Here is a 272,044-nt window from a genome sequence, read left to right as displayed (position 1 = left end):
CGGGGATGTGGAGAGCGGGCATGGCCGCCGGGGAGGGTTTGGGCCCGGCGCTGCGGGCCGTCACCGAGCAGGTGCAGCAGGCGGCAGCGCGGAGGCCGCAGGTGAGGGGCGGCGGGGCCGCCCGCCGGGGCGCGGAGGAGGCCGGGGTCGCGGGAGGGTGCCCTTACCCTGCCGGGGGTAGGCCCGCTCGCCGTGGCGGCGGGTCCTCCGTCACCATAGAGACGGTCCCCGCATCGTGAGGGCAGGTCCTCCGTCACCATGGAGACAGCCCCCCATCGCCACAGAGACGGGCCCACAGTGGAGGCGGCTAAGTGTTCCCCCCAGCGAAGGAGACGGGACCCCATCATCGTCCTTAGAGATAGGCCTCCCCCCGACATAGGGACCGGCCCCCCATTACCGTGGAGGCCGCCCTGACCCCCCCCCATGGCAGCCTCAGGCTGTGGGGTGACCTGAGCTGGGGCCGGGGGGCCTGGCTGGACGCTGCAGGACACTGGGGAGAGCGTGGGGCAGGTTGGAGCCTCCCCCGGACGTCCCCCTCACCCTCCGGTGCTTCTGCAGGGTCTCCCGGCCGTGCAGCCACGGCTGGTGGCTGTCAGCAAGACGAAGCCAGCAGAGATGGTGATCGACGCCTACAGCCATGGGCAGCGCAGCTTCGGGGAGAACTACGTGAGTTGGTTGGGCCCCACGGGTCTGTGAGTGGGCCCCCACGCCAAAGGCAGGCACCAGCCAGCCCAGTGCATGTGGGGAGCTAGCCTTGGTTATAGTGTCAGGCTCCTGGCGTTGTGTTTATGAGGCACGCATTGGTCCCAGGAACATGCATTCCGGAGAGACCGTTCTTACGGTGCAGGCACGTCTGGTGTGGTTTTAACGAGAGACTGTCTTGAATTCTCCTAGGTTCAAGAGTTGCTAGAAAAAGCATCAGACTCCAGAGTAAGTACGCAGTTCCTTATATGTTCTGTCTCCCTGTATAGCTGTGTCCTGAGAGCTGTTCAGCAGAAGTCCTGGTTTTTGTTAGGGATTTGGTAATGGAGGCTGTTTGATCCTTGTCTTTTCAGATAAATGGTGGGGTTATTCTTAGCTCTTTGCCTCTGCTCCATTCCCCCTCCTTGCCTTGCTGGCTCCAGAGGGTTCTGTGAATACGTGTGCCTTAGTCGTAAAGTATTTGTCTGAACAGTGCTTCACCTTTTGTGCTTTCTGCTGTAGGAGATACACAGTCTTCATTTCAAAAAAATGGTAACACTCAGTTTGGGGAAAATATCATTTTATGACTGTTCAGTTACAAAAGACCTTTGCCTTCCCCGCTCACCTTGTAATGTTCTGCAGCCACAGCCCCGTTCCTCTCCAGACTGTGAAGCAATCTCACTACACATCACAAGCACTGCTTGAGCTGTGTCTTTCAGGGTAAACAAAAGAAGATTGGGTACCTGGTATTTTGTTTGTGGGCAAACTAAGGCTTCAGTACTATGTGGGGGAGAGGGAATTGTCATTCAGACCTAACTGTTCCTCTCTGCTTTTAGATTCTGTCCTCTTGTCCAGAGATTAAGTGGCATTTTATTGGCCATCTGCAGAAAAATAACGTCAACAAGTTGATCGGTAAACTCTATTTAATTTTATGTGCAGTGGCCCTGTGGGCAATAGTCTTCCAATGTTCAAGTAATAACAACCTCCATGTACATTAACTCACCAGTGCCTGTCTCTGTGAGCGAGCTGAGTTGTAGGTACAAAAATTTCTGTGCCAGCAGAATTGCCCTCAGCCTGTGTTTCCTCCCCAGCTGTCCCTAACCTGTTCATGTTGGAAACAGTGGATTCTGTGAAACTGGCAGACAGAGTCAACAGCTCATGGCAGAAAAAAGGGTCGTCTCAGAAGCTGAAGGTCATGGTGCAAGTTAACACGAGTGGAGAAGACAGTAAGTGGCTTTTTCTGATGATATGCAGGTTTGTCCTGCTGACTTGACAGAAACAACCTGAATGGGATGGGTTGGTTTGAGCTCCTAAAGTGTTTATCTAAGCTAGGATGAAACTTGCTCCTCTGTTAGCTTCTGCCTGGCTGCAGGGAGGGGAGGTCTCTGGCAGAGCTTGGCACAAATCTCCCTGCTTTTTGCCAGGTAAGCATGGCCTTCCTCCTGGAGACACCACAGCCGCTGTGGAGCATGTCATCAACAAGTGTCCAAGCCTGGAATTTGTGGGGCTGATGACAATCGGCAGCATTGGGCATGACCTTAGTAAGGGCCCAAATCCTGACTTCCAGGTAAGATTTTCTGGAAGAAAATGTCAACTGTTGGCTGGCCTCCTGTTGTAGTCTGTCTGTCCCAGCCACACCAGTATGCTGTCAAGCTGCAAGTCTGACTGTACATTGTCAGTAGAAATGCCTTGTTCAGAGGTCTGTGAAGTATCAGTGTTAATGCAGCTGTGAGGCTCATTTCTGCAGAGGCCAGGTGCCCATATGTATGTGGTTCTCTGAAGCTGTAGCCAGGATATTGGCAGGGGCACCTTGTGCAGCAATTACTGTCCTGGATCCTCTGGTCCTGCTTTCAGATGAGGTTTCAGTCAGCCTTCCTTCACACACTGTGTGCACAGGGCTGCATCAGGCAGAGGAACTGGGTCTGCGTTCCTCGTCTGTCATGCTGGTGTGATAATTGGATATCTTCAGAAGATGTGTAGACTTGTAAGTACGTGTGTTGTCAGTAACGTAGCCTGTAATGGGAAATCTCCAGGTGCTGTTACAGTGCTGCAGAGCAAGCTTCAGTGGGAAGTGCGGGAATTTCACATTCTGTGTGAAGGAGACTTCAAAGAAAGGCAGAAATCGTGATCTGTGAAACCCTGTAACGGAGCTGGCATGGCTGTCAAGTATGTGATCCTCTCCTCTTTCCTCCTCCCTTCTAGATGCTGCTATCTTTGCGGCAGGAAGTGTGTGAAAAGCTCAATCTCCCCGTTGAGAAGGTGGAGCTGAGCATGGGCATGTCCACAGACTTCCAGCACGCAGTAAGTCTGGTTTCCTTCTGCCACCCCTTCTCTCGGGAAACAAACATACCAGCACCAGCAGTAGGCAACCCAAAGTCCAGCCCACGTGTCATCCAAACAGGCCTCTTAGGCCTCCCCTTGGCTGGAGGTACTGATGGTGCTGTTCCATGAAAAACATCTCTCCTGGACCTGGGATAGAGTTCTGGGGTTCCAAACAGACCCTAGCTGTAGCTGCAGATGGCGAGTACGTGGGGAACCGTCCTTCTGTGACATGGCGAGTGGACTGTGTTGGCAGGTGTGGGTGGCAACCCTGCCCTGAACTCCTCCTTTCTGTCTCTTTGTAGATAGAGGTTGGATCCACAAATGTCAGGATTGGAAGCACTATTTTTGGAGAGCGAGATTATTCCAACAAAGCAGTCGATGGCAAGGCCCCTGCTGAAACTAAAGGCAAAATGGAGACCTTGACGGCGCAAGGTCATTAGATGGGAAAAAAAGTGGCCTCAACAGAGGACAGATGATGGGAGACCTCACTATGCATTCTTACCTCCCTCCACGTCGGTACCCGATCATGATGGTGAGAGGGAATTCCCTGTAACAGAACAGAGGCCAGATATGCCTCATAATTTATTGTGATTATAGAGTACCCATAGAAACTGGAAATTTTAATAACCAACAAATTATAAGAAAATTTATGGTTGAAAGTGACTGTGGTATCTTGGCTCCTTCAGGGTCATTAAGAACAGTGACTTTTGGATAACTAGGTTGAACAAACTAAATACTTTTCAGGATGGAGTTGCTAATGAGCAAGATGTATCTGCAGCAGTGTCGGTGACTGTGTTTTCACTGAGGACTAAATTCTTCATTAAACAAGTTATAATCTTGCCAGAGACCTATAAATGCTTCCCCAAATAAAAGTTTTGCACGTGGTCACTACTGAGGGATGCTTACATAGAAACTGTGATAGAGACATACTGTGACGCTGGAGAGACTATATCCATTTAAACAGAGGACAAATAGCAAGCACACAAGGATGGATAAGGAACACAGTTGCCAACATGAATTCATGGCGTAATGTTTTGGATGCAGATCGTAAGTGTGGGAGTGTCTTTTCAGCTGAATTTTGTATTTGTTCTTTTCAGGCTGACACTGCTAACTTTTCCCATTGGTTCCGTGTCTGCTCAGATCTTCTGGGATGCTTTCAACCTTCCCCTCTTGTGAAGTGTTGTTGGGAGTTATTTTCATCCTGCGTAGTAGTTTTTGACACTGCAAGTTGTTTTTGGTCAGAATGGGGCTTTTCAGCAAGGTCCTCGGTCTGTCAGCTTGCTGTTGCTTTCCAAGGCAAGCCACTTAACCATTTGGTGCTTCCACCATCCCATCTGCATCTGTATGAGGATAATAGTACTTGCTTGTCTCACAGGGCAGCAGTGAGGTTTGCTAGAGGCCCTTCAGGAAAAGTACTTCAGAAAGTTAAGGTGTTATCGTTCCATGTGTTCTAGGTTCCTGAAAAAAAGTCCTGTTGCCACTGACAAAGCTTCTAGGCTATGTCTTAATATCTTAAGCGCTGGTCTAGCTGTCGCTTCTCCTGAAAGAGGGAAACGAGACTCTCTCACTGCAGTAACTGTTTCATTCAGATGTGAGCAGAAGCTCCTGCATTGTCACGTGCTATTTGGCCAACGGTAGCTATGGCAAGTCTCTCTTGTAACCTGTGTTACAACTACATTTTTGGGCTTTTGTGTGCTGCTAAGAGGAGGAGACACCGGTTGCCAGCAGAAACATCCTTCCCAGGCTTTTCTCTGTGTGCGTGTGGTTAAATCTAGCTGTTGGTTTTATTCTCTGACTATTAATGCTGAATGTAAAAGAAAAGAGTCAACTCTTAACACCAACCTGTCATAGCTACACGGTTTAGAAGCAACATGCAGTCTGAGCTGCCCTCCTCGGCACTGCACCATGTGTTGTTTCATAGTCTATTAATAAAAAGTGGTGAATTTTAATACCATCTGTGCCAACTATAAAGCTATTAAAGATGTTATTTTTATGTTCCAGCGTTGTGAATAAACGCCCTGAGTTGTCGTTGAAGCTATTTCCCTAACCTGGAGCTGCTGTTGAGCAAGACTTGCTTGTCTTGGGGTGGAGGGAGGAGGGTGGTTTGAAAGACAGCTGAGACAGAGCTGGCAGAGAAAGTGAAGCTTTTCTTTGATCAGGAGGGGAAAAAAATAGCTGCCGCGTTGGGCGAGATGTCAGATGGTGTGAGCTATTTCTGGAGAAGCCCTCTGGGTGGCACTGCTCCCCAGGTCCGGGGCAGGGTTCCTGGTCCACCGAAGGAGGGACAACAGCTCCTCGGTACGGCTCAATAATGAGTCTCAAAAATAACTCTATTTCCCATCTGATGGCTGAAGTGAATCCCTTCCACCTCTCTCTTCCCAGAATTTCAGCACCACGCACTGACCACAGATCCTCGTGTTCACAAATTTCACAACTTTAAAAGCCTTTTGTTTATTTTACAGAACAAAGTCAGGACACCCGTTCTGTCTGAATTTGATTCTGACGTGCAAAGACTGCTGGTGTCCCTGCAGTGTTTGTTTGCTACTTGTAAAATGTTGGCTAGAGCTCTCCATAGCAAGTGAGGGACGAAAGTGATCTGCTACCTGAGCTTACAGAGCTAGCCCAGCCCCGGAGCAGGCGGTTCTGAGCCTGAGGGGGTGATGGGGGACCTCTGCTCTGCTCACCCCTTGCTGACAGCCCTTTCTCACCAGCCTGCGGTTCCAAAACCAGCTGTGCTGCCGCACTTCTTTCTGTTCGAGCACAGAACAGCGGAGCAGGTTTACATTGAGAATTATCTTGCGCTGTGGCTCACCTCCCCTCTTGCTTTTCCTCTCTCAGGCATTTTGTGTTTATTTCCCGAGTTGAACCTGGGTGCTAGCCAAGCTTAATGAAGTCGTAACTGGTGTAAACTGGGAGGCGAGTGCACACCGGTGGATGTGGGGCAGGGCAAGGCTTGTCCTGGCTTCCATGCCCTGGAGCTCTGGCTCGGCACAGCAGTATTTTAGGAGCAGACTGGCTCACAAAAGCGTGTGGTCTTCTGGTTTTCTGATCTCCCTGCATATACCGTCTGCTAAAACATTTAAGGTTCCATCAGCTTTGGTGGTGGCCTCCTGCGTGAGACCGTGGCCGAGCTGCGTGCATCTTGGTGGTTCTGGAGAGCCGTGCCGCGTGGTGCTGGGGATGCTCTCGGCTGTGGGACACGTCTCCCCTCCAGCCGGGCTGTGTGCGGGCCGCGCAGCTGGCCTGCATGGAGCAGCTTGGGTGCTGTGCCTGAACGGCAGCGCCGGCTGCAGCTGCGGTGGCCGGTGTTGGGCTGTGACAAGGCGCTGGAGAGGAGAGCAGCGTGAGCTTCTGCTCCCTTCCTCTGCAGCTGTTTCTCTCACCCGTCCTGCTTCCAACTGGCTCTTTTCTTCTGACTGCCTCGTCCCTGAGAGCTTTGCCCTGCTCCTCCTGTGGCCGAGCCTTCCGGAAGCCGGTGCAGCGGGCAGTGCCCGACGGCACCTTCTGTTCCTCCTTGAGGCACCCACTTCGAGCCCAAGCTGGGAGGGTGCAGAGCCGCCGTGTCGGTGATGCCGGACACCTGTCCGGGAGGGAGCAGAGTGCAGACCACCCACTCCTTCCACAGAGGTCACCCGGCAGATGGTAACTGTTGGTCACTGGAGTGGAGCCAACGAGTTGGAGATGAAAGGCTCCCTGGCCTCTTAATGAACCACTCCCCGCGCAGGCACCTCGGCCCCCTGCAACACAAGCTTTATTTACATCTATTAAAAGCACTTGGCCGGTTTATTGAAGCAGCAGTGCTCTCGCTCCCCACTCCTCGGGGCAATGTCACTGTCAATATTTGCCTTGGAGGAATGCATCCAGCAGATGAAGGCTTGTTTTGCGGCCAGAGAGGGACGACTCCTCCCTCGTGACTTACAGCCCTTGCTGCTGGCCGATGGCGCAGGCGCCGTCACCTCCCGGAGCAAAGGCACGGCCCCGGGTTTCCCAGCAGTCCCCGGAGGTGACCCTTGTTTCCACACTGTCCCTTGGGTGGGGGCTGGCCAGGCTGACCCCCCCAGAGCCATGCTGGCACACGGAGCAGGACTTCGCCTGCGCTGTGGAGCAAAACTTTTCCCAAGGGCTTGGGGAGCATCTGTGGGCAGACTTGGCTACCCCTAAAAGGAATAAAACCGTCGATAATGCTGGACGGGCTGATGTGCTGCTGCTTCTCCTTTCCTGGCTCCTGAGGAGATGGGCTAGCTGCCTGAGGCCATCCTCATCCTCAGGGAAGCGCCGGTGCCAAAGCAGCAGCCTCTCCGGTTAGAGGCACTCTCTGAAGTTGCTGAGGTCCGCAGGCTCCGGTTACCTGTTAGGTGAGAGTCCAGGCATCGTTCGCTTCCCTTCTTCCACAAAGCCAGGCTTGATTTATTTTTTTATCAGATAATATCCTTTGTGTTGCAAAGCGTCTGGAGCCGAGCTTGGCCTCCCTGCCAAATCGCAGCGCAAGCTGGGTGCGCGATGCACACAGCAGATGTGCAGGGAGGCGGTGGGTGCCGAGGCCAGCTCTGTGAGCAGGGAGGGCTTGGAGGGACACGAAAGCCTCTGCTCCCCGATGCGGGGCACTCAGTGCCGTAGCCAGGCCTGGTCCCGGTGCTCAGCACCCCGCCGTCTTTGGGCAGGCGCAGGGTGCTTAGCCTGCATGAGAAAATCAAGAGATTTGGGTAAGTTCCCTGCTCTGCCTCAGGCTCCTGCTGCTGCCAGGGATGCTGCGGGCAGGTGAGAGCCCTGGGACGGCCGGGAGCAGCTTGACCCGGAGGCAGAGCCCGCTGCAGCCTTTCAAAGTGGAAAGCGTGTTTATTCCTGGGATATCGGGTTTCCGGCAGGAAGGCCGGCAACTGCCAAGGTTTTTATTGGATCCCAGTGAAAGGAATTTAGAGAGTCCCGTGCTTGTTGTCTTTCCCTGTGCCTGCAGTGGTTAAGGAGCATTCTTACCTTTGAATGGGAGTGAGGGGCACGGGGATTTGGCATCCGGCACCGGCACGTCTGTGGTGATGGAGTTTCAAACAGGTTGCCTTGTTGTCTCCCGGGCAGGAGGCATCAGGAGGGGTCAGGGCTGGGAAAGCACGGAGAGGGGCTTGGAACTAGTTGAAAGAATCTGAACTCCGTTGGGCCCGAAGCATGTGGGAAGTGTTGCTTGAGCTCCTCTCCTTGTAGCGGGGCTGGGGCCGGGTTTTTCACATTTGTTACTAGTTTGGACAAGGTTTTGACTGTTCTTGGAGGTAATTTTATAGGAGATTGAAATTCTGAAGACCACGTACAGTGGCTTGATTGCTTCAATGTGTCGTGGAGACAACTCCAGAGCTCTGACTACCCTTGGATGCTGCCAGCACTGACCAACATCCTCCAGGGCCTGAGATCCGTGCCAAGTCCCGTTCCTGTCCACGCACGGGGAGCTCTTGGCTTAATGCTGGGGTTTCCCAGGACCCCTTCTAGCTCAGTTGTAGAGCTGCTGCCCTGAGGAAGGGGAAGAAGAGGGGCAGTGGCTGTGGTTTGGATCAGAGTCAGAGCTGCACTCGGTAGGAACAGGAGTGCAAGCAGCTCCCTGGCTCTTCCTGCAGAGAAGAAATGAAACGGGCCATTAAGGCAACACCAAATAACCCGAGGGTGAGAGTGGTCTGGAGCAGCAGGGCCACCCGCAGCGAGGTGCGAGCCCCGGCTCTGCTCGAGGTCCCTCCAGCCACTTGGTGCGGCAGCATTGGGCCGTTCCCTCAGGGACGAGCTGCTGAAATCTTGTGTCTTGCTCCCAGCTCTTGCGCTGATGGGCACAGAGGCGAGCGGTGCTGCACGGTGGCTGCTAGGGTCCTTGCAAGTGCTGGAGTTCTTGGAGACAAGGATTTCTTAATTTAGGGCTTGATCCAGCAAAAGAAGGTGGCTGAGCCCTGTGCACTGCGGCATTCGGGATCACATCCCTCTTTGGTGCTAGGTTTGGTGTGCTGTGAGTGCCTGCGGTCTAAATCGGATGTCAGACAAGCAGTCTCTTCTCCATGTTGGTGGGGACACCCGGGGAGAGCAGCGGGCTCCAGCCTGCAGACTCATCTTCTCCAGAAGAAGGAGGGAAAACCACTCTTGGTTTCGGCGATGTTTAAAGTGGGAGGCACAGCTCACCATTCTGGGTTTTGGGAGGGGTTTCATGCTGTGCAGATGCTCGCAGGATCTCTGAGCGGATACTGGACACAAGCGGTTTCCTGTTGCTCTTCCAGCTTCAGCTGCAGGGTCTGGGACCAGCATCCCGCAGTGCTGAGCACGGGCGGGTAATTTCTGCAGTGGAAATTTTGCTCAGTGGAAAAAAGGAGAAAAAAAAAAAAAAAGGAAAAAAGAAAGAGGGAAGATGTGGGTACGCTGCTGATGATTGTTGGTTTTTATACTAACACGATGATGCTGGTCTCCAGGGCTCTGGGGTCCTACGACCCCTACAGGGGTGCGACAGGCCACGGAAGAGCCCTTGGGGCCGTGCTCCTTGTCCCTGCCTGGCTGGAGGCAGCAAGCGCCCAGGCAGGGAAGAGATGGAATTGAGGCAACCACTGGTTAAGCGGCTAACGAGCTGTGCGGGAACTGGGCTGCTTATGCTCCCAAACAAAAGCGCATGTGGAAACAGCTTGGGAGTGTGTGCTGATGAGTATCTCCTCTTTCCGACGCCCACTGCCACAGCAAGTTGTATTTATTTGGAGAAAGGAGTAAATTTCTTTTCCCCTCCAGGAACTATTGGTCCTGGGGAGAAACCACATTCCCAGAGTCGTCTCTTGTCGTCCTTCCATGACCCTCTTCCTCCGCTCCCTGGCACGGGGTCCTGGAGACTTCATTGCCTGCTTTTGATCCCTTCTGGTTTGAAGCTGTGTGAGCCGTGGCCTCAGAAACGTCGAGCCCCGGGGGGAGAGAGGGCCGGGGGCAGCGCAAGAGGCAGCGGGGACGTGGGAGGGGGGAGCGGGAAGGAAAATATTGAACTTGGTGTGAAAACCAGTGAAGCAAACAGGGAAGGCAAAAAGGGAAGAGTGTTAACTGCGGAGCGGAGGCCGGGAGGGGATGGAACGGTGTGACCATGAAGGGAACTGTGTGAGTTTGTGCAGGGGGTTCCTCCGGGGTCCCAGCAGGCGGTGGGAGGCCGCAGAGCCCCGACGACGCGCAGGAGGGCTGGTGGGGCCACGTGTGTGTGCCCACCCGGGATGCAGCACCTTGTACTTGTCGCAGCTGGGATGCTACAGCGAGGCATCGCGTCGCGGCCCGTACGGACCACGAGCTCCAGCCCTCCCCGCTGATGCCCAGGGCTCCAGGCGGGGCCGGAGCTTCTCGCCCTCTGGGAGGATGCTCTGACCCACGGGGGCCGTAGCCCGGGGTCCCTGTGGGACCCCACGGAGCTCCAGCCCCTGCCCACGGGGGGGGACTCCAGCGTTCTCCCACGCAGGCTCCAGCTTTCCAGGACCGCTCCGAGCTCCAGCCCCTGCCCACGGGGGGACTCCAGCTCTCTTCCACGCAGGCTCCCGCTCCGGGTGGGGAAAGGGGGGGGTGTGGAGGCGAGCCGATGCCCTCGGCGGGGCCGGGGCGGGGCGGGGCGGGGCGGGCCGGGGGAGGCGCCAGGCCCGGCGGCGGAGCGCGGCGAGCGGGGGGAGGCGGCGCCGCCGGAGCCGCCCCGGGGAGCGGGGCGGCGGCGGGCGCGGAGCCGGAGCCCGAGAGCCCGGAGCCCGTGGCCCGGGGCCGGGGCCATGCGGCGGGCGGCGGCGCTGGTGCTGCTGGCGGCGGCGCTGAGCGGCGGGGGGGCGGCGCGGAGCTGCCCCGTTCAGAGCCTGGGCTGTAAGTGCGGGGCCGAACGGCCCAAAGCGTCCGGCGGCCCCGCCGCTCCCCGGCGACGGGTGGTCTGCAGCGGCGGGGGGCTCCCGGTGCCCCCCGAGCCGCGCCTGCTGCCCGACGGCACCGCCACGCTGTGAGTACCGCGCTCCCCGGGCATCGCCCCCGGTCCACGGGTATCGCCCCCCGCCTTGCGAAAAGGATGGGAGCCCACGCGTGGGTCGCGGCCAGCCCGCCCCGTGCCGCTCGGCGGCCCCCCTGGGGAGGAGGGGAGCTGGGGGGGGGGGCTGGAGCAGCGAGCAGCGGGGAGACCCCCGTACCCCCCCCCCCCCCCCCACGGCGGCGGGTACCGCTCCCCGGAGCCGTGCTCCCACGGGCGGGCAGGTGCTGGTGGGGCTAAGGGAGATGGGGCGGGGGGGGCAAAGCCCCGCGGTGTCGGGGAGCGCAGCGCAAACGGTGACTTTTTTCACTTATTTTGTCACTTCGGAAGGGAATCCGTCCCAACAAACGCGTTGCTCGGTTCTGCGTAACTTTGTTTAAATTGCATGAATGCGGGGTGTTGCGGCTATAGAATAACGGAAAGGACCCCGCTCTCCCCACGGCGCGGCAGCAGCACGGGTTTAAAGTGTGGACGTGAGCTGGAAATCCAGGAAACAGGCTCCTTCTCCACGCTTCCCTCCGCAGGGTTTGCTGCCTGAGTGCTGGGAAGGATGTTTTTGTTTGAAAGTGGAAATATTTGCTGAAAAGAGATCGAGAGCAGTGAGCGGGTTTCGGGTTTGTGCAAAGGCTCCACAGCTGCCGCTTGCTTCCTAAAAACTTCCTCGCACCCTCGGTGCCGGGGAGGGTTGGGGTTTTGGCCGACGCTGGCAGCCGGCACGCCTGCTCACTGCAGCAGCGGATTGCAGGGTTTATTTATAACTCCGGAGGAGATGTTTGAATTAAAATCTGGTTTGGAAGGCAGGGCCGGCAGTGCCGTTGCTGGAGGGAACGTTGCTTTTGCCCGGAGTGTCGTCCCGTGAGGGCGGCCGTGCCTGCTTGCCCGCCCGCCCGCCCACGCGAGCGTGCCCACGGCCTCGGCTCTCCGCCTTCTGCTTCTTGGGTGGGTTTTGTTGGACGCTGTGGAGGATTGGGGCTGCGCAGGGCTGGGCTGGGGGCTGCCACGCTCCTGGTCCCATCCGCTCTCATGTGCTTGAACCCGCTCGGTCGCGTTGCCACTCACGCGCCAGAGTCGCTGCTATTTCTAAGCATCTCTTGGTCCTCCATGTGCTGTGCCGCTCGCTGCAAAGGGGCTTCATTTTGGGGTGACAATGTCTGCTTTGTGAAAATGGGGTGGCTGTGAAGGGGACCCAGCTGACGCCACCGTCCCACACGTGGAGTGTAGCCGTGAAACACGCCTGTGGTGCGTGGGTGCCACAAGCAGGGTCTGAAGCGCGACTGTCGTAATAAAAGCGTAAATCATCCTGGAGCAGCAACTCCGATGTGTGTCCTGGGCTTCCCTTGGTGGGGGGACGCTGGGGGGCTGCAGGGCAGGTGGAGGCTGGGCTCTCCAGTCACACTCTCCCTCGGACAGGCTTTGCTCTTCATTTCTTTCCTCCTACGGCCCTTTCTTTTACGTCAGCCCCTCGCAAATACCCATGGGGATGTTTGAGTCCTTTGTCAATCTGTATTTGCGAAAAGCATCCGATTAGTTGCCTGCTCTGGTGCTTTCTCCAGCGTGAGCGAGTGTAACTGCAAAGTTGAGCACGAGTTGAGCCCCACCGCAGCCCCGAGCCGGCAGAGCAGCCGAGGCGGGCTGTGTCTGGTGGGACAGGGCGGTTTGGAGCCGTCCGTGCCGGGGACGGCTCCCTCGGAGGGGCTGGGATGACCGTGCAGAAGCATTAGGGCATTACACGATCCCACTAAAACGTGACATGAAACCTACAGGCGTAGGCAGAAACCTACAAATATGCGGTGACCCTGGGCTCTGCTCTCGTGCAGTAAACATGATTTATTCTAAACCCTTTCCAGATGGAACAATCAAAACCAGAGGCTCCGGCTTCAGGAGAGTCTCCTGGAGCCGCTGGGGTGCGGGCAGGGAGCGGAGGAGTCAGCGGGGCCTGGGCATGTGGCAAGGGCTGCACGTGCCTTGGGGGACACCCCGCTGGGGACAGCCAAATTTGGAGCCCCGCGGGTGAGCTGGGTCTGAGCAGGGCTCCTTCGCGTGCCCTGGGGATGCTCAGGTCCCGTCTGTGCCCCCGGGGATGCTCAGCATCACTCTTGTCCCAGTCGCAGGAAACACGTAATGTGTTTTGTGCAGAGCAACGCTTAAAAGCGGAGCCCTGTTCCAGTCTTCGTCCGGTCCAGCCTGGAAGCAGGCGTGCATTAGTGCTAACGAGCAGCGCTGATGCTGCGCATGGGGGGAGGCTCTTCCCAGCAGCTGCCGGCTGCTGTCCCGGCCGCAGCTCCGGCCTCCTGGGCGATGGCTGGGGACACGCGGGCGGCTGGAGGAGGTCGGGCGGCCGGAGGAGGTCTGCTACCCTGCGGGTCCCTCACCCCGGCTCTTATTGGGCTTTTTCCCACACTCTCGATTTACTTCTTTATTTATCTTTAATTATTAGGCCTGCGCTGAGGAATCCAAGGCTGCCTCTGCGGCAGCTGCTGCTTATTTACCCCCCGCGCCTGAGAAACACTCGCTGGCATCGCAGCCTGCGGATGGGCAGAGTAGGGGACGAGGGACGAGGGATGCCCGTGGCACCGGGGACCTGCCCTTCAGCCAGCGCTGGCCTCGGCCGTGGCGTCCCGGCATCCCGGGGGACGTGGCAGTTTCTCACGGCGAGCCGCCTGCTGAGCGGAGCCGCAGCTCCTTTTCTCTTCCCTCAGCCCCTCTCAGGGATCGCTGCTTTGGGAGAGAGCAAACCAGTGCCCGCAGATGTGGAGCTGCAGAAATTAACTCCATGTGGGGAAACCGCGGTGGCAGGGAACAGACCCGGCACGGCCGGGGGTGCTGGGAACCGGCGGCCCTGCTCCATCCTGGTGATGGGTGTGACGGCTGGGGCCATGGCGCTGGAGCCCCTCGAGCTGTGGGGTAGCGGCAGGACAGGGAGACCGGGCGCTTCGCTTCTTGCCTAAATATCCACAGCCATGCCGGCCATCTCCTGCCGGTCTTTGGTCCTACCTGAGAAACTCGTGCCGTGGGGAGACCTGCAGCCAGTGGGTACAGAGCGGCCTGCCGGGACCGGTGCAGGCAGAAGTGCTGCCTTCATCACGGAGCAGGGAGTCGGCATGGGGACGTGTGTGGGGTCCGGCTAGCAGGATGATGCTCACAGGGGTGCGATATCCCCGTGCAACCCCAGCAGACTTTACAAGGCCTGTGCTCTCTGACACCTGCCCCGTTTTATACCTAGAGGTTAATTCTTGCCCCCAGCTCGTCGCAGGGAGGAAGGAGGGATGCCAACCCTCACAGACTGACTTGTCGCCCCTTTTTGACTCGTAGCCCTGCAGAACTCACCCGGCTGCAGCTGTCTCAGCAGAGTTTGCACCGATGCAGCCTGGGGCACAGTGCTTCCCCCAGCCCCTCCATCGTGGTCCAGCCTCCCAGGACTGTGGTCTTCCCGTGGTTCGGGGCTGGGGGATTTGGCACCTCTCGGGGACATCCCTCCAACATGGCTGCGAGGTGCTGGGGCTCTGCAGACGTGTATTAACAAGGCTTTAATTCCCTCCCCCTCCAGCTGACCCCTGTGCTAATCGCCTAATGGAAAAAGCACTGTATCCCTAACGAGACGCAGATAGCTGTGCCGGCCGCGGCCAGCCCCGCTGTCACACGGGCAGGAGCCCAAACCTCTTCCAGATGTGGAATCCCAGCACAGGCCTCATTTATGTGCACAGCTTGATTGCACTGAAATTACAGATTGTCTGCAGGGAATAGAGGGCTTTGACTTATGACCAATTTCCAGTTCTACTTGAACTCCCCTCTCCAAGGCTGGTTTATCCTGGGCCCTGCAGATGGTTTCTTTCCCAAACCTTTTTCAGCTTTTTATTTGTTATTTATTGGGCTGCAGGTCCGGCGGATTTGGTTTTTCCAGGGGCAGTGGGTCGTGGTGCTGCCCGGTGCATCGGAGCACCCCGGCCCTGCCGCCCTGTGCCAGCTCTGGAGGTTTCGCCCTCTCTCCGGGGCTTATTTTTCCTGTGCTAACAAAAGCCGAGGGTTGGAACAATAATTTTCACCGTCCGAAATAGCCCGGCGTGACGCGAGGCTGGAGGCAACGCCCCGCGCACGTCGTGGGGAGGGGAAGAGCCCCCGAGCACCCAAACAAAGTGGGGAGAGGGTGGCCCCGGCCATGTCGGGGGGTCTTCAGCCCCATTGGGGTGGGAGCTGCAGGGTCCCTCTGGGATGCTGCCGCCTCCAGAGCCCTTCCCAGTGCCGGAGCCCTCAGCACCTCTCACCAGCCCTGGGGCCCCTCTTTTCTCTTCCTAAAATCCCTCTGCAAACTGGCGAGCTCTGGTCGGGGCGCAGCCTGCGCCGTATCTGCTGCGAGCATATGCTTTGAATTAATGCACTTGGAGAGCAAAGCATAGCCGGCCTCCCCGCCCCCACCGCGGCCCCCCCTTATTAACCTCCGTGCCGCTGCCTGTGCCTTTCCCCTGCCTGCACGGGCTGGGGAGCCACCGTCTCCCCACGTCCTTTTTTGGTTGGGTCCAGAGGAAGTTTATTGTTTCAGCAGCCCAGTTTCTGGAGCCGTTATTTATCCAAGTGGATTCCAGCACGCTTGAAAAAACAATCTTGTTTTTTTCGTTTTTGGCTCCTCTTTTTGAGGTGAAAAAAAGAAGAAGGGATCTCTCTATCTCTCTGCCTGCAGCCTCCTGAGGTCCAAGCCCTGAGAGCCCCAGCGCAGGCGGGTTGGAGCAGGGATGCTGAACCCCTTCCAAGGCTGAATCCCCCCAGGATGGGAGGATGCTCCCTCCTGCCGCCCGTCCGCCCCCGTCCCCACCACGCATCCCCCCATCATTTCTGTTTGACTCGATGCTCTGGTCCTTAATCCCCGCATTGTCCGGAGAGACTTTTCCAGCCATCGCTCAATTAGCCGATTATTGTCCCAGTGGCGGGGCTGTCCCCGGCAGGCGACGGGAGCCCACCCACCCACCCACCCACCGCTATGCCGGAGGGTCTCGGGGCGGCCGGGTGGGCTGAAGGCATCATTTCGGATGGGAGGATGCTGGAGTGGCATGAGGGCGATCGGGCGTCGAGGGCTGGGGGTGCGTGCCGGGCGAATCGCTCCGAACCCGGCTTGGGGGGTACCTCTTGGTGGGGTGTTTGCCGGCGCTGCCGAGGTGAGGAGTCCCAGCCTGGGCCGGAGCCAAGGCACGGCCGAGCGGCGGCTCTGGAGGAGCACAGCTGTGCTTTCATGGCCTGCCAAACCTGTGGACGGCTGGGACATGGGGGCATCACGTCCCCTCTGCACCCCCGGCCCCGTGCGGACCACAGCGAGCATCCGGGGAGCCACCGCAACCCCTGCCCGGCACGCTCCCCAGCCCACCGGCGGCAACAGCCACCTTGGCCACGGCGAGCCGGGGGGATTGGGGGGCAGCGGGGTTTGCTTCCAGCCCCCCATCCCCTTCCCCCCCCCAGCCGATCCCTCCTCCTGGCCGGGTGCAGGAGCAGGGGCAGCTCTTGGAGTTTGAAATCCAGCTGAGGGGTTTGGGTCCAGCCCCGGTCCTGCATGCCGAGGGCTGGGTCCCAGTGTGGGGCCATGCTGCCCCAGTGCGGCTCGGGGGCTGCTCGCCTGTGACCCCCGTGTGCTGGGTCGGGGTGGTCTTGCAGGCACACTTATTCCATTGTATTTTGGGGTTTCTGAGTTAATGTCCTGTAAGGGGATAATGCTGGGGACCCGCACACGGCTCTGCCGCCTGCAGACGCGCGGGAACGGAAAATCCTGTGGAGCCTGATGAGAACTTCCTGGAAAAAAAAACCAGAAAGCATTTTGGAACATAAAATCCATAAAACTAGAGAAAACAAAATAAAACCGTGTTTGAGGATGTGAGTTGTAACGGGGGAGCGTGACCTGGCTGGCTTCTACAGGATGGGGAGAAGAAGAGCCAGGGTGGCTACCCAGAAAAAGTTTTACCAGGAAAAAAACCTTTCAGTCAGATCGTTACTGTCAGTGCAATTTTCATGTGCCGACCGCTCATTTTGGTCGAGGACCTCTTTTCCTTAAGGAAGGGCAGACCAGGCGCCAAGCAGCGGGGTGTCGCAGGGGTGGGCAGTGCCCACAGCTCGGGGTCCCCCCACACCGTGCCGGGGTCCCGGACATTCCCGTGCTCCCCAAGGGGCCGGTGGCTCCGGGGGTGGCTTCGCCCTTGGCCAAAGTACCCCACGGGGAGGGTGTCCCACGGCTGTTTTCCCGGCCGTCGGCGGGCGGGTTGCTGGCCCGGCCGCCTGGCTGCAGATCACAGGGGAGGCCGATGGCATGGGGGCCGCGGGAGCGTTGCCTTTTAAGGCGGGGAGTTCTGTTTTTATGGCAGAGGCGCAGATGGTCCCAGGGGTCCGCGAACAAAGCCAGCATCCGCGGCATCGGGGCTCAGCCCTTGGGGGGGGGACCGGAGACTGCGTTCCCAGCTGGGCGCAGCTCTCCAGTGCGCTGGCTCCCCGATGCAGGCAGCCGGCTGCCTGCTCTCTGCCTGCCGTGCTGGTGGCATGTCCGTGGTTGTAACCCCTTGCAAAGCCCATGCCCTGGGAGGAGGCTTTGGCATAGCTGGCTCCAGCATGCCGGAGGTGCCCGGCGTCCCCCCTGCCCAAAGGCTCCACGTGTCCTTGGCCATGCCGGGGACCCCCCTGCCACCCTGGGGCCGGGGTGCAGGAGCAATCACAGGAGGTCTGAGACCGGAGTCTCCTGCACTCGTCTAGTTTCTGCATTTGCAGCTCGTGCAGCCCCAAGGACCATTTCAGCAGGGTCCGTCCTGCATCTCAACTTGGCCCCCAAGCCAGGGGGTTTCTGCTTGCCCTAAGCTTTAGCAGGGACCCCCCGAGGTCCCCCCATGCGCGCGCAGCCTGCGGAGGCTTTGCCGGGTTGTGAAATCTGCTGCCGCTGGAATTAAAACCTTCTGGAGCCGTTGGGGCCGGCACGGCCTTGAGCAACAGCCCCCACCGACAACGTGACGGGGAATCAAGGCGCGCCATGGGGCTGCCGTGCCCGGGAGCCGGGGCTGCTCCAGGAGCGATGCTGCTCTGGGAGCATCCCTGCTGCCCCCCGCTCCGGGTGGGATCCCGGGGCTATGAGCGCCGTCGATCGGCACTGGTCCTCGCTGCTGCAGTGCTGGGGTGAGCCAAGCCCTGCGAAAGCAGGGTCCCCGCAGGGAGGAAAGGGCGAGACATGGCCCTGGCCACGACGGCTCCGGCCGACAGCGTGTGGAAGCAATTTGCAGGCTGGCGGGGCTGCCGGACGCTTCCGCTCCCCGCCGCCGGCCAGGTCGCAGGGCCCCACGGACACGGCAGTGCCCGGTGGTGGCTCCTCATTAGCACAGGATGCAGCACAAGGTGGGGGGGCTGCCCCCCAACCCTTCCATCCCCACCACCCTTTGGGGGTTTGGCAGCTGCCCCCCGCTGCAATGCAGCCCCCCCTGAGCCAGGTCCCGGTCCCGGTCTTGTCCGCTCCCCGGGCAGCCCCAATGCGGGAGCCCGGCCAGGGAGAACCGAGCGTGGCTGGTGATGGCTGCCACAGGCTGGGTGTTTGGAGGAGACGGAGCTCTGCAGCACACAGCCACCATTCAGCCCGGCTGCAGAGCCCGCCCGTGTGTAAACAGCCCCGGCTCCGGCCCTCAATGAGCCCTTTTTTCCCCCGCGCCTCTCCTCTGGCCGGGGCTCCAGGGTGCCCTCCCGGCCCCGGCTGGCGGCTGCCCCCGCTCCGCTTTTGGATCACGTTTGCCGGCGGGAGCGTCGCCGGTGCCCACGCGGCCGCCCAGGAGCTCCCGGGAAGAACCTCTGGTCCCTGAGAGCCGGCTCCCGTCCCCAGGCCAGGTTCTGGCTCTGCTAATTGCCACTGATGCGCTTTAATGAGCTTCTGGCTGAATTGTCGGGTGCTTGTGCCCTCCCTCCCTCTCCTGTTACCCCACAAGGGCCCCTTTGGCCAGCAAAGCTCTTTATTTTGGGATGAAATCTCAGTGCTGGGAGGCTCCCGGGATGGCCACAATGCCATGACCGCAGGGGGTCAGGCTGGTGGAGGGCAAGACCTGGGGGTGCCATGGGGTCCCCTCCTGGCTGCAGGTCCTTGGGGTGCACTCTCGGTGTGGGTGCTGGGGTGGGGATCTCATCGCCCGCATGTGCAGCTCCTTGCACCCAGGTACAGGAGCGATGCCCCAAGAGCTGGCACAGCCCCGGGCACCTCCAGCCCGGTGCCGCCATGCACGTGGGCCACGGCACGGCATCCCGACATGGCCGTTGCATCCTATGTCCCCACCCGGCCGTGCAAGCCTGTCCCTGAGACTTCACCATCGCCACCATCCCGGCGGCATAGCCAGGGCTGCCACTTCTCGTGGCAGGTCTGGCCTTCCCCACTTGCCCTCCAGCCCCGCAGGTCACCGGGGCACGGACAGGGCTGCCTGGCAGGTCGAGTAACGGGGCTTCCCCTCTTCTTCTGCTCTTCCCACAGGCTGCTGAGTAACAACAAGATCACGGTGCTGGAGAACGGCTCCTTCTTCGGGCTGCGGGCTCTGGAGAAGCTGTGAGTGCCCGGCGGGCAGCTGGGGGGTCATGGAAGGAGGGGTGGGCAGCAGGATGCAGGCAGAGCTTCCATGGGGTGCGAGCGGGACGGGTGCCGGCAGCACCGTCTGGGTCCTGCTCCCGACGTCGCTCCCGGGTGCTGCAGCGGGGTTTGCTGCCGGCACCCACGGGCATCCCAGGGACCCCGGGAGCTACGCCGGGGCAGGAGGCAACGGGGGGGGCCGCGCTCCGTGGGGGCCGGTATGAAAAGCGACATTGTCCCCCTGAACAAAGTCAACTTTCTTATCTCTCCATGAAAGGCATCTCTATGGAGGGAGCTGTAATAAGGGGAGATTTATGGCCCCCATATGGGTTTGATCTGTAGGTATGCAGGAGCGGGGACCAGCGCACTGAGGGCGTTTTGTTCCCCACCGCGGCCCCGCGAGGGTCTCGTGCATTCCTGCGCCGAGCGGGGCCGGGTGGGCTCCCGCCGTGGGATGCTCACCCGGTGCGATGGTGGCCCAGCTGCCGGCGTCCACGGGCACTGTGCACCGCAGCCGGCTTCTTCCCTGGCGTCCTCTGTGGCACACGGTTGTGGGGTCCCCTTCTGTTGGGTGGCGGGTCCCTGCCCCGCAGCGCCTGGCCTCGCGTTTTCCCGCAGGGCACCACTTTGGGTGCAGATGGGCAAGGCAGTGGGGAGGTGAAGGCAGCGGCAGGCAGGGGCAGGCAGCGTGCCCGGGGTTGTGGGGACCTACCCGGGCAGGCACTGCCTGAGCCACTCTGCAACCGCACCGGCGCATTCGGCCGGCGGCGGGTCTGGGGAGGGTTACAGCCCAGCCGAGGGTTTGGGACAGCCCTGGGATGCCAGCCCTGTCAGCCGAGGGGCTTGTGGGGCTCGTGGGGCTCGTGGGGGCTCCCCAGGGGCAGCGGGACCCCCAACCGCCTGCGTTTCATTAGCCCGAACAAGGAAGCGTTTATTAACGCAGATCTTGTTCGAGTTACAGGGCATGCACCTGCCCCGACCCGCAGCAGAGCCCAGCTGCTCCGGTGGGCACGGGGGCTGCAGGGCCACACCGTGGGGCCCGGGGTGCACAGTGCCCACTCGTGGCATTGCTCTGGGGTGCGCAGCCTCCGGTGGGTGCCAGCCCCTGGGCAGCGTTGGGTGCGCAGCGCTGTGCGTGGGGTGCACGGTGTCGGGTGGGGGTGCGGGCACCCCGGGGTGCACGGCGCCTGGTGCGTGGCACTGCGGTTGGGGTGCACGGCGCTGGGATGGGGAGCAGGCATGACAGAGCATGCAGTGCCTGATGCATGGCGTTGGGGCTGGTTTGGGATTTAGAAGCGGTGGAAATCCCCGTGGGCCTGTTTTAGGGGGTGAGTGGGAAGCAGGTCCTTGGGGACCCTGTGTCCCTGTAGTCTCCCATGGCCGAGTCCTCCCCAGCGCGGTTCCAGGCGTGGGGTCACCTCTTCCTGCTCCTGGCACCGAGCCTTCATTAACAGGAGGGATTAATATGCACACAGGCAGGGAGCAGCTGGGGCTGCCCTGGGCGCTGCGCTCACTGGGAAGGGCTGCGGTGGAGCCGGGGGGCTGGCACCCCAGGGGGACCGTGATTTTGCAGCCCCTGGGGTGCCTGGGGTCCCCTTAAAAGTCTCCGTGCTCTGGGAGAGCAGCCACCCCATGTCACCTCCCGCTCACCTCTGCCGTGCCGAAACCCCACGCGGGTCAGAGGGGGAGCGCCAGCGTGTCTGGGGGGGGCTGTAGGCAGCGCTCCCCCATCCTGGGCCGGCCAGCATCACGCTGCACCGCGCCTGATTGCTCTCGACAGGAGCCGTAATTGTTTTCATCGGGTCGGTTTGGGGCCGCGGCGCAGACGTGCCCCGTGGAGGAACCGCGCTGGTGTGGCGGGGATGCAGTGGGGGCTCCGGGGCCCCTCGCTTCTCGTCCTGGGGCTTGTGGGGCCCCTGCCCACCCTGGCTGCCCACCGTGGGTGCTTCGGCATCCCAACATGATGGGGAGAAACCCGTTCCCGGGGTCTCAGCGGTGTGCAGGGTGCCCCCACAGACCACCGCCCCTCCGAGCTTGCAGCTTGGCATCTCCAGTGATTTGTAGCAGCGTAATGAGATTAATGAGTCTGAGCGGGGCCGGTATGCAGCCGAGGCGGCCGCGCTCATTAGCGCAGCCCCGCTTGGGAACGTCCTGCCCTCGGCCGGGCCAGTGCTTCCCACCTTGGGGCTTCGGGCTGCAAGGGGGCTCGGCTGGGTGACAGCAGTGATGGGGATGGAGTCTGTCCATCTGTCTGTCTACACCGGGCTGCGGCAGGTGCTGCTGTGCACAGGGAGCTGCGTGTGTGGCTGCGAGCTCAGCCCCGGCATGCTGGGCTCCTTGCAGCTGCACTGGGCTGGATCAGGCCCTCTGTGCCGGGATTTGCTGTGCGCATCGAGGCTCGCTCCTCGGGGCAGGAGGCAGTTGCTTTGCAGGGTCCCCATGCATGCACGGTGGCAGGGGGGGTCCCTGTGCACACGTGGCACTGTGCCGCTGCCGGCTCTCGTGCCTGCAGCACGTCACCCCGCCGGGGCAGGGGGAGGAGGGGGTCCAGGACCGGCGGAAACGCGAAGGCAAACAACCGCAGTGCTGAGAGAAGAGCCTTATCGTAAATCAGCAGCAGCAGCAGCTCCGGGCCCCCGGCCAGCGGGGAGGAAGTGACTGAGCGAGGAAGGCTCCCCGCGGGGCCGTGCGCCGGGCTGGCCGTGAGCCCCCAGTCCCAGCACGGTCCCCAGTGGGTCCCATCCCTGGCCGGTGGTCCCCTGCAGCCCCCAGCCCCCGGCTGCAGGCGGACCAGAGCCAGGGGCGCTGAGTTTTGCCAGCGGACGTGTTTTGGCCGCTTCATCCCCGACTGCCACGGGCCGTGCTGGTGGTGTGTGCTGGGTGGGTGTCCGGGACGCGGGGGTCCCTGGGGACCTCCGGCTGGGCCCCGGCGGGGATGGTCTCCCTGGACGTGTATGGACGGGTGTTTTCAGGATGGGTGTCTGCAGGACGGGTGTCTCCAGGATGAGTGTTTTCAGGACGGGTGTCTGCAGGACGGGTGTTCGTGCAGCGGGTGTTGGCGGCGTTGGCGGTGCAGGTGAGCGGAGCTGTTCCTTCAGCACCGGTGCTCACCTGGCCCCTGTGCACACCTGCCTGCACTCCTGCCTGCACTCCTGCCTGCACACCTGCCTGCACACCCGGCCGGGCACCTGGCCATCGGAGCTGGCAGGACATGCTTTTGCCCATTGCAGGAGATTGGGGAAGGCAGGCGTGGGCAGAGTTGTTGTGTTGGCCGAGCGGGGCCAGGATGACACCGGCCGGGAAGGTGTCACACCGCATTTCTCTTCCCTTCCCCTGGTTTGCACCGTGGGGCCGTGCAGCTCTGCACAGACCCCTGCCTGTTTGGGGTCAGCTGGGGACCCGCAGGAGCCACGTGTGTAAGTTTTAGTCTGGAAGCAAAGCTTGTCTGCGTGTTTACGGTGTGCGGGCAGCATCGCCTGGGTTTCCTCTCCCTGCGTGGCCCCTCGTGTCTCACCAGTGGAACCCCCACACCCCAGGACTTTTGCAGGAGGGTTTGCACCGCTCCCCCATCCCGGCTGTCAGCTTGTAGCCTTGAAACAAGGGCTGCGGCTCACGAGGTGTCCCCAGTGCCGCACGCAGAGCAGTGGGCAACCCAGCAAGGAGCACCGTGGAGACAGCTATAAATAAACACGGCATTGCCATATGGATCCCATTTCCTCTCCCGGCCAGCACTGGTGCTCGACAGGAGCTGTCTTACCGGTCCCCTGGGCTGGACGGAGTGGCCAATGCCACCGGTGCTCCCCACCATGATGGCAGCCACGCCGCACCGGCGCACGCCTTGCTTGCCTCTGATTAGATACGTGCCTTCAATCAGGCTAATAACCCAAACAAGCTTCCTGCGGGCCGCAAAGCCCTTTTGGGGCCATGCTGGCAATTGCAGCATGGTCTTATCCCGCACGCAGGAGATAACCCGCCGGGATACGGCTGCTCCAGAAACAACGCGCAGGAGGGATGGCAGCCACCGCCAGCGTGCACGGGCACGCGATGCTCTGCGGTGCGCGGTCAGAGTGTGCAGAGGGGCTGGCATCCCCCCCCGCGAGCAGCGGGGAGCCTCACGCCTTCCCTGCGCCCTTTGGAGAGATAACGAGAGGGAAATGGGACGGAAAGCTGCTAATGAGGCTCTTGCACGGGGTTTTGCAGCGCCTGGGGCTGCTGAGGAACCCGCGCATGGGAGATGGAGGCTGGGAGGGCATCGGGCTGCTCTCGTGCCCTCGGCCCCACGGCGTCGTGTCTCCTGTGGATGGGGCTCCCCGCTGCACACCCTGAGGTCTGTGTCTGTCTCCCCGCAGGGACCTGAAGAACAACCTGATCAGCACGGTCCAGCCGGGCGCCTTCCTCGGCCTCCCCGAGCTGAAGCGTCTGTAAGTGCCGGCGCAGCCCCCGAGGGAGCACCCGGGGCTGGCCCGGAGGGAACGGGCACAACGGGGCGTCCCCAGCCCTGACGGCCCCTCCGCTTGCTTTGCAGGGACCTCTCCAACAACCGCATCGGCTGCCTGAGCGCCAGCGTCTTCCAGGGGCTCCCCAACCTCCTCAGGCTGTAAGTAGCTCCCTGGGGAGCCCCTCGCCAGCCCCGTCCCCTGGCTCTCGAGAGGAGCCCCCGGGGCTGCCCCGGGGCATCGCTGGCAGTTTTGCACCCCATGCTGCATCCCGAGGCCAGCTCCTACCCTTTGCCTCCAGCCGGCACGTTAAGGGGCTCGTTAAGCTGCGGCTGCCCCATGCCCACCTTCGTCAGGTGCCATGGTGGGGTGTGCAGGCACAGCGAGGGGCCTGGGAGGTGTTTCGTCTCCTGGCAGGTCCCCGGTCCCCTCCACGCCGCCTTTCTCTTCTGTCCCGCAGGAACATGTCCGGGAACATTTTCTCCAGCCTCCCGCCTGGCGTCTTCGACGAGCTCCCCTCCCTGAAAGTCGTGTGAGTTTGTGCCCCAGGATTTTGGCACCCAGGGGCATCCCTGCCGGAGCGTCTCAGGGCTGGTGGCGTGCCCTGGCCCCGCGGGCGCCCCGTGACGCCGGCCCTTGCAGGGACTTTGCCACCGAGTACCTGACGTGCGACTGCAACCTGCGCTGGGTGCTGCCCTGGGCTCGCAACCGCTCGGCGCAGATCTCGGAGCGGACGGCGTGCGTTTACCCCCGGCAGCTCCACGCCTTCCCCCTGCGCAGCGCGCGGGAGAACCAGCTCCGTTGCGGTGAGCCGGGGCCGGGGCGGGGGCGGCGGGGGCAGGCGGGGGCGCGGGCTCACCCGGCCGGCTGTGTCCCCCGCAGCGGGCGCCCCGGAGCTGCACACCCACCACCTCATCCCGTCGCTGCGCCAGGTGGTTTTCCAGGGCGACCGGCTGCCCTTCCAGTGCACCGCCACTTACTTGGACAACAGCACCCAGATCCGATGGTATCACAACCGCGAGCTGGTGGAGGAGGACGAGCGGACGGGCGTCATCGTGGAGGAGAGCCTCATCCACGACTGCACCTTCATCACCAGGTCAGGGATGGGGATGGGAATGGTGATGGAGATGGGGGTAGAGATGGAGATGGGGACAGTGATGGAGCTGGAGATGGTGATGGAGATGAGATGAGGACAGTGATGGAGCTGGAGATGGGGAAGGAGATGAGATGAGGACACTGATAGAGATAGAAACAGTGATAGAGATGGGATGGGGATGGAGATGGGATGAGGACAGTGATGGAGATGGGATGGAGATGGAGGTGAGGTGGGCATGGAGATGAGATGGGGACAGTGATGGAGATGGGGTGGGGACAGGGATGGAGATAGGATAGGGACAGCAAGGGAGACGAGATGGGGATGGGGACGGACACTCGTGGCTGCATGGCTTGCTGGTTTGCGGGTACCAAGTGCCATGGGTGGGATGCCAAGTGTGGGCCCCTCCTGTGCTTCATGGTGTGTGTCCCCACGTGTCCAAGCTTGGGGGACCGCTGCTGTGGGTTCGCTGCGGGGCAGACCCACCGTGCCAGCCCGTCCCCTCTGCCCGCAGCGAGCTCATCCTCTCCAACATCCACATCTCTGCCAACGGCGAGTGGGAGTGTTCCGTCTCCACCTCCCAGGGCAACGTCAGCAAGAAGGTGGAGATCGTGGTGCTGGAGACATCCGCGTCCTACTGCCCTGCCGAGCGGGTCACCAACAACCGTGGGGACTTCAGGTAGGGACCGGCGGTGGCCTGGCCACAGGGTGGGTGCCGCGGCAGGGTGGGGGTCTGCGTGGTGCGTGCCACGTACAGCGTGAACGGTGCGTGCCAGGGCGGGGGGCTCGCCGCAGGTGACCGGGCGTCTGGTAGCGATTAGTGGCTGCAGGGAGCGCGAGCGCTTTTGAAGGGTTTCCCGTGCCGACGGCGCAGCCCGGCTCCAGCAGCAGAGGTGTTGGAATTTCTCTGGCATGAGACGAAAGGCTCCGGGCGCCCGCTGTAACCCCAGCGGGGCCGTTACGGAATATAAATTACTGGTACAGTCAATGTGGCTTAAATTAGCGGTGCCCCCCCTGCCGCCCGCTGCTTCCCTCTGGGCTGTGCTGAGCCGAGCGGGCTACAAGATTGGGGAGGGGGCGGCAGCTTTCTAGGGAGCATCGCCCTCAGCCCCCCTGGAGCCAAGGGGAGGCAGGGGCTTTTGGGAGGGATTTGGGGGCTGCGGTGCCCATGGGCCGTGGCATGGTGCTGGGCAGGGTCCGTGCAGGGGGAGCAGGCTGGGGCGGGGTGTGGGTGCCCATCTGCAGCAGGAGGGGGCTGCTGGTGGCAAGCGCCCCGCGGTCACCGTCTATCGGCATCCGCAGGTGGCCCCGCACCCTGGCAGGCATCACCGCCTACCAGCCCTGCCTGCAGTACCCCTTCGCCGCGGGGCCGGCTGGCGGGGGCTCGGCGGCGGAGAAGCAGGCATGGCGGCGCTGCGACCGCGCCGGGCGCTGGGAAGAGGGCGACTACTCCCACTGCCTCTACACCAACGACATCACCCGCGTCCTCTACACCTTCGTGCTGGTGAGCCGGGGACCAGGGGGAGCTTGGCCGTGCCGGGGGGCTGGCGCAGCCGGTGACCGTCCCCCCACCGTGGCCGTGCCGCTCTGCAGATGCCCATCAATGCCTCCAACGCCCTGACCCTGGCTCACCAGCTCCGCGTCTACACGGCCGAGGCGGCCAACTTCTCGGACATGGTTGATGTCCTCTACGTGGCCCAGATGATAGAGAAGTTTATTGGCTACGTGGACCAGATCAAGCAGGTAACGAGCGCTGCTCCTGTCCCCTGCTTGCCCCAGTCCTACCGAGTGTTTTTGGGGTTGAAAAGCATGAATTGGGGTGTTTGCCGCTGGGGATGGCAGTAGCTCTTTGTGGAGCCGCTTGCTGTCCTCGCAGCTGACGGACGTGATCGTGGAGATGGCCAGCAACATCATGCTGGTGGACGACCACATCCTGTGGATGTCGCAGAAGGAGGAGAAGGCTTGCACCAGCATCGTCCGCTCCCTGGAGAAGATCGCTGCCCACACACTCAGCAGCAACTCCCAGCACATGGCGGTGGTGAGTGGGGGGCAAGGGGGGCTGCCTGGAGATGGGGGGCTGAGAGGGGGGAGGAGGAGGTGGTTGGGCTGCTGGTGTGGGGTCTGCCTGTGCTGGGGGTCTCTGCCTGTGCTGGGGGTCTCTGCCCGAGCTGGGGGTCTCTTATCCATGCTGGGGGGTCTCTGGCCATGCCGGGGGGGTCTTTGGCCGTGCCAGGGCTGATGGCCACCCCGCGGCGCTGTGCCTGGCAGAACTCACGCAACATCGCCTTCGAGGCGTACGTGGTGAAGCCCGAGAGCTACGTGGGGCTGAGCTGCGTGGCTTTCCAGCGGCGAGACGGGGGTCTGGCTGGGCGTCCCCCCCCAGCTGAGCGGGGGGCCGAGCCCGTGCCCGACCAGCAGCTGAGGCTGCGCTGCACCACGGGGCGCCCCAATGTCTCCCTGACCAGCTTCCACATCAAGGTATGGGTAAGCCAGGGGACCCAGGGGGGGTCCTGGGCGGGGGGGACTTGGCCCTTGCTCACCAGTGACCATGCACCCACAGAACAGCATCGCCCTGGCCTCCATCCAGCTGCCGCCCAGCCTCTTCGCCAGCCCTGTCCCGTCCACGCCGCTGGCCGACTGCAAGCTCCAGCTGCTGGTCTTCCGCAACGGCAAGCTTTTCTGCAGCACGGGCAACTCCTCCCGCTTGGCCGACGACGGCAAGCGCCGCAGCGTGGCTACGCCGGTCATCTACGCCGGGACCTGTAAGGGCTGCCTGTTATCAGGGGGGCTGGGGTGCCCCATGTGGGGCTTTTCTTGGGGGATGGAGCTCCATGGGGGTCCTTGGGCTGTGCCCGGGTGCTCCTGCAGAGCAAAGCCATCCCTGGGGGTCTTCATGGGGAGGTGGCAGTGTGCTTATGGGATGCTGTGGGGGGTCCCCTATGCCCAGCCCCCTTTGAGGGTGCAGGCAGAGGGGTGTCTCTCGTCCTGCTGACCAGATTTCTCTGTTGCTGCAGACGGCTGCGGAGTGGGAAACCTGTCAGAGCCGGTGGCCGTGTCGCTGCGGCACCCCGGGGAGGGTGCGGACCCGGTGGCCGCATACTGGAACTTCGAGGTGCTGGGGGGCATGGGGGGCTGGAGCGCCGAGGGGTGCCAGCTGGCCGCCTGGGAGCCCAACGTCACCTCCCTGCACTGCCGGCACCTCAGCAACGTGGCTGTGCTCATGGTAGGTGGGGCTTGAGCAACGGCGTTGAGAGCCTTGCCCGGGGCAGGGGTGCAGAGCCTGAGGGCTGCAGGGGGGTGGTGGGGTGGGATGGGAGGACGGGGACGGGTGGCACGGGGTCTGACGGGCTGTGCTGTGCTATGCAGGAGCTGAGCGGTTTCCCCAGCGAGGCGCGAGGCGCGGTGGAGGTGCTGCACCCGGCCATGTACACTTGCACGGCCGTGCTGCTGCTCTGCCTCTTCACCACCATCATCACCTACATCGTCAACCACGGGTGAGTGAGCGTCTTGGTGCCAGCCTTGGCCGTGGTGATGGTTGGAGGGGCTGTGCTTGCGTGGATGTCTCTGTGGGCAGCTGGAGGAGCTCCCCAGTTGCTGCCAACGGCTGGGGGGAAGGTGCGCGGGGATGGCTGTCCAGGAGATGACCATCCAAGGGATGACCCTTCAGGAGATGGCCCTCCAGGAGAGGGGCTTTCAGGAGATGGCCCTCTAGGACGTGGCCCTTTAGGACATGGGTTTTCAGGAGGTAGCCCTCCAGGAACATGTTGCCTGGCAAGTGGCTCTGCCACAGGAGCCGGTTTGGGGCGATGGCTGGATGCGTCCTGCCTTTATGGCAATGGGGGCCTTGGGCTGGTTGGCTGTGTCTTGTCCTGCAACGTGAGGCATGGAGGAGGTGAGTGGGACTTTGAGGGTGGGAGTGAAGACCCCCTGAGACCTCGTTGGGTCAGAAATGGTGAACAGCTGGGGCTCAGGGATGGGATCGCCCCATATCTGGGGCCAGTGAGCCCCCAGGCGAGGGGACAGTGGGGCGCTGGGCAGCGGAGCGGTGGGCTGGACAGGAGCGGGAGGACCTTCCCTCCACAAAAGCAGTGCCCCATGAGCAAGCAGGATGGAGCGAACAGGACACTTAGCAAAGGGCAGGAGCAGGGCCAGCCGTGCTGCCAGAGCCTCATCCCAGGCTGGTGCTGGGCTCCCTCCAGGGGCAAAGGCTCTCCACCGCTCCTCCATCACCCCTGCAAGGCAGCAGCAAGCAGAGCTCAGCAGCGGGTCCTGCGCAGAGCCCCAGGTGCAGCAGCAGCCCCTCACTGCCCCAGTTAACACCGAGCCCACCCTCCGCCCCCCGACCAGGATGCAGAGGGGTCCAGGGCAACAGTCGCTGCATGAGCCAGGGTGAGACCTTCTCAGCAGGCCACTTACCAACAAGCTGCCTTCTTTAAAGCGAAAAGAACACAGCAATAGTTATATCTAACACTTAACGAGTACTTGATGAGACGCACATAAGGCCAAAGTAAGAGCCTTTCACTCTAAGTGAAACAAACAGTAACGAAGCCAAGCATTGCTCTCGGTCCACATCTGTTACCCTGTTGGAAGACCCCAACAGGAACGATTATATCTAACACTTAACAAGCATTTAATGAGATACATACAAGGCCAAAACATTCCTCTTACTATAAGTGAAACAAATACTAATAAAGTCAATCAACATTGTTAGCTAAATCTATTATCTATTTCTCAGGAAGAACCCAATAATAAGTATTATATCTAACAAGTACTTAATGAGATAAATATAAGGCCAAACCATTCCTCTTACAATAAGTGAAACAAACACTAACAAATTCAAGCAGCATTATTAGCCCACATCTATTACCATTTTCTCAGAAAAAAACCCCAATAATAAGTATTGTATTTAACACTTAACAAGCACTTAATGAGATGCACAGGCGGCCAAACCGTTCCCCTTACTGTAAGTGAAACAAACACTAACAAAAAGTCAAGCAACACTATCAGTCCACATCTAGCTATCACCTACTTGGAAGAACCCAACAGTAATTATTATATCAAATACTTAACACTACTTAATGAGATACATATAAGGCCAAGCCATTCGATTTATAAGTGAAACCAGTATTAACAGTTAAAGCCAAGCAACACTATCAGTCCACATCTAACTGCTACCTGGTTGGAAGAACCCGATAATAATTATAATATCTAACACTGAACAAGTACTTATTTAGATAACTATAAGGCCAAGCCATTCCTGTTGCTATAAGTGAACCAAACACCAGCAAAGCCGGGCGGTGCTATCAGCCCACGTCTCGCGATGGAAACGCGATGCTGCCCAGCCAAAGGCAGGAACAACCCAGAGCCAGGGGCACTAGAAGAGCATCCCTTACCTCCAGCCCAGCTCCTGCCGTCCCCTTCCCTGCATCCCAGCACCGGTGCCTCCCTGCCGAGAGCCCGGTGATGGACACGTTGCCAGCAGCTACGAGCAGTCCTTCACCCACATGCATGCACTTATGTGCATGGCTTCTCCATTGCCTGGCTGGGGACAGGCTGTGTCGGAGCATCCCTCCAAAGCAGCGGAGGCAGGATTTGTGCTGGCAGGAGCTGTGGCTCTCTCACATGCCGCAAATAACTGTCCCTCTCAGGGCCGGGCAGGAGCTCACGGGCGCCCGTTGTGCCTCTCTTCCAGCACCATCCTCATCCCGCGGAAGGGCTGGCACATGCTGCTTAACCTCTGCTTCCACATCGCCATGACGGCCGCCATCTTCGCGGGAGGCATCACCCTCACCGGCTACCTGATCGTCTGCCAAGCGGTTGGTACCAGGGGAGAGGGAACAGCCACCACACGCTGCCCGGGGCTGCTTTGCAATTTGCAGAGCCCAGCACGGCGAGGTTTCACCCTGCAGGACGGTGACCGGTGGGGACGCAGCCGTGTCTGCAGCATCTCCCTTCCCGACCGTTGCCTCTGCCCCGCAGGTCGGCATCATCTTGCACTACTCCTCCCTCTCCACCCTGCTGTGGATGGCCGTGAAAGCCCGAGTGCTTTACAAGGAAGCGACGTGGAAGGCACCGCAGCAGCCAGACGGGGAAGCATCCCAGCCGGCCCCCAGACCCATGCTACGGTACGAATGCCCCTTCCCCTCGCCCCGGCCCCACGGGGGAGCAGGGAGCTGGGAGAGCTGCCCCTGCCCCACGTCCAGAGGCTGGGCAGGACTTGCTCTGCCGTACAAGCCCATTCCACCCGCAGCCGTGCCGTGCTCTCCTGAGGGCTCGCTCTGGGTGTGCGGTGACACCGTCCCCCCCGTGCAGGTTCTACCTGATCGCCGGCGGGATCCCCCTCATCATCTGCGGGATCACAGCAGCCGTCAACATCCACAACTACCATGACAACAACCCCTAGTAAGTGTCCCTGCTCGACCGTGCCTTCCTCCCCAAAACAGGTGGCCTTCTTCCACCTGGGCAAGGGGAACCAGCAGTGCCAGGAATCCAGGCAAGCTTGGGAAAGGCTGGTGAGATCTTTCCCAAGAGCTATCCCTATATTGGGAAAACAACAGCCAGGCAGCCAGCATGCCTCCGCAGAGCCCGTGCCATCGGGCCAGGGAGGCTGAGCATCACGGTACCACGATGCATGGCTGCCGGCTGCACAGGCACCCAGGTCTGCTCATCAAAGCCCCTTTTCTCCCGTACAGCTGCTGGCTGGTGTGGCGGCCCAGCTTGGGGGCTTTCTACGTCCCCGTGGCTTTCATTTTGCTTGTCACCTGGATTTACTTTCTCTGCGCCGGGCTCAGCCTCCAGTGCCAACCGTCGCGACGGAAAGACATCCCTGAGCCGCTGGAGCCGCCACCGCGGCTGGGGGGTACCGGTGACCTCCTGACAGACTCCGGGTCCATCTCGGTCACGCTGAACTCAGGGCCGCCCTGCCCCGAGGCGGATGGCGTCTACTCTCTGCAGGTGCAATTCTGGGCACTGGTGACCACCCACGCCTTGTACATCGCCCTGTGGACATTCGGTGCCATGGCCGTGTCCCAGCGCTGGTACCTGAACATCGTCTTCAGCTGCCTCTACGGCGTCACCGCCGTGGTGCTGGGATTCTTCATCTTCATCCACCACTGCGTCCGGCGCCGGGACGTCCTCAACTCCTGGTTCTCCTGCTGCCCCTCCTACAGGAACGCGCTGCCCATGCAGGCGTATGTCCACCCCGGGCTGGTGCCGGAGGACGGCTCGCAGGTCTTCATCGGCTGCGACCCAGAGGCGGCTCACTCCGCTGCCTCCTCCTCCTCCTCGCCCAGCAGCGCCAGCTCGGCCGGGGGCCGCTGCAAGCTCACCAACCTGCAAGTAGCCCAGAGCCAGGCGGACGCCCGCCCGGCCGCCTGCCCGGAGCCGGACCCCACTGATGGCAAGATCACCGGTGCCAGCAGGCACACCAGCAACCTCCACGGCCGCAGGAACCACCGGGGCAGAACTAAACCCTGCCGGGACGGAAAGCACCACCGCTTGAAAATGCTGCGGGGCCCCTCCTCGGAGCATCCCTCCAGCGAGAGCGGGAGCCTCCACAACAGCCACTCCGAGAGCTACCACAGCGGCAGGAACAGCCCCGTCAGCAGTGGCCGTGTGGGGCCGCGGCCCCCCCAGGATGGGGAGACGGTGCCCAGCCACTCGGAGGGCAGCGACGGCGGTCGGCGGGCGCCCGACTTTGCCGAGGCTCGCCGGAGAAGCGCCAGCAGGGACAACCTGCGGCAGGCCAGCGCCGCCGAGAAGGAGGCGAAGCGCCGGTCCTACCCGCTCAACGTGGCCAGCCATAACGGCGGCTTCAAGGGCAGCAAATACGACATCAACCTGGCCAGCGCCGACAGCGTGGCCGGGATGAAGACCGGCCTCTGGAAGAGCGAAACCACCGTGTAAAGGTGGGGAAGGACCGGATGGCCGCAGCACCGCAGCATTTTCCTCTGGGAGCCGCGGCCGGAGCATCTGCGAAGGCAGAGCTCAGGGCATCTGCGAAGAGGCGATGCTGCGGGAATCGCCACGTGCACTAGCGGGGACGGGCGGCATGGCCGGGGGCTCCGGCTCTCCCCGGGTGGAAGGCAATGCCGAGCCCGACCCGTCCCCTGTGGAGGCTCAAAGCTTCCCACGGCAACACCGGGATCTCGATGTGAAAGGCAATCCTTGCTCTTCAGCAGCCTGAATTGCAGCTGTACTTTAATCACTCCTGCATGTCACTTAAGACTGATCCTAAATGCTATTTTATAATATACAGAGGAAACAAATGTCTATTTTTCAAAGCTATATTATTGAATGTATATATGTATAGACAGATCAGTAAGTAAGTGATGCGAGTGCCTCGTTACCAACCAGTGTTCTCCGGGAGCGGGCATGCCCCCGGGCGCTTTGGCAATAGCCCGCTCGTGCCACGACTGCAATATTCCCGCCGAGGGGACCCCACCAAGTGCCCTTTACGTACAGGCACTATAGCACCGATGCCTGTGTGACCCCAGCCTGAGCAAGCTGCTTCTGAGCAAGTCGGAGAGCAGCTTCTCCGTCTGAAATGTTTTTACATGCAAAAGTTTTTATCCGCGTGTGTTAGACGCCAGCATTCAGCCCTGTGGGTTACGCGGCTGCCAAAGTAAAAGCCATATTGCAAAGCAAGCACAAGGTAAGAGGAGCCTCAGCTCCAAGGCGAGGCGATTGTCTGCACTGTTCTAATGCCAGACACTAAAATCACGGCCAGAAAAGGCTCCCAAGCCCTCAGAGGCATAAGCTATGCAATGGGGTGGGCTGGTGGAGCCGTGCTGCTGCCGGAGCCGAGACTGACCCTCTCCACCAAAGCACCAAAGAGCCGAGCTGTGGGCAGAGACCCAAAGCAGGTCCTCGTCCTTAACCCAGGGCTGCACGCTCAGAAAATACTTGGGTTTGCTCTTAGGAAGGCAGAGAAACCCCCCGGCTCCCGGCCTCGCACTTGTGTAAGATGAAACTGCCGGGGAGCAGGGGCCGTTCCTGGGAGAGTGGGAGAACGATGCCAATTAATTAGGGACCTTCCTTGGACAGTTAACAGGATATGTTCAAAGGGCTGGAACTTGGATAAGCACTTATTTTTCCCCATTTAAAAAGAAGTCCCCTCTTTTTTTCTAGCATGCATATAAAAAAGCCACACTGCAGACAGCAGCAGGCTCTAGGAGCCGTCCCCTGCCAGGTCTTGAAGGTTTCTTAAAACAAGAGAAGGTTGCTTACCCTGCAGCCGGGCAAGGAGCACCCCATCACCGTGCTGGTACGGTACAGCTCTACCTGCTGCCTGCCCCTGCCCACACTGGACCGGGGCTGTATTTCACCCCTCGTCCGGCATTGAGCCCGGCTGACGCCAACCCCAACTGTAAAAGTGATGCAGAGGAGGTGGGATGGGAGCCTGGTGCCTCCTCTGCCCTTTCCAGCCTCCCCTTGCCTCAGTTTCCTCCTGTGTGCAAATGAGTTTAATTATTTAGCTACCTCCCGAGGGGTCACCAGGACCAGGCAGGGGCCGGCGGGGAGGGGGAGCCACGGGCAGTGGAGGAAAAGGCACTTAGTGGTGGATTTGTCTCACCTGCAGAAACCCTGGGGGAACCCTCACCCCGCAGGGCAGGGGCAGCCTGGGCTTAATGCGGTTCTGCCGCTCCCCACCTGCCTTGACTTCTCTGCCCAACCGACAGCTTAAACCACGTTTCACTGCACCTGGTTATTTAATACAATTTAAATCCTTATTGTCGATACTGCAGCCTACACGGTCTTGCTGATGCTGAGTTGTTATATATGCTTGCTGCACTGTGACAGTATTATATAAAAAGCTTTGTATTATTAATTACATTTTTTTTTTGTCTGTTTACATTACAAGCAAATGACATATCAACAGAGAGCTTCTTGCAATATACGTGGGGGAGGGAGGGGAAAGTATGCCAAAGAAATGTCTTTAAAGGGGTCTTTTTGCATTTTTATATAAATAGAATGTTTCCAGCAGATATGTTTTGTTTAATATATTAAAGATTTGCCAATCTGCCAAGATCTATTGTTATTTCTCACAGACTTCGTGTTCAAATACAACAGGTCACCAGGCACGGAGAGGGCATTGTTTTATTGAGCGAGCAGCATGCTGCCGTGAACAGCCAGCAGCACTGTATGCACACAATCCAAAGCTGCACCTTTGGCAGTTTCCAGCAGCTTCACATCCCTTATTTAACCAAGGATGGAGTAGTTTTCTCTCAGCAACCTAAGGTGTCTCCTTGGCTCTCACAAACCCATTCTGCCGAAGGAGGTGAAGCACAAGGTGAGACTGGCCCGGAAAAGCCGGAGCAGTGCTATGGAAAACCAGCGCCAAGGAAGGTGCTGGAGACCTTCCCCTGGGCATCACTCCCAGTGTAAGTCCATGGGCTCACCAGACTTGCTCGTGACGCTGCCCTGCAGGACTGGGCCGCACCAAAACACCTTTTACTAGAGTCTGCAATGAGAGAGAATCCAGAAACCAGGCCTGGCACCTGCGCTTCTACTCATTTCTAACAGAAACGTAACACAACCTAAAGCAGTCACTCCATTAAAAAGCCCCGTTTTGGCCCAGAACATGAAAGATGACACAGCCCACTCCCTCCCTACAGCCCTGCTCCCTTGGGTGACTGTCCCTGCACCGTGTGATGGCTCTGTCACTGATGGATTTCATGCTTTTGGTCCCACAGTCCCTGCTGCCCCAGTGTCTGGCAGCACCATCCTCTGGACCACGCCGGAGATGACCATCTTCACTGCCACGCCTTGGCCTTCCTGAAGGCTCGGATCTCCTCCGGGCCTCGCAGGTACTGCTCAATTTCACTGTCAGAGATGGGCTCATCGCCGGTGATGGCAGAGTCTGAAGCACTCAGGGCTGCCGTCCGCAGTCTCTTCCTCGGATTGATAAGGCAGGGCGGCAGCAAGGGCCTCGGGCTGCCCTCACGCTGGCGTTTCCCTTCCAAGGGACGGCCCTTCTCCTGCGCTGCCCCTCCTGCTGCCAGAGGAGAGCCGGGGGAGCCCTCACTCGGGGCCGCGGCACACTGCTCCTCCTCATCCTCCAGACAGAAGGCATTTTTCAGCAGGAAAATTCGGTGTTGCAGCAGGTCCCCGATGTGCTTGACCACTGTTTTCTTGTCCATGTTAAACACCCTGAGCCAAGCAAGCTTGGAGGCCATTCTCAGGAGGATCTCGAGAAGCTCCTTCAGCCTCAGGTGCGCCGGCGGTGGCAGATCAACACCCGCCAGCTTGCAGAACCGCGCAAAAGTGCAGGTGAGGCGGGCAGCAGGCTGCAGCGACTGCCACGACAGGAAGGCTGCAGCCGTGACGATGGGAACAGGGTGACGGCCGGTGACTAGCCAAGTCTCACTGGCTAGCTCCACGATCTGCATCGTTCGGGCGACCATCTTCTCCTTGTCCTCCACGAACGGGGCAGGGATGTCGGCCGCGTGCTGGAACAGCCGAAAACTGAAAGAGCAAAGAGCCCATCATTAGCAGCAAGCACAACACAACGCCTCAGTAATCCAGCTCGATGTGGGAGCTGGCTGCAGTAAGGTTCTTTAGGACAAACACACCCTGCTCCTGCACTGGGCTTCTGCTTATGTTACCTAGCTAAGTGCCTCGCTGCTGTCTCCAAACTGAGGAGAAAGGGGCAGGAAGAGAAGAATCATAGTCCAGATTGTGACAAGGGAGGCAAAAAAGCCATTGCAATTCTGTAAAATCCCCAGCACACACGTGGGCCGTCCCCCCAGCGCATCAGCAAACACCAGTCCTGCTGACATCTGCCTCCAGGCCACTCTGTTGTACTATGATCGCCGGATGGAGCAAGAACCCGATGAAGTTTGTCATTCAAGGGACAACAGAGCGCACTCCCAGATCACGAGTTTTAGATGCTGCTGCACCAGTACTGCCACCCAGCCTAACGGGCTCCCAGTAGGTATGCCCCCCCTTAGCACACAGGGCTGCGAACCATCCAAGGGAATACTTTTCCAGATGATCTGGTTTTGCCTTAGAGCACTCAGCAACAACATGGCTGTGTAAAAGCACAGGTCACACTGTCTGTGCTTGTGGACTTCTGCCCTGGCCACGGCTGAGTTTCAGAAGGTTTTCCACCCACCGGCATCACACACAGGACTCTGCAATGGCTGAAAGGGGCCCCGTTACCTGTTCAGGTGCGTCTTCACCAGATCCGCCAGGCTCAGGGCTGGCACAGGGAGCCCGAGCTCTTTCTGAAGGCTCAGGTAGACGCTGGCAAAGAGCTCCTGCTTTGCGTAAAGGAGGGAGCAGATCGTCCCCATTGTCAGGGGCCAGTTGTGCTGTCGGCAAGTCACGAAGACGCAGCAGCCCCCCAGCAGCTCCTTCTTCTCCAGACTGACCAGGCGGAAGGAGGCGTGCTGGAGAGCTCTCTGGAAGTACGACACCGCCGTCTCCTCAAACACCGTCGGGAGCTGGAGGACTTTACAGAGATCCTGGACCCGCTTGATCCCTGTGAGAAGACACCACCCTTAAGGATCAGCTCAAGCAGCTTCTGATACACACCTCTCCTCAATATTCCAGTGCAGCCAGCATTCATCCAGCCCCGGGCAAAGGCACGAGAGCAGCCCAGTTCCTGCAGCCCTGCAGACAGCGTGAAAATATCTCCCAAGTCCCTTAGTGCAGGTGAGGCAGTTTGCTGAAGGCAAGCACTGGCTGGATGCAGAGCTAACTGCCTCCTTCATGCTTTACTTGCAGTTCTGAAAGCTTTTACCATTTTAGAGAGCATCAGAAACATGTTAAACAAACTAGAGTATCAGCAAGAGGGAATCGGTGTGTGAAGGAAACGGAACGGCACGCTCTTACCTCGCTGCAGGCAGCGGCTCAGCTGCTCTTTCTGGCCAGTGCTCTGGGAATACGTCACCTCTGAAAAACAGTCAGTGTTAGGCCAGATAGTCTCGCAGCGACTCTGGGGTACTGTGTCATTTAGATTTTGGGCAACCAGATGCCCATGGTACTGGATTTCAATTATCAGAATTGACAGGTCTTTGAGGCCACTAAACAAGGTCTGGCAGCACAGGTTAAGTAATAGCGAGGAGCAGGATCCCTTCAAGCCATTGCTTCTCCACAAACAGAACCAACAAACGGCCTCGGGGCTACTCCACTACACTTGTAAGAGATTTAAACGCCAAAGAGCAGCACACCACCGGTTCCAAGCCTAAAACCTGGCAGAGAAGTGCTGTCGGTCTGACCCTATAATGGAAAAAACATGGTGGTCTTCTGCTTAGAGAAAGAGGGGGAAAGCATCTGCTCTAATCCTGGCAGCACCCAGCCTCGCCCCACACCCTGAGCCCTTTCTGACACCAAGACACCCGCAGCCGTGCAGGGTGTGGAAGGACAACGGCCCCGGGGCTGACTAAAATGGCTGCTTGGGGGACTGCTTCGCTGCTCAGACCGACTCAGTACGCTCAAAACAAGCTTTTCACCGACGGTTTTGCACCAGACCGAATACAAACGCTGCCGGGACGCTCGCCCCGCGACCCGCCCTGCCTGTCGGTGACCACCACCACCCCCCCCGGGGGGCCTGAACCCCACCGGGCCCGGGCCCGGCCGCACCTCGCAGGTGCTCCTCCTCCGTGTAGGTGGTGGTGAGGAGCCCCTCGGCGAGGACGCAGCCGCAGGCGGCGCAGACCAGCTGCTGCTGCGCGTAGTGCGCGTCCTCCACCAACGCCGCTGAACCGCAGCTGGGGCAGCTGCCCCGGGCCGCCATTACCGCCGCCGCCGCGGAGGGGGAGCGCTGAGGCGGGCGCACCGCCGCCCACCAATAGCGACGCGGCCCGCGGTCCGTCCCAGCCCGCCCGGTCGAGGCGCCGCCCCCCCCGTACACCGCGTTCCGGGTGACGTGAGTTCCGCCCCGGGCAGACGAACCGGCCCCGGGGCAGGAGGAGGCGGCGGCGGCGGCTCCCGGGCAGCCGCGGAGGGGGAGCGAGGGGACAACGCGCTCCCTCGCTCAGCGGGGAACCGTGAAATCGTAAAAACCTTCCCCTCGGGAGGCTCATCAGCCGCAGCTGACCTCCCGCGATGTGCTGGGGGGGGGGGGGGGGGGTCTGGGTGCCCCCCACCCACCCGCCTTTCATCACCAGAGGAGGATGAGGGCGATAACAGCACTCAGGGCTCCCGTGGCGCAGATGGGTTTCGGGCTAAATGGCCCCGAGACAGCGGGAGGCTGATTTCCTCTCTTCTCATCTGCTGCCCACAACTGGAAGGCCATGACAATTAGGGGGCCATTACAATTAGGGGCCGGGGGGAGGCGGGACACCGGTGCTGTGACTGGGGGTGACTGAACTGGCTCCTGGCCAAGAACCTTTCGCAAGTATTCTTCTTTTTTGCTTCACAGAAACTCTCGATTCTTGTGATGCGGATGAGCTCGTCCATCAGGTTTCCCCACCCCGGGAGGTGTTTACCATGAACCTCCTGCACGGGTAGCTCGCAGGGATGGAACTAGCCCAAAAATACCTTGAGGATGAGTAGTTTCGGGCAGCAGAGGTGGTCACGAGGAGGGAATGAGGCCCTTTTGCAACTGCTCTTTCAGAAAAAAAGACAAAGTGATCAGAGCACTGGATTTAAGGTATTTTTATTTTAGTGTTCCATGAAACCAAAAGGCATTTAAAAACAAATAGGTACCCAGGCTAAAAGCAGACAGTATAAACAGGGAAAAACACATTCAGATCCTTCAATAATAAAACAATACATTTGATTCTTAAGGCCCTTAGAGTCAGGGTGAAGCACCTTGCTGGACATAAAATGCCAGTCCCCTTACACCAAAGAAAGGCTTTAACTAGTATTGCCAGTAAAAGACTGAGGTACGAGGTTTGTGCAATGCTTTCACAGCCACGGAAGTCGCCGGACTGTGACCCTGCAGCAGCGCCCGTCTTGCTCTGGCAGGAGGCTCGACACCTGCAACCACGGGAGAGAACAAGCCCAGCGGCAAAAGCCAGACACAACTCAGGGTCTACCTCAACGGACACAGCTGTAACTGGCAAAAAAGGCTGCCAGGAGAGGACATTACAAGTTTTAAGGCTTCATGTCTAAGGAGACCACTAAGAGCGCGTATCACCGCTTTGTTTCTGTGCATGTAACTTCAAGAGGCACTTTCTTGCCAACAGGAACGTACGTGATCCAAACTTCTTATAATCCATACTCCAAAAGCATCGCACACAGCACCGTGGCACCTTCAGCAGCCAGCCACTCAGTAGTACCTATATTGTTTTACAATGAGGCCAGCAAAAAGCAAGAGTCCAGTCTTACTTCCCATCTGTCCAGTTATGACTACCGATAATACCATTTTTGATTTTTTGAACCATTAAGTCACTGTTCAAAGGCACAACCGGTTTTTCTGACTCTCTGACCTAGAACATCAGAAAGCTGTGGAATAAAGTCTAGAAGACAAGTTTACTAGTGAGGTATAGGCAACCGCTTCCTTCCAGAGATCCACTGAGGCACAAGGAAGAAACAAACAAATCCTTCATCTTCCTCACTATTTCAAGGCAGGAGAAGCAGCAGCAGTTTTCAGTAAGGCCAAACAGTACCACTCAAAATTAAAACCACCAGCCAAGAGCTAAAGATGCCGCTAGGACCTTCTGTGTTTCAGACCCTTCATTCACAGAAGAGGGTACAGTAGGAAAGAAATAACCCCTTCACTGAAGACATCTGCTCAAATAAAAGTAAAATTAGAAAAAAGTACCTGAAGTCTTAGAAGACTCTTAATGCTTAAGGCTTGTTTCAACTCAAGCTTCCCATGAAGGATAGCTCTGTCAGAAAAGCTCCAGACTTTGGTAGTCAGTTTACAGTAATAAAAATGTAATTAACAGCATTTTTTAAATTTTCCAATAAATGTATACATCTCTAGGCAAATATATTAAACTACTCTTCACTACAAAAATACAGTATTTGAGAAGTCTCCAGTAGTTTTCAGTGTTTTATGAAAATAGTAAGCAGACTACTAACAGGTTGATAGTCAATCCAGCTGGTCTAGTCCCTCAGTAAAGTGCTTTGCTGTAGAAAAATTGAGTTAGAAACTCACCCCTTTCAAGCTAAGCCAGGAGTGACCCAATAGACCCCTTCAACCTCCAAAGGTAGGAGTGCTTGCTTTGGTCCTCTGCTGCCAACTCTTTTGGTATTTCAACTTTCTTCTAAGCCTTTTATGGATACCTGCAACCCTGATAAATCCCAGAGATGCAAAGAGGCATCTGATTGTTTTGATCTTTGACAAGAGCTCAGCAAAAAAAAGCCACGTTTAGTTTTTCAGTGGAAGAAGCCTGTTATGGTGGCTGCTTGATAGCACTATGCTATTATTTGCTGTCCCATGAGATGGGGAGGAGGACATACCTGTCTCTATCAAGCTGCAAAGCAGCCACACATTAAGGAAGCAGACCGAGAGGTATCGATTGTCTAGCAAAAGCAGCACTCTTTCTCAGCTACATAAAACTTTCATTCCATTCTGAGCAGCAAGTCACAAAGAAAACCAAATCAGATTTGAGCACTAGCGTTGTGACTGCTCCCATCCCCAGGAGAGGGCGATTTGGTTCCTCTCTTGGCTGTATAAGGAATGCACAAAAGGAAACATAAGACTGATCACCTTTTAAGGTCATTCCAAGGTAAGCCCCGGCTCCAAAATCCAAGGTATTTACGTTTAATAAACTGCAATGATCTAAAAGAAAAATTGTCACAGAACTCCCATACAGCAAGAGACATGGGCCACGCACGTGTGCCGTGAAATCCACACCTATTTAAGACTACAGAACAGAAACCAGGTGTACCTTTGCCTCCCTCGTTTGAATGACCTTCAAATCAGGAATTTGAAATCTGCAAGAGAACAGCTTCTGATTTAAAATGCACCTTCGGCCCAAATGCATTACTACCATTCCTATGGTAGACAAACGTACCATAACATCTCAGTGTTCCCTATACCAAAAAAACCCTGTAAACCTTCCCCTTGGAGAACTGCTTTGAAACAATATGTACTTTATGAGATTAACTAAGCTTTGCTTCTTCCTTTCCAATCTAAGGTTTAACTTGCATTCAACTTTTAGGGCATTCATTACTTTTAAAATACAGCCCACACAGCCCTGGTCTGAAGCACACATCTTTGGACTTCTCCAGTGTAGTTATTAATTTTTTTTTTTTAAAACAATCAAATCCTCAAGCTCTACTGTACAAGATTTTATATTGCACTAAAACTTAAGATATGGAAAGAAGAGTAATTGATCTATCAAAGCTGCTATAAAACAAAACCATTAAAAAAAAAAATCTTCATAAAGGATTATCAGTGCCTTGCTGGCAAGCAAAACACATCAAAAACCCTTCATCCCTCCTATCGCAATCAGCCTTTGGATTAGATGCCTGAACAAATCTTCCCAAATAATGGAAAGAAACCAAAAAATAAATATGATAAGTTGACTCCACTTCTGGACTCCATATACAAGACCTGATGTAACTACTAATCAAACTGAGAGTTGCTCAAGGCAGAAGCAGGAAAGAGGTCATTTTCTGTGGGCAGCACAACTGGTACCACCTACTTCACATCATCTCCTTATTAATCAAACTCCACTGGCGGGAATTCAGTCCTTTGTTCAACCAATGTCCCGAGAGCTTTTACATCTTTCCAGCTTTTTTGTTTCCAGACGTTGAAACACGAAGAATGTTTGGGGTTTCTTCCATGACTCTGACAAGCAAGTTATCAATGTAGTCTTCAAGCTCACGCACCTGGAGATCTTTCTTGGTAATTGTATCCTTCTGTTTCAAGACCAGCTGGATCAGCTCATCGTGTGTTAGCTGAGCATAAGCATACGCAGGATCTGAAGGATCATATTTCTTCAAGAGAGAAGAAAGGCAGGGTCATTACAGACAAACAGGCATTTCAAAATAGCAACAGAACGCTATCTGGTAGCTGGCTGGGGGGATTTAAAATACCAATGAACAACTTTACACACAGCATCTGCAAAACCACAGCTGCTCTTCAAAAGTATTACTGTGCTTGTTATCTTTTTAAAAATAAGTTCCATCCAATCGACAGTTCAGAATGTCAGTCATCAGCACTTTAGGATCAAGAAGAGCAGGCTGCTCAGAGCCAAGCTGCGCAATGGCCAAGGCATTAACGATGACAGGGAGAGGCTGGCAGGCCAGGCAAGCTTTCTGCTACAAAGCACCTTTTGGGCTATTAACAAATCTAGCCTGGAAAGATTCATACAAAACACTATCTATCCATGCACTTCCAGAACACAGAATAACTTTTTGGAAGTATTTGGAGAAAAAAAGAGCAACTGTCCTGGAGTAAGTGCATGCTACTTATGGCACAGTGACACACTTTACAGAGCTTAAGCAGTCTTCTCCCAAACAGAAGGCAGGCTCAGAGCAAGACAGACATTATGGATGGTAACCAGGCCATCGGTTTTAGCATAAAAATCTTTGCATAATGTCAGTTCTGTAATTCAACTCCTCTCCAATTTATGCTGAAAGAATGTCATGTTGACTCCAGGCAGCAGCCTACCCAGCTTAGCGAAGATGCATAGAAATTACAGCCACACACCATCAACTACCATCATTTATAGATGAGCACTGGGATAGCTATTGTTTAAAACATACCAAAGACTACGAAAGCCAAATTCAGGTTAAACAGCAAGAAACACCCACCCACCTTTGGCATTTTCCTCTTATTGTCCTTATCACTGTGAAAACACATCACAACACAGCTTCTCTGAAAGGTCTGCTTTTAACCCTTAAGCAAACTTGACAGGTACTTAGCAGCTTCTGCCAATTCCTCCAGCTACCTTCTCAGACCCTAAACCAGAATGCCAGCCCAGGCTTTTCTTTCGAAGAGAGTATGCATACAACAGGCTCACGTGACTACATCAAGCATAATTTCTTAAGTGGAATCAGAGCACCACACCAGAATACTAATTACAAGTTTTCATCTCATTCAAAATAGCAACATGTCAGTTTGAATCATTTCACTCACATTTTCTTCTTTTCCACTTACACCAGAAGGAGGCACTACAGTTATTTTGGTACTAACTTTTCACGTTCCCCAAAAAAACCTTAGAGACAATAACAGTACCCAGGGTTTTTCCCTGCTGACCCAGAGATGCTTCTAGCCATTCTGATCAGCATGACTTTTAAGTTATGCCTCAAGCCTAGAGGTCTCTTTTGAGGCCAAGATTATGCAAAAAGCTCCTTTAAATCTGAGTGATTACGCAAGCTGCACAGCTACACTCTTAGGAAGCATCTGTGCTTTAATGGCAGGCACCTGGTCTCTCAATCTGCACAGGGTATTAATGCAATGCATTACAAGGCAACAGCCACCCCAAGGTTCCTTTTCCCACCTTCTCAGCTTTAAGAACCACATGCTTATTTCAGGGTGAAACTGAGTTTTGGGGACTAATCACGTCTGACAATAAACAGTGACTAATTTGTCCAGTCTTCTGTGCAGACCCAAGTTACGCAGCTCCCACACGTCACCGACAGGACTATCTTCCAGGGGTAGCACCATCCATGAGTCACCCGTCGTTCCTGTCACAGCCACGGCATGGCTCACACACAACCTGCTCACCGCTGGGGAGTCAGACAGCACCCCGCACTCCTTTCCACTGAGAAACCCTCCACAAACAAGAGGCACCAATTCTACTACAGATCAGTGTGCAAGAAAAAGAATATTTAAAGACTGTCCCCACCTTTGGGGACTGACAAAAGGAAAAGGAAAGTTCATATCCCCTGCTGTCTAATAACCACTGTTCTTTTTCTGCTCAGGATATGTGAGATATAAGCCTAGGCAAACTATCTTGAATACACAAACTCTGTTCAATTTACTGCTTAAGCTTTGGTTTAAAGTGCCACTTTTGTCCATACCTTCATGTTCATCTCGAGCAGCTTTTCATTCATAGTGCTGATGACATTCAGGTTTTTACTTTGAGACTTGTTTGCTGTGGCATTCATTGGCTTCACAGGATGGAGTCTGTAACATTAAAACAGGCTCATGTTACTTAGGCAGTACATACAACACCAGCACTACACAGATCTTCAGACTAAAAGCAAATATAGCAAGAAATTGGGGAAAATTCCTACCCTTCTCTATCTCCAGAGAGATAAGAGGTTCAGCTTTGGGAAGACAAGGCATTTCTGTCTGAGCTATAGGCTTTTTATAAGTATACTCCAGTTCCCTTTCTACTATCTTTATTGACTTAAGGCATTGAAGGTAAAGAAGCAGTAACAAGGGAAATACATCCTGAATGGTATGTCACAAAAGAAAAGCAGAGAAGGCACTACACAGCAGTAGTTACTCTGATCTCTCACACACTAGTATTTGAGCCTGACTTTCCTAATGAGAACACATTTGTGGTTCTTGCAACACATCAAATACTACTTCTATCCTGGGACAAACATGTATTACACCTTTTCCAATCTGAACTTTTGCCATAAGCTGCCAAAAAGTGCTATCTTTATCTGCTCGAGCAGGATTTATATTGCCAATTTCAATACAGGAAGAAAATTTTACTTGTATCTCAGCAAATGCCAGCCCAGAAGCGTCCTGCACCCTAGATGGAGTTCTGCAGATAAATTACTGAGGGCTGACAGGTCAGCGGCACTACTCCACGGACAACAGTAGCCCAGCAGGCAGGAGGAGCTGCAGACAGCTCTGGAAAGCAGCCACTCGTTCTTGGGAGAGAGAGGCTTTAGCTGCATCGCTTGCTGCGATTCACTTCGAGGCTCAGGAGCCCAGTTTGGCCAGGAAAGGAAGCATCCCAGTTTATCAAGCTTCCTGTGACCATTATCCCTGTCCTGGTTTCAGCTGGGATGGAGTTAATTGCCTTCCTAGTAGCTGGTACAGTGCTATGTTTTGAGTTCAGTATGAGAAGAATGTTGATAACATTGATGTTTTCAGTTGTTGGTAAGTAATGTTTAGTGTAAAGTCAAGGATTTTTCAGCTTCTCATGCCCAGCCAGAGAGAAAGCTGGAGGGGTACAAGAAGTTGGCACAGGACACAGCCAGGGCAGCTGGCCCAAACTGGCCAACGGGGTATTCCATACCATGTGACGTCATGCCCAGTATATAAACTGGGGGGAGTGGGGGCAGGGGGGGTTGCCGCTTGGGGACTAACTGGGCATCGATCGGCGGGTGGTGAGCAATTGCACTGTGCATCATTTGTACATTCCAATCCTTTTACTATTACTGTTGCCATTTTATTAGTGTTATCATTATTAGTTTCTTCTTTTCTGTTCTATTAAACCACAACACTCCCATTTCTGAAAAATGGATGAATTGCAGTCCATTTCCCCAATCTGATGAAACGACCCTATTTCCTAAACTGCTGCCAAGTTTCCCTAACAGTTTTCCTAAGAGGTAGCATTGTTATGAACATCAGGTCCCCTCGAGTGCTCTGGGCATCCTTAGTAGCCATACAGATTTATTTGGTGCCAGCAATGATCCTACGCTGGCGTGACAGGACTCAGGCCCCAACAAATCCACGGGCCGGAGGAAGTTAAGGCTGTACGATGCCACATCACTGCAAAGTGCAGTAAATTTCTGCAGCTGGAGAGACAGATCTGCGCTCACAGGAAGAAAAAAGCAAGGCTCACATCAGCACTGAGGTACTTTCTGTGTATTTCCCATATTCTCTCACCTGTGCTTAGGAGACACGGTTTCACCACTCTGCTGAGTTTGGTTAGGATATGTTTCAGAGGGTGAAACCCATGCCTGAAGAAGCTTCTTCTTGCCAGAATTTCCTGCTTTATCTGCGAAGCCCTCGGCTGTTGGCTTTTTCGGAGACTCTGCTCTACGACTTGGGGCGTCAGAGAGAAGGGAATGAGAGGAAGAGTAGGGCTGGGAAGGACTTGACAGGGAGGAAGAGGAAACAGAAGGCTCAAAGAAGTCACACTCTGCACGCTCCTCAACACCCGCACTTATTTTCAGTTCTTGTTTCTCAAAATGACTATTACGCTCCCTGGAATGAGACATCGTACCTAAGCCTGAGTCAGCTACCTGGTTATTGACACTGTGAACATCTACTCTGGCAGGCAGCATGGGCGATTTGCTTGGCTTACAAGTACCAGGAGCACTTCCTCCTCCTCCTCCTCCTCCCAGAGCAGCTGGGGTTACTTGGGCTGCAGCAGAGCTATCGGAGTGCTCTTTCAGTTCTTCATGCAAAGGGATTAAATCTAGGGACTGCTTTCCAGTCTCTGAAACATTATCACCTGCAGCGACACCACGGTTCTCCTGACAGTCACCCAGCAGCTCATCATCGGAACCTCCCTCCGGAATAACTGGAAGAGCGGCCAGTTTCAAACCACGGTCTCCGGTAACAGGAATGGCAGACTTTAGATTTGTAAGACAGTCAAATAAATCGCCACCTTCATTTTTTAAATGCCTATTATTGCTGTCATCTCCGAGCATCACTGGTGGAGTGATAGTCTCTAATGAGCCACTTTGGGGGAGGCACCCACGAGCATCTGAGGCTTTATCATTAGGTAACAGGAGTCCAGGTGCAGATTTTACACTATCGCCTGAAGAAGGCACATCACCACTTAACTCATCGGCCTGAGAAACCAGTGGGCACTTTTTCAGTGTTAAAGACAGCCGTGGTGCTGGCTTTGGAGTGACTAACCCGTCACTGCCAGCCCTCCCTACATCGGCTTCCTGAGGGGACTGCGTGCAAGCTCCCAAGGTTGATTTGGCAGGTCCTACTTGAGAAAATGAGTCATTTTTATCAAGTGGAGTTGCTTGGGGCTCTAATGTGGGTGCATGTTCTTTCCATCTCTTTTCACCAAAGATCTCCTCCTTCTCTTTCAGCTCACTCTTGGGGGAAGGTGGCTGTTCAGCACCGATCCCTGGCAAGAGGCTATTATTATACTTTGAGACAGATGCAAAGCCTTTGTTGTCCTTTGCACAGGGTTCAGTATTTACACTGCCTAGTTCCACACCACCCGGAACAGCAGACTCGCTCTTTCGGATGGGACCTATGCTGTCACTAGAGAGTTTTGACGACGGGTAGCACGCTGCTTCCAGTTCACGAGTAAACCCTGCATGCTCTCCTGTTGCATCTGAACCCATAAGTAACATTTCACCGAAATCAGAGTGCTGCTTTTCACATTCCTGCCCACCCGAATCCTCATCACCTGAAGTAACACCCTCCGATCCATCGAGGAAAAAGGACACCGATTTCCTGTGGTCTAGCCCACTTGTTTTCAAAGAAGTCTCAACCTGAAGCTGGGGAGAATCACACTGCTTCTTTGGAGCCACACCAGGGTTGTCAGAAAGAGTGCCAAGGGGGTTTGACATAGCTTTGACATTACTAGTTAAAGCCACATCTGAAGAGCTCCCTGAAGCATCACAACCAGAGTGTTTCAGCTCAGCAGGGCGTTCTGCTGAGGAACAGTCTTCATCACACGGAAGGCAGAAAGGGGAAGAACTAGCAACAGCTTTGAAACCTGGCGCATCTGCTTCCCACCCAAGCTTGGATGCAAAGGGATTATTGTCATTAAAATGACAATCAGAGGGGAGAGAAGGTGCAGGTGGGCGAGAGAGACCCCAGGAAGCCCGCGTATCAGAGCTTTCAGGACCCTGGCCCCATGAGCTCTGCCCCCATTCAGAAGCAAAAGGATTATTACCGCTACCAGAGACCTGCCCAGGAAGAGTCATTTTGGGAACAGAGGCTGCAAGATGATGGGACGAAGGGAAACGGGCAGTGCCTTTGGGATCCAGGGCTGCGGATGCCCTGCCCCACTCGGGAGTAAAGGGGTTCTTGCCATTCAAAAGCTCTGCAGCAAAAGGAGGAGGAGAAGTAAGAGATGCAGGAGAACTAGTAATGTTTTCAGAGTCTGGCACTTGGACTTTTTGTCCCATTTTAGAAATAAAAGGATTATTGTCACTACTGATATGGTGTACAGAAAGAAAAGCAGGAAGGGAATCAGGTGCAAGAGTAGGAAGCGTGGCTTTGGTTTCCTCCTCTGAAGACACGCCCAGTCTGCAAAAAGGGACAAAAAACTCGCATGTCACTTGCGGATGCAATACGAGGCAGGAACAGACAAGCTTTAGCACCAGACTCCATCAACTCCTAACACTGGAGTTGAATTATACTTCCAAGAGACCTCAGAGCCTATCTGATAGGCTTTATGTACTTAAAGGCGTCTTTACAAAGCACTCAATTTATGTCAGAACACTTCTGCTGTAGAGTTTGCAGACGTTACTGCGGTAGCTGCTTAAGCACTATCTCATCTTTTGCACCCCAAGCAATTTTATTAGTAGGTAAGACACTTCATATGCAAGACGTTTAAACATGAGAAGCACTGAAAATAAGGAGTTAGAGACGCAAAACGTAGCCTTATTAGTAGGACACACCCATATATATATAAAACCAGACACATTTTATATATATATACACACATATATATATATGAAGGATAAAGGAGCAGAATTTCCAAAAAAGCCTTGTGTACAAATTCACACAAATGTCCTTCATGTTGCTGTGAACAACGCCAAAAGCAGAAGGGCTCCAAGATTACCACTTTTGAAGACCACAGCCAAATACAGAAAAGTAGAGATGTTAGAACCGGTATTTCAGACCCTGGGTACATTGAAGTCGCACAGCTCATAAGAAGTTAGTTTTTGCAAGAGATCCAGCAAGAAAAGTCACCCCTGCAGTACCTGCAAAGATGCCTGCACTCAGAGAACCACTATTTCAGCATCAATTATAAGGAACATCCCTATATCAATCTCTTTTTCATACCGAGAAAGAACTCGGAGTTATTATTTGTTATCAAAGCACCCAATGGCCAGCTTAAAACCACCAGGTACCCTGCACAGTAACACGCTTCTGCCTCACACAGGATGCCAAGTTGAGAAGCGCTGCTCTGGGGCAGGAAGCAGCCTAGTTAAAGCCGGCCACCACCGCTGCACATCGCTATTTATGTCAGCCTCTGAAGCAAAAGTGACTGACCTGGGCTTGACAGCTTTGGTCTTCACCGGTGCAGTAGCTTTTTCAGGTTTCCGTTCTTCCTCAAACGGGTTGAGCGGCTGCTTATTTGCAAAGACGCCTTCTGCGCGGTGACTGTCTTCTGAAGGATTCCCTCTGCTTAAATTTGCTGGAAGTTCAAGACGTTTAGCCTCTTGTTCACTCTTCTCTTCTGGAACTTTGTTTTCTTCATCGTGCAGGGTCCTGTCGGGAACATTCTCAGCATCACTGGTCTTCACTGCTTCTTTCTTCCCAGTGACCAGAGACAGCAAGGCAGACTTTTTGTGGTCTGTTTTTTTGGTCTCTTTAATAACCTCGACACTCGGAGGAACACTGGTTTCCAGGTACTCTTCACTGCTAAGCAATTTGTATGACGGCAAAGTCATAGATTTAAAGGTCTCCAGAGATGCAGACCCAGAGAAAGCATGACTAGGAGATGTTCTTCCCGTCTCTTCAGGTCCTTTAGTAGATCCGGAAGACAGGTTCTCTTCTGAAGCAAAGAGCTGCTTTCTCCTGAAGTTGTGAGGAGAGGGGGAAGAGGCTGGAGTGTTGTCCTTCTTCACGCTCTCTTCCATATAAACATGACTGCCATTGATACACAGACTAGACTTGGAAATGGGATCGCTTTTGGATTTGAGGCCACTGAATAAAGAGAGCCCTTCTTTCTTGGTGTGGTTAGTGGTTACTTGGTTTAGTTGCCTGCTGTCCAAAGTTGCTGTTTTACGAGATTTAAATACAGGAGAAGGAGAGGACTTCTCTTCCAGGGCATTTCCAAAGGCTTCTGGAAAAAATAAACAGGGAGAAATTCCAGATGCAAGAACATCCTTTCCTCTGACACTCCCTACTGATAACCTCAGTGCTTCACAGTCATTAATGGACTGCAGCAACAGATACACTGCAAGCGTGACTATACCAGCCACTTCTAAACCTTCTGGGTCCCCTACCACTGCCAGCCCTCGGCAGACCGGATCGCACGCACCATTCAATGACCTAAAACCACCACAGATCACTTACTGTGAAGCTGCACCGCCAATGCGTGCAGACATTGCTTGCGCACAGTTTCTATGCTATCCCAAGGTAAGCTTAGCTGTGAGTGTCTAACATCCTACATGCATACCCGCCACCGTGGACACAAGTGACTTTCTCTGGATTCATTCAGTAAGAAGAATTTAACTAGTACTCTAAAAAGCGTGAAAAGCGCAAGCAAACCTTTGAGAAAGGCTTTGTGCTTCATCAGTGCAGTGAGTGCCAATACTCACTTTCTGAGGTTGGAGAGGTCTCAGACTCCTCATCGTCCCATTGCGACTGGAAGTCGCTGGGCCGAAGCCGAACCCTCTCGGTGACAGGCTGCTGTGTCGGAAGGACTGACATGGACTGGGAGAGGGAGGTCTTCTGCAGGCCAGGTTTGGAAAACAGGGTTTTGAACTTTGATTTCTTCTTTTCCTTCTCAATGGACTCATCTTCACTGTCAGCGGGGGAGTGAGTCGTGCTGGGAATGATTGCCGATGCCGTGTCAGAAAGGCCGCTGCTCCTCTTCCCCTTGAGCTTGTCTTTGAGCTTGCCAAAGGGAGAGCGAGACTTGTCTTTCATGGACAGATCAAACATACTGGCTGTCATGTTGCTCCTCATAAACTGGATATCCACTTCAATCTCACCTCTCTCCTTTTCCTTTTTCCCTGGTTTGGAGCGAAGCTTGTACCACCTGCAGAAACAAAGAGATTTCTTTTACAAACCAGTTCTTGAGAGGCACAGGTAATTTAGAACAGAAGGTGTTTTTGTTTTAAAAAAATCAAATAACCCTACAGCGTAGGAAAAAAAAAGAAAAGGAAAGCCTTTAATCTTACAACAACGTCACGGTCATATGCCTCCAGGTGCCAAGGAAAACATTTCTTATTGTAAATGGAAAGTTATTAGTAAAATTTGTTTTAAAACCCAGACCAGGAAGAGTTAAAAAAAAAGAAAAAAAAAAACCAACATGGAATTCCTGCATTTCAGCTCAGGCACTCTCTTCTGTGTTTTTATCTGGCCTCCTGAAATCTGCAGAGGCTACGACTTTGAAGTAGATGAGAAAGAAGCAGCCTCAGAGAGCTGACACTGGTACCAGAGCGCTTGCACACACGTCCCACACCCTCATACCTTGCATTCCAGCTTTTCAGTTGCTATCTTAATGCCTCTTAAGCTAAGGAACCCCTAATCAACACGAGAGCCAAACCAAGCCTTACAGACCGTCTGGGGATTTCCACTCACCTCCACGAGCTCGTGACTGAAGTGCACCAGGAAGGACATTCGTTACAGACTGAACCTCATCCCTTTTCTGAAATGCAGCTCCAGAATATTAAGCACTGCGTGTTAAGTCAGTGCTCAGGGTATCCTAAACTGCAAAACCACCATCTACACGCCGGTACCGCATGTGCTCAATTACCACTCAATAACATTCAAACCACTTTAGGGCCAGCAAAGAAGATTATCAGCACTGCACACCAATACTTTGTCTATTGCTGGAGCTGCAGACTTCCCGACTCCACAGAACCGATAGGAAAGGCCGCCTGGAAAACACCGGCTTCTTCCTCCTCACCAGCTGCTACATGAAAATAAAGGAAGTGAACAGAGCATGCAAATCTGCCTCTCCATCAAATTTGCACTTCATTCCTTTGAAGGTGCACTGGAAGCAATGAAAGAGAATGGGAAAAGGTAATTTGCTTCAGAGAAAATTCAAAGCTAATGAGCATTAACTGAAGGAGAAGAATTCAGAAATCTGCTACAGAGAAACACAGAGGGAAATGAATGCTCAAGCACCATGCTACAGTTAGATGTTCAGACCTGAAGTTACAAGACACCAGCACCAGGGAAGGGATCTTATAGGGAGATGTTAGGCTTTGTCAGGTCCCTAAAGCTGCAGTCCCGCAGTGGCAGCAGCAAGGGAAGCATGAATCCTTTGCCTTTAATGCAAGCCAGCACCGGGCACTTTTGTTCCAAACCGCGTGATTTCTAGGAGCATCCTGCATTTGTACAGTGCCACAACAATTTATTCTGCGTGCTCTCTGCCCTGGGGAAAGAGCAGGCCCTGTTCGAACAGCATCCAAAACACAAACTACGTGTTCAGCGAAAGGCAGCTTAGCGCTGCCCGAAACACAGCCATTGCTTTGAGAAGCACAGCACTATGTCCGCCTCACTTTGAGCAGCTGAAAGTAAATAATGTACTGACAACCTCCCCCTCAAAACTACAAAATCTTATTTTCATTTATTATGTTAGCATGCCCCTGTCAACCAACATGCATTTATTTTCCAAAAAAACCCAGCCCTTTATGGCTATACTTCACCACAGCAGCTAAGCGATGACAACAGGCTGGGAGGACAACACTAACAATTGGAAATATCAGAAGTTTTCCCAGGAGCATCAAAGTTGGTTCCCCCTGCCCCCCCCCTCTATTTTCCTTTGGCCCAGACACAAAGAAACCAGCCCGGGAGGACCCAGGCTGACTCCCTGAACTCTGCTGACTGAAGGCACATTATGCTCTGCCATGTAAACACATTAGCGACATGACCTTAATGACAGCCACGTTATAATTAAGGCTTCACTGATGGCTTTGTCAAGAAACACGACGCAGATCTTGGCTTTGGCCGAGCCGGTGTTAATACCTGGATCTGCTCAGGTGAGTGAGAAGAGGAAGGTGACTCACAGGCCACCTCAAGCCACATTACAAGGCCGCTGACTCCCAGTAAAACCCTCCCAGTAACCACCCCCAGGAATTCAGCGCACTGTCCCAGTGTTTATGTTCAAAGGAGCAAGTATGACACAGAGCTGGCAGTTGGTATTAAAGGAAAAGTCTTCCAGCGCAGTGTCCTGCTGACAACAGCGAAGCCAGCCCATATAACACTGAATTATCTACTCTTATGCATGCTTAGGCTCTGCTAAGTATTTATTAAGAAAAATACATAAACAGCTGGCTGTAGCCTGTGTTCATTCTCTGTCAGAAGGCGAAGGTACTTCAAGTACATTAAGTTCCTTGGGTCAATCTGGCTGTTCCCAGTGTACGCTGTTAGCACTCGCATGTAAATATTTAAAAATCAAAGCCAAGCACGAGGCAGCACTGGCTGCGTTTCCCCGGCCGGCCCGGCAGCCACAGGTGCCAGGACCCCCCAGCCTCTTCCAGGGGACAGGCACCCTGGAGCTATGGGGGGGCTGACCCACACCAGGAGGGACCCTGCCCCGAGGGGTCACCCCATGGGCCCTCAGGGGGCTTGAGGGGTCCCCGTGGGGCACAGGGCTTCCCTGGCAGATCCTCACACCTCTGTGGGGCACTGGGTTCTCCGTGGGGCAAAGGGACATCGCACGGGCCATAGGGGTCCCCCACCAGATTCCCCCCACCCCTATGGGGCACGGGGGTCCCCCACAGATCCACACACACCTGTGGGGCAAAGAGATCTCCATGGAGAACAGGGATATCCCATGGGGAACTGGGGTCCCCCACCAGAGCCTCGGGCCCCCCCATCCCTCTCCCATACGCCTGTGGGACCCAGAGGGCCCCCCCAACGCTCTCCCCGGCCCCCATGGGGCACTGATACCCCCCCCATCCCTCTCCCCAGCCCCCGTGGGGCACAGACACCCCCTGCAACCCTCTGCCCGGCCCCCGTGGGGCACAGACACACCCCCCAATCCCTCTCCCCAGCCCCCCTGGGGCACAGAGGGTCCCCCCAACCCTCTCCCTGGCCCCCGTGGGGCACAGACACCCCCCCATCCCTCTCCCTGGCCCCCGTGGAGCACTGATACCCCCTCCAACCCTCTCCCCGGCCCCCGTGGGGCACAGACACCCCCCGCAACCCTCTGCCCGGCCCCCGTGGGGCACAGACACACCCCCCAATCCCTCTCCCCAGCCCCCCTGGGGCACAGAGGGTCCCCCCAACCCTCTCCCTGGCCCCCGTGGGGCACAGACACCCCCCCATCCCTCTCCCCGGCCCCCGTGGAGCACTGATACCCCCCCCAACCCTCTCTCCGGCCCCCGTGGGGCACAGACCCTCCCCCCAATCCCTCTCCCCAGCCCCCCTGGGGCACAGAGGGTCCCCCCAACCCTCTCTCGGGCCCCCGTGGGGCACAGACACCCCCCCATCCCTCTCCCTGGCCCCCGTGGAGCACTGATACCCCCCCCAATCCCTCTCCCCAGCCCCCGTGGGGCACGGAGGGTCCCCCCCCACCCCTCTCCCGGGCCCCCGTGGGGCACAGCCCCCCCCCAGCCCGTGTCCCCCGAGGTCTCCCGGCCGCCCCCGGCCCCACCTGGTGTGCCGCCGGCCGCCGTCGGCCCGCAGTGCCGCCAGGTCCACCTCGGCGCGTCCCAGGAACTTGTCGAGGCCGACGAGGGCGCGGTGCAGGACGGTGAGGCGGAGGGCGGCGGGCCGCGGCGGCGGCGGCAACTCGAAGGTGGCCTCCTCCCGCCAGAGCGGCTGCCCCTGGCACCGCTCCGCCACCGAGGTGGAGAACTTGTCGCGGCCCAGCGCCATCACGGTGTAGGCGTCGCTGCCGCCGCCGCCCGCCGCCGCCTTGGCCCGCAGACCCCGCGCCCGCAGCACCGTCACCTGCACGTGGGTGGGCACCCAGGCCGGGGCCGGGCCCAGGCCCGACATGGCGGCGGGAGCGGGAACGGGAGCGGGAGCGGGAACGGGAACGGGAGCGGGAGCGGGAGCGGCGCCACCCGGTGCGCTGCCCGGTGCGCTCCCGCCCCGCCCCTCCCCTCTCGCGAGAGCATGGGGCGGGGCCGGGGCGGGCGGGGCCTGGGGGATAGGGGCGGGGCCTGGGGATAGGGGCGGGGCCTGGGTCGTACAGGTGTGTGCAGGGTGTACAGGTGTGTGTGGCATGTAGGGGTGTGTACAGGTGTATGTACAGGTGTATGCAGGGTGTACAGGTGTGGGGGGGCATGTAGGGGTGTGTACAGGTGTGTGCAGGTTGTACAGGTGTGTGTGTGGCATGTAGGGGTGTGTACAGGTGTGTGCAGAGGTGTACAGGTGTGTACAGGTGTATGTACAGGTGCATGCAGGTTGTACGTGTGTGTGTGTGGCATGTACAGGTGTGTACAGGTGCGTGCAGGTTGTACAGGTGTGTGTGGCATGTATGGGTGTGTACAGGTGTGTGCAGGGGTGTACAGGGGTGTGTGCAAGGGTGTACAGGTGTATGTACAGGTGTGTTCAGGTGTGTATAGGGGTGTACATGAGCGTGAATGAGCGTGTGTGCACAGCTGCATGCATACAGGGGTGTGTGTACAGGTGTCTGTGTGTATGTGCAGTGTGTGTATGGGGTGCATGCGTGGGTACAGAGGTGTGTGAATGGGCATGTGTGTGTGTATATACAGCTCTGTGTGTGCACAGGGATGTGTGTATGTGTACAGGGGTGTGCGAATGGGCGTGTGTGTGGACGGGCATGTGTGGTTTTGTGCACATATAGGCCTGTGCATGTCTGCACAGGGCAGTGTGGGTGGGTGTTGCGGAGGGTACACAGGTGCCTGTGCCTACAGGCGGGTGCGTGTCCAGGGGTACAGGTTGGGGGGTCGGGGGGGGGCGCATGCAGGGTGACCAGGGGTGTGTAAGGCTGAGCAGCAACAATCTCACAGGAGAAACACCATTTCCAAAACCCGAGAATCAATTTAATGAGAACTGTATGAGTCATTTAATGAAAGGGACAACTACTTCCAGCTGTCACTCCAGCAAAATACTTTTCACCCCTTCCTCGCACTCCCACGGGTCCATTCCTTCATTAATTTAGAATAATGACACCGCGAGGTCTCAAAGCAAAGCATGCAGCCCTCCCACGGGGCTGGGCGCTGTGCCCTCTGGAAGCTTTTCTCCCCCATCCCAACCCAACCCATCCCCTCCCCTGCTCCCCGGGAGCATCCACCCTGCACCCAGCAATGCTGGCAAGGCTCTGGTCCCCCTCCTTGCCTCCTCCGAAGCCTGACAGCCTCATCGTGAGGCTACACCAGCCCTTTGGGACCACAGCATCTCGGGGCGACGCACTGAGCAGGACCTGCCGGGAAGCAGCCAGCCCTGGGGATAGGGACAGCCCTTGAGCCATGCGTGCTGCCCTGGGGGGCTGCCTGCAGCCGGGAGGGGAGAAGGCAGCCCTGCATGGGCACAGCCCGTGCCCCCCAGGGAGGTGCAGGTTCACCTACGGGACCCTCGCGGGAGGGATGGGTTTTGCCAGGGCTAGCGGGGTCGCGAGTGCGCAGTCGGGGACAGCTGGGGCGACTTTGCAGGGAAAAGGTGCAGCAAATGCATTTTTGCTCTTGACAGCTGCCGTCCTGGAGGCGAAGGGAGCTCAGGGCATGCCGGCAGGGAGCTGAGCACCCCGATGCAGGGCAGGCGTAGGGAAGGATGCTGCAGCGAGTGCTGCAAACCCCTGGGCAGGCAGGAGGACCCCGTTTGCCTCCAGTCCCACGGGCAGGACCGGCATTCCCCAATCCCTCGGCAGCAAGGAGAGCTCTGCCGTGCATGGGATGAAGCGCACGGCCGTGGAGGGTCCGGGGAGCGGGACCCCAGCCTCAGAGCACGCCACTGGCAGCCCCACAGTTCTTGGCGGGGATAGTCTTCCTCTTGCAGGTGAACATCTTCCGGAGCTCCCCGCGGAAGCGGTCGTGCAGCCAGGCGTAGAGGAAGGGGTTGCAGCAGGAGGAGCTCATGGCAAACCAGTGGCAGAGCAGCTGGATGAGGAGGAAGTAGTGCTTGTTGATGAGATTGATGTCGATGTCACGGATGATGTTGAAGACGTGGATGGGGAGCCAGCAGACCCCAAAGGCTGCCACCACCAGCACGATGAGGCGGAAGATCTTCCTCTTCCTCAGGCGGTCGAACTCGGCTTGGCTCTGCGTGGGGTGACCAGGCACCACTCGGTTCCTCAGCTTCACCGAGATGCAGATGTAGGAGAGGGAGACGGCGGAGAGGGGCAGGATGTAGGTGACGATCAGGGTGCCGTAGGCATAGGCCAGGCGCTGCGTCTCCTTCTCCATCCAGAACTCCTCGCAGATGGTGAAACCCTCCTGCCGAAACTCCACGTGGTACGTGTGGGCGATGGCGGGGGCCACCAGCCCGCAGGAGAGCAGCCAGATGCCCCCCACCACAGAGATGCAGCTGGTGACCGAGATGCGCTTCTTCAGGGGGTGCACGGTGGCGTAGTACCTGCGGGGAGAGAAACGGGGGAGCCTGAGCCCCAGAGCATCCCCCCGGCAGCCCAGGGCAAGGGGTGGCTGGCAGTAGGGCTGGGGCCACGGGAGGCAGAGCCCTGCCAAGCTCCGGCAGCAGGGGCACAGCCCCGAGCGGCTGCTGGGAAAAGGCTGGCTGGGGACATGGGGGACAACGGCATCCCCTCGCTTTGCCATGGGGCCCAGGGAAGCAGCAGGACAATTCTGCTGGTTTGGGAAGTGGGGTGCCTGGCAGGGCCGGGCACGGAGCATCCCTCCCACAACCTGTCTCCGAACCTGCCTTGGGGACCGCAGGCAGCACTGAGTGAATGACAATAAAAACCAGCAATTCCTCTTTTACTTCCTCCTCCCCTGAGCATCTTCCACTCCTCTCCACGCTGCCTTAGCTTATGACCAAGGACTGGCCCTAAATGAGCTCCCAGTGAGGTATCTCCAGCGACTGTAATTTGATTTTTTGCAGCTTTTTCACGTACTAAATGCTCTGCCCCCCACCACAGCCCGCACCACCTGCTGCTTGGTATCGCAGCGTTTGCTATTGCAATGTTTAATATTGCAATATTTGGGCACCGACAGCTCTTGGTGTGCTTTGCTCGCGGGCTTGTGCTGAAGTCCTTGACCAGCAGAGCCCCGGTGCGGCCGCATGCTCCCCCCTCATTGGAGCTGGAGGATTTGGGGTAAAATCGTCCCTTTGCGATAAATCCCAAAGACGTTTTATGAAAGTGCTGAGGACAGTATAACTTGGTGGCTGCCTCTTTAGCAGGAGAAACAAGCAAATGGTTTTTACCCCCCCAAAAAAGGGCTTTGCTGAAGAGCAAAAGAAGAATGCCAGCACTCCTAGGGACATTTCAAGCCCCTGGTGAAGGCAGCAAGGCTCTGCCAGCAGTCCAGGCCTTCTCAGCTATTCTGCTCAAATATTCCCTTTTTTTTTTTTTTTTTTTTTTTCCCTTCCCATCATGGTCCTGCCCCGCTCTCCCCCAGAGCCAGAGGCAAACGAGCGTGAGAGGCATGAGAGGCACTCTTGGGCGCTGCCGTGGGCGCTGCCAGCATCGCACCCGTCCCTGCAGGGTTTGGAGCATCTTTCATGAGAGGAGGTCTCTATGGAAACACAGGTTTTAAAAACCACCCCCCATCAGACCCTGCCTGGGCGCACTCAGGGAGGCACAAGTGCTCTCCACCCAGGGGCCAGAACACAGGGTGATTTGGGTGCAAATTTATCCAGCAAAGTAGGAAGAACTGGGTGCAAACTCCAACAAGCCCTTGTGCAGGAGCAGCGCCTGCCGGGAGCACAGACCTGGCCGCGGGCAGACTAGATTTCGATAGAGGTGACTTCATACAGGCAGGCATGAAACTGCACAACATCATTTCCCCATGCAAACCAACAGCCGGCCGAACACCCCCACTGCGCTTCCTCCACCCGAGGCCGAGTCCTGATGCTAAAGAAAAGGCTGCAGAGAGGCTGCAAAGATCCCCTGGATTTTTCCTTTTCCAGTTGTGAGTCTTTGGGACTTAACACCCTGAGCTGAGCAAGCAGCAGCTTGAAGGGACCGGGGGGGGAACAGACGCGGACCCCCAAATCATCCACCCCGCTGGCACTTACCTGTCAACCGCAATGGCCGTGAGCGTGAAGACAGAGACGTAGACAGTCATGGGCTGCATCAGGAAGACGAAGTAGCACAAAAACTTCCCAAAAACCCAGCCCTGGGGGTTGAAGGCGTAGGCCAGGGTGAAGGGCACGCACGTGGCACACATCAGCATGTCGGAGAAAGCCAGGTTCCCGATGAAGAAGTTGGTGACGTTGTGCATCTTCTTCGTCTTGCAGATGACATAGAGGAGCAGGTAGTTGCCGAAGATGCCGACGAGGACGACCAGGGCGTAGCAGGGGATGATGAGGGGTTTGAAGGACTGGATGAGCTGCACGCCGGTGAACTGCATGCTGGTGTTGGAGCGGTTCCGCAGGGTGAGCTCGTAGATGGTGGCGTTGGCCCCGTCCCCCTCCATGGCTGTGGCTAAGCCCCACTGCCCGCAGGCAGGTGAGAAAACCCCTGTCTCAATCAGCTTCGGCACCCCAAAATCCGGCGGTCGTGGGTTTCAGGTGTCCACGGGGTGCATCCTTCTCCTCGTCACGGTTTTGCTGTGGCTGTCCCCCCCCCCAGCTGCACAGGACCCTGCTCCACACCTGGGGAGGCTCCTCGGGACGGCAGCTTCGTCCTGCGGGCTCCTGGGGAGGGAAATGGAAAATCAGGCTCAGAAAAGGGGTGATGCTGGCGAGCAGCCCTGCATCGGGAGGGAGAGACAGCCCTGGGCTCAACAGCAGGCTTGGGGGGGAAGAGGAGAAGGAGAAAAGCAGCGGGGCTGACCATGAGCTCAGGGAAAGCACTTACCGAAACCTGCTCTCATCAACACCCCTTTAAACGAAGCATTTGCAGCAATCTTGCCTCTGCCCCAGCCCAGCCGGCGCGGAGGGGCAGCTGCTGGCAGAAGGAAAAGGGAAGCGGCAGCTGAGCCAGAAAATAGCTCCTAATGTTTCTGGAAATAACAAAGGACATTAATGGGTAAATGAATAAAGATGGTCTGCTACTTTTGCACTGCCTCAGCCTGCACCCCGCTCATCTATCCCTCTAAGGAGATTAACCAGGTTCTCCTCAAACGCTAAGTCTGGCAGCAGTCGTTGCAATTCAGAGGGCTCAGATGAGATGTTTTCATAGACCCCCAGCACAGTCCTGCCGAAAGCAACACCAGGTTTTCATGTCATCAGCCATGAAGGGAATGGGATGGGGGGGCAAGGAGAAAATTCAGGGGCAAAAATTAGATCAGTCCTGGAAGACAGGTCCCTGCCTGCCTGGGCTGCTTCCCACTAGCAGCCAGGTCCTGCCAGGAGCCCCTCGTTGGCAGCCGGCCTCGGGGGAGTGCAGGCAGCACCTTTCCCATTCCCGGCACACAGTGCTCACTGCCAGACCCCCAGGACCCCCTGCCCAGCGCAGTCCTCTCTCCTGGGCTGCTCCCACATCCCCTGCCTCCCTCCTGCCCACCGAATCATCTCACCACCCTCTGCAATCCAATTTCCTGGGCTATTTCCATAATATTATCTCCCACTCTTTCGCAGCACAGGACTTGCCACCCTGTTTATTTCTCTCTGTACCAGACGTTATTTCACCCTTAAGCCCTCACACACCAGAGCTAGTAAGACCAAAGCCCATCCGGCAGGTTTTGGAAGTCCCCAGGGGAACCAATGGAGAGCTGCACCCAGCCACCGTTTTGTAACGTATCTCAGCAGCCCCCCAAAAGCTCGATATTCCAAATTTGCATTAACTGGGTTTTTAGATCAACTGCCATGCACCCTGCCTGCTTCACCCCACAAGTTTGCAAGGCACCCTGCTTCAAAGGATGCATTTGGAAACAGAAGAGATGTTTCAGAATAAAGTCCCTCTTATCAAACATTTGCTGCTGAATCCGAAGCCGTGCAACCACCTCCCCCCACAGCCAGCCCCGCTCTTTATTCTGCTCAGGGAGGGATTTTGCAAGCTGAGCATCAGCAGGTAAAAATCCCCCTGTAAATACGTTACCGTGTGCAGAAGCCTCCTCCTGACACACATCCTCAGCCCCGCACGCCTCCCTAGGCCAAGGGCCGCTTTTCCACATGAAGCGCCCGCAGCAAAGAATTAAGTTGTGCCACCCAGCAGTGATTAGCGGCAGCCGCCTTCCCACGGGCTGGGCAGGCTCCTGCTCAGGGGTTGACCTGGGGATGCAGAGGGGAGCGGACCCCCCCCCATCCCAGTGCCCCTCTCACCTGCTACTGGGGTGCAGTGAGACCGTGGTGGTTTCAGTCCCCGCTCTGGGAACGGGGCTGGATCCAGTCCTTCTGGCGAGGAGGGGGACTGGGGCAAAATATTTTCAACGGGGGGGAAGTTTTACTTAATTTAGTTTATTGCAATTAATGCAAGCTTCCCATCCTTGGCATGGGTATTGAGACAAGTAAAAATGTAAATAATTAAAAGGTATTTGGGGAAATGCCTCCCCCGTCCCCAAGCTCAGGCCTCCTCTTGCCCTTTCTGCCCCACTCCGGACTCCTGAGATAGTGGGGTTCATACCAGCACTAGCCAGGCATGCACCCACACCAGCTGGGCACCCAAGGACATTGACGGGGTGCTCACACGTGCACTCACTGGGTGCTCAGGTTTGCGCTATTTAACCCCTCATGCAGTTAGTTGGGTGAGTGAGCTGATGGGGTGCTCATGCATCGAACAATTGCCCACTTACGCACAAAATAAAAGGGCATTCCTGCATTTATTAATTGGAATTTGCTTGAGCAAAAAGGCGGGAGAGGATGCGACTTGCACCCACTGAAAGTGCAGGGACCATCCCTGAGCAGGGGAAGGCACAAACATTTCTGCACAGGCAAAGCCTGGGGTGAGCCCCAGCCCTCTGGGGGGGTCTCGTACATCTCCCCTGGGCTTTGGGGTGTGACTGTGAACATCGGGAGGGCATGCACCCAGCTGGAGCTATATGGTACCAGGTACCCAGCAAAGCCACGCCAAAACAGCTCCCAGCCCTGCCAGGCTGTGATGCTGCGAATGCTTGGGGCTGTGACTGACTCCCCACTGAGCCCAGGACCGTCGTACCCATCGCCCTGTGCAAAGCCCACAAACTCCTGGGGAACAAGTTAGCCTGAAAGAAATCTCTGAAGCAGCTTTTAGCCTGACGGGAGCATCTTCTGCATTAAAATGTCATTCTCACATCCCCATTCTCTGCCAAAATTCATCTCAGTTATTCCCAAAAGAGTCTTTAAGCCACCAGGCACTCAGAACTGACAGTCCTGCTTTTGTGTCACAGGCTGGCATCCATCCTGCATATGAATTCTATGAGGAGCTCGGGGCTGCCTCTTCCTTCCCAAAGCGTGCAGAGCCCTGTCCTGCCCATGGGATGCTGGCTGCCACGTGCCACCCTCGCAGCAGGGTGACGAGGGGACATCCCTGCCACGGGGGAACAGAGCCCGTTTTGGTGCCGGCTGGGTGGACACAGCACCAGCCACACGCAGCGTGCCCGGGGGCCGCATCCTGCACCGGTGCCCTCCATGCCCGGCTGGGCAGGCGTGCAGCCCCACACCTGGCGTGCTCTATTTGTGCCCGTTTTCTCTCCATGACATTAAGACTCCTCTATTAACTACCTGGCAGTTGCCATGGTAATGCCAAAGCTGTCCAGGAGATGCTGCCACACAGGATGCAGGATGGGGCGAGCGTACCGCTGCCAGGGGCTGTGGGAAGGGAGACGAGAGTATCTCCCCCAAGGCACCCACCCTTCCCACCGTTGGGTCTACACCAGCTCCAGCCACGGGCTGTGGCTCTCCAGGGTCCCACGCTGCATTTGTGGCCGGGGCTGGGCACGCTATCCTGCAGACCAGGCTCCAGCAAGGGGCTTGTGGCTGGTGTGGGGTGACAGCTCTGTCCCCACGCACCCACCGGCAAGCACCGGCAAGTCAGCCAGCACCACGGCGGCGGTTTGTGCACTTTGCTGCCGGACGCTCCCCTGACACACGCTGGGAGTTGAAGAGGCCACTGTGCAAATTCACTGGCACTGACCTTAATCTGCTTTGCGTTTCTTTTCTTCCTGTATTTCTTTACAGGGCTTAATCTGCACCCAGCGAGATGTCTTAATGCGGCTGCTGGATCACACTGAGCTGCCGGCATTCAGCGAGCTTTCCAACTAACAGCGTGTTTCATTCCCGCCTGAGGAATTAGGAGCAATGAATTCATCAGCCTTTATTTCTGCTCCTGCCCAGCTGGCACCCCTGCCTGTGCCCAGGGCCTGCAGAACACCTCCGGGATGGGCAGTGGGGGGCTGCATTACCCCCAGGCTCACGCGGGACGCTCTGGCCCCCACGAGGCACCTTCAACCCGATCAGCCCTGGCAGCAGCGTGCAAGCGAGAGCCCTCACTCCCCCAGGCAATGCATTGTCACAGAGACAGGTCCCAGAGCTGATCCCGGTGGGGAAAATAAGCCAGAATCACCTGTTTCAATGACAAATGCAATGGTTGTGGCTCTGATCCTCTCTCCAGCAGTCTTGTGTGCTGGGAGTGAGGCGAGGGCAGGGAAAAGCTGGATGAGTTAATTCCTCATTATAGTTTTGCTCTCCCCACTCTTTCACCCCCAGAGCTTGGGATTCTGCACCGCAGCAGCTTTCTGCTCCCCATCCCAGGGCACATCTCAAACCCGCGAGGCAGGGAAGGGGCTCGGGACGCACACTTGCCTTGCAGGAGGCGATGCCTGAGAAACCCCTTGCCAGGGCAAAGGCTGCATGCGATCGCCCTGCGATCCTGTCCCCTTGTGTCCCTGAGCCCACGGCCAGGCACAGCCCACGCCAGCGGCTGACGTGCTGCCAGGCTGCAGCCCATCAGGGCTGGCAGCTGGTTTCACCCAGACCCATCTCCGGCCTCTCCCAAGCCATTACAGCGTGACGACAGCAATCTTCCCTCTGCGCACCGATCGGCTCATCTCTGTGGCCTTTTCTATTATAAGTGGGGAAAATAAAGAGAGACCCGTGTGCTCCCTTCCCAGCCCACCCCGCCTGCAGATTCAGGGCTCCCCTTTAAAGTCAACCTCGCTGCCAGCTAATATCATGCATGTAATGGATTTGGGCAATTTTCTCAATTAGGAGTTTTGATTATATTATTTCAGCGGCTGCTTGTTCTGGGCAGCTTTTGGCTCCATTTCATTGGGCTGCCATGAAGATGGCAACACAACTTAGTCCTGTTGAGCCAAACAGACGATGGTCAGAACGATTCCTACTGGAACAAAAGGACCATTAGAAGGGAGCACACAGGATAACTGATGCCAGGCACAAGCGCCTTGGCCTCAGAGCATCGTGTCCTCCCCCTGAAGAGGCAGCTGAGCTTATGTGGACACACCAGCCTCAAGCCAGAGCACGGTGCAGCCTTCCTCCTCCAGACACACTGAGGCTAGGAGATCCCCTGAGCCTCCTGTCCTGGCAGTAGGCAGGGGAGCAGGCAGCAGCAGGCAGCAGCCTGCAGCTCCCCAGGGGTTGCTTGCTGGGACCCCCGGCCCCCCAGACCCACGGGTTAGTGGGGTGACCCAGAACATCGCGGCGATTGCACCCAAGAGGAGGCAGGGAACCGCCGGAGGCAGCAGGCAGGCAGGGACAGGACAGCAGGCGACAGCAGGCTGGCGCAGGAGTACCAGAGCACAGTCCAGACTAACTCCAGGGTATTTGCACTTTCCCATTGTTATTGCAATAAAAGGAAAAAAGAGCATTTCTAGGAGCATAGTAGGAATGGAGGGGGCAGGGAGAGGAGACAAGGGATGACATTCAAAGCCCAGACAGCTTGTGTCCCCGTCCAAAGATCTGTCCCATTCAAGGATCATCCTGGCACAGGGCATCCCCACCATCACCATCACGCCAGCTCCACTCCCAGAGCTGCAAAGTCTTCTCTGAGCTGCAGCTATTCTATGATGCTCTAGCATCATCCTCATCACCTGTGTCTTCCTTTGAGAACTCTTCCTTGTGGGCTTCGTACTTGGCATCATCTTCCACTGGGGAGAGGGGATGCAGGGCTGCAGCAGGATGGGGTGGCCCTGACCCACCGAGGGGAGGCAAACCCCCCCCCAGCTGCAAACACAGCCAGCAATCCCACCCCACGCTGCGAGTGGGAGCACGGACACCATCCCACCCCACAGCAGCAAAGGCAGAGCAGAGAGCTGGCTCGAAACATCATGTTGAGCCCACAAATGCAAACAAGCACTAGTCTGCCCCACAGACCAGTGCTCCCTCCGTCCCTGGGGCGAAGCAGCCCTGTTGAGGGCACCAGGTGCCACTAAAGCCACCATGGGACCCACGGGACCATCCCCAGTGCAGCCCCTAGCCCACACTCGCCCTGGCCCCGCAGCACTCACGGGTGATGTGCTGCCCACTAAGGTAGACCGGTCCAGCTCCACACTTGAGCACGAAGGTGACGGGAGGGACCAGCTCCAGACCTTTGAGGCTGATCTGCAAAGAGTTGGAAGTCAGAGACCCCTGACCCCAGTCCGGGGTGAAATTATCACCCCACAGCCGGGGGCTGCATGCTGCGCGTTCAGCTGCCCTTACCATGGGGAGCACCGAGGTCCGCAGTGCCACGATGGGCACCGGCTTTTGGTCTCCGTAGGTGTTTTTTGAATCAACGGCCACCACGTGCAGCTCATCCCTGGCCTCAGCTCCCAGGCAGATCTGCAGAGCCAAGCAGAGACCCCGTGGCAGGGAGCCCAGCTGCTGGGGCATAGGCTCGCTCTGACGGGCTCTTCGGCAAGCCTCGGATCTCACTGTTTTCAGCAGGACCAGATGCTCCAGTAAGTCATCGTCCTCCTTCACCACACAGGTCCGGGTGCCCGTGTTCAGCTGGCAGCCTGCGGGAACACAGCATCGTCTGTGGACACGTGAGCTGCCCAAGCTGTGCAAGCCTTGAAAGCAAAGGGGAGGCTTTCCTGGGAGCACACTCCATGGGAAAGGGGGAAACACCCTTCATGCACACCCACCCCAGGTGCTGCAGGGCACAGCCACTGTCCCCCCCCCAACCGCTCCTGCCTGCAGGTTCCACCAAAGCAGCCCAGGGCGTGCAGCTCCGTACCCCACAGGGCAGCAATGGGCCTCTCCTCCGACAGTGACCTGGAGAAGGAAGAAGAGGTGCTCATCCTCCACGGCAGATCCAACGGCAGCAGCAGGAACCAGCTCCTGTGAGACAAACACCAGAGAAAACAGCATTCGGCTGCTCTGGAGTAGAAATACATGGAAGAAATGTGACTTTGGAGCACTGAGAGCAAACTCTCTGCTACCAAAAGCCTAGAGCCGGGACAGCAGCATGCCAGCAGCTCACACCAGGACAGCAGCTGGACCAGCATCCCTTCGGCGAGGATAGCATTGCTAGGTGAAGGATTAAAAACACCTAGCTGCTTGTGCATCCCTAGGGAAAACAAAAGACAGTTAAATGCCTTTACAGACAAAGTCAGCTCTAAGAGGATGAGCAGCCTCCCTGCAGCAAGGGAGCACCGTAAGCAGCTCAGGGCAGTTGGTGCACCCTCCTACACAGAGCAGTTTCAGCGAGCCAGAGCAGCTAAATCCTCCGAGAAGCATTTAGTATGGAGAGAACACTTGGAGGCCTCCAAACGCCACGCTAGCACCAAGGACTTGGTCAGCATCAGTGTTTAATCCAGCAGCACAACCCAGCACAGGGACTGGGGTGTCAGAGCGAGCTGCCCCCTGCCCCACACACAGCAGCAGCCCCGGGGGACCGCAGGACACATCCCTCCCCACACGCTGCCCAGCAGCCCGCACCCAGCAAAGGAGAGCAGCACCGAGAGAGCAACAAGCACCAGCACCTGGCACCGGGTGCTAATAAAGAAAAGGGGGACACTGAGGGAGGTGCGGCTTGGCAATGCAGTGCAGGTGCTTGGGGGGGCAGGTGGCACCAATGCACCCACGACCCCCTCATCACTGCACACCCCCAGGAGGACCTACAGCAAGGAATTAAGCCTGAAGGCAGAAGCAGCTCCATTTGAGCAAACTTTATCATAGATTCATAGAATACCAGGTTGGAAGGGACTTCAAGAATCATCTGGTCCAAACTTCCTTGGCAAAAGCACAGTCTAGACAAGATGAGCCAGCAGCTTGATTGGAGACGAGGATGCCAGCCCTGTGAGCGGGACATGCAGAGACCCAGGATCCCCCTTTACCCCTGTCTGGGGCTTGCCTGTGGTTTGGGAAGTTACTCGTTAACACCGTGGCTCTTGGGGGACTAACAAACAACTCCTGGGCTGGTGTTGGACTGTGTCCCCTCAGCGGGTCACTGAGGGTACCCTGGGGAGGATGAGGCCATGGGGGGGCTTGGGGGCACACAGGACCTGCTTGTGCTCAGTCAGCTGCAGGGAACAGACACCAGTCTGGCAAGACCCACCAAACCGACATCTGAAACTCTAAAATGGAAACAGTTGGCAAGAGCTTAATTTTTCTCTTTATTTAGCGATTTCACCCTTGCTGGGTATTAAAAGCAAAACGCGCCAAGGGAGGATCCCAGCAGTGGAAACCCCCAGCACCCTGGTCCCTGGGGCTGCAGCCAGACCCCGCAGACTCTATGTGGGAGCTGGGACTTCCCCAGCACCAGGAGGTGGCACTGGGCGCTTCTGCACAGGCTCCCTGGCAGGGACACGGTGGCCAGTCGGGGCAGCTTGGGGGGCTGCAGGTGCGTGGGGTGCCCCAGTGCTTCGGGCATCATCTCGGCACAGGGCTCTCTGCCTCTCCCAAGCAAATGTTCACTGCTTGTAAACTCCCAAGTTCACACTGGTAAAAAAATCCTGAATTACAGTGGGATGGCGGTGCCTACTTTCTGGTGCACCCCCAGGCTGGTAAACCCCCAGGGGGGCACAAAGCTCTCTCCTGGGGCACAGGGCTGGCAGGTGCTGTGCCAGACCCTGAGGAGGGATGGCCCTGCCTGCCAGGGAGCCGCAGCAGCACCAGGCTCTGCCTGCCCTTTCGGGGTGCGGGGAGACGTGGCAGGGCTGGGGGCTGGCACCATGGCATGCCCAGAGCCCGGCTTTTCCCTGCCTGCCTGCTCAGCTGGTCCCTGCCAGCCACAGCCCCAGGAGCCCAGGAGGGGGATGCACCCCCGAGCCTCGGGCAGCCCCTCGGGAAGAGCACATGGAAGAAGCATCCCTCTGCTCGGCACAGATTCGAAGGCATCGCAGAGTTTCGAAGGTTTATTTCGCACAGAGGGTGGGGGGAGACAAAACAGTACAAAAACTTTACAGTCACCGTGACTTATTTACAACCAACATTATCCCCAAAGTCACTGCGTGGCAGTGTGGCGTGGGCACGGCCACGAATGTGAGCGCCCATCTGTACACGCACCCCGAGCTCTGCTGGCACCGCAGCGTGCACGGAGGAGCCACTGCAGCGTCTCGGGGCTGGATTGGCCCTGCTGCCACCTCCCAACACGCTGGCAGTGCAAAAGGGTTTAAAGCAAGAGCTTAACCTCCCTGCCCTCACCCCACTGCCCCACGTACCCAGACCAGCATGCAGGGGCCTCAGGATGAAAACCGCCCTTCTACAATGCTCTCCCCACTTGACCCCGCTGCTGCTGCTCCTCCAGCTTGATCCATCCAACCTCCCACCCTCGAATGGCACAGAAACATGGACATCTGCCCCAAACAGAGAGGGAGAAACAGAAGGAGATTTGACAAGAGCATAATTCACTTTTTTTGCCCAGTCCCCCATGCTTGGAGCTCCCCTTGCTCCCTTGTGCTTTTCCTTTGCTAAAGGTATCGCTGGAGTTCCCGGGATCGCACCCAGCCCTGGGAATGCAGTGGCTGGGACAGGGATGGAGCGGAGATCCTGGAAAGGGCTTGTGCCTGCAGGAGGCTCTTCTCCCCTTCCCAAGGGGCTGTCCAAAACCCGGCCAAGCCTGGAATGACAAGGTTCTTCGAGAAAGCAGAGCCGCCAGCCACAGCCTCCTGCCACCAGCCGTGCCAGGAAGCACCCCCGGGTGGGAGCTGGTCCCCTGTCCACACAGCGAGCGCAGGCACGTCCCCGAGGCTGCGCTGCCTCTTGGCCAGCAGCGTGGGAGCTTTTTCCTAGCTGGTTCCAGCTCTCCAGCACCAACAGCATGGAGGAGCTGGCTCCTCGGGCCCTGCTGTGATTGCGAGCGCTCCCAAGGGATAGCCCCTCTCCTCTCCGGGTCAGTGCGTGCACCGGAGGGTCCTTCCAGCACCATTGTCCCCAGCGCCGCTCCTCCGTCCACTTCGCGACACCCGGCCCTGCAAGAAGAGGGTGGGAGGTGACGCAGCATCACCCACCGGGCTCAAGCCTCACAGCCTGCATAGCACCGGGGATGGGGACCCAAAGCCACCGCCCAGGAGAAAGGGCAGCGGTGGGCACGGAAGGGGATCCAGGACTGGAGCTGGGCAAAAAGCGCCATGCATGAGGTCTGGAGCTCCAGCAGTACGTAAGCCAACACGGCAGAAGCAGCCGCCCCCATGGGGGTTAAGCATCCCGGGGCAGGCAGGGAGGTGTCAGCAGATGGCCGGGCTGATGCCAGGCTCACGTGCCCGAAAGCAGGCAGCTGCCTGCGGGCTGGCCAAAGGCTGCGCTCCCCCAGGGAAGGCAGCGGCCAAAGCGGGCAGAGGAGACGCTGCGAGGGATGATCGCCCCGACACCGCTGCAGTGCTGGCTGAGGGGAAGCACACTCACTCTCTTCCCGGCTCTCGGCTGCTCCCAGTCAGATGGAAGGACCAGCTGGCATCTCTCTGCCGGAAAACCTTAAACAGGACAGCACAGTGCATGAAGAGCCCAGACCTTTCCCACTATTTACCATCCCGTGTTCCTAGCATGGATAAATCCTTCCTCAGAACATGCGAGTTCAGCAAACACTTTCTGGCACCTCTTTCTGCACATCTCTGCCGACGGCAGCTCTTCCTGTGCGTGCTGGCAGGAACATCTCCTGCCTTTGGGCATCAGGAGGGGTTTCAGACCAGAGAAAGCCAGTTAAAATCCACAGTAACCAGAATAATTCAAATTTTGTCATACTAATAAAAAACTCAGGGGGAAAAACCCCCACCCTGTAGTTTGCAGAAGGAGGTATAAACCCACATAAGGGTGCAGGCAGCAGGCTGGCAGGGCAGAACCACAGCACGGGCGTCCCTGCCAGCCCTCTGCCCTGGCATGGGGCTGCCAGCTACGGGAAGCCCATCTCCCATCCACAGGGCTGACAGCAGTGAGGGACAGAGGGTGAAGAAATAAATTTCCTTCCCAGATTTACGCTCTGTCGGAGGGCAAAGTGACCCACAGAACCCAGGCTGGCAACAGTGGCCCCCAGCTGCCTCACTGCGGGGGGGGGGGGGTGTCCCACGTTTTCCTTCTTTAACAGCAGAAAGCGGGAGTGGGGGGAGAAGGAGGGGAATCCCAGGCTTTGGGATGCATTCCTGTTTGGCTGGCTTGCTTCCCTATTCACCACCAGTGTTTTTCTTTACCCAGGAACAGCAGACCCCATCCTGGCAGGCTGGGGTGTTCCCCGGGAAGGGACAAGGCAGGACTGGGCTGGGACCCCAGTTTTGCAGCCCAGTGGAGGGGCCAAGGTTTTAGGGGAACCTAAAGGCAGACGGCAGTGATTCCCAGCCCCGCACCCCAGCACCTCTCCCACGCACACCAGGGTCTGCCTGCCCTCCAGCTCCGGTGTCTGCCTGCCCTCCGGCTTCATGCTGTGCCATCAGACCGCGGCCCCACCATCGACAGCGCCCCTGGTCGCACCCCAAAGGGCTGGTCCCCCGGAGCCCCCCGAGCGAGCGCCTGCGGGTACTTACTCGTCAAGCTGTGAGCACAGCGTGGTCTGGGTGCCCTGCGGCCGGGACTCGCCCAGGGGCCGCTGCCGGTGGCCGCTGCCCTGGGACAGGCTGGTCTCCTCCATCCAGCTGCTGCAGCGGCTGCTGCTGCCCCCAGCCTCGGCGTCCTCCCCGGGGTGTCCAGGGGCTGCCGCCTTGCTGTCCTCTGAGGGTCCCCCCCGGGGGCTGAAGGCACAGGGGCAGCGCTGCAGGTCCTGCGAGACGGCGTGGAGCCGGCGGTCTGCACGGCGCGGACAGCACAGCAGCTTGCGGAAGGCGCTTCTGAAGTCGGGGCTGCGGCAGTAGATGATGGGGTTGAAGGCTGAGTTGACGTAGCCCAGCCAGTTGAGGAAAAGGAAGAGCTGATCCGACACCAGCGGCCGGCAGAAGACCTTGATGATGTTGGCCACGAAGAAGGGCAGCCAGCAGAGCGTGAAGGTGCCCATGATGATGCCCAGGGTCTTGAGCGCCTTGTGCTCCTTGATAGCCAGCAGACGGGAGGGCCGTCTCCGCCGGCTGCTCCTGGAGCTGCGCCTGGGGGGCTCCTGCAGGAACCTCACCTTGTCCTTGCCGATGATCTGGACGTGCCGCGTGGCCACGGCGAAGACGCGGACGTAGACGAAGATCATGACGAGCAGGGGCACGTAGAAGGAGATGGTGGAGGAGATGATGGCGTAGGTCACGTTGGTGACAAAGTCGCAGCAGCGCGGGTCGTCGTAGCAGCGCACCGCCTGCTCGTCCGCCCCGTCCCGCCACCAGTGGTTCATGATGGGCAAGAAGGAGATGAAGGCAGAGATGGCCCACACCAGGCACACCACGGCCCGCGCCCTGCTTTTGGTCACCAGCGCCTCGTACTGCAGCGGCGACGTGATGGCGAGGTAGCGATCCACGGCGATGGCGCACAGCGTCTCGATGCTGGCCGTGACGCACAGCACGTCCAGCGAGGTCCACAGCTCGCACGCCATCGTGCCGTAGGGCCAGTGGCCGCTCAGCAGGATGGTGGCCCCCGGCGGCACCACCAGCAAGCCCATGATGAGGTCGGCGCAAGCCAGCGAGGTGACGAAAACGTTGGTCATGGTCTGCAGCCGCGGCGTCTTGGCGATGGCCACGATCACCAGCAAGTTGCCGGCCACGATGACCAGCACGGTGAGGCTCAGGGCGGCCCCCACCACCCACTGCCGGCTCAGGCTGGCGGCCCCGCTGCAGTTGCCGCCGGCGCCCAGCGCTGCAGCCCCCCAGGCGCTGCCGTTGCCCGCGGGCGGGGGACTCATCTCCGCCGGCCTTGGTGGGAGGGAGGGAGGGGGGGGGGCACGGCTCCGGCACCCCCGACGTGCGCGGCCCCGCTCCCTCCCCGCGGCCGCCGGAGCCCGGAGCAGCCCTCGGGGCGGACCGGCGGGGCTGCGGCGGGGCCGGGCTCCCCTCGGCGGCGCTCCCCGGGCCGCTGCTGGGAGGAGGAGCCTTTAAAGGAGCGGGGCGGCCCCGGGCTGCCCCGCTCCGGACATCAATGAAAGAGGAGAGGGCTGCGGCACCGCCTCCCCCCACCCTCCCCACCCCACCCCCGGCCGGGCGCCCCCCGGACCGCCCCGCTCCCTCCGGTATCCCCACGGTGCGCCCCGGCCCCTCGCCGCGCACCCTTCCCCCGCCTCCCAGCCCCTCACCCTGCGCTCCAGCCCCTCGCCCTGCGCTCTTCACCCTGCGCTCCAGCCCCTCACTGTGCGCTCCTGTCCCTCGCCCTGCGCCCCTCACCCTGCGCTCCAGCCCCTCGCCCTGCGCAATTCTCCCTGCGCTCCAGCCCCTCGCCCTGCGTTCCCGTCCCTCTCCCTGCGCCCCTCACCCTGCGCTCCAGCCCCTCTCCCTGCGCCCCTCACTGTGCGCTGCAGCCCCTCACCGTGCGCTCCAGCCCCTCACCGTGCGCTCTAGCCCCTCGCCCTGCGTTCCCGTCCCTCGCCCTGCGTTCCCGTCCCTCGCCCTGCGCCCCTCACTGTGCGCTCCCGTCCCTCTCCCTGCACCCCTCACCCTGCGCTTCAGCCTCTCGCCCCGGTCCCACACCATCTGTCCTTGTTCTCCACACACCCTGCACCATGCCATGCTCATACCAGCCCCTCACCATGCGCCCGGGTCCTTCTCTGTGCACCCCTCACCCTGCATCCCTCCATTCCCTTTGCACACCCCTCACCGTGTGCTCTGGTCCTTCTCCATGCACCTCAGCGTCTTGCCCTGCATCCCTTGCTCTAAACCCCTCACCGTGCATCCCAGGACTTTGCTACGTGTCTCTCTGCGTACACCCCTCACTGTGCTCAGGCTCTCCCTGGGCAGGAGAGGCTGTCCCTGGTGGGGACAACAGCCCTGTCCCCCCAACATCAGCAGAGGGATGACAAGATGACAGCCCCGCTCCAAAAGACGGCACCCAGGGCATCTCACAGTCACCATTTCACTTCCACATTTATTGCCCAAAACTCCTTCCCAGCTGATGGAGGAGAACGGGCTGACCTTTGTTGTTCCCCCTCCTGAATTTGGGTGGGTGCTGGTGTTCTGGAGACCCCCACCCACAATTCCTTCTCCACTCACACATGGTGGCAGGGAGCCACCTCAGACTGGAAGGCACTGGGCTGCTCCAGAGCCCCAGCAGCCTCGGCCCCATCACTGCCCCCAGCTCCACTCCTCCTGAGGGCCCCTGGGCAGACTCCAGAGCGGGTAATTTTTTCACTATCAGCTATTTATACAAATACTGGAACTTCTAAGACAGGCGCTCTCCAAATATGGCATTTTGAAGTTTCAGCCAAATGGGGGAATGTTGACAAAGAGGAAAAAAATATGTGTAAAAAATTATCCAGTTGGCATTTCTTCCCATTCATGAGATAGCAAAACAGAGCCCCATTTTTACAAGCTTGATCTTTACAAGATTGTTTTGGTTTTTCAAAGCAGTCAGATGCGGGCTTGATGCAACCCCTTTTAGCTCCCAGCTCTGGCATTAATTGCTGGCTTGGACCAAGCCCTGGACTTGCTATTTACAGCGCGATTTGTCCCTCCACTGGAACGGTACACAGCACAAACAAGATGCGTACAGGGAAGTTGTCATCTTTTCAATGTCGCTGCACATGTAACTCCAGCGTGCATCAGCACACGGAGCCGCCGCTGGATTTTGTGCCGGAAAAGTAAAGCAAGAGCATCTGTGGGAATGTCCATGGGTAACGAGGACGTTGGGCTTGGCTCCATGGATCTGGCAGAGGCCCGGCACAGGGGCAGGATGCCTGATTGTTCCCAGCTCTGCCACCACCCTGCTGGGTGACCAGGGGCTGGTGGCTTCCCATCCTTGCCTCTGCTTCCCATCCTCGCCTCCGCTTACCATCCTCGCCTCTGCCTCCCCAGTTGCCCAATGTGTGCCCACCCAGCAGAGCTGGGCTGTGTGCGGCTCCTGGGCACCGAAAGGGCTGCAGGACTCAGCCCGGGGGGGTTTACAGGCTATTCTCCTGCAGCCAGTCCTTCACGGCACCTTCAGACCATCTCTGTGCCCTGCAGGGGATCTCCCACCGCATTCAAAGTGAATAACAGACGGACACTGCCCATGGCAGGACAAACAGCCAGGCTTTCTTGAGGTGCCAAAGCAGGCTTCCAAAACACCACTTCTGATGTCTTCTCTCTGGCACTTAAATGAGACTTTTCCTCCCACTCCCAGACAGGAGAGCTCAGTGCCCTCCTCCCTTCCCAGGGAGCCGACCCGACTGGGGAAAGGAAGGGAGAGTCCCAGGCGTTTCATCAAGGCAGGGGAAGTAACGTGGCCCAGTATCTTTGTCCCAGTTTTACAGCTGGAAAAGCTGAAGCACAGAGATGCTGGGTCTCGCACAGCCCTGACCCCCATCCCTGCTGCTCTAGAGCCTCGACCCGAGCCCCCACGGTGCTGGAGACCCCGACTGCACCTTCCAGCCCAGGGCTGTCACCAGGGAAAGCATCCTCTCCCCTTGCCCATCCCTGCCATGGGCCGGAACCATAGGCCCGGCTCTCTACCTGCACAGCCGCTGCTGCCACGGGCAGGGGGAGGCAGAGCCGGCCCCGGAGAGATCCTGCGGGGAAGTGCTGGCCAGCGGGTCAACTGGCTGTTTAGAAAACTCTGGGAAAATATGTTTATGCCATGAATCAGAGCAGCTCCTTTGGCTGTTGCCACAGAATAAACAATGGATATTTAAAAATACTTCTTTATACATAGAGAGAAAGTCAGGATGGATTAGGGAAGATCCCTACTTGGGGAGAGATGGGATGCAGGGAACAAGCAGTGCAGCTCTCCTTGCTGGATAGCACATGGAGTTCCTGCTGCCCACAGATGTGTTTGGAGAGAGGAAAGAGATGCCTGAGCTGGTCCCAGACACATCTGAGGGGGCACAGGGTCTGCCTGGCCATGGAGGTGGAGGTGTGAGGCAGCTCAAGTAGCAGCTATGGAGCCCTTTGCAGCGGGTGTTTAGCAGCTCCTGGAGGATGCCTCATCATGGGGCATTTTCCCCTGCAAACAGAGCCTAGCACCAGAGTAAGATGCCTGCAAGGTCCTGGATTCCTCCCAAGGCAATGCTGAGGGCGAGGGGCTGCATACCATCCTGCAGCAACAGGCTCCCCCGTGCCCACCTATGCCCAGCACTGCTGTGGCAGTGAGTAGGAGCCATCCCTTAGACCAGGGGAGGATGGAGCAGGGGCTTCCTCTGTGCCAGTGTTTCTCCTGCAAGGAGCTCAAACACCCTTTTGTAGATTCCTGGCGAAATAACTTGGGGTCATTTAGAGACAGCTGGACACAAGCCCACCTTTCTCCAGCTGGTGCACGAGCATAGCCCCCCATGCAGGGTCAGAACAACCTGCTTTGGCTGGCACTGGCATCCTGAGCCTATGTAAGGTGTAAATCACCCTCCCCAATCTTAAAGTTTTTGCATGCTGGCACTCCAGCTTAAGTGGATGTAAAGTCCCTGCACTGTTTAATCCCTGTCCCACAGCCTTATCCACCCCAACCAGGCTGCATGCACACAACCACCCTCATTAAGTGTTTCAGGTTCACACATACAGTTCCAGTTCTATTAATCACCCTCACCGAGGGTGTGGGTGAGGCATGATCCGAGACATGTAAAGCAGATAAATCAGCGCCTGGCATTTAGCAGATAGAGGGGAGCTTGTGATGGCTGCAGGAGCTTGGCAAATCCAAGGTCTGGCTCCAGCCCGCTCAGGGGAAGGGCAATGCACCCCGAGTGATGACGTGCTGGTGTCGGTCACACTGTCCGGGTGCAGCCTGCCTCGGAACTGCAGAGAGAGCCAGAGCTGCGGTGCTGACCCTCTCACCTGCAAACCGGAGAGCCGGACCTTGACCAAACCCAAGGTACCCCAGCGTGCCTGTGCAGATGTGCACTGGGACAACACTGTTCAAAGAAGGACGGATTAGTTCTGCCTGCCCAAGAGACAAACCCAGCCTGGGCAAGCGGTGCACGAGCCTGTGTATGGGCAGCTGGCAGGGAGGAGGGCACCGGCTATCAGATCCCTGCCCAAGCTCCCATGACCTGCCACCTCAGATATTAAGCACAGTTTTAATCCTCTATCCCTTATGTTCAATTCATAATTGCATCTGTGAGCTCACCAAAGCTGGCTGGGCCCCAAGAGGGCAGGCAGGCACCGAGGAGGGGCTGAGGCTCGATGCGAGGAGAGGAGAGACCGGGCAGTGACGGGCAAGCGCCAGCTTTGCCTCCCAGCATCATTAAACACAACACATTCAGATTCTGCCAAGGCTGAGCCAGGCTGATGCCACACTAGGATAAAACAAAAGCTTTTTATAGCTGGGAACTCTTGCTCTCTCCCCTGGCATGCTGTTTGCATACTTGCCATTACAGAACAAGTGATAAAAAACCAGCACACGGCAGGAGTCACAGCAGCATTGCTGCTCACTGCCATCACCGCTGCAGGCACACCGACGGCAGGGACATGGGCATTCCTCTCTCCCAGGGGCCTCACTGCTCTCGCCTTTGGTTCAGCCTTCCTCAGCTTCCCCATTGCAGCAGAAGGTCAGAAAGCAAACCCAGTGCAGCAAGTGTTTGTACTGAAACCATCAACAGACCATTTGACGGGTTTTACCTGTCCATCCCCAGCCCTTCCCTGGAACGCAGGTGCAGGGAACGGAGCAGGGGAGAGGCACTACTGCAGCCAGAGAGATGCAGCTCAGCTTTGCATCAGTAAGAGACCGTGCCAGAGCCCCTCTTGAGCCAGGCTTGTGTTGCAAAGCATTGCCTGTGCATGGAATTCAGAGCCAGAGCTGTGCTGGCGCAAGTCCCCAGCCCAGAGCAAAGGGCAAGGGCAGCTGGAGGGGTTCACCACCACAGCCTGGGAGAGCCGCAAGTCCCAGCACCTCTGGGATGGGCACCACACCTCTACAGCCTCGTCAGCACTCATTCCCCCACCAGGTTTCCAAAAAGCATTTTGCCAAGAAACCACACACACTCTAGGAACATGACAGCACCCTTCCTCCTGGCTCACATGCCCCAGCCTAGCCAGAGCAGCCTGAGCGACCACTAAAGCCCTCAAGAACTTTGAGATATGATTTACTTATGCAAACCCTCTGGGGAAGCACCCAGGCAGGTATAGGGCAGCAGGCTCAGGCTCTGCAGGCAGGACTAACACCGCTGCGAACTTTCCCTGCACAGCATAGAAGTCCCACCAGCCCAGGACCCCGCAGCTTCCCCACATCCCCATCAGCACAAGGGCTCTGAGCAAGCCCTGCCCAGAGACCCCACAGACCCACATCACCCTGCAATGCTACGTGGGGCTGATGAGACATCCCCTCTGCAGCAAACCCACCCGGGCTCAGAACCATCCACAACACAAAGCCACACACCATACCAGTACCTGCACCAGTACCCACCATACTGCTGGCTGCCACCAAGGTCCCACCACCTCCCCAGCCTCTTTTTTCCCTCCCTCCCTAAGCCCTAAATGCCTCCCAAGTGGAGGGGGCTGCATTCCAGTTCAGCATTAACCCCCTCTTGCTGGGCGGGCTGGCACAGCCAAGGGGTGACATGGGGCTGTCCTGGCTGCAGGGAAGACCCTGCCCACCCACCCAGGGCCACGGGGGACACTTGGGGACAGCACAGGAGGTCGGTGAGGACCATGTGATGCTCTACCCTCTGCTTAAGCAAGAGCTGCTCAAGGAGCATCATTTTACCCCAAATCCCCTTGGCCGCCCGGTGCGGCACGGGGCGGGAGCCTGGGATTCGGCGGGGTGGGCACGGGGCCAGGCCAGGCACTGGGCTTTTGGCAATGGGTCCTGCTCTGCCTTTAATGTCCACAGCGGTAATTAGTCTGGGGTTCTCCACACTGAGACTTTAGGAATAGTTTCCATATCAGATTCACAAATCTTGCTTTGAAGTTGTTTGGGATTATCTGTCATCATGTTTCCTTGTCAGCACATAAACACGCTGTGATGAAGCTTTAACCCGCTGGGTACTGCCTGTCCCAGGAAGGCTGGAGGAAGCTCTACATAAACTCTCGGCTCTATATAAACTCTCCTCCCCTGGTAAATGCAACCGCAGCTCTGAGAGCCATAGCATCGTGTCAGCTGGGGCTCAGGCACAGGCAGTGGCAGGAAGGCAAAAATTCTCTGTGTCAGAACAATAAAAAAAAAAAATATGTGCAGGGCAGCATATATATCACCTTTACGGGGGTTTAAGCAAGGTTCGTGCTTTGCATCTGGGGCAGCTTATAACCCATCACATGTCTCATAACTCATTTGACCTGGCTGCCACCCTAGCACAGTCTCCCCGGCAGCCCACGGCAGAGCACGGGGGTAATCCTGGTCCCCCGGCCGGCACACGCGCCCCAGCACTGCCGTCCCGGCTCGGGGCAAGCCCTGCTTCCCGCAGCAGTGGGCACGGGAGCATCCCGGCAGGCTCCGAGCTCCTACGTATTTGGGAGGGCGAGCAGCCATCTCACACGCTCACATCCTGTTTTCCAAGCGAAGCTCCTGGGAGCAAATGCATCGATAATGATGAAAGAGGCAGAGTGTACCCTGGGTACCGAGAAGGTCAAAGCCCGCTGCTGGCTGCCTGCGCAGGCAGGGCTGAGGTCACTCGATTTGCTGTTTATTAGCCCGTTCCCACAGTGTTTTGCCCTACGGACATACGGTTTTGGTGGAGGGAGCCGTGGTGCCCTCCGGGGCGAAGGATGGGGCCGGGCAGGGCTGGTGGGATCCCTTCTCCTCGCCTGGGGCACCCCGGCGTGGCTTTTGGGGGGACAGACAGGGCTGGAAGGGTGGGAAACCTCATGTGGTGAACGCAGCTTGTGACCCCCTGCAGTGGTGAGCAGCATCGTTGCCCACCGGAGAGGAGATGGAGGCACGGATCTCACTGCTGAGGCCGATCGTGTCCTGCCCAGAGCGGGCAGCCCCGAGGCCGGGCACGGCCGCTCGCCGTCCTGGGGCTGCGGCTCTTCCCGAGGCTACGGCAGCGTTGTGAGAATTAGGGAAAGGGGCATCAAGATCCTGAAACCCAGCCAGTGTCAAAGGCTACACTAAAGCAATCTCAGGTCCTTCTCCTGCCCCCCAAATCCCTGTGCAATTATGTTTTTAGATTTAAAAAAAAAAAAATCATAATAAAGTTGTTTTCTTTCCCATGTTGCTGTGAGGAAAGCCTGCAGCAAGAGCAATGCCTGCAGGCAGTTATTCCCAATTTCTGACATTTTTAACACACCTCGCAGCAGGACTTCGTTTCCGACATTTCCCATCTCCCTCCAGCCGCAGGTACCCGGAGAAGTGAGAGTCCTTGTGCTGCTGCCGGGATCTGCAAAGGTTTTACAGAAGTTTTCACAACTCATACTCCATCGTTTCTGGTTTTCCTGCAGCTATTGCTAAAGAAAAATGGGGTGGGAGGGAAGGAGGGAGAAGTTTGCAATAACATTGGTACTGATTTCACAAAAAGTGTGGAAACTGTCGTGAAAAAACGTCAGCAACAAAAATAATATCTGAGAGTAGCTGTGCTTTCAGGCAGAGATTTCCGAGGAAGAGAGGAGCATCCCGACGGTGGTTTTCCCCAGCTCTGCCCCTGGCCGCAGGGCAGGAGGGTGAGGGTGCGGCCCCGCTTTGGGGAGAGAAGCGTGTTTTGGGCGAAGCCGGGCAGGGAGGGAGGCCTCCTGCGGGGAGGGAGCGAGCGTCAGCAGCCCCGAACGGAGCTGCCTGCCAGCCCGGCCACGGCCACAGGACACCGGCCAAACCGACACGTGCCACCTCGGTGTCAGACCCCCGGTGCTGCCCACGGCTGACTCCCGCAGAGCATCCCTCTGCCCCTCCTTTGCCCCCTTCCCTGCCCCGGCACTATCCGCTGAAGCCCCCAGCTGTACCCCCACCGCCTAACAGCATTCCTGCTTCCCAGCACCCCGGTCCCCTCCTGGGCCTGACCCTGCACCCATCGTGCCCATGCAAGGGCTGGCCTCTGCTTGCGCAGCCCCTGGGCTGTGTTTGCTTCCAGCCCGTGATGTTTGCAGGGTGGAAAAACAACAACAACAACAACAACAAGGAGAAGGAGGTCAGGCGCTTCCCCTGCAGCTCTGGCCATGGCCGCCGCGGTGGCTCCCATGCCATGGTGGTTATTTTTAACCCATGCATTCCTCCTGCCTCCCTGGCACGTCTCAGAAACCTCCTTCTTGAGGGAAGCAAATGGGGAAAAGGTTCCTCCCCTCAGACTGCATCCCGAAGCTCAAGTCCAGGTGCTGGGAGAAGCGGCTACCCCCACACCTTGTCCCAGCACCCAGCCCACCGGGATGGAGAACCCCGGGGCGGCGAGGGGGTCCGGGTCCCTCTGCCCCCCAGGCAGGTGAAACTCCCTCCCCTGGACTGGGAGCTGAGCAAGATTTCACAGCTCCAGGTGCCCTCATCGCTGCCCAGAGCCACCTTTCACAGCCCATCTCTCTCCCAGCCCGGCTCCAGCACCCACAGCACCTTCAGCCCAGCCGTTTCTCTTGGCATGCCACGCAGGTGGGTGTTTCCATCGGCACATAGTTCACATCACACTCAGAGCTCAGCTTTTATGCTTAAGCAATAAGCACTGCAAACAGCTTGTTGTTCGGTCACTCCCGCGTGCCTTAGATGGGGAGAGACGAGAAGATGAATGAGGAGGTTCTGTGGCTGCCGCGAAAGCAGTGGGGGATGCGGTGGGAGCCAGGAGGAGGAGGAGGAGACAGAAGCTAAGCCAGTTTCCAAACCTTGAAGACAGAACCCGCACTGGCAGCTCAGCCTCACCTCCTGCAGCAGACCTGCCTGAGCATCCCGGTTCACATGGGATTCGGCACAGCCGCGGGGCGGCCGGGCTGCCGAGGGCACATTACTCCCAGTGCAGGCAGGGAATGAAAACCTTTCCCTGTCCAGGCATTTCTGTGGATACGAAGGGCAGCGGTGGCTTGCCCGGGCAGGGCAGGGTGTTGTAAGAACGGGGAGCTTGCCAGGAGGAGCTGCCAGGCTGGCAGAGGGACCGAGCCCCTCCGAGGTCAGGAAAGGTCCAGTGAATATTTTTTTCCCAACTGGCACATGGGCCTTTTGGCTCCCAGAAGTGACTTGAAGCGTGAGCAAGGGCAGTGAGAGGGCTCCGGGTGCTGGGACCCCAGGGCCGGGGTGGCTGCGCAGGGACCTGTGTCCTCTCCATAGCCTGCCCAACCACACTGCCTCTTGCCTGCTTCTGCCCCAGGGAAGAGCACAGGATCCGTACCGAAGGGCAGGCAGATTGCTCAGGAATACTTTCCGTCTCCAGGCCAGCTTCCAGCCCCATCTACGGAGCAGGCTGGAGCCAAACGGCACATGGCAGAGGGATGCCGGGTGCCGTGCAAAGGGCACAGATGTGAGCTCGCGGCCGATGGGCAAAGGCTTCCCTCCCAACCCAGAGATGCATCCCAGGAGTCTGACTCAGTGCCATCTGCTCTCCCTGCTCTGTTTTTCCCTTGCAGTCATTTCTGCCAGTCTTTCCCCCCACAAGCAGCTGGAGAGCCCCAGTTCCCAGTGCCGGAGAGTCCCTGCAGCCCCTTGGTCTGGGGCAGAGCTTGGTGTGGGTGTGAGCAGAACCGTGCCTTGTGCGAGAAACTGGTGGCAAGCGTGCCCATGCTGTGCCAGCCCGCAGAGACGTCCCCACCTCTGCCAAATTTCCTTTGCAAAAGCATGAACCGGGGTGCTGCGACATGTCCCACGGGTGCGTTTTGGGGTGCTGAACACCCCCAGCAAGTGCCAGTCCTGACCCGTGCCCAGGGGACAGGGACACTGGGGGCCACGGTCCTGCCGAGCTCTGGTGAGGGTTTTCCTGCCCGAGCGCTGCGGTCAGGGCGGAGGGCAGGATGGATTTGTTTACCAGGGGCAACTTTTATCTGCACAAACAGCCCTTGGGCGGGCAAAGTGGATATGGGTTTGTCGTTATCTCCGCTGGCAATCGGAGGGGAATGTAAACACGGATGGGGTGGAAATGCCGAGGCACAGGGACATCCTCGTCGGGGGGTCGCTGGGGCCGTGGGCAGCAGCACCCAGGGACCCACCGTCACCCTGCGTGGGGCTGGAGCTGGGTTTCCCAGCCACAGGAGAGACGGGGTGCAGTGTTGGGCTGGAGACGAGTCCTCCTGCATGGGAGCCATGCAGATGGGGAGATGATGGATGGGGCGAGATGAAAGCCGCCAGTCCCCGCTGCCCACCATGCAGAAGTTTATCCTCCCCTCAGTTTATTTTCTTCCTGTCTGCAGCAAACCCTCCTGTAATCAGCAGCCTGGTTAGTATTGGTGGAAGTGCCACCGGTGATAGCCCGGGGATGGGCAGGAACTGCCCCTCGCTGCCCGTCCCGGGAGGCTGCTCTCACGCCAGGGCAGCGGAGAAGGGGGCTGCTCACCTCGGCAGCCCCCAGTCGTCGCGCGTGCAATGTGAACTTGAGTATTTCATGACTTATAAGACAGATTTCCCTTCCCGGGAGCTGCTAGGGGAACAAGTGTTTTACAAAAAGCCACCCCTGCTCAGCTAAAAGTGATTTAAACCAGGTCAGTAGCAAAGACACTGCAATTGCTGGTGAGTGGGGGAAGAGACAGACACCTATGAGAAGCACTTCTGTTCTGATTTAGAAGGCAATAAGGCGATAACCTTGTATCACATGAGGATGACAAAGCTGCCCAGGGAAAGAGCAGATAAAATGCCCTAGACATGAATATACTGTAACCAGCAAGTGCTGGTAGCATGGGCAGGCAAACACCAGGACCCGATGCCTCTTCCCTGCCTGCCAGCACAGAGCGGGCAGCACCAGGGCAGCAGGAGCTGGAGTCCGGCGGCATCTCACAAACCCCCCGGCCAGGAGCATCCCTAATCCCCAGCATGCTGCTGGGAGCACCAAGCTCCGACAGGCGCTGGGACAGTCATGCTGTGGCAGGGCTGGGCTCCCCACGTCCCCCTTCGTCTCTTTTCTTGGTGGTTGTCGGTGCCATCCCCATGCACAGAACCGCAGAGAAATGCCGGACATCCCAGCGAGAGGCAGCACAGGGGTCCTGCCTCCCCCCGGGAGACATCACCGATTTATTGCCTGGGGCTGGTTGTTCCCTGGCCCTGGGTCCAGGTGGTTTCCCCTTTCTTTCTTCTTGCTTTTTTTTTTCATCTCCAGCCTGTGTGGGAAATGGGAGACACAGACAGATGAGGAGGAAAGGCTATTGTTAGGGCTCTGAGCTGTGCATCCCGGACCAACTTGCTTGGTGCCAGCTATTTTCTGGGGAGGTCTCTCCAGCGGGGAAGATGGTATCAGCAGAGTCCAGGAAGGACATCGCTGCCAGCCCGGGAGAGCAGCGTGTTCTCTACAATGGGCTGGAACTCTGCAGAGTTCACCAAAGGCAGCAAGAGATGCGCATCTGCATCCTTGGTCCAGGATGGGGACTGGACATCTTGTGCTGCCCAGCTCTGCTGCAGCCTTTTGGGGTCTCCTGGGCACCCCAAGTGCCGTGTGGGAGCCCCCCACCCCTCCATGGGGACGTGCCTGAAGGTCTCAGGGCGTGGAGAAGCCATCTCTGCAGGACAGAAAGCGTCCGGTCTCCTGAAGGGGCATCTCCAGAAAGGGCATTTTGTGGGGATTTTGACCCCCCTGGAGGGTTCTCCCCCCACTTACTGTTGCAGTCAGTCCTTGCCCACTCCCTGACCTGCTGCAGACACCCAGGGCAGATGCCCCGATGAAGCGGGGGCTCATGGCCCCCTGCTCCGTCCCAGCCAGGATGTGCCCTTAAACCCTGACCTCCCCCCCGGCTCCTTGACCCCGTAATGGTCCATTCTCTGGGAGGAGGAGGAGGAAATAGCAGTGGACCTTGTTATTTGGTGGCGGGATGCCTTGCTGGGTTGGGGGTCACTGCTGATGTCATTCGGCACGGCCGGATATGTTATTTTCCTGCCCCAGCACCCGGTAATCGATTCAGCAGCTGGCACAGGGTGAGGGCTGCCTGCCCGGGGTCCTTGGGGGGCACCGCAGCCTGCCTGGGGTCCCGAGGGTCCTTGGGGAGCACCGCAGACTGCCCAGGGTCCCAGGGGTCCTTGGGGGGCACCACAGCCAGTCTGGGGTCTCGGGGGTCCTTGGGGTGCACCGCAGCCTGTCTGGGGTCCCGGAGATCCTTGGGGGACACTGCAGCCTGCTCGGGGTCCCGGGGCTCCTTGGGGAGCAGAGCCCTTGAAGCACCCCTCTCCATACCCCAACCTGGCAGGAGACCACTGCCCTGGCCACACAAATGCTGCCCAGGAGAAAGGGCTCAGAGCCCCCCTGGGGACCCCGCAGCACCCCAGGGCCGGACCATGGCTCCGCAGGGATGAGGTTTCATCCCACAGGGATGGGGCAGTGGTCGGGGAGCTGCAGGAGCTGGCTCAGCCCTGGCTGGCCGGGGGCTGCCCCAGCCAGGCATGGACCAAAGCAGGCAGGGAAGGATGGAGGGCAGCGAGGTGCTGCCCGTTTGGCCGTGCCCGGCTGCAGGCCCTGGGCCAGGGTCCGGTGCGGCGTGCGGCAGCCGAGCTCCATCCGTTGGAGCCGGGGTGCTGGAGGGGTTTGGGCAGGAGAGGGGCTGGCTGTGTCCCACCACCGCCTGGGCCAGGAGAGCAGCCCCAGGCCCCTTTCCAGGGATGATTGCTTATTGCCACAGTCCCGGCCACCACCATGGCTCTCCAACTCAGGCGAAAACGCTGGTGAAACGCTGCTGGCATCCATGCTGGCTCCCTGCTTCCCTGCCATCGGCAGATGTCAGCACTGGAGCAGTGTCCCTGTATGGGTCAGCGGAGCTCTGCGGTCACTGCTGGGGGAGCAAAGAAGAACTGAAGGGCTTTTTTCCAGCAGGTAACACAGCTTGCGGTGGGAGAACAAGGAGCAGAGGCAGGGTCAGGCCCTCGGCTTATAAACGGTGAGGGGTTGGCATTGGCTGCCTTGGGTGCAAAGCCCCGGGCTGGGATAGCGGGGGCACTGGTGAGGGTCTGCCTCCTTCCCGGCCATGCCACCCTTCTGACAAGCTCAGGGAGCCCCTCTCCCTCTGTCTGGCAGGCAGGGCTGAGATGCCAGCACTCATCACACTTGTGAGCAGGGTGGTCCTGCTCGGGGGGGGGGCCAGGCTCTGCCCTGCCCAGGGTTGCTCAGAGAGGCTTTGTGCCAGGGCTTCATCCCTGGGCACCCCAGCTCTGCCCCCCTGCCCAGCCTGGGGGGTCCCACACAGCGAGTCCAACCCACCCTGCTCTCCTTCTGCACTTCAGCTTCTCTTTAAATATTTTATTTAACAAAGTTTTAAGAAAAAAAAAACTTTTTTTTTTTCACTGCCCGGAGGCTTGGGCAGCCCAGCCGCAGTCTTGCTCAGGGTGGGTCCCAGCACCCCTCGGGGGCACGGCGTGGGGGGTGCCGGCCACATGTGCAGGCACTGGGTGCCCCCCCCCGGCCCCTCCCGCGTTTTCTCCCTGCCCCCCGCCCCGGAGGCGGCAGAGCCATTTGGGATGGGGGGCTGCCACCCAGGCGGGCAGACATCTGTCCCCGCAGGGTTCACACGGGGACCACCCGGGACCTCCCACAGAGGCCACCCCAGCTGCACGCCCCCCGTGGGGCAGGCGGGGGTCACTAAGCGGGGGGGGCACTCCCGGGGGACGACGACAGGGGGGCTAGGACCCCCGTCAGGAGCAGGCAGGGGGTAGCGCTGTCAGCATCCCCCTGCGGACCCCGTGGGGTCACTGCATGGCGCTGGGTGCACGGCACGGCGGGGGGGGGCACAGGCGCTGGAGGGGGGGGGAGGATCGGGGGGGCACAGGGACCCGCCGTTGCGCCCGGGCGCGCCCCGCCCCCTGCCCCGCCCCACCCAAGCCCTGCCCCTTCAAGCCCCGCCCACGCTCAGCCCAAACCCCGCCCTCGTCCCCGCCCCCTACCCCGCCCTTCACTCTATTTCCCGTCGCGCCCCACGGCGGAAGGGGCGTGTCCGGGGGCGGAAGCGGCGGGCAGGGCGGGCAGGGCGGCGGCAGCAGCAGCAGCAGTAGCAGCGCCCCGGTCCCGGCGCCATGTCGGGCCGCTGCTGTCAGGGGCAGACGCCGAGTCGCGATATCCCGGGCCCCGGCAAGTGCCTCGCCCTGCCCGACGGTGCCCCGCTGCCGCCCGGTGACTACAGCACCACGCCGGGGGGCACCGTCTTCGGGACCACGCCGGGCGGTGAGCGGCGGGCCGGGGCCAGGCCTCTCCCCACGGGGGGGGGGGGAGGGGGATGCTCGAGTGGGAGCCCTTCGGGTGTGGCCCCGGTTTTGTGGTGGGAACCGGACGGGCCCTTGTTCGGGGGAGGGAGGGGGGGCTCTTGCCCCGGTGCGGGGTTACCGGAGGGAGGCCCTTGTGTTGGCACGGCGGCGTGTGGGGAGCTGGGGGGGTCCTGTTCCGGTGCGGGGGGGCTCTCGGTTTGACCGAGGGATCGTGCAGGGAAGCGGGGGGGCTCTCATTTTGTCCGGAGGTCTGCTGGGAGCGGCGCGGGGGAGGCCTTGCTTTGCCCGGGGGCTTGGGGGGGCTCTTACTCAGATGGGGACATGGGGGGGTGGCTCCCACGTTGACTAAGTGTTTGGGGGGTTAGGCTTTTGCTCTGATTGGGGAGTATACGGGGGGGGGGCTCTTCTGCAGGTGGTGTGGGGGGGGAAGGACCCCCATTTGGGCAGCAGCAGTTGCGTGGGCATTCTCACTCCAGGGCTGACGTGGAGCTGGGGGCTCTCATCTTGTGGGGGTGACCTGGGAGCCCCATGTGTTGGCTGGGGGTGGGTTTCCTCTCCCAGGGCCAGGCTTTTCCCTGGGAGCTTGGCCACTGCTGCACTGTGAGGGAAAATAAAGGAGCTGGGGAGCTTCCACCTTCCCAAGAGCGTGCTGGAGCTGGTGCAGCGAAACAGCATCTGCCTGGGTGCCTGTGCTGAAAAACAAGGCTGCGGTGTGTGCTCCTGGGTAGCCTTGCAGGGAGCAAACCCATCCTCTGATTTGGGTTACTTATTAATTCTAATCTCTAATATTTGTTGTTTCCTCTGGCAGTAAGTAAACCCTGGGGCCTTTTTTTTTTTTTCTTGTCCCAAGTTACTCTAATTTCTGACAGTGCCATGCTCCACTACTGCAGAAAGACAGTGGGTTGGTTCCCTCTTTCTTTGCTGCAAGTCTTGTTGTGCAGCCCTGATAGCCATGCTGTGTGTGACTGCCAGGAGTGGTATCTTTCAGGGATTTGATCTTCAAGTAAGAAAAATAAACTGATTGAGGGATTTAACTATGCTTGCTGCCTGCTCGGAGTGGAGGCAGCTAAGGGGGGCTCCAAGTACACAACCTGTAAGCTTAGCATTTATCTTAGCTATGCCTCATGTGTCTTCTGTCTCCACACACTACGGCAGGGACGTAATGTGCAAAGCTCCCTAAAGGGCTTGTCCACCTGAAAGGTTTTGCGTCCGCATCGCTTGCTTGAGTGAGTGTCTGTTTATTTTGAGTAATTTGGCTTTCGAGACAAGTGGCTGCTGTTCCAGGTGATGACACCGGGCACCAGATCAGTTGTGTGTATTTCCAGCTACGGCAGCTGCCTGTGTGCCTGCTGATCAGTGGTTTGAGATAATTTTTTCCATACCTTTAAGAATTTTTTCCCCCATACTGCTACATAAAAGATCAATGTGAGCAGCAGGAATGATGAAACTGTACTTGAAGTTCAGCCAAAAGAACAAACTAAATGGGAGGCAGTGGATGATGTTTTGTTTGTTCCTCAGACCTACTGGTCTCTTTACAGCACAATATTTAAGGGGTTAAAATTCAGAGAGAAGGGGGAAGTCATCATTGCTGACTCACTTGGTTTTTTTGTGTTTGTGCAGAAAAGCTTGGTTGGGGAACTGAAGTTCTTGTGTTATTTTTGCCATATGTTCTCTCTCTTCTGAAAGCAGCAAATAACTGAAGTACTTAAATAGCACTTAGAGTAATTATGCCATGGAAGATAGGAGAATGAGAATGACTTTCTCAGCTATATTCATGTGCTCTGAGTAACAGAATAGAAATGAACAATTAACAGTGTTGTACAGTGTAATGAGCCTTCCAGGATTATCATCTCTCTCTCTGGAGAGTTAATGAATGTCTGGAGTGTGGAGGAGAAACACAAATTGTGTTTATTGTTAGGGTGTGCGCACCTGGCAAAATCCACAGTGCTCTTGTGACTGCGTGGTGCTTTAGTCTGTCCCCAGCTTGTGCTGCTGAGGCTTGGCTGTGGGTGCTGGCTGTTTGCCTTCAGGTGTTGGATTTGGGTGCTGAAAGGAGGAATGATTTAAAACTCCTGAAGGACTGGGGCAGGGTGGGGAGCTGTTAGCCTTGGGTTGTTGGTCTGCCTTTGTGGTCACTATTGGAAAGAATTCCTTGTCCCGTACAGTCTGGAAGAGCTCTCATGAAAACATTATCAATACATTTCACACCAAACTCCCCAGATGAATGCACTGAAGTATCACTTTTTTTAAAGAGTGCTGGGGCCAGGCCACCTTGGACTTGGAGAGCCTCTGTGCTTCCTGGGCTGTGCTCTCTTCATCTGTTTACTGCTAACCCATGTAGCCACTGATTTGGGCAGAATACTTTGCATTACTCCTTTGCATGTAAGCCCTGACTGCTGTAAAAATAAATAATCTTGTGTTTCAGAAGCACTCAGTTTAGGTCCTGTTGTTGAAAATGTTCAGCATATGTAGCCCACTGAAAAAAGTCTGAGATTTCCTGCAAAGCAGTAGGTTAAATCTGAAGAATCAGAAGAAAAGCAAATCAAGTTTGTTGTGTGAAACCTCTGACTAATTTCGGAGAAGAATTGAGGACTGTAATCTCTGAAGTCATCCCTTTGGCTGTAGGCAGCACTGGGCATGTGAGTGATGGAAAAAGGGCTTGGTGCCCGAGCCAGAAACCCACAGCAGCAGTGCCGGGTGACTGAAGGCTTTTGAAAAGATGGTACTGCACAGCTACAGTATGTTAAGTTACGTGCATCTAACAGCCAAGTGTATTGACTTGGAAAGAGCAGGGGAACACTTCCTTTTTCCAGTCGTCAGGCACTTGTAGATCAGCTTTTTCATTACCACCTTTACTCTGGTCTGGCTTTGCTGCTTGTGGTCAAAACCACAAGATTTTCCTCCTCTGCACAATGCTGAGATGAAGTTCTCAGGGTTGGCTGCTTTTGAGTCTCCAGAAGTGTTGAAGTGACACCCTAAAATGCGGTTTGGATAAAAGGGGCCCTTCTGAGGAGGGCAGACAAGTCACATGTTGTGATGCTCTGAAGCGTCCTCCCTCTAATCCCAGTAGTAAGGGAGCAGCACAGGCCACCGTGGGACTGATGTGAGTGAGCAGTGTTTCCCTGTGGTTTCTGGGCCTTGGTTTGATGCCAGCAATTGGAGAAAAGGACGTGATTTTCCTTTTTCAGCTACCTTCACAGATCTCTCTGGGTTCTGTGAACCCCTCTGGAAGGGAAGAAATTCCCTGTCCTCTGCCACCACATGCAGTAGCTGTTTTTCTTACAGCAGTCAGCAGAGGTAAAAAAAAACCCAGTGTGAAGGAGCACAGAAGAGCATGTAAAGGTGATGTGTGACCTTTAAGCATAGTCTGTTCTCAGTATTCCCTTTGTGCCTGTCCTGGCTTCTCGCCCACTTGCCGAGGGCACGCACACACATTGTCTTTAAGTAAAGCCCACGTGCAGTAGTATCTGGGGAGTCCTGCCAGCTCAGACTGTCAGAGCTGAGATGCATGGTGAGCTGCAGTGCTTGTGGTGCTTGCCGTGAGCAAGGCAGAGTGAGTGGTGATCTGCTGGTGCTCGCAGTGCCTGTCGCAGAAGGAGCTGCCTCCAGCGCTGCTGGCTTGGCCACGGAGGTGTTGGCTCTTTCAATGGGGATGGGGTGGCCCTTAGAGCAGCGCAGCTCACAGTGCCTGTGCTCTGTCAGGGCTGGAGCAACAGGGGTGTATTTGGCAGGAAAGGAAAAATGTACTGCACACTTCTTCAAACCTAGTGTTTCATCCCGATGAAAATACTCAAAGTGAACCAACTTCTCATCCAGACTTCCCAAGCTGCACAGCGAGGCACTTGGGTGTTGAAGCCATGGTATAACCAGGGCTTTCAGGGAGCAGAGCAGTCCCCATGGGGTGTAGTCTTTCCTACTAAATACATACTAACCTCCCTTACAACAGGAGGAGAGCTGCTATTAACTCAGCTTTACGTGTTGGAAGGAGCCCATTTATGGCCTTGGGCTGTGCCTGTTGACAGCCCAGGCTGGGTGTCCTTCTCCGGCTGTCTGCAGGGTGTTTGCTTTCATAAGCTCTGGGCATGTGACTGTCAGAGGAACGTGAACCAGGCGTGGAAGCTCTTGTCCGCCTGAACTGTGCTCCTAATACTGGGTACGTGAGCTGCAGTTCTAGGAAGCCCCGTCCTCGCCTCTGTGAACCTCCCAGGAATTTAACAGGAACTCACAGATGAGCTGCCTGCCTTCTCAAATCCAGTGAACTGCTAGAGCACAGTTCTGTGTTGGGTTAGATCTCCTCTTGGATATAGTGAAGCAACTCAAATTCAAAATCTTTTAGTGAAAAGGTTTTCAGTGTTCTGGGAACTCACTAGCAGAACTTTCTTGAAACACGATACCCAGTTACATTATTTTATAGCCATGCTTCAAAATAAAGTGAGTTTAATGTTCCAGGACAGATATTAATGGGAGCTTGTTTGCTTGCACCTATGTACTTTTAGTTAATGCTTTTCAGGGAGTGCACAAGAAGTTGCCTTTCCCTCTTGCTGGAACAGGAGCAGAGCAGTAAGGGCCTGATCCAGAGAGAGGGTTTGCAGTCCTCCTCTTGGGGAAAGAAAAAATTGTTTTCCAGTACTTTATGGGCTAAGGCTGCGGTCTGTTTGGAGGGATCCCTTTTCTGTGTGTGGTTTCTGTGCTTCTTCCAATGCAATTCCTTTATAAGGAACAGGCTGTTCAGTCCAGTGGTATTCCTAGAAATCCATGCCCGGAGCCGAGCTCTATTCCTGCAGAGGCTTGCTGTAATGTGCTGGAGCTGGCTTGTTCCACACAGGGCAGGGAGGGTAGGCTGCGGTCTGGTTAACCATTAAAACAGATGGGCATTAACAGCTCTCTGTATTCAAGCCTTTTGAAAGGTGCCATGTAACTGTGCTGGACAGCCAGCACCTCGTATGCAAAAGCAAATGCCTGTACAGGAATTTCTGCTGGGCAATGGTCAGAGTGACATAAGGAGGCACTGCCTTGTCCTTTTACCTGATGTATACCTGATGCTTGTGTCTACCTACAGTTTTCAGCTCCTGACAACTTACAAAAGCCTGTTATGTTCATGAGCAGAAATTCAATTCAATCTACTCTGGTTTCTGTGGGTGGTGTTGTGACCTTGGGTTAGGTAGAAAGGGCTGGATCTGCTGCATGTGGCACCGGTCCGGGTTTTGGAGTCTTGTTCTTTCTGTGCAGCAGACTGGTAGCATTAGCTATTACTTGGCTACCTGATACTTCATACCTTTTTTTGGCAAATACAGTGTTAATGGTATCTGGCTTTCTTGTAAGGTAGCACAAAATGAACAGAGTAAGTACTAAATAATAGGTAACACTTTAAATATGACTCCTGCTGTTGCTCTACACATCTAGCTGTGAAGATGGCCCAGCTGTATTCATGTGTCAAAATGCTAAAATCTGACGGTGTTTTTGTCTCCCCCCAGGTACCAGGATTATTTATGATCGTAAGTTTTTGATGGAGTGCCGCAATTCTCCAGTTGCCAAAACACCACCTTCTCACCTTCCGGACATTCCAGGAGTTACAAGCCCAAATGTGGAGGAGTTGAAGATTGAGAACAACCATGTCCAAAACTGTGATGAGAAAGTGAGCACAGGTGAGCACAGGCAAAAAACTGGTGAAGTGCACTGCTGGTTCCTAGAAATACCAAAGTTTACACATGGAATGGAGCCAGGAAATCCCTATGAGCTATGGTCAATACTCTGATAACTTCTTGCAAAATTAAAGTGTGCTTGATGTTACTAGGTAATTAGGTTCTCATGGCTATTAGGGTCTGCTGTGGTTCCCAGTAATGTGACTTTTTTCAGTTAGTTAAGTATAATTTACTATAATCACTTAATTCTCATTAATTTAGCATTTGGGAAACTGCTACTGGATTAATAATTCTGTGGTGAGAGAATGGGTGCAGCTGTTGCTGCCTGCCTCTGTACTGGACTGTTTCACAGCTGCTTTGCATTTTTCAAAAAGATCAGCTTACAATTCAGAGTAGGATTTGCTTGGGGTTTTTAATATCAGCCTGACTTGTAAATTCCTTCTGCTCTTTTTTTGACACCGAGGCTTCTGGTATACAAGTGAGCTCAATTATGTAGCTAGGATATAATACCTTCTTTGTATATATCAGTTATCCAGTATTCGTTGTTGTCTTTAGTGGGTTCAGTAGAAGCTTGCAGGAGTGTGTAAGATAGCAAGGTAGAGGTTAGTCCACAGAACAGAGGTTGTTGGCCACTCTGTGCACACAAACACTTAACTAAAGGCACTGTAGTAGCAACATGAGAAAGTATTGCTCTTGAATGTTTTTTTTAAAGTTATGTGAGATCACTTCTTGAAGCAACCTGAAACTACTGAGTACGATTATCTTCTGTCTAAAAATAAAGATCTGAATGCTCATTAGTTGGCTTCCATGCTCAGTCTAAGCAAAATCTTTCCAGAGTCAGTATTGCTTAATGTTTTTCTACACACAGTTGTGACCTTTAGTGGCTCACTGGATTCTCTGGCAAACTGAAATGCAGGCTGCATGCTGGATGCCAGCTTGGGTATGACTCTTCCAAAGAAGCCCTGTCTCAGGAATAGATCATCGCTGCTCATGTTGGCATCCTGTCAAATTGTGTGAGCTGTGGTAACAGCTGTACAGATAATAAGTTGTGAAATATGCTTTTGTGTCTTTGGTAACAGAACCAGTGATTGTCATCAATGCGAAGTCCAAACTGTCATGTTTCTGAAGCACAGCTGATGGTTGTTTCTTCAATAAAATATTTGGTGTCTAATGTGAAACTTTGAGGACTCATTTGTGGTTTTTGTCCCCCTCAACAGGTGAGGAAGAGCAGTTTGACATGGATATCTAAAGCACGTGCCCTGAGAGTGCTTATCCAGTGAAGAACCAGGACCTTGTCTTGAGGATTCCCACCAGCCAGGCTTAAAAGTAGCCCATGCCTTGAGTGCCTTCCTGCTTCCTGGGAAAGGCAGTTTATTCCCTTCTGAGAACAGAGTGCGTCCTGTTAGAAGGACTGAGTCTCAGCCTCTCTGTGTGGGTGCGAATACACAAGCGCAGCCCCTGCTGATGATGGGCCTTGGAGTGCCGGAGGAGACACTCTCAATGATTGTTTTTGTTTCCAGTTTTATGCTTTTGTTAATCATTTTAATACTGTAAAAGTTACAGAAACGCAATATAAGGGAGAAATAAAAATCATTTTGAGTCTCCTGGTACGGAGATTAATGCAATAAATGTGGCTTCTGTCCTTTATTCATTCCAGCAAGAAACTACCAACCTGTTGCAGAAAAAATGATTGGGTGGTCCTGTGTATAGCCTTCAGATAAACACTGTGCTTTTGGGTTTCCCCTGAAAGACAAAGGCTGAGATGCCTTAAGCCCTGTTGGCAAAACATCTGTGTATGTCCCATGTGCAACACCTGGTCACTGCAGGAAGTTTCAATGTGCTCTGAGTGTGCTTCCAGAAATAGCTAGCAAAAACTGTCCACTGTGTGTTTCCAGATGGTTCTTTTGCAAGGTCATGGTGCAGGTGTTTGAGCTCCTTTTCTTACCATCCCTGATGAGGGGCAGGGCTCAGCCAGGCTACAGGTGGAAGTGATTGAAATTGGTTCAATAGGAGCCACCTGTAGCTGAGCACTGCAGAGAGGGTCCCTGAGTCTGAGCTGCCTTCTCCTGTCCTGCCAGGGAAAAAACTGAGCCTCCAGCTCCTGTGCTGCAATCCCCACTTCCCAGAATAGCAGATCTCTTCCAGCATGCAGGTGAGTGCTTAACTATGTGTTCTGCTAGGTTTTTGATCTGTGCTGGAACTTTCATGCTGCTTTACGCTTGTTTCTCCTTTTTGTAACTTGGTGGGCAGGGATTAAGAAAAGAGAGGGTTTAACTGGGAGGTTAGAAATAAGCCTGTTTGGTTTTGAGAGGGGAATTTTCATATGACAAAGTAACTTTACTGTGGGAGTGTTCAACATGGGCTGCCAGGGCAAGTATCTACATTTTTACTCTCAGTGCAGTTTAATAAATGTGTTACACAGCAGTGTTAGAGACTGCTCCATAACTGCTTTGGAGGTGGTGTGGATGGTGGCATCTGGTGGTGATGGTGGTTGAGGCATCTCAAAGAAGGAGAATGCATATTGGGACATGGCCTAAACCTCAGACTTCCTAAAAGACAATGACTGTTCAAATCAGTCTTGGTAGACAGCATTTAAATATCTGCTGATTAAGCTCAATTGTGACATCATGATATGTAAGCCTTTAATAATGAGTAACAGAACAAAGGGAGACAAAGCAATTGCTGCAGATAAACTTGCATTTCTTTAAGATAAGATTAAGTGTTTCTCTGAAACCTTAATGGGAACAGATTCAAATTTATTGCCCTCAGGTGTCACTTTATCAGTCTTGCAACACTGTACCAGTTGCTGGGTTTTGTTATGATGTGCACTTAGAAGGGAGCTGCTGTGGCTGCTGGAATATGTGCTGTGACCTGCAGCTGAGACTGACTTCCTTGCTAAATTAATATTTTCAGGTAGAAATGGCACTACTAGGCTGTTGTATTGCTGACAGCATTGCGCAGCAGTTCAGGTCCTCGGAGCCCTCCTGCTCTGGTTACCACACATCACAGCAACCTACAGCTTTGATTTCTGGGGAAGGCAGCAGAAAATGTGGTTTTAAGAAAACTTACCATATTGACGTTAATTTGTCCAAAGCCACTTACTTTAGGGAAGACTGAAAAAGCTGTGACAGACTTGTGGGGTGTTTGCAATAACAGTCTATGCACTCAGTGCTGAGGCTTGTTTTCCTGCTCTGTCCTAACCAAAATGTTTGTAATTATTGCTTGAGTGTGGCTTTACAACTGGAGGAGTTGTATTGATGTAACCCTTGGCAAATAGGTTTCGCTGGAAAAGGACCTCTATAAACAGGATGGGGTTTTATGCCTCTTAGTCTCCTGAGACACCCTTCCACAACTATAATGCCCACTTTATCTACCTTTAAAATACTGAAAATGATAGAGGTGTCTGTGCAACAGACAGACCCTGCCACATGCTTGTCCTTCTGGCAGCCTGCCTGCGTGGCTTGGATGTACCCAGCCAGGGCGCTGGGCTGGTGCAGGATGGCGGGCAGGGGCCAAGGGCTGCTGTTTGCAAAGCAGCTGTGAGATCTGGCGCTCGCTCTGCGCCTGCTCCCTTTACTGGGCAGTGTCCTGCTGCATTACTGGGGTTGAGATTTCGATGGGGGATGCGGTGCCGGTGACCCTGGCTGACCTGGGTGGCAGAGCTGTCCGGGTGCCCCTGTGGTGGTGCCATCCTGAGCTAAGGGCTGCATGTCCAGGCAGCGTTCTGGGGAGAAACAAGCTGATTTCAGCCTTGCTGCTTTTTTTGCTGTGAGTTTCTGACCCGCAGTGGCCCAGACGTGAACGGGAGCCTCATGGTGTCAGGGTTTTATGTCGGTACAAAAGCGGCTGCCTGGCTTTTTGGGTGTGAGTGTCAGCTATTGCAAGTACTGCTTTTAAATCCTGTTCCCTCCCACCCCTGTACTAGAGGGTAACAAGTGCTGTGAGTGTTAAGTATTTAGTCCATGCCCTCGACAGCTTTGCATTGGTATCTGCATGCTTATGTAGATCTGGGGGGAGCATCAAAGCGCCAGGTGCCTCCAAAAGCAATTCATAGCCGATAATTCGGAGGGATGGAGAGCACCCTGCAAAGCACCCGGCCAGGTGCGAGAGGGGGTCCGGGAGGGTCAGGGCTCCTGCTGGCTTCTCAGCGCAGGGCCCTGGGGCCATGGGCACATCAGTGCAGTCACTGGGGGCAGAGCAAGTTGCTACCAAAGCTGTGAACCCGTAATGCGGTGATGTGGTGCTTGTGTGCATCTGCTCTGGTGCAATTTGTCCCAAGCTCATGCCCGGAACTTCTCCACCAACGGTGGCGTGGGACTGTGCGGTCTCAGCGTCCCCTGGTCCGGTACTTTGCAGTTCACCTCCTTCCCTTACACCTCCAGCCAGTGCCGCATCCTTCTGCCGGGCATTTTTGGATCCACCTCCTGTACGCATTCATGTTGCTAGCGCTCCAAGCTCACCTAAGCCATGTAAGGAGCAGATCAGCGTTTCCACGGCAGATCCCTGCTTGAGTGGGGTTTGTTCCTCACCCAGCATTTGCACTAAAAGGCTGAGGAACTGCTTTTGCCATGGGCTGAGCCCCCAGGCGAGCGCAGGCTGCTGCTTGGCTGCCCTTGCACGCACGGCAGGAGGGGAAGCAGCTGTGGGTGGCTGCCTCGCACAGCTGGGATGCTCCAGGGAGGTCCGAGGGACAAGTGTTGGCTTTGTCATTGCATTTTCCATCCCTGCCCCTTTTTGTCTCGAGCAGGGCAGAGCAGCGCGCCCAGCGTGCCTGCGTCCTGCTCCGCATCCCGGTCACGGGACGAACAATACTCGCCTGACCCAGCTAGTGCCTTAATCCACCATTTGTACAAATATTACCCTGGGCCTTTGATAAGCCCTTTGGTCTGTTTGTTCTCACTCGCTCTTCCCTCATGCGTCCAAAGTAAACCGTGCCTATCTTCCCTCCCTGACCATGTGCTGTTCCTCCCGAGGCGCGGGCAGGTGGTGGCTGTGACTTGCTGCCGTTGCTGGCAGCAGACGCTGCTCTTGCTCGTGTTCTGAGGAGAGTGTGTGGGCTGCAAGGGTCTGGCCCTGCGCATGGTGAGGGAAGCTGGGAGGCAGGCAGGGTCGCAGGTCCCCATCCTGATCCCAGCCAGGCTGCAGCTGCCCCGTGCTCTAGTGCTCCCCAAGCAGTCGCTGCCTTGCATCCAAGTCTTGCAGCATTGGTAGGCAGCACTCCCGTAAAACCCCGGGCACTTTCCCTGCTGGAAAACCTTCCCTGCATCGGGAAGGCTCCATCTTTCCTATGCCAATGTGTAAGCATGCTAAAGCCCTTTCAAAAGCAGAGACCCTGCCAGTTCCCCGGCATCTCTGGGAGGGCAACGAGATGCTCCACTGCCCGAGCGCTCGCGGCAGGGTTTCTGCTCTGCAGCAAAACTCCCACTGAGAAACTGGTGCAAAAACTGATAGCTTCTGCCCAGGCAAGGCTCACAGGAGCATCTCTGAGTACAAGAGTAGGGTCTGGCCGCGCGTGCCAGCCAGACTGTTCCCTGGCTGTGCAGCGGGAGTTGGACAAAAGCCTCTGTGTCCCATTCCTGCTGTCCCACTGCCTGTGCAGCGTCTCTGGCCCTGGGATGCTGAAGGGTCCTGCCGGTCGCTGGAAGGGTGCCAAGCGCTGGGCCTGGGGATGCCTGCAGGAGGGCAGCCCGTGCCGGGCAGGACCCCCATGGCAAGGCTGGAGCTGTCCCCCTGCTTTATTGTCCTGCGTGTCTGGGCTCCCTCTGTCACGCAGCTGGTGTGTATTGGGGCAGGAGAAGAGCCAGGCAGCAGAGCTCACTCTGCTCAGAGATTAGGTGTCCGCTCACAGGCCAAGCCTTGCAAAGCCAGGCTTGCTAGCAGATACCTTGCCTAAGCACGGCGGTGCAGCTTTATTGTCACTGTCCACACTTTGATGTTTTCCTTACAGCCCTAGAATCTCAGCCTTTATTTTTCCACCCGGCTCTTCCCAGGGAACGGCTGCCTGCCTTCCCCTGCCCCACGACAACTTTTGAACCCGCTGTTCGATTTCAAACAGGCTTGATGGAGGGGCAGAGATCGCAAAGATACAGCTTCCAGCAAGGCTGATGGACGCAGGGGGCTGGGGAGAGTGAGGGGGGACCCTGGGGGGTGAGGAACTGGTGAGCTTGGGAGAGTGGAACCTCCTGGCTTCACTGCTGGTGTGACAACAATTTTTAAGAGGGAGCAGCAAACCTGCAGAGGAAGAGGCAAAAAAAAAAATTATTTCATTTCATCAAAAGCCCAGATCTCTAGATTTCTGTGTGTGTCTGCCTCCTGCCAGGAGTTAGCCCCACACCTCCCTGCCCACCCTTGACAACTCCTGCAAATGACCCTCTAATGACGGGATGGTCCCAGTGTGAAACGCTGTTGGAATATGTAAGCAGCCCAGGGGAGGGTCTGTGCGGAGGGGGGGGGACGGGGACACCCAGACACGCTTTGTTTATCTGCCGGTTGGGATGTGGATTGGGGATAATCAGGCTGGGCTGGGGATGTGGAGTCGGGGCTGCTGGTCCCAGGAGGGGAGGGATGGGGATGGCCACCCGCTGCCAGCCCTAATGCCCATGGTCCTGCTCATCCCCTCCATCGCGTGTACCTGGGGACCGGCAGTGGGTCCCCACGCGTGTGCCGTGTCCCCGTCCAAGGCCGTGGGAGGGGGCAACTGGGAGCCTTGGGGGAGCCCAGACCCACGGCCGGGGCTGCAATGGGGTGAGCTTGGCCAAACCCAGGGACTGGCCCTCGCTGCCCCAGGAGGAGCGTGGCACACAGGGGGGCACGGTCATCCCCAGGGACACTCGAGACCCTGGGCATCACCTGCGGCTGGAGGTCTCCCACTCGGGCTCCCAGCCCCGTCACCCGTTCGGGTGGGTGACCCAAAGGAGAGCTGCCTGCACAGGCCGCTGCACATGGCTTAAAATTCATTGCTATTAGAGAACATGGCCCTTCCCCTTATCTCCAAGGTGTAAATAAAGGTGGAAAATCCCCTCAGCCCTTCTTTTCAACGCCTGCAGGTGCTTCCCTGCTTGCTCTTGAGCAACCGCCTATCAGGGTGGGAACAGCTTCTTCATTATCTCACATGAACTTTCCTATTCACAGAGCTGTTGAGTATGTTTTGCACCATTTGAGGGGACCCGCTTGCTCTAGCAAGTTATGGTAGCAGCCCACCTGCCCTGGCTGCTACCACCCGGCATTGCTGGTTTTGCCAGCAAGCCATATGGCTGCAGCCAGAAACAATCCTGGAGCAGGGAGAACCTCTGGGTGCAGCAGATGCACAGAGAAACAGGGGGAAATCGTGCCCTGACAGACAATTCAATAGCAAAAATGGGCAGTGGAAATCAGCAGAATCTACCAGGCATTGTTAATATATAAAATTTATTGATGAATTATACAGCCATGACCCTTTCACTACTGCCCCATCCAGTGGGTGGTGGAAAAGGTTTGAGCAAAGCCATGGTTTTACAGAGGAAAGCAGTGTGTGAGCCAAGATGTTCAGGGCAGGTAGGAGGGCTGGGGGGGGCTTAGACCCACCGAGACCGACCACAGGGCTGCCTAATTGCCAGGGGCACCTCGTTTGCCTGTGCAAACTCTCTCTGGCTCCTGGTGAAGGGATGATGCTTTGGAGAGGGATGTGGGAGCCTCAGGTCCGCCTTTTGCATCACTCCCTGTGTGGTCCTGGGTGAGGAGCGTATAAGATGGAGGTCATTGCCTCCCTGCCTGCTGCCGGCCAGTTCCTCCTGGGTCCATCCTTCCCAGGGCCACGCTCAGCCCTGCGGCTCAGGGCAGCAGTGGGCTGTGACAAACCCCTGTCTGCTGCTGCCCGTGTGTGCTGCTGGTGCGGGGGTCTAGACACTGGGCTAACACGTTAACTTGGCTTAATTGTGATAGAAATCTGGTAGAGTTTTAATAGAAATATAATAGAAGTCTTAAGAGAAATGCCTAAACCCCAGGGAGATTGAAAATCCCAATGGAGCAGATGCTCGGCGTGGCCAAACACCAGTCCTGCAGTGTCCCGCCGAGAGCCTGGAGCTGCCGGCAATTCCTATGGCGGGCAAAAGGAGCGTCGCCGTGGGCAGTGTGTCGTGGCAGGGAGCAATGCTGCTGTGGCTCCAGCCCTGCACCCCGGCTCCTGCCTCTGTGGAGCAGCACCAGCCCTTGGCTACCCTGGCACACACCGGCTGCCAGTGCCATGGGTCCCAGATAAACGCAGCCGTCGGGCACCCACCACCCCGGTGCTGCCACCAGCACCGCAGGGAGGTGTCTGATGGCCTTTCCTGTGCGGAGCCTGGATCCAACCATGCACCGTGGCCATGCAGTGCTGCAGAACTGCTAACGCCCGGGCACCCCACTCCTCCCCTGGCACAGCCAGAGCTTCGCTGACCCACGGGCACGTGGGCTTCAGAGACACGCCAGTCTGCGCGTTGGTCGTGGGTTGGGCGGCCAGTCCTCGGGGACGCTTTCTGGGCAGACACGTGGCCCTTCCCAGCAGGGGACAAGCTGGCCTCAGTTGCAGCCGCACTCCTCGATGATCATGTCCTCGTGGTGGCGGACGACGATTTCACCCTTCTCATAGTAGAGCATGGAGAGGGGACTCATCCTGACCGGGGAGCACGCAGGGCAGGGCACCTGGTTGGGCTTGTAGAGCTGCAGCAAACTCTGTGGGGAGACACGGGAAGAGCAAAGCATCCCCCCCTGCCGCAGGCCGGCGGGGCTGGGGTGCGCGGGGGAGCGGAGGCAGCAAACCCCTCTTACCTGTATGTAAGCGTGGTTGGTGGGCTTGAAGGTCTCGTCCACGGGTGACGGACACTGCCCTTCACACCGGTAGGCGTTGTACTTTTTGGGGTAGACAATCCAGCTGCCCCAGCCGGTCTGCTCGAAATCCACCATCATGTCCACCCTCCTGCACAAGGACCTGCCCTCCTCCCCCGGGACAGCAGCGGCAGCATCGCTCACTTTGATTCTTTGCTTCTCCTTCCTGTTCCTGCGGTGCCGGCGGGTCCCCACACCCTGGGAGCCGCTGTCACGCATGACATGCTTGGAGGTCTCTGCTGTCCTGATGAGGCTGTGGTCTCCTGGAGACTTGTCCTTGGAGAAGACAAGCAGCAGGACTCCGTCCGTCACGTCCTGGGGCAGGGCTGGCTCCCCGTGGCCAGTGTCGCTTGAGGTGGGCGAGCGCATGGCGGTGGTGGCCGGGGCAGCCAACCCACTCGCCTCCCATCGCTCCCCTCCCGTGGGACCATGGAGCCCAGGGTCCACGGCTTGGTGGAGCCAGGACCGGAGCAGGCTGGTGACCTCAAAGATTTTCCAGGAGGCTTGGGTGGAAAAAGGGCTGCCAGCCACCGTGCCCAGGAAAAGCTGGTGGGCGCAGGTCCCATCGCCCCGGCACCTCTGCCGCTGGCTGTGGTAGATGTCCAGGGAGACGTCGCGGGCTGGGGAGAAGCTGGGCAGGTGGACACGGAGCTCAGCCAGGCTGACCTCCTGGCTGCTGGAGAGGGAGGACATGTCGAAGGAGATCGCCCAGCGGGAGCCGTTCTGCAGGGAGCCTGAAACCCAAGGGGCATGGTGAGGGGACCGCCGGCTTTGCCAGCAAGTGCCAGCGCCAGAGGGGACGGTGCCCTCACGTGCTGCTGGGGCACGGTCCCTGCTGTGGGACCCCGAGGGTCGGGGGAAAGTAGCCAGGTCCACTCCGAGACCCGGGGAGACCACCGGAGAGTGCCAGTCCTGGGAAGAGGGATGCTTGGGGACAGTGCTGATCCTGGGGATTGTGTGGATCCCAGGACAGGGATGCTCAGGGATGGTGTGGGTCCCGGGGACAGGGATGCCTGGGGACAGTGCCGCTCCCGGAGACTGTGCGGGTCCCAGGACGGGGATGCTCGGGGCTGATGCGGGTCCCGGAGATGGTGTGGGTCCCGGGGACAGCGCCGGTCCCAGGGAGAGGGATGCTTGGGGACAGTGCCGGTCCCAGGACGGGGATGCTCGGGGACTGTGCGGGTCCCGGGGCCAGTGCCGGTCCCGGAGTCAGGGATGCCCGGGGACTGTGCGGGTCCCAGGACAGGGATGCCCGGGGCCGCGGCCCCACTCACCGTGCGGGGAGAGGCTGAGGGCAGCAGCGGCGGCGGCGCGGAGCGGTGCGGGAGGGGCGCGGAGCAGCTGCAGCATCAGCGGGGGGCAGCGCGGCGGGGCGCGGGTGGGTGCGCAGCCCAGGCGGAGCAGGGCGAGGGCGCAGAGCATCAAGGCGGGCGCGGAGGGCAGCGGGACCCGCATGGCTGCAGGGGCCGCCCGCAGCCGCCCTATTTGTACAGTGGCCCCGAGCACCGCCCCGGGCGGCCACGGCAGTCCCCCCCTCCCGCCCGCCCTCCCCTCTTCTCCCCGTCCCTCTTCCCATCCCTCTTCCCATCCCTCCGTCCCCGGCTCCATCCCCCCCCGTCCCTATCTCTGTCCTCCCTCCCCTCCACCCCCCCATCTGCCCCCCCGCCAGCCCTCCCCATTTCCATCTCCCCGTTCCTCCCTTTCTGCCTCCCTCCTTCTCCCCATCCTTCCCTCCCTGCCTCATCCCTCCATCTCCCCATCTCTTCTCCTCCTCCCCGTCCCTCTCTCCATCCATCCCTCCTGGGATCGTCCCCACCACCAGCTCCCTCCGGCCCTGCCCTGCCGGGGGAGGGGGGCGGCCACCCCCTCCCTGTTCGGGGACACCGCTGTCCCCAGCACCCTGCACTGCCTGGCACCTGGGATTCCTGGGGACGGGTGGCCCCAGCACCCCCCCCCAGCAATCCTGTCCTGCTCCTTAGAGAAGGGACCAGGACCTGGGGTACCCGTGCACATCGTCCCCGTCATCCCCCCAGCCCCGTCCAGGCAGGGGCTGTGCCCCCCCCCCCCCCTTGGCTTCCCCTTCTCCCAGCGCAATCCGGAGCAGGACCAGGGCAGAGGGTGCTGAGCACCCACCGCCCCTCCCCGCTGAGGGACAACGGGACTCGTACAGCTGGGTGCGGGCCGGGGGAGGGGGGGGGGATGCCAGCCGAGCAGCGCAGGGGGAACGGCACCGTCTTTGGGGGTGGTGGGGGGGGACTTTGCACAAGGTCCAGCCTCGGGGGGACGCGATGCTGCTGGGGCAGAGGTGCTCAGTGGGGTGCGATGGGTGAACCCTTCTGCCGCGAGCCTTTCATGCTGCAGAGCGAGGGCGAGCGGCCGTGGGGACACATGGCTGCGCGCTTGCCCCCCCCCCCCCGCCCCCGCACAGCTGTGCCCGGCCCCCGGCCGTGCGGGGAGCCGAGCGAGGGGGGGGGGTCCCACGCCTCCGCCGGCCCTCCCAGCGAGAGGGTTTCGCAGGGCGGCGGCTGGCCAGGCGACGCTTCTCCTTTCCGGGGGGGGGAACGAAACGTGCTAAATTTTGACGCGGGACCCCCCCCCCCCCCCCCCCGCGGCGTGGGGCCGGTGTCAGAGAGGAGCCCCCGAGCGCTGCTGGCGGCACCCCCCCACCCCGCGCGGGCACCGGGGGCCTGGGACCTGCTGCCGGCGGGGGCCTGTGTGCTGACGTGGGGTTCATTACCCCCAAGTGAACCCCGCGCCTAGCTGCGGGGCTTTGGCTGGGTGACGTCACGGCCGAGCGAGCGTGACGCCACGGCTCCGTCCTTCCCGGCTGCCGCCGGCAGGTGGCGCCGCTCCTCCCGGGGTGGGCCCCACCAGCGAGCATCGCCCTTTAAAGCGGGGAGTCTCGCGAGAGCTCGCCGCGGCGGTGGTTGTCTCGCGAGAGCGGGGGCGGCGGGGGAAAATGGCGGCAGCGCCCGCGGCGGCCGCGGCCGGGATCGTTGCTCCTGCGCCCGAGAGCGCGGAGCCCGCCCCGGACCCTCCCGCCGCGGAGCCTCCGGCCCCGCCCGAACCGGGAGCAACCGACGCCGAGACCGGGTATGCTCTTCCCTACCCGCGGGCCCGGCCCGCCGGCGCAGGCCCAACCCCCCCCAGCCCTGGAAACCGTGAGGGTGATGGTGGGCCGCTCCCTCCTCCCCCGTTACCCTGGAAACCGTGAGGGTACGGGGGGGGGGGGGCATCCCTTCCCCAGGGAAACCATGGGGTTCCGGGTGGTCCTTTTGCCCCAGCGACAGTGGGGCTGCCCCGGGGCCAGGCTGCGGTCACAGCGGGGCCGAGGTGGGGTCAGTCCTCCCCCCGCCAAGAACTCGTATTTCTGCTCTCTCAGGGGGGATGCCGCCCTGGTCGATGTCACCACAGCTCTGGAGACAGAGTCCGCCAACGGAAAAGACCCCCTGGTAGGTGGCTGCGGGCAGCCGGGGCTGGCTGGGAGAGACCCGGCCCCCGGGGGAGAGTTTTGCGGAGCTGGGAGGGGTAGAGAACGTGAGAGCACCCGAAGCTGAAGGTGCAGCCTCTTGGTGAGGGTGCTGCCTGTCTGCCCTTGCTGCTGGACGCTGCAATTTGCTCGTCCCTGCAGCTGAGCTGTGCTCGTGGTGGAGTCTGAGAGAGCTAGGGATCCTGGGCTTGGGAATTGCCCTTCCCTCTTGTGTGTCTTTGCAGGCTGAGGTTGAGGCTTATTCCTGGGATACCTGTGCATCAGACTGCTAGCCCTCTCCCTTCTCCCATTTGTTTTTGGTTTGTTTTTTTTTTTTTTTTTTTTTGGTAGCGACCTGCTGTCTTTGCATAGATGATGGGAGATGCAAAGGTGTAAGATAGTCCTGGGTTGTATGTGGTGTAGAAAAAGGGCAAGTGTAGAATTTTTTTTTCAGAAGATAAAATGTTTTTGCTTGACAAATAGATGTTTGGCAATGCTTGGTGTGTTAGGATTAATAAGCATCCTCAATTTTTCAAGATTACTAAGTCGGGGTAAGACAGAGACATAGAAGGTGGGAAGGTAGTTATTCAAAACCAATCTGAACATGTTCCTGTGGTTCGGACGAGAAGGACTTTCCATCCTGCTAGCTGCAGTTTTAGTTCTTTAAAGAATTATTTTGGAAATTAAATCCTCACCCATCTGACCAGTTCTAACTAGCTGAATGTACAAAATAGTTTCAGCTCGCTCACAGCATGGCTGTGTATTAAGGGAAAAAAAATTCATTCCCTCTAAATTCTCCTGTCTTGACAGGTTACTGCACAAAACTTCTTTCCTGTCTGATTCAGTCAATCTTTAAGCCAGTCCAAGTTTGCTGATCTGCTCTGGTTGTAGGAAGCTGCTGGGGACAACTCCGAAGTCTTGGACGCTCAGGCAGGCTCAGTGGATGAAGAGAATGGACGGCAGCTTGGAGAGATAGAGCTGCAGTGTGGAATTTGTACAAAGTGGTTCACAGCAGACACGTTTGGCATTGATACCACGTATGTAAGCTCTCCTTAATGCTGGGCACGCAACTTTGGTTAGCAAAAATGGAAGTATTTAGAGTGTGAGTTCCCAAGGACCAGGACCCTGTCCAGGTCCTTGGACACTTGTAAACGGGTGTGTTATGTGAATAACAAAAGCTGTACCCAACACAGCAGGAAGTATTTATGTTTGTACATTTCAACTTTAAACACTCTTTGTCCAGACCTCAGGACTGGACCTGGTGCCTTAGAGGCCTGTAAATGTTATTTGAAAAACAGAGGGGGCTTCAACAGACATTTGCAATTAGGGTGAACAAAAAATAAAATCTTCCTGTAAGTGAAAAGTAAATTCAGCTTTCTTTCTAGAATGAATGTGGTACTGACCTTAGACTTATCAAAAACTCAACTTTTTTGGTTGTGTTTTGTCCCTAAAAAGTACTCTAGACTTCCAATTAAAATTAATTAATTGACTCAGATGGAGCTTCTTGTCCAGAGCTTCTGGATTGTTGTCTCTCTTTATTTTGCTGAATGAATTTCAGGACTCGTCTAAAACAAGATGACACTTGGCTTGCTTATGTTTTTCTCAAGAGCTTTGTGGCTTTTCTTGATGCCCGTGATAAACCTAATTTGATGAAAATATCATTGAACCCGTCGGATGTTTCTGGTTTTGGAGAGAGAGAGAACAATTAATTTGTTAACCTGGAATAATTACTTTCTTAACCTGATGTAGTAAGTAAGGTGTACGCCAGAACTTACAAATCAGCATGCTCTTTTCCAGATCATGTCTGCCTTTCATGACCAACTACAGTTTCCATTGCAATGTTTGCCATCACAGTGGGAACACGTATTTCTTAAGAAAACAAGCCAGTAAGTGTGAAAGCATGAAGTTTGTTGAAATTTTGGGCAAGATAGTCCTAGAGGCTTCATTTTATCTAAAGTTGGTGGGAGGGTCCTGCCGAAGCTTTTCAGAAATGCTAATACGGGATTTTTTGGTCAACAAGCATGTGTGGTTTTTTTCTAAAAATGTTTTGCTACTAACTTATTAAGGTGGTGAAAATCTTCTGTTTAATGAGGGCTGCTGAGTTAGGACAGAACTTGTGAGGGTTTCACTGTTATTATATAGCATGGGTGCTCTGTGGTTAGTAATTGCTGTGTATGTGGGTGTATGTTTGATCTTCCCATGAAGTGTAATTCTAGCTCTGGTATGTTTTTGTTTTGAAGATCTCAAGGAAATGTGCCTTAGTGCTCTGGCCAACTTAACGTGGCAGTCAAGGACACAAGATGAGCACCCGAAAACTATGTTCTCAAAAGATAAGGTATCGCTGTTATAAAAATCATCACGGATTTACGCAAGCTATGATTTCAGTGAAGAGCAAGTTCAAACAAATATTGGCAGCAAGACTTTCAGACCCGCACTCTTAAGACTCTATTTTATTTTATTTTTTTACAGGATATTATTCCATTTATTGATAAATACTGGGAGTGTATGACAACACGACAGAGACCTGGGAAAATGACTTGGCCTAATAATATTGTCAAAACTATGGTAAGTATTCAAGAGTTAAATTCATGGAGGATTTTCTGCGAATGGTACAGTTGTCTGACATTCGTGTTAGTTCTAAGTCCAGACCTTAGCAAAATGGTAACGATTCTAATGCTTCTTAGGTAGTTGATATGCATACTATATATTAATAGTAAACACTAGGATTTAAACACTTCTTAATGAACTTGATATGATCTTACCTTGTGTCACTTAAACTCCTCCTCCTATTTTAGTGTAAAGAAAGAGATGTATTCTTGGTGAAAGAGCATCCGGACCCAGGGAGTAAAGACCCAGAAGAAGATTACCCCAAGTTTGGACTTCTAGACCAAGTACGTAATTAGAGATGGAAGGAAAGTGCACCGTGGGGCATTGGGAGGAAGGGGCGAGGGTTCTTTTTGCTGGTGGCTTACACTCAGTCAAATGAGCAAAACTTAGCCAAGTCACGCTGTGAGCCTGTGTTGTGCCAAGCAATGTGTTGGAGTACTCCAGCACCTGGAATTGCCTTGTTCAGGCTTTGGGTGGTAAGTTTGACCGAGTCTATACATCAGGTTTTTTATCTCTTTCAGGATCTTGCCAATATTGGTCCTGCATACGATAACCAGAAACAGAACAATGCTGTATCCACAAGCGGAAGCTTAAACGGCAAGTTCTTTGATCAGGCGGTTTTTGAATATTTGGGACCAGGCTGTATTTTCCCAGTCATATAGCTGGGTGGCTGTGCAGTTACATCAGTTGAGATGCTGCAGTTAAAGTTGTTGTGTGAACTGAGGTCATGCTTATTATGGTCAAAACATGTTCAGCCAGTCTCACTGTGGCTTTCTAAAGATAGATTAACTTTACCTTCTTGTGAAGGTTCAACTTTTTTCTTCACGGTGGCCAGCTAAATCAAGATGCTTGCAAGAAAGCTGAGCTTGTCAGTTTTCTTCCTGAATGATTTTAATTTACCTACTTGTATTATTCAGACTTCCTGTTTCCCGCAGTCTGGGATTTGAAAGTAGTTGGGGAAAGTATATATTATTCCTTATAATCACTGCTTGCATTTTAGTGTTGTTCGTTTAGTAGTGTTTTTGCGGAATGACAGCTGTGCTAACAACTTTGCCTAGCTCTCTGATGAGATTACTTACAGAAATCTTACTGTAGTAATGTTAACTGCCCATGAGATTTCTTTGTGCACAAGGCTGCACCATTCTATATTAAACACCTTCAAGTAGTACCTAACAGGAGGTGTTTTAGGCCTTTTAAAACAAGGTTATAGATATCTAAGGCTGCGTTGTCTCCATTTCATGCACTGGTTGTTTTTTATTTAATTTCTGGAAGATTGACAAATATGTGGTGCCACTTCTGTTCTTACAGGTGGAGCCTCTTTGGGAGGTGAATATTTACCTTTCAGCTTCTAAAACTTAAGTATTATTGTTTGCAAAGCTTTTTTGCTCAATTATCTTAGAAGCTAAAGTCGATTAAAAATAAAAAGCGTGCCTTGATGTGATTGCAATAATACTTTAATACAAAACAACAATTTCACTTTTTAATCTTCAGCAGTTAGAAGCTTTTAATTATCATATTCTGCCCCACTTGACTGGTTTAAAGTTTTATTTTCACTTATGTTTATTTTTACTTTGTACGATTTGACCTGATATTGTTGTAGTTTTAAATCTTAACACCTAAATAAGTGGTCTGAATCCGTGAGCTGATAGGATATTGTGATTGTTTAGGCAAATAAGTGATGACAAACTGGAGAGCCTATATGTTTATCTGCACTTAGACTAGCAAGTGCAGCTGAGATCATGTCATGTTTGTGCAGAATATGGTATTCCTTCAATGTTTTGAATCCCTTACACTGTAAGGGGAATGCTGATAATTTAAAAGCTGACTATATTTTTAGTTACGACACAGTATGCGGTTTGTAAAGGTGTTTATCTACAGTACTTAAAAATTCTGTAGTTTTGCTTGTAAATCAACAGCGATCTTTTTTGAAATAGTGTAATGATAAAATGCATATACATTTTAATGTATTAAAATGTTATACTGATATTAGTTTGATTACACTTGACATGTAGCTTTTCCTATACTATAGTTTTATTTACGAGAAAAATTGGGTGCTGTAATACAAAATGATACACTGTTCAATTGTAGTACTGATTTTGGTAATACTGGAGAGAAACACCTCTATTGCTTTTCATTTTTCCTCAACTTTGGTGTATTTTATTTTATAGATGGAAATTTAATGTTAAGCACTTATTGGTGTCAGAGTGTTTCTCCAGCATAGTGTGTCACTGGGATGATGACTTTGCTTAAAATCAGCCACTGTGTGCTGTAGGTTGGGTTTTCTGCTACTTTTGCAGAAATAAATTTGAACTGTGACTGGAATCTCCATGAAAGCAAATAATAATGCTTTTGAAGTGGATCCCAATGCTGCTGTCTGTAGATCTTTTGATGACAGAAAAGATTCTTAATTCTCACCTTAAAAGCTTGAGTTGAGCTCATTTTATTGATAAATCTCACTTAGCTTCCACTCTAAATTTAGACATTTCAAAAGTTGACTAGAAGCTACATAAAAGTTCTGGATTTCGCTGTGCTCATTTTCAGTAAAGTCTGTTTCACACCGAACTGTGGAAGAATGTACTTGAGCTCATGAACTGATTTTAATTTGGCTGCTTCTGCCCCTCTCTATTTGTGGAGATTCCATGCTCACGGGCTCTCTCTGATCATCAGCTGCTTAATACGCCGTGGTTTCTGTGTTAAGGGGGAATTGCTGCAGGAGGCAGTGGGAAGGGACGGGGAGCAAAGCGCAAGCAGCAAGATGGAGGGACCACAGGAACAGCCAAGAAAACCAGAAGGTAAGAGGAAAGATGACGCAGTGGCAGAGTGATGAGCATCTGTAGTGAGGTGTTGTACGCTAGTCAGAGGGACAACTTTGCTTTTGATGCCTTAAGCTGCCTCCCACCTGTCTCTGCCCTTGGTAGATTTATGGGGAGTCATGCCATAACCCTGTGATGTTACTGATAGGTCACATGCTAGAAATTATTTGAAATAGGTGGGTATACACTCATTTCGTAGATGAGTCTGTGCTCATTTTGCACAGACTCTTGGAAGCAAAGCAGTGTGCAGGCCGTGAGCACTGCAGGTACAGCTCTGTAAGAGGTTGTCCTGGGATGACTTGTGACTGAACCGTAGCTGCCGAGAGATGCCAACCTGTAGTTTTTGTGTTTCGCAGTGACCCGTTGTTTTCTGCTCAGCGCTTACCACCCCACGGTTATCCTTTGGAACACCCCTTTAATAAAGATGGATATCGTTACATCTTGGCTGAGCCTGACCCCCACGCACCTGACCCAGAAAAATTGGAGCTAGACTGTTGGGCAGGAAAGCCTATTCCTGGGGACCTCTACAGAGCCTGCCTGTATGAACGAGTCCTCCTAGCACTGCATGACCGAGGTACAAAGCTTGCTGATTGTATGCAAGTTGTATAGCCAGCTCTTCTTATGAGGGGCCATCTTCTGGAACCTCTTGTTACTGGTTATTGAAGTTTCAGACGTAATTGCTTTAAGAGGTGCAAATGTTAAATCCACTTCTCCATGTTCACTTACCTTTTGACATCGCTGCGCATTAGGTATCCCAAATGAACTGCTCATACCATCTTCTCTCACCTACCACAGCTCCTCAGTTAAAGATTTCTGATGACAGACTGACTGTTATTGGTGAAAAGGGCTATTCAATGGTACGAGCCTCGCATGGAGTGCGGAAAGGAGCGTGGTACTTTGAAATATCCATGGATGAGATGCCTCCAGACACAGCTGCCAGATTAGGCTGGTCACAGCCGTTAGGTAAATAATTTTACCCAATATTTCTTATCAGTGTATTCCACCTGGTTCCTATATTTCTTTCCCTAGTAATTTAGACCTAAGGAGCATAAGTCATGTTCAGCTTGCCTGCTTCTTCACTGCTTTTCTTAAGGGGAAACTCTTTCTGCAGGTGATCTAAATTCTGCAGAACTGCAGTACGGGTGGATCCTTTATGCTGTTGCATGCTTGGCCTTGCTTAACACTGTAGTCAACACATTTGTACTAATGGCAGTCGTATTTGTTAACTGAATGTAATTACTGTTCCAAAACTTGAAGTGGGACACACAAAGGTGCTCCTGCTACGCTGTGTATGTTCATGAAGAAACGTTGGTTTCTGCAGGGAACCTCCAGGCGCCTCTGGGATATGACAAGTTCAGTTACTCCTGGCGCAGCAAAAAGGGGACAAAGTTTCACCAGTCGATAGGGAAACACTATTCATCTGGCTATGGACAGGGTGATATACTGGGATTTTACATCTGTCTTCCAGAAGATACTGAGACTGCCAAATCACTGCCTGACACTTACAAAGATAAGGTGAGGTGTGGAGTTCACTATTGGATTAAGTGTTGGCTAGTTGGACAAGTGGAAAACAGGTTGCTCTAGCCTCACTTTTGCCCCCTTTGATTGCATCCTTTCCATCCTACCTCTGGGTACCAGTGCAGTTCATAGCAAAGAGGTCCAAAGTGTTGATCTCCAGAAAAGAAAATACCTAGAACTACCCAGAGGTTCTGCAAGGAGGGAAGACTCTGCATGGACTACTGAATGAGATTGCCCATATCTCATTTCATCTTCTCTTCCCCTTCTGGTTCTCAAATATTTGAGATGTGTGAATCGCTCTTTTTCTGACACAACAGGCACGCCTATCCCACAGCAGGGCTCCTCCTGTAGGTCTGCCGTTCTTTAATATGTCACTAAAGGTAACAGTTTTTCTGGCTTACTTCTGAAGTGGTTTTCTTCTAATATTTCAGGCTTTGATCAAATTCAAAAGCTACTTGTACTTTGAAGAGAAGGACTTTGTGGACAAAGCGGAGAAGAGCCTAAAGCAAGCACCCGGAAGCCAGGTAAGTTAAGCCTTGGTAGGTGGAGTGAGTGGGAGGATGTAGAACTCCAGGAAGAATGGAGAGCCTGCTGAGACTGGCTTATTGTATGTATTAATCGCTTGCATTTAATGAACACAAAGGGAGGCTGATCATTAGTTCTTCATCAAAACCAAGAATGCTTTTATTAAAGCAACAATAAACACAAACTTAACAAACCAGCTGCGCCCTTTGCTTGCCATGTTATTGCTTTCACTTAAGTAATTGTCTGGCATCAAGTAAAGGGGAGTGTAGGTTAAGCTGCCTCTTGAGGATTGCTTTGTAGTTCACAAGTAAGGTCATGAAAGTTAGCCTCAATGGAAAAAACCTTCTTTTTTCTTTTCAGATAATATTCTTCAAGAATGGTGCCAGCCAAGGCATTGCCTTTAAAGACATCTTTGAAGGAGTTTATTTTCCTGCTATTTCTTTGTACAAAGGCTGCACGGCAAGTAACATATCTTAGGAATTATCTTTCAAAGTCCATCATAGTTTTAGTAATGCATAGAGTGTGGGCGCTCTGGGAACATGTCAAGCAAGTGAAGAGGAAAGATGGGAATTATTTTAGTGAAGTGACTCTAGAACAATGCTGCTGGTTCACTTGTGTGATGTAACTTTATCAAACCACTGAACGAATGCTCTCCTTTCATGCCAAGGATGTTTGTTCATGTGGTCTTGCACAGGGTGCTGGTAGGCTCAGGAGTAGGAGAGGATGAGGACTGAAGAGTAAAGACATTTGCCCCCCTCCTTTTTTTTGATCTAATGACAAATGTGTCTTCCACAGGTTTCTATAAACTTTGGGCCATATTTCAAGTATCCACCTAGAGATATCACTTACCGTCCAGTAAGTAATAACGGAAGCTTATTACCCCCCACTTTGTGATAGCCTCACAATATTTAAACAAAAGGTGGTTGAGATTTTGTGGTGGTGGTGGGAGTTGATTTATACCAAGCTTGTATCTGTCCTCTTCACTCTTTGTACTTAAATACAATCCCTTTGGCTACAGTATTCAAAAATATGTAAGGACTGATAGCCTAACAAATAACTAAATTTTAACTAAATACTAGATGCTGTCTTGTTCCTCTTGACAGATTGTAAAGTCCCTGTTCTTGCCTATGTTAGCTTCTTTTTATCAGTAAGAGGGCTGAATTCTTTTTTTTAAGGAAACGCTTGGAAATTCCCCCCCCCCCCCAATGTTTTCAGGAGGGGAACAGTCCTGGAATGCTGCTGTACAGCAGGGCTAGTCACTCTTTGTCCTGAGCCTGTACTTCATGACTCAAGCTAACTGTCTTTCATTCCCTTTGCAGATGAGTGACATGGGCTGGGGTGCTGTTGTAGAACACACACTGGCAGATGTACTGTATCATGTAGAGACAGAAGTTGATGGAAGACGAAGTCCACCCTGGGAGCCATAAATGAAGTGGTGGCGCAGCGTTAACAAAAATGATGTGGTGGGTATCCAGTCAAGTGGTTTTTATTATAGAGGAACATGCATCACTCAGAGCGATCAGCCAACAAGCAAACAAGCTGAAGCCAACGCAGCTCTTGATGGCAGGCCTTATGTATATTTGTTACCTGCTGAAGATTCATGCTCTACCACTACGCTGGAGTCTAAGTGAATGCAGTTCTAGTATGTATTGTGCTATTTGTGGGCATCTCGGAGTCTTCAGTAATGTTTACAGTGTAGCTAGCTGAAGAAGCAAGTATTGTGTTGAGGTAACTTCTCATGTGATGTACCTGGGTTGTAACAGTCAATTTGTTCAGTGAGAGCAGGCTGTAATTGGATAGACCTGCTCTATGTACACTTGCAGAAGGAACATTGACACTTCTGCTGACCTGTGTTTGGCTAATTGTAAACAACAGCTTCCAGCCAGAAGGATTGTGTTGTAACAAGACTACTGCATGTAAGACTGAAATTTGGGCTTCCGTCCAAACTGTATTTTTTTCCCCACAAACTGGAAACCAGTTTAAAAATAAAGGCTTTAACTCTTTCTTTTGTGGTTTTTTTTTTTTTGTCTTGTGACTTGTTATGAATGAGATTTAAACTCAAAGTAGCTACACGTTAGAGATAACTCAAGCTGAAGATCTCCTTCTGCTCCCTGCATTGACAAGTTAGTTACACAGAGCTTTGAATGAATAAATAATTTGACACTTTGTGTGTGTCTGTACAGGAAAAATAAATTAGAGCTGCTTCTACCCCCAGGTAAGTGTGTGCTGTGTTTGTGTTTTGGGGGAAGGAGGGGAGTAAAATGTGAAGTCAGTCCTGTGCTGGTGCTCCTGCTATTCCTAATAACTAATTAGCCAAGGCCTTTAATAGTAGACACCACTAATTAAAGCTTGCTTTATTTATTTATTGAAAGTAATTAGTTAGGGAGGTGGCAGGAGCCTGACTGGGCCAGCACATATTATGGGGAGCAAATGCAGGACTTGCCTCAACTTTTTGGTCCTGCATTTGCACAATGAGCATGTGCTGTCCCTGTCAGGGAGGTCACAGAGGCCTAACTAACTAATTAATAACAATAAACACAGCTTTATTTATTTATTGAAACCATGTATTAAGTAGTGGTATCTACTATTAAAGGTCTTGGCTAATTAGCACAGGCTGTAATTAAATTGTCTGACTTGACAATTACATGATTCCCTACTTCACCCCTGATCAAAGCATTACAACACTAGTCACTGTGGTCAGCAGTTCAGGGCCACTGTCCGGGCCAGGCGCTGCCGAAGGTGGTTGGCAAAGTCGACCTGCGTCTGGGACAGGACCTGGTTGATGATCGTCTTCGGCAGCCAGCCCTGGAGAGGAGCAGATAGAGCCTGTGAGTGGAACTTGCCTCTAATAAACTCCTGCTTCTGCTTTGAAATGTTTGCTGCAAAACTTACCTTCAGGTCAATGCTGAGGAGCCACGTTAGCTTGGTTTGTGAAGGACTGCCAGGCAGCGGGCGCAGGATCATACATGTGGGACCGTTCTCAGCTCTGTAAGAGGACAGGAACGCACACCTTAGAACATTGCTTTCTGACTTAGCCTCAAAAATTACAGCTGTGCTGAAGCACTTCATGAATTAGGGTTTCCTTAGTGGTTCCTGCTACTGACACAAACCTCACAACTCTGAGCCCATACTGAAAGCTAGTGTGTGAATCTGACTTTCATTACACACGCTGTAAGTGAATGCAAAAGGTGATTACCTTATAAATCCTTCCTGTTCTGGCATAGCTCCGTATTTTGTGGACATGCCGGCCAGGACGCAGGTGGAGCCACGTCTCTTAGAGCACCGGACACTCACAAAGTCCCGTGGTCCAACAATGTTACCAGGGGTAGCGGCCGCCTTCTCGTGGGTGATCACTGTGTCCTTTCCAATCTTCTGGAGAATCTGGACAGTTTAGAATTAAAACATTAATTTGAAGTATTTACTGCAAACATAGCTAAAAGCTAGCTTTGATTACCATGTGCTCAAACACATGCTCTTAAGAAACCTCAGTGTTTATAGTGAGAAAAATCAAATATCTGCTTCATCCTAGAATGCAGAACATGAGTTTTCAATACCTGAAAAGGGGAGGTATTTCTCTTAACACTTCTCTTATTCTAGACAAGCTGTAGAATAGCAAAACGCTCTTCCCTGCACGTTGGGGTACTGTGCTATTTCTCCTCCAGTAACAGCGCAAATTTAACAACAGAACTGGCCTGCTACCTTGCAGTAAAGCGCAAGTGCGTTTCCTACAGAAAAAGTAGCAGACAGCCTGCTACAGGCTCGCTTCTGCTGCAGCAGCAACGCAATTACTACAGAACAAGCACTACTACTCTGTTCCCAAAGAACAGGTGGAGAAATCCCTGTGCCCCTGCTGTGACAGGCAAAGCGATTCTTTGGCCCTTCCAATGCCACTCGGAGCAGCACATGTGTGCGAACCCCTGGCTGAGACAGGTCTGACGTGCGCTTCCTACCTTGACTTCTTTGACGTTGGGATTCCAGTCTCCCATCTGCTCCATGTTGTCCACCAGCTCACTGTACACCGCGTCCAGGGGCTGGTCCACCACCACCTCGAGTCGGAACACCTTGCCCACGTCCGGGAGCACCTTGCTCAGCACTTTGTCGCCGTTATCCTAGAGAGGGAAAGGCAGAATTAATATCACGAATGTTCACAGGAGGACCGTGTCAGTCTGCCGCAAAGCAGAGCACCTACCACCACTGTCTCTGTCTTCCAGCCGTCCTGGTCCCCAAGGATGCTGAGTGATTTCTGGAGGGCTTCCTCTCCTTGCTTGACGTAAGACATTTCCATCTCGCTGAAGGGCTTCTCTTCCAGCCTTGAGCCTGCATGAGATCAGACGAAAGCAGGTGTGAGTGTAAGAACACTGCACAGTTGACTAACATAACACCAGATAAGCTTTATCTGCATCAAATATGCTTCTCCATGCCCAGGGGCTAGGGAAGTAAACTCAATTCCCACTGCTTGCCTGCCTTCACCGTTCGTTTAGCAAAAGCACAGGCTACCCACGAGCAGGTTTTCCTCCAACCACTCTCCCGAGCCCTGACCCATGATGGCACCCACCACCCGGCAGAAAGGGGCAGACCCCGCCTGCCAGTCACTTACTGAGCAAGGAGCTTCTTCTGCGAACCTGGTTAATCCACGTGCTGGGTCCCGTGCTGTGGCAGGCGAACTTGCTCAGCTCCTGGCTGATGGTGACAGCAGCTTGTCTTCTCAGACCTGAGAGCAGAGAATGCATCACTCGCCGGCACCAGGCACCACACCACACGGGGCTTGCTATTTTTTTTTTTTCTCCAATTTAAACATAGGACATTGAAAAAGCCTCTGTTTGCCACCTTCACTGAAGTTCCTACAGGCACAGAGAGCAGTTGACTGCCATTGCACTGCTCTGGGACAGAAGCTCTCCTAAACAAACCCGGGCTTTGCTCCAGGTCCGAGTCATGCAGCACGCAGGGAGCAAGATGACAGCCATAAAAATACCGAGGAGCAATCATGCAGGTGCCCAGGAAAGGCCGTAGGAAATGGAGCACAAGAATACAAAATCCTCACAGCCAGCGGGACCGTTACCTATAGCTACCCTCCACATTCAGCAGAGGCACGCAGCCATCCCCCTCGGACCCCAGCAATAGGTCTGGCAGCAAAAAGGGTTGTGGAGACAGTAAAGCACGAAACCCAGAAAGCAACGTGGCATGGGGTGGGGAGAGCATCCCCGGAGCTTCCAGCCTCCTCCCGCCTTGCGAACCCTGCCGGCGCTGCCCACCGCAGGCAGCCCATGGAGAGGGGATCCCCCAGCCCCGCGTCCCGGTCCCCCGGCCCCTCACCGGTCATGTTGCGCAGGTGCCGGTAGGAGATGGCAGCGCAGAGCTTGAACGTAGCGGGCAGCATCTTCCTGGTCCAAACGGAGCTGCGGGCGGGCGTCTCTGCGGCGAGTTCTCCTCTGCTCTGGCCCTCCGGGTGCTCGGCCTTAAGTACGCCCGCTGAAGGATGCTGGCTTGTCAGCAGGGAGATAAGAGCCATCACTTACAGCAGGGCCCGGGGGGCCAAGGCCAAACTCGGCTCCTCACGCATCTGCCGGGGGCCACGGGTCACCGCCGTGCGTCCGGCGAGCAGATGCACGCACATGGGCGGACGCATGCTCGTACACCGCGCTGGCACGATGGAGCCCGGCCAGCCCCCGTCCGCGGTCCAGCCGTGGGGGGGGCACGGGCAGCTCCTGCAGCGAGACAGGGGCAAGAGACCGAGGCACAGTCCCCCTGTCCAGCTCCTATGGTGCTTTGCAGGTGATTCCTGCGCCAGGGACAAACCCCGCTGCACATGGACCTGGGGTCCACGGCACGGCTGCCCCCGCATGGATCATCAGCCATGGATAACAATCAACTCTGACAGGTAACCACGGATAATGGCAGATAACTAAGATAACAATAGATAATGATGGACAACACCGTCTCACAGCACAACCATCCTGGAATAACTGGAGTCAGGCTCAGCACAGCCTCAGCTAACGCTGGACACAAGAATCGGGGCAGCCTGTCCCCCACCTAGGGACCAGACCCCACGGCAGAGCCCTCGCTGCGGTGGCAAGTTAAAGCTCCATTGCACAAGACCAAACCCCGCAGAACGGGACCTCCCGGCATCGCTGGCACCCGCAAATACGCATGGGATCGGCGGGCACCCGGGATGGCTGTGCACAGCAGGAACACCAGGGATACTTCACGCACATCACGTGGACAAGAGCGTTTTGGAGGGTGTGCAGCCCTCCCCTTTGCCCCGCACAGCGCCACGCTAACGCAGCTGCTCTTTCAGCCCATATAAAGCTGAATATTAAGTATACTAAGTCACCGAGCCCAGGGCTGGGAGCGAGGGACAGCCCCCACAGCTCACCCAGAGGCCGGTTTATCTGCCGTGGGGCTGGGAGCAGCGGGCAACAGCAGAGCAGCGATAACACTCAAGGATGAAATGACATTTCTGGGATGAGTTACGGCCCCAGAGACCAGCGCTCCCAAGAACCCGTGAATCACCAGCTGCTTCCTTTGACGTCAGCCCCTGCACCCTCCTGCGGGGAACCTGACCTTCCTCCCCGCTGTTGCAACAACTTGGCCAAGGGGGAGGTCAGCCGCTCTCTGCACCGGCAGCCCGGCCCCAGGGAGCCCCTCGCCTCCCCCAGTCCGCCTGCCGAGCCCCCGAGAGATGATTTGGGTCCTACCTGCCACCCGGGAACGGTCCCGCTGCTCCTCTCCATCATCGGGGCTGCTCTTCTCCGTCACGGGCAAGAAGAGACACCTCGTATTCACGTCAGCGATGTGCAATTAGATGGAGGTGCCGGTGGGACCAGGAGGAAGCCGAAAGCTGCACCATCCCCTTCCTGAATGTTTTTACCGGGAAATCCCTACCGAAGCTGTGCTCCTGCTCGCCAACCAGTGCTGCAGCCCCACGCAGGCACGATTCCCGGATCTCTGCCGCAGCTCTCCCCCCGGCAGGGCTTCGTCCGCCGGGTCCCCACATGCCTGCACACACGGGGAGGAAAAACCAGGAGGGTTTGAAATCCCTGAGCCGCTGCCGGCAGCTCCCAACCCCGTAGCCTGGAGCTCGTGCCAAACGCACGCCGAGCACCGACGGCTCTGCAGTGCCCGGGGAGAGTGGGTGAGACCCTCCGGCAAGGTGTCACCCCCGGTCCCCTGCAGCCCCCCCGCCTTGCCAGCAAGGAGGCTGGAGCACCCTGGCCGGGGGACACAGCACCGGGGACCGGGACGGCAGGGAGACCCCCCGGCTGCGAAGCGGCTGGGACTTGTTATCCCAGCTGGAGACGCTGCTCCCAGGCACAAGGCCTCGGCACAAGGACACGCTGTTGTTTGTGAGAAGAACCAAAACAGCCCGGGCAGAGCCGCCCCTCCGGCTCCGGGCTGTGGGGGCTGGAGGGGCACAAGCCCCTCTGTGCCCCTCGGGAGGGGACACGGGGACAGTCACACTGTGCCACGGCACACAAGGCAAATGCTCCAGGCGGCCGGTCCCCAGACCAGCACAGAGACACGCACAGCCCCGGGAAGCCGTGCCGAAAAGGCACCCAGAACCCTCAGGAGGGTCTGGTTAATTGGGACACCCCCGGGACACTCACCGACTCCTGATGTGACCTCAGCATCTCTTCCAGACGTCCCTCAGGGGTCTCACGCTGTCGCCGTGCTGCCCGCTGCATCTGCCCAGCCTGCAAGGGGAAGGGACGGCAGCCCTCCCGCGGCACCGGGGACGGGGAGCAGCAGCGCTGCGCGGTGCCGCAGGCATCGGGGATGGCATTCAGGTCCCAGCACCTACCTTGGGCACCGGGAAGGTGCCTCTCCATCGGGACAGGGGGGAGCACAGCTGGTCCGGCTGGCTGAGCCCACTCGTGCTCCAGCACCGCTCGCCTGCCCGGGGCAGGATGAGGTGCCGGCAACAGCTCGGACCTGCCTAGACCCACCTGGACCCTTGGCTGGCGATGCTGAGCTGGGCCCTGCTGAGCTGGGGGCAAGGGGAGCACATGGCCGCATCCTGCGTGCCAGCAAGGGGATGCCCGGGAAGGCCCTGCTCCGGGATGGGCACCCAGCGCCCTCCCACCCACATCCCGTGGAGGCAGAAGGAGGGAGAAAACGCTGAGGGAGGTAAAACGGCTGAGAAAGCCCCCGCTGGGTCCCCGACCCCCATAAAACACCCCCCATACAAAGTCGCCACACGGCTCCGTTTGCAGCTTTTTGCTTAAAAATGTACATCCAGGCGCTCAACGTACAAATATTTACAACTGTTTACAAATGTACAAAACCGGATCGAATGTAAACCAAAGGCGCCGGAGGCAGAGATTCACCGGGACCCAAAAGCCGGGGAGCCTGGGCGCCCGCAGCACCCACTCACCCGCAGCACAGCCCCCCCAGCCCACCTCGCACGTCCACACGCGCTGTCCCTTGCACACTCTACCCCACGTGCACCGCCTGCCCCTCGCACACCCACACGTGCTCGCTGCTCCTCGCACGCCCAGCCCCATGGGTGCTGTGCCCTTGTGCACCCCACCAGCCCTGCGCAAGGCTGGGGCACCCCGAGGCTGCCCTGAGCTGTCCCGTGAGGATGGAAGGAGCCCCCGACCCCGCGCCCACCCCCAGTTCAGCCACATTCGAGAAAACTCCCTTCTCTGAGCCCGTTTCACACATTGTGATGGCCGGAGCAGGAGGGGGGAGGCTGTGTTTCCCCCAAAGAGGGGGGGGCTCTGTCGGGGCGACCCCATCCCTCCTGTGGCATGGCCGGGGGGAGCCGGGGGGTGTCCCCCCCACTCCAAGGCTGCCTTTGTTTCTATTTGGAGAGCACAGATAAACTCGCAGCCCCCCCGTGCCCGCAGAAGTCAGGCACTGAGCCAGCGATAAGATAACGGGCTCAAACGCAGCAAAAATAGGTCCCTGCTCTGGCCCCTTCCCCTGGCAGTGGCTGGGGGGGGGCTGGTCCTGCAGCGGGAGCCCCCAAGAACAGGCTGGATGCGCTGCAGGGCTGGGGGAAAGGGGGCCGGGAAGCTGCCAGGGTTGGGGTCGGGCAGATTCTGCTCCTGCCCCGTTGCCCCTCCATCACCCCCTGCCCATGCCCACAGCCCGCATCCATCTGCGCCAGCATCCCGCCTCGCCTCTACGAGCATCCCCGGAGATCCCGGCCCCAGCGCTGGTCCGAGATAACCCTGAGAGGGCCTGGGGGGGGGGCTGGGGGCTGCCTGGCCCCGGAGGCTCCCCCCGGGATGGCAAAAGGGGTCAGGACGGTGCCGGTGCCGTGGCTCGGCAGGCGGAGTTGGCCGCGGGAGGGTGCGAGTTCACAGCGGCCGGGTAGGAGGGGTGGATGGTGGTGCCGATGGTGTAGTCGGCTGGCTGCGAGGGACAGACAGACAGACGGCAAGCAGTGAGCCAGGGGGGTTTCGGGGAGACCCCAGGGCAACCTCCGTCCAAAAATACCCCCCGCCCCGTCTCTTACGTGGCGTCGGAAAAGCCTCTGCAGAAGGCTGCGCTTGGGGGGCTCGGGCAGCTGCCTCCAGTCCAGGTCGGGGGAGCGGGTCCCGCTGGGTCCGAACACATTGAGGTCCTTGAAGCACTCGGTCTCGATCATCTGGGGGGGTCGGGTCACCGTGGGGGCAGGCACAGGCAGCCCCGCAGCAGGGTGGAACCCCCCCCGTGCCCTGTACCCCCGGTACCTCATTCTGCCAGGGGATGGAGACGCTGCCGGTGGCAAACTTGGCGTAGAAATCATTGTCGGTCTGGTCCAGGTTGACGCCCTTCACCGTCGAGAACTGCTCGATGTCCAGCACATCCTTGCAATAAACCGCCCGGGGCTGCGGGAGCCGGAGAGCTGTCGGCGGAGGGGGGGGAATGGGGCTCACCCCCCCCCCCCCAGCGGGTGCCCACCCCTGCCCTGCCCCTTACGTCTGGCACGAAGGAGGGCGTCATGATGCCGGCCTCCAGGCGCTTGAAGTTGATGGTCCTGAAGAAGGGATGCCGCTTCACCTCGGCCGCCCCGTCGGCCCCGCAGCCCAACCGCTGCTTGGGGTCCTTGGCCAGGAGCTGGGGAGGGGGACGGGTGGTCACGGCGGGAGGATGGAGCCCACCCCAGCCCCCGCCGTGGGGACCAGCAGGTTCCCGGGTCCCCAGCTCACCAGCTTGCAGATGGCCTGAGCATCCTCGCTGAATTTGTCCGAGTACAGCTCCTGGTCCTCCTGCACCCGCTTCTCCACCTCCTCCCGCTTCACCCGCTCCTTGCGGGCACGGAAGGGCGACTGCCCCTCGATCATCTCGTACACCAGGCAGCCCAGACCCCACCAGTCGGGGCTGAAGGCGTAGCGCTCGTTGTTGATCACCTCCGGGGCTGCGAGGCACGGTCCCGAACCCATCAGTGGCCAGGCACGCCGCAGCACGGGGACCCCCGGGCCAGCCCAGCTGGCGCAGCCCCCACGCTCACCCATGTAGCCGACGGTGCCCACGCGGCCACGGATGGTCTCGCCCTCAGGGATCTTGATAGCCAGCCCCAGGTCGGAGATCCTGATGTGACCTGGGGCAGGAAGGGGGTTGAGGGCAGCACCCCAGGGAAGGGCCACCCCACATCCCTGCACGTCCTCCCCAAAACACAGCCAGAGAGCCCCCAGGAGGCACGCAGAGACCCATCCCCAAAGCCAAGAGCATGGGCAGAGCCAGACCCAGCAGCTCCCTCCTCACCATCATCATCCAGCAGGATGTTCTCCGGCTTCAGATCCCTGCAGGGACAGACGGATGGCTCAGCACAGAGCGGTCCTGTCCAGCCGCCCCACCGGCCCCATGCCTACGTCCCGCTCACCGGTAGACGATGCCCTCCTGGTGCAGGTGCTGGAGCCCACAGCAGATCTCCGCCGCGTAGAAAACCACACGCTCGTCCTCGAAGCCAGGGTTGCCCATGTTGTAGATGTGGAACTTGAGGTCGCCGCCATTCATGATGGTCAGCACCAGGCAGAGCGCGTCCTTCGTCTCGTAGGCGTACGCCAGGCTCACCTGCGCGCCCACCCCGGCCGTCAGCACCGGCCCCGGCCCCCCCCCGGCTCCTTGGCCCCCCAGGGGAGAACGACACGCACCACGAACCGGCTGTTGACTTTCTCCAGGATCTGCTTCTCGTTCAGGGCCATCGCCTCCCCTTTCCGCTTCTTGATCCGCTTCTTCTCCAGCTTCTTGCAGGCATACATCTTCCCCGTGGCCCGAACTTGGCAGGCGCACACCTGGGGGGGGGGGACAGCGGTGGGGTGAGCCCCCACCAGCCCGCCATCACCCCCCACTCCTCCCCCCATGGCCGTACCTCTCCGAAACCACCCTTGCCCAGGATCCGGTACTGCCGAAACGTGTCCTTGGTGACCGACTGCCTGAAACACACAGCCCCGGGCACATCAGCCCTGCTGCCCCCCCGGACGCCCCCCAAGACCCCTCGGACCCCCCCAGACCTCCCTGCTCACCTCTCCAGGTACTTCCACTGCAGGAACCGGTCAAAATACATGCTGTCCCGGTAGTCGTCGAAGGGGTCCCCGCTCAGGTACTCATGCAGGGGGCTGTGGGGGGAGAGGGGATGGTCGGCATTGCCCGCAGCCCCCCCAGACGCCCGTCCCCGGGCAGGGCACTCACCGCAGGCAGCTGCTGAAGAGGTCCTTGCAGGGGCTCTTCTGCAGGTCCTGCAGGCACCGGCTGGCGTGGGGCTGGCCGACCTCGGGCAGGAAATCCGGGGACTGCCGAGGGGAGCAATGGATGGACACCCACACCCCAGGGTGCATCGCTCCTGCATCCCACCCACGATCCCGGCTGGGCGATGGGTGCCACCGGGATGCCCGGAGAGTGGGGACGTGGCTCCGTGGCCAGCAAGGGACCCCCCGCCGCTGCCATTGCTCCCATCCCATCCTCATCCCGTCCTGCTCTGGCTGTCTGGGGTGGAAAAGCCCCCCAGGGACTCACCTCCTGCTTGAGGAACCGGCGGATGATCTCTTCCCCCATCTCTTTCCGCTTCTCATCCGGGGAGAGCTCGTAGTCCGCCTGGGATGCCCGGGGAGAGGAGGATGCTGCAGACAGCGGCACCGGGCATGGCTCTGCCCTGTGCCCCCCACCGAGCCCCCAGCCTCCCCAAACGAGGTACGCCTGCCCCGGCCGCAGGGCAAGGGAGCTGTCTGCACCCATGCCACAGGCAGCTGCCTGTACTGGGGGCTCACAGCAGTGCTGGCAGCCTTAGGGGGTCCCCCCACTGCTCCCCACAGCAGGTAGAGGAGCGGGGCAGGGGAGCAGGCTGCCAGACCCAGGCCCGCTGCAGCCCCAGCAGCTCTACTTATTCAAAAGGGGGAAGAAAATGTCCTGCAAGAGCTCTAAGAGCCGGCACAAGCAGGGGCCGTTTTACAGCCATGTGTTTCCCATTAGCAGCCCCCAGAGCTGTCAGGTCTCTGCACACCGGGGAGGCTCCAGCTGCTCCCCCCGAGGCCCCCGGCCCCCCTGGAAAACCAACCCCGCTGTGCAGGGTACGCACCCGCTGCTGACACAAACCGTGCAGTAATGGGAAACACGGATCATTTTATGAGGCTCTTGTTTCCCATTCGCCAGCATCTGAAATCTCCCGGCACCGGGGTAAACCTCGCAGCAGGCGTGGATGGGTTCTCCGGCAGCTTTCTGAACTTGCTGGGACAGAGAGCTCCCTTTCCTCCGGCACGACCCAGAGAGAAACCCACAGCGCACTGGGATGGGGTGGTCTCTGCCTCCCCTGCAGCCCCCCCCCCGGGTACCTCTCCCCAGCCACTGCCCTGGGGCTCACGCTGCAAACCTGCCACGGGACTCGGCAAAACCCCCACCAGCCCCATCCCGGGAAAACGCCTCTGCGTGTCACCGTCCCCCAGCAGAGCCGGCACGGTGGCATCCCGCGGGGTCCCTCACCACGGCGTCCAGGAAGCGGATACAGCGCAGGAGCTCCGGCCGCGTCTCGCAGAACTGCCGGAAAAGCAGGCGGCCGATGGGCTGCTTCTGGCACAGGCTGCCGTAGTCCTGCTCTGCAAGGGAAGGCGGGATGAGCCACGCACCGTGCCGAGCACGTGCCGCGGCCGCGCGCCCGCCGTGCCACCAGCGCGGCCGCGACCCGGTGCCGTGTCGGGACCCGTCGGCCGGTTGCCGGTGCCCTCCCCGGCTCACCCAGGCCCTTTCGCAGCTCATCGCACTGGCTGATGTGCGGGAATCGGAGGATCTCCCTCCACTTCTTGCTCCTGCCTTTCCGCTTGCCGCCACCTCCTGCAGTGGGGGGGGGACAGGGAAAAGAGGTCACACAGGTAGGATGGGCATCGCTGCCCCAGCCCGGCTGGCGACGGGGGGGAACGGGGCGACAGAACTCCTGCCCAGTTCTGCAGAGCCGCCCGGTTTGGGGTTTCCCCCCATCCCACCACTGCTGGTCCCCAAAACCCATCGCTCACGCACGTACCCGCACACCGCCAGCACTGGGGCTTTGGGCAACTCTAAAGCCACGTGGCAAAACAGACCCTCAGCCCTGGAGAGGGCTCTGACCCCCGAGGGGACCCTCACCCCAAACAGCCGAGGGGATCCCCACCCGGTCACAGCCCCCAGCCCCTCTCCAGGGCAGGAACGGGATCCCCCTCGGCATCACCCGGCGCCAGGGGAGGCCGAGCCTGGCGGGCGCAGGCTTCCTCCCCGAACAATGCTGCGGCCATCGCGTCGCACCCTCCCGTAAACATCTGGTTTCCTTATCTCCCCGCCGAGCTCCTCGTCCTGCACGCGGGGCCGCAGCAGCCCGGCCTCTGCCTCCTTGGGGACGGGGACCCTGCGGGGACGAGGAGGGGGCAGAAGGATGACCCCATCCATAGCAGCAGCCGCTCTTGCCGGGCTCACGGGCGGATGCTTGGCGCGTGAAGTCATCCCTGCAGGGACCTGACATCAGCGCGGCTCTGAGCTGGTGGCCGGCCAGCACCGCCCGCCGCCGGCCCCGGTGACGCCGAGGCGAGCCCGCGGGACGCCACGGTGCTGGGCTCCGGCGGGGACGGCGTTTCGGCCGGGCAGAGCTTCCTGCCGTCGTCGGCTCGCTTCCTCCGGCAGGAATTGCCCCGCGCCAGCCAGCGGAGCAGCCTCGGCGGCGAGAGGGCGCGGGTCCCCGGGCACCCCGCTCACCCCGACACCGGCGGCACGGGGTCCTGAGCGCTCGGCGCCCGAGGAAGAGGGGCAGCCGTTCCCCTCGCCCCGCGGTGCCCAGGCTGGAGCCCCCCGGGGGGCTGGCAAAGGGGTGATGCCCAGGCAAGGACCCTCCGCCCGCCCCAGGAGCCATCTGACCTCATGGGGATGCTCAGAGGCCGCAGTTTCGTGGCCGGGCTCAGCAGCACGCTGCCCATGCAGTTCCCTCCCTGCCTCTTCCACAGACTACGCAGGTATCAGCCCCGGGCACCCTGCACCGCCCAACGTTTTACGGCGCTCCTTCCAAATTTCAACTTGTTTGCTGAGACAATAAAAATAAATTAACGTTCATCACCCGCATCCCAACGCATCTTCCCCGGCTGAGCCCCGGGGACATGCTCTCGGCCAGGCTCTGCCAGAGCTCGCTGCGGGCTGGGACGGTGCCACTGGGGAAAGGCTGGGGGCCGGGTGGGAAGGAGGGGAGGGGAGCACACGGGGAGGTTCAAGTCAGAAGTGTTTTGCGTCCACACAGGCTCCTGCTGCAGCATCCTCCTTCCCTGGTCTGGTTCCCCCTGTGCCAGGCACGGCACAGCCAGGCCGAGCGGGGAAGAGCACCATATCCCCAGTGCATCCCTGGGTGAAATTGCACCAAAACCAACCCGCAGCAGAGCCACCCCGGCTCCCACCGAGGGCAAAGGGGGAGCGGGGCTCGGTATGGGACCCGCTCCTCCCCCCGTAGTGTGCTCAGGCAAAGCAAAACCCGTCCTGTTCCCTCCCCAGCCGGTCACCGCAGCGAGGGAAGCCGAGACATGCGTCCCACCAGGACATGGAGCTAGAGCCTGTGCGAGACCCAAAGACCTCAAAGTAAAGAGGGAGAAAAACAATCTATACAATCCTTGTGCTGAGCTAGCACAAACCCCCCGGGCAGGCGGCAGCTCCGGCGAGCGCTCAGTCTGCTCCTGCCGCACACGGCTGCTCCCGGGGGTTTCAGGTCCCCCTTCTCATCCCAGAGCATCAGGCTGCACCCCACGGCCCTGGACCTGTGAAGTGGGGCCCCCCCCATGCCATGGCAACCCAGGTGGCTTTCCACACCGGCCAGAAAAGGAGACACGGTTGCCATCTCCACTGCGGGCAGGGCACCCGTGGGGAGGTGCAGGCACTGAGCCCCAAGCCCAGCGCCCCGTGGGGCAGGACCACCCCAGCCCACGTCCCCCACTGCCGCCCACAGCCCCCCTGTGGAAGCGACCCTGCCCTCGCCTCGGCTTCCCGGGGTGGAGCAGGATCCCGGCAGGCGACGGAGCCGCACGAAGGGCTGGCAGCCCTTCCTGGCCTGGCACGGGGCTGCAGGCAGGGCGGGGGGGCCCCGGCACAGCCACCCCCTGGCCAGCATGAACCCCTTGGTGATGGACAGCAGAGCACCCGTGGGGACATCCCGGAGATGTCCAGCCCTTCTCCTACAGCATCCTCTGTAGGGATGTGGGAAAGAGGACATGTGGGGAGCAGCCAGCAGCCGTGCTGGGGCATCCCACCGCTGCCTGCTCCCTGCCTGTACAAACAAGAGCCAGTCGCCTGCCAGGCAGCGGGACGCAGCAGGAAAGAGAAAATGAGAAATCAGCGCTCGCTTCAGCCCCGCTCCCCCCCAGCGAACCGTGCCGGGAAATCCTGCGAGGATGCTACCGAACTGACCGCGGCAACCAGAAAAGCTGCTGAAAGCAAAATAAGACCGTTCCTCAGCGGAAAGGAGCCAACGTACCAAATGGCATGGCACACGCGGGGAGGTGCATTACACCAACATAGCTGCTGGCAGCGAAAGCCCCATGGCAGGCAGGAGCGTGTCCCCCCCCAGGTCCCCCATCGCCAGCCGGTGCATGGTGAGATGGCATCGATGCCCGGCGAGGTGTGGACCTGGCTGCCCCCGCCCTGGTGAGCCATAAAGCCTTACTCACCGTCTGTTATCTCCTCTGCGCCCGCATGCTCCTGGGTTTTTATCCCGGGCACTTCCGCGGGCGGACAAGCCCTTTCGGCTCCCCGAGCTTTAGGAGCCCTCGGGGACGTCAGTTCTCCCTCGAAAGCTCCAGCGGCCCCAGCAGAGAGCGGAACACGAAGCCCAGGGAGTCCGGCCGGCCAGAGACCCCTGCAGCCCTCGTGGGGCCGGGTGGGGGGAAAAGCCCCCCCCAGGCCACCTTTTGTGGGGCAAAGCCCCCGGGTTCACAGCAGGAAGGGTCACGAGGCCAAAGCGAGGGGTCCTGCAGCACAGCAAGGCCCTTCCGAGGGGCGCAGCGGGTGGCAGCAGCTTGGGGAGCCCCTCAAGCCACGGAGACCCCAAACCCACAGCCCAGCCCACCCACACCAGTGGGTGTTGGCACCCACACACGCCGCGTCCGAACGCTGGGTCTGATGCTGCCTGCGGTTCGAGACCGCTGCTGCCGGCACCCCAAAAAAGCACCAGGGGTGCGGGGCCACCTGCCCAGGCCGAGCCCCCCCAGCGCACCCCGAGGATGGAGGAATTTGGCCAAATGCAATTACAGGCAGCAGCGACGGCTGCTCCGGGGTGCCGGGGCTGGACCTCGCCGAGCCCCCCACGGCTTCCAGCACGAGGCCAGCCCACGACCCCCAAGTGTGGGGACCTCTCAGCCATGGCCGGTGGGGTCTCAGCTTTCCGCTGAGGCGGCTCCGGTCCTCCCCACGCTGCCCAGGAGGGAAGCAGCTGCCCGGCCAGGACCCAGCCCTCGTCCCGCTCCGCTTCCCGGCTTCCGGCAGCCATCGCACACCGACATTAACCCGTTTGGTGCCCATGGCAGCAGAGCTCCCCTCGCTCCTGAGGCCAAAACCCCCTTCTCCAGCTCCGGCTCGGACAAGGCTCCAGCTCACGCTGGCGGTCGTCGTGCATCCCATGGGACAGGAGCAGGGTCCGGCCCCGAGCCAGGAGCATCGGTGCGAACGCCTGGCCGGCTGCTCCGAGCTCCCATCGCCAAACCTCTCCCGCCTTGGCGAGGGCACTGGCACCTCTCCGACCCCTGCACGTGAGCCATCCCCATGGTGTCTCCAGTGCTGCTGGAAGCAGCTGCGATGGGGGTAAGGAAACCTTTGGAAGACGAGGATTTAAAAAAAAAAAAATAAATAGGATCACCTCCAAGCCGCCCTGTCCCCCGCCCTCGCCTGCGCCAGTGGCTCTGAGGGCCGTTTGCTTTTCGGTCACGAAGGTTTAGCAACGAGGGCGCCGGCTTTCCAAAGGAAACCAAAAGCAAACAAAGGCGCCCGCGCTCCCCCGGGAGCCCGTGCCAAGCCCCGCTTTTGCAGGGGAGCGGACGCCCGTCGCCTTTCGCCCCCCCAGGCCTCACCCCAGCTGCTGGCAGAGCTCAAACCGGGGCGGCGGCGCCGGCACCACCCCGACTCCGCCGGCGCACCGGCAAGGCCGTGTTTTTCCTGGCAGCGCCCGTTTTCGCTCAGGCCTGCACCGAGCCGTCCTGGCACCAGCAAAGTTTTGCTCGCGCGAGCCCCGTCCACGCCAGACACGTCCCGCTGGCACGGACGGACAGACGGACGCACAAGAGCGGCTCTCGGCCGACCCGGGGTGTCTCGGCACACGCGACGCTTGGGGAAACGGCACCTCAATCGCTTTTTAAATTCTCTGCCCCGTGTCCCTGGGTCTGCAGGGTGGGTGGGACGGACGGACGCGTCCCACAGCACCGGGCACGGCGGCGGTGCAGCCATCCCCTCCCGGGGGCTCGGTGATGCCAACCGGGATAAGCCCACCCAGGCACCCACCACCGCTGACGGAGGGGTCCCAGGGTGCCCGTGGGGGGGGGGGGGGGTGCGTGGAGTGACCCTGGCCGAGGGTGCCCGTTGGGAGGTGGCGGTGCGGGGAGGGTGCGTGGGGAGGGGAGCCGGGATGCAGCGTGGGAACGGGGACCGGGATGGGAACGGGGACCGGGATGGGAACGGGGACCGGGGGGGCGCGGTACCTTCGCGGGCCTTCAGCAGGACGGTGTTGGCCACGATGTTCTCCAGCTCCATGGCGCGGGGCGGGGGGGGGGGCCGGCGGAGCAGCCCCGCCGCCCGCACACCATGCCCGGCGCGGCGCTGCCCCGGCCCGGCGGCGCGGGGCGGTCCGGCCGCCTCCCGCCGCAACCGGCCGCCTCCGGGGGTGCGTCACCGCCGTGACGTCACGGGCCGCCCCCTGGCGTCACGGGCTTATGTAAGGGGCAGCGCCGCGCCCCGCCGCATGGGAGCGCCCACCCCACTTTGGGGATCTCCCCCCCCCCCCCCCCATTTGGGGGTCGGGAGGCACCGGCTCCTTGCACCCCCCCCCCCCCATGGGGGTGGCGGCACCGACCCCGGGACCCCCAGCAGCAGGCTGCAGCAGAGCAGCCTTCCTCCTCCTCCTCCTCCTCCTCCCACCCAGCACCCTGCAGCCCCCAGAAACGAGACCCCGGACCGACAGGGAGGGGAGCCCCGTCCCACCCGCACCGCGGGGCAGCAGAACAACGAAACCAAAAAAGCCGTTTCCTCCCAGCAGAGATTTTCCAGCTGCAGGAGCCACCACCATCTCCATAAAGCCTTTTTTTTCTTTTTTTTTTTTTTTTAAGGCAAGAAATTGCATTTCCTTGTTTATGCCTTTTCTACCACCAAACTCACAATATCCCACTCGAGCCTACATGAGTAAACACAACAGGGAAGAAGCGTTTTCTCCCCAGAAGCAAGAAGCCCACGCTGCAGGGTGCAGGGAAACGCGTTTCTGGGCTACCCAGCCGGCGAGGGGGGGGCCAGGCCTGTCTGTGTTGGCTCTTTGCTTTGCAGGAGGGCTGCAGTCAGACCAGTTCGTAGTCAGTGCATGCACCAGCAAGCAGAGCAGGGCTCGTCCTGCAAAGAAATGAGCCACTTTGGAAGAGAAAACCCACTCGTGGGGACCCCCCCCCTGCCCCAGCACAGGCACTTCCCCAAAAGAGTGTTTCACTTTGCAGGGAAATGAACTGAAAGAGGTTTCGCAGGGAAAGCCCGCTCCGCTCGCCGCCGAGGTTTGCTCTTCCCTTCCTGCACGCAGGAGGCTCCCACGGCCTGGCAGCTGCCCAAAGCCAACCCAAAAGCAACCGCTGCCGCTAACTACCACCGCCGCAGCACAAGAAGTCTCCCACCCACTGCCATCACCAAACACCCCAAACAGCATCCGGACAAGCTCGACACAAAGGACTCTCCTACCTGCCCCAGCCGCACCAGCTCCTCCAGAGCACTGAGGTGAGGAGATGCTGCGGAGGCAGAGAGGCTGCCGGTGCCCCAGGTGCAGCAGCTCTTTGTCAGTACATAATTAATTAGTAGGCTCAGCTGCAGGGGAGCAGCCACAGCCTGGCTGGGGGGAGCTGGGCAGGGGGAGCCAGCAGCCCTTGTTGGGGTGCAGGGGGTACCCAGGTCCTGCTCCCCATCCCGGAGGGAGGGATCTCGCCATATCCTTAGCTTTTCCTTGGAGCGAGCCCACCCCATGGCAGGACCAAGGGTCCCGTTTCCCCGCTGCACAGCACCCGGCCGGGACAAGAGTTGGCACGAGGGCAGTTGTCCCAAGAGAGGAGAAAGCATCAGGTCCCGAAGACAGGCAAAACCATCATTGTTGAGATTAAGGGTTTATTTACACGTCAAGGAAAACTCTCACCCAGAGTCACATGAGGAGGAAAAAGCAAACAAACCCAAAGGACCAAGCCATTTGCCTCCTGAACACAAATGCTCGCACTCCCCAGCGCACCTGGCCACCTCACAGGGCAGCCGAATGCCTTCTCTCCTCCTTCTCCGCAAGGAGAAACCAAAGGCATGATATTTTTTTAGTTATCTGCGCCACAGAAAACACAATCTGAAAATAAAAACCACCCTTCCAAAGAGATCTGCCCATGCGTGGGCGGATCACAGAGCACCCCTCGCTCTGCCATGGAGGAAAGGTCCGAGGGGCAGCACATCTAGTACTCGTCCAGGGTGTCTGCCCGTGGGACGGAGAGGCCCCGCTCCTTCAGCGCCTGCACCTTCAGCTTCTCTGACTCCTGCTTGGCCTGCTGCTCCACCCGCTGCTCCTCCAGGATCTCCTCAATAGAGACCTGCTGCAGTGGCGTGTCGCTCTCCTTTTCCAGGTCCTGCAAGAGAAACAGCCCGTTTAGCACCGTAAAGGAGCCGCCACGGCCGAGAGACGCAGCTCTGCTCATGGGATGCTCCGGGCACCGCTCTGCCCACGGCGCAGCTTGGGGCCGGGCCGACATCGCCTCTGCCGAGAGCATCTCACCAGCGAGGGCAGGGCTGGTCTGGAGGGGCCAAAAACCAGTGGGGATGGCAAAGGTCTGGGGTGGATCTGCACTCACATCTCCACTGGGACACTGACATACACCCCTCTCGTGTGCTTGGGCTTCAGTGATGTCCGAGCACTTCCTACAAGCGCCTGGCCAGGCTCCGTGCTCCTGGTGGGGGGGAGCAGGGATCGCTGCGCCACAGACAACGTGCTCCATCGCTCTCGCCAAAGTTGGAGTGGGACAGTTCCCAAGGTGAGCAGCCGAGCCATGGCAGGGTCTGCCTCTCAAGCTCTGGGCTTACTAGCTCAAAGGCAACCCGGGGATTTGGTCCTGTAAACGCTCGGTTCTCCCTGGGTCACGGTCACAGATTTGTGCGTGCAGGACAGTCTCCTCCAGGCCAGCCCTGGAGGCCCCCGGCCTGCGGTGAGCCTGTGCCCACACGTCTTCCACGAGTCCCATCAAAAGGCGGAGGCAATGCAGAACAGAGGTGCTGGAGGCAGCCCGACGGGTGGGGATGCGGGCAGGGACCCTCGGGACAGCCGAGGACACCCGGGACAGCTGTCCATGGCAGGGGGCTCCCAGGGAGCAGCTGGGCTGAGCTCAGCCCAAAGGGCCGAAGCAAACAGCAAGCGAGACGGCGCTCAACTCTTCCCAAGCCCATCCCAGACGGTGTCCCCTGGTGCCAAGCCAGCAGGGAGGTGACAGCCCCACAGGCAGCCACTAATGACACCCTCCAGCAATGCCACACACAGGCCAGGGCTTCCCCACATCTCCCTCCGCTCGCCAGCCCACGTGTTGCTCTTTATCCCTCACGTCATCCCAGAGGAGCTGCAGCTGCGGGACAACACCTCTGCCCCCCGCCCTCAGATACACAGGGACATTTTTCAGGATGGTTCAAGCTTGAACCGGCCCCGGGAGGGGCCTCAAATTTCAGCCCCTGCAACGGGACAGTGACTGTATTTCACAGCAGACAGACAGATGGACACCCAGCTCCAGTGTCTGCCTCAGCACTACTGCTTCGAGTTGCATCACCACAAACACACCAGCTCAGTCCCAGACCGCAGCGGAGCCGCTGCCCCGGGCCGGCAGCAGGCAGAGAGCAGGCAGAAGGAGCCGCTTACTTACTATTTCCCCCAGCAGAACAACATTCTCGCCTCTCACAACAAAGATGCCTCGAGGGATGTCCCCATACTTCTTGCCCACGTGGATGCGCTCCACAGTCTGGTGCAACACCAAGTTTGCTGCAGCAGTCAAGAGAGAGAGAAAATAATCCATATTTTGCTGTGTTTTCTAGCTATGAAGGGCGTCTCATCCCAGCCAGGCAGAAAACCCAGAGCAGCGATGGCACCGGCACTTTCACGCTTCTCGGCAGATCCTCTGAGCCAGATCACTGAAGGCACCGACCCCCCCTCCCTGGCTGAAACGCGGCGGCTGCAGGGACAGACGCAGCATCTCGGGAGCAGCGGGGCAGCTCCCGTGCCACGAGGCAGCCTCTGCCCCCCAGCTCCCGCAGCCTGCGCAGGCAGGGCAGCGAGCTCAGACCACCGGGGCCCGAGCCCACCCAAGCACCACGTGCCGAAAATAGCGGAGAAAACAAGGACTGTTGGTCCTGGAGGTTCTGGGCAAGGACCAAGACACTCGCTTGTGAGCACAAATATCACCCGCACGTGTCTCAGGCTGTTTCTGCCCAAAAAGGGATGCCAAGGCATCAACACTGGACACAGTCAGAAGTGGGGGGAAGCACCCAGTTCTGGGAAAGTCTCTGTGAAGCACCAAGTCCGGGGGTACACGCAGGCGGGTGTTTAATCCACAACACAAACACACTCTGAAAACACGACCTGCAATCACGTCACTCTGCGCACGACTAAACTGATTTCTTGTAACGCTTGTGTTGTTTTTAGCCAAGGAAACGTGCGCTCCTGCACGGGCACGCGGCGGGGTCGTTACCGCAGGCAGCGCAGCCGCGGCACGAAGCGGGGACCACGAAACGAAGAAACTCTCTCACCGAATCCAAACTCCCCCTTTACCGTTAAGTCACCGTTCGGGAAGGGAGCTGCTCCGGTCAGCACGGCCCCGGTGGGCAAGGGAGCATCGCCCAGCTCATGCCAACGGGCACGGCGGGGTTCTCCTCCTCTTCCTCGCCAGCCCCTGCATACGGCTGGCACCGGAGCGCATCCAAAGCCCGGCCTAAACCTTCGGCACCCCCCCAGCAGCCCCCCCCCCCCCCCCCAGCACAGACATACCGAACTGGTCGATGCTGCGCAGGTACCCGATGAGCGTCCGGCCGTCCCGTAGCAGGACCAGGTGCTTCTCTGCGGCAGGGGGGAGAGGGGAAGGGTCAGCCACGGCCACGCGTGGGCATCAGCACCCCCCGTACCGTGTCGTGCCCCCCCCCCCCAATACGGCGTGTGGAAGCCAGTAACGTGCGGGTAACTGCCCCAGCAGCGCCAAGGGGAGTGAGGACGCCTTCTGCTGCAGCCCCACGCGGGACCGGTGCCCACGGCGGGGGGAGAAGCAGGTCCCTGGGGAAAAGCAGGGAGTCCACCCCCCCCCCCCGGGGACCGGCCGTCCCACGGGAGACGGTACCCTCGGGGAAGGGGGTCCCCAGCCGGCCGCTGCCGGAGGGGCCCGGCGCCGCGGAGCACTCACTGTCGATGTCCTGGATGAGGCTGGCCGTGCCGGGCATGTAGTTCATGGTGCCGCCGCGCCGCCCCCAGCGGAAGCGCCGCCATGCGCCGCCGCCGCCGCCGCCGCCGCCCCGGAACCGCCCCGGCGCCGGGCGGGGCCCACCCTGGCTCTCCCCTTTTAAGCCGCGCCGGCCGTGCGCGCGGGGCGGCGGCCGATTGGTGGGTGCCGGGCGGGATCTGACCGCCGATTGGTGACTGGGCGGGCGGCGGCGGCCATTGGCGGCGGGGCGGGGCGGGGCGGCCGGCCATGGAGCCCCGCGACCGCGCCGCCGAGCCGGGCCCGCCGTGGCCCCCCGGGTCCCCCCGCCCGCCGGCGGCGCAGGTAACGGCGGGGGCGGGGGTGGGGGCGCGGGGGTGGAGAGAAGGCGGCCGCCCCGATACCGGCCGTTGAGCCGAGCCACCGGGGCCGGAGCCCGCCCCGGCTCTCCGTCCCCTCGGCCCGCAGAGGGGCCGGGGCAGAGCCCCGCGGGGCGCGGGCCTTGGCCGGCCGGGTGCTGCCGGCTGCCCGCCCGGGGCCGTCCGGCGGAGGAGGGCTGCAGCCCTTGTCCCTGCCCCTCCCCGTTAACGGGCAGCGGAGTTTCCCTCCCTGCGGACGGAACCGGGCGGCTTCCGCCCGCCCCCCCCCCCCCCCCCGGGCCGGGCAGCAGTGCGGGGACGGAGCCCGGCGGTACCGGTCAGCTCTGCGCGGCCGGTGGCTGTTCCCCCAAAACGCACCCGGCCGTGACGGACTGTCCCCATCGTCACCCCCGTGCCTTAAGTCCAGTCTCTTTATTTTTCTTCGCTCTCGTCGCTTGATTTCCATTGGCATGATAAATCCGCTCTCCCGTCCCGTGGGGTTCGGGCAGGTGTTTTAACTGGAGAAAAAATACCTAAAACGACGAACGTGGTAAAGTTTTACCTTCGTATCCAGTTCAAGGTGACATTTCTAGGGCATGTATTTTAATGAAGAGATCACCGGGGAAATGCCGCCGTCCTCAGCTGGTTTGCTGCCCGGATGACTGGCGAGAGCTGGGCATTGCCGGCCAGGACGTGTCCCGGTCCCGGCTAACCGGCCCGTCACCGACAGACAGAACTGCCTCTTCCCCGGTGTGAGCGTGGGGCTTGAGGATCCGATCCCCGCCACGTCCCCCTCTTTGCAGGCACGGCAGACTAAAGGTGCCAGCCGCAGGAGCGGCGGCATTTGTACAACGATCCCACCAGCAGAAAGGAGCCGGCAGCTCACGGTGGAGGGGGGTAAAAAAGCATTGCCGGTCCCGCTGTGCCCCGGTCCCATGACTTGCTCTTCCTGGATCTATTATTTGTTGTTTTTATTGCAGGAATAGCTTTTTTTAGGGGCTGTTGCGCAAATACCGTGTGAAGAGAAGGGCTTTGCTCTTTCCAAAGAGGTTGTCTGCTGTCCCGACATAACTGTGGTTTGTTTTAATCCTATGGGACATATAGGTTTGATCCGGCTCTTTCATAAACGCCAGCACGCAGGTGATACAATCTCTCCTCCGTGAAACAGCTCGCGGGCAAAAAACTGCTTTGCCCAAAGCTACAGGGAGTCATCTGTGCGCTCCTGAAATCCTGACGCTTCATTGTCTCCTCTGTGGTTAGATGGAAGCTCACGTTCAATATACATTGATTACCTGAATGTATTCAGGTAAATTCTCACAAATGTTCTGGACGTACAGACCTTTCATACGACAAGTTCTCAAACCCGACAGCTCCCGCGGCCGCAGCATGACCTGCGGCTCGGTGATCTGAACACCCTGCTCCTCGGGCCCCAGAACTGGTAGATCTCGTCCGCTTGCATCATTTCTGTTTGCATGACTGAAAGAGGAAATTAACTTTCCTGAAGTGTTTTTCATCCACCAGTCAGTGACTACATTGACGTGGTTGAACCTCCTAAGAGTTGCTTGCTGTGAGAAATTGTACGCTCGTTTCTGAGCAAAGCTTAGCCGAGGGAAGCATGGTTAAGCTTAGTGTATCCCCTCTCTTCCCACCCTCCAGACAAGTCTATCCCCCTACAAAGCCCCTGACACTGCCTGTCTCCCCGAGCGTGCTGCGAGGGCAGTGGGACCAAAGCGTGAGGCAGACAGGCGTTTATTGACAGTGGCCAACAGAAAGCCACGTTAGAGCAGGAAAACATAAAACTGGGGCAAATCAGCTTGGGGACAAAGGAACTCCGTAGTTAAATGCTGCAGGAAGGGCCAGTCCTCTTTCTCCGGGCTGCTGCTGGGCCAGACCGGAGCCCCTCTGCCCCATGTCTGTGGCCCATCACCTTTTCTCTGCTCTTCCCCTCTCCCCAGGCCATGGATTCTCCCTATGCAAACGGAGCCTACAGCCCCCCGTATCCTCCGGCTCCCGGCGCTGCCCCGCACTACACCGGCCTGCCGCAGACACGGGGGTACTACTGCTCCGCGCCTTCTCGGAACCCCTACCCTGCGGAGTCCACCGGCATGTACCGGCCCTCGTCGCCGGCTCCCCCCTGGAGCTACGCCCCACCGGACTGTCCCGCCGAAGGATCCTCGCTCAGGAGGCAGCAGGTTCCTGGCTACTCCCCACCGCAGGTAAGAGGCCGGGCACCGGCCAGAGTAATTTCCAGCCCCGGTGTCAGTGCAGCTGCCGGGCTTGCAGTTCCTGGGGCACAAGAAGTTGTTTTATGGGGACGCAGCAGAGGGAAAGCCCACAGTGCCTCCTCTGATGGATCCGTGGGTCCTAATGGCTCTTGTGCCTTGAGCAGCTTGCCCTGCCTGGTTTTATTCTTAGAAAAACCGGTGGTCACCCTGTTCTCTAGAGACTCCAAGCCTGTGGGCTAGGAAAGCAGGAATCGGGCAGCAAGCCTGATGCTGCGGCTGTTCCTAGGGCTGTCTGGAGGGAGTGGTGCTCAGAGTGACTCCAGGGGTCACGCCTGTTCCCCCCTCTTCTTGCAGACCCCAGGAATGCCCATCCCGCAGTATTCATACGGAGACAGCAATCCAGGGGTCACGGTGCAGGGGCCTCCGCCACAGCCCAGACCCCCAGAGGACACGTGGGCTCCCCCCACCGTCTACGGGGTGCAGCCACGTTACGCGTGGCCGGCTGCTTCGGTGCACGGGAACCCCTTCGTCTCCGAATCGCATCCACCCTGGACTGGCAGCGGAGCTTCTTCCCACCCTCCCGTGTGGGACTCAAAGGTACAGTTGATGCTTCTACAGCATGTGCTGCCGTCAGACCTCCTAGGTTATACGGCTTTCCTCAAAACCTGCCTCTGTCTCCTGGGAATGCCCCTTTCTCCAAGCATAGCTAGTTTAGGTAGAAACAAAGCAGCAGGTATCCAGAGTACTGCCAGCAAAATCTCCTATTTGCATACAGAAGACCAAAGTCCACGGCTGTAATTCCAGAAAGGTACTGGAGATAGCAGCTGTCCCAGGGCAGGTCTTGAAATGGGTCAGACCTCGTCTCGCTTGTCCAACTCTTCTCTCTCAAGCAGTGAACACTGTCAGAAATCCTCCAGCACAGAGTGTAGGACTAACCTGTATGTCAGTTTGCAGACTCTGGTATAGCAGACTCTAGTATTCCTCTACAAGTGCTTGCTCTGGGCACAGCGATCCTCTACTGAGGAATGTTTTAAGCAAAAAATAAAGGAAATTATGCATTTGGTGGGGTCTGTTCAACTCAGCTTTTCCTGCGTTTGATCAGGAGTCAAGTGACTCTCCGGAGGTTTGGTCCCCAGGCAGCAGCACTGGCATGTGCAGCAGCAGCCCTGATGGGGGGATTTGGGGATGGGGGCTGCTGTTACTTGGGAACAGCTCAAAAGCGTGCTACCTGCAGAGAAGTATCTTCTCTGGTATATCCAAATGGGACCGTGCTGAAATCTAGTTAGCATCTCACTATTCACGGGTAGTGAGCATCCAGTGGCTCACGCTGTTTCTTCTAGACACGTGCCTCTTGCCAGGGATCTGCTCTTTAACAGCCAGGGACTGGAGCGTGGGTTTTGTGTTCCTCTTTGGGACTTCTCGCAGAAACCAGGCCACGGGAACATGACGTGTTATGACATCACGGTGTGTGACAGTCTAGAAAATGCTGCCCAGATCCCTGGTAACGTCACGCCTAACCCGATCTGCCCTGTCCTCCCAGGCATGCACAACTCAAAGCAGTCACGGTGTCACCTGTCTCCCAATTCCCTCAGCCCTGCCTGCCTGCCTTCTGAGTGCAAGATGAGAGATTAAAACCCTGGCTTTAAGAGAAATGCACTTAGAAATTTTTTCTTCTTCTGACTGTAGGATACTGCTTACAACAAACCTGAGCAAAATGCAAACCAACACAACTACTATTCTGATGTCAATCACCAGCACTCTGGGACAATGAATGACCACAAGCCAGCCGCTCCACTCAATGCCAAGCCATCCCCCTCAAATGCCAAGGTGCAGTACAGCGCACAGCCCCAAATGTATGACACTGCATCTCGGAAGCTTTTGGCTGGGAACCGGGAGGCTGGCTTTAAACCTGGTGACCAGCCTTCAACAAATTCTGCAGCCGTCCAGCCAGAGATTCAGAGAATCCTCCACATTATGGGGGAGGCTGAACAGCTGGGGCAAGAGGTGGATGAATTTGTAGGAAAAAAGATAGATAAATCCTACCGGCTTCTGGAGGAGATGTTGACCAAGCTGCTGTTGGAACTGGATTCCATCGAGACTGGTGGCCAGGACAGTGTTCGGCAGGCCAGGAAAGAGTCCGTCCACAGAATTCAGGCCATACTGGAAAAACTGGAAAGAAAGGGATTGTGAAAGCACATCAGCCACAACACACAGCATGTTGTTGAGGTTCCAAAGAGTTTTAGTTCTGTTAAATCTCAGCTCTTTCTGCTACGCACTATTGACAATGGAATAGCAATAAGCCCTGAGTTAAAAAAACCAAAACGAAACAAAACCACCAAAAAAACCCCTCAGAAGCCCGGCCCCAACAAATAATTTGGCAGTGGACAAATTAAGAGAGGTCTGAAGCAGCAAACTGAATTGTTTGTTTGTTCCAGGCTTTGGAAAAGCAGAACCACCTGAGGTACTTATGCTGTAGAGTTCTCCATGGGGGTCCGCATCCTCTTCATCAGCAGGAAGAAAATCACTGTACAAAGTTCCCCAAACCAGGCCCAATCTATAGGTGCCTCCTGCAGCCTCAGCAGTTCTTTAAGCCGGAACACTTGTCAGATGTGGTCACAACGGCACTGCAATGTGCAGCCACAAACCAAGACTCTGGGCTTGTCAGTCACTGCGTGTATTTTCAGCTTCAGCTTCCTCACCGTAAAAACTTGTGTGTCATCATGGGGTTTTGTTTGGTTTTAGTGCACTCAAGTAGCAACACTGAAGTGCTGCAGAAAGGGACCACGCTGGCAGCCCATCAATGCAAGCAGATGTCGTGTCGTGCTGTTCCTCCTCTGTCATGAAGAGCCAGTCCGTGGTGTCCGCCGTGGACATGGGAACACAGCCTGGAAATCGTAGTTCTGCCACTCAAAAGGATAGGTACAAGCAGAGGAACCATGTCACAGCAGAGCAACTGGAAACGGCAGGATGCTTGGAAATGCTTTCCAGGTCACTTGGGTAAAAATCCACTTTTTAATTGTAATGTCCTTCCACATACTGCAAGTTTTGTATTCCACTGCAAAGGCCATACTTGTGGCACTGTACAGTACAGAGGGGAAGGGAACAGCTCAGCCTACTGTTAACCTTTTGGTTACAACATGTTAAGTGAATCATTACTGTGTGTGATGAGATAATAAACCCTGACAACTTTTAAATGTTATTTTGTAATTAAGACGTCTCAAAGTCTCTTTTCTTTCAAAAGAAGTTGTGGGCAATGTTGTGTAACTTAGACCTGCCTGTAACCAAAACACCAGCCAGGCTGTCTCAGCAGCTGAGGTTAGGGATAAATGCAGCAAGTTACCTCCAAGAATGCTTGTTTGGGGGGGGGTGCCAGGGTACAGTGTCCCCCATCACCTCCCAAGCAGTGCAGAAGCTCCGGGAGCCTTCAGCCGTGGCTCTAGGGCTGGTAGCCGTGTTTTGGAAGGGATCTTGGCACGCCCGAGGCTAGGAGTGCCCTGACCCAGCGCTCTGCAGGCTGACGGCCAGGTGATGTCCTGAAGGCACCCGGCAGATCCCACATCATTCCCAGACAGGGCTGCATACACGGGACTGACCTTTGCAGCTCGTTGGATGTGTCTGTGATCACATGTGGCGGTCAGCCTGCAAAAACGGCCGTGTCCGAGGTGAGCCAGGAAAGAACTGAATATCCTGGGCTGGGTAAATGCTTGGTTGCTGTTTTATTTCATCCATCCTCTTGTCAGGCAGAGAGCAGTGGGCCAAGCTATCCATGCTTTGGGTACAGCATGAAATCTGACTTCTGAGCATCAGTGGCTACAGTGGGAGATAAAGCAGATGACAGTAAACAGACTGATGCCCTGTTACTGTACTGCATACAGAAAGCAATGGCCCAGCCCCAGTGAATGCCACCTTTCTTCCTCTGATAAAGGCAGCAGTGTCAGCAGCATCTCCAGGAATTAATCCGTGCTTTGGGTTTGTTTCTTTTTGTGAAAATACTTGTGGTAGGGATGGTTTCCACACAACTAGCTTTGCTACTGGTGGCTCTTTAAACCCAGAGGAATGAAGAGCAGCACTGTGGTGTCTCTACCCCTTTTGTTTTATCTTATGGTTGAAAGTCTTGTTAAACGCTGCCTCTAATGTCCTGAAATCTTTCCTAAGACACTGCTGTGGGCTCATTGAATTAGCTTGATAGGTTTTTTGAAGGGGAATACAGGCAACAAAAATGATCAACCACTCCAAAGAAATGCTTGAGGTGGGGGCAGAAAGCTGAGTCCTTGCGCTACAGGATTGCTAGCCGACTCAATTCCAGATTTACTGAGTCCTATTCTTCTGATCCTTTAGCACTTCCCACAAGGTTTGTCTATAAAAGGCTACAAAGGAGATGAAAAAGTAAAGAAGGAATGTAAGTACCCAAAGAGACCTAGCTTGTCACTTCCTAGAAAAGAACTGAAAAATCCAGACGGCGCAGCGGGACGAGCCGCTGTGGTTGCAGCACGCGGGTGGCAGCCCGAATCACGCTTTGCAATAGGCCAAGGCTGCAGGGGAGGCTGTGCTTTCGTGAGGCACAGGGAAGCTTGGAAGGAGAGTACTGGTGATGCAGGAGGGGAGGAGCAGCCTCTGCTGCATTTCTCCTTGGTGCTCGGGGCATGACTGAGCTCTGAAACCACCCGTACCTGGCTCAAAGGCACTCCTCTCTGCTGGAGGCAGATGCACATTTGATCCCTGTAACTCATATTTGGGAATAGAGCCAGCCTTGATGAAAAGTCTGACCACCCTACCGCACCGCTTCACTCTCTGACCATTTCAGGTTCGGCACCAAGTCCAGGCCACAGCCTCACCGCATCTGTGCTCTCTAGGGGATTACCAAAGAGATAATTTCTTCCTCTGTTACCACATTTGTTTTTTATTTGGTTGGCACAGCTGTTGAAATAAAGGTTTGGATTCCCTTTGTGCAGGATCTAGCTAAAGTCTGAAATTTGTTGTTGCAAGAGATGGTGTAAGTCAGTCATACTTCAGCAGAGAAAGTGAAATCATTCAGCTCATCAATCAGTGCATATTGACTTCTAGAGCACAGAGAGCTGCTAGAGCTGTAAAGGACAGCTTGCGGTGTAGGCAGTCCTCCTTCACACCCCTCCTAACAGCAGGGTCTCCCCCTGCTTTGCCAAACCAACCCCGTTATAAAACCACACCAAGAATGGGCAGAACTGCAGCCCAGCTTTAACCTGCACACAGCCCCCAGAGCTGCTACACGAGCACAACGGCCACCAGCCCTAGGGCAGGTCTCCCTCCCCGCTACCGACACGCTGTCACAGCTCTTTCTGCTACTGTCACTTGAGTAAGGTGGCAACAGCAAACAGGGCACTGATGTGTCAGCCCTGCTGCTTTTTTGAGGACGTGGTGTTATCAGCAGAAATGCTGCAGCAAGTCACTGCTTAGAGGTACATGAAAAAAAGAAGCCAGCAGCCAGCTTCAGTTAGTCTGGAATCTGTGGAGCTGGCTGAAACTTTATTTTCTGTATTTGTTTCAGTAGCAAGAATTGCATCAGGAACAAAACTGCATTGTTTATTGCATCCTGTTTGCTCTGATACTCATTTCCCTCCTCTTCAGTTGCCAGGGAAAAGAGGTAAGTAGGTTCTAGCTGTGCAAGGAGTGTGGAGCAATCCTGATACCTTGCAAACTCAGTAGCACTGCAATGCAGTCAGTTAGGAGAGAAGAAAAAAAACTGTACACTCAGCTGCTGTATCACCAGTGCTCTGTGGACTGGGACAAAGGTTTCCTGCTGTGGAGACGTGGTAAGAATGATACCTCTATCTGTTCATAAGAAAAACTGAAAGTATGTGCGTGGCATACAAGCCAGACAAAATCTGGGAGGAAGGAAGGCTTCTTCTTCGGTGTTTTGGTGCTGAACCTGTCAAGGTAATGTATTCCTTTACAATATTTTCTCTTCTGGAGTGTTAGTCCCCGCATGTGGGAAGGACTTGGCAGAGGGTTATCTAAACCTCTAGTTAAAAGTACATGAAAGAACATTAAAAAGTGGGCTGAAACGGCAGGTTATCATTTCAGCGGGGCCAGTTATTTGAACAGCTCTGTGACAAGACCTGGCTGCATATGACGTTTCTGCATCCCTCGGGCAGATGGTGGGTTTTATCCGTTTCCCCCAAAGCTGAGCCGAACCAAGGGCAGGGATCAGGGCATACCTTACACACCGCAGCCTGCAGAAAACTCCCGCTGATGTAACCGCATCTGTCCCCGCTGCGTCCCCGCCGCCTTCCATCTCCTTCAAAGCAGGACCAAAGTGGGTCATGGCTCGGACGGCGATCTGAAAGGAGAAAGACGCTGCAGCAGAGGCGCAGGCAGGAGCTGTGTCAGCACCAAGCTGGCGTGGGCCCTGCGCGGGCAAGGCTGCACGGACAAGGTTTGCAGCCGTTTGCTCTACAGATGCAGAACTGAGGATTTTAGCTCTTCTGGCCATTCAGTCTTCCTAGCCAGTAACTGCCGTGGTGGAGGTGAGCACTGGGATGACAACTGGTTTATCTTACAGCATCCACCCACATCACAAAACCCCAAATTAGAAAGCGTGTCTCTGTATTTATCGCGAAGCTCATCTCTACAGAAACCAAACTCTTATTCCGGGGTTGCCTGTTGCTTCTACGAGCAGCACCCACCGTCAGAAGAGGGTTTCTCAATCTCCACTAAGGCGAAAGGGGCACGGAAGGACTGAAGAACAAACATTAAATCAGAATCTCGTGGTTTCTGCTGCAGAGCGCCCTATGCTCAAGCATTTGTCCACGCCGCACGTGGGAGGCAACTGGCACGAAGGCACGTGCTTCCCGGCGATGCTGTGCCGACACTGCGCACCCCTGCCCACCCACCTCCGGCTTAGAGGCGTAATGACCAGCCTGAAGTCAAAACTTAGGCCGGAGAGTCCTAATGAGCGCTGGCATCGCCTGCCTGCGATGGAGTCTGGGCATGGATCCACTCACGCCGCTGCGAGCTGCGAGGGCTGCGGCTGCGGGCAGGGGCTGCAGGCAGGGATTGTGGGCAGGGATTTTGGGCAGTGGCTGCGTGCAGGGGGTGCAGGCAGGGGCTGCGGGCAGGGGTTGCGGGTAGGGCTTCAGGCAGGGGTTGCAGGCAGGGGTTGCGGGCAGGGGCTGTGCGCAGGGGTTGCGGGCAGGGGCTGTGGGCAGGGATTGTGCGCAGGGATTGCGGGCAGGGGCTGCGCGCAGGGGTCGCGGGCAGGGATTGCGAGCACCGATTGCAGGCAGGGGCCCGCTCCCGCCCCCGCCCGCCGCCGCCCGTGACGGCAGCGCGGCGGGGCCGGGCCGGGCGGGCAGCACCGCCCCGGGCTGGGCGGTCGCCGGGGCCGGGAGCGGGGCCTGCGCTGCCGCCCGGGCCGGGCCGCGCCGCCGGAGGAGCCGCCTGGGTAACGGGGGCCGCGCCGGCAGCCAGCCCGCTTTGGGGGGGGGGGGGGGGGGGTCGGGTGTCGCACACCCACGGACACGCGTGTGCGCAAGGGGAGGGGGGGGGGCGGGGAGGGTCCGACCCCCGTCGCCGCTGCGCACCCGCCGCGAGAGACGGGGATTTTAATTTTTTTTTTTTTTTTGGGGGGGGGGGGGGTTGTCGTTTTCCATTTAAGAGGGAATAAGCATTTCTGAGGCTTTTTAAATTCACCCACTCGCCGCTCCCGTCGTCTCTGTGCAGGACCATCAATCATGTCTGCTCGGGAGCAGCAGCAGGCGCAGCCCCCCCCGGCCGCCCCCCCGGAGGCTGGAGAGCTGGACGCCGGCAACAGATACGAAGCGGTTGTTGCCCACTGGTTTTACTGCAAGGTCACGGACTCCAGAGAGCGCTGGGTCCCTTTCAGCACGCAGGATTCGGAGAGGCTGGAAGAGGCTCACGGCTCAGGTAGGGTGAGAACACCCTGGGGAGGGGGCTGCCCACCCCCGCAGATGGAACTCCATCCACCTCCGCGGGTCGGACGGGGGATTTCACAGCACTGCTTGCCTTCAGCTCCCATCGTTTTTAAATCGCCCTTTGATTTTAAATACCTAGCCCCTGCTCTTAAAATCACTGTAAGGAACCGGCCTGGTAATGTCAATGGGAGAGCATCAGGTGTGCGCTCAGGGGAAGCACCATCCGGGTATCAGAAGGAAATTCCCTGGACACATCTACGGCTTCTGGCTGGGATGCAAAATTTTCCCTTGGGGAATTTTAAATTGGGACTTTTTTTGGCGATGCGCCTACTCCTAGAGCTGTAAACGCATGAACAACTAAACTGTTTGGGTGCATTGAACGGTCTGACCTCATTCATTTGATATATGCTCTAAATTACACATAATCGTACTGCAAAGCACCCTTCTGGGGTGGACGGGAGAGTGGGGAGAAATTCCGCTGGGGAGATTTCTCTCGTGTGGACACATGGTGCTCTGCCTGCCTGCTCCCGGAGCGTGCTGCCCCGGCAGCCGGGTCTGCTCTGAGCGGCACTGCTTGCGATGAGGCCCTCGTGCTGCCAAATATCGACCGTCTGTGCAACCCCCGCTGCCAGGATGGTGCTTAAAGCACCGCTGCTGCCGACGGCCGCGGGCACAGCACCAATTGCCCTGGGGTTGCTCCCGTCCTCCCTCTCCCAGGAAGCTTCGGATTAGAGGCCGTGCCGCCGGTCCTCAGTGCCGCAGCCGAGCCGAGCACAGCCTGGCACGGGGTGCTCTGCCGGGAGCCTGGCCAGTGGGCAGACCCAAAAGGCGGCAGAACAAACAGAATTTGAAGTCCGTATTGGGATCTATGCGGAGTTCTCCGTTTTAGAGGGGAGCAGCTTAGAGACCTGGAGACCAGCACCTCCACCATTAAGCAATGCAGGCCACAAATTCATGTTTTACCAGCTAAGCAAGGCAGGAAGAGTCCATGTAAGCCTGGGCCTGAACTAGAGAGGAAGACAGTTGTAGCATAATGCCTTCATCTTACCTTCTGCCTCTGGGGAAAGTTTGACTTGGGGCAACTCTCCTAGGATGGCCACTGACGCTGTTCTCTGTGCTTGTGTACGGAGAACATTGGTGTCTACTGCTGTTGCTCATACGTGCTCGTGTGTGCTGCCCACAGAAGATGCTCCAGTCTCATCCCTCTGTTCTGGTGTGGTATACAGCTTTCTGGTAGCATGCCTTTCTGGTCCTCTCACGATTAATTTCGGGCCTTGGTTCCTGCAGGGAGAGACAAAGAAGATCTGGTTGTCCCAACATCGGGGGGTAGGTACGACGTGCATCTGAAGAAGAGGCAGCGCGTTGCAGTGTACTGGGAGGAGGAGGTATCTGAAGTGCGTCGCTGCACCTGGTTTTACAAGGGAGACAAGGACAATAAGTATATTCCGTACTCGGAGACCTTCAGCAAAGAACTGGAGGTAATACACGCCTTTCCTGGTAGCGTCCACCTTGCCGAGAAGCATCTTGGCTTCTCATTGTCAAATACTGGCCCTGATGTCCCAAACTCCATATGGGGCGACTGGCACCACAGTCACGCCTGAGGACATGAACTCGAAAGAGGCTTTGGCATGGCGTTTTCGCAGCTGATTAACATAACTGTAAACACTGCCACTGTCTCCCTCCCAGCCTGCTGTAGCTGGGCAGCTTCCCCTTCCTCCTGCCCTCATCCAGCCGCATCGGCATCCTTCTGCTACATGTTTAAGTGCCCGGGTGCTCTCGGCATGCCAGGTGGCTCTGGCCTTGCTTGCAGCCTCGCTCTAGCAGCTTTGCTCTGTTTTTTTTCCTGACCCTGTCTGCTCTGACTTCAGTTTGACTCTCCTTGTGAGAATCATCCTCACTACGCTCATAGTTTCACCAAAGCCAAGGGAGTTGCAAATGCAAGAAAGAGAAATCATCGTTATGGGGACCCAGCGTTAGACTTCAGTGGTCTGTATTGTTAATGGCTGGAGACTTTGGAAACATATATATGTAGAGCTAGATAGATATATGTATAAAAATATACATCTTTATAGTAACCTGTATTCTGATATACCAAAAAATACAATTCTAAATTGATGGGGAAGTCTGCTGCTGCTATTAAAGTGGGGGCTTCTTGGAAACTCTCTAGCAGGCGATACTCAGATGACCCTGTTGCTCCTCCAGCCTGACCTGGCTGATTTCTCTGCCTCTTTCACAAAATGTGTTGATAAGAGATACCATAAAATGGGTGGGGAAATCCCAAGTGGTTGAATATTCATGGAAATACAGCCGACTCACACAGGGTGTTCTTTTCCTTAGGAAGCTTACATGATTGCTGTGACCCTGGATGAGTGGAAGAAGAAACTGGAGTCCCCTAGCAGAGAAATCATTATCTTGCACAACCCAAAGGTGAGGAGGGCCTGGTGATCTTTGTGTTGACCAGCAAGGACATCCCTTCAGTTCTCTTGATGGCCTGTCTTTATACTCTGGCTTTACGCTGTTTCTTTTAACCATGTCTGCTGAGAAATCGATTCTGTCCAAATGGCATTCCCCTCGCCTACCTGCGCCAGAGTAGAGGGCAACGCTAGCAGAGAGTCTGCTTTACACCTTAACGTTTCTTTTCAACACGCCTTTCACTCTCTTTGTGCAAAGGGCTCGTACCAGCGCAGTTAAACATCATGGTCTGGTGTCACCCCATATCACTTACCAGCTGTTGTAGCAAAATTTCTCCTCTGCTTAACTACGGTATGCAGCGCAGCTTAATGACAGGCTCTTCTTGTTTACAAGCTGATGGTGCACTACCATCCAGTTGCCACCTCCGATGACTGGGGCTCAACTCCTACGGAACAAGGTCGGCCTCGGACTGTGAAGAGAGGAGTCGAAAACATTGCTGTCGAGATCCCCAATGGTGAGCTCGCTTCTCCCTCCCCTCCACCTGTCCAAAGCTAGAGAGTCTGTTTTCCAGCCTGTTTTCTCAAAAAGACAGAAGCTTCCATGATCCTTTTAACAAAGGACACGTCTAAAAATTTTGCGCTGAAAGGAAATGAATGGTTTTCAAAAACTTTCCTAGCACCAGAGAGACGGTAGTGTAAACGAACGTGCAGAGGAGGCAGACATATGCAGTGCGCTTCCAGCTCCTGCACTGAGACCAGACCTGTTGAAGGCACTGCAGTGCCTGAAATTACCCCTGAGGTTTTGGCGTGTATGTTCACAAAGGAAGAGTTTCTTTCTGTGGTAGGGATACCTACATGCAGGTGACTTTCTGGTGCACGTGCTCTCCCCGTCTCTGAAGCTGTGCATCAGCTCTGCCCCCTCCCAGCTGTCCCTGAGCTCCCGGTCAGGCCTCAGGACTTGTCCCCGTGGCGAGGACAGGCAGTTACTCCTGTCTAACCCCTTCATTTTCCATGCATGCATGCCTTCAGGAAAGTATGTATGCAAACTACAGTGTGTGGGAAGTAGAGAACAAGACATAACTCCACCTGGTGCCTACCTGAGAGATGGAGCTACGCGTGGGCCGGGTGGCTCAGCAAAGTGGGTTGGGCACAGGGCAGCTGGACCGAGTCCTCCCGGTCCTGCTGAACGTGCCCCACAGCCTGGTGGGTGTGAATTGTGAAGACGAGCCACTCCTGCTGAAGCGAGGAAGGTGATAGAAGGAGGGGACGAGCCGCCTCACCTTCCTCTACTGTCCCGTCAATCTGGATCCATCTCAGGGCGGGCAGCTGAATTTAGCAGGACAAACAGTTCAGAAACGTGAGAAATCCCACTACCCTTTAGGCATAAAATGCAGGCACTAACTCAAGGGTTTTTTACCTGGCTGAGGTGAAGAGGGGAGGCTCCACTCTCCTGCAGAGCATGTGGTTTCAGCAGGTCACTCTTCCCCATTAAGTGATGTCTCCCGCAGGGCCTGTGCTCTGAACTCTTCTTTCCTCCTTAGGAGAGCCACTGCAAATTGATCACCTGGTTTTCGTGGTGCACGGGATCGGCCCAGCTTGCGACATTCGGTTCAGGAGCATCGTCCAGTGCGGTAAGTGTGGAGCCCGGCCGGGGTGCTCTTTCCATATGCTGCTTTTAGCGGAGCCAGTAAACTCTCATCTGTGTGGACAATGTGAAACGCTGTGAGAGTGCATTCAAACCATCCCAACACTCACGTTGGCAAGCTGCACGGTTGAATTTGCTGACTGCAGTGGGGAGCATGAATGCAATGCTCGCTAACCCATTAAATCCTACCATCTGGAAGGGTTTGGGCAACCACTTTTCATCACTGTGTTCTGCTGCTGCTCAAAATAGTGAGTTTCCTGAACTGGATACAGATTTTCCAAGTAACTGTCTAAACCTGCTAAACTAATTAGGAACCTGCTCAGTCTATTGCCATGGGTTAATCTCACTGGGTGAAGTCTAATAGGCAACACCCCATCCAGCAGCCTCCGGATTTTGGACCAAAACCAGGGATGCTGCTTCTGGCTTAAGAAATCCCCAAGCTGCAAATGCCTGGCGGTTAGGAGAGCGTGTGAGAAGTATTGCTGGTCTTACACACTCCTCTAAGCACCCACTGTTGATCAATATTGGAGACAGGGTACTAAACCAAGTAACTCTGGTCTGACCTGTTCATTATTATTTGCTCAGAGTGCTTCAGTTCTGTAGGAGAGGTGATCACTGAAACTGCCTGGAAGCCCAACATGATTTAACTTGTAGAAATCAAGGGAGCTGAGATTTTTCCACAGTAGACTGTCTTTAGTTCCTATAAAATATACCTCTGCTTTAATGCAGTCTATTCTTCTCCATGTTCATCTGCTGAAACTATTTTCAAGGCTGCTAACCATCTGAAATGAAAGAAGTCAGCCTTTCTCCCTCAGAACTGAATAATTTCAAGTTCATCTCCTCCCTTAGGATTGCCTTTCTAACACGTGTATCTTTGCAACAGATTTTTTTTTAAATACCTTAAAGTACCTTTCTTACCCTGACTGGTGTGTTAAAGTACCTTTCTTATCCTGACTGCTGTGTTAAAGCCCTGCCCATGCAGAAAAGAGGCTTGTTACAGATGGGATAGCAAAATCCAGTAAACACACATGTAAGGACATGGAGCCTTCCCCTGATCTTGTAGTTAAAGATTCAAGGTCTTAGGGTAGCAGCAGCAGATTAAAGACCCTGGTGGGATTTCCCCTGGTAATGATCTTTTCTTTTATCTTATTAAGTGTTGTTGATGCAGCAGGCTTGCCCTGTAGCCCAGTGGATCTCTGTAAGAGTTCATGCTCTTTTCCAGTGAATGACTTCAGGAATGTTTCCCTGAGCATGCTGCAAGCACACTTCAAGAAAGCCCAGGAGCAGCAGCAGATCGGCCGGGTGGAGTTCCTACCTGTGAACTGGCACAGCTCCCTCCACTCCACCGGGGTGGATGTGTAAGTGTCCCGGACAGCCATCTCCTCCGGTGCCGGTGTCCATGGGAATGGCAAAGCACACAGCCAGCCTCCTCTGCTTTTTCTGGTGGCCACTGCAGGCAAAGGGAAAGCTGTGAGTGCTTAGGGCTGTGAGCACGCAGGGGTAAGCAGAACGGATGGGGTCCCATGGAGCACCTCTGTGCCAGACCCTGTCCCCACCGTCTTTTTGCAGCCCTATTTTGCGGAGCACAGCAGGTGCCTGCTCTGATCAGCATCCAGCTGGAGAGGAGAGGCTTCTGCCTTTCCCTGGCTAATATCAGGAGGGACCATGGACATCCATACCTTGCTAAAGGCCTCTGGAAACAGTACTGTGTTTCTGCACTCAAGCACTGCTCTGCAGTGCCCTAGGAAGGGGAGAGAGCAGGTTAGGCTCCTGGGAAGAAAGGCCAGGCTCCTTACTCCTGCCTGGAGTGTAAGAGCACAGGCCATGCTCTACCTTCGGTCTTGGCATGAGCTGAGGGTCTAGATTACAACATTATGTCCTTTGAGACGGTGGCAATCCTTCCCTGAACTTACGTTTTGCTTTAGAAACGTGGTGGGGTTCACTGGCACCCCCAACTGCAATTCCCTCTCTCCTCTTTCCCCCCCATAGTGACCTGGAGCGAATCACTTTGCCGAGCATCAATCGCCTGCGTCACTTCATCAACGACACCATCCTGGACGTTTTCTTTTACAACAGCTCCACCTATTGCCAGACCATCGTGGACACGGTGGCATCCGAAATGAACCGCCTGTACCAGCTCTTCCTGCAGAGGAACCCACTCTTCAAAGGGGGGGTCTCCATTGCGGGGCACAGCTTGGGTATGGGGTTTCGTCTGTGGGTCCCATGAATGTCACCGTACCGTGGGAGCAGGGAGGGTACTGGTCTTTTGTCCCAGAAAGGAGATGGCTTGGGGCTTTTTCCCGACGAGATGCTGATGCTCTGCCTGCCTGTGCCTGGTTTCTAGGGTCGCTCATTTTGTTTGACCTCCTGACGAACCAGAAGGCTGCTCCAGAGGAGGACGAGCACAACGAAGAGGTACGTGCTCTCCGGCGGTGCGTGGACCCGTGGGGTACGCCCACAGCACTTGCACGGGTAGCTGTGCCGGTACCGACCTCCTGCTTCTGCGGCTGCTTGGGGAAGGGGGAGAGACTCCAAAATGCGCAGGAGAAAATAGGTGAGCAAAAAGCATGATCCCTCATGGCTCTATTCACAGGGGTCCAGGACAACCTCAAGCAACAGGGGTATTGAGGAAGTAAGAGAAATCCTGAAGAAGCTGGAGCTGTCTGAATATTGTGAAGTTTTTGAGAAGGAGAAAATGGACAGGCAAGCACTGGTAAGGAGCTCTCCTCTTTTGCTTTCTCTTGTGTTTCTTCTTTGCTTTTCTTCCCAGTCCTCCCACCCATTGCACATCTTCCTGGTACTGAGTCATTCGCACATGAAATGTCTCCGAGGAGTGCAGCAGGAACAGAATTACAGAGAACAGAAATACCTCACCACACACACACCTCTCTGCTCCTGTACTAATATCTGAGTTGCTTATTTTCCAGTTCTTGTGCACAGAGAAAAACCTTAAAGAAATGGGAATTCCCTTAGGACCAAGAATGAAGATACTCCATTACATCAGCTCCAAAGAGGAGATGCAGGTTTGTCTTCTGCACGACTTGTATTCATCCAGGTCACATCCCATTCAGACAAGGACCAGCCTTCACCACTTACGATCAGTCCCCAAGCACCCCAACCTCCTCGTTCCTGGCCATCCTTGCTCAGGCGGCTCACGGGCTTGTGTTTGGCAGTGGCGACAGAGCTGCTTGCTGCTCCTGCGTATTACGCTGGTGTTACGGGTGTTACCCTACTGCAGGATCAGTTTATCCCGTAGCCTGTAAGCGTGATCACAGAGCAGGAGGACTTGTTAGTGGTGGTAAAGACTGAACTTAAGTGATGACAGCTAGAGGGGTGGTCGGCTGGGGAAGGATGGTGCTGCCAAGACTGCTCTGGTTCTGGAGGATATGGGATGCTGGGCAGTTTGCTGCCTTGCATACTTGCTCATGGGTGGGTAGGACGGGCCGTGGTATGGGCTCGCTGCAGGAGCTGGGCTAGCAGGGTTTCCCGGTTGCGTTGCTGCAGGACCAGAGCACAGCAGCTCCTGGACACAGCAGGGAACATGTTGCCGAGGCTGGGTCCCCGTCGCAGCACGACCCGGACAGCACAGACGATGCCAGGAATTGCCAATACCGGGACGTTGGCTTAGGACAGGTAACTACCGAGCTTGGTACCATGCTCTAACTCCAACAAGGCGCTCGTAATGCCAGCATGGAGTTTGTCTTGTGAAACAAATCTGAATCTTCCTCCCTCCTAGGTCTCGGCAAACTATCCTCAGCTAAACTACAAGCCCACCATCTTCTTTGCTTTTGGGTCTCCCATCGGGATGTTTCTCACGGTGCGAGGAGTGAAGCGGATTAACCCAAACTACAGCCTGCCCACCTGCAAAGGCTTCTTCAACATCTTCCACCCCGTAGGTATAAGAGCCAGAGCCTTCCTGCGTGAGAGGCATGGAGCACGAGCCCTGGCTCACTGTCCCCCTCCTCCGTACAGTTTGACCCAGTGGCATACAGGATCGAGCCCATGATCGTCCCAGATTTGGAGTTTGAGCCCATGCTGCTGCCTCACCACAAGGGCAGGAAGAGAATGCACCTAGGTAAGGGAACGGGCAGCCCCTCTCCCCCAACCCGGGGCAGCTGCTGTGGCCCCCAGCCCGACACCGACCCCTCCTGCCTTTCAGAGCTGAAAGAAGGGCTGACTCGCATGAGCGTGGACCTGAAGAACAACTTGCTGGGGTCCCTGCGGGTAGCCTGGCAGTCCTTCACTCGAGCCCCGCTGCCAGCCGTGGAGGCGGCGAGTACCGACGCCGAAGCGGAGGCAGAGGCCAGCGTGGAGAAGCAGCCAGGTCGGTGGTGCACAGGGGGTGGTGGGGAGCCGGGGGTGCAGCATCGTGACCTGCCCACGGAGCAGTGTGCAGCCACGCCAGCGAGGTGCCCGTCCTGGCGTCAAACCCAGGCGCTGCCTCTTCTGTGCTCAGCAAAGGGATTGCCTTTGAGCTGCGGATGTGCTTCGCTCTCCAAATGCTGTGGCCTTCCCCCGTTACTGCCTGATGAAGGGGGAGAAGAGGCAACCTGCCCGGTCAGTAAAGGCCTCCTGGGGGTCTCAGCACACCCACACCACTTTGTAAGCCTGCGAAGCCTGTCCCCCTTGTCTAGCTGTGTCTTGCAATGCTGTTTTCCAAAAGTCGGAGAACCCTGAGGGGGAAGGACCCAGCACTTAAGCTGCCTCTCCTCTGCAAGAGCCCACAGTAGGGCAAAGGGAGGGCACGGTGATGCTGTTGTATTTCCATGGCTGTGGGTGTGCCTTGGCTGAACCACATTGCTCTTCTTCATTCCTTCAGACACAAAGCCAGACGAGACCCCCCCAGCAGTGAAGGAAGAGGCCCCCCTCATTAATGTGGGGAGGCTGAATGGAGGGAATCGCATAGACTACGTGCTGCAGGAGAAGCCAATAGAGAGCTTTAACGAGTATTTATTTGCACTACAAGGGCATCTCTGCTATTGGTAAGATTCTGCGTAACCGTCAAAGCTTCAAATTCATGTCTGATGTAAGCAGAATGCCATCATTTTTAAAGTCAACGTAGTGAGAAAAGCCTTAACTGAGTAAACAAGATACGCTCCTGCCTATAGCACAGACACAGAGGGTGGGTAGGGACAGAGGAAGGACTGGTGTAGTTCTCCTTGCCTAGTACTGCCTGCATTTGCTGAGTGCTGTGTCTACCCCATAACCATCGCAGATGTCCTGACAGAGTGGAGGGAAGTGTCCCTCTCTAATTCCCATGTCCTCCTCCAGGGAGTCAGAAGACACCGTTCTGCTGGTTCTAAAGGAGATCTACCAGACACAAGGCATTACGCTGGATCAACCTTTGCCAGGAAGCCAGTGACCAACCTGTACTGTTCTGGCTGCTTGAGGTAAGTCACCTTGCCTACACCTTCCTTCCAAATTTCCTAGGACACCTCAGAGGACATCTGGTCCGTTTGAGGGAATTTATTTACAGCTGTGTCTAAGGCAGGAGTTTGTGTTGGGTTTTTTCTTTGACTTGTCAGCATGTTTGGCTTCTTTCCTCTCATCCCGCACACAAGCACTATTGGACACGACGAGAGCCAGTAAACTACTGCTGCTGAAGATAAAGGCAGCAGCAACTGTGCGCGGTTACGATCAGTTCAGTCCACCAAGGGAACGACCAGACACGTGGCCCGTAATCCAAGCCTCCCGAGCTAAACAATTCTTACAGACAGGTCGCGAACCAGAGCGTGGGCCCTGCCGTTCTTGCAGGGGTGCTTTCACCCTCTGCTGCTAATTGCTGGCCAAAGTAGACTAGGGGTAAGGCACAGCCTTAGGTTTTCTTGCCCTCAAAGCCTCATGCTGGTCATTTGCTGGGTACAGGAGGCTGGGCTGGGTGGATTTTGGTCTGCCCTAGTGCAGCTATTCCTACGTTCTCCTTTTGCTTTCTTAGATCCAATTCAACTGAGTACTCACCAGGAAAGTCCAGATTTCTTCTCTGCCTTCCTCTCTCCTCTGCTGCTGTGTCCCGCATGCTGCTTCCCAAGTACTTGCTGCTACCTGGAGATAAGGATGATTTTCCTCCATTTTGGGTAGGGGTGGGGGGAAAATATATCAAAGGAAAACACTTCTGCTCAAACACTCACAGCACTTGCACTGTGACTCCCTGTGGCAACATGTACTTTTAACCCTCCACCTTGTAAGTTATCACACCAGCTCCTCTAGCACCGAAGCAGACTAGCTGTCTGGGCTAGGAACCGACACTGAGGGCCTGACTCCGCTCCTGGCTTAGCGAGGAAACTCACAGCTTGTGACTTTGAGGAATAAAAGCCTTAACCACGCAGCGTGGAGAGAGCTATAGCAGCCTTGTCAAGCAAAGGAGATCGCTGACTTCTCCCTGCCGTAACACAGAGCACCAGGCGCAAGGACTGCGGTCTTTGGGAGGTGAAGCCCAGGGCACAGGCGTCTGCTGTTAGGTGAGCAGGAATGTGTCCACCAGCCACTCTCATCTCCTTCAATTGCTGCTGCATGGTTTCTGCACTCGTGGGCCCTGCCAGGCAGGACTGCCCCATAAAACGACTCGTGAGAGCGGCATGTTTGTGCGCAGTTGACCCAGGCACTCCTGCCTGCTGTAATGTGTTGGTAGCGACTTCTCAGCATCCTCACCCAGCCCATGGCAGCCAGCAAACCAAGGGCCTCCCTGAGGCACTGCCTGCATCTTGTGTAGGACCAAGCTAGTGGCCAGGTGTAACTATACAGGAGGGAAGCTCAAACTACAGCTAGACCGGGGGAAAGCAGCTGCTCCTCAGCAGTGTCCAGGCAATTCGGAGGCTTGGAGGGACAGCCATCCTGTGCTTTGCAGGGGCACGGAGCAACGCTACTGTCCTGCTGCAGTGTGGCTTTCAGGGTGGCTACAGGGATCTCACGCCAGCCAGGCTCCAGTCGTTGTTTTTGGTTTTAAGTACACAAAATGCAGCCAGCGAAGTCGGAACCCAGATCCATAGGGTCTGGACACTGTGTCCCAAAGACCCCACTGACAAAAGGACACCAGCTCTGCAGGCAGTTCAGTCTGGAGCTGCCTGTGGCCTGCTAGCTCTGCTCCAAAGGGAACGGGGCCAGAGATCCTCTGGCGATCCCCCCCTTGCGACCAAAACCAACCAGACTGACTCAGTGGCTGGGCTGAGGCAGACGCTTCAGTGATGTGTAAGGTCGTTGCTGTGACAGCCTTTGGAAGAGCCAAACCACTTTCCCTCCTGCTGACTTTTGCCCTGCATGGGGTAAGGAACCTTTTTTCCACAGCCTGTTTGTTTGTCCTCCGTTGTACTACATTATTTGCACTATTTGAAAGGTTTGGTTTGCAGCCTACATCCCTCCTCCCATCCCAAAGGAACACAAGCTGTTCTTTTACCTGACTGCAGAAACAGACATGCTGCTCAGTCGGCGCCTGAACTACTGATTGCTAAAGCGTCTCCTACAAGAGTAGGAAAAGGAACAGTCTTAACACGGGACACTCTCATGATCAGCTTTTTAAGTTATGCACTTTGTAAAAAAAAAAAAAGTTAAATACATTTTAAATGTTATTTAATGTCTTTTCCAGTAAAAGCCAAAATAAATAAGTAGATGACTGTGGTGTGTGCATGTTTGGGGGGAGAGGAAGGGGAGGGGGTTGAAGAATTCACGTGTGCATAATTTTAGGGGAAAGTGAAGCTATTTCTATAACTTCTACTGAAGTTGCAGGGTCACAGAGGGTTTACGTGGCCCAAACGGAAGATTATGGTGTAGCATTTTCATTACCGTCATGTCCTGAGCTCGGCAGAGGCACACGTGCCTTCCTCTGCTACAGCCTCACATTTGCTGTTTGTGTGTACGTACACTTGATCAAGAATACACGTATTTATGGAGGAGACTAGTGACAAGTAACTACTTACAACAGTCCTGCCATACAGCTATGCCTTGGATTTCTCAGCAGCACTCTACCCTTGCATTTTCTGACAAAACAAAGCATGGTGTAGAGAAACAAGCACCTCTGAAGCGATGCTTTCAGACACCATTTCATTTTCTGCTGATTGTCATCTCTTTACAACTGTATTAAAGCTGCAAGGGAAGAGACAGAAGATGAACACTCATCTAGAAAACCCTGCAGACACACCAAAGGAAATGGTTTATACAGCAATAAACCCACTTCTTGAAGTAAAGCTTTTAGTACCGCAGTTCATTAAAAAAATTAAACTCCTTTATTTGGCAACTTAGAAAAAATCAGGGCTAGCACAGTAACGCAAATAATGATCATACTAGTTTCATCTTCCCTCTCCCCCACTCAATCCATGGTTAAAGACTGCAACTTTGCACTCATTACTCCAAATTAGCTCAGCTGTAATTGAAAAGACAGACTTAAACCCGGTGCCAGGAGCAGGTCCTGCACTTCATTTCGACATACGCTTCCCAGGAGAAGGGATGGGACAGCTCAGCTGGATTGAAGGGAGATGACTGATGGTGCTTTCTTGACTGGACACAAGAACACCCACCGGATGGGGCACACCAAATTGTCATATTTTGCCAGTTCTTGCTTCAGCTCCTTTTGTAACCGGGCTGTCCTCCCACAGGCTTGCATGCCGACTGCCTCGCTTGCTTCACAGCAGGCCCAAAGGGAGGGACACTAACAAAATTTGGTTAATGAAGCAAAACAGGCCCCTGAGCAGGACAACTTCCCAGCACTGCAGAGGATGCCTGCTTGGGTTTCAGGTTCATCCTCATTTGAGCCACTTCTTGCAGTCCACGACCAACTCCCCTAAAGCCTTCCCCTGCCCTAGCACTGAAGGAGCAGCAGGAGAGGTGCCGGCAGGACAGAGCCCGTCGCTATATATCTAGGTGAAAGCTGGAAGCTGCAGGCTTTTCTTGGTGCGCTGGCAGTTGTTTGGATTTGTACAGAAATGGTTTGTGGCACATGGAGTCCATCAGAGGAGGGTAATACTGCCTGTAGCAGAGGTACGCAAGCACGAAGCCGATCACTGAGCCAACCAACACATCTGTGGGCAAGACCAGAGGAGAGTTAACTTCCCCTTACCTTCCCAAGCTTCACGATTGAATTCTCCAGCAGGCAGCTTTTCAGCCTGCTCAGAGCTGAGCTGGATCAGCGACTTGACCCTTGGCTATAAAACTAAGCTTGGCATATATTTAAAAAACAAAGAAAAAGGCATTATCACCTTGCAGGCAGCAAAAAAATTACTACCGGAGGAGTAAACAAAAAACCCAAGTTGCCATCACGGGCTCTGAACACCTCTGTGGCACTGCGGACCCCCCCATGCTCAGAGTGCCCCCCCTCAGGGCACCCGGTTGTGCCCCCCGTCCAAGTCTGCAGGCAGACACCGACCCACCTTGCCAGTGGTGCTTGTAGTCACAGGTGCGGGACACAGCGATGAGGGTGGCGAGGAACAGCGGGAGAAGGAAGGCGCAGAGCCGCAGAGCCCTGCCTCCGCGGCCGGGAGCAAAGCAGCGCAGCTTCCCGGCTATGTAGAAGGCAGAGAAGGCAAGACCAGTGAAGGCGACTGAAAGAGAAGCATGTCGCTTCAGAAACAGCTCCAGGCTCTGCTGTGGGCCCTCAGCCAGACCTTCACCCTTTCCCCTGCTGGGGTGGAAGGGCTGCAAGAGGACGTCTGTCCTGCCCACGCAAACCAAGGGAAGCACCAGCTCATGAGCGAGGGAGGAGCCATAGATGCTGGTACTTGGCAAGCATCCCTCCTCCCAGGAGCTACAACCAGCTTCAGATTACATTGTCACCCCATTGCTTTGCAGAGGGAAAGTTGAGACCCCCAAACAGACCAATGAATGTAGACAAAGCCACGGGGTGCATGAAAGCAAACCCAAGCTGCCCTCCCCACGGGCATCTACTCACCACGGTTTGCTGTCTGGGGCTGCAGCAGGTAGGGGACGCGGAAAACTTACACGAAGCGTGTCCGCTGGGGAAGCTTTTACGTCCCTCAGTCACTATGCCAGGGTCGCCTGTGCACACCAGCTCTGCATTCGCTCGTCCGTCGGGGAAGCATCGATAGAAGAAGTCCGGCCGTGGCCTAGGGCAGAGAACAAGGCACATAAGCCCTCAGGTGTGCAGCGCTCCCAGCACGGTGCTCAGGAGACATCTGAGCACCCAGCCCTCCCACGGAGCACCCACATACGAATGCGGTTGCCAGCTACCTCGCACAGCTCCCCCCGTTGTGCAAAGGGAAGGCGGTGTGACCCAGGCTGTGAGAAATGCAAAACTGAGCATCGCACCCAGCTCCACTCCTGCCTGGGCAGGCAGGGCTCGGCAGACGAGAGCCAGGCTGCAGCAGCACACCCTCACTGGCCCACCACTGCTTGGCAAGACCCAGTTTAGACCCTGAGGATTAGCACTCTGCTGATCCTCCCCATCCAGCCCAGCAGAGCAAATGCCTTACAAGAACCAAATGCCCACACGGCTTTAATGTGCCTGGGTTGCACAGCCTGCGGGCACACCGGAGCAAACCTCTCAGGCTGTGGCTCAGCACAGGTAACTTTTTGCCACCCTGACCACCTGGCCCGGGGAGATGAAACCATCCCATCCGCTCCCTGTATGCGTGCCAAAGCGCTCCTCCCTGGTGCTGGCCTGAATGAGCCCATCTAAACGATGCCTGGAGACAGCAGGTCCCCACCAGTGCTTGTTCTAATATTTAATTGTCTTTATAGCTAGAAAAAACACATTCTTTCCAGGCTGAGCATGTCTAACTACAGCTTCTAGCCCTTGGTCCTGCTGCTGTAGCTCTGCCACTGCGCAGACGTGCCTCCCCTCCCCGCATGGCGCAGCTAGGAAGGAGCCAGTTTCTCACCTCCCCACAATGAGCTTCAGGGCATTTGTGAAAACCCCGTTCAGGGCAAGAGCAAGGCTGGCAGCTAGGAGAGAGCAGAGAGGTCACGTCAGCATCATCCCCACCTGAATGTGCAGCTTCGAGGCACATTCAGGCACGGGCAGTGCTCAAACTTCAGCTGGAGCCACACAGCTCGGCTTTGATACCCCTGGCACAACACTTGTGCCCCAGCAAGAGCAAAGGACTCATCTGTGAGACTCCTGGCTCACAGCCACAGCATCAGGGCAGACCCCTCAGGGGGCTGCAGCTCTCTGGGGTAAGGAGGAGCTCACCTAGGCAGGCTTCCCGCGTGTCTTCTCGGTCAGCATTCATGAACACCCTTGCCAGGACAATGAGCAATAAGGGAGACAGAAATGCGATGAACTGTCACAAAACGAGAAGATTGTTAGGTGTCTGTTAGCAAAGCAGATTTAAGCACTCTCATCAGAACACAACAGCAGTTGCTCAAGAAGACTATACACTTTCCTTCGCCAAAGCCAAGCAACAGCCTGTCCTCTCTGCACACAATTACATTTCCATCAGAAAGCAAATCCAACCCCAGCTGCAGTCACAGCAAGCCCTGACTAACCCTGTGCTCCCCAGAGCACAGCCATTCCTCCTGTCTGTCATCCAACGGCAGTGCCTCACGTACAAAAGCCCACGGGCTGCTGGACGTTGCCTGTGCCGAAGCACGAGAAAAAAAATACCCCAAGCAGCATAAATAATGCAGTGCACTAAAAAGCCCCTCTCTGCATCCCACTCCTTCCTGTGCTTGACCCACTCAGTGCACACACTCAGCAGAGCAGCGGAGCCTTCCCTCCTCTAAGGAAAGCCCAGCAAGTCCTCAAGCCCTCCCTTCACAGTATCAGCCGCAGCACCTCAACTCTCCCCATCCCTGCAAGCACAAGGATTAGCTCTTTGTCAGCAGCACCCAAGCTGCTTGTCAGCAAAAAATACAGGAGCTGCTGATTCAGAGAAAACCAGTTACCATTCACATCACCTCAGTGGCGACTGCCGCTGCGGGATTTCACCCCGGGGACGTCCACGGTGTGTCTGACAGGCTCCCAAGGAGTCTGCTACCACCTGAAGTCTGGCATATGTCATGCTTTACACCGCCAAATCCAAACGCTACACCAAGGTTTTGTCCTTTAATGTTTAGTGCCCACCTCTTGCAGAAAATCACAAGTGCTATTTACTAATGAAGTGGATGTCATGCCCAACCCAGGAGCCACAGCGTCTCACCGAAGCACCGCTGCTTCAGAGGAAGAGACAACCCCTTTAATGGACTGTTGCCTACTTGAAATCCGCCACTTATGGTTTTATGTTAAACCCTTTTAACAGAGCCCAGAGACCTAGGGAAAACATTTTTGCAATAAAATGATAACAAAACTTTGCTGAAAACAGCTGCTTTCAAGCAAAATGCTCCCTGACAGTGAAAGATATGCTCTAGTCCATGATCATAGTAATCTGGATTTGAAATTTATTACGAACGACAGCGAAAAGTCCTCACAAGTTTTTATAAACTTAGTTGCGATCCCAAAGCCACCCCTGGATGGTAAAGCCTAAAAAGATGGCACAAATTGACTGGGAACGTTACCTTGTTTGCAGTAATACATCACGCTTTTGGTAACACGCATTAAGAGCTACAGGCATTTGCGATACAAGTCTTTTAGCCAGCAGCTTCGCTTTAAAAGGCTGGTTTATAATTAGAGAAAGAAACACGTAAATGCAGGAAACCGCCGAACTTACAAACATGGGTACCGTGGGTACGTGGTCCACTTCTACGTACGGGTTTTTGTAGAGCCACATCTCTTCAGGCTGCACCACTCGCTGAAACGGAGGCAGAAACTCCATGACCCTGGAGGCGAAAAAGAAAAAAAAAAACAAAAACAAAAAACCAAACGCATTTTTGGGGCAGGCAGCACCGGCAACGGGCGACAGCCGGGCCGGGCGGGAGCTCTGCCCCCTCCCACCGCACAGGGACGCGGACCCGGGTCTCCCGGTGCCTTGCCCGCGCCCGGCGGGGTGCGGGAGGGCCGGGACCCAGGAGCCCCCCCACACACACACACTCACACGAAGGCGGCCAGCAGCAGGGCCCGCACCGCCGCCTCCGCCGCCAGCTCGGCCGCGCCGCCCGCCCGCGGCATGGCCGCCCCGCCCCGCTCCGCCCCGCCGACGTGGCGCCACAGCCCTCCCCGGGGCGGGCCGGGCCGGGGCGGCCTGCCCGTCCCTTCCCGCCCGCCTCGGGGTGCCGGCTCCCCTCAGGAGCGCGGCCCCGGGCAGGGGAGGCGGCAGGACGGCGTTTGCCGAGTCCTCGCCCCGGCACAGGCCCCCGCCGCGACCCCCCCCGGCCTTAAGCCCCCGCCCCGTGCTCCTGCCCGGCAGCGGGGAGCCCCTGCTCGGGCACCGAGATGGACGGACGGACCAGCCTCTCGTCGTTTGGAACATTCAGAACGATTTATTGAAGTCAACCTCAAGCAAAAGTTCAGATCAGTGGAATGTCATTAAAAACCTTTCCAAATTAATCCTCACGGAAGCAAAAACACATCTGAATTCCAAAGTATTTGTAAAATAAAAAAGGCAACATCTCAGTAAATATAATGTACAAAAATTATAGGTTCCTACCATCACACACATTCAGTAAGAAGCTAAAATATTACAGGCAATTCTAGATACGCTATAACTAGTCGACAGTAAGCTATCTATATACAGGTTAACCAAGCTTTACAGGTTTCACACTATGCAAGAGAACATAGGCCGAACAACAAAACCCCCAAAATATCGTATATCTCAAAGTCTATGCGGCAACATCAAGTCATAATACAGTAATGCCCCAGTGGAACATCGCCAGGGAAATTTAACACTACTTCGTTAGTGTCAAGAGCTTCTAGTCAACTTCCAAAAACTCTTAAGATATCGACTTCAGTGAATATTGATGCTTTGCTCTTAAAGACTCGAGTGATTTCGTTAAAATAACATTTCACAGAATCTACAAAGTTTGTTACAGATAAACAAAGTCTACAGAAATAACGACTCTACAAAGGTCATCCTTACAGATAAAGAGTACATGGGAATGGAAACGGAATCTGCAGGTATCTGTGTTGTGCAACATCACTCGCGTGGAAACGAACGGGTGTCGTTTCTCACAGCCACCCCAGGTATGCGCACACCCCTATACGGAACAAAACCCCTTATTACCAGCCAGCTGAAACAGTAAGTTATCACCTTGTTTTCTGTGGCAACGCGATCGCGATCGGTTTGTTTGAAAAGGAAAAGTGACGCCAGAAATGAGATACAGCTCGACCAGTGAATAGGAAACGTTTTTTTTTCATCCAGTCTCTTTATAACCCAAAAGCGAGTGAGAACTGCTCAGGAGGGTCCAGTGCCCGGCTGTGCGAGGACGTTCTGGGGGGGGACGACGGGGGGACCGCGCACAGCCACCTTGTCTTCTGGAGCTGGAAGAGACAGCGCTAGGGAAGGCAGCTCGCTTCTCTCTCATGCACAACCCCCCCGGGCAGTTAGTACCACACGAGAAACAGTGAATGAGTGAATGGCTTTGGCAAATTCATACGCGATTTCCCTTTTTGATTTCACATGAATTACAGAAGTCTTCTATGCAAAGCACAGATAGTTTCAGCTTAACAACTCCCCTCTCTCCAGAGCAGTGAGATAGCCCCTCACAGGGGTAATAAGGACCTGAGCTTGGCACTCAGGAATAGAATATAATAGGAAACAGCTTTTTTTTTTTTTCTTTTTTGCCTTTTTTTTTCTTTTTTTTTTTTTTCTTTTCTTCCTCAGAACAACATTGTGAATACATCCAAAGTGTAGGAGTGTATCATAAGTGCAAATGTTTTTGCTACACAAAGATAAGTGGTAAGGGAAAGTTGATGGAAAACTGAAAGCGAACGGACAGCATTACTCCAAGGTTGCCGTCTCTCATGCAACACACTTCTTGAACACACACAAGTCTGAGACAGCTGCTTTGAAAAACTCTCCCATTTGCCATAGATTCACTGTACAGCGGGAGCAGAAAGTAACTTCAGGGAAGTCAAAGACATTTTCAATGTAGTATACAAAAAAAGTTATGTATAAATAAAAAAGCTGTATAAGGAACCGCAGAGCTTCAAGTACATTAAACCCTGAATTCAATGAGGCAGAGGTTTCAATGTTAAAGTGACTACTTCGTACCAGCGTTGGACATCCCCCCTCCCACCCTCCTCCCCCACCCCACCCACATATTTCTGTAAAGTTTCAATATATACAGATTTTATGCTCATTGTTAATTACGTCTAGTAATTGTGTCTTTCCCATTCTATCCTGAAATTAAGATACAATAAGTTTTTTAGCAGAAAGGCCAAAATTAAACATTCCAGCCCTATTACTCCATTCTAACAGATTCTCTAAGACCATGGTGGTGACCAGAGAAGGTAATTTGCCCACAAAATTGCCTTTAACATTATCCTTCCTGAGCTGCAAATGCCTTCAACAGTCTATTGATAGGACAAGTCTATACTAATAATCTGAAAGCTACAATAACTAATGCTTGCACCATGTATTTAGAAAATGGTAGTAACCAGCCATTGCACCATTTGGCCATGGTCTGCAGAATGTCTGCGCTGTGCTAAGGTGCAAACTGTAGAGTAAAAAGCTCCAGTAAACAACAAAATCCCGTTAACTTTGCAGAGCAGCTCGGACACTGCACTATAGAGAGCGCACAGGCGACAGAGCTGAAGTCAGGTGTTCGCCAGAAGCGTGGTGCTATCTCAAAAATTTAGAACAAAAGTAAGGGAAAAGTGTGACAGTGCGTTCCCGTTAAGGAACAACTGATGGCCTTAAACAGCAGATTTAAGTTCTCAACTGAAATCACCAGCAGTTCTGTGGACTTCTTCCAGGCCTCAGCATGAAACGACCAAACTATCCAATGCTACTTATCTTATTCTAGAGACCATACAAATTTAATTCAGCACCTGACTCCCCCTCTGCTGATGCCAATTAACCAAAACAGCTGCTAAATCTTTTCCTTACAAAGGAATTCCATTATTGTTATTCAGATTGCAAAGATGTGGTTAAAATGTCTATTTTAACATTTTGTGTTTGGCATATAGAACAAACCCCCTAGAGTTACCAAGATACTTTGAATTAGGTATTTTCTTATCTCAGAATGTTAAAAGTTTTTTTGAAAGATTCACCTTCTCTCCAATAGCGTGAAATCCAGTTCAGACTTTTTGTTCATAAGTTGTACAAGCTTATAAACCAATCTCCTATTTTCCCTTTTAAGTCCAAGCCCAGCTGCTGGCTATTATTAATCTTTTTTTGGTGGAAAAAAGGAGCACCTGTAAGAAGTTTGAAAACAAAGTTAACCAAGACATCAAGTGGCATGGCACAGGAGTAGCAGCAGGCCTCAATTCACAGCATTTTACAAGTTTTTAAAAGCCTTCTGTGAACCTTCACATGTTCTGCGATACTCAGCGCACCGGCACGTCACAGCAGTACGTCTCACGTGGCGACTGATGGTCCATGGCTCTTCTCTGCTCCCTGCCACGTCAAACGCTAATGAGGGCGTTCTGGTGCTACCGCACCATTTCCCTCCAGTCAGTAAGTCACCACGGACGCAGAATAAAAAAGCATGTAGGTGCACTCACACAATAGCATATCTGCAATATTCAGAATGCTCTGACTTCCTAAGAGAAAATCATTTGAACATTACCAAGCCTAATAAATAATATAAAGTAAACACATCGGGCCTTACAGACACTGTAGCAAGAGCTATGTTTGGAATTTCTGAAAAGGGTTAAACACCCCCAGTAAGAGCTTAAAAAGAGACATTTATCACACAAAATGTTAAGAAAAATAAAATCCTTTTTGTAAATTTTTTTTTTGTAAAAAATACTAAAATATAGCACTGCTTTCAAGCAAGATTAGTGTTTCAGACATTCACTGTAGTATGGACCACAAGATGAAGTGCTTTATAGATCCCAATAGCCCTCTGTACCATGAACTGACCCACAAGATACCTGCAGTTATGCCACCCAAGACACCCCCAAGTTTGTAAGAAAGGCATCTGCAGACGTTCAGAAGACGAACTGCCAGATCAGTTAAATGGCACAGTAGCAGCTTAAAGAGATTGTAGTGTATTTTGTAATTTTACAATTGCACACGAAAAAATTTCCCCCCAGTACATAAATTTGAGGACGAGAAGGACACCAGCCAGATGCAAGACATGTTCTAAAATCCCACATGTACTTTTTCAGCCTACTATTTTCTTGAACTGAGAAGTCACCATGTTCCTGTAGGTTTATGTAAGCAGTTTTCCAGAGACAAGGTTCTTAATTCTTAATTCAAAGGCTTAATTTAGCCAGATGCCAGCAACACTTGATATTACTTCTCTTCATTCAGGATTATTTTCAATACCCATTAGCAAAAAGCTAGCACGAAGTTAGCCAATATCAGTATACAAGTCAAAAATACACTCTAACTATACCAGGGCAGGGGGAGACGCACAGTGCTTTGTAAGACTGTGGGCTAGGAGAGGAGGTTCACCAAAGACTAACTTCAGCCTGGGGAAACTAGTCCCCCTAGGCTCCTTGGACAAGAAATGGAGGAAGATAGGTTTTCAGAAGAAAATCTGGAGCAGGAGCCTACCTAAGCCACTTCAAAAGCCTCACTGAAGGAGCCTGTCTCTCTACTGATTAACAGAGGAAATCTAAGACAGAACTGTCTCGTGAAGCTGAAGTTGGCTGCTGTTGAATACGGCCCGTTACCCAGATAGAAAATACCCTGTTCATTGAAGAAGTGCTGAGATTTTTCTTAGCTCCATTAACTATGAAGATTAAAGTTAGAAGAAGATCTCTCTCAGCAAAAAAATCTAAACATTCAATCAAAACAAACACGCACATGGGTCAGATTCCTTAAGCGCTCAAATTTCCTTTGAAACTAACGGGAGTCTGAGAAGGTGGCAATAAAGAATCACACTAATATAACTGCCATAAAACAAGTGCAGACTTGGCAGATGACAAATACACACGCACAGAACAATCCTCCATCTAAAGAAGTCAATGGCAGAGCTCCCACTGGTAGGATTAAGACTTCAGTTCTGAGCGTGCTGCAGTATATGATTGAGGCTGGGAGGCTCTCCTAACTGGGAAGGTTTTCCAAATTAGGCGGGATAAAGAAATAACCATTGTGCAATTAAGCTCTTTCTGAATTTCCACCTGTCTGCAAACACCGATTATAGCTCTCGAGCAAGGAACCATGATTTCTTCCCTCCTTAAACAATGCTAGCTCTCGTGTTACAAGCACTTCCAAGAAGTCATACACCTGATTTCTTATAGGAAAAGCTTTACAATAATATTAATAAGTTAACATGATATATAACCTACCTTCTCAAAATGCCTTTAAAAGTAAGTACGGGAATGGAGGCATTTCAGGGTCACCTGGTCTGAAACCCACATCTGTCTTATGGCATCTCAATGTTACACAGAGTGGGGAGGCTTTACTAGTTTTCATAAACTAGACATAAAAGTTATGTTGGCTTTGCTATTTTGTTTTTAAAGACACGCTGACCGATCAAAACCAGATCTTCAATACCCTTTAAAAATTAAATAAATAAATATGTTGCTATGCTTTGCTTTCTACACTCAAAGAACATATTTTAAACAGAATATTCTTTTCACTGTCAAAAGGTCTATGTTTTTCTTTGAAGGCCAAGACGTTCCTGGTTTCCAACAGTAAGAGCTGCTGTAGCACATTCGAGGGTAAAAGAAAGACCAAACAATAAAAAACAAACACCACTGCCTGCTTCCGCTTGCTAAGATTAAATGGTCCCGTTCCCAGTTCACACACGATGGCTCCGATGACAAAGACTGAATGTGTCATAGCAGTCTCTTCAAGTTCATCGCCTGTTTGCCTCTCTTCTCCCCTGCCTTGTTTGTTTTTAACCAAATTCACTCCTTTGCTTCTTCTACAGGATTCTGTGATTCCAATTTGCACTTTATCTTGCTCCAGTACTCAGGTGCCACAGGAGATGTGGGGTCATGTGCAGAGCAGCAGAGACGGCCATCCAATGCTGATGCCACCAGGGCTCCCTTCTCGTGATCTTTACAGAACGAATGAGGGCAAAACTCACAGAACGACACTGCAGGATTGCTACAGACGTCGCACTGATGCCACGGACATTCCCACTTTCCTGAGGATGGGAGGGGAAGGGAGGAGAGAGAGACAGGAAGCTGAAATTAGTGCATTTCGGGGACAGCACTGGCCTTTAACCCTTACTCCATGTTGTAATTGTTCAGATGAAGTTCAGAGAAATCAGCTCTTACTGTAGTTGCTACTTCTGCTTCTCATTTACAAGAATCTGACTGGAAACAGTTCTTAGTCATTTTCCATTTTTCAGGCCTCACTTGGCTCAAAACATTGTTGCATGCATAACCAGAGCTTAAAATAGTTAGATCAACCTCCTTGGGCATCAAGACACCAAACGTCCTTGCAAGATGGAGAGTTTGTTTTGTACTTTTTTCTGATTTGTGAACATCTCTTACTGATCTGGACACAGTATTTGCTTAGATGGGCACCTCCAAGTTAAGTTTTAGTTCAACTGCAGTGTACTTTAATGTAGAAGACTGAATGCATTAACTTTGAAAAATAAGTGAAAAATGGCTCAGAAAAGAAGTAGTTGTGTAAAAATATGTTTGAGCATAAAAAAACCCCAGATCCCCCAAACCATTCAGACATGTGTTTGTATGACCATGTGCTGAACTCTCAGACTGCAAAAGGTATACTGAACATAGCAAAAACAGAAAATCAAAAGCTTCTTGCTGCTGTGTCCAAGACTTGCTGAAGTCCCCTTTGGCTAGGTTACTGTTGAGAAACAGAGAGCACTCTCCTTCATAGGGACATGACACACCGCATTTACAGTGTGTCAAGACCCACGTCACAAAGAGTGAGAATAGCACCAAGATGGGACTCCAGACCTCTAATGAAGTTGTAACTAGCCCATCTGGGCCAGGCTAACCCCTACACTCCCAAACTTCAAAGAAAAACAAAGCCAAACAAAAAAACCTAACTGAAGTTGCTCTTGGTGCTAAGATGCTATCATTTCTTTCTCCAGCAAATAAGCTATTTTGAGGATAGCTTCCATGTTTCTAATCTGCTGAAAAGGCATGTGACAGATTCAACTTCACTCATGGCAGCCTTTTGGTTAATGTAATCATAGACTAATCTGGACTTCCAATTATTTTCACCAAACTCTTTGGAATCAGGAAGATTAAAGAGATAAGGACTTCTACAAAATCCTGCAATCGGATTAAGATGTCGTATTGCTGAATAATTTGAGCCCTAGCTACAAAAGGCTATGCCTTAACATGGAAAAATTCACATGGAAGAGACATGCCGTCAGGATACAGTAGATAATTTAAACATATATACTGATTAATTGAGCCCTACACATCACGCTTCCTACGTCAGTGATTTCACCTGTCATTTGATTTGCGCCTGGTGACTTCGGGACATCAAGATGTTGCTCATATTTCAATCAAAATAAGAGGAGAAAATTTGATCCAAGAAAGAGGTGCAACAAGAACATTAAAAAGTATTAAAATGCCTCTCTGTCCATCAGTTCTCATTTAGGAACACTGCTGCCTGACGTATTTCTAAAAATGAGTGGTATTGCAAAAGCAAATATGCTGCATTTAATGTAAATGAATGCTGCATTTCAGCTCAAACATTGTTTTGCTGCAGGAAAGAAAAGATGAATAGGAAGCCATACGATTGCCCTTACCAAAAGGTGGTTGAGTCAGGTTAAGGCATAGGAGGTGGTATGCTTTGGGACAGTCCTTTTTATCACACATGACCAGTTCTCCCCCATCTCCACACTGGAAACAGTTGTCTTCATGCATCTGCTTCTGTTCTGTTTTTATTTTCCGTTTCTTCTGCTTTAATTTTGCATTCTTCACCTTCTCTTCATTTGCGGTTGCAAATGCTGTCTAGCAATTACAAAGATCACAGCATACAGTCAGTTTATAAACCCCTTGCATTAAAATTAATTTAATCAACTTTGGGTTAGTTTTTGCATTCACTATGCTTAAATTAAATCCACTCAAAGTTTTTAAGGTATAAAAGCCAGAACGCCCATCCCCATGTATCTGAATTAACACAATTTGGTAAATTAACTTCACCCTAGACACTATAGCACTACAGTGCATAACTAAAGTCTTCAGAGACTTTCAAGGGTAGAAGATATTACACAGACTAAAGTTAAAAGTTAAATAAAACAAACAACCTCTCTTTGCCCCACTCTCACTAGATCTCTGGATTTGGGAAGAAAAGCTTCAATTTTCATCCACGTACCTTTGGACGCACTCCTAGGAAACCACTGCAGTTTTCTGCTCCACAATGACATTCAGTCCTACCATTGCCCAGGCAATCCAAATTATAATTAAATGTTAACTCCATTCCTAAAATTTAAAGAAAAAACAATTCACCCACACAGACACTGAGGAAAGACAGGCTTGTGACAATAACATTTCATTAGCATTTATCTCTTCATAGTCTGTGAGATCTAGCAGCAATATGTTTTAAAAGGGCAAGCTTGAAATAGTGCATTGATTTCACGAACTCTGAAAGTAACAAATCCTGCCTAGATCAGACATAAGTAGCAGCTATACTATCATACAGACCCAGTTAAAATGACAGATCAGGTAAAACACTTAACATGGAAAGAAAATACCACACCAGACCAATACTGGTGAAAGCATCAAAGCTATGGTAAGCATTTACATGACACAGAGTTAACACTGTACTTAGCAGCAAACCTGTAGTTAGCTTTAACAGTAGCTTTCAGCTTCAAACTATTTCTAACTATAAGATCCCTGTTACAACTGCAACTCAAATATTTGTCTCCAATGAATGACAAAGCTCCTATAAATGTCACTGGTACTAAGTAACTTCAGAGAAAAAAAAAAAAAACGTGGCCAAGTTAGGAACTTAGCCATTTCAAGACAAAAGTATACATGCAAAGTAGTGCCATCTTTTTACCTGCAGGAATATCACAAAGAGCAAATAGTCCAACTCTAATGTCACCATTCACTGTCCATTTCTGTGTTTCACAGTTTGGATTACAACTATGGTTCATAAAACGAGAATAATTCCCCTTTGGGCCAGCATCTATTATCCGGTCCTTCAAATAAAAAGACAAAGACGTATTTAGTACTTACAAAGAAAAAAAGGTTGCCTGCTGACAAGTGACCACTAATGGCTAAGGCAGCAAAAAATATGCCTATTTTAAATTAGTTAAAAGTGGTAAGTTTTCCCTGCAGAGTTAGTTTTATGAAAAAGTGTCTGAATATTTCTTCTTACAGAATTGAAATAGGCACAGAGTGCACAACCTCTGTTTCATCTCTTCACCCATTCCACTTGGAAAAGAAACACAGATGTTATCCTCCTACCAACACCCCAGTGGGTGGAATGATGCTTCTGCCAGCAGTTTGCCCCTAGTTTCAACCATAAACAGTTTATATTGGACAAGACATAATATTTACCTTTGTTACAGTTAACATATAAAAATTGGTTACGCTGTTTTCATGTGCACGTTTGATCCGCAGTCTGCACTCTTCTTCATCAATTAGCTCACCAACATATTCATTCACAAATTCACCCTGAAAAAGGAAAACAAAGAAATCCATGCTTACCACTTATGATGATGATAAAGGGAAGCAGCACAGAAAAAAGCATTTCCTATAAAAATATACTCGATCATCACAAAAAGCATTAAACTTTAACCATCTAGTAGGCAAGACATGAATATGTGCACCAGGTATTTGTTGTCTAAACAATAAGCCCACTCAAAATAAAAAGGCAGCAGAGCCAAGCACTGTTTCTGTATTCGCTACACAAGCCATGTTTGTCAGTTCTCTAGAATCCTTTAAAGTTTCATGCTTTCTTTTAAAAAAGACAGAGACAATATTCATAGACTCCTAAGGAAATGTGAACTATTACAATGGCAAGTATTTTCACTACATACTTCACTTTTATTAGGACTTTTAACAGTCAATAAACTCAGAACATTTGCAGTAACAAAGTTTTAATGAAACACAGATTATACAACAATTGTAAACTTAAAAAACCTAATTGCAAAAAAAAAAAAAAAAAAATGTTTAAAAGTAGCCCTCCAGGCCAACAGCGTGTTCCCAACTTTTACCTAATGGAATTCGGAAGAGCTGGGACGTGATTGATACCTTGATACAAGGGAGTCAATACTCAGCACTCTGAGCACCACTTTATCAAGACAGCCAGTTGCTGATGGTTTAAAACACTGTTAAAACCAGCTATTTGAAATACTCAAATTCAAGTGTCCAACAAGCACCTGATATTTCAAGAAAAACTCTTGTAACGTACAGTACCAACACATTAACAAGTGCTACCCTGTCAGCCATGCTTGGGGCAGACACCTGGGCAAGCGACTTCCGAGGTGCCCTGAAGGTTGCGATGGGGCTCCAGGCAGTAATGCCTGTCCCTGCGTGCCCTCGCCCGTGGCTGTCACAACCCAAACATGAATGAAGAAAGTGGTAAATGAAAGGGATAAGGGTGGAAATCAGGCAACTTGCATCACATTTCCGAGAGGTAAGTTGCCTAAGTGATTTGGAAGCCTGGCACTCGTTAAAACTGATTTACAGTTTGGAATAGTCTAAGTCTTATCTGACACACATTCAACTTGATAAAAATCACTTAGATGCTTCTGAAAATTTTAGCCCAAATCCAAGGGTCAAAACAAAAGTCCCTTCACTGCCAAGTTGCTTTCGGTTCAGCCTGTGTGTTTGGGAACACCTGGACAATTCAACAGAACCACCAACAGTTTTCAGTAAAGCTCTTACAGGACACAAACGCATTTATAAAGTTTGCATATTAAATTCACAGGAACTCTACTATAAAAAAACCCCAAACCTGCTATAAAAATTCACCAGGTACTTGGGACAGGAATAATCGTAGTGTATTGAAAGGCTTTTAAACACAGCTTTTCTACCCACTATTCCTCTAGCTACTTGTTGTCAAATCAGTCAGGTGTGCATAGGTTGAAAGAAGTCCCAAACGCAGTCAGAAGTTTCCACCTATAACTGATAGAGTGGTTAACGGCATCCTCACCAAAACTGGTCTGTTAAAACACTTGCAGTATCACCCTACTTACATGCATGCTTGTCACAAACCACTACATAGTATTTCTCTAGCTCCAATTTCTAGAGACTGTAAACTACATTTTAAAAAGCTAGGGAGGTAGATGTCTAGTAAAAAGGGACAAAAGCAAAGAATTCACAGTTGAAATTACTATACATAAGCCCAAAGCTTTCATCTTGACATTGCAGGACCTCTTCAGTGGATTATCCTACACACTACCTGTGCATACAGTTAAATACCATGTTGCTTAATGGTAAAATAATTAGTTCAGGATCTCTCTGCTTCTTCTATACTTTCTGATTACACTGGAAGCTAAGCACAGCATCCCACAGTGATCATCCAATCCAAAACGCCGCAGCAGAATTTCGTCTGGAGAGCAGCCACTTTCTCTCTACAGAGCAGACCAGTGTAATCCTCACATCAAGTTCGAGTCCACCAAAACTATGGCCCGTTTCCTCATCATGAGGAGCTCCAGCATATTGTTGCTGTTAGGACGACTGCAAATTCAAGCTGAAGAAAATATGAAGGCAACCAAGAGCAAAATTGTTCTCTAGAGCAGAGTCTTGAGGATGCGGGTTACGTGACAAAAACAACTTGTCCTGAAGTCTTAAAGTGTCCAATTCCATCCGTGGACATAACTGCATCTTTGACTCTTCAGGTACGCTCAGCCATCTCCTTGTTCAGAAACAACGAAGCCTGCATGAGTAAGAGCAAAACACACATCCGTCCATCAGATCCATTCCTCTGCCTGGCAAGTTAAAGCAGTGGTGAAATCCAGGCCAATCATCCTCACGCTTGCCTCGAAGTACAGCGAGACTGCAATCCAGCTAGACGAGGATTCTCACACTTAGATATGCAAGTGTAATGTTTGCTTTTCCGTATCAACTGTTGCGTACCCCACCTGAATCCCCAACTGGTATCCCCAGCAATACAGCGTGCAGCAATACAGTGTAAAGGCAAACCAAAGCGATCCACATCCAAAGGCTTTCTGACAGTCAGGGAAGAATATTCCCACTCCCCCTCCTCACTGATTGTACCCACTGATCCTCTTAAAGACGCCAGCCATTCCAGTATTTAAGCCAAAGTCTGTAACGTTTCCTGAAGCTCACCAGTCCTTGCTGCTTTTTGTTATAATAGCAGCATCATTTGCATCAACAGAAATCTCTGTATCTTCATTATTCTTCTCTGCATTCTTGAAATTCTAAGAACCTTTAAAGTTTGTTGTCCAATGCAGCCTGATCACCTCAAGCCTTTCATTAATAATCCCCTGCGAGTTCTTCTGAAACAAATCCAGCCTGAAGACTTGAATGCCAGGAGGGTGAGAAAGCTGACTCGTTACCAGACGTCTGTAAGAGTAATACCGCAAACTCCCCCACTCCAAGCAACCCACTAATGGGAAAATGCCATCAGCATGTTGCTGTGTAACAGCATAAAAAGAAAAGGCAAAAGGAAAGACTTAAGAATAACCCCCTGAAAAGGCGCTCACAATTCAAGCCGACTCCACCCACCCTTTGAGCTTCTCTCATTTTGTGATTGTCATTTGCTGGCTTATGATAAGGATGAGGGGAAGAAAAGGAAAAAAAAGAGAAAAACACAGGTGACTTATTTTGCCAGCCCTCTAAGATTTCATCATCTTCAATGGCCTTATTTACAAAAAGAAACCATCATTCAGACTACTTTTTCCCAAGACCGCTCTCTTCCTTTTTGCCCAGTAGACAGTGAGAAAACACATGCATGCTCTTTCCCTCCACCAACAGAATTCACAAATTCACAGTCACCTGGAACTAGCTTTTCTTCCGTAAGTATCCAGGTTAAGACGCTTCTGTCAAAACAGCTAAGCAGATTTCACCATTACTGCTTCACCTACAGAAGTTTCATGTCTTTAACATAAAGCATTTACTTGCAAGTGCTGAAATTTTTTTATGCATTCACTTAAGGTACACAGAGTTGCAGTGTTTTCATGTAAAACCACACTGATGGCTATCACAACCTTTGTCTTTTGTAATTCTACCTTTTTAATGCTCCTTTTTGTCCTGAGACCCCATCCACGTCGATCAGTTTTTATGATTTCAGCATCAGGGTAGAGTCTTTTGGTGAAACACTGGTTCTGACACCGCTCTCCTGCTGGGCACACCTGGGGATGGCACTCATACTGCAGCATCCTGTTCAGACACTCTGACTCCAGGCCACAGGGGTTCTCGTCCGATGGCTTGCAGTTACAGCGAGGAATTTCTGACAGATCAGCTACCTGAATCTGAACCTTCCCTATTACCTTGTTGGACTGTGGAACAAAGGAAAAAAAAGAGTAAATGATGAAGACGATACACAAAGGACACAGACTTAATAGCTTTATTGGAGGTATATCATCAACTGACATGAGAAGGCAAGAAAATAATGATTATGTCATTATTTTTCCTCTAGACCCTTTTGAAGGATAGTGTGTCACAACAAGTATACTTCCTGCAATTCAGCAGCAGACACATGCATGCACTTTTACAGATGGTAGCTGCCACTCAACTGCTAACTGGGGACATACACTGTTCAGAGAAGCCAAGAGTAAGCAATTTAAGCAAAGGACATTAAAACTCGTGACTCTAGACAGTACAGCATGAATCTCTCCCCAGTAAAATTACTGGTTCAGGAACTCAAAGCGCGCAAAGTTTATCAAGTACATCACTGGGATTTCTTCCAATTAAAACTAAAAACATTAAAGGAACAAAACCAAGTCCTATGTGTCCAAAATTGCTGGCAAGAGGTAGACTCTGCAGTCTGCAGTAGGATGAGCAGCCGGTACTCCTACTAATACTGAGGTCAGTGTTAACAAAGTTTAGTAAGTTGCAACAGCCAGCATGTATCTAAGACACATGAGACGAGCTTGCAACCAGCAAAATTCTACTTCAGGTAAAACCGTTCTTCAACCATCTCCTTCACAAATACTCTGCTAAAAGAATGTTTTATGGTACTATACGACAGAACAAAAGATTCTTGAAAAGAACACCAGAATGATTTATTTGAATTTCCATAAGCTTTAATTGTTACAAATATTGGTTTAAATGCATAGCTAGCTTATGCATAGAATAAAAATAGGAAAAGAAAGAAGCCAACTCACTTTAATGTGTTTGTAAGGTGGAGGTTTCCTTGAATTCCTTTCAATTTCTAATGCCTCTTTGCTTTCTCTTTGTGCTTTCAGCTCCTGGAAGCGCTTTGCCGCTTCTTCAAGTGCTGTGCAAGGGAGTTCAAAATAGAAAGCAATTAGCACCAGCTGCTGTTAATCAAATATATAAATATATGTATTTAATTTTTTTTTTTTTTTTTTAAAGCTAGGAATAGAATTCTATAAACAAAAACACAAGCTAGAAATGAGTTATTGCAGTATAACATGAATCTATCATCAGGTACTTTTCAGTAGGTACTGAGATACTGAACAATGATCCCATGCAGCAGAGCCCAAGCTCCATCTTAACATGTCCCAGTTTGTGGAAGAATTGAATTTGCCCACAAAAATACACAATGAGTAGGCTCTTAAAGAAACACATTTTTATCTGCAGTCAAGGGATCTACATAATGTTTGCAATTTTACGTGAACACAGAACACTAGTCACATAATATTCCCATGCAGGTTAAGTGGTGATGGAGACACAAACACGTGGAATTTTTGTCATAAACCACTATAAACTTTGTTTGATTTTACCTTTCTTGAAGGTCTTGTTAATACTAGTTTGCCCCTCTGCAAAGCTTTTATCTCCTTCAACATAAGGGAAAACTCTGCCCTGGTGTACCCAATAGTAGTCATGTGAACCAAAGAAAAATACTGGGAAGTCCCCGATATCATGTTTGAGGCCCTGTATGTTGAGAGGCACAGACCTGGGATTGCAGATCTCTGCTGGCCACCACCTGAGAAGCAGAAAAAAAAAAGAAGAATGTAAGTTCCCTGAACCATAGCCTTAGCTCCTGAGTTTGCCTAACTGGATCGAGAAATAAAAGCCAGTTTCCTTTCTTAAAGAAATAACCCCTTCCTTATGCAATCAAGGCTCCCTCTGGCAATGCTTGGGAAGCACCATGCAAAACACAAGAAAAGTTCTTAATCCAAATTTTGGAAAAGCCTTTTAAGAACATACGTGGCCTGAGAGTGGATTTCTAAGATCACCTATAAATGCTTGTATTCCTGCAGGTGACTAACAGCAAACACAAGCTAGGACATCTTGGTTCTATAGGACAGCCCCTGGTTTTCCATATCACTATTATGCTCTACAGAGCAAATATAAGCACAATGAATTATCCATCATTGCCTGGAAAAAGCAGGAGAATTTAATTTCAAGGGCGACATTGATGTCTGACACAAAGTAGATGTTCTAGTTCTTGTTTACGAAGACTGAGCTGCTTTCAGTTATCTTCCTGTAATTCTAATAGTACGTTAAAAACATCCAAAGCATTAAAAAACAAAAATAGTGAACTTGCCTGTAATTTCCAAGCTTGACCCAAACGATCTGCTTGTAACGTAGCTTCTTGCCAGCTTTACAGTCATTGCAATTCCAGCATCCTTCAGGCATTTCTATGTTGAGACACTCAGGGTGAAAGGAAGCTGGGCAGGATTCACAGCACAAGAGTTTTCCACCTTTAAACAAAGAAACCCTGCTTGGTTTATAGAAGTAAGGATTTGCTTCCCCCTGTGCATAGCAATTGACATTCATTTTAAATCATCCATTCTACATTCTCGTTTGCCCCACAGAAAAAAATGGCAAAAGAAAGGGATCAAGTCAAACTTAACAATGTTGGTTAAAAAAGACTGCGCAGTGCAATCATCTATTGTGCAAGCTGTGACTCTTAACTGCATCAAAGATAACACAAAAAAGCAGCTGAGTATTTTGTAAACACGAGGTAAGCTGGCAGGAGAAGCAACATTCCCAAAGGAAGCACGGCATCTGAAAGCAGCACTGCTAGCTTTTATTTCTTTAGTGATGGCCAAAACTTTGGGTTATTTCTTTGGTGACAGCCAAAACAATGACAAATAACCAAATTTTTAAGAAACACTTTTTCAATCAACATTGTTATGACTGAATCCCCCAGCAATCAGTTAGTGTGCATTAAAAAACCCTGCAGCCTATAGGTTGATCAATGCTTTTCTGTGCCAAGGACATTATAAAATAATTGTAATAAGTTTGTTTATTCCACAAAAAGAAAAGTTTACCAGTATGAGCACAGTATATAATGCAGAATGAGACACCACACAAGTTGTCCCCATCCCAAAAGTTCCTTTTGACCACAAAGGAAATCTTAGCATAGTGGTTAACATTAATTTCTGAAGTTTACACTTATTTGGACAAAAGTTGTTTTGGCTGGCTTGTATTTTGGCAGATGTATTAAATGTGGAGAGCCACAGCACATCTCTAAGCCACCCTCAGCAAACAAAGCAGCTCATACAATAAGACTTGATACATTACACATATTGTAATATTTTATATATGTAAGTATATAAAATATATATATATGCATTTTTATAGATGTATAAATTTTTAAAAAATTAACAAGTTTTCGTGTCCCAGATGGAAAACCTGGGATAGACTTGACAGTATTTAAAGCAATTTTCAATCACAATATAAAAAGAAGTATGAATAGTAACTTTCAAACATTTATCAGAAAATCTTGTCCACCTATAGACTTTCAAAAATATCATTGCATTAATTGATTGTTGCATGTCACGATAAGCATTCCTTAAACAAATCAGTTGCATGACCAATACTGTATTTCCTCTGCTAAAAACAGTAAAATCCAGCCATGTGGATTTTCCAGAGCTCCCCAAACCCAAAACAGAATTTTAACTTTTAAAGTATTTTTTTGCAAATGTTATTTCAGAGGAAATACAGACCCAGTGTAAATTACTGAAACATTATCCAACATGGTAAAATGCCAAGAGATGCAAAAATCAAACAAAATCAAACACAAAACTTTCAGTGCTAAGCAAGAAAAAAACCCAACACTTTGCTCTCAGGATGCATTAGTAAGATATTGCTCAAGCTAAGCAGAGGGCTCAAAATAATTTTTGTTTTCAGGAATTACAGGAACTACTGAAAGCCATCAATCTAGCAACGTTCAAAATAACCTAACTTTAGAATGGTTAATTGGGCACCGTTTCTGAACACTCTTGGGAAATCAAATTTCTGTGGGGAATAAAATATTACATCTGAGTATTTTATACAGACAACAGTTATCTCCCCATAAGGTATTCTGAGATGCTACAGCACCACCCACACCAGAATGAAATGATCCCTCTCTCCTGGAGCTGCAGGGTTTTCTGCACAGGACAGAAAGCCTGTCCGCCCGCGATCTAGCATCTCCTGCCGCTCCTACGTGCAGCACTGCTTCAGAAAGCCAGTACCCGTCCCACAAGGAGGGGAAGGAGCACTGGCTGTCCCAGGCTAGCGGAGGCGGAACGCGAGGCCCAAGGACTAATGGACGCACATGCAGGCAAAACCTCACTGCCTTCCCCCTTCGGACATCCTCTGGATGGAGACAGTATCCACCCTCGTTCAACCTGAAAAATCCTTTCTTCTCTCAGGCTCTGCAGAAGCTACCTAGAAGACCTGAAACGGAACATCCCCCCTCTTCTTCCATACATAAAATCAATTTAAGAAGCTGTTTTACATCATCCTGGTAAGTACTAAACTGCAACAATATCAAGCTCTATTTGCTTCCCCTTCACATTACTGTGTAAATAGCTTCCCTGAAGCTGGAATAGCCTAGGCCAGATACAAAATGATTTAACCTCTTTCAAGGAGAATTTAGTGACAGCAATTATTTTAAGCCCTTTTGTAATAAAAAAATTGCCACAACATGAACACACGCTCACAATAATCAATGAGTGAAGTTTACTGAAAAGCAGTAAGTGGTGCTTGACAAGCAGACATTTCTCGTTTGATTTAAAGAGAGAGAAATAATAGAAAAAGCGAAAGTAAATTAAAGAGAAAGAAACTATTTTGGTTACCTTTCTCACATTTCTTTTTGGAAGCTGACGAAGGAGGAGGAATCATAGGTAATTTCATCAACTCAGCACGATTTGATTCATTCAGTAGGTAGTGGGACTTATAGGCATATGAACTGAACAGGGGGTCTGAATGATCCTGCACTACCAACCCTATACGAAACAAACAGAAAGAGATGAGTTGCAATGAAACTACCCATGATTCCATAAAGGAGAAAATAAAATAAATCAAATGAACACCTCTAATGCATATATGTGTGAATGAAAAAAAGATAAAATGAAGAAAAAGAAAAGTCTGACAGAAAGTTTCTTCACTAAGGAAGAGGTTATGTGTTGGAGAGACTAAATTAAACTTAACTGGAAAAGCTTACGATGAATAAGCTGCTTCTAAGTGGATTTTCAATTGTGCTTTTACCCTTAATTTATGCATTTATAGAAAAGCACAAGAAAAGCAACCAATTTTAAATCTCTGTGACCCACCCTCCCTCCCAAATGAAAAAAGCAAGCTAATTTGAAGAGCTGGGGGGATGATGGTCACTGCATCAGAGGTCATGCTGTTAGCTGGGGCTACAAACTGAAAAAGTGGATGTTGTACACAAGAACTCACCACCCCACTTATTACAAATCTATCTCTAAGATCTTATCTATGAAAGTGTTTTGCCTTTATAGTTGTGTTGGAAAAAAATAACAAGGGGGGTCAGTGATTCTGCAAGGCACCGGAGGGGAAAGAATGGATGAAAGTTCTGCCCTACGCCGTGTGTTTTTAAGTAAAGCTCCACCAACCCTGCCCTCCCACAGCTACTTTGAGCAGTCAAGCACTCTGTTCTCCTATACACCTTTATTTCAAACGATGTGTTTGCATTTCTCTGTCTTTCTCTACCAAGAAGAGTTTTTCCTCATTGCTCCAAAGAGCTAGGCAGCCCAGGTGACTGCCCCATAGCTACAGATCAGAAGCACTTGGCCAGTAATTCATGGGAAGAGCAGAGCAACTGAGACCCAAAGAAGCAGGAAAGATGAGCTACCAAGAAAGCCACCAATTCTTCCCCTTGTGGGACACACGCAGAGCTGAGTGCTGTAGAGAAGCTTTCGAAATGGGGTGCCTAAAAAACTGCTGTAAGGAGAATAGCGTCAGCCTACCTGGAAAGCATGTCCTCAGGAGGATTCATAAAACAAGTATGACCTACGCATGCAATTAGGTGAACTATAATGTGCTTAATGAAGGATATTTCAGGAAGGTGAATAAGAAGTCTTAAAATATACCGTATCTGAAGTACCTCATGATAAGCAAGTTTGTGTATTTTATAGATTGTCTCATATCTACATTTTCTCACTTCAGTAATGCTTTGCATCCAAATACAAAGTTCCTCCTTCTGACACCAACTAAAACTAATTAAATAACCAGTCTCACATACAGATGCCCAAGTATTTCTAAAGCATTCAGTTCCCCATTTCTTTCTGAGCAGGTACTCTCAGTGCTCCTGCCACAGATGCTGTCCTCACCTTATGTCCCTCATGCTGACCACATATGACTAGACAGGACTCAATTCAACCCATCCGGGGGAGTTTGCTAAATGTAAACCTCGCACAATCTTTCTTCGGTGAAGCACACTGGCTCCTGATTCCAGCTATGCCTAGTAGAAACAAACCCCACAAAAATTTTCTAGAAGAACAAGTACATAGTTGCTGTAAAATACAGAGGATTCAGTCAGTGGTAGCGGTTTGTAACTTTTCAAGTTCTCATTACTAAGACTTAGTGAATATACAGGACAGGAAGTTCCATCTGCTGGGGTTCAGAGGTTACTTATATTGCCAGGAGAAAATACAGACTTCTGTAGTTTCATCTCTGATGAAGCTAGATTCAGGTATAAACAGAATTACTAAAACAATGTCAAATGAAAAAAAAGTAAAAAAAAAAAAGAAAAAAACATGAAAACTTTCTTCTGCACTTCATTTATTTTTTAGAAATAAATGCAGCTCTGCATCTCCAGCAAGCATAAGACTCCTTTACTGTAATTCAGTTTTGAAATTCTACTCCTAAATTCTGATTTCTGTGTCACATATATAAGACGGATGCCAAATAGCAGGTATTCCTTTTCATAAAGCTTTTAAATAGGTTCTACTCAAGAGAAGTAGGAGGCCTCTGTTTTACACCTTTGCGTCACAGAGTAAGTAGCCAAAACTTGGAGAAAAAATTCCCAAGGAGATTCACCTTCATATGTACCTGTAACAAACTACTGCAGATTTATAATCTAAGTAGGCTTTTCCATGATATTTGGATCTTAGGTCAGCTTCAGGCATCTGTAGTAGCTGGCCACAGGTTTAATAAAGTACAACTTCAAAGAAATTTATTTAGCTGGTTTGTATCATGCAAGATATTTTGATACTACAGCTTAATAGTGTTTTAAAATTGGTAGAAAACCAAATATTTAGGATAAGCCCAATGGCAAAAGCCTGCCATCGCTTTCCATTCACATCTTAGTACAAACACAGCTTTCATAATTGAGATCAGTGACATCCGCCTCAGCATGGTTCTCTAATATCTAAGATCCCATGACCTACCTCATGTAGGCGCAGAGCAGCAGGACAAGACATCATCCTACTGTACAGAATTCTTCACGTTAATACTTACAGGGGCAGACTAAAGCCACTGTTGGACCTTGCCGAGAGACATTTCTACTCTGACATTCAAACCACGGAAGATCCACAGAAACTCTTCTGTCATAAACCTATATCTGATCCTGGGACCAGACTGACTCCGGACAACTGAGATAAAAAACATAAAACCAAAGTGCTGAAAATATTATGGAACTGCTCTACCTCCCACAGAAATTGTTTTTAATGATTCTACTCTAGCTCTAGAAAACAAACAACTTCTTTCTACGTATTTAGGTTGGGCTTTTGGACATAACCATTGGTTAAATTAATAATGTTGAAGGATAGGTATTCGTTTTTCTCAGAGTTCGCATCTGATGCGGAATGCCCCAAAGCATCTGCTAACAGAATGCTACATCACACATTTTCAGCTAGCTCTATTTCAAAGACATGGCAACTGGCCTGGTTTTGTTGTTCAGACTGTGCATTTGTACATGTAATAATACCATCAACCAAAATTAAAACACTAAACATATACAAGGCTACCTAAAAACCTAAAATAAAAGAGCATAAAGACACATACAATGTCAAATTTGCATGTGTACATTTATGCAATGCTGATGTGAGTCACATCACACATATCCTGTTTTGGGGTGGCCCCAAAACGTTTAAATAAGCCCACAAAAGGAGAAACACTGAACCATGTTGTAAACATCTTTTTACACATTCAGAAGAGCTTTTCTAAAGAAAAAAGAGAAACTTACTGTTTCTCTCTGAGCTTCTGGATTTTTTTAATATTTTATTTTAAACTTGATCCTTTGTGATGGCTCCTAAATTACTTGGAAATGAGGAAAGAGGAAGAAAGGAGAGAGGTAGAAAGGAAATTATTCTGGCACCATCTTTCCCTTCCTATTCAAAGATTTTAATTACTACTCTGCTCTTGCAAATTCAAGGCAATCTTTCTCATACTCAACCTCCAACTGAATCAACACAAGTGAAAACAAGTAACTTCAGGATTCATCTCATTTTCACTTCCTTATTAGTGACTTTCAAAGCTGCTGAAAAGAATATGTCTAACAAACTTTTGAAATACTGTATAAGATACATACTTTTACTCAAACACCTAACCATGTCACTTTGATTAATCTGAGAGAATAATGATATTTTTGCATTATGAGACTAAAGCAACTGATGCACCAAACCTTTTCAACCTGCTATCTGGCAGAAGACTAATGACTTAAGAGCCATAAAAGTAACAAGGGGGGGGGGGGGGGGGGAGAAAAAACCAAGAACTTTGGCATATGGAAAATCTCAGCATGAAACTTGTTTATACACTATTGCAAATACTTTTCTTTCAAAGTTCTCAAATGCAATGGTAGTTATAAATTAAAATGAGTTTTTCTAGCTCGTGAGTAAATCCTACCTTTTAGCTTTAAAAATTTAAACAGTTTTAAGTTTGTGAGTGGTGAAAGAATCCCATTCTGCTTAATAGACAGCAAATAAAAACACAGCATCCATTCTCAGCTTGCAATGGCTGGAATTAGAGGCTTGGCATCCACTTTTTCCTACTGGCAAAACAAGTAGGCCTTCTGAGTACCTATCGCTGTTTCTGAATATCAAATATTATGGACCAAAATAGCAAGTGGAAGTCTCATGAGAACTGCTGACCAAAAAAAAAAAAAAAAAACCACAGGCAGCATTTAAATCCCAGAGAGCCCTAAGGGAGGAGTTCTTTATGAAATACATTATTTTTATCACTAAACTGCACAAGTGACCATAGAACTATAAAACGGGAAAAAACAAGTGTGCTCACCTCTTGCACAAACGAAACAAAAGCCTACATTTACAGCTGATGAGGAGTGATTCCTTTTGGAATGGTTACTACAGATGAGAATGTGGGATGACACAAACAAGCTTCCTGCAGCAATACAGCCATCTCCTGAGTGATAGGCAATGGGACATCTGAAACATCTCACCATGCGACCTGTTTAATATAAATGCAGAAAAATGCACCATGTCACCCTGGAGTCAGGATATGGTAGAAGACACCACAGACAGATGCAAGGCTGATTTTTATTCCAATCAGAGTACTAGATTAAAACAAACATTTACATCTTTAAAAAAAAAATTAGAAAATTCCACAAAAATTAACTCTTAACTTTCACTTTAAAACTCTGTTAAGAAAAAATACATGGTTTTAATCATTCTACAGTCTACTTGTTTTGTTTAAATATTTTGGTTAATTTCTAAAGGATTCTTTTTTCCTTGAAAAGTAATTGCTCTAAAGGCCACTACCAACTGTCTTTTAAAAAAAACCCCAAACATTCCTTGGCCTTGCACTACTAACCCTTGGCTTCCATTAAACCCAGCAACAAAAGATGACTTAAGTGTTGCAGATCCAGGTACACTTCAACAGCAGTCTCAGGCTGCTAGCTTTTTTCCCCACCTATGATAGACTTAAGTTAATGACCTCATTAAGAAGGAAACCCTTGTTCCTTGCTGCATGTTGCATTACAGAGGGTAGAGTTATATTCATTGTTATTGTGATGACGCATTTGAGTTTCCTCCTGTTCAAAGCCAGCTCTGTTCTCACCTTTGCTTGCCTTATGAATATCCTTATCCATTGAGCAGGCACTACAGCAATGCTGCGGGCAACGAAATCCTCGCGACTCGAACAGAGCAGTGGCAAACTTGCGAACACAGGCCTCGTGATAAAATTTACCACATGTGTTGACGGAACAGCGCTTCACATCTTTGCCAGGAAGTTTGCATGAAAAGCACGTATGTTCTCCTTGTAAAAGAAAGAATAAGGAAGCCCAACTGTAACGGCCCATTCTTTGAGATAGATGTTGTTAAAAAAACATTCTGAAGCGAACTGTTACACTGGCTTGAGCAACACAGGCTCCTTCCCTTCAAACAGGTAAGCAAGTTACTATAATCCACAATAACTATGTAATTGCTGTTAACATAAAAGTCCCTTATTCTGAGTAAAACCTTAAGCCATTTATTACTTTTTTTCTTACCAGGTACTTGCTAAGTGGGAAATGAGAATCTGGCCTCAGAGGTTAAAAAAGTAATAAAATAAATCAAACCCACTCCCCAAACCTAGAAACTTACCATCTCAGTTTGCTCTGACCAGAATATGGCTCCTTAGCAAGGTGGGAAATCCCTCCCCATTTTTCAGACACAGGACCGTTTTTTCAGACACACTCACCATTTTTACACTCAGTGCAGATGAACTTCTCATCGGGCATTGCCTTGAGGCCGAGACACTCCATATGAAAGACGCTGCAACACTCGCCCTCGCAGGACACCAAAGACTCGCCAGAGCTCTCGCAGATCTTAAACAAGCAGACAGCTAATCAGAGAACAAAAGGTACCTGACAGACTTAAATGCAAATGACTACCAGAAGTTAACATAGAATCTGGCTGAAATCTCTTCAGAGTTAAGATAAGCAAGAGAACTGGCCTACATCCCACAGCAGACCTGGAAAGTCTCTGGGCTGGAGACAATCCCAGCACTTTCTGCACCTTGCTCTGATAACAGTGTGAGCCTGGACAGAGATAGGAGAGGCACTACAGGATCTATCTGGACTCCTCGTTTTCTCATGCACCTGAAGAGCAAGAGAAGCTTGTTCCCTTACAACTGACCAGGAAACTCGCCAGAGATTCCAGGATTTTCTCTCCAAAATACTGGAAAATTCTCACTCTGCCCTATCTTGAAAGAACATCTGGAATCTCCAAATGGAGCAGAAAATGGCATCTACTTTTTCTACTTACTCCACCAGGTATAGATTAGATCCCACTTTCTAGCTTTTGAGCTTTCTAGCATGTGGGAGGGCCTATGAATCATTTCCAGAGCACAAAAACTCCTAAAAGCCTAAATATTTTATCTGAGATGTCGAATTATGAGACATGGTTAAAACAAAGTAGTGTAATTTGAAAAGTCTCTCAGTTCAAACTAACAGAAATGGACGACACATCTTTAGTATTCATTTCTTTACAGTACCATCACTTACCTGACAAACAGTGTCTTTTTTATTTGTTCCAGTTCCTCTCCTGGACAAGCTAGAGTCTACCGACTGCACATCAGAAGCATCAGCATCGGCAGTAGCTGATGGGCTGTCTGAACGTTTTCCAAAACTACCCTACAAAGAGGAAAAATCCAAGACACTCAAACAAGACGCTTCCAAAGGACAACCACATTGTGAAAAAATATTTATGTCACCACTGATTAAAAGATCATTCAATATGTCAAGAGATGCAAAGGTCCTTGAAAGTTGCTGAACTTCGTTAGAATGATACAAGTGCTGCCTTCTTGATGTATCTTTTAGCTGTACAAGCAAGATATCTATCTTACTTTTTCCAGACACCTCTCAGTTTTACACCAAATAAAGCAGCATCCCCCAATTCCCAAAGAATCTAACAACCTTCCAAAGAGCAAACCAAGTCAGTGATCTAAACCAATGTTTTGCCAGACAAAGAAGTAGGAAAATTTGTAAAGAAAGATTGCAACTTTTTTTATATCAGTACAATGGAGGGGATTAGAAAGAAAAAGACTAGGCTTTATTTTTTAGACAATAAAAGACATGAAATCTGTAGAAAATACGGTGTTCACATGCTTAGCAACATGCAACTGAAAAGCCTATTATACTAACAGATTAAACGAAGAAGTGCCTGTGAGAAACAATATGCCTTTACCTGTAAATCATTAAGTCCTCTTGAATCAGAGTCAGATGTATCTCTGTAAGCTGAACTAGTCAGTTCTACATCAGTTGAGGCACGACTCCTTTTCTTTAAAGGTTTACAAGAATCTGAAATCTCGCTGGCACCTTAACACAACATACTAAAATTAGTTTTAATATATGTTCGCAACTTTTTGCTTAAAATTAGTAAAGGAAAAAGAAAGATGAGAGAAAGCCTGAAACTGTACTTTGTTTGCTAGCCTTAATTTTCAGTCTGCAATTTTGATACCAGTTTAATTCTCCCTGAAAAGCTAATTAACTGAAAACCACCCTAGGAAGACCTTTTGACAAACTTCTGAACATGCTGACATAGTGGAGGAAGCTACTAAATTGTCTATAACAGAGGATAAACCCTTAGGAGATTACCTCTTCATCATTCATCTTTAAAATATGGCTAAGCAAAGACTTTTTTTTTTTAAGAAATATCCAGAAGAAGGACTTTTACTATGTGCTTACAGCCCATTAACAAACACTATCTTTCCAACTAGCAAGGCACAAATGAACAACCACCTCCCCGCCCCCCAAAAACCCTCACAAGAGAAATTAAGATCAGCATCTATCATGTTCATCACCAGAAAGCATTAAGACCTCTGCAGTTTACACAGAACGAAAGCCATTGCCAAAGTGTGATGAGCCAGGAAGTTTTAATGAAGTTTATTTTCGTATGTAACTCACCTTTCTGCAATCCTGTCTTCACTGCTGTCAGTGGAACCATTTCAACCTGTTTGAATAGGAAAATCCATAGTTAAAACCAGAGGAATTTTTCTCCCTAGTATTAAAAAGAAAACATTTAAGTTTAAGCGATTAGCATCTCTGAACTCAGATGTAGTCTGTCATCCCCTTCTTAGCGTGAGCCTTCTTGTCCTGTTGGATTTAATCCTAGCTGCCTATGCTGAATGCCAGGAGACGAGGCAGCCATACGTTCACTAGCAAGGTCCTTTCCAATCACTCCCTCTGGGCATGAAGATGACAGGAAAGCTTTATCCGTGTCCAGCAGGCAGGAGCGGGGTTCGTTTTGGCAGCCAACCCTGATGCTTTTGTAAAACCCCACACCTGTGTAAGCACAAGTTCCCTTTAACAGGTATGACACTCGGGTTAGTGAGACACTTAATGCATTGCCATTTAAGGCACTTCCACCAAGCATGCACTCTTGAGCTCCTGGGAACAGACCTTCTCTCTGTATAGAGTGCTGCAAGGCGCCCAGCGATGGCGAGACGGACTTCGCACACAGCATTGCAGGGCTCTATACAGCTGGAAACTCAATGTCAGTATACACTTAAGCAGACAAGTTTACAATCTTGCAAAAGAGCTTCAAGTTCTCGATCCTATATCAGAAGGATAAGTCTAGAAACTGTTCTGCCAATGTACATGTAACACGTGAGAATTTGGCGACTGTATAATAATTACAGAAGAAAGCTGTTGCCTAAATTCCTGTTTTTAAGCTTAAGAATTACAAGTAATTTCTTTACAATGTGGTTACATATGCATGTAGAAACACATTTAGTAAATATTTAAGGATTATTCTATAATTTTTTTAAAAAATATTTTATTTTGTTGTACAATAGGTAAAAACATACAATAGAAGGATTTGTATAGGATACATTTCGTAATACAAATATAAAATCTAAACAATCACTTTTATTTCTCCACTAGTCACTGTAACAGTAGCATTAACATTTTGTTTTTCCCATTAACTGTACTCGTTCCAGTTATAATTTTATACCAAGTTGTTGCAGACTAATTTGGGAATCAGTTGCAAGAAAACTTGACTTTGGGTAACAAATATTGTTGCATAATTGTAAGAAGTTAGTAAGATTTTTTTTTTTAATATAACTTAATACATTCAAGGTTATGCGCATTACAGTGCATCTGTGTTTAATTTTTAGTCATATACTTTTCCTGAGAAAAGCACTTTAATGTTCATAGTCTTAGTTAGCTAGATAATATAAGCAAGCAAAGCTAACCGGGATCCATGAAGTTCATATTGTTGGTTCTTATACCTTTGTTAAATTAAGAAACATTTACAAACATAAAATAACTCATTTGAAAATAGGGAGGCTGCAACACCTCACGACAAGAGGCTTAAGGGACTACATCAGGTATCGTACGCCCAACATTTAAGTTGCTTCAAAGTTTCAGCAAGAAACTTTCCAGAGTTAGAGCATTCGTCTGCTGAACACAGATGTAAATGCTATGGCATCAAAAGAAAAACATGAAAAAAAAAAAAAGAAAGCAACTGGGTCCACTTTCAATCTCTGAAGTGAAGGAAGTGCAAAACAAAGCATAAAGGGCAAAGAATAAATTAAAATAAAAGAGATAAAAACAAGTTTTTCCCCTTCCCATATAAATCTTTAGCCTGACTGTCCCTTTTTAAAAATTCTCACTGGCAAAAGCTATACTATGAAACATTTTATATAAAATTCTCAGGTTTCAAGCGGAGAGGCCCTCAAAGTGGGAAAATCAACCATGTAAGGAAAAGAACCAACAACTTGACAAACTTGTTAAAAAGTGTATTCAGTTTTTAATATTAATGTCCATCCACTAAACTTTCCTACTCATTTCCACGCAAATTTTTTTATAAATTTTTTTAAAGCAACAACATTTGTCTGTCTGACATCCAGATTAAAGGAATGCCCTGTACATGTTAGATCTACTTAAGGAAAAAAAAAACCGTATATCCCAGAAGACCTGTTTTGCTGATGTCTGCCAACATAAAAGTCTGACTATTCATCTTTAAGTTAAATCATTCTTAAAGTCCATTTTCAAAACTGGTCAGATTAATCAGTCTAACTTCATTTGAAAAACAAAACCTCAATACAAACCAGCAGCTAAATCAAGAGCAAAAGGAAGGAACCTGTTGGCAATTCCATCAAATAGAAATTACTGAAACAAAATCATTTTGCTCATAACAGAAATCTCAAAGTAAACATGGCAGGTTCATTAGGAGTCTTGCATCATTGAGTTCCCATTTTCCATAGCCTGACTGATACTGTGAAGATGCCAGTAGCAGAGTCACAGCAATGGTATTGACAAGGGGATTTCATGAAGGATAGTCCAAAACGAAACCCGATGGGGAAAAATGGAGAAAAATAAAAAGGCACCAATATAAGCCACAACATTTATGAATACAATATATTTTAACTCTCTACATGGAGGAAGCCAACCTGCTCCTTTTTGATCTTCTTCTTTGGCACAACTTCAGTGGATTTCTCAGACTCTGAGCGGGTTCGAATCGATCTTCTCTGTTGCTTCTTTTCTACAGAACCTGAAGAAGGAAAAAGGTTTCCATTATATGATTCCTTGTATTTCTGAGGTACAGCAAGATGTTCAACACCAAAACAACAGATAAAGTAACGAAACCAAGACTCTTTCCTCTTTTGAATGTTTTATTTTTAAATTCAGTTCCAAGCTATTTGCCAGCTGGTGCTGTGGTTGCAGACAACACGTTCTGATTCCATAGACAGAGAGATCAGCTTCAGAAAAAAAACACCAGTAACAGAGCAAAACAAAAAGCTGGAATCCAGTTTAGGGCAAACAGATTTTCGTAACACATCTCTCAAGCACAGTCTTCACTTTGGTTGATTTTTAACCAAATAGTCCATCTTTGGCAGTTATGGGAAGGTATCCACAATCAACTTCTTGAACTAAAACAAGCTAGAAATTTAAGACGCAAAACATAGCTTCCAAGTTTTCACTCAAAACACCAGTTCTGTCCCCCTGCTCTGCAGCGGGATGGCCTTCTATCAGAACTGGCTAACACAAAAACTTCAAGCAAGAACCACGCTATAACACGTGCCATCAGTATGAAATCTGAACACTGAATTACAGATTTCGAGAGGTGAAGAAAAACCCAACACAAACAGAAGCAGTGATCATTATGTGTTATTATAATTAATGAAAGTAAAAAACCAAGTTTTTGAAAATATTACCATGGAAAACAAACTCAAATTAATGAAGGTTATTATGACATTTCAAGGGATGAAATAGGAACTACTGTTTTTTTGACAACTAAGGTTGGCAAAATCAGAAGACCTTTCTATGCTACGGTACCTGTAACAAAGGGCATATCGAGAAACGTACACAATACTTAACACCATGCGCAACTTTTGAAGCAAAGTACACACTTAATGCTGTACTGACAGGAAACTGTAATTTGAAGATTTACAATTATCTGTTGTGAAGCATTATTCTTGTTTTTCAGTTTGGGGTGTTTCACCTAAAGACAGGAATGTAAAATACTTTGTATTCTTCCAAGCAAAAATGCAAACTCTTGGGACCAGGAATTAGCTTACTGTGTCAGATGGACGTACTGTTAGAAGTTGTAAACCTGCGTCTTCTCATTAGGAGATAAAATATCTAGAGAGATAGGCAGGCTTTAATCAGACACTGAAAGAAAGCCTTTCAAAAGGACTCCAGAAACAAAATGAAAATTCATCTTGATTAATTGGATAGGCGTTTTTATCAGGGTTGCATGGCTCCGGAACATCTCAGTAACTAAACTTTACAGCTGAAAAAGATGTTGTTTTACAATAACTGTATTTCTGAGGGGAAAAAAATTGTTTTTCTTGAAGGGAAAGAAAAGTTTTACAGCATATTAACTAATTAATAACAGCAATGAGTTATTAATAATTCAGAAATTAATAACTCAGCTCAACAGCCTTCATGTTAGCACACGTGTAACTTTTGGTTCCAACAAGCTGCATCCTTTGAGAGACACATGCAACTACAATGGATCTCAACACTAAAGCTAGGGGCCATCTTTTGTCACCTTTGTGTTCGGCCAAAATTCTCTGAGCAGCTTAAATTTGAGCAAGTGTGACCAAACAGTTCATTTAATCAACAAGGTATTTTCTCCCTGTGCTGCCCAACTGTAGTAAAGGAAATAAGATGCAAGCCCTGTATCAGAGGAGAAGCTCCAGAATCAGTGCATCTAATAATGGCTGAAAGCAATATTGATCAATGCAACAGGCACTTTTTCCTCTTCCCGCTCTCCAAGGATCCAGTGCATCACCTCCACAATGCTCCTATCCCGTCTTCATGCATATTTTGATCCAGAGTTTCAGGACAGATTTCAGACCAGCAATCTACCTCACTACTGGCCAGGTCAGGTCAGGTTAATCCTGTTTCAGCTGTATGTGGAGACCAGAGGCACTATGAATTCTCATATCTGTTCTCTTATTATCAGTTTTCAAGTTACAGAATTATTTTCCCGGCATTATGGAATTCTGTATATCTAACTGCAGGTAATTAACAAGGACTCCCAGAGTCATTCTGTAAAATACTTTACCGTAAAGGTATTCTGAAGTTCCGGTGACCTTAAATTTGAAAAAAGGACTTCGCAGTTATGTTCCATGAGAGGGGACCAATAACTGTCTGGACTTTGGAAATGGCTTTGAAAGTGACTGTTTGGAGTGTATACTGAAGTAAAGCTCATGCACTCTATAGGGTGTTATCAGGTGGAGTTTTACGTATCCAAAAAACCTAAGAAAATGAAAAAAGAGAGGCTCAGAATTCTCACCCCCCTACGTCTGAAGAGCCATTGTGAAGGTGAAGCCTTTAGTTCCCAGGTGAGAGAAACAAAACAGCGATCACCTCTCCTGCTGCAAGGCAATTAGAAGTAGCAACTGTTTGAAAAAACAGAAGTAGCTACAGCAACTAAAACTGGAAAGAAGAACCACTGTTGACTACAGCAGAGGAAACCCCACTCGCACCAGAATATCCGGAGTACTCAGCCTGTATGGTAAAGTCCCCAAATACAGTCCACAAAACAGTGCATATAAAAATAAGCCTGCCTAAAAACTATACAAGTACAGAAACTGAAGCGTGTTTGCAGAGGACAGTGATCTCACGTACGTTGACCACTGAGGTTTTTGACTTGGCGATCTCAATTTATTTTATGTTTGGAAAGGGAGAAATAACCAAACAGATGGATAGTTGAAGCAGAAGTGGCACTTGGCAACATTATGAGATTTTTTTCTCGAGAAGAAAAGAGCGGGGTTTTTTCAGCATGTGTACTGTAATAAATCTTCCATCTTTTTTTGCTTCCATACCATGAGCATTTGTACATCCTATTGTGACAGAAAATCAAGGTGTTCTGCTGCAACCTAAAATTTATTTTTACATACCCAATGTAAAACTAAGTATGTTTGAGACTCTGCCAAGAATATGATTACAAGCACAGTAACAAACATGCAATAGTTAATGGGGATTTTACATTGCCTGCACAAAATCTATGGTTGAAAAACAGAAGTCACTGTAAGGGCTGGAGGAACTTGAAAAGCTCTTGGTTTAGGATGACTCAAAACCGTCTCTTTTCGGAACCTCCATCCTTTCACCAAAGGGTATCTGTCTTCTCTTGAGGATGATGAGAGGACATACTGCAGGGAAATTTCTGCTGGTGGGGAAAAGCTCAATCCCTCTGGAAGCATTCCCATTAGCTATTTCTCAAAAATCAAAACATGAAAAAAATGTTTTCCTGTTCCAAGTCTAGAAAGCACTCATCCCGTTTATCTTTCCTCATCTTCTCTACTACTGTACTACAAATTAAACTTCAAATAGCTTGTTCCAGGCTTTCCCTTTTCAGCCTCAACCTCCATTATCTGCTTCAGTGTTTCTTCTCCCTTAGACATGTTACTTCAAAACTTGGTGCTTTATAATGGGGCCCCTAAAATGCCTTCAAGAAGTCAAGCATTATCTCATTTTGCTGATGGAGTTAGTTGAAGCAGTTTAAAAAAATCACTATCCTTTACAAAGGTCATGCAGGAACTCAACAACAAAGTCTAGGAAAGCACCCATCCTGATTCAGAGCTATTCCTTATTGCACTACGCCACTTCCAGATTCTCTTCCTTTGATCCCAGCTGTTGCATTTTACATTTGGTGCCAAAAGCCATTACAATACTCTGCTAACACACATCCACTGTGTTGTCTTCTAAAACAGTTTGCCATCTGCTCTCCACAAGGTATCCATCTTTCTAATATGTTGACTTAGATACTGTAAATTGCAGACGCTAGAAGTTCAGAGGCCAAACCAGCTAATCCCATCACAAAGACATCCGGTGTTTCTCAAGCATCTGGGCTCATCATGTGTTATATTAGCCATGCTTGTTACAACTATTATGTAAACAGAAAGATGTTAATAATTTTTAACTAATGAGAAAATGTTGGGTTTGATATTTGAATTTAAATGCTAGATTGCTAAAGTTCAGACAAGGATTCTGCAATTTTGCCTACCTGTTGACCCAGAAGTTGTTTCAGGAGAGGACACATTTTGCACTGCTGCTTTTTCATTTCTCTGATTTAATGAAGAATTAAGTTTCTCTTGTCCTTTGACGCTTATTTCTGTTTTGTTACCAACTCCCTTAAAAAGAAAAAAAAGAAAAGATTGTCTTAACCTATTTATATATGTGTTGTTGCTAACAGGCATATTGATCTACTCCTAATTTTCAGAACAGAAACATTCAATGCTCTTCAATGCAACACATACACATGATTATATCTACTACTGAGCTGCTTCCCTGCAGAGCTTTCCATCCCTCTCAATCTCCCCTTACACACGAGGAAAAAAAAAAAAAAAAATACTCCAGTGACTTTTCTAAACATTACCTTCTCTATAATGCTTAGGATGAAATAAATACCCTCCAGGTAGAGAGGCAGAAGAAGGAGGCAGAGAAATAGTCCTAAACCTTTTCCTTACACTGACTGTGAGAAGCTGCTGTGCACCTGAAGGAAGCTAGGAGGCAGAACTCATTTTAAAAGTCTGTTATACAAAATGTAGTTATTACTTTTTAGTACATTATTAACAGTTTTGTCATCTCATCTGTTTCCCACAAATCCATTGATTTTAAGATTTACGGAGAATTTCTGGATTATTTCAGTTAGGAAGCTGGAATTAAACAGCTTTAATATTTTGAATGTGTTATGAGCAAAAATGTGACCATCTGTCAGGAGCTCCTCTGCCACCAGTCAAAATGGTTACTGCCAGAGACTTTTGGATGCACTGAAATAAAGAGTTCAGTGCACTATAAGATTCTGTTATCACATCCGTCCTTTGTTAGATTTAATCTCTCCAATGAAAGGAACATGTATTGTGAAAGCTTGATGGACACAAGTTTAAGCTCCACAGTAAGACAGACTTGGGATAATTTATGAACAAAAGAGGAGTCACTACACAAAGTACATACCTTAGTGGAATAAACAAACTGATCGATGAGTTTTCCATCACCAGCAGCATTCTGAAGGGCAAAAACCTGTTCAATTTTAACAACTGGAGACATGTTACATTTTTGAAGATCCAAGTTGTGCATGGTTATTGAAGCTGGTAAGGATTTTCTAGCTGCAGCTGTTTTCCATGCAATTTTTACAGGAGGTGGCTCCTCTTCTTCCACACTTGACTGCCTCCGTTGGCTTTGTCTTCGCACCTCAGCATTTGAAGGCGATGCCGCTACCACGTTGGCATGTTCTGGTTGGGTGTTCAACGCTGGCTTCGGTCGTCGGTTCTTCTTGGTCTCTGATTTAGAAGCAGCAGTCTTTTTGGCTTTTGACAAAACCTCCTCTGGCTCTTTGTCTATATAAATGAAGGTGTATTGTTCTATCCTTTCTTCCCGAGTCATTTTCAATGCTTTCTCAGCATGGGCAATACCAATATCCCACTGAGCACGCTCCCTTTGCGGCCTTGGTTTGCGAATCTTAAGGAACAAAGACAAGCAGCTAATTACACTGAAGATTTTGCCACGTATAGCACTTAAAATGCAATCCTGAGGTTCTTTAAATCTCTCAGGCAGCAGATTTAAGTTTGCTCTCCATTTACAGTGTATTTTTTGAAAGGTGGACAGTGAATCCTCTGCTCAGAGTACAAGCAGACACTCGAGCTGGATCAGACGACCATCACAACTAAAAGTGTCTGCCCTGAGTTACAACTTCACTACAGACAAGAACAGGCAGTATTCAAGCCCATAATTCTGTTATGAGACACAGAATTAATACTAATTTATCTACTTTTTAAATCCTCCTTGTTTTTCTATAAACACTCTTTTCCTGCCACATCAATATTTTGATTAGCATAAATAGGGACTGCAGTAGTCCATCTACACAGTATGTAATTCCTGTAAGCTAACACTTCCTTTCCGATAAAAAAATGGATAAGAACATATCCACTAGTATCAGGGGCTGGAAGAGTGTCCTTTAAAAACTACATTTTCCAAAGAACAGGTGAATAGTGAACACACAGGCACTGTTTTCAATGTTCTAATACAGATGTAAAATTATCTCAAATGGCCAGGATGACTACTGTCATGAGGAGGCAACAAAGTAGGTTCAGCTCTCAGCCTTTTCACATGAAAGTCTTAAGAGTATGGAAACATTCTCATTATCTTTGTGAAAAACACTTCTGCCAGTGAAATGCAGACACCCTTTACAGGGTAAAGTACTACAGAGTTTCAGAACTGTCCCACAAGAGTTTCACTTACACAGGCACTGTCGATAACCCTCTACACAATTAGTGTTCATCATACCTTCTGTTTCTCAGAGTGGTTGCTGGCTTGCTTAGCAGCCTCAGCCAATAATTGCTCATACTGTTTGTGTCCTTTGTACTCTCGAACCCGCTTCTCGTGCACCCACGCCCTCTCTGGCTGGTTGCTAAAAAACTGAACATGGTATTCACGGGCACCTGAAAATGAAAAACTCTAGTCAGCAGTTTTATCAACATCGCTTTGCTGGTTTAGTTTATGCTTTCGTCCTCCACATTACTCAAATCCTGCAGATGGAAGTACCTAGCTAAAGTTTAGAAATAAGATGGGCCTAGATTTCTAACAGTTTAAGATAGGAAGATAAGTATACCTTGCCCACACTGAACACTCACACGCTTATCGGTGTCTTCTCATAAATACATTGACTTGAGAAAAGTGGGAACATCTGTGCACAAGCCTAGTTTGCACAGGCTCATCTGCAGAGGCAATTTAACAGGTACTAGTTTTATACATTTCAGGAATAGTCCTGTTTAGCATACACACAAGCAGAATTCATCCCACAAAGGGAGTTCAAAGATATTTTTAATAAAGGAAGAACTACAGACACCTGATATACTCTGGAAAAGATCTTCCTCCCTTACCTCTTGTATTAATTTTGGTATGAACATCAAGCTGTGGATCACATGAAACCATGCAAGGCCACCACGGGTATGTTCCCACCTTGGACCAAACCAGATCGCCAACCTGAAACTTGATGTCATGGGTGACTTGTGTTGGAAGAGAAGGCAAGAACTGCTGGACCTACAAAGAAAATGCAAGCTTAAAGCCACAGAAGACAATTTAGTGCACTCAAGAGATGCACACACTATCCACAGGGACTTGTTATTTTTTTCTCAGGTATCCCTGAGGTTTGATGATCTAATATGAGAGAAACATTTCTTAGAAACATGACAGAAAGGAGTTACATACAGCTATGATTTACACAAGATAGTCACTGACAAACCAAGACACACAACAGCAACCCCTCCCCCCCAAAGTTTGTGCTTCATAAGTGGATGAAGAATGTTGCTTTTGGGATAAAATAAAACAATAGATACAGTACAACAAGAGATGTTTTGATGCAGTAAATAAGAGTTTCAAAGAAATGGCAACTGCTTTATCTGACAAATTAAAGAATCCACGTAATAATTAGTCCAAAAGCAGTAACACACTAGAAGTTCAAAAAGTGTTAATTAGTATATGTACTAACCGGGGTTTCCTCCAACACTGTATCTTCTCTTGGTCTTTCTGATAGCAAGCTAAGCCTCTCATTTGGTCTCTAGGAAATGGGTAACAATGAAGAGAAAAAAGGAAAACAAGCACAAACAAGGTAAGGGGACAGTAAAACTAAAAAAAGCTAATAATGAAACCAGGCAGACAAAATAATTCACAGAGAGAAAGGCAACCACGAACCCAGAAAATATGAATATGACTCCTTAAGCCCCATTCAAAGCACAGTAGCATCACAATCAAAAAATACCTTTTCTCCCTACACTATTTACATTATTGTCGCACCTACGTACAACAATGTTCCCCTGTTACAGGTGATAGAAGAACATACACTCAGGGACAGTAAACCCAAATACCTTTCCACCTAAATTAATATACAACTTCAAAGAAACAGAGAAGAACATATGAAGGATATCCATAGTAACGTGATGAGTCTCACTGTATACCAGTTATTTGCAAAAACTACATTACAAAAATCACATTAAACATACAATATGAAAATTGTAAAATCAATGTTAAATTGCATATAGTCGACAAATATATTTGGAGGCTCAACAGTCAACAACATAAAGCCTACGGTGCATTTATAAGCCAGGCTGAGGCACGCACGCAGTCTATTCTGGCAGAGTAGGACAGGAGAAGGTTTTGACAGAAGCGGGATCACCACTGAACAGAAGCTAACACCATCGGTGGAGGGGCCATGATAGGGAGTGCAATGACACAGCAGCTGAGAAGATAAGAGGTGGGCCATGAACTATCTAATGAGACAAGAGACCAGACATTTGCTTTTACTATAGCAGAGAAGTCAGTAGTCAAAGGACTCAAAGAGCAGCAGAAAGACGAGTCAGACACATGCAGTGAGAAACTAATAATACTGTTAATCCAAATTATACCTAGCCGATTTAAAAGGAAGACCCCATGTTAGTCAATACTGCATGCTTCAGCTCAGAGAAACTAGGAAACACACACGTAAACACCATCTAGAACAATTAAGGTCAGTTCTGGCATAGGTCAGTATCTCATTTAGAGCTATCTGTAGAAAGCAATCATTTAAGACCGTTCATGTTAGTATTTGCTGGGCAGAAATCATTCCTCCCTGGTGCAGCAGAAAGCACAGCAATGACTCCTGCCTTTCTTTTGCTACAGTGAGTTAGTGGAAACTTCACCTCTGCCAGGAGAGCCAAGCTGATTACACAGATTGCAAACTTCCAGCTCCTCACAGAATACAACTAATGAGCAGAGCAGCTTATTCTTAAAACAAGTATTCAGAGCTTAAAGTTCAACAACGTTTTCATAACATTTTCATTTCAAATCAACCTTTCAAGTATGAACATCCCCCAACAGTCAGTGGGTTTCCACAGAGATTACAGTGTCAGAATGAGGAAACAACTGCAGATCACGGTACTTTCAAATACCCATGCTGAGTATAAAAGTGTAAAACCACCAAAGTTGTACCAGGGGTTTTGTTTGTTCCTATTAAGATGATCCTAAGTTACAAGTCTCATACCATTAATCGTAAAGATGACAAAAGTGTACATGATGAACTTACATGAAGATGAAACTGTGTAGTGGAAAGCCAAATGGTGGGAGGATAAAACTGAGACTGTGCTGGATAATTCATAATGAAAACCACTAGCACAAAATCCTGTTCATGTCAGAGTGATCTGCTGTCTGAAACAAGGGTGAGTAACATGGAAGCTTTTATTGCAACAACACCTTTTGAAAGGGAAATGGAAGCTACAAGGAGGACAAAAGCAAGACCAAGATTTCTGGTGAACTCTGGATGACACATACGACTAGGAACTTGGAATTTGAGAGGCAAGGTTTTAGTTCAATCTGGGAAAGACAGCATGCTGGAAAAGACAGAAGATTATGTTCTTATGATAATCAGGTAACATGAGTCAAACAGAGGGACAGGCACAGCTGAAGCTTCAAGAGCAGAATCAGAGTCCCTGGTAAGAAGGAGGACAAAGTGGTACGGCAAAACTGACAGCCTGATGTGGGGGTGACGGAAGTCTGGAGAAGAGGCCAGAAAGCCTAGATAAAAGACCGTGTCTGTAGCTGAACTCTGAAAGAACCAAACTCACTGAGGTTTGATTTAAGTGAAACTTGGGAGATAAATGTATGATTACAGCAGCAAACAAAGGACAGGTGGACAAACAATATATGAGCAGCAGAGGCATTCAGCAGAGAGCTGACCGCGAGAACAGACCCCTCTTTCTCTCTCTCTACGCAGGTATAATGCCAGCACGAGGGAGATGCCATTCGGGGCATTGCCTTCCCATTATAACTGCCTCCTGGTAGCAGGCTGCCAGCTGGACACGTCAGTTGCTACAGCCACTTGAAAGTGGCTTCAAACGGCATTTCCGAGATCAAGCAAATGACGTACAAATGCAGTCACGGATGGCTTGTGTTTTAATTGGATAGTCCATTTCAAGTTTGGATTACAATGTTTATTAAGATCTTACTGAGTTTCATTAGAGTCAACTATGGTAATCAAATATAGTAGAAGCTCAAAATCTTGATACATCACCAACCTGATCTCTGGAAAAGGCCCACTTACTAGAAGGGAGATACAACAGTTACAAAACTTGTAAATATTCCTTGTAAGGGTTATGTATGTGAAATCAGCAAGTCTTCCATTAAAAATAACAGCAACAACAACAATACTACTACTACTACAAGCATATGAATCTGCTGTACTAGATCAGAGTCCTGATCCCTACAGGACACGATCTTCTCCCAAACCTACCAAAAGCAGCAAGTATCAAGGGGTTTCACAGGAACTTACAAGAAATTCAGCTATATACTGTAACGGCCCAGCCCAGCCTGAGCTGGGCAATTTCTGTCCTGGCCTGATAATGGCAACTTCCCCATTCCGGACACTCGCCACCCCTCTCTGCTACCCACTGCCCTCAAACTGGGAAATACAGAAACCAGTGTCACAGAGTTGGCAGGAACAAGCAAGAGAAAGGGAAACAGAAGTAATGAAGTGACTTATAAAACTGAAGAAAAAAGAATGGCTGAGAGTACCAAAGCCCAGTAATTTGTGTCTCTACTTCCTGGAATGTAAGTTAAAACACCACTTATACATACACACCTTGTGTATGTACAACCATATTGCAAAACTTGACAGAAACGGTAATAGACATCAATACTGAATTTTCCCGAAGTTTGCCGAGTCAACTGGCACTTCTAATTTGCTTGCTGGTTTAGAATACTAATTTCTACTGGCTTCTACATATGCTACATAGCTCTTGGGTTTTGTACATCACAATATTTAGAATATCTTTCAAAAATTAATTAAAAGCTGCAGTGCTGAATATTCCAAGTAACCTGACTTTCCACTGAATAACCCAGCATTATTTTGAGAGGCAATTTTAGGAATGGGTATGCTTGTATGCTTTTGGCCAAAAGCTCCATCTTCAACACTGTCCAAAGTGTAGCAAACTCTGAACACGCTAAGACACTGAGTAATATTTAAAAATATTATATAACCTTTTCTAACATTTATTTTTCACATGCAGTCTTTTAACCAAAACTGCCTTGTCCTAGAAATACAGTTCCTAGCAACCTAATATTGAGCATCTGACAAGTAAATAAAGCCTCGTGACTTTAAGTATGTATACAACTAGAAGTAAGGAAAAACACTGCCAAAGACGCATACTCCATCAACAATATCAGGTATACAGATGGCTGAAACTATTATTCCACTTACATTTTGCTCCTCTGGTTCTAATTTTGGAATTTTGTGCGACTTGCGCTCTTCCGATCGGGAAGAGTCATGCTTGCTACTTTTTTTCCTTTTCTCTTTTCTCCCTTCATGTTTTGCCTTAGCATACTCACTCGCTTGTACTTCATTTAAAAGGTCCCCACACAGAGAGGACTCAAACAATTCCCTGCCGTTCTGGATAGTTTTGGTTATTTTTAATTTGATCTCTGGTGAGCCAGTCTTCTTTGGAATCACCGTTTGTGAAACTGATGGTGGTGGTGGAGGTGGTGGCTGTGGAGGGGAAGGTTTTTCCAGAACTTCGTGCGGCCTTGCGTTAGAGTTTTCCATTTGGTAATACTCTGGGGGACTAAAGTTTCTGACGGTACCAAAACCATTGGCTGAACCATTGGGATATTGACTGTACGTCTGGTATTTGGCTTGAGGTTCGTACATATTGATTGTTGGTGGGTAGCCATTAGTGATGGGTGGAAGGTCCTCTGTCGTGGGTGTAGGGTACTGAAAGCCTTGCTGTAGGGCAGTTTCGTATGGCGTTTGTCCACCATCTTCAGCAATGTCACTGCTGGCATCAAAGGCATCCTCTTGGCGGATGTTGGCTGAGTCAATGAGTTGAGGTGGTTGCTGAATTGTGTTTCCCATGATCCCTTGCATGAAAGAGAAAGAGAAATCCATTGTTCTGCTCCAGCATCCTTAGCTTTCCCTTTTTCTCATAGGGCCTAAAGGCAGGGGAAGGGAAATAACAAGTCAGTGTAAATCAAAAGATAATAATTAAGCAAATTAAATTGTTGAGAAAAAAATAGAGAGATCTAAAGACCAATTTCCCCCTCTCCATTCAGTAACCACCCTCTCCTGGATTTAGAGAGGACTGGTATTACTGCATCTTTAAAAAGGGCTATTTACACATTTCTGCAGAACAGCTTTTTTGGCTGACCACTTTCTTCTTTTCCAAGACATTTAAAGAAAAGTTATAAGCACCTACAAGTGCTTTAAAACTATGAGCCCAAGTGTTACAAAGTCAGAATAATGGTGCCAAAATTCCAACCACTCTCTACAGCCCTCCTAGTCTGGCGTTAGGAAGCTTTATTCTAACACAAAGCAGTAAGACAGCAGACTTTGACCCTCAAGCATACAGAAGATACCAAGTTCTCTTGACACCATAGTCACTGCAAACTGAACAAGCCAGAAAAACCACAGAAAGACCACTCAAACAAGAGAGAAACCTCTTCTCTTCCTCCCCACCTCCTTGCCAAAACTCGAGACAGATGAGCAGCCTGTAGGCCAGCAGGAGACGTAAGCCATGGGCTTTTCTGAACAATGGCACAATTAAAACGAATAGGTCATTCCACCTCAGCTGCTGGGAAAACCAGCTCATAGCATATGACAGCCTCAGATGGAGTTTCCCAACCTGTTCCCTCACCAGAAAAGCAGAGTAGAGGTGGCACTCCTTGGCTCTCAGCAGCTGAGGAGGGTTATTCTCCTCACTCCCCAACTCCCAGCCTTGTTTTAATATTAAACGCTTTAGGGCTTAAACACTACATGGTTCCGAGGGAGAGAAAAAAAGCCTCGGCATCAAAAGATCTCCAAAACCTGAGGTTATTCACAGAATTAGATTACAGCTGAGAAAGCTGTCGTGCAGTTTCAGTTTTCCATTGCATATTAAAACACCAAAATCAGACTAAATCAAAGTTAGATTTCCAAAACTCAACTACTGGCTCAGAGAAAGCTTTTGCATTCACCTAAATAATCTCAATGTTCAATAAGAAGAAATATACAGTGACCTAAACTTCAGGTAAGAAATGCAAGTTTGCTTCCAAGCAAGGTCAGTTTAGCCCTTCCAAAGTAAACATAGCCCTGTATTGTTTATTCTGCCTTTGTGTAGGCATAAAGGAGGGTTACTGTGCCCTTTTGGTCAGCATTTGAAACGACATTAACACATCCCACAGATACTTCTCATAACAAGAATCTACATATAACCCTGCCCACATTAAATTCTCACCCTCCCAATGCAATACACCTTATCTAATAGTTTTCAAAACACTAAGAACACTTCCCTCCCTGAGACTGCAAACAGAAATTGAAGTAATAACAGCAACAAGTAAGAACTTGACCAGAATTTTGCTGTATGTTTTGTGGACTTCATACTCAGATTATATTGATGGTTGTATTCAGTGCAATCAACTAGGGGCACATTTGTCACAGTAATTAAGCGACTTAGGAAAAGAACTTAATAGCACAATGCTATGCAGCAAAATTCACTAATTGCAGTAACTTTTAAATCTTGTGGCTGTAAAACCATCCCTTTTCTCCAGCAGCTCTCTGCACATCAGCCACAAAACCAACACAAAAATGTTACTGTCAAGGGGACAGCATGTTTGAGGGACAGCATGTTTGAGGGACAGCATATGGAGCAAACAGGATTGCATATCAAGGTCAAAAACACAAAACCACCACCCATTCTAGGAAGAGGAAGTGGGACTGTTTGTAGTATTTATCAATTAATTGTTACTTTACATCTGCCAAACTGAAGAGCAAACAACAGATTTCTCACACTAGTAAGAAATGGCACCCTAGGCTGCTTTTATTTGTTACTAAACCCAGGTTCAATCTTTTTTTGATTCTGAATATTTAAAAAAAACCCAAAAAACAAAACCCCCAAAAACCCGACTTATTTTGAGAAGCTGCAACAGTGCTTCAGTCATCCTGGCACATCCATTGCTGGATGGACAGAGTCAAAGCAGAAATAGGTTAAGAAATTTTAGAATTACTCTTGACTTCCCAGTCTTTTATTGTTGCTGTTTTCTTTTAATAGTTATTAAATCACTTTCTTTTACCCAAATACTCTGAAAGTAAGACCATCCATTTAGTTTAGTAGAACTAAGCACCAGAATGTTAAATAAGGATTCTGTTAAAGTACATCACACCAGGACCCAAACTTTGGGGTGGCCACCATAAACTACAAAAAGCAAAAACCAACTTGCAGAAATTGAAACTTTATAAAACAAAAAACTATACAGCATTCTGTGCTTTGTTAAGAATAACTTTGCTAATGTCACATGGTATTTGAATAATTATGCTTTATGTTTTCCTGCTTATAAGTCTGACTAAGAGTGGAAACTTTTTAAGTTTTGGGTCCTGCTGGAGGTTGCTAATCTGATGCAGTAAAATAATTTAAATGCTTTTCATTTCTCTCTTCAGAGGGAAGAGAAAGATGATAATTAGTTTAAAAGACTTTTTTTTCCCCAGGTGCAGGTTCTTTGGCCTTACTTACAATGTCAAATATCAAGGCAGAACACTCATTTCACTAAATAGTACAGTTCCTCTAACGATCAAGTATCTCATGGTGTAAGAGCAAAAAACCCCTCACTGCTGCTACCAGAACAACTAATCCTCATCCAGCCAACACCATCAGATTTAGAGCCTCCACAGACTCTCGTTTTCAAATCAGCAATGGATATTTACATTCAGGAGACTGCCTTGAAACTGTACATCTGTATAACCACCTTCTAGTCATAAAACTCACAAAGTACAGACTGATAACTTGTGCCTCAACTGTTGCATCAGGGAGAAAAAAAAAAACCTCTCTCCCATTACTGTGACCTGTGGGTTACACGACTTGGTCATGTAACCAGTTCATTCCTTTGGCAGCCGTTTAATGGCACGTCACTGTGGACAACGTTATAGAAATTCTGATTCATTGTCCAGCTGGTATTTTGAATTCACTTAAATCTTCCTTAAAGACTTCTCTAAAATTGAGCCACAACATCAGGTGAGGCTGCATTCAGAACACTAGAAAGCTGTTCATACAATCCACAGCCAAGTACTTCAGTGTTAGAAGCACTGAAATTGTACAACAGCCTAAGCAAAAGATTTCTGCCCTAAAAAGCATTACTCTACCCCATTTCTTTGAAATAAGAACAGACCTTTTTCTATTACACTGGCGACTTTCAGGCTTTTCTTAAAAGAGCCTCCACACTTTAAAAAGTTGGGATGCAACCTAAACTATTTTGTGCGGCATTTCACTGGGACACCAAGGTTTATTTATTCTCTGGGATGTTACAAGCGTACATCTGGCTGATTACAACGTACTAGTATTAGGCTACTCATATTCACCCATTCTAATTCCATCTATAAACATTCAAAAGTTGATGATCTACAGACTGCCGAGTGATTTAATAAAGACTGTTTATGAGCCTCAGCCCTAACAGGAAGAACTCCCTGTCATAAGGCTAGAGCACTAAGCCATGACAACACTACAGGCTTCTCGTCACGGTCACGTCCATCTGGGTCTACAGCAAGATGCAATACTTGATCAACGTAGCCAGCAAAAGTCCTTACCCGTATGCAGACAAAGAACACTCTTGCCAGGACAGCTTATTTTTCTCAGAAGGGCTGAAATAAGGTATAGCAGCAAAGATGCAGTTTTGCTAGTGTTGAGAAGCAGAAGTTCTCTGCTGATACCTTGGTACGACTATCCCACTGAAGTGGTATTAACGAGATCCAGACACAGTATTAACAGAATTCAAAAGCTGCACGACAGTGTCTGGTCCCTCTTATCTCCGCCACATACAGCCCTCCAGGTCAAAGTCTGCCCATGCTGTATCAGTCCCCAGCTGTGACAGTTCCTAAAGCTGTCAATGCACTCGCTTCCACAGGCACTAATTGAAGAGGGTGGGTCATCAGTGTGCTTCATTTTGTTACGTGACAAAAGTTGTGGATTAACGAACTTCAAAACACTCTACCTACAACGGATTTAGGAGTTACCAGTAAAAGAAAATAGTTTTGATTTTTTTTTTTTTTTTTTTTTTTTTTTTAAGTAATTCCTTTCTGAAGCTGACCTGTGTAAAATAGTTCTTGGTGCCAGCCTATGCTTCATAGCCAGGACAATTTGTACACCTGCCTCGTTATCTTCCTATAGAGGCTGTAGAAGCAAGGATTATTGCTTCACTGAATTGCTACTCTCAACAGTCTTAAAACACTCCCACAGAGCTGACATCATCGAGAGCTTCTTCCTTCAGAGTCTTTCGCTGTCATCATGGTCATCACACCCAGATTTTCCCACCCTTCTTCCTTTCCAAAACTCTGCATCGGTTTGTTCATTTCTCAGTTGCTACCCAGTGAGAGGGCATCGGGGCTGCGTTACAGTGAAAGGACAGCCCCCGGAGCCACTGAAATAATAGAACAAAACAATGAATCCTGAACACATAGGAATATCAACATTTAAACCTAAGGAAGGATTACTTTGTAAAAGTCACTTCCAAGCTCTAATGCAAAGAATACCCCATTGTTGTTGAAATATCAACAACAGGCTCAAGAGAGCTGTACTTATCCTTCCTCAGCAGAGGAACACTACATAAAACCACAAGTGAATGTGATTTTCAGTGATACGCGTTGATCTTGCAGAAAAGTATATCAGAATAAATTCTTCGCACTACAACAGCGATCACTCCATTAAATTACAGTATCAGCCTCCTGCAAGCTGTAGAATTTAGCTTCCAAATATGACCCATAACAGATACTGCACCGATATGACCTTGGAACTCAACCAACAGATAAAGAAACAATTTATTTCAAGGTTTATAGGAAATGGATACTGTATAGCAGCTGGGTAACAACTTGAAATCAACCATACCTTCAAAACTCAACTGAATTTCCTAATGAGAGAAAGAGAGTTTGTTCTCTAAAACTGGGTAGCCAGCATTCTGTACTTGTCCTTTCCCACAGCTGTAGGATCTTCTGGCCGAGCAGGAAAACAGTTCACAGACACTGCAACTCTACACATGGATGCCGTTTGAGCAAATATTTTCATGTTGCCCATGGGAAAGTCACAATTCAAAGTATCAGAGGAACAAGTAAATGAAATAAAAAATATAAGCACTACGAGATAAGGTAGGTCAACCTAGCAGAGCTCTTACAGTGCTCTTTCTTAAATTAACACCAAGTTTGTTTCATTTCCCATCCCGGGCTTCCTAGCTTGACTGAGCCTAACTTGAAAAAATCAGTTACACCTTCAACAGTGAGCGCCCAGTCATGGGAAGTTTCAAAAAGATTAGCAATCCTCTGGGTTCACATTTTTCACTAACAATTGCACTTATCTAAAGCCATTTTTAGCACGAGTATTTCACAACTTCACTCTCAGAAAACAAGGTACTTGCAAAGTTCTCAAATATTGCTTTCATGCTGCAGTAGACTAAATAATAACTGATCTCTCAGATTATCAAACAATTCTGAACAATGCTGATCCCACTTGATGGAAGCTTTTCTTCCTCCCAAAGAGGGAGTTTTGTAGGTTTGCACAAAATACAGCAACACAGTAGGACTTACCTATAAAATACGCAAACGTGCATCTATCCACTGTATTATTGCTCAATTGGGAAGAGCTCAAAAAAAGCGAGAAAAGATCCAGTAACTACGCAATGCATAAGAGAAACTTCCTAAATGTCAGAAGCACCCTCCACTATTCTATCACTGAACAGGAGCCCAAGGTAAAAAATCCCAAGCATGAGGAGGGAGGACTGTCTCCAAAGCCTGCTGGATGATGCAGAACTCGGAGAAACTGGCCGTACCGAGCCAGAGGCAGCCAGAAGCTGGTGCAGAACAACAGTGCTTTCCCTGAACGACCAAGAGCCACGGGGTTCTGTGTGCTTTCTGCCCACTGCTACCAGCTGACGAACCCTGCTCGGACCAGCACAGATGCCTGTGAATCTGAGGCTGGCTATCGCCACAGTGGTGAGCTGCCACAACATCTACTGATAACAAGTCTAGCATGTACATATTTTAAACCAAGTTTCCACAAAACCTTTTTGAATTAATGTCACCCTTTTCTATTGACAACCACCACGTGGGTAGCCCTGCCTAAAGCAGCAGGGTTAGCACTTGGTTAGAGGCAAGGCATTTTACATAGACGGAAAGTATCTGCTGTGAGAACAGAAACTGTCCTACTGGCTCACTGACTGAGTTGAAAAAGCAGTAATTTGAGTCAGCCTTATGTGTTCAGTGAACAGTGCCACTGCCTCGTCACCCTGAGCTGGACTTTCTATCAACAGTCCTGAAAGCAGAAGTTCTAGGCCATATTTGTGCACAAACAACCACTCAGCTCCTGTCCACATAGACCTAAATCAGAGAGATTCAAAGATCTGTTCATACCCTACCACCCCTTCATTACCTGAGTCACCACACATATGTTTACTGCTATTTTCCACGCTGTTTCATTCCAATGTATGCCTGTATCTAACCCGCGCTGGTAGCGCTCATCTCAAACGTCTAATCCACGCAGCAACTATTCTCAATAGAAGTTCACTGCTACACGTGTTTTACAAACAGACAGCTGTTTGGCTGGAACAGGCTAGGTTGGTCAGGTTTTTTTAAGTGATGCAATTGACTGCTGTCATGTTTCCATTCCTCCTCTCAAAACTTGAAGACTGCCCAGCTGGAACCACATGAAATGTACAACTTGGCTTTTGCTGAATTTCAGCATACACACCTGCCACCAAACTCCTCACTAGAATTGAACATTACCCATGCTTTTTCTACAGTCATGTCAAAAATCACCTGGAGCACCGCCTTTATCAACTATAACAGCATCCTGTGGTGTTCAAATGATATGAACTGTAGACAGAAATAAAATTATTACTGATTCCTGCATTCAGTATTTGCAGCCTGCTTTGTCCCACTTTGTTCTGGATGTCCTTAAGAAATCATGCGTGGAAAGTTTTATTTACATACGTTAAGACAATGCCAAGTTTTTCAACAGCATGTAGATTCATTAGCAGAAAAACTGTAGCCTGTGGATTTCTACTGACTTAGCTGGACTGAGCAGTCTCTTCTGGCAGACACTGATGGTGAATCAGAGGCCTCTTGACAAACTTTAAATCATGTGGTAAGGCTGACTACTTCCCTGTATACCTTTTTAAAGGTGGTTTGTTTGTGTTTTGGGTTTTTTTAAGTGCCAGAAGAAATAGTCATGTCTGTAATATGGTTTTGATAAGGCCACTTTTAACAAGCTTCCCATGGTGACATGGAAAGAAACAACTCGGACAGCAGCCAAGAAAATGCTATGCATTAAAAAGAAAGAAAAAAAAAGAGAAAAAGGGTTTGTCTTGAAAATGAGCTTAGAGTACTCATTTGTCTTTAGAACCTCGGGATTCAAATAGGAAACGTCGAGGAAAATCTTTTGTTCTTCAGGGAAAGTCACGGATTGATATTCATGTAAAACCAGAAGTCAGATCTTTGGCAATACCACATATTGTAAGAGTCGTGACATGCTTTCACGTATCAAAACCAGCGCAATAACTGCAGTGTATCTCATGTGAATCACTTCAAACTCAGGCAAACTTGCCGAACTGAAAAATGCAAAACACAGTTGTATTAAAACAAAACATACAGTCTTTGATCATCATCCTCTACTCTTACTCTGTGCTTCATAAAGCACATGCTCACTTTTTGGAGCAAAATCTTTTCAAGCAGTTCATTAAAGTTTCGTTTTGTTTTTTTTTTTTTAATCTAACTGCCAAAACATTCTCTGGGCATCTCTACAATAAGCCACTGGAACACCTAAACAGTCACCAAAACAGGCTACCATTTTTTCTGCAGCTACGATTACAGACTACTTTATGTAGTCTTTTGGGTTGGTTACTATATATAGAACTGTTATCAGTAAGATTTTTTTTTTTAACAACAAATTGAAAATCTTAAACCTGTATTAAAATAGCCGAGTGTATTGACAGTCAAAAGAAAGCAGAGTGAGACACAGAACAAAGTAGAATACAATGCAACAGTACCGCAAAAAATAAAGATTCCTAGAAACGACAAATCCTTCACTTACATGCAGTTCTTAAGAGCACGCAATGAAAACCTTTTTATCTGAGAAGTTGACAAGTACGCGGTTCGGTCACAAAGAGGGCTTTGCACCGTTTCAGAAGAGCGCGGTGCAGGCTCTAACCCCAAGTTTCTCCCCACCAGAAGGTCTGGGGCTCGCCGAGACGGGCTCCCCCCCGCCGGACCCCTCCAAAACCCGGCCGCTCGCCCCCGTTACCTGCCGCGGAACCGCCCGCCGGCCGGAGCGGGGAATAAGGAGCGCTGGGGGGGGGGGCCGCCGCCTGCCCGAAACCCAGCCGGGTGGGACAAGCGAGCGGGTCCCGCTCCGCGGCACGGAGCCCTGCCCGCCCCGGCCCTCTGCGGCCCGGCTCCGCGCCTCACGGGGACGGCGGACCGCCGCGCCGCCCTGCCCGGCCCGGTCCGGCCCTGCCCGCGGGCTCGCCTCGGGACGGCCCGGGGCCCACCGCCCCCTCCCTCCGCGGGGGCGGCCCCGGGGACCCCGCCGCCGCAGCGCCGGCATCAAACATGGCGGCCGCGGCCCCTTTAAGCCCGGGCGGGCCGGCGCCGCCGCGGCCGCCCGCTGCCCTCACCTTCAGTCTGTTCCATTCTAACTGCCCCCGCCGCGTCCACCCAGCCCAGCGGAGACAAAGGCCGGCGGCGGGGGCGGCGGCGGCGGCGGGCCTCCCCGCCTCCTCCCGCAGCAGCAGGCCGCGACGGAGCCCCGGCCTCGATTTCCGCGCCCCCGCCGCTGGCGCCGGGCTCCGCCCCGGGAGGCCGCCCGCCCCCCCCACCGCCCAGCTCCCGGCCGGTGCGGCCAAGGGGAGGCGCTCGGCGGGGCGCGGGCGGGCGCGGGCGACCGCTGGCGGCGGGGGAAGGCGGCGCTCCGTGCCGCGCTGCCCGGCTCCCGGCCCCGCTTGCGCGCCCTCCGCCTCCGCCCGCCCCCCCCCCCCGCCCCACCGGCCGCCGCCGCTGCCGCCGCGCAGCGCGCAGGCGCGCAGCGCGCAGGCACCGCCCCCGCCCCGCGTCCCATTGGCCGCCCGGACGGCGCTCAGCCGCAAGGCACGACGGGGGATGTAGTCCCCGCCCGCCGGGCCCGGTGCGCCGCCGCCGCGGCGGTGAGCGCGGCGGAGACCCGCTCGAAGGAACCACGCGCTTGAAATACAGCGTCCCGTGGGGACGCGCCGCGACAGTAAAACCCGCGCGGGGTGCCCCGGCGCCCCGGGAGTCCAGCTGCCGGGAGCGGGGCCGCGCGCCCTTCGAGCCGTCGGGCCGCGTCCCGCTCCTCGCCACGCAGAGCGGCGAAGCCACAAAGAGCTGACAAACCCGCAGGGGCGAAGGTGGCGAGAGGACGGCGGTGCCAGCAGCCCCGGCGGGCCTCGCCGCGTTTACCGGCGCAACGACGGCGGCGGGTTGAGCGATGAAGACACCGGCGGGCGCCGAGCGTCGGGCACGGACAGGCGTTCCCGCCAAGCCCAGCGCGTGCCGAGGCATCGCCCGCCCCACCGCGCAGCTGGAGCCGGCCCACCAAACCGCACCGTGCCTTCGCATCGCCGTCAGGAGAGACAGACGGCACGGCCGAGACATACCGCGCGCGTTTAACTATGGCCAGGCGGCACGTGGCCTGGGAAGAATCCCCGTCCTGCCGGAGAGATCTTAGTGTGCCGTGCCAAGGCTCGGTCTAGCTGCTGAGGTCTGGTTGGATGGAGAAGGAAAACGCTGTCATCCTCAGTAGTTTCTAATCCTATTTTGGCTGAAAAATTATGCATTGATATGTTTGCAATTAATTCCCCTCCTCCACAACCCTCAAGTCTTTCTTTTGCAGAAGAAAACACAACTGCAGAGCACACAATAAATCTTTCCTGCAGCAAAAACATTAACATGCAAGGAAAAAAAAAGGAAAATGGAAAGCGAGAAAAGCACAGAAGAATGGAAAGTAAGCAAGATGGGAAGATAAGATGACATCTGTTACCAGGAAAAATAACCAAGCCAGGTAATAAAACAAGAAGAATTAGGTGGAGAGAGAGACATGACCCAACGTGAAAGCGGAAGAGATATGAGCTTTACGAGTCACTGAGCAAAGGCTGTGCAGTGATTTCCAAATTCACAGCATTTCCCACTGCCCAGAAAGCAGAGGCTCAGAGCCCACAGTGAGGAGGCGTTTTTCTTGTCGGGGGTGGGGGGGCGGGAATTGCTGTAATAAAGTGAATTTTAAAAGCGATTCCCCTCCTCCTTAAACACAATAAGGCAGCAAAAATGGAGGTGACCTAGAAAAGGCTTTCTCTCCCTCTTCTCCTCCCTTCTGTAAATTCTAAATGCTTAACATAAAGCATTAGTATCAAGGTTAATATTAATATACGGGGGGTCCTGACGTTCCTGCCACTGAAGTAGTCAAGGGATGAGAATGTATTTTCCTTCCAATTCCTTTTGACAACCAACAAATGTTCTGACAGGAATTACAGTTTTCCCTCCCTTTTTCTCTTGTTCAGTTTTCTTCCGCTTTACTTTTTCCTGCTCCTGATAGTTTTTACTGGAAATGATCTGTTGGTTGGGAAACTGCAGGCAAAGCTAAAGCTAAGCGCAGATGAGGGAAGCACCACGAGAGCAACCCCGCCTGTCTCAGCCCGAGGAAGGCTGGATGATCCGTGCCATGGCCAGCAGAGCACACGGAATAAGGGAAACATAACACGCCGTTTTGCTTGCCCTGCACAGGGACTACAAGATGTAACCAGCTACCAGAAGCACACACAATCACGGTAATTAGCGACTGTTCCCAGGATCACCACTCAGCCTGCACTGATGAACCCGTGGGTACTTGACCCCAGCCCTTGGAACGAGCGCTTCTGTTGCTCTGCGGGCGCTTGGGACCTCACCGCCAGACTCCACATTTCCAGCTCCAGGAGATCATCGCGCGAGGTTGAAGCCAGCAGGCGACCGCAGCTCCATCAGTAACAGACCCCAGCATTCCTCGTACGCCACACGCTCGAGTGCTTTACAATAACCCCAAAGATGTACGCAAGAGAAAACAATATTCTTGAACAATCAAAGAGGTGGTGTGTTCTCCCTGAAGAATGTTCCCCTTTAAGGGCAGCACGCTAATGGCTTCCAGAAGCTGTGCCTCAAATTGTGCTGCCTGCATGTTTCAGAACAGTTCAGAACCGACGCCCGTTCCTGGACAAACAATCTGTGCCCGGTGCCGTTCCCAAAAAGAAGGGGTGGCATGCTGAAGGGGCTCCAAACAGCAGCGCAGAAGCTGCCGCTCGCTAACAGGGCTTTAAGCGGGCAGTGTCGAGGAGGGGCTCTGACCCCTCAGCGCTTTAGTTACTGTCCTAAAGGCCCAGTGTTTAACACAGCGAGGCAGCATCGATGTAAGAGTCTCCTTCGAAACAGGGGTGCCTAGCCCTCGTTCATGCAGGAAGAACTCTTGAAGACATAATCTAAGTAGGTTAAAAGCACGGTTTTGAACACCGTGAAGACTAGGAGGTAAATAAGCACATCCAACAGACTCTGGTCTGCACTGTCTTAGAAGCTGTCTCACAAATCCACATGGAAAGATATCTCTGAGGAGACGAAATCAGCGCTTCCAAGATGTTGAAAGCTGGAGCACTAGTACAGTAACGCAAATCTCCCACTCTAGCGTGACAAACTAAGGACACCTTCTTCAGCTAGGTTCAGAGGACAGGAGTTTGTCTTTGCCTGCTCATCCAGTTTTAATTTCCTATTCTGTCACTTCCTCAAGCAAGAACCTCTCCCAAGGCAAAAAAAGAAAAACAAAACAAAACCCTTTTCTGCGATCCTGGGGGACGTGGTTTAGCAGAACCAACTCTGGCAGAATAAAGCACACAGGAACTAAATGTTACTATTACACGGTCTGCATTAACAATGCAGAAATGTTTTTGACAGCAAAAAAGTATTTGGATTAATGGTGGGGTGGGGTTTTTTTCAGAATGTAAAGGACTTTGAGACCAGCCCTTTATGGGAAATGTGCCTTCCAACTGATGGAAAACACAGCAGCGCGCTGAGAGCTCTGCTAGCAGACCTCAGGAGCTTTCCGCCCTGTTTCTTACCCATCTTTCCCAATTTTATTTTCTACTTTATAAAACATCGTTCATCTGTTTAGGCACCCGTTAGTGAAGTTGTCAAAGGGTCACAAACCTTCTTCATCGTAGGCAATAAAATGTTTTTTTCCCCACTAGTCTCTCAAACACACAAGATGTTTCGAGAGACTGAGTCTCCTGTCACCTACCGAGAACGTTTCTCCAGCTGCCTACGTGTTCCATCAGATCCGCAGACCCACAGCATTTGCCTCAAACATGTCAGGGCTTGAAACTTCCTTCTGACACCTAATTCCATGCAAAGCTGTTCTCAGGCGATAACACACAAAAGAGGACTCTACCCTTACATGCCACATCGTACACGCAGCTGCTCAGAATATGTTCTGCTCTATATATAGATACAAACTGCAATCACCTAAACGGGAACCTTTCACATAAAAGCAAAGTTTTCCTCCATACAAAAAAATGAAGGGATACCATCAACGTTTTGCTGGATAGTGTGGGCTAGCTAGCGTGGGCTGCCAAACTAACTGCCGGCGGTGTTTTCCCTTTTGAAAACCCTATAAATGCACCAGGAAACATCCGACGTGGCCGCCGATGAAATGACGTCAGCGTGCGAGTTAACTGCTTAACAAGCTCTCCTACCTTTTGCCAGGACTCCAGCCAAGCCTTCGTGGGACGCAGCAGGCGCACAGAGCAGAACCAGAGATTCCCTTCCGGCCAGGAGCCCGTCTCCGGGCATGGCTCCCTGTTTCTCTCCCGCTCTCCAGGTGCTACATAGATAACAATGAAAAGGGCGCGGGTGACGATACGTCACCAGCGCCGCTCCTCCGGCCTCACCGTTCGGGCAGGAGCGCTGCCGATCCTGGGAGAGCGCCGGGGCAGCCTGCAGCAAAACTGATGAGAAGTGAGATAAAGAGCGGGAGGCGGGGGGGGTGGACATATAGACGGGGGTCCCCCCGGCCCCTGCGACCCCACGGCCTGCGCCCGCTCCCTGCTCTGGGCCGGGAGGAGGCCTCGCCTCAGGCCTCAGGCCCAGAGGCCGCCCCGGTCGCTGCCACGGGGCTAATCTCCTCAGGCCGCTGCCGAGGGCGACCCCTCCTCACCCTCCCTTACGTCACGAGCAGCCCCACCGCCTCGCGATGGCGTCACGCACCGGCCCGTGACATCACCCGCCAAGGCCCGCCCTCTCGCACGTCGCCGCCGCCGCCCTCGCAGCCAATGAGCCGCCCTTCCTGAGGGCACCTCGGGTCAAGCCCCGCCCCGCCCTGCTCCCATTGGGTGGCCTCCGGCAGGCTCGCACTCCTGCTTTCTGATTGGCTCCCGCCGAAGGGGCTGTGACGCAACGCGATGGCGCGACGGAGAGGGAACCATAGAGCGCCGCTCGGCGGGCTAGACCGCCGCGGGCAGCGGCGCGATGGGACAGCCCGGGAGGACTGAGGCCGGCGGTGAGCGGGGCGGGCGGTGAGCGGGCCGGGACCGGCACCGGCACCGGCACCGGGGAGGGGCAGCCGGGGGGGGCGGGGAGGGACCGGGGCCCGGCCCTGCCGGGGGAACCTGCGGGGAACCCCCCGGTGCCGGCCCCGGCGCGGCCTCGGCAGCCGGCGGGCCCTGTCCCCCGGCCAGCCCGGGGCGACCCGGCCCGCCGCCCCCGCTCACGTCTCCTCTCGCACCCACGGCAGCGGCACCGGCACCGGCGGGAAGGTGATGCGCCAGAGGCCTGGCGGGCCCCCCCAGGGCCCGTCCCGTCCCCCACCGCACGGCCGCCTCGCCGCCCGCCGCTGGAGATGAGGGTCCCTCCGCTGTCCGCGTCCGGCCGGAGCCGATGACTCCGTGGCACCCCGGCCCTTCTACCGCTGTACCATGCTCCTGGCAAGGGCCCGGTTGAGGTAAGCGGTGGGTTGAGTCTGACGGGCGCTCCGTGCCGCAGCACCTCGGGGGGGGCAAAGGGGCTGCCGGGCCTGAGAACGCTTTTCTTCAGCGGTTTATTGACGGTGCCGTTCCCATGTTTGCTGGTGTACGCGTTCAGCGCCATACCCACGCTTTGAACTAGAGCGCTTGCTTCTACAAAAGATTCCCTGGCTAAACGTGAGAGGTACAAGGCTTGATTTAGCTAACACTAAGGGATTTCAGCAGCTGTCGGAATGCACAGCAGTCTGCGAGGTCTTAGCTTTTTTTATAAAAAGAGATCAAGCTATCTAACCGCTTGCGCCTCTCTGGTGCGCAGCCTGTCTTTTCCAGCTGACGCAGGCAATACACAGAACTCTGTTCTAAACGGTTGGCGAGAAGAGAAGGGGCTTTGGTTTTTCTTTGTTCGCAGCTGGCAACTTTCAGCCAACGCAATTGGTAGAAGGGCTTCCTAGGGCCAGTCTGAAGTCTTGAGTTATTCTCCCGCAATAGACAAGTTGTTAGCATGGGACAAATTCTCAATATTTTATCCGTTGCTGAGGGATCAGAATCTCAGATACTGAGGCAGCCACAAGATCAATTTCACAAGATTAATGTGGCACTGAGAACGTTAATTTGTGCGTAATGCCTGGGTACCTTAGCCACAATGCGCTCTCACTTGCTTACATACCTCTCCAGTTTCAGAGGCTCCCATCTTCTTGCGCACTCCAATTCTCCATACGCTCCAGCAGTTGCTTTTGTCCAACTAGTGGATTCTCATTTAAACCGGACTTGCATAAGAGACTCTGAAAACCAGCCATTGCTGCACTCCACACGGTTGGGCACTGGTCTACCTCACTCGCCAGCTGAAGTTGTGCGAACATTTCACACGTCCGCCTGCTTGCGTCAGCAGCTCCGAGATGAACCTCCACCCCACCGAAGTACTGTAAACCAGGGTACTCAGCCTGCTAAAACTCCAACAAAACAAGTCATAGAGAGTCCCGTGGGCAAAAAGTCTTTACGCCAAAAAATTGTGGATGAACTGAAACATTATTACAATGGATTCCACTTGCTTTGGATTGACACTAAGGTGGCTGCCAGGATGGTGTGGAGGCTGTTACATGGTCAGATCCTCACTAGGAGGGAGAGACGAAGGGTAAGTGCCAGACATACGAACACCTTGCTAAAAAGATGCTTTAAGAGGCTTGCTGTAATGAAAGAATTTTAACCGCTCTGTTTCCACACTTCTTTGGAACACATTTTTTTTGTGTCTGGCTGAATAGTAATATCTGCTGTGCTCTTCTCTGTACAGTTGCTGAGAACTTGCGCAGATCTCTTCCGGCTGGTTCCCTTCCTGGTGTTTGTCATTGTCCCCTTCATGGAATTTCTGTTACCTGTGTTCTTGAAACTCTTCCCTGAAATGCTGCCCTCGACGTTTGAGACAGAGTCAAAAAAGGTTTGTGTCCTTTCTGAAGATGTAGGCTGTGCACTCCAGCTCAGTAGAACATCCGTACAGCTGCATAAAGAGCTGTTGTTTCCTGCCTGCTGCTGTAAATGAGTATCAGCCTCACACACACATCTAGGTCAGACATTCCTAGCTTATTCCTATACAGGATAGCAGAATTCGAAGACTGTGTTGTAAACAGTGATTGGTAGGAAAGTGCGCAGCAATTTCATTTTCTACACTAACCAAAGCCTGTTTGCTTTCAGTACTGAAGTCTTACTTCATCTCTTTCCCAGAATCCCCTCCCTTCTGATTTTCAAGTGGAATTTCTAATTGTTTTATTTCCTAAATGAAGGAAGAAAAGCAGAAAAAGAAATTAAATGCAAAGCTGGAATTAGCAAAGTTCCTGCAGGAGACCGTTGCAGAGATGGCCAAAAGGAACAAAGCAGATACAGGACAAGGAAAACAATTCTCTTCTTATGTGCACCAGGTAAAATGGGCTGTGCTGGGGATGACAGCAACAGTAGTTACACCAGCTTTAGTGCTGTCATTTTGGGCAGAGAATATGGCATTTATACAAAGATTGCAGAGAGTTCTGACAGCACAGAGCTGTCAGGTGTTACTTTTAACTGGATACCCTCTTGCAGCTAATACCCTACTGACACTAGCTTTTGACCCCATCTGTCAGAGGAGCAATTTCATCCTGGAACAACAGTGAAAGTTTTACCCTGTGAAATCCTTTAAGTGGCCACTCAAGAGCACTGTTTCACTTTGGCCTTTTAACTGTATCATTCTGTTTCCATCCAGAGATACAAATACCAGCCTGAAAAACAGGAAGGGCTTCTTCCTTAGAGGAGGAAGAGGATTCACAAACTGTGATTCTATTCAGGTTTGGCTTTTGGCCCTGATGCCTCTGCTTTGTTTAGATTCGTCACACCGGCCATCAGCCCAGTACCCAGGAGATCGTACGCTTCTCCAAGCTCTTTGAGGATGAGCTGACCCTGGAACACTTGGAACGGCCGCAGTTGGTAGCTCTTTGCAAATTGCTTGAGCTGCAGCCCATTGGCACCAACAATCTGCTCCGCTTTCAGCTGCTGCTGAGACTCAGAACTATCAAGGCAGATGATGAAGTAAGTTTAAAATAGCACAGATGTAACTTCTGTGGTGGAATGCACGCTTTTCGCAATCTCAAGTTCTGCCCTCTGAATCACTGCCTGCTGTACGTAAGGCATGTGTCACAGCCCACACTCCCTCCTCAGACGCAAAGTTTAATATTGATGGGAGTCGGATTCTCCCCATGAGAGATTCCAGAAAAAAACAGAGTCAGAGTTCATCCTCCTGCACCCTTGCTGCCTTTGGTGAACCCTAACGAGTGTGGCACTGCGGATATTGTCACTTTAGAACACCCTTATATTTTTATTCTGGAGTCATACGAACTTGTGAAAAAGGGAGGTTCCAATTTTGGAATAAATATTGTATGGAAACACCAGATTTTAACCAACTGAATTCAGTATGAGTTTATATTAGTTTATAAAGTGGCTGGATTTATTTAGCCTGGAGGAGGCCAAGGGAGAGTCTGCTTGCTGTTTTCAACTGCCTAATGGGGTTATTTAGAAAATGGAACCAGACTTACAGGTGCATAGTGAAAGGACAACAGGTAACGGTCATAAGTTGCAGCAAGGGAAATTCCAACTTGATAAGAAAAAATATTAAAATCAGTGAGGGGGTAAACAGAGGAACAGGTTGTCTAGAGGTTGTGAAATCCCCATCCCTAGAGAGGCTCAAAGCATAAATGGAAAAGGCTGAGCTATGTAAAGAAACTTTTAAGTCAACCCTCTTTTGGACAGGAGGTTGGACTGGGGACATCCACAAGTCCCTTCCAGCCTACATTTTATGATTATGTAGGAAATGTAATTTGAAATGGTGTTAAGAATCCTATTATGACACAGAGGAAAGACCGGAAGACTTCTTGCTAGTTAAGAGGTGACCAGTACTGAAAGGCATGTGCAACTAACCACAGGTTCAGCTTTAAAGCCTGCAGTCTTGACAGTTCTTGGGGTCACCTGCCTTTGAGTGAATTCTTCAAACCTGTAGGATCACATGTAAAAGTGAAATTCTCAGTACTTGGGGCGGGGGGGGGAAACAAAATAATCAGGATCAAAGTTTTTCATCCTCTGTAGCTGAAGACTGTCAGCTTTCAAGGACAGAAGAAATTGTCTACAAAGTCAGTTCTGTCTCATCTTTGTATTGGTATGACTTTACGCACATTTACCTAGACAGACATTTCTTTGGGCTGAAGCTCATCAAGTACGTCAGGGTTTTGGCTTACTCTATGCCTAGATAGGAACATTCCTTTTCATTTCAGATGATTGCCAAGGAAGGAGTCAGTGGCCTAAGTGTGTCTGAACTGCAGAGCGCGTGCAGAGCCAGAGGAATGCGATCATTGGGTCTCTCGGAGGAGCAACTAAAGGAACAGCTCAGACAGGCAAGTATGCTTTGGTCTGGTCTTGTTTGACAACGTTCTCCTAGGACAGAGTGGCGTGCAGTGTTCAGATAGAGCAGGCACAATTTCACTAAGAATTAATGCAAGTGTTTCTAGATGGATCCTCACCTGCATAGCTGAGCATTAAGACGTGAAGTATCCAGATTATGTCTTAGACTAAAGAGAAAACCAAGAAGTAGCATCAGGGCCAGCTAGAAGCAAGATGAAGTGTGGGGGGGTGGAATATGTTTTAAGCTTCTAAAGTAGCCAAGACTTGTAGTAGGGCCAACTCTAGTCTTTTGTAAGCATTCAAACAGATTACAGATACTGCTGTAGATGCTGTATCTCACATAAGCTGTAGGTAATTCAAAGTACTTAGCTTTCACTGTTGGCTCTTTGTCAGCAGTGATGTTGGTACCTCACTAGTAGCTGGAAACTTCCTCTCTAGTGTGTATTTCGTACATTGTGCTTAACTCTTCAAAACTATTTCTTCTCATTGTGGTAACTTAAAACTGCATTAGCCAAACTCAAGATAGCTTTAAGATCTTTGAGGACAAAGAGTGCTATATAAAAAAGTACTGACGTAGAGCCAATATGAAATAACTTTTCCTTCTGTTTTCATCCAACAGTGGCTGGATCTGCATTTAAAAGAGAATGTTCCACCTTCTCTGCTCCTGCTTTCCCGTGCCTTGTACTTAATAGATATAAAGCCACAATCTGTTCCGGTTCCACAAAATAAGGTGAGTTGTTTGAATAAATCTTTCAGGTTAATAGTTTAACCATTAACACATTATAGAAATGAAGCCCTGTGACATGAATCTTGTTCTTTGATCCTCCAAGTGGACTGAAGTTATAACTGTGCTGAACTATATGTTCTTCTGTAGATAGGTGAAACTGCTGAAATCATGACAGCCGTTCTTGAAGGTCAAGAGACGCTAGTGGATCCTGCCCCCATTGTACAGGGAAGAAAGGTTAGAAAATAGCAGTCTGCAAGTGGGAAAATGAGTGTGCTGTAATCTTTGGGAAGAGCATGTGAACAAACCTTTCCAAAGCTAGACAAAACCCAATGTTTGACGCCATTGCACAGAGCACATAAGCAATGTATATTCTTGCATTGTGTACATGTTTTTGGCTTAGAGCTTCACAGTTGCATACTCTGGCTTAAGAGACAATGAAAGGGTCCAGAGATCTGCTGTGGCACATCTTGTCCTTTTGCTGGAAACAGCTGGTTATTCAATACCATGTTACAGGCCTCCCACAGAGGAGCACTCACAAGCTTCTAAGTTGCTTTATTCACATAAATACAGAGACTTCAATCCAGGTACATTTAGCTCAGAGAAAGCCAGTTAAAGGTGACTTGTTTTCAGCAGTCCTAGTGAACTTGGGCTGAGTTGTCCAGGACAAAAAGAGCCGAAATATCTAGAGTAGGAAAGCCAGACCATATGGTTCTCAGCATAAGGCTGAAGTGAATTCCTTAGATTAGTCCAAGCTGATAAAAGCAGCAACAGAAGTTAAAGGAGAATATTGTGTCTACTGCTAGAAGTATTTCCAAATAGCTCCGTTCAGTTGCGTAGGGGAAATGATGGCAATGCCGACATACAGCTTTCACAAACATGCATTGCAGGGAACAGCTTCATTCAGAAAGGAGAAGTGACTGAAGGGGATCTAGCTAGAGCTTTGTTTTCTGAGAGGGTTCTGTGACTTAAAGCTACTTTTTCCTTAAAGAATGAAGAATTTGTGTCTCAGCCAACAGAGAAATTGCCAGTCTCAGAAGTGTCAGTTAAGCCTCCCCCACGAGAGGTAAGCTTTTCAAAATTCTTAGACTTTCCAAAGGAGATAGTTCTTCACACAGCTTGGAGACAGACTGTGAAAATTTGTGCTACAAGATGGTGTGAATGTGAAGTTCAAGGAGCGACTGGGGAGATTTTGGATGAGAACTACATTGAGGGCTGTTAAATACAAAAATACCATGTGTGACAGAGACTGCAGTCAAATCGGGGAAGGTAGCAGACCATTGTGGGGAATTAGCAGTATGTCCTTTCCTTGTACTCTTCCGTGATAATCTGCTTTGGACCATTAGGCTAGACCAGCTTTCCGTCAGAACCACCACAGCGTTAAGTGCTATTTTGTATCTGTAAAAGTATTTCTACAGTGACTTGCCTTTCTTTTGCCCATTTTCCTTTGTGAATATTTGATTTCAATTTACCTGCTTATGTATACGTCTAGGACGCCCACTTAAGGCAAGTTTGGGAGTCCAGACTGACTTTTATCGACAGGAGAATGCTTCTTTACCCTGAAGAACTTTGTTCTTAGTCAGCTGTTATTCTCTAGAGCAGCTCCCCATAGTAAATGGGAAGATACCTTCTTCAAAAAAAGTTTTGAATTTCAAGAAGCATTTGTATTGGTACTGCCTAAAATCTGCAACTTTCTCTTACACCTAGACTAAAATGGAAGCATCTCAGAGCAGCAAGGCCGGCGCCAATGGAGTCTAGCCTGAAGCCAGCAAGGACTGTCGTAACAGTGGGAGAGAAGAGCTTTTGTCTCTGCACCTCCTTAAAAGGAAAGAGTGACTTTCCAGGAGGCTGCTTTACACAAAAAGGTGTCAGTAACCCTCAGGGGCCACTCTGTCTATTCCAAGCTTATTAGCAACTAGGCCATGCTAAGGCTATCTGGATGACACTGGCTTCTCTTTGGTACCAGATCCCCTACCCCCACCATTTTAACTTATGTTGTAAATATGTTAATAATGACGGTACTGTCTGTGCTGTTACTGAAGAGGTGTTTGTGCTCTTAAGCCTTAGGAGAGGCAGCTTTTCATTGTCATAAAAGCCTGGGTGCAGAATGAGCTAGGCTGGAAGTCCGGTAAAGCCTGTTCTACAGTTTGAAATCCTCTGCAGGAGCATACCCACACATCCAGGGCTTGCAGCTTGTCCTGCTGCCGCAGCTTTACAAGCTCAAGCTCTTGATCCTAGTTAGCATGGTTTAACCAATAACTAGCACACAGAATGACCCGTGTCGCCATTGTATTTCACTGTCGCGTTTGTACCAAGGAGAATAACCACAGCAAAAGGAGGACCATTGCTCTCCTCAGTGGTGTGGTTGAACTTAACTGGTCAGAAAGACTTGAGAACTTGCTGGACAAAAGCAGAGCAGCGAAGAGGACAGCTTCCACTGCGTGAGCGTTTGCATTCATCAGTAAGAGCTGCATCAGGTGCCAGACACTGTTACAGAAGGCAGAGGCTTGCGTTTTTAGGATCTCACTGGGTCCTGTGAGGTGGCAACCTGGGGACCCACACACATTGCCCAAGTCCGATGTCAGACTTGGTTGAACCTCACCAGGCTCAGAACTACACATCAAGTGCTCTCAGACTTGCTATACTTTACAAAATGATTCACACACTCCAGTGTTGACTGTTTTTTTGGTAGACTCTATAGGAGGATACTGAAAAGCTGTTTTTAGCATTTGTTGATTTTTTTACTTTGTCCTACGTAAATGTTCAGAAATTACTCACATTATGGGTTTTAAATATGTATATTTATACTTACTGTAAAATTAAAGTTAGACTTGGTGCTAAGTAGAATGAAATGTCTTTTCTAGAGGTCAGACAGCCTTTAGAACAATCCAACTCAAAAAAAGCCAGTCATCTCAAGGTCAGGTGTTATCAGCACTTTAAACATGTGACTTCAGGCTCTTACTAGCAATGCAGAAACAGCTTGCAGAAGACAGCTACCATTGTACTGTGTTCTTAGTTCTGTACCTGCACCCCTGTCTTGTTAGTACAGCCAGTATGCAATGCTGAATATTTGTATTTAACTGGTGGTTAGTAAATGAGAACAAATGTTATTTCAATAAAATAACCCCATTGCTCAAGTGTTGCTCTTGCCTCTGCGTAGCACAGATGAGATGTTGCTGGTAGCCATTACTTTGCTGATGGGGCTAGAACAGCCTCTGGCTACTTGTCTATTTAACAGGAGCCTTGTCTCCTTGATAACACTGACAGTTGCTGTATTTGAACAGAACTGGGACCAAACATCTGCAGAGCCCGCTTCATCTAGAAAAGCATTTCACCCCCTAAAGAGCTGAGTACAAATGTTCAGTGCAAGATTTCACTGGTGTTGAGCACTGAGATTAGTGTGCAGGAGTAAAAGAATGCAAGTAATTTCTGTATTATGGCTAAAGCATGTAAATAGTGAGAGAGAATTCCTGAGTTCAAGGTGAGTGGGAAGAGCTATGCGAGGGAAAAGTCTCCCTGTTTTAAAGCACACAAACTGGGCTTGCAGAGCCAGCCTAGTTCACTAAACCGTATCAAAGCAAGAGTGTCACAGACAGGAGGAAATTTAGTATTTTTGATAAGGAAGCTCGGTGTAACCGTGGATGGGATTTCTTGAAGTGCAAAAGAAAAGAAATGGCAGTGAAAAAAGCTTGAATAACCTGTTGCTGTGGGGACTGAGACAACTCCAGCCAAGCCATGCATTTAGGAACTTCTTATCATCGAGCTGCTTACTGAAGCTGGCGTGTCAATTTAGGAGCCAAAGTTGTGTGTGCTTTCATGGAGCTGCATGTGTAGCTTCGAGAGAAGTAGGAAAGCAGGTACCATTAGCCAAAGGGTCACTGCCACAGAGCCAGCGCCGGAGACCCGCTCTGATCTGTTTGCAAATGGTATCAGCTATCCAACTGCGGCTCCAGAGCCGACTCTGTAGGATGGATGGATAGATTGGCTAATGCTAATGCAATCTGAGGGATGATCCCTGTCCCACGCTAGCAGACGCATACAATTCCATGGCTATGGATGATTTTTCCAGCTCTGCCGCACCACCCCAAACCCCTGTTCTTTGCCAGCAGTTTACATTACCGAGGGACGTGTTTTTCTAGCACAACGTGAAGTTAATTAACCTCCGCACAAGTCACGCAAATAAACCTCCACCACTGCTTTCCCTAAGCTGGAAACCACGGCCGGTATCGCAGCAGAGGCCGGGCTGTGCCGGGCTCCTCCGGGCTCTGCCCGCAGCCCACCCAGCACGGCTGCCGGCACCTGCCCACCCACCCTTAACCCCTGCCCGAACACGCGTGGGGCGGGCCGGGCCCCCACCGAGCCACGGCCGCGGGCTGCCAGCCCGCCCAGTGCCACTTCCCACCGGCAGATAGCAGCACCGTCCAGTTCTTGCACCGAAAAACCCCCAAAATGGGCTGCTCGGAGCGAACACGCCTTGTCTGGCAACACAGCACCCTGCTCGCCTCCCCCAGCACCCTGCTCGCCCACCCCAGCACCCTGCTCGCCCACCTCCAGCCCGGTACATCCCCGGGGAGGCAGCGGGCAGGGCTGTTGGCCCACGGCCGGAGAGCCGAGGCTCCGCAGGGCCAGGCCCAAGGCTGCAAAGCCCTTTAAAAACAGATGCAAAAACCTTGCCCGTCCTGCCTGCTCGTACCGCTCTCGGTGAAGCCCCTCGGATTTAAGGCAGGATCCTGCCCGCGGGTATAAGTGACGGTTAGCATCCAGTATTAAAAACACTGAGATCTTGCGAAGACAAGTCAGACTGGGAACTGCACTGGGACCTTGCTTGCTCTTGCTGCTCCCCAGTATCTGGGGCTACCTGAGCCAGCGTGGAGGGCGGACAGCCCTGTGTGCAGCTCTCTCCTCCAGCTCATGCCCAGCCAACGGCCCTGTTGGGTTCAAGCTCCAGCTCCCCAAGCAACACATAAAAGCCACATGTACGAGGCGCGTTGCGAGCCCTTTCTCATTTTAAAGAGCTGGCTGCAGCCCTGTAACAACAGAGCAGCACATGGAGAGTCTGGTCCTTGCACGCAACCCTCCAGTAACAAGCCAACGTCTGTGTCGGGGAAGGCGAAGTTTGGTTGAGAATTTGTTTGTATTTCCAGGGGTAATTAAGAGCCACAGGAGGGAGCGTTACCCAGAAATGCCCTCTCGACAGAGCCCCTCTGAAGGCACCCATCACCGCTGAGGAATTTCAAATTCCCAGAATCAGCCATTCACTAGCGCACGGTAATGAAGTGTTTTCAGCACCAACCAGACTTCAAAGGTTTCTGTTTTCTCCACGCCTGCAGCAGCAGCAGCTGAGCTTCAAAGCTCAGACCCCGGCCCTGCTTCCAGACCCGTTCCAGCCAACAGAGGCAAAACAAACCCACTCGGACGTGCGTGCTGCAGAGCTGGCCCCACGCTTTGCAGTGCTGCCCGCGGGCAGGGCAGGCAGGGGGGAGATGCTGCCTGCAACCCAGCTTCCCCACCCGCTCCTGCCCCTTCCACAGCCCCCCAGGGCAGCGCATCGGTGGGGCACAGGCGGGTTGGAGATGGGCTCCCCGAGGCTCCCACGCACGCGTGGGCATCACCGCCCGGTCGCTGCTCCTGCAGACTACCTGGGAGCCAGTGCCAGAGCCATGCCCGGCCCCAGGCCCCCCAAAAGTGAGCCCCTGTGCAAGCATCACCAGCACAGACACGTTTCCTCCGCACCTAACCACTACTCTCCTTGCAGCCCATGGAAGCAAGCGTGCCTGGTCCAGCGAGCGAGTCCGGCAGGTACTTTCCGCACAGCAGCAAAGAGCTCATCTTTCCTCTGCCTCAATGCTGCGTCCGACACGGACCAGTATGCCAGCAGCACTAACAGCTGAGCAGGATCAGGCCATCAGCTTCTCAGTGTAAACAGTCCAACAGGCACAGGCTTGGAAAAGCTGATTTTGAACCGGTACAAACACTCTGTTGCAAACCTGAGGATGCCTGAGCCTACCTGGTCACAGATTGCAGCGAGGAATATGTATTGCTTTGTTGCAGCAGCCCTCAAGGCTGCGTGCAGCCGTGTGCCGGGGCAGGGTAAGCCATGCCACCCCTGGGAAGGGCTGTTAGGGAGAGACAGGGGCACAGAGGAGGAGGGGATTTTCTGTCCTTGCCTCTGGAGCTGTAGAACCAACACTCTCCTATTCTCTAACCTGCCTACAGGGAGGTGAGTCACTAAAGCGGAATTATCTGGGGTGTCTGAACACCTGACTCTGGGAACAAGAGTTTTGAGTAATAGCACATGCCCACAGCCCTCTGGAGAGGCGAGGGCTGCGCACTGCGTTTCTCAACAGCCAGCAACGGGAGTTAACAGCAGCAGTTCACCAGCAACATTTCCAGAGAAACCCCTGCTGCCAGCAGCTGAGCTACTTGGGCAGAGGCAGGAGCCAGCAGCTGCGGGGAGGAAACCCCTCTCAGCCCATTTCACAGCCTCAGTTACACAAAAAAATAATCCATTCCCTGGAGAACAGCAATATAATAACAAAAGCACACAGCCCCAAAGCTGGGGAGCACTTACCGGTGGTGTCCTGGATGCTCTGGGGGCTGCAGGCTATAGGGCAGGAGCCCTTCTCCTGCTCAGGGTTTAAATGGATCCACCTGCCCCCCCACCCCAGCACAGGGCTCCCTGGGGGCAGGGGTGGCCCTGCCTCCCCAGGAGTTTCTGGCAGAGCCAGGGGGGCCTGGGGGTGAGCAGGGCGTTGCTTTTGGAACCATTCCCGCTTTGCAGACGGCGGGGGAGCGGTGCGGGGGGCACAGCATCCTGGGGTGCACCCAGTCTGGGAGCCGGAGGAGACCCCCCCCCTGCCAGGGGTCCTGCTCAGAGCACGGCGGTCCTGGGGGGCAGCGGGGGGCTGTGACAACGTGCAAATCACCGACAGCTCATGGGTCAGGTCACCCAGCAAACGAGGGCGATCCTGTCCCCAGGAGAGGGAGAAACGGCTCCATCCTGCCCACGCACACTCGGAGCACGGGAGGGGGTTGCTGGGGCTGCCCCGGGGTTGATGTCCCAGTCCCCGGGGACAGGCTGCTGCAGACCTGCCCCTGCGCACATCTCGGAAGCGCTCCGCAGGCCTCGTCCCTCTGGGATGCTCCTTTCTGGGGGTGCTGCACAGCTCAACCCCCAGCCCTCAGCCTGCCCTGCGGTGATCTGCCCCATGCAGCCAGTGGACTGGCATACCGGGAGATCCACCCGTGGCCACACGAAGGCTTTTTGTCCCCCCTCCTGAGCGCCTGCAGACCTCTCTGCCCCAGCTCCCAGCACCCAGGGAGGCTGTTTGCTCCTGCCCTGGTACAGATGGGAGTCAGGACTCAGCTGGGGAAGAACAAGCTCCGCCAGCGAGCCCTTTGGCCACGGAGGGGCAAAGATATGTGCCCCCCCTCCCAGGGCTGCTTCGGCTCTGCCAGGCTCGCGGGAAGAGGATGCCAGCCCCAGAGAGAGCCCAGCCGGCACCTGGGGAGCCCACATCACCCCCGAGCTGCTCTGCCTCCCCATCTCGGGGTGGGATCCCCTCCCACCGCTGGGCTCTGCGCTGCATGGGGCGATGGCAAGACTGGCCGGGTGACAAGCACCGTGTTATTCTGGCAGCCTGGAAAGTTTTCAGAGTGTTTGGAGAATTTGAATTGAATTTCAAATTGTTGGGGGCTTTTCCGGTCTTGGTGCAAGAGGTAGGCAGAAAATTGCTGATATAATACCCTTAATTGCCTGCAAACAGGTAATGTTGCCTCGAAAGACTGCCACTCTGATAGTCCTTAAATACATCGTAGGAGAACATCTTCCACCACATAATACAGGTAATGAGGGAAGTCATCTTCTCCCGCCTGGTGTTCCAGGCCTGCGACTGCTCCAACTTCTGAATGCGACTGAACTCTTCCTGGCAGTATTTAGCAACCACCTAGGGAAGTTTGAGGTGAAATGATCAGGTAATAGCTCCTTCGGTGGCTGCTTTGCCAGCTGGGCTCAACCAGCCCAGAGAGGAGCAGCAGCTTTGTCCAAAAGGTCCGGCAGCCCTTGAGCACGATGCAGTGCATGAGAGATGCCTTCTGGCTGGGGATGGGTCTGTCTGCCGGGGTCAGGTGTCCCCCCAGCCCTGCAGCCGTCTGAAACTCACCCACTGCTGCCATTCTTAAACGGGGGGCTTAAACACAGCATATTTCCTCCGGGTAACCCAAGATCCAGGCGAGCTGCTCAGCTCCGCAGCCTTGGCAGCTTCACCGGGGTGTCAGGAGCTGCGAGTTACCCGGCCGAGGCACAGGAGCATGAGGAAGCCTGTTCTCTGCTGGTTTTATGGTCATTAATACTAATTAACATGGGAAGCAGTAGTTGGCACCAAGGGCCACGGTGGCAACCCAGCCCCGGGGCTCAGCTCAGCCCTGGCAAGCTCGCGGCAAGCTCGCAGCAAGCTGTCCCCATTGCCTACCTGCTCCCCCTGAGTGCCGACAACGTGCTGGCTGCCAGCGGCTCCCTCGGGATGCTCCTGCCCGGCAGCCCCTGCTCAAGGCAGAGGGAGAGGAGGAGGCTGGCGAGGTGTCCTGGGCGGGACGAAGGCAGAGCCAGCCTGCGCCTGCCGTGGAGGGAGCAACGCATTCTTCTGCTGAGAGGTTTTGCAGATGGAGAGCGAAGAGGAGCTGGCGGGGAGCCTGCGGCATCACTTGGGCGCTGCGCTTCGGCCGCCCAGCCGCGGGCGAGCTAAGGGCGAGCTAAGGTGCTCCCCGCGGCCCCATCCTCCTGGCTGCGCTCTGCCGCGACCACGCCACGCTGGCGTGTGTGCGAGGAGTCACTTCGTGTCTGTTTTCCTCCTGTGTTTTTAATTTAGAAAGATCTGGAAGCTGGGGCTTGCTCTTCCTCGGTTTTCCTGCCATGACCCCCAGCTGCACAGCAGGGTCGCCAGCTTCGGTGTTTAGCCTGAAAGTGAGCACAAGTTGTGAACAAAGCCACCCTTCTCCGGGGGGGGAGCAGGGCACTGGAGCCAGGCAGAGGGGGATGAACCCAGAGCAGTCTTGGGCCACTTACACATCTCTGAACAAACCCATTTTCAGACCAAAAATCCCCCTGCCCTGCTGCTTCCCCCCAGCCCTTGCAGGTCCTTGGCTGCTGCATGGCTTTCCAGGGTGATGGGGCTCTATCTCCACCCCCAGCCATGGGCAGCCAGCCCCTGGGCTGGGAGAGGCAAGTTTTTCCCGGGTGGATTTGTGCTGCAAAGCTGCACAGCAGAGCTCTGGTCCCCCATACCCCTCGGCAGGCGCCTGCGGGTGCTGCGGAGCCGGCAGCACATGCCCAAGCCTTGGCTCTGCCTGGCGTGCCGGGACCCCAGGTGCCTTCCTGGGACCCCCTTACCCCACAGGCACAAAAAGGGGAGAGTCAGCGGTTTTGCTACACGACCCCCGAGCGAGCGGAGGAAACGAACCCAGCAGAGCCCCATAAATTACTGGATTCTGTTCTGCAACATCGGGCAAATTAAACGTTGCAGAGATCCAAAGCCGTGTGTGCTTTGGCGTGGGGAGAGCTTTTCCAGCCACGCTGGTGCCAAACACCTCTCAGCCCTCCCCTCGACTCGGAGAGCCGGCTCCTCCACCGGTTTATCCTTCCCCCGGGCATCCCCGTGCTATCGCTGCTCCCAGCTTGGAGCTGGGCTTTATGGCATCCATGTCTGCCGCCATCCTGCCAGCGGACGCTGTGCCGGTGTGGGGGCAGCGGCTTGCCCGGGCGACGGGGGATTTCTGCTGGATGCTGGTAAGAAACGTTTCCCGTGCCACAGCCAGCCTTGGTCCTTGCGTCAGTCTCTTCCCCAGAAAGCTGTTGGGGAAAGATGCACTGGTCAGCACTTTTATAGTAGATTAATATTCAGAGGGAAAAGCACTGATTTAGTGAGGCCCAAGCACAACAAAGGTGGAGATTTATAGCCTCCTGTATTCGAGCACTGCATTCCTAGCAGGCTTTCTGTCTCTGTTATAAATTTGTAACAAAGGAGATGGAGGCTTACACCAGCTTCAAGTAACGTAGAACAAGGGCTCGATAGCCAAACCTTGAGCCGAGCGTTACGGGGCGCAGACGGCAACGTCCCCAGCTTGTCTGCCAGGGATGGTCCTGTCCCTCCTTTGCCCGTCCTCGCACCCCCACGCACCCCGGCTGCACCCGATGGAGCCCCGGCCGCGGCGCGGGGATGTTGGGGGGGATGCTCATCCCCTGCCCGTGCTGCAGGGCTTCCCCCCGCAGCTGGAGCTGAGCCACGGTGCCGCTACCGGCCCGGCACGGGCTGCGCTCGGGATTTGGGAGCATCCCATCCCAGAGCTGTGCCACGAGGCCAGCCGCGGAGTGAGGCAGCAGGCAGGGGTGCGGAGGGTGCAGGATCCCTTCTGAGCCCGCCGCACAGGAGCAGGAATTGTGGGCAGCTGCCCCGGTTCATAACCGATGTTTTGTTTGGATGAAATGAAGCCGATCCGTGGTGTTTGACAGGGTCTGGTGCGCGAGCTGTCAGGGCGGTGATGTGCAGCAGGGGAGCCTCGCAGAGAGCTGTGCCAAGTTCCCGCCTCGGGACGGCCTGAGCGGCCGGTGCGGCCGGAGCCGGGACGTGTGCCAGGACACCGACAGCCACCGCGGGGCTGGGCGGCCCCCCCAGGGCACAGGGCACAGACCCCGTGTGCGAGCGGCCTCTTCCAGAGCTGCTCTCCTCTGCCCCTGCCTCGCAGCCCCCCGCGGATGACGCTGCAAGAAGGGGCATCCACTCATGGACATCCCTGGGGTTTTGGGGAGCATCGCTCCGAGCCCCGGGCAGATGATGGCTGCTGGGGACCGTGACCGTGGCCCTGCTCCCACTGAGGATCCCGCAGTCTCCGCTCGGCAGCCCCCCGCCTCTTGAGGTGGGGGGACAAGGTTATTTCCTCACAAGGAAGCAATTTACGGCTGGAAAGCTGCCCCAGCTTTGCCACCACGACCTCCTCCCGGCTCTCTGCTCGCCATCGGCCATGCTGTGAGAGCGGCTGCATGGGACCATGCGGTGCCAAGGGATGCCGGCACCCCTCTGCCCACCACGCTCGCCTGCGCGGTTGCGGGGGGGTAGGGGGGGGCTGCCTGGCCCGTCCCGCTGCCCGCACCACGCAGAGCGGGGTGCTGCACGGCCGCTGCAGCTCCGAGGCGCAGCGAAGATTTTGGGGGGAGCCGCATGCCCCCTCGCAGGTTGCCTCCGCCACAGCTGCGCACATCTGGCTCCATCTTTGCTCAGCTGTGGGTGGCCGGTGGGGGGGGGGAGCTGGAGCCGGACCCCCTCCCGCTGCCTTGTGGCGGTGCTGACCCTGCAGCTGGGTGGGACGTACGGGGCGGCCGGGGGCGGCGATGGCCCCGGGTGGGGGGTCGCTCCCCAAGCACCCGCTGAGCCATGCTCCGGGAGCCGGGCCGTGGGACCCCGCGTCAAGGTGGAATTGCAAAGGTTTCCTGCCATGGCTGGCAACCGGACAAAGCCCAGCTCCGCGCCGAGCGGAGCAGCCAGGTCCTGGGCCCGAGCCAAGAGATTGTCTCGGTCCTGCACAGCCGGAGGGCTTTAAAAGGAGAGAAAGAGGAAGGCGAGGAGTGGAAGAGACAAAGGATGCTGCGAGAGCCAAACACGCCGTCGTGGGCTGAGCGCTCGGCAGCCACCAATGCCCAGTGTCCCCAGCCACCCGCCTGGGGGGCTCCCGCAGGCAGTGACTCCGGATGCCCTGTTGTTTTGGGGTCATTTCCCGAGGGACCCCATCCCACTTACCTCCTAATTTCACTTGTAGTGGGGAGGGCCCGGTGCGGGGCAGTGCTGGAGGGGCCACAGGCACCCCCTGGGCAGGGACCCAGCAGCGCTGGGCGATGGGGATGGCTTTGGTCCCGCAGGTCCCCGTGCAGCCCTGAGCGGGGCTTGCCAGGGTGTCCCGCACAGGGGTTGCAGGATGAGCTCCTGCAGCCTTGTCCCGGGCTTGCTGCCACCCTCGGGGCTGATAGCTCGGGGTCCTGCTCCATACGGGGTCGGTGTGGCGGCCACCCTCTGCGAGTGAAGGGTGCTGACACCAGCTTTGGGGTATCTCTATCTCCTGGAGTTGCCCACGTGAAGAGGATGCCGTACCGGGAAGGGCGGAGAGGAGCCAGATCTCCCTGCTCTGGGGTCAGCGTTCAGGCAGCACCGTCCCTCCAGACTTCCAGAGCTTCGACCCCATGAAGGGCAGCGCAGCATCCCCAGTGCTCTGCCAGAGGGACCGGACTGTCCATGCCCAGGGCACTGGGTCCCCGAGGGGATGCAAAGAGGGCACCCGGCTGTGCGTGCCCATCCCTTTCCCAGCCCTGCAGTGTGCATTAGCAGCGCTGCTGGAGTTGCTCTGCTTATTATCATATTTAATTGCCCTCCTGGTAACCCCAGGAAATGAGCAGAAGATTGTGATAGCAGCAGTTTCTGATGATGTAAACACGAGCTCCATCTCTCCCCACCGCCTTGCCAAGTCAGTCCCAGGGAGAGCGGTGATTTATGGAGACCCCCAGCCCCGCTCCCCCCGCTCCCGGCTGCCTGGGCTGCGAGTTTAATCCAGGACTGTGAATTCAACATAAATCACTTGATTAAAAGCTCTACTTAATTTAGGAGGGGGGGGGGGGGCTGAGCACAGCTGATCGATTTAATTTACACAGGAAAATAGCAACAAGCAGATGCTTTTAAAAGGGCCAGTGAGGCCGATGATGCTGCAGCTATTCATCTTAACTATTTAAGTGCTCTGTAAAGGGGCTGGCAGCCTCTTGCCCCCCACCGCGTTAGCCACCACCCAGCACCCCTGCCTGGACCCCGCATGCCCGAGCAGCTCGGGGGGCCGTGGGGCGCAGGATGCCCCTGTGATGCCCCGACTGAGGGTCCTCGGCAGCATCTTTAACTGACCCAGGCTTCTTGGGCGATGAAATGCCTTTCCCAGGGCCAGCGGTTTCTGGAGGCAGCAGGTCAAATTTAAATGCAAACAGGCTGGGGCTGGCACCAGCTCCTTCCTGAGAAGAGAAAAAAAAGACTGGAAAAGTGGAGAGATTGAACCAGAGCTGCAGCGGTTATGTCAGGAGGGAAGGACTGCCTGGCCGGACCCCCACCACCCCAGCCCCGCTGGGGGCTCGGGGGGGCCCTGGGGCTGCGTCACCCCGAGCCCACGGGGATGGTGGCACCTCCTGCAGGGTCCTCACCTGCAGGTCAGTGGGACCCGGTCCCTTGGCGGGGGGGGTCACCCCCAGGAAGGGACCCACCAGGCGACACTTTCTGACAGTGTCAGAGTTGCGCACGCGTTGTTTTGGTTGCAAAAAGGAGGCAAATGGGTTTGAGTTGTTGAATGGGAGAATACTTTTATGGGGAATGTTGGAGCCATGAAAACAGAGTTCCCACAAAACCAGCTGCCTTTCCTCACTACTCTCCAAATGTTGTTTTCCCAAACCAGTTGCTTGGATGAGCGTTAGTGCCCAGACCCCTTACAGCCCCTTCCTCATCGCCCGCCAGCCCACAGCATCTCCCCCCTGCCCAGGGATGGGGTCACGGCTGGCAAAGTCTCGGTTAAAGTCTTTAATAATTACAAGAATTCCAGATTCATTACAGAAGAGTTTACAACAAATAATATTTCTCCATACAAAGGCAAAATAAACTTTTCAAGTAATAGCGTCCTGGCTCTGGAGTCTCAATGCCAGTGACAGGGAGGGAGGGGGGGGGCACACGTGGCCCCTTCCCCGACGAGGAGCTGCCCCCGGCCGGGGAAATGCCCCGACCTCCCGGGCACAGCAAACCGGCACCAGCTCTGCAGAGCAGAGCTCGAGCAGCCGGGCACCGCAACCGCCTCCGGGACGGAGACCGGCGGGCACGGACGGGCAGAGCCGGGTGGCACGATGCCCCGGACGAGGACGCTCCCCCGGGCGCCGGTAAGGCACTGGCGGGCATCGCCCGGGGACGGGGGCTGCGCAGGGCGTGCAGCCCCCCGGCCAGGGCGCAGCGGGGCTGGGACCGGGCACCGAGCTGGGCTGGAGGGGTTGGTGCCACATGGCACAGCTCCGGTGTCCCGATGCTTCGGGGGACCAGCATGGGGACCTGCGTGACCCCAGGTCCCCCGGCTCCTTCCCAAAGGGAAGCCCAACCGCCGGGGCAGGGGCTGCAGCCCCCTCCCCAGGGCACCGTCCCGACCCCTCACCGGCAGCGCCTAAAACACAGGGCACGCCTGCGCCCCGGCACCCCACGCACCAATATGGTGCCGCGGGCACTTGGCAGGCGATGCCCGGCCCCAGCCCCGCCAGAGCCCCGGGAGGGTGCGGGGGGACGCAGGGGCCAGGGAAAGGCCAGGCACGTAATGACAACGTATTCCCAAAAGGCATCGACACATTATTATTATTGTTTAATACAACCCCATATAAAACTGAAGCAGCAGCAGCAATTCTTATCGAGGGACCTAAACTGAAATAGGTTTAGAACATAATTTAAAAAAATAAAAACAGCAAAAGTAGCAAAATATATGAACTTTTTTTTTTTTATAGCAACTGATATCTACCAGCCACTAGTACCTTACTACCAAACTGGTATATCTCTGGTAACAACCCTTTTAAAAAGACATGTAAATATATATTCATATTTATACATATTTTTAGTTATGTACACAGGACTTTTGTTTTTAGCACTGGTGTATTTGGCTGCCTCTATTATCAGTGCTGAGCCATGTATATGCTGCGTCTCCCACTTCCAAGGTACCAGGGGTTTGGTCAGCAAAGCCCATCGGTGCTGGCACTGCTGAGCTGCGGGGCCGGCCCCAGAGCATCTCGGGCAGCAAGCGCCGTGCTGGCAGGATTCCCGCGCCGGCGAGGCTTCTGGCACGCTGACGCTCCCCGGCTCGCACGGCTGCAGAAAGCCGGCGCTGGTCTCGGCTTCGCGAGTTCTCCGAGTCGTAGATAAGCCCGGCTCTCCAGGTCCTGCCAGGACGTGCCGTCCCGGGAAGGGTGGCTGGCTCCCTGGCAGGGTGCTGCCCACAGGACAGGATTTCAGCTTAACCAAGTGGAAATATTCAAGCACAGACTTCATGGAAAAGAGGGGTTTTTTTTTAAAAAAAAAAAGGAAACACCAAAAAAAACACCAGAACAAAACCTTTGGGCTGCAGAGAGCTCACAACTAAGGCGGCAGGAGAAGCTGGCATGAGAGGTGGGTGGTTTTGGTTACGTGAGATGCTACGGTTGTGTCTCTGAACCCTTTCTGCAATAGCTCAGCACGACCGGGCTGCGCAGGCAGCGTCTGCCGGCAGCCCGTGGGCACGGGCACGGCACGGCGTGGCACGGCACGGCATGGCATGGCATGGCAGTCCCTGCTGGCAGTGCCACCCTCAGTGTCGCTTCAGTCCACCGTTGGTGTGCTGAGGGGGGAACTTGGGAAGACACGGCTCGTCCGGAAGAGGGTCGTGAGAAAAAACAGAGTCCTCTCCCGAGGAGCAGGTGGAGCTGCGGGTGTCCGGGAAGCCGGGAGAATACTGATCCAGCGGCATGGAGAGGTCCAGGTACTCCTGGGAGGGATGAACCCCGAGGACGGGCTCAGGAGGGGACCACGCATCCCCCGGGGAGTGCCAGCCCCAGGCAGGGTGGGTGCAGGTGGGGGCTCGTGGGTGCTGCCTCTCCTACCTGGTTGGAGGTCATGGCCACGATCCTATCCAGGTCTTCCACCAGCTGCTTGAAGGTGGGTCTCTGGGAGGGGACGGCGTGCCAGCAATCCCGCATCATCATGTACCTGGGAGGGCAGAGGGGAGGCGAGGGCTGAGCCGGAGCTCCCCGACCCCCCACCCACAGGAGCGGAGCAGCACCCAGGGACGGCCGCCGGCACCGCCGGCACTCGGGCTGGGACCCGTGGCCAGCAAAGACGCTATTTCGTGGATTCAGGGCTTATCCCCTGCGTGGAAGGGAACTCGCCACCCGCCCTCCCGGGCGCTGGGAAGGATAGGGGGCTGTTTCGGGAGGAGGATGTATGGGGAGCTAAGCTAGTGCCTGCTCTGGGGTCATCCTGGGATTCACTCCTGCCGAGAAATAACGAAGGGAGATGTTGATTATTGCAAACAGATTGAGCTGATGTTTTTGCAGGGCTGGGAACTGCTGGGAAAGTAACTCTGAACATCTGCCTGTCCCCCCACCCTGCACCTGCCTGCACCCTGGGCCGGGCGGTCGCACCCGGGGGGTCCCGACCCCGTGCTGCTGCTGCAGCCCCTACTCCGGGGGTGCAGGGAGGGGAAGCGTGCCCATCCCCGGCTGAGCGGGGGGAATTGGGGTGCCAGCATCCCCCTCTTTCCCAGTCGAGCGCTGCACTCACAGCTCGTTGGTGCAGTTGCTGGGCTTGTCCATCCTGTGACCTTCCTTCAGCAGCTTGAAGAGCTCCTCGACCGGCACGCCGGGGTAGGGCGAGCCGCCCAGCGTGAAGATCTCCCACAGCAGCACGCCGAAGGACCACCTGCCCGGGGCAAACACAGGGCAGACGCTGGGGCACCCGGCTCCCGTGGAGCTGACACCCCCACTTCAAAGCTTTGGGTACAGTTAGAAGTTCGTTTGCTGGGAGGGACAAGCACTAACAGCTTTGATCCGCTCTGCAAGACAAACGAGTCCCAGCGCCAAATATAATTTGGATTCAAAATATTTTGTCTGCTGACGCTAATTATATTTTCATTAAATGAAGACGAATCACATCTGGTGCACTTCGCCACGGCGCGTATCGTGTTCACCAGCGGGTGCCGGGCGCTGCTACGTGAGCTGCGGCAGGGCGGGACGCAACCTCAGCAGGATGCTGCGAGACGCAGGCAGCGACGCAGGCAGCAAGAGCGTTGCTGGACGGGGTGGCCAAGAAGGGCCACGTCCCCCAGCTCACAGCAGAGCACCCAGCAGACGAGCGAGGGTTTCCCCCTGCACCGGCAGTTCTGGCTCCCTGTGTCCCCTCGCCGCAGCCCATCGCTGGCGAAGCTGGGCAGGGAGCACGCGTCTCGCGGCTGCTACTCACACGTCGCTCTGGTGAGTGTATATTCGGTCGAACAGAGCCTCTGGGGCCATCCACTTCACCGGCAGACGACCCTGGGACACAGAAAAGCCCCACATCAGCTCCGTGCCGGCACCAGGGAGCGGGGGATCTGGCCAGGGCAGCCCTGCACACCCGTGGCATCACCAGCACGGGTTGGGGCATCCCCGGCAAGGAGCGTGGTGCTGCCCTCGCCCACCCCGGCGAAGCCCCTCGCCCACCACTCACGTTTGTTGTCTTCTTGTAGTAATCTATGTGGTGGATGTCACGGGCCAGACCGAAGTCGGCGATCTTCATCACGTTGTCCTCGGTCACCAGGACGTTCCTGGCCGCCAGGTCCCTGTGGATGCACTGACCGAGCACGGGGCCGTCAGGTGGTCCCCAAAGCCCCCGGATGGTTCCCCATGATGAAACGGGCTGGGAGGGAAGGGTGCATCCCCCCCAAGCCCAGCCGCCGGGCTTCCCATCCCACCACAGCCCCCCGGGAGCTCCTCACCTTCTTGGAGGCCAGGTACTCCATGCCTCGGGCCACCTGGTAGGCGCAGGAGACCAAGTCCTTGAAGGAGAGCTGCTCCTCGGGGACGCGGGTAGGGTTGTAGCAGTACTCCATGCCGGGGGGCCGCCGGGCTTGCAGGTACTCCCGCAGGTTGCCCTTGCTGGCGTACTCCACGATCACGTAGAGGGGGCCTGCGGGGATGGCGGGATGAGCGGTCGGACCACGGAGCGGGGACTCCCGACCCCGCGGGTGCAGGGTAAGCCCCCTCCCGGCACAGGGACGGCAGCCGGAGGGGCGGCAGAGGGGACACCCCCTCCCCGCTCGCGCGCCCTCACCGTCCTGCGTGCAGGCTCCCAGCAGGTTGATGATGTTCTTGTGCTTGCCGATCATCTTCATCATCTCCATTTCAGAGATGAGGTCGGACAAGTCCTTCTCCGTGGCGTCGGCTAAAGCGGCGGAGAAGGCAGCGGTCAGGGTGGGGGGGCCAGGCTGGGTCCCCCCCGCACGTTGCACACACCCGGCCCCATCCAGGACTGTGGTGTCGTGCCGGGACCCCCCCTTCTCGCCACCACTTACACTTGAGCATCTTCACCGCCACCTTGGTCACGCGGTTTGGCTTGTCCTTGTCGAGGCCGATGGCTTCTGCCAGAACCACCTGCCCGAAGCAGCCTTCTCCCAGGGGCTTGCCCAGAATCAGCCTGGTGGGAGGACAGACCCTGACGCGGGGGCCGGCGGCCACGGGGGGAAAGCCGGTCGGTCACCGGCATTGGCAAACGGCATCAGCAGTGCCACCACGCTCCCACCCAGGCTGCTCCAGCAGCTCGTCCCCAGGGCAGAGCGCACGCAGCGGGGATGGGACCTCACCTGTCCCGGGGTAATTCCCAGCGCGGGTCCTCGGGGAGCTCGTACTCAGAGACGCCGGCCAGCATGGGGGTGCCGCTGGAGGAGAGCCGCGAGGGCCGGACCAGCATCACGCCCGAGTTCATGGAGGAGCTGGAGTCGGCCGACACCTGCAGTGGGGACCGTGGGTTACCTTCATGCAGCGCCGGGGGCCGTGGCCGGCTGCCCCCACCGGGAGGGAGATGCTGACCAGGAGCCTTCGCGCCCCGACCCTGCCTGCAGCCCCCTCTGCCTGCAGGCATGGGGCCCCGTCAGCGCTGCTTCCACGTTGGACCTGGACTAAGTAGTTTTTAATTAATTCCTGGCACGCTGATACCACAAAATATACAGCCTGGGAGTCCTCCTGTCTCCTCAGCGTGTAAAACACGCTCTTCTGCTTGGAAATTTAAATTGCTGTAAATCCTTCTGGTCCTCCTCATCACCCCCGCTGAGCTGCGCCGAGCCGGGGGCGAGGAGGGGCTGTGCAGCCCCCCCTGCTCGCTGTGCTGCCAGTCTGGGGCAGAGCCCACGGACGGTCCCCACGCCGTGCCATGGCCGGGCACAAGGCTGGAGAGGGTTGCATGTGCAGCAGGGCAAGATGGTCCTGGGTCTCCCCCCACCCATCCTCATCCAGAACCTCCCCCCCCGGGAAGGACAGGTCTCCCAGGAGGGGCAGTAGGTGCAAACAAACCCCCTCTCTACTTTCTGTTACCTGTCTGCGCAGGGGAATGCTCTTGGCCAGCTTGTGCACGGCCAGCTGGCTGTTGAAGTCCGTCTTCTTGGTGGTGCTCTTCATCTTGTAGATGATGACAGTCACCACCATGCAGGAGATGAGGAAGGCCCCGGTGCAGTAAATGATGATCTCCAGGTAGAGGGGGGACGTCATCATGGCCGGGGTGTCTTCAATAGCTGGGTCGGCATGAACAGGGCGTTAGCACCTGTGAGCCCGCCGAGGAGCCAGGAGCGGAGCGGCGCTGGGAGAAGCCCCCCCGGCTCCTCCCCATGCTCGGCGGGGACACGCTCTGCATCGCCAGAGGCCTCGGTGCAGCAGGCGGCAAGGACCAGGGGGGCTGCCCACCCACCCCGGTGGGGAAGGCGTGCATGGACCCCTGGGTTCCTCGCCCCTGCGGCCGTGGAACGACTCCGCCGCATCCGCAGGCACGCGACTGGGGCGGGATGGGGCCCTGGGTTGGGAAGGGGTCAACTGAGAAAGGCGTGAAGTGGGGGGGACATGGCCCGTGTCCCTCGGCCAGGGCCTGGGGTTGCTCGCCCATACCACGCTGCAGGGACGGGGCACCCCCAGGGACGGGTCCCCTTCCCAGCTGCTATGTTCTGCCCGCACTCGGAGCTGCAAGTCCCTCGGGGTCTGGGGGCTACCCTGAGGACGGTGGGGGCCGCTCAGCAGTGCCCGGGGCTGCGGGAGTCCAGGCGTTACTGGTAACGACCGGGGAGAGCTCGGGGTAGAGCAGCCAGAAGCACTTCCAGTGGCAGGGATCTGCCGTGGGACCCCTGGGCTGGCAGGGAGGAGGGTCCCGACCCCGCTTTGGTGGCCGCCGGTGGCAGAGGAGGTGTCAGTGCCGTGAACAGCTCAGAGCACAGTGGCACAGTCCAGCGCGGCCGCAAACCGTGGTGAATCTGGCAGGATGGGAGCTGCCATTGCACCCCCCTCGGCAGCACCCCCAACCTGACCCCCCCCAAAGAACAGAGCCTCAGAGAGAGGTGTAAGAGGGAATCAAAGATTTCTGTCCCACCTCCGAGCACACCCGGCTGATAAAGCAGCGGTTGATAACGGGGAAAGTTTTTGACTGGAAAGCAACAACCACGCAGCACCCCAAAAACTTTCCCGGCTGCTGTTATCAGGCTTTGGTCCATGCAGCATTGATGCCCGAGGAGCAGCATCAATGGGGACAGGGGCAGCCGTCCCCGGCAGCACAGCAGAAGCGACACACAGCCCCGGCACGGGTCCTGTGCCGCAGGGCAAGGCCAGCTCCCCGGCAGGCAGGCACGCAGGCAGCGCTGCCAGCACCCCCCCTAAATCCCGCTGCCCCCCGGGCGCTCCGTGCCCCCCTGCGCAGGCAGCGCTGGCCTTGCCCCGAGGCGCGGGACCATCCTGCTCCAGCGGAGCAGCCCCTGGTTAAATTCCCCTGGGTATGCATTGCCTGGGCCAGGGAGAGAGCGATGGGGGGGCAGACCCCAATCGGGGGCTGAAGGGGGGGCACACAGCGGGGGGACGTGTGCCCCATCCCGCTCCGGCTGCTGAGAGCAGCCCTGCAGATCTCCTGCTGCAAGCTAACCAGCACCGGGTGGGCAGGGGCCGGGAAGCGCTCTCTCCCGGACCACAATGCATACATTGGAAAGGAGGGAGGAAAGGGAGAGGAAGAGGAGTATATACCTTCGAGAACTGTCAACCATGCAGAGTGATGGGAGATCCCAATAGAATTACCCGCCAAACATGTATACTCCCCAGCATCCTCAAATGAGACATTCCTTAAGTGAAGGACTTCCATTTCTTTGTCTGTTGTGTTAACGCCAGCCGTCTAGAAGGAAAAATGGAAGCAAAAAACGGAGAAGCAAACGACATGAGATCTTCTGGGAAGGAGGCCAGAGAGGAGGGAGAGCCCAGTCTCATTTGCCAGACCCCCGGGGAGCAGACAGAGACCACTGCAGACCTGCTAGAGAGACCCTCAGGATGACCACTCATCCAGGTGGACCTAAGGAGATGCTGGTTAAAAACCCTTCACCAAACTGAGTGTCCTGCCCATCTGAACATGCTGGCAATGGGCTACATGGAAAAATAAACCTCAGGCAGAGCCGGCTGGTTGACTTGCACGACACGGGGAGGCACGAGGACGGAGATGGGAGGCTGGAGACAGGAGGGCAGCACAGACGGGGGATGCAGCACCGTGTCGTCCCCAGCCACATGCAGATGGGGTGGCCGGGCTGGGTGCGAAGGTGTGGGCTGGCCCGATGGCAGCACCCGCAGGGACCCGGGTTTGGTGGTGCCGGACCCACCAGGGACCCGGGCAGTCCCGGTGTCTGCGTGACGGGGTGGGAAGCACACAGGGGAAACATCGGGGGACACACACACACAGAGCACAAAACCTAGCCGGCCCCGCCGAGTATTTTTCCATGGCTTGTCGCACCAGAAACACAGCAGAAACAAGAGAGCCCAGAGTTTTGTTTTCCACCGCCGGGGACTGACGGTCCGAGGAAACACCCCGCCGGGCGTTCTTCCGATTACCTTTTGCCAGAGGTCTGGTGACAGTGAGCCACGCAGACTGGTTGGCCTCGCCAATATAATTGGAAACCTTACAAACATACTCCCCGCTCTCCGCCTCTGTCACATTATACAGGGTCAGCACCTCCGCATCAGAGCTATTAATCCCCGAGTGCTGGAACAGACCAACAACATGGAGTCACATTGACGCGGTCAGAAACGGGCAGCGCCCGGAGCATCAGCACCGGCTCTGCCGGCGCGGGGGCTGCTCCCCCCCGGTACCCGCTGCCGGGCGGGAGGGATGGGGCTGTGCACGGGGATGGGGGTCACGGGAGGCAGGGGCAGACAGTCATGGGGCTGTAATCCTGCAAGCCGGCCAGGAGCACGGCTGGGAACGGCTGTGCGCTCCAGGATTTTGCACAGCAGCCGGTTTGCTCGCTGGGAGCAGGACCACTGGTGTGTGCAGAGGGAGCCGCTCATGCTGGGACAGATCAGGGGCTCAGCTCCCCACCTCCAGTGCCATTCTCGCTCTCCGGGCTAGCCCCCCCCAGCCCCACGGCATGTGCCTTTAGGGCTTCAAAGGGATTGCGCTCCCCATTACGCAGCCGAGGAGCCGGGCAGCCCTCCCTGCCCACCTCTCAGCCCGTACTCCTCCGGGACACCCCAGCGCGGAGCTGGGCAGGCTGGTGACGGCTCTGGGGCTGCCAGCCGGTGGTCCCCAGCCGCGGGTGGCTCCTCTCACCCACCAGGCAGCGTGGCCACCATCCCGCACGGCTCCCACTGCCCCGCTCCTGCCCCACGGGACGGGCAAACCTGCGGGGACGCGGGCTGGAGCAGCCCGGCGTGCAGCTTTACCTTCAGGATCTGCACGTAGGGCAGGTTGTCGGGGCCGATCTTGCTGCCGTTCACCTCGATGTGCTTCAGCCACTGGATGTGGGGCTGGGGATCGCTGTAGACTTTGCAGACGAACTCCACGTTGCTGCCCAGGGCTACCGTCTTGTTAGCAGGCAGCCCTGCCTGCAGGATGGGCCGGTGTGGGGACCGCTCTGCAGGACCCGGGGAGATGGGGCACCTTACGATGGGGATCGGGGTGCTCCGCCGCCCGCCCATGGGGAAGCACCTGCTTTGGGCAGGGGTGCACCCTGCAGTCCCCCGATGCACGAGGACCCCCGGCTGCGGTGGGCACTGATGCACCCAGCAGAGCCGTGGCGTCCCCTTCCCCGGGGCCCCCCCCCCGCAGTGGGGTGAGAGCGGCCAGGAGGGGCTGGGGACAGGGACAGGTGAAATCCCTGCGCGGGGACGGGGACATCAGTACCTATTCGGCGGGGTCAGAGGTCAAACAAACCTAACGAGGGCCCCGGCCGTTAACAAAGCGGCTGCCACTGTGGTGAGTCAGCATTAACAAACCCCTTTGTTCACCTCGCTGACTGTTCCCTTCAGTTTGCTCAGTGTAATCAAATTAAATCACATTTTTAATGGTTCATTTACTGGCATTTAGAGCAGCTCCACATGTGGAACTGCTCAGACCAGCCTTCCCAGCTGGGAATTATGGCTAATAAGGCGATTAGAAAAAGTTTCTGTCTGGTCTATGAAATTATTTCCACCACAATTAAAAATCCCCAGAACGGGTTGAGGCGAACCTTCCGCCTCGCCTCCTCGCGGACCCGCTGTGCCGCAGAGGTGCGCGCCGGGGCGGGCGGCCGCGGGGACGGCGAGCGTGCCCCGTCCCCGTGAGCGTTCCCCATCCCCATCTTTGCAGGGTGCAGCACCCGTTTCTGCTCGGGGAGGGTGGGATGGACGGGGACCCGGGGTTAGCCCTCCCAGCCCCGCGCTCCTCACCCACGACATCCAGCTGGTAGGTGTGGTTGATGCTCCCGTATTTGTTCTCCACGATGCACGTGTAGTTGCCCTTATCGGACGGCACCACCGAATCCATGATGATGCTCCAGGTTGCGTAGCGGACCTGGGGGCACGGGGATGACGACAGAGCCTGTTACGTGCGAAGCGCCGTCGGGCTGGAGCACACGAGCCCTCGTTCCCATTCACGTCAGAGCTGGCTCAGCCCCCCGGCCCCCGCCGTATAGGCAGGACATAAATCTCCCTTTGAGGTCACCTTTCCCCTTTCCTACAGAGGGACCGTAATTGCTCCCAGCTGTCCCAGGACAGCCTCGCCACGGAGCCAACTGCACCGAGAAGCAGATGTTGTGAGCTGAGCGTGATGGGCTCGCCCGGTGCGCAGGGACACCCCTCTCTGCTGGCCCCAGCGTGCGGAGGGAACAGACCGGCATTGTTCCCCTGCCGCTGCCGGCCGGGAAGAGCTGCTTCCCCCGGCTGGCCCCGGGGCTCGGACCCGCGCTGCTCCCCACGGCCAGCCCCGCCGGCGAGAGGTCACCGTGCCGGTCAGCAGGCAGGGCGCAGCCCGGGCGTTTTACACCGTGCACCCGGGGCACCTCCGTGGGTGCTGCTGACCAGGCGTGTTTCATCTGGGACGGGTCCCGGTGGCTCAGCTGGGCTGCGAGTGCTCCCCGGGTCCCTCCTGGCCACGGGGCACAGGGACGGCTTTCCTACGCCCAGCCCCTGCCGCTGCCAGCTCTGGCTGTGGCTCCTCCTGGCAAGACCTCCCTAAGCCCTGCTCCCTGCCGGGGCAGCCGCATTCCTCCTCCCTACTGGAAACTGGTTATTTCCACAGTGCTGCATTTCAGCCCCATTAGCTATCCGGGGCACCGTGCTGTCACCGTCCGGGGAGCCGTGGTGCTGCCAGCAGCCCCTCTCCTCCCTGCCTGTGAGCCCGCATCCCTCCGCGGGACGTGCTACGCAGAGCCCAGAGCCGTGACGTGGCCGCATTCCTGCTGCGTGTCCCTGGCACCCGGCTGGAGCCCGCGGCACGCGGGACCACGGCAGAATCCCATTTGCGCAACGCGGCGCGTGACTCGGTGGCGAGTGAGTGCCCAAAGCCGTGGCCCCGCAGCGCCCAGCCGGGCTGGCTCGGGGGTCCCACCTGGGGAGACACCCACCGAGGGGTGTGAGCCCCGCGCAGGCTGCAGCCCTGCTCCAGAAAACTAACTGAGAAAGATGAAAAATAGGGGTGGTGTTCCCTCGTAGGGTCACCCGGGGGGTCCCTGGGCTGCAGCTGCTGCCAGCACGATAGCAGCCCCGGATGGTGGAGAAGTGTGGTCCACCCTCTCCTTTGGGAAGGGATGAAGCTCGGGGGTCCTGGCGTGCTGGTCCCACCACCGAGGCTCTTCTGCAGCAGCAGCAACCCCACTGCGGGACCGGAGCCATGAGAAGAGAAAAGCCGAGCCCCCATCCCACCCTACAGCCTGGACCTCCTGTAGGTGCTGGGCGAGCAGCGCTGCAGCCACCTGCCCAGCTCAGGGAGCGAATGTGGCCCCCGTACTTGGGCCAGGGCACCCTCCCCGCCAAGCTGGTACCCCCGGGCTGCTGGCACAGCTCCTGCCGACCGCTGGAGGGGCTTCTCCACCCTGGCAATCCCACGGCTGCCAGCCAGCCCTGGGAGCCCCCGCGCCTGTCGGGGACGCCAAGACCCCCTCTCCTCGGCGCGGGGATTAGGCGAAGCCGGCAAAGGCAGGCTGGCTTCGTCCGCCGCCCCCTCCCCCAGAGGTTGAGCTGGTGCAAACATGACCCAGAAGCAGGTCACTGCCGTAGGGCTATTTTGCAACAGGAATGTCAGAGGGGCCCATCTGCCCCCGCCGGGGGCTGCGCGGACAGGGGGCTCGGTGCCTCTTAAGCTGCAGAGCCCCTTCCCGGTCCTCCCCCTCCCCAAGCCGCCCCAGAGCGAGCCCTCCAGCCCACACCTCGACAGGGTGCTGCCCTGCACCGCCCTAGCCCCCCAGCTCCGGTACCTTGTACCCCCCGATGCGGTGGTCGGGTTTGAACTCCTTGCCGTTCTTCAGCCAGCGCAGCGTGGGGTTGGGCGTCCCACTTGACGGACACTTGAATTTCACCGTTTTGGCGGCGGGGACGGCATGGAGCTTCTTCTCCATCTTCTCGGGATAGGTCCAGTAGGGAGCGATGGCCTCTGGGGAGCAGAGCAGGGGGGCTCAGCATGGATGGCTGGCGCGGGGCACCCGGCCAAACCCACTGGCCAAACCCACCGGGGCTTCTGCCACGGGGAGCTCCGGCGTTTTGCTCAGGGTGCCCAGGGCAGGACTGAGCTGGGAGGCTGGAGAGGTGCGGGCAGCTGAGCCTGGCTCCGGCAGGGAGGGGAGCTCCTGGACATGGGGTGTTATCCGGGAGTCACAGCAGCCCTGCGGGGCCCTTTCTTTGCAAGGTGCACGCTCAGCATGCGTGGCTGCAGCAGCAGTTACCCTGATGTAGCCGTGCCAGCACCCTCCCCTTGCTCTGACCAGGCTGCTTCACCCGGGTGCACCCAGAGCTGCTCCCCACACCGAGCCCTCACCACCACTGGGTGCCCTGGGCTGGAGCGGGAGCCCCTGCCCACCCTCGCTTGCCTTCCTCCATCCCTGGGCGATGCTTGCAAGTGCGCCCAGCTTCCCCTCGCCCCCCCTGCAAAGGCCAGGGCAGCACCAGGGGCAAACCCATCTCGCACGTACGGTTTGGCTTGGTGTTATCTGCCTCCTTCTCCTCCGAAGAGGAATCGTCTTCGTCGTCATCATCCTCCGCGGAGGGGAGCGCGTCTGCAAGAGAAGAGACAGCCCAGCTGAACGACCGTGCACGGACCCTTCCCAAGCGGGGCCAGTCGGGGACCGGAGCATCGTGGGCTGGTGGTGCGGGACTGTGCCCAGTGGGGCGGCCGGGGCAGGGTGGGGAGGTGCGGGGATCCCGGGTGAACGCTGTGCATGCCCACCAGCACGGCCAGGGCTGACAGTGCCTGCCGTCCCAGTGCTCACAGCCCGTGGACATCGTGGAGCAGTTTGGCCCCAGAGGTGATTTCAGAGCTCCACGCCGCGTGTCCAAGCACGGCTCCTCGCCCCGTGCCTGGTGCCACCAACCCCTCTGGGGCAGCAGCCGAGACCCTGCGGGCGCAGAGACGCCCCAAGCCTCGGCGGACACCTCCCAACCTCGAGCATTCCTTCTTCTCCAGCCTCACGCTCCGTCAACGCCAACGTGGACCTCGGCTCATGCCCAGCGTGTGCCCACTCCCGTGGGCAGCCCCGCAGCCCCCCCCCAGCCCCATGCAGACAAACAGGCAACCTCCAGCTGCTTCTCCCTGCACTGCAGCAGGTAGGAAGTCACCGCACCGCGCCGATAACTCCTCCGGGCACCCCCAAAATCGCAGGTCCACCCCGAACTCACCGCGCAGCCGGACAGATCCGCGCGTGGCCGGTGCACGTGCCGGCAAGCATGCAAAGGCGTGCGGAGGCAGCCTGCTCCTTGCTCCGCAGTCCGGCCCCGGGGCTGCCCCTTCCCTGCGCACCCGGGGCCGCTACGAACCTGAGACGTTCACGGAGAAGTAGGTGGTCTCGCTTCCCGAGGGGCTGTTGGTCATGCAGGCATAGAGCCCTGAGTCCTCGGGCACCGCGTCCCTGACCTCTACCTCCTCCCCGGTAATGCGCGTCCGGTTGTTCTCGGCCAGCTGGACGCCGTCGCGCACCCAGTTGATGCTCTGGACGTCATCCCTCAGCCGGCAGCGCAGCTGGAGGAGGTCACCGGGGTGGGCCGAGTAGGACTCCACTTCGATTTTTGCTTTGGGCAGAACTGGAGGAGTTAGGAGAGAGAAGAAGAGAAAAAAAAAAAAAAGGAGAAAAGAAATAGAGACCAAAGGAAACCATGCTGCTGCTGCTGCCGCCGCGGCTCTGTGTTAATGAGGCAACATGCGCTGCTGGGATGTTCCTGCTGCGGCACCGAGGACCGGCTGCCCCGGCGAGCCCAGGGCAGGGGAGCCGGCGGCAGCAGCCGGGGCGGCTGCAGAGCGGAGGGGAGGCAGAGGCAGAGGCTGCGAGCACCCCAAGCAGCACCAAGCGCTTCACCTCCGCGGTAGCACCCGCTCGGTGGCCGGGGAGTTCAAAAGCACTCACGCACCCCTCGGTCTCTTACCGAGCACCGTTCGGCCCAGAGGGAGCGTGCCACGGCAGGGGCTTTGAAATGGGGAGAAACGGGCAACCTGAAACATCTCGGGCAGTGCCAGCTGCTTGGGCAGGATTCAGCCTCTCCCAGGAGCATCCCAAATCCCTGCTGGGCTCTGCCACTGCGCAGGGGTCCTGGGATCCCCACCACCATGAGCGGGCAGCCAGCGAAGCAGGCGAGGGTCCCCATGCCTCCAGGACCCTCGCCCCGGTTAGAGCGCTTCGGGGCAGGGGCAGGAAGGCCAGGGGGATGAGGGGGCTGCGGCAGGACAGCAGGCAGGGGAGCGAGGGTCTGCGAGAGCGGCATCGCTGGGAAAGGTCAGCCCAGGGGAGCTCCGGCAAAACAGGTGCCGGCCACGGCGCTCCTGTTCGCAGAGACCCTAGGCAGGGAGAGCTGCAGCTGCTCCCCGATGCGACATTTGTGTGAGCAGCACAAAGATCCTTTCTCTCCATCCCGCTGCTACGTGATCTTGTCTCTCCTGGCCCTGGTAGCGCAGACACGGCTCCGTCCTCAAGCGCAGCCTTCCACCCTCCGTGGGGGTGCGCGAGCAGCTCTCTCGGTCCTGGGCTCGGTGCAGACGTCCGGGTCTCAAACCATCTCTTCAAATTTCACAGCCCGAGGAAGGGTTCAGGCTGCTGCAGCTCCGCAGGCGCTGGGGCTCCCTGCGACAGCGTGGGGCAGATGCAGCGTGAGCATCATCCCAGAACAAGCACCACGGGCTGGTGTCCACGGCTCTCGGTCCCGAGCGCTGCCGTAGGAGCAGCACGAAGGAGCACACGGTGCTGCTGCGGATGCTGCTCCCGGGGGCCAGAGCTGCTCGGCAGCATCCCAGAAGGAAGCACCGCATTTCCACTGTACCTCCGGGTCAGTGGCGGGCCAGCTTCAGGCAGGCTGAGGGCAAGAGCCGATGGTGCCGCGGGGGCACAGCCGAAGGTCTCCGCAGAGCAACTGCTCTGTATCAGAGGGGTCCAGAGCGGGGGCTGGAAAATCCCAACAAACCCCGCGCAGCCAGTCCTGCAGAAACAGTCTGGGAATGTTCAAACTTCAGCTGATCCGTGGCTCGAGGGCTGTTCCCCCCAAGGACCAAGGTGCTCGGCGGGCTGACAGCCCGCAGGCACTGTGCTCTGGCCACCACCGGGACAAGAGCAAAGCCACAGCTCTCCCTTGAGACCCACGCAGCCCCCAGGCAAGGAGCACAGCAATTTGCAAAATAGCAGCTGATTACGAATGCCCACAGCATCCGAGCACACGCTGGAGGGGCTGTCTCACTGCAGAACTAACACACCTTATCACCCTTGGTGCCCACCGTGCCAGACAAGTGCAACCTCTTCCCCCCATCCTCTGCGCACACCCCTGAACAGCCATGGAGCAGCTTGTCCTGGGCCCATCAGCTGCCGAAAGCCAGCACAGTGTCCCTGCCTGCACTTAACCCTCCTGGTCAAACATCCCCCTGAGCTGAGCCAGCACAGGCAGGGAGCGCAGGCCGGCAGCGAGCAGCGCAGGGCTGGGGCCGTCAGCAAGGCACCGCTCCTCCCAGGACCCACCAGTGGCTCCCTACTGCCAGAAGTGAAAGCTGAGCTCTTCAGAAACTCTCATGTACCGCATCGTGATCTGCACTTCACTTTCCGGCCACTTTTCTTTTCCTTGTACTGATGAGAAGCTTCATGGGGAAAACATCTACGAGCAGCTCCAGAGGTTCTCCTTTTTCTTTTGCTTAGCACTTGAAGGAAAACAGCGTGCTGGGGAAGAATTTCGCTTGACCAAAAGCCAGGGCTCCACATCCATCAGTAAGAGGTTACATAGCATTTTAACATGGAAGGTGAAGACTGGTGGGAGTCCCTTAGGTGGCGGGGGAAGGGTCATGCTTTTGCAATCCTGTTTTCCCCCCTGGTTTTCTCTTGCAGCCTCACAGGACGGGCACTTCTAGTAGCTCTGATGTGTGCTTCAAGTGATCAGTCACAGGCATCTTCCAACACACACGATGCAGCAGTGATGTCCCATCGCCGTCTGCCTGAACACCACGGGACTCGGTAACACAACGTCCTCCTGTCCGTCCTGACTCCCTTCTCAAACAGAGCAAGGTCAGCGAGTGATAAACAGCCACGAAAACCCAAACCAACATAAAACGCGGAGCTGCAGCCACAGCCGTATCTGCCCTTATCTCGTTCAGGTCTGCCCCTCCCCATGCACCAACAAACTTATTTCTTATCAAACAGAATAACCTGCAGAAGGTGGCTGGAGCTGCAGAGGACCCCCACCGCCCACGAATGTCCTTCAATGTCCCTGTCGCCTGGCCCTGGCCACCCACACGCCAGCACACGAGGAGCCACGCACTGGTCTGGGGTCCGGCGTCCCACAGCCACGGTGCCGAGGTCCGTCGGGCGCTGCTGGACCTGTGGGGTCCCACCACGCTGCAACTGAACCGATGCTGGGCCAGGATCAGTTCTAGCCAGCAAAACACCGCTGTGGTCCAAGAGCTCGTACAGGTCACTTCCTCACCGAGCCTGCCCTAGGGACCACCATGGAACTGCCACCATCGACTCGCCCGGAAAGGTCTGTAGGAAAAACCTGCCCATGCTGGTGCAGGGAGGGAAGCTCCTGCCAGCCCTGTGCTCCACAAACACCTCTCGGCTGGACCTGCAGACTGGGGAGGAGGCGGCCTGGGGGTAGAAAAGGTCTTTGGAGGGAGGGAAAACTTCGAGCCACCCCAGTCCGACGCTGGGGCTCGGGGAGGCAGCGTCCCAGGCTCAGGCGGGTCCCTTCCCATGGGCACAGCATCGCACGGGTCCCCGGGCACCCCATGCGAGTGCCACCGCTCCTTCAGGCCATCGAGCCGCAGGCTCTGCTGTGCCAAGGAGCCCGGGCAGGCGGGGGCCGGGGTCCGCCGGCGTGTGGCCAGATCGCCTTTCAAAGGCAGCAGCCCCCTCCGCCAGCCCCTCCGAGTCAGAGGCTGTTTTGCATTAACAGCATGACCAGGGAGGCGCGGAGGCATCGAGTGTGATGGACGGGAGAGGGGAGGCAGAGGGCAAGGCAGGATCCTGCCCTTTGGTAACCCAAAGCACATCTCTGGCACTCAGGGATAAGGCGGAAAACGCAGCATGGTGGGAACAGCCCGAAAACGAATTCACAGGCTAATGAGCATGTCCAGGTTAGCTCACCCTCCGGGCGGGAGCGGGGCCGGGCCAGCACACGGGTTTGGACGATGCTGCTGAGGGGCGACCCTGGCAGGCAGACGGTGCCATGGCCGCTGGGACGGCCCTGCTGGCACCGGGGCAGCCCGGCTCGCACGGCAGCTGATGCACAGAAGTCCTCTCGGAAACGCAGCCCCTGCGTAAAACCAGGGATTGCAGCGGGCGCACCAGGAGCAGCGCAATCCCGGGCTGCCCCTTGCCTGGGAGCAGTCAGTGGCGTGAGCCGTGTTACCGGCATGCCCTCCACGTATGTTAATTAGGGTGAGCCCGTTTGATCACCGGACTCCATCAGCCTGAAACGTCTCTTTCTCATGTTCTGCTTTTCTGTAACCTAAACCAAGGCACCAGGTGCAGCCCCTCCACAGCGCCGCCAGCCCGGCCGGCTGCTCCCATCGGGGCGCGAGCGAGCCCCGAGCAGGCCACATTAGCAAAAGTTTAATCAGCCAGACAAACGCTTGGCTCTCCTCCCCGGGCCCTTGCCTGCCCTTGCGCTGCAGGACGAGGCTCTGGAGAAGTCACCCGGGTTGCTCCCACCGTCACGCAAATGTTGACTGGTGCTGGGCAGTGCCCGGAGCGGGTGGAATTTCTCTCCCCAGCCAGGCTGCAGCAGCACCGGCCGGGAGCTGCAGGGGTGCTTACAGCCCCCTTTGAGCAAAACAGGGCAACAGTGAGGAGTGCAAACAAAATACCAGCAGCGCTTGCTGCTCGCTTGCCTGGAGAAAGCAGCAAAACACGTTAGGTCTGGCACATCTAAACTCTCTGCTGTTCCCTTTTTAACTTAAACTCTTCACGCCGGGGAGGTAGCACCGGCTTCCCAGTCCGGATTCCGCAGGGCAGAGCCTTGTCCCTTCCCATCCCAATAGGGACAGGAGTGTTCACAGCTCGCGGGGAGCCCCGATGCCCTGGGCGAGTCGAGGGGCAACTCCAGTCCCGGCGGATTGTGCCTCCGCTTGAAACGAGCCCAAAAAGTCCACGCACGCTGCAACGGCCAGAGCAGCCCGCGGTGGTTTTATTACTTTATTCCAGCTTTGAAATGGAACCGAAAGCGGAGCCGAGCATCGACCAGATGGAGAGTGTCACCGAGCGCATATAACTGTCACCGACTCCCCCGGGGCTGGCCCCCACCGGCGATGGCAGGGGACCAGGGAGACGGGGCAGCAGCCCCGGGGAGAGAAGCGGCACGGATTAACCTTCGCTCCCCCCCGTTCTCCGTGCGGCCCGTGGCCCCCCCCAAGCCCTGGGCACGCACACACGGCCGAGGAACCCGACGTGCAGCCCCCCCAGAGCGGCGGGAGCCGCGGGCTGTGCCGGCGATGGCGACGGCAATAAAGCGGCCAACAAAGCGGCGCGGGGACAATGCGGGCGGGGGGCGCGGGGCCGCGGCCGCCGGTTGCCCTGGAGACCCCAGCGGGGCTTTCCGAAGGTATTTCCTGAAGAAAAAGCACACACATGCCCGGCAGCCCCGCTAATCCCAACAGGAAGCGCTTACCGGGACGCGGGGATTGGCTTCTTTCTTATTTAAAAAGCTCCTCGCCCCGCTGCCCCCCCCCCCTCGACGCCCCCAGGCCGGGCTGTGCTGGGGGGATGCCCCCAGCAGCATCCCCGCACCCCGGCTGCTCCCGGGGAGGGATGCACAGCTCCGGTGCCCCTTCCCTGGGGAAAGGCTGCAGCAGGGAGATGCCAGCGGGCAAGTGGCAGGGGCAAAAGGTACCACTGGCTCTTCCTGGGGGGGCTCAAGGCACCCATGGCTCTTCCTCAGGGGGGTCAAGGCACCCATGGCTCTTCCTCGGGGGGCTCAAGGCACCCATGGCTCTTTCTGGGGGGGCTCAAGGCACCCATGGCTCTTTCGGGGGGGGGGGCTCAAGGCACCCATGGCTCTTCCTCGGGGGGCTCAAGGCACCCATGGCTCTTCCTGGGGGGGCTCAAGGCACGCACGGCTTTTCCTCGGGGGGCTCAAGGCACCCATGGCTCTTCCTCGGGGGGCTCAAGGCACCCATGGCTCTTCCTTGGGGTCTCAAGGCACCCATGGCTCTTCCTGGGGGGGCTCAAGGCACGCATGGCTTTTCCTCGGGGGGCTCAAGGCACCCATGGCTCTTCCTCGGGGGGCTCAAGGCACCCATGGCTCTTCCTTGGGGGGCTCAAGGCACCCATGGCTCTTCCTGACCAAGCAAGCCCAGGAGGCAGCGGGCTTCTCCCCACCCTCTGGTCCCCGGATGCTTCCTCCGGCAGCAAGAGGGGGATTTATGTACTGCTCCAGGCACTCCCGCTCTTCCTAGCCTACACGTCAAATGAAGCAGCACTTAATTAACAGGCGTGTTGGTAGTTTGCAAAGCTGTCAGTATAAATCCACCCCTTTCCCCCCGGGACACCCCCGGCCACGCTCAGAGCTCTGCAGCAGAGAAGAGCCCTCGAGGGCAGCAGCTCGGGGCACAGACAGTCACCCACCAGCTCCCCCCAGCCGTGGGACAGCTGGGGGTCCTGCCCATCCTGGGGGACACAAGTGAACACCCCAATCCGCGCAGGTGCCTATGTTTTTTTGCAATAACCGATGGCTTTGCCTGGGCCCTGGCTCACTGCCGGCGCAGGCAGAGTTTGCGTTCCTCTCCCCACATCGTTCCCGAGCAGCTCCGCGCTGTTGCACATGGAAGGGCTCGACAGCCAGGCAGCCCCCAGACACAGGGACACCCCCCTGCACCCCCCTCGCGTGGCTCCGCTCACCGTGGGGCAGCTCTGCAGCCCAGGCTCTGGCAGAGCGCTGCCGCTTTTCCCAAAGACTCATATTTCTTTTTTTCCTCCTCAATTAAAAGCCGGAGTGACAGCATCCGAGTGGAAAGGCGGGAGGCGGGGAACAATGCCTGCTCAACAGGCTGGGAGGGGAAGGCCAGCAGCGTGATGCCCCAGAGGACACGGCGATGCCCCGGGGAGCCAGGGACCAAGTGGCTGCAGCAATTGGGGTCTGGGGGAACCGAGGGCTCCGAGGTGTGGGTGGGGGCTGCTGGGCCCCCCCCCAAGCTCCTGTAACGATCCTGGGCTGCTGCCATCAACAGCAAAAGTGCAGAAGGCTTCACGGCTTGGCAGGGGATCTCAAAGCTGCTCAGAGGGCTCCAGCGAGGAGTCAGCTCCTCCAAACCTGATCCCCTACGGCTCCCTGGGGCAAGGGGTGGGGAAACACCGAGAGCTGCAAAAACAAGGCGGGGGCTGGACAGCAGGGAAATGGGGAGATGGGGACAAAGCTGAGGGCCGGCCATCCACCCAGGGAGCAGCAGGGACAAGCCAAGGACCCTCGCTGTGCCGCCTCTGGGGATGCTGTGGCCGGTGACGGCATGTCCCAAGCTACAGCTGTGCCAAATAGCCCCAAACATTTGCTGCTGGGGGCAGGGGACACAGATTACAGCCCCCGGGTTCACGTGCAATGTTCCCGCCAACGCTGAGCAAGATTTGGGGAGAGGAGGAGGCGGCAGCAGCACAGCCCCACGCTCGCAGAGGTCCCCAGAGCTGCCCAGGCTGAGCACGCTTCCAGCCCTGGACTTTTGGCTCCTGTTGGGCCCGGAGCGAGACCCCCTGGATGAGCCGGGCACAACAAAGCCCCAGGAACCAGGGCCCCCGCTGGCCCCGCAGATGGGGCCGGGGGGAGGTTAAGCCTGCGGCCAGCTGGGCGGACGGCGGCACTGGGAAATGGGGCAGCCCTCTGCCCTCCGCCCCAACGGGGGCTCGGCCGCACTGGGAGGGGGCTGCAGCCCCGAGCTCCTCTGCCAAACCCCCCCTGCTCCGGAGCGTTGCATCCCCCCGGAAAGTATCTGCTGGACCAGGGCAGCCATCGGGGCTCAGCATGCCCCAAAACGAGCTGCCCAAGGCAGGACACCCTCCCCAGGGACACAGCAGTGCCTGGCTCCCCACAAAAACCTGCTTGGCTGCTTTGCACCCCCAGCACCCCCCAGGCAGGGATGAGGCAGACTCCGAGCGGTGGAAATGCCTGAACAGCAGTGAGGACAATAGCAGACAAGGAGAGAGGAAAAAAAATCCTCTCGGCAATTTTCTGCAGGTTTCTATTTAACCTGAAGACAAAGACCGGCTTTGTGAGGGAAGGCAATGGAGGTTGCTCATGGAAATTTCTTGGCTTTTCCCCTTAACTAGGGGTTTTTTACCACCTCCAAATTTAGGTAACTATAAAATGCAGTAAGTGCCCATTAATATTTTATTTGCTGCAGATTTTTCAGTAACCGGAGCGAGCCCTTGACAAAGGCAGAGTTCCCAAGCCCCCTCCCCATGCCACGAGGAGAGGCGGGCCAGTGATTGAAAATCCTCCTCTGCAGCGAGGCAGGGGCCGCTGGCCGGGCGCGGGGGATTACTCGCTCCCTGAGAAGGGAGCTTAGCTGCCTCAGAACCGGGAGTAAACTGAAACCCCATAAACATCCAGAACAAAGTCCAGGAAAGCTGCTGCCTCCGCCACGGAGGGGACTCGAGCACGGCCGCCGCTGCTCTCTGGCCGGCGCGGGCGATGCTCGTGAGCGGCAATGTGGGGGAAGGACAGCAAGCCCAGCCCCGGGGACACGATGCCCCACGGCACGGGAGCTGAGCCCCCATCCGCACCCTGCGGGACCCCAAACTCCCCCAGGGTCGGATCCAGAGCCCACCCTGGCAGGCGACCTGCAAGGTGCCGGCGGCACGGCCCCGGCTGTGGGTCCTGGCCCAGGACCGGCTCTTCCCATCCCGTCCGTCCTGCCGGGAACATTTTGTTCCCACCAGCCGGCCCCGAAGCCAAGGGACGGACTCTGCCCCAGCCGGGCTCCTGCTGTGGCACTAATTGGGCCGCCCTGGTGAGAACCGTGTCGGGAAACGTTTCCAGAGGTTATTGTTAGCCCTGGCATGAGGCTGGCGAGGAACCAGCTCCCTCCTCTCCAACCTCTCCTCCTCCACCGCCGCCGCCTGACGCGGCTCCCCAAACCCTCCGGGGGCTGCAGGGCTCCTTAAGCACCCCAAAACCCACCTTTGCTCAAATTAGCCCTTGGCTTGAGCACCCCAACAGCTTTCCCAGCACCATAGCCGGGTCTGGATCCGCAGCACCGCTCTCCCGATGGCGGTAGAGCCATCCTTACCCCAAACACCACCAGGAAACCTCTTCCAGGAAGAGCAATCTCCTGAGAAAAACATGTTTACCACTGTCAACCGTATTATTTACAGAAGTGGGGAGTGAGCATGCCAGTGGAAAAATCTCGGAGATGGTCCCCGTGAGCGATGCTCTGCCCAGGCTCCTCTCTGGAGCCTGCAGCTCCCCAGGGACCACGCGCAGCTCCGGCTATCTCATGGGATGTGTCTGTGACCAGCATACCTGCTGCTCAAACCAGAGGCACCGACGCCAGCCTGCCAGCCACAGCATCAGGGCACGCTTCCAGGCGGGATCACCCAGTCGTCCCCCACCGAGGCCAGCGCGGGGACCCCAGCCGCAGCAGGCATTGCTTGCCGGTGCCAGCTCCCACCCCGTCCCAAGCCCTGAGCTGTGAAGGGACCGTGGGCACGGGGAGCACGGCTGTTCACCGGGGCACCACGCAGCACCATGCCCACACCAGCAGCACCAGCAATCAGCCTCTCGGGGTTTTGGTGGGAGGAAGAGGGAAGGGGGAGTGAGCCTTAAAAAGAAAAGCAGTACCCCACAGACCAGACATTCTTGGGTAATTAAAACCAAAAGGCAGTAAGTCAGAAAGTCCTGCGCGGCGCTGCCTGGTCTGTTTATTCTCTGCCTCACCGAGGGAAAGGCCAAGGCTTTGAAATGCTAGAGCAGTGCTTTCTGTCGGGGCCAGCTGTCTCCAGGGCCAGGTGACCCACTCAGCCCATCCACCACATCTCGGGGTGTCACCGGGCTCCGGAGCTTTGCAGGGCTGCGGCAGGAGCAAACCCCCAGCCTGCCCGTCGTGGGTCACGAGCCCTTGCAAGGCTTTTAGGGGAAAGCAGTGATGAAAAGCGAGGGGGATGCCCTCGTCTGGGGCCGTGCTCTCCAGCCCCAGCGATGCCTCGCAGCGGTGCAGAGATCAGGGCTGCAGGAACCGCCTGAGCCAGCCCCGGCTTTGAAGCCAGCCCCGTGGGCATTCCCCAGCCAGGAGCAACGCTGGAGCATCCCGGGGGTCTCGCAGGGTGCGTTCAGCCCACGCGCTGCCAGCTAGCAAAGTCTGCACCGGTACCCTGCACCCAAATTCTCGTTCCCACCTGCTGAGCCCAGGATCACCCCAGTGTCAAGCAGGGGTGGGAGAAGGCTTCACCCACGTCTCAGGCTGCAGATCGTCACAGGGAAGCAAGTGTCGTGACAGGCAACGACCCCGCGCTGGGGGGACAGCCCCCGGGGCTTTGTATCCTTCTCCAAACCAACAACGTCAGGTTTTGCCAGAATTTCCCTCCTGGTTTAAAACGTCCACGGGCAACGCCGGAACCGCTCACGCCCTTTTTGCGCCCGCGCAAATTGCTCTCATCACGTGCCGCATCCCCGCCAGCACCAGCCGACGGCTCCAAGGCAGCCGGGCGGCCCCGCGGCCCCGTGCTGCTGCCGGGGGACGAGCCCGTGCCCCCCGCTGCAGCCCCCCGTGCCTGGACCTCGCGCCAGCCTCTGCCTCTTCTGCAAGGGAGGCCGGCTATCTTATCGCCAGAAGTGAAACGCAAAGGACGAGGGAGCCGGGCGTTCCCTGGCACGGCCGCGGCGGTTTGTTCGTCTTACCTTGGTCGGGCAGGGTCGGGGCCGGCCTGGCAGCTGAGAGCGCGGCTGTGACCAGCACAGCCCAAAGGATGAGGCACCGCCAGGTAAACATCCCACTGCTGCGGCTACTGCTCGGCGACTGGGCTCCGCAACTCCCACTCCATGGGGACACCGGGCTGGCCCCGGGCGGGCGCGGGGGGGGTCTCCGCCGGGCCGTCAGCCCCTCCGAGCTGCGAAGGAGGAAAACAGAGTCAGGACAGGGTGAGGTGCATCCCCACATCCCACCATCTAGCCCCCTTTGTGCACGGCACAGCTCCGCGGGTGGGACGTGCTCGCCATCGCAGGCGATGCTCCTCGAGCAGCCCGGACGGCGAGATGTCCCTGGACCCGTGGTGGCAGGTCCCCGCGGACCCCTCCGCAGCCTGAAGCGACCCAGCGCTGACTGGCAGGGTTATGTTTTCCTGCATAAAAGCGCTGATGTGTCGAGAGTAAAACCGCTGGCGAAGCAGAATCGAATGCAGCAAAATTTCCCAGAACGGTGGGAGAAATTTTCAAATGCCAGTTAAAGGAAAGGATATTCCTGCTCTCCTCCTTTCCTCTTCCTGCGCTTAGGGTTGTGCCGAAAAGAGGAACTCCCATACAGATCAAAACGCCACAAAATTTTTGAAACAAAAAACCCTGTTGGCCCAAGCTGGGTCATCACGGTGTGGCAGCTCCCAGAAATTTCTTAGTTTTCTTTAACTTCCCTCAGATGAAAAATAATCTCAAAATCTTGACAAGTTCTGTGGGACAGGAGAGATGTTTCTGTTGGGCTCCAAAAGGCCACTTCTCCCCTGTGAGCACGCCTGCCGGCAAATGCCCTCCTGCCTCTCTCCCTTGTTTCCACAACATCTTCTGCCCCACACGCCCCAGGCAGTGCCAGGACCCAGCCCAGCACCCCTGGGTGCTCCAGGACCAGCAGCACCCCGCTCTGCTGCACCCAAGACTCGGCTGCGGCAAATCTCATGTATCCAGACCAAAATCTGATGTTGTCCACGTCATCGTGCACCCCCGGCAAAGCAGATCCTGCTGCAAACCCCAGCCCCTCCAACTCCTATAGGATCTATAGGGCATGCACACAGCCAGCCCTATGGAAACGCCTTCCCGGAGCCGAAGGGGTTAGCCGGCGCCTCGGCCCCGCTCCCACGTGCGGCAGATCTCTTTCCACCGACAGCTGTTTTCGGAGCGGCCGTTTGGGGAGAAATCCCCCGGCTTCCACAGCCAATACTGCAATTCACTCCAATACAGCAATTTGCTCTAGTCCCTGCCAGCTCTCACACCGGGCTCTCCAGCCCGCCCGTCCCCTCGGGTCCCCGACCCCTTTCCCTGCCAGGGGACCGCTCCATACGGGGAGGCGTCAGAGCCGGGTTCTGGCACAGGGAGACCCAGCAGAGCCCGATGCCGGCTCAGGGTACCCCAGGGATGTACCCTCCATGGCCCTCATCCCTCCTTCCCTCTGACCGTCCCTCCTTCCCGCCACGCTGGGAGCGCGGAGCTCTGCCAAAACACGTTCGAGGGGGACGCTGGAGCCAAAGCCCAAGCCCAGCCGCCCCTGGCCAACTGCTCCCAGCAGAGTGGATGCGAGCAAACCCCCGCGCTCCACCCCCGCGACACATCTGCAACTCCGCAGAAGCCTGGGATGGAGGTCCTGACACTGGCCGCCGTCAATTGTCCCACTGAGCTTTGCCGAAGAGCTCGCCGGTGAGATCCCTGCCCAGTTAATTGCACAACCCGAGCACGGCCGTGCTGCTCCGGCCAGGGTGCTGCTGGCAGCAGATGCTCCGGGAGAAGTGCAAGGACCAGGGTGTGGACAGGATGATACCATCGCCGAAACCCTCCTCTAGGCTCCGGCAGCCAGAGGCCAGAGCACCTCCCCGGGGCGCAGCCGTTCCTCCGTGCCCCGTAGCCCTTGCTGAGTATCCCGAGCTCACCCCGTTCCTTTCCCAACCGACTGACGCTCCCCGAAGCCCCGTGCCGAGCTGTTCCCAACCTGCCATGTGAACAAGCGCTTCCTTTTGCCATAAGGCACCCGTTTAAAGTATGTGCTGTTAAAAACAGTGAGTAATAATTGTAGTGAGTAATAAGTTGCTACTCATCTTCCCCACGCACTCGGTCCGTCGGAGGTCCGGACACCCTGGCCGCTGCCTCTCCTGTTCCAGCGAGGGAGCGAGACCTTTCGTTCCTGTTGCCTGAAGCACCGGCTTTTCCCTGCGGATGGGCTGAGCAGCCACCAGAGCCAGCCCCACAGGGCTCCTGTTTAACACCGCGTGCTGCCCGGGGAGCTCAGACCCCCTGAACAGCCTCTGCAGCCCAAGGAAACCCAGCCAGGGTGCGGGTCTGGGGGCTCTGGCTGCCTTCTCCCTGCCCCAACTGCTCCGGCTCTGGCTGGCGCAGGAGCATTTGGGACCCAAAGTATTGCCACAAGCAGTCAGGCAGGGAAAAGTGGCAGCCAGCAAACACCAGCGTTATCTCCAAGCGCCAGCGCTCCCAGGCGCCAGGCAGCGCGCTTTAAAATAGTTATTGAATGTTAACAATTTATCAGGGTTTGGAAGGGGGAGGTAGAATTCTTCGTGGAAAAAAAAAAAAAAAAAGTCTTCTGGTATTTCTGGAAATTATTTTCTGTCTCTAAGTGGTTTTGTTTATCGACAGCACATGCTCCCCGGAACATGCCCTAATGCGGAGCGTCTGCGTGGGCCTCCCGAGCCGGCCCCGCGCCGAGGGGAGGGAGGGATGGAGGGATGGAGGGAGGGGAGCGCAGCGCCTCCAGAAATGGCAGTTCCTGAAAAATGAGTCAGTGCTGGCTCGGCGCACAGCAAAGCCCTTCTCCAGATACACCTCAGAGCGAGCGCCTTCCAGCTGATTCAGGGGCTCGACAGCAGCATATTTCCGTGGCATACGGATCGCTCGGCAGCGAAGAACTGCCCCGCGTCTGGGAGAGTCGCTGGGAGGGAGAGAGAGGGAGGGAGGGAAGGACGCGTGCCAAGATCCAGAGGGAGTGCACGATGCTCGATGCTCGGCTCCCCGGGGCAGAAGGGGAGGTCGCAGCAGCTACGGCTTTGCTGAAAGGCAGACAGGTGTAGGGCAGGGACGCATCCTGCACACGGGGGTCAAACCAAGCATCCTGCCTGCTCCCCCCCAGCCAGGCTCAGCAGCACCCTAGGAAGTCCTGGTGTTCGGAGAGGAGTGGATGCTGGAGGGAAGAGCCAGCAAAGACCCTTCCCTCCTTCCCAGGGGAAAAGGGAGCCCCGGAGCCTGCCCCTGCCCCCCCGGGGCTCATCTGCGCCCACTCGGCAAGGAGGTGAGAAAGCGGGGGGGAGTGCTCCTACCTGTGCAAACAACGGCATGGCTCTTCTCCATGTTTATACAGCTTTTATATAAATCCCAACAGGAAACCGTTTGCTCGGGAGGACGGCAGCTCGAGCAGGGTGGGTCTCCGGCTCCTGCCGGGCACCGTCCCCGCTCCCCACGGCCCCGGCACACTGCAATTTGCTGCTCAGGGGTGGATTCAAACAACTAAAAATGGAAGCAGTAAGAGAGGAGCCAGGGCTAACTGCCCCTCAGAGACCTGCCTGCGAGGCTGCAATTACAACTGGCCATTACACCCACGGAGCTATTTCGGAGCGGTGACGGACACCCCTGTGCCCACCTGAGCACCCTCCCGGGGCACACGGTCCCCACACGCCCGCGTGTCGGGGAAGATGCTCTCATGCCGCCTTCATACACCCGTGCGTTCAGGAGAAGCAGCCTCTTGCAACCTGTCTCCCCTGTTGTCCTCGGGGACCCCGAGGGCTGCACTTTTGCCTCTCGCCTCTCCCACGCCCGTGAGTCACCAGGCTGAGCTGTCCCGGGGACACGGCACAAGATGGGACCTTCCACGCTTAGGCGGCAGCCTGAGCTGAACGTTTCTGAGCTGAGTGTAGCGGGGAAGCCCCTTCCAGTCCCACAGCTCATCCCCAGGAATGCATCCAAGGTGCCAAAAGCAGGAGCCGGTGCTGGAGCAGGGTGCCCGACTGGGGCACCCGTGGGGGTCGGAGCCCAGGCTCAGCCTGGGGTTTCCCGCGATGCTGTGCCGTCCCGCAGGGGAGCCCTGGATCTGATCTCCCCGGTCGGCTCGGTGGGACTGGGTGGCTCTGGAGCGGGGCAGCTTGGCCTCCGCTCACGCAGCCGCCGCCATCCCGTCGGAGCAGAGCTGGCCCGTGCAGCACCCACCACGTCAGAGCGTCCCGGAGGCAGGCGAGCGCCGGGGTGCCTTGGTGCCAGCAACCGGCGTGTAACACAGGAGGCAGAAAAACAACAGGGCAAGGCCAAATACAACAGGGAGAAGAGGCTGAGCTCGGCTCCCAGGTCTGCAAGGCTTCAGGAGAACCGTGGTGGGGGGCTGCACCCAGCTCAGGGCCACGCGTCCCTCGGGGTGGAGAGGTGGTGACTTCCAGAGGGAGACCTTGCCTGGCACAGATGCCCTCCAGCTCCAAAACATGGAAAGGAGACTCAATTTTTCTCTGAGGCTCAACACAAGCAGCCCTCCAGGCGCCCTTGGGTAAGAAGGGCACGCCAAAGGCAAAATTCGCGGGTGACACGGAGAAAAGCCTTTCTCTCGCCCAGCGCTCCTTGCCCCAGCCTGCGGCTCAGGTCAGGAACTAAGTATTTGCTGAAATAAAAAGCAAACACAACTGCAAATGTAACTATAGGGAAAAACTATAATGCTTAAAGCAGACGCATGCTTGGAAAAATAAATATCCAACTGTGCGGCACACATACTGCGTTAACCCTTCCCAGCCATACGTGCTGCAGCCTGCCGCAAGACCTTACAGCTACCAGGGTATCTCTAACCACTGAGTTCACTGCACGCTGTGGGCATCCAGTGGTGAGGGAGCTTGGCACGTGGGGCAGGAGAGATGGGGAAAGGCCCAGCCTCATCCACAGATGTCTGTAAAACCAGTTCAGTTTCAGAAGCATCCTCAAATTCAGGGATCCCTACCCGAGGGCTTGATTTTCAGACCTGCAGAGCATCCATTGATACCCGCGAATCTCCACCCAGCTGGTACCACCGACTGTTCTGGGAGGGGACTGGTCGAGGACAGGGACACTGGGACACAACCACAGCCTGCCATCACCTGGAAGAGGCAGAGGCCTGTTATCCAGCCTGCGAGAGGGCTGGATGAGGTCTTCACTACATTCAGCTCCTCCGAGGAAAGCTGGGAGGCTCCAGCAAACATATCCCCAACTGTTCGCCTTTGCCTTCGTGCCCAGAAGCAGAAGGTCCCCAATGGGGGAGAAAGCTGAATTGCTGGGATGGGATGAGCATCCGCAACCCAGCCCCAGTTGAGTGGCCCCTTCTAGCGGCCAGGGCAACAGAGGGAAACCAGCTGGGGCTGGGGGCAATACAGCTCCTAGGTCGGTTTACATTTTTAGGTAGATAAATAAACAGGGAGCTCCAGTTCACACCTCAAAGCAACCTGGGCTCCTTCCCAGCACGGCTGGGGCAGGCACCTCACGCGCAGCAAAGCCTGGAGCCAACGGATGCGCACACGGGCTGCTTTTGCAACGGTGCTGCTCCTGCCTTCGCCCCACCAGGGCAGGGACTATTTATTTTAATCCTCTCTGAGCAACACAACGAAAAGGCAACAGTGCATGCCAGCCACCACAGAGATTAAGGGAGGAAGCGCTCCTGTGTGGGGGAAAATGGCTGCTAGCCAGAGCAGGGGTCCGTGGGGTCCACGCTCCTGCAGCATCCCCAGGGCTAGGCAGGGTGGCTCCCCCCCCACGCCCCCGCATGCACACTCGCATCCAGCTGGTCAGCACCCAGAGATCTCCAGCCAGAGCAAATCACCGCCTCCGCCTGAACACAAATCCCAATTTCACTCTGGCTGGGACCCTGGCAGAGCAGCAGCCTCCGAGCCCGTCTGTTTTATTAACGCAAGCAGTTGGGCAAACCGCACTGTTAAGGTTTAAACATTGACGGGAAGGAAGCTGCACCAGCCAGCCGTGACACTCAAGACACGGGGCAGTAACTCAACAATCCGGGCAGAGAAGGGAATCGTGAGGCGGCTTCAGTGCTCCTCGGTGTAACCTGAACGTGGACACGCTCTGCTCCTTCCTTGCACAAGGCCAGCTGGCTGCGACCGCGGCTCACGGCCCCAACGGCCAAAATCACAAACGCCGCAACCGAAAACGCCCCCTGAAACCCACACCGGTGCCGAGGGCTGCGCACGTCGGCCCAGCAGATTAACTGGGTATCGCACGCGTAGTCGGCCGCCACGCCGCGCTCCCTGCGCGTTCGCCATGTACGAACGTGAGCGATTCCCAGAGACCCGCAAAGAGTTTGGATAAAGGAGGCTCTCGGAGCCCCCCACCTCCCCGCGGGCAGCTTGCACACACAAAGGGAAAACATAAACTCCAGGACCGCGTTATTCCGAGCACCTCTGTCCTCGGTGACCGCCGGAACGCCCCAGGATCCGAAATCTTCAACAAAACCAAACGCAGCTCCTTTTCCATCTCTTTCTGGAAGCCGCGAGGCTCCCGCTTGGGAACTTTTCGGGAATAAGGGACGAGGCGGCAACTCGGAAAACAGCCCCCAGCCGGGCCCCCCCCCCCCCAGCCGGGAGGGGTCTCGGGCCCCTGCCCACCCCGGGGCCGGGGCTGCGGGGAGGTTTCCAGCCTCGGCTCGGCCCGAAGGACGGGCTCGGCCCCGCCGCGTTTCAAAACTGCCGCCCGCCGAGCGGCTGCAAACCGGGGGCTGCAAACCGGGGCCCCCCGCCACAACCACACCGGACGGCCCCGGTATCCGCAAACCCCCAGCGCCCGCAAAGCAGAGGTCCCGTGTCGTCGTCCCCCCCCCCCCGCCGTCGAGCCACCCCGCCACCGGCGCACCGGGAGGGGGGGAGAAAAGGGGTGGGGGGGTCCGGCGGCGGCGGAGCCCCGCGGGACGGGGATGGCCCCCGGTCCCGGATCGGGGCCCCCGGTCCCGGATCGGGCCCCCCGCCGCCAGCCGCGCGGAGCACAAAGCGCTGCCCCACCGTCCCCCCCTTCCCCTCCGCGGGGCCGGTCCCGGTCCCCGGTCAGCCCCGGCCGGAGCGCGGCGGCGGTACTCACCGGAGCCCCGCGGGCGGCGGCGGCGCGGTGCCCGCCGCTCCCGGGAACAATGGAGGGGAGCCCCGGCCGGGGCGAGAGGCGCAGCCCCGCCGCCGCCGCGCTTACAGCGGCCGCCCCATGGCGGGGCCGGCCCCGAGGTGGCGGCGGGAGGCGCTCCCGGAGGCGCGACCGCCCCGACGGCCGCCGCTGCCGTTGCCGCTGCCCGCGCCTCCGCGTCCCCGCCGTGCGCCCGCCGCCGCCGGACTGAGCCGCTCCCGCACCGCCCCGCCGCCTCCTCCCGGCTCCTCCCCCGCCTGCCTTCCTCCCACCCTCCTCCTCCTCCTCCTCCTCCTCAGCGGCCTGATGGGGCTTGTAGTCACCCCCGGGCTGCGCTGCCGGCAGGCTCCCGCCAGTATGGGGTCCCGGGGGTCCCCGCGGGGTTCCGCGGGCGGTTGTCGCCCCGAAACCGGCCCAGGCTTGGGAGAAGCAGGCGCTCGCCCTGCCGCCCGCGGGATGCTCGCCTCCGCGCTCTCGCCCCGCTGCTCTCGGTCGCACCGGGGAAGCCTCGGTCACCGTGGTGCAGGCAGGGGCGAAGGGACGGCTGCACCCCACTGTTCTCCCCGCCCGGCATCCAGCCCAGAGGCGGCAGCACGCAGGCTGCAGGTGTGGGCAGAGCTTTGGGCAGCCTGGAGCCCCCAGCCCAGCTCTTCTGCAAAGCGAGGGCCCAGGGTACCCACTTTCTGTGAGCGGATATTCAAAGGGTCGCCAGACCCAAATCCTGCCCAGAAGCCATCCAGGAACCACTGCTGCTGCAGCCCCTGCCCTTCCCAGCTGGGTACATCGGGCAACCTATCACCGAGGTTTGGAGCAGGAACACAGCAGCTCTAACTCGGAGCACCCCAAAAACTCCCTACCTGCACAGGCAGCACATGCGCCTTCTGCTCAGTCTCAGTTGGGACTGTGCTGGGTCCCCGAGTCGAAGGGCAGAGTGGGATATTGCCACACCAGTGTAGCCAGCCTGTCTGCTGTACTCTCCGACATGGGAGCCCACCCCACAGAGCCCCAGTTTGTGCAGCTCAGACAAGCTCCCCCAAAAGCTGGACCGGCTCAGGGTGACACGGATGGTGCAGGGCAGTTCAGCCTCCGTGTGGGAAGCACTAGTACAGGAGCAGCCTCGAGTCAGACTCCAAGTCAGGGCATCCCAGAATGAAGATGTCTCTGGCTGGCAGTGAAAGACATGTGTGAGGCAATGTGTAAGTGATTAAGTTATAACAGGGAAGAGGACAGGCTGAATTAGCCCTGTCAATCACCAGAGCTATATTTGAACCAAATGCTGGGCATCCATCTTCAGGAGCAGCCTCTTGCCTGTTCAGGCAACTGTTCAGCTGGCCATGCCAAGACCCACTGAATATTTTCTTTCCAGGACGACAGATGTGTGAACAGGGAGAAGGGGGGAAGGTAACACACCTGCTGGGATGCTATTCTCCCAGCAAGCTGAGCATGGGGAGTGTTTCGATGACAGCAGGGCAGCAGAGCCAACCCCAGCCCCCCACAAGCACAACTCACCCCATGCACCTTTGGGGCGTCCCAGGCAGCCCCTCACCCCCACCCCTGCTTTCCCCTCCCCTCATCACCCAACAGCCGGGAGCCAGGCCGCTTTGTGCTGAAGGTGCCCTGCTAGCAAAGCTGCTGGGGGACCGGCTGGGGCACCCACACGAGCTGGGGGAGCTCCCCTGCACAGCAGCTCCTGGCCCTGCTCTCCTCCAGAGCGGCCATGCCTCCCGCTGAGCTTTTGTGCCAGGCTTGTCAATGTTGGCCCAGAAATGGACCTTACGGGATTGCACCATAACACCTCGCGATAGAAGGGGGACGGGCTTGTACCTCTGCTGCTGCTGTTCTTTGGGGTTGGTTTTCTGCTTGACTGCATCAACAGGATACCAGTTCTTGGGCCTTTATAAGTAAAGGTGTTTGCAAATGGCAGAAAATGGGGAAAACCATCTCCTGCTCCCAGGAGGTTTGAGGATTCAGCTGCATCCCTGGCCTCAGCATCGCATCGGGGCTCAGCGCAGGAGTGACCACGAGCTGTCACCATCTGGTGGCATAAACGGAGCATGAACAGGTCCTCCAGGATGGACGGGGAGATGAATGCTCCCCCAGAGCGGATGGGGGACTGCCGAGGGCCATGGCTGAGGCTGAGGAGCAACAGGGCCCCAAGGACCAAGCTGGAGCTCACTGCCTGCCTGTACTCGCAGGGGTGGGCAGAGGGCTGGGGGACTGTGCTTTGGCAGCAGCAGGCAGTACCAGGTCCTGCTGGCCCGTGCCCTTCTCCTGGACTGGGGGAGGTGGGGAGTGATGTGCTGGGCTCTTCCACACAGGCATTTGCACTGGTGATGCAATTTCGAGGCAACGCAGATGGTAATTTCACATGAACCTGGGCTTGTTTCAGTTTAGCTGCAGTTAATCAAGAACAGGATTAAGAAAAACTTAAAGTAGGTCTCAGTTACCACAACAGCTGAACAACTTACCGTGTGTCAGGCAAATCCCCACGACAGCCTGTGAGCACCAGCCAGTGGGGAGCATCATCAAAGGCGCAGGTTCCGCTCAGCCGGGGAGGTTTACCGTGCCGTCGGGTACTGCGCGGTGCTCAACTCTGTCGTGGAAATCAGAGCGCTTACCCAGGGCTTTGCACTGGTTTAGCAAATCCCATTTCAAACCCTATGGGCAGCTCGGTCCTGTGGGATCGCCCTGTCCAGGTCAGGACGAGGAAGCCGGAGGAGGCCATGCCACCGGGCTGGCGAGGGAAGGGGCACTGGGCTGTCCTGCTGCAGCTCCCCTGCTCCTTGGTCACACCACTGCCTCCTCCAAAGAGTGCTGCGGTTCCCTGGGCTGAGCCTGGGGGTTTTCCTGTATTGCCGATGGACATTTTTCCTAATGTGGGAGCAGCAGGTTCTCAATTAAAAAGTAATTCTTTCTGCCTGGCAGAGTGAACCAGCTGCTGCCGAAAGACAGGAGGTGGTAAGGCCCACAGCAGGCTGGCACGGACACCATGGGGAAGTGTCCCCTCTGTTGCAGGGGAAGGTCTGCATCGCAGCAGAGGGGTTCCTGGCCTTGGGATGGCCGGTGTGCAGCCGTGGTCCAGACCCTGCCTCCACATGCGGTCCTGCCCCGGGCTGGCGGCTGTGTCTCAGTCCTCCGCCTCCTTGAGAGAGTGGCAGAGAGGTGGCTGGGAAGGGGGAGGCGTGCTACAGAACTGCCTTGACACAGAAAAGAGCCAGAGAAGAAAGAGGCTTACAAGGCCAGGGCTTGCAGGGTTTTGTCTTGGCTGTGAAGGAACAAAGGTGTTTGGGGACCAGCTCCCTGGGGACTTTGCTCCCAGAGCCTGCAGCTTTCACAGCTTCCCTGCAAGCTCTCCTTCCTCCCACAGCATGGGATGGAGCGTGGGGCAGGGGATGTACCTGCTGGCCTGCATGCACCCTCGTACCCTGCCCACAGGGACGTACACCGTCCCATCTGCATCCCTGCACAGGGCCACACATACGTGTGCACACATATATTACCCTCCAGGCTCCATGTGTGCACATCCACGCACTCAGCACCGTCAGGTTGCCCACCTCCGCTCGCCAGCCCAAGGCCGTGGGGTGCCCTTCCTTTGCCGCCCACATCCACTCACCAGCTCCCAGCTGCAGCACCGAGAAGCAGGAAAACCCACCACAGGGTGAATCTACACCATCCCTGTGGTCGGGCATGGGAACAACAGCGGCGGTGATGGTGGGCACCGGCATAGCCCCTGGACTGGGGCTGGGACTGGGGGAGCAGCCCGTCCTCCCTTGCCCGCCCAGGCAGGTTTCCCCGCATCTCCACAGTGGTTCTAGTGGAAACCGGAGTGTGAAGAGGGGGCACAGAAAGGGCTGAGCTGGAGGAGGAGAGTCCCAGCACAATAGAGCAGCTCCCCCCTGACCTTGCGTTCCCAGTTAAAGATCTGCAGCTCTCCCCTCCTCCCCACTACAAAGGGGCTCTTTTCAGTCCCTAATTCTGCATTTAGAAAACAAAAGCAGATGCATCTAGTTTAGGTTTGGAGAGGGGGAGGCAAGAGCAAATGCTGAAGAACAAAGAGCTTTCCCTGACAGATCTGACTGACAAAGACTTTGTCAGCTCCGTCTCTCCCTGAAAAGGCCGGAGCACATCAGGGTGCGGGGCTCCTTGCAGGCAGCTGGCTGGCTTGTGGCTTCGAGCCCGTGTGAGAACGGCAGAGCGCACATGTGCGCGGGCGCTGCTCCCCGCGGGACGTGCACCAGCCCCGCCGTGGCGAGTGCCGAGCGCGCACAAGCGTGCACTCACGTTAACGGGTGTGCCGTGGGATGCAGCCCGACCCCGGGGTTCAGGCCGGACACCCCTGTCCCTTCCCGGACTCCCCGGCTGTGCCTGTGCCGCCCTCTTTCCTCATCCCCAAGGCACGACCGTTGCCTTTCCCCCGCTCTCCCCTCCCGGCTGAGCAGAAGGGTTTGCTCAGCGCTCTGCAGAGACTTCCAGGTGCATTATCCGACCTTGGCAAACAGCTTGCCGGAACGTTTGAGTCACGGAGAACAACTCAGCGTACTGCCCCAAGGCCAGCGGCTTGCCGGTCGGCAGCCGGGATGCATGGACATAGTTTGCCTGCGCCGCTTCAGAAAAGTCGAGCCCCTCTCGAGGGCCAGCAGCCGGCCAGGCCACCCTGCCACCGGCCGGCAGGACCCTGCAGGGAGCTCTCAAAACACCAGCTTTCCCAGGGAAACGCAACACATGAAAATCAGCAACACCAGGGATAATGCATCAGCTCCCGGGCATGATTTGGAAGCAAAGCGCTGCCTTTTACAGGAAGCCCCCTCTCT

The 272,044-nt window shown here is 54.2% G+C and overlaps 18 protein-coding genes and 1 long non-coding RNA gene across 45 annotated transcripts in view; 7 read left to right on the top strand and 12 right to left on the bottom strand.

The window, feature by feature from the left end:
* Positions 1–5,037, top strand: part of PLPBP (pyridoxal phosphate binding protein) — a 5,071-nt gene extending 34 nt beyond the window's left edge. Inside the window, exons 1-9 of one of the 2 annotated variants that reach the window (XR_008238000.1) lie at positions 1–101; positions 559–666; positions 895–930; positions 1,518–1,593; positions 1,773–1,907; positions 2,106–2,248; positions 2,884–2,982; positions 3,306–3,535; positions 4,101–5,037. The exon at positions 1–101 is cut by the window's left edge and continues 34 nt beyond it. Coding sequence is in view for 1 of the 2 variants with exons in the window: in XM_052806300.1 (XP_052662260.1) it covers positions 6–101; positions 559–666; positions 895–930; positions 1,518–1,593; positions 1,773–1,907; positions 2,106–2,248; positions 2,884–2,982; positions 3,306–3,443 (831 nt within the window). In the remaining variant the exon portion in view is untranslated. Of the gene's footprint in view, positions 102–558; positions 667–894; positions 931–1,517; positions 1,594–1,772; positions 1,908–2,105; positions 2,249–2,883; positions 2,983–3,305 lie in introns of both variants that reach the window. The other variant, XM_052806300.1, reaches the window with a different exon arrangement.
* Positions 5,038–10,647: 5,610 nt separating this feature from the next.
* Positions 10,648–35,090, top strand: ADGRA2 (adhesion G protein-coupled receptor A2). 2 transcript variants are annotated; one of them, XM_052806060.1, is made up of 19 exons: positions 10,648–10,960; positions 19,446–19,517; positions 23,888–23,959; positions 24,064–24,135; positions 24,435–24,506; positions 24,617–24,780; positions 24,857–25,070; positions 25,582–25,746; positions 26,370–26,571; positions 26,661–26,810; positions 26,944–27,105; positions 27,336–27,545; positions 27,628–27,829; positions 28,082–28,290; positions 28,434–28,561; positions 30,760–30,883; positions 31,047–31,192; positions 31,380–31,469; positions 31,760–35,090. In XM_052806060.1, the coding sequence occupies exons 1-19, from the start codon at positions 10,743–10,745 to the stop codon at positions 32,970–32,972; spliced, it is 3,885 nt and encodes a 1,294-aa protein (XP_052662020.1). In that variant the 5' UTR covers positions 10,648–10,742; the 3' UTR covers positions 32,973–35,090. The 2 variants fall into 2 exon arrangements, with proteins under 2 accessions (XP_052662020.1, XP_052662021.1); XM_052806061.1 differs by lacking the exon at positions 10,648–10,960 and adding an exon at positions 18,998–19,060.
* Positions 35,091–35,147: 57 nt separating this feature from the next.
* Positions 35,148–38,839, bottom strand: BRF2 (BRF2 RNA polymerase III transcription initiation factor subunit). Its single transcript, XM_052806062.1, has 4 exons — positions 38,655–38,839; positions 37,905–37,964; positions 37,230–37,551; positions 35,148–36,533 (listed from the first exon to the last, which is right to left on the bottom strand). The coding sequence occupies exons 1-4, from the start codon at positions 38,806–38,808 to the stop codon at positions 35,822–35,824; spliced, it is 1,248 nt and encodes a 415-aa protein (XP_052662022.1). The 5' UTR covers positions 38,809–38,839; the 3' UTR covers positions 35,148–35,821.
* An 817-nt stretch (positions 38,840–39,656) lies between these two features.
* Positions 39,657–55,728, bottom strand: RAB11FIP1 (RAB11 family interacting protein 1). Of its 2 annotated transcripts, XM_052806111.1 has the most exons (6): positions 55,313–55,728; positions 51,300–51,742; positions 50,026–50,821; positions 46,714–49,053; positions 44,943–45,048; positions 39,657–42,911 (listed from the first exon to the last, which is right to left on the bottom strand). In XM_052806111.1, exons 1-6 carry the CDS (start codon positions 55,657–55,659, stop codon positions 42,693–42,695), a joined length of 4,251 nt encoding a protein of 1,416 aa, XP_052662071.1. In that variant the 5' UTR covers positions 55,660–55,728; the 3' UTR covers positions 39,657–42,692. The 2 variants fall into 2 exon arrangements, with proteins under 2 accessions (XP_052662071.1, XP_052662072.1); XM_052806112.1 differs by lacking the exon at positions 46,714–49,053 and having other exon boundaries at positions 55,313–55,724.
* A 1,351-nt stretch (positions 55,729–57,079) lies between these two features.
* Positions 57,080–60,509, bottom strand: LOC128150164 (prolactin-releasing peptide receptor-like). Its single transcript, XM_052806128.1, has 2 exons — positions 59,821–60,509; positions 57,080–58,200 (listed from the first exon to the last, which is right to left on the bottom strand). Exons 1-2 carry the CDS (start codon positions 60,219–60,221, stop codon positions 57,567–57,569), a joined length of 1,035 nt encoding a protein of 344 aa, XP_052662088.1. The 5' UTR covers positions 60,222–60,509; the 3' UTR covers positions 57,080–57,566.
* An 8,438-nt stretch (positions 60,510–68,947) lies between these two features.
* ADRB3 (adrenoceptor beta 3) lies at positions 68,948–72,847 on the bottom strand. Its single transcript, XM_052806115.1, has 3 exons — positions 71,559–72,847; positions 70,450–70,517; positions 68,948–70,016 (listed from the first exon to the last, which is right to left on the bottom strand). The coding sequence occupies exons 1-2, from the start codon at positions 72,845–72,847 to the stop codon at positions 70,478–70,480; spliced, it is 1,329 nt and encodes a 442-aa protein (XP_052662075.1). The 3' UTR covers positions 68,948–70,016; positions 70,450–70,477.
* A 14,147-nt stretch (positions 72,848–86,994) lies between these two features.
* On the top strand, positions 86,995–94,547 carry EIF4EBP1 (eukaryotic translation initiation factor 4E binding protein 1). The gene is made up of 3 exons (XM_052806394.1): positions 86,995–87,235; positions 92,751–92,921; positions 94,136–94,547. Exons 1-3 carry the CDS (start codon positions 87,088–87,090, stop codon positions 94,165–94,167), a joined length of 351 nt encoding a protein of 116 aa, XP_052662354.1. The 5' UTR covers positions 86,995–87,087; the 3' UTR covers positions 94,168–94,547.
* Positions 94,548–100,350: 5,803 nt separating this feature from the next.
* On the bottom strand, positions 100,351–103,251 carry NODAL (nodal growth differentiation factor). The gene is made up of 3 exons (XM_052806818.1): positions 103,034–103,251; positions 101,703–102,493; positions 100,351–101,606 (listed from the first exon to the last, which is right to left on the bottom strand). Exons 1-3 carry the CDS (start codon positions 103,212–103,214, stop codon positions 101,454–101,456), a joined length of 1,125 nt encoding a protein of 374 aa, XP_052662778.1. The 5' UTR covers positions 103,215–103,251; the 3' UTR covers positions 100,351–101,453.
* Positions 103,252–104,700: 1,449 nt separating this feature from the next.
* On the top strand, positions 104,701–114,694 carry ASH2L (ASH2 like, histone lysine methyltransferase complex subunit). 3 transcript variants are annotated; one of them, XM_052805801.1, is made up of 17 exons: positions 104,701–104,852; positions 105,142–105,211; positions 106,120–106,265; positions 107,026–107,114; positions 107,469–107,563; positions 107,698–107,793; positions 108,024–108,119; positions 108,357–108,432; positions 109,144–109,161; positions 110,534–110,627; positions 111,005–111,222; positions 111,444–111,611; positions 111,970–112,163; positions 112,598–112,690; positions 113,052–113,150; positions 113,487–113,546; positions 114,011–114,694. In XM_052805801.1, exons 1-17 carry the CDS (start codon positions 104,719–104,721, stop codon positions 114,116–114,118), a joined length of 1,854 nt encoding a protein of 617 aa, XP_052661761.1. In that variant the 5' UTR covers positions 104,701–104,718; the 3' UTR covers positions 114,119–114,694. The 3 variants fall into 3 exon arrangements, with proteins under 3 accessions (XP_052661761.1, XP_052661762.1, XP_052661763.1); XM_052805802.1 differs by lacking the exon at positions 109,144–109,161; XM_052805803.1 differs by lacking the exon at positions 104,701–104,852 and having other exon boundaries at positions 106,039–106,265.
* On the bottom strand, positions 114,162–120,799 carry STAR (steroidogenic acute regulatory protein). Its single transcript, XM_052805804.1, has 9 exons — positions 120,296–120,799; positions 119,387–119,687; positions 118,005–118,170; positions 117,289–117,402; positions 116,881–117,008; positions 116,642–116,800; positions 115,888–116,072; positions 115,584–115,677; positions 114,162–115,496 (listed from the first exon to the last, which is right to left on the bottom strand). The coding sequence occupies exons 2-9, from the start codon at positions 119,423–119,425 to the stop codon at positions 115,389–115,391; spliced, it is 993 nt and encodes a 330-aa protein (XP_052661764.1). The 5' UTR covers positions 119,426–119,687; positions 120,296–120,799; the 3' UTR covers positions 114,162–115,388.
* A 79-nt stretch (positions 120,800–120,878) lies between these two features.
* LOC128150024 (G protein-coupled receptor kinase 5-like) lies at positions 120,879–130,918 on the bottom strand. Its single transcript, XM_052805799.1, is given in 20 exon segments — positions 120,879–121,639; positions 121,642–121,783; positions 121,785–121,919; positions 121,921–122,051; positions 122,155–122,239; positions 122,372–122,509; positions 122,601–122,738; positions 122,831–123,039; positions 123,133–123,222; positions 123,387–123,424; positions 123,505–123,695; positions 123,776–123,916; positions 123,994–124,057; positions 124,148–124,240; positions 124,314–124,414; positions 124,638–124,715; positions 125,598–125,710; positions 125,850–125,945; positions 130,799–130,861; positions 130,864–130,918. Coding segments are annotated over 20 exon segments (2,604 nt in total). The 5' UTR covers positions 130,904–130,918; the 3' UTR covers positions 120,879–121,121.
* Positions 130,919–132,432: 1,514 nt separating this feature from the next.
* LSM1 (LSM1 homolog, mRNA degradation associated) lies at positions 132,433–135,886 on the bottom strand. The gene is made up of 4 exons (XM_052805681.1): positions 135,746–135,886; positions 135,340–135,408; positions 134,222–134,337; positions 132,433–132,946 (listed from the first exon to the last, which is right to left on the bottom strand). The coding sequence occupies exons 1-4, from the start codon at positions 135,789–135,791 to the stop codon at positions 132,776–132,778; spliced, it is 402 nt and encodes a 133-aa protein (XP_052661641.1). The 5' UTR covers positions 135,792–135,886; the 3' UTR covers positions 132,433–132,775.
* A 101-nt stretch (positions 135,887–135,987) lies between these two features.
* On the top strand, positions 135,988–141,555 carry BAG4 (BAG cochaperone 4). Of its 4 annotated transcripts, none has more exons than XM_052805674.1 (4): positions 135,988–136,105; positions 138,075–138,335; positions 138,699–138,941; positions 140,031–141,555. In XM_052805674.1, the coding sequence occupies exons 1-4, from the start codon at positions 136,031–136,033 to the stop codon at positions 140,532–140,534; spliced, it is 1,083 nt and encodes a 360-aa protein (XP_052661634.1). In that variant the 5' UTR covers positions 135,988–136,030; the 3' UTR covers positions 140,535–141,555. The 4 variants fall into 4 exon arrangements, with proteins under 4 accessions (XP_052661634.1, XP_052661636.1, XP_052661635.1 ...); XM_052805676.1 differs by lacking the exon at positions 135,988–136,105 and adding an exon at positions 136,428–137,425; XM_052805675.1 differs by lacking the exon at positions 135,988–136,105 and adding an exon at positions 137,432–137,696.
* Positions 141,556–142,041: 486 nt separating this feature from the next.
* Positions 142,042–149,080, bottom strand: LOC128149986 (uncharacterized). The gene is made up of 4 exons (XR_008237903.1): positions 148,980–149,080; positions 147,303–147,535; positions 144,539–144,660; positions 142,042–142,154 (listed from the first exon to the last, which is right to left on the bottom strand). It is a non-coding gene; the product is annotated as an uncharacterized LOC128149986 (long non-coding RNA).
* DDHD2 (DDHD domain containing 2) lies at positions 145,666–157,917 on the top strand. Its single transcript, XM_052805668.1, has 18 exons — positions 145,666–145,764; positions 146,043–146,246; positions 147,542–147,732; positions 148,592–148,681; positions 149,060–149,180; positions 150,207–150,296; positions 151,533–151,668; positions 152,300–152,508; positions 152,655–152,725; positions 152,904–153,023; positions 153,238–153,333; positions 153,815–153,943; positions 154,047–154,202; positions 154,283–154,385; positions 154,470–154,634; positions 155,130–155,292; positions 155,582–155,700; positions 156,246–157,917. The coding sequence occupies exons 2-17, from the start codon at positions 146,054–146,056 to the stop codon at positions 155,670–155,672; spliced, it is 2,124 nt and encodes a 707-aa protein (XP_052661628.1). The 5' UTR covers positions 145,666–145,764; positions 146,043–146,053; the 3' UTR covers positions 155,673–155,700; positions 156,246–157,917.
* A 586-nt stretch (positions 157,918–158,503) lies between these two features.
* PLPP5 (phospholipid phosphatase 5) lies at positions 158,504–171,016 on the bottom strand. Of its 4 annotated transcripts, none has more exons than XM_052805679.1 (7): positions 170,927–171,016; positions 162,901–163,009; positions 161,445–161,535; positions 161,134–161,197; positions 160,235–160,359; positions 159,667–159,837; positions 158,504–159,318 (listed from the first exon to the last, which is right to left on the bottom strand). In XM_052805679.1, exons 2-7 carry the CDS (start codon positions 163,003–163,005, stop codon positions 159,149–159,151), a joined length of 726 nt encoding a protein of 241 aa, XP_052661639.1. In that variant the 5' UTR covers positions 163,006–163,009; positions 170,927–171,016; the 3' UTR covers positions 158,504–159,148. The 4 variants fall into 4 exon arrangements, with proteins under 4 accessions (XP_052661639.1, XP_052661637.1, XP_052661638.1 ...); XM_052805677.1 differs by lacking the exon at positions 170,927–171,016 and adding an exon at positions 163,225–163,308; XM_052805678.1 differs by lacking the exon at positions 170,927–171,016 and adding an exon at positions 163,225–163,308 and having other exon boundaries at positions 159,667–159,798.
* Positions 163,587–216,718, bottom strand: NSD3 (nuclear receptor binding SET domain protein 3). Of its 9 annotated transcripts, none has more exons than XM_052805660.1 (24): positions 216,607–216,718; positions 203,084–203,811; positions 199,346–199,414; positions 198,738–198,897; positions 198,142–198,296; positions 196,813–197,316; positions 195,863–195,989; positions 191,796–191,896; positions 189,307–189,352; positions 188,588–188,718; positions 187,906–188,034; positions 187,101–187,227; positions 186,480–186,677; positions 185,700–185,870; positions 181,298–181,447; positions 178,774–178,930; positions 178,007–178,209; positions 177,425–177,537; positions 176,327–176,596; positions 172,686–172,802; positions 172,183–172,324; positions 171,496–171,602; positions 170,927–171,131; positions 163,587–169,336 (listed from the first exon to the last, which is right to left on the bottom strand). In XM_052805660.1, the coding sequence occupies exons 2-24, from the start codon at positions 203,765–203,767 to the stop codon at positions 169,095–169,097; spliced, it is 4,308 nt and encodes a 1,435-aa protein (XP_052661620.1). In that variant the 5' UTR covers positions 203,768–203,811; positions 216,607–216,718; the 3' UTR covers positions 163,587–169,094. The 9 variants fall into 9 exon arrangements, 8 of the variants coding, with proteins under 8 accessions (XP_052661620.1, XP_052661619.1, XP_052661622.1 ...); XM_052805659.1 differs by lacking the exon at positions 216,607–216,718 and adding an exon at positions 212,500–212,807; XM_052805662.1 differs by lacking the exon at positions 216,607–216,718 and adding an exon at positions 212,127–212,149.
* A 578-nt stretch (positions 216,719–217,296) lies between these two features.
* On the top strand, positions 217,297–225,645 carry LETM2 (leucine zipper and EF-hand containing transmembrane protein 2). 3 transcript variants are annotated; one of them, XM_052805671.1, is made up of 11 exons: positions 217,297–217,409; positions 217,644–217,850; positions 218,548–219,004; positions 219,161–219,304; positions 219,648–219,782; positions 220,219–220,422; positions 221,658–221,777; positions 222,404–222,514; positions 222,659–222,745; positions 223,500–223,574; positions 224,216–225,645. In XM_052805671.1, exons 2-11 carry the CDS (start codon positions 217,825–217,827, stop codon positions 224,264–224,266), a joined length of 1,410 nt encoding a protein of 469 aa, XP_052661631.1. In that variant the 5' UTR covers positions 217,297–217,409; positions 217,644–217,824; the 3' UTR covers positions 224,267–225,645. The 3 variants fall into 3 exon arrangements, with proteins under 3 accessions (XP_052661631.1, XP_052661629.1, XP_052661632.1); XM_052805669.1 differs by lacking the exon at positions 217,297–217,409 and having other exon boundaries at positions 217,489–217,850; XM_052805672.1 differs by lacking the exons at positions 217,297–217,409; positions 222,659–222,745 and having other exon boundaries at positions 217,489–217,850.
* A 10,440-nt stretch (positions 225,646–236,085) lies between these two features.
* On the bottom strand, positions 236,086–267,439 carry FGFR1 (fibroblast growth factor receptor 1). 6 transcript variants are annotated; one of them, XM_052805979.1, is made up of 18 exons: positions 267,198–267,439; positions 260,088–260,296; positions 249,561–249,824; positions 248,720–248,803; positions 248,009–248,184; positions 245,985–246,108; positions 245,001–245,191; positions 244,170–244,320; positions 241,635–241,837; positions 240,914–241,059; positions 240,626–240,747; positions 240,385–240,495; positions 240,050–240,240; positions 239,782–239,904; positions 239,539–239,609; positions 238,861–238,998; positions 238,182–238,287; positions 236,086–238,066 (listed from the first exon to the last, which is right to left on the bottom strand). In XM_052805979.1, exons 2-18 carry the CDS (start codon positions 260,176–260,178, stop codon positions 237,890–237,892), a joined length of 2,469 nt encoding a protein of 822 aa, XP_052661939.1. In that variant the 5' UTR covers positions 260,179–260,296; positions 267,198–267,439; the 3' UTR covers positions 236,086–237,889. The 6 variants fall into 6 exon arrangements, with proteins under 6 accessions (XP_052661939.1, XP_052661940.1, XP_052661941.1 ...); XM_052805980.1 differs by having other exon boundaries at positions 241,641–241,837; XM_052805981.1 differs by lacking the exon at positions 244,170–244,320 and adding an exon at positions 243,321–243,465.
* Between the last annotated feature and the right edge of the window lie 4,605 nt (positions 267,440–272,044).

This window comes from Harpia harpyja, chromosome 13 (genome assembly GCF_026419915.1).
Source record: "Harpia harpyja isolate bHarHar1 chromosome 13, bHarHar1 primary haplotype, whole genome shotgun sequence".
NCBI classification, from domain to species: Eukaryota; Metazoa; Chordata; class Aves; order Accipitriformes; family Accipitridae; genus Harpia; species Harpia harpyja.
The sequence above is the reverse complement of the archived record's forward strand: the minus strand, read 5'-3'. Positions and strand labels throughout refer to the sequence as shown.

Bases quoted from the DNA above. Each gene is read 5' to 3' on its own strand.
- ADGRA2 (XM_052806060.1), top strand. From the start codon at position 10,743: ATGCGGCGGGCGGCGGCGCTGGTGCTGCTGGCGGCGGCGCTGAGCGGC. The intron at 25,747-26,369 runs GTAGGGACCGGC...CGGCATCCGCAG, and splicing joins AACAACCGTGGGGACTTCAG to GTGGCCCCGCACCCTGGCAG. The intron at 31,193-31,379 runs GTACGAATGCCC...CCCCCCGTGCAG, and splicing joins GCCCCCAGACCCATGCTACG to GTTCTACCTGATCGCCGGCG.
- BRF2 (XM_052806062.1), bottom strand. From the start codon at position 38,808: ATGGCGGCCCGGGGCAGCTGCCCCAGCTGCGGTTCAGCGGCGTTGGTG. The intron at 37,965-38,654 runs GTGCGGCCGGGC...ACTGTTTTTCAG, and splicing joins GGAGGAGGAGCACCTGCGAG to AGGTGACGTATTCCCAGAGC. The intron at 37,552-37,904 runs GTAAGAGCGTGC...GTCTTCTCACAG, and splicing joins GAGCCGCTGCCTGCAGCGAG to GGATCAAGCGGGTCCAGGAT.
- RAB11FIP1 (XM_052806111.1), bottom strand. From the start codon at position 55,659: ATGTCGGGCCTGGGCCCGGCCCCGGCCTGGGTGCCCACCCACGTGCAG. The intron at 50,822-51,299 runs GTGAGTATTGGC...TATTTTTTCCAG, and splicing joins GACCTCTCCAACCTCAGAAA to AAGCCTTTGGAAATGCCCTG. The intron at 42,912-44,942 runs GTATGGACAAAA...TCTCTCTTGAAG, and splicing joins TGCTCGAGATGAACATGAAG to AAATATGATCCTTCAGATCC.
- LOC128150164 (XM_052806128.1), bottom strand. From the start codon at position 60,221: ATGGAGGGGGACGGGGCCAACGCCACCATCTACGAGCTCACCCTGCGG. The intron at 58,201-59,820 runs GTAAGTGCCAGC...CTCTCCCCGCAG, and splicing joins ACGGCCATTGCGGTTGACAG to GTACTACGCCACCGTGCACC.
- ADRB3 (XM_052806115.1), bottom strand. From the start codon at position 72,847: ATGAGTCCCCCGCCCGCGGGCAACGGCAGCGCCTGGGGGGCTGCAGCG. The intron at 70,518-71,558 runs GTAAGTACCCGC...GTCCTGTTTAAG, and splicing joins CTGTGCTCACAGCTTGACGA to GTTTTCCGGCAGAGAGATGC.
- EIF4EBP1 (XM_052806394.1), top strand. From the start codon at position 87,088: ATGTCGGGCCGCTGCTGTCAGGGGCAGACGCCGAGTCGCGATATCCCG. The intron at 87,236-92,750 runs GTGAGCGGCGGG...GTCTCCCCCCAG, and splicing joins CTTCGGGACCACGCCGGGCG to GTACCAGGATTATTTATGAT. The intron at 92,922-94,135 runs GTGAGCACAGGC...CCCCCTCAACAG, and splicing joins TGATGAGAAAGTGAGCACAG to GTGAGGAAGAGCAGTTTGAC.
- NODAL (XM_052806818.1), bottom strand. From the start codon at position 103,214: ATGCGGGTCCCGCTGCCCTCCGCGCCCGCCTTGATGCTCTGCGCCCTC. The intron at 102,494-103,033 runs GTGAGTGGGGCC...CTTGGGTTTCAG, and splicing joins CCTCAGCCTCTCCCCGCACG to GCTCCCTGCAGAACGGCTCC. The intron at 101,607-101,702 runs GTAAGAGGGGTT...GTCTCCCCACAG, and splicing joins CCAACCACGCTTACATACAG to AGTTTGCTGCAGCTCTACAA.
- ASH2L (XM_052805801.1), top strand. From the start codon at position 104,719: ATGGCGGCAGCGCCCGCGGCGGCCGCGGCCGGGATCGTTGCTCCTGCG. The intron at 111,223-111,443 runs GTACAAAGCTTG...CACCTACCACAG, and splicing joins CCTAGCACTGCATGACCGAG to CTCCTCAGTTAAAGATTTCT. The intron at 111,612-111,969 runs GTAAATAATTTT...TGGTTTCTGCAG, and splicing joins AGGCTGGTCACAGCCGTTAG to GGAACCTCCAGGCGCCTCTG.
- STAR (XM_052805804.1), bottom strand. From the start codon at position 119,425: ATGATGGAGAGGAGCAGCGGGACCGTTCCCGGGTGGCAG. The intron at 118,171-119,386 runs GTAGGACCCAAA...CTGACAAGCCAG, and splicing joins GGACCGTTCCCGGGTGGCAG to CATCCTTCAGCGGGCGTACT. The intron at 117,403-118,004 runs GTGAGGGGCCGG...CTCTGCTCTCAG, and splicing joins GCACCTGCGCAACATGACCG to GTCTGAGAAGACAAGCTGCT.
- LSM1 (XM_052805681.1), bottom strand. From the start codon at position 135,791: ATGAACTACATGCCCGGCACGGCCAGCCTCATCCAGGACATCGACA. The intron at 135,409-135,745 runs GTGAGTGCTCCG...CCCCTGCCGCAG, and splicing joins CCTCATCCAGGACATCGACA to AGAAGCACCTGGTCCTGCTA. The intron at 132,947-134,221 runs GTAAGTAAGCGG...TTTCTCTTGCAG, and splicing joins TTGTTCTGCTGGGGGAAATA to GACCTGGAAAAGGAGAGCGA.
- BAG4 (XM_052805673.1), top strand. From the start codon at position 137,961: ATGCTGCAGGAAGGGCCAGTCCTCTTTCTCCGGGCTGCTGCTGGGCCA. The intron at 138,336-138,698 runs GTAAGAGGCCGG...CTCTTCTTGCAG, and splicing joins CTGGCTACTCCCCACCGCAG to ACCCCAGGAATGCCCATCCC. The intron at 138,942-140,030 runs GTACAGTTGATG...TTCTGACTGTAG, and splicing joins CTCCCGTGTGGGACTCAAAG to GATACTGCTTACAACAAACC.
- DDHD2 (XM_052805668.1), top strand. From the start codon at position 146,054: ATGTCTGCTCGGGAGCAGCAGCAGGCGCAGCCCCCCCCGGCCGCCCCC. The intron at 147,733-148,591 runs GTAATACACGCC...TCTTTTCCTTAG, and splicing joins CCTTCAGCAAAGAACTGGAG to GAAGCTTACATGATTGCTGT. The intron at 153,334-153,814 runs GTTTGTCTTCTG...GCGTTGCTGCAG, and splicing joins GCTCCAAAGAGGAGATGCAG to GACCAGAGCACAGCAGCTCC.
- PLPP5 (XM_052805677.1), bottom strand. From the start codon at position 163,298: ATGCCGCGGGCGGGCGGCGCGGCCGAGCTGGCGGCGGAGGCGGCGGTG. The intron at 161,536-162,900 runs GTAAGTTCGGCG...GTTTTGTGACAG, and splicing joins TACCCACGGTACCCATGTTT to TTCATCGCATTTCTGTCTCC. The intron at 160,360-161,133 runs GTGAGAAACTGG...TCTCTGCCCTAG, and splicing joins CTGAAGCTCATTGTGGGGAG to GCCACGGCCGGACTTCTTCT.
- NSD3 (XM_052805660.1), bottom strand. From the start codon at position 203,767: ATGGATTTCTCTTTCTCTTTCATGCAAGGGATCATGGGAAACACAATT. The intron at 199,415-203,083 runs GTAAGTGGAATA...CCCATTTCCTAG, and splicing joins TAGAACCAGAGGAGCAAAAT to AGACCAAATGAGAGGCTTAG. The intron at 191,897-195,862 runs GTAGGCAAAATT...TTCCTTCTTCAG, and splicing joins AACAACTTCTGGGTCAACAG to GTTCTGTAGAAAAGAAGCAA.
- LETM2 (XM_052805671.1), top strand. From the start codon at position 217,825: ATGCTCCTGGCAAGGGCCCGGTTGAG. The intron at 221,778-222,403 runs GCAAGTATGCTT...TTCATCCAACAG, and splicing joins TAAAGGAACAGCTCAGACAG to TGGCTGGATCTGCATTTAAA. The intron at 222,515-222,658 runs GTGAGTTGTTTG...GTTCTTCTGTAG, and splicing joins TTCCGGTTCCACAAAATAAG to ATAGGTGAAACTGCTGAAAT.
- FGFR1 (XM_052805979.1), bottom strand. From the start codon at position 260,178: ATGTTTACCTGGCGGTGCCTCATCCTTTGGGCTGTGCTGGTCACAGCC. The intron at 241,060-241,634 runs GAAAGTAGAGAG...TCCCCACTGCAG, and splicing joins CCCTGCGCAGACAGGTAACA to GTGTCGGCCGACTCCAGCTC. The intron at 239,905-240,049 runs GTGAGGAGCTCC...GTGCTCGGTCAG, and splicing joins AGTACCTGGCCTCCAAGAAG to TGCATCCACAGGGACCTGGC.